The sequence below is a fragment of the Halichoerus grypus genome, chromosome 10 (assembly GCF_964656455.1).
Source record: "Halichoerus grypus chromosome 10, mHalGry1.hap1.1, whole genome shotgun sequence".
Classification (NCBI taxonomy): domain Eukaryota; kingdom Metazoa; phylum Chordata; class Mammalia; order Carnivora; family Phocidae; genus Halichoerus; species Halichoerus grypus.
The window spans coordinates 38,389,653-38,675,353 of NC_135721.1; the positions used below are offsets into that span (position 1 = coordinate 38,389,653).

General features: G+C 45.2%; 5 protein-coding genes, 4 long non-coding RNA genes, 1 other non-coding gene and 1 pseudogene across 32 annotated transcripts in view; 5 read left to right on the top strand and 6 right to left on the bottom strand.

Annotated features, from left to right (window-relative positions):
• Window positions 1–4,005: 4,005 nt before the first annotated feature.
• MRPL35 (mitochondrial ribosomal protein L35) lies at window positions 4,006–13,894 on the bottom strand. Its single transcript, XM_036076192.2, has 4 exons — window positions 13,729–13,894; window positions 8,310–8,499; window positions 7,059–7,203; window positions 4,006–4,348 (listed from the first exon to the last, which is right to left on the bottom strand). Exons 1-4 carry the CDS (start codon window positions 13,880–13,882, stop codon window positions 4,160–4,162), a joined length of 678 nt encoding a protein of 225 aa, XP_035932085.2. The 5' UTR covers window positions 13,883–13,894; the 3' UTR covers window positions 4,006–4,159.
• Window positions 13,895–17,415: 3,521 nt separating this feature from the next.
• Window positions 17,416–57,081, top strand: IMMT (inner membrane mitochondrial protein). Of its 15 annotated transcripts, none has more exons than XM_036076182.2 (15): window positions 17,417–17,608; window positions 31,565–31,638; window positions 32,368–32,557; window positions 37,039–37,150; window positions 39,098–39,235; window positions 39,592–39,687; window positions 42,670–42,806; window positions 45,219–45,322; window positions 46,561–46,696; window positions 47,397–47,526; window positions 49,625–49,639; window positions 50,983–51,206; window positions 53,678–53,809; window positions 54,786–54,915; window positions 56,146–57,081. In XM_036076182.2, exons 1-15 carry the CDS (start codon window positions 17,564–17,566, stop codon window positions 56,757–56,759), a joined length of 2,277 nt encoding a protein of 758 aa, XP_035932075.1. In that variant the 5' UTR covers window positions 17,417–17,563; the 3' UTR covers window positions 56,760–57,081. The 15 variants fall into 15 exon arrangements, with proteins under 15 accessions (XP_077912471.1, XP_035932075.1, XP_035932077.1 ...); XM_036076184.2 differs by having other exon boundaries at window positions 39,134–39,235; XM_036076183.2 differs by having other exon boundaries at window positions 17,418–17,608; window positions 39,131–39,235.
• Window positions 57,082–62,759: 5,678 nt separating this feature from the next.
• PTCD3 (pentatricopeptide repeat domain 3) lies at window positions 62,760–90,012 on the bottom strand. The gene is made up of 24 exons (XM_078056347.1): window positions 89,819–90,012; window positions 87,990–88,042; window positions 87,841–87,877; window positions 86,204–86,249; window positions 81,789–81,857; window positions 81,290–81,394; window positions 80,051–80,174; window positions 77,939–78,054; window positions 76,694–76,761; window positions 75,217–75,304; window positions 74,655–74,715; window positions 74,071–74,156; window positions 73,248–73,392; window positions 72,528–72,578; window positions 70,123–70,212; window positions 69,794–69,822; window positions 68,845–68,951; window positions 67,803–67,881; window positions 67,619–67,709; window positions 66,674–66,759; window positions 66,032–66,180; window positions 64,438–64,479; window positions 63,663–63,821; window positions 62,760–63,411 (listed from the first exon to the last, which is right to left on the bottom strand). Exons 1-24 carry the CDS (start codon window positions 89,920–89,922, stop codon window positions 63,339–63,341), a joined length of 2,058 nt encoding a protein of 685 aa, XP_077912473.1. The 5' UTR covers window positions 89,923–90,012; the 3' UTR covers window positions 62,760–63,338.
• LOC118525442 (uncharacterized) lies at window positions 63,819–66,341 on the top strand. Its single transcript, XR_004912161.2, has 2 exons — window positions 63,819–65,364; window positions 66,035–66,341. It is a non-coding gene; the product is annotated as an uncharacterized LOC118525442 (long non-coding RNA).
• Window positions 64,880–65,016, bottom strand: LOC118525446 (small nucleolar RNA SNORD94). Its single transcript, XR_004912164.1, has one exon. It is a non-coding gene; the product is annotated as a small nucleolar RNA SNORD94 (small nucleolar RNA).
• A 225-nt stretch (window positions 90,013–90,237) lies between the features above and the next one.
• POLR1A (RNA polymerase I subunit A) lies at window positions 90,238–162,958 on the top strand. Its single transcript, XM_036076181.2, has 34 exons — window positions 90,238–90,433; window positions 92,686–92,890; window positions 94,241–94,390; window positions 97,123–97,230; window positions 98,159–98,244; window positions 98,365–98,468; window positions 104,818–104,904; window positions 106,096–106,201; window positions 106,489–106,651; window positions 109,204–109,374; window positions 109,515–109,637; window positions 111,945–112,175; window positions 118,054–118,308; window positions 122,797–122,988; window positions 133,687–133,836; window positions 135,436–135,619; window positions 137,672–137,754; window positions 137,871–138,029; window positions 139,582–139,680; window positions 140,573–140,725; window positions 142,061–142,143; window positions 144,515–144,680; window positions 145,534–145,755; window positions 146,616–146,830; window positions 149,232–149,399; window positions 150,297–150,432; window positions 150,889–151,046; window positions 155,909–156,035; window positions 157,524–157,634; window positions 158,408–158,689; window positions 159,517–159,717; window positions 160,888–161,005; window positions 161,523–161,687; window positions 162,064–162,958. Exons 1-34 carry the CDS (start codon window positions 90,357–90,359, stop codon window positions 162,162–162,164), a joined length of 5,139 nt encoding a protein of 1,712 aa, XP_035932074.2. The 5' UTR covers window positions 90,238–90,356; the 3' UTR covers window positions 162,165–162,958.
• Window positions 162,959–163,092: 134 nt separating this feature from the next.
• On the top strand, window positions 163,093–168,237 carry LOC118525444 (small ribosomal subunit protein uS5 pseudogene; annotated as a pseudogene).
• Window positions 168,238–194,095: 25,858 nt separating this feature from the next.
• Window positions 194,096–222,350, bottom strand: LOC144379347 (uncharacterized). The gene is made up of 2 exons (XR_013442173.1): window positions 222,311–222,350; window positions 194,096–194,382 (listed from the first exon to the last, which is right to left on the bottom strand). It is a non-coding gene; the product is annotated as an uncharacterized LOC144379347 (long non-coding RNA).
• Window positions 222,351–231,975: 9,625 nt separating this feature from the next.
• On the bottom strand, window positions 231,976–247,581 carry LOC118551562 (uncharacterized). 2 transcript variants are annotated; one of them, XR_013441722.1, is made up of 4 exons: window positions 247,419–247,581; window positions 236,295–236,387; window positions 234,899–235,022; window positions 231,976–234,124 (listed from the first exon to the last, which is right to left on the bottom strand). It is a non-coding gene; the product is annotated as an uncharacterized LOC118551562 (long non-coding RNA). The 2 variants fall into 2 exon arrangements; XR_013441723.1 differs by lacking the exon at window positions 247,419–247,581 and adding an exon at window positions 238,321–239,128.
• A 101-nt stretch (window positions 247,582–247,682) lies between these two features.
• The window catches only part of ST3GAL5 (ST3 beta-galactoside alpha-2,3-sialyltransferase 5), a 49,634-nt gene continuing 11,615 nt past the window's right edge, over window positions 247,683–285,701 (top strand). Inside the window, exons 1-5 of one of the 8 annotated variants that reach the window (XM_036117407.2) lie at window positions 247,726–247,864; window positions 273,336–273,459; window positions 276,032–276,120; window positions 276,201–276,312; window positions 285,490–285,701. The exon at window positions 285,490–285,701 is cut by the window's right edge and continues 132 nt beyond it. In XM_036117407.2, coding sequence (XP_035973300.1) covers window positions 273,397–273,459; window positions 276,032–276,120; window positions 276,201–276,312; window positions 285,490–285,701 — 476 coding nt within the window. In that variant the 5' untranslated portion in view covers window positions 247,726–247,864; window positions 273,336–273,396. Of the gene's footprint in view, window positions 247,865–248,399; window positions 248,425–273,335; window positions 273,460–274,293; window positions 274,430–276,031; window positions 276,121–276,200; window positions 276,313–285,489 lie in introns of those variants that run through there. The other 7 variants (XM_078056348.1, XM_036117406.2, XM_036117409.2 and 4 more) reach the window with 7 other exon arrangements.
• Window positions 282,516–283,734, bottom strand: LOC118551563 (uncharacterized). The gene is made up of 2 exons (XR_013441724.1): window positions 283,405–283,734; window positions 282,516–283,101 (listed from the first exon to the last, which is right to left on the bottom strand). It is a non-coding gene; the product is annotated as an uncharacterized LOC118551563 (long non-coding RNA).

Genomic DNA, 285,701 nt, shown 5'->3' on the forward strand with positions numbered 1-285,701 from the left:
TGTTTTACATTTTAAAAGTCACCAGTGGAAACTGTGTAGCTGTAAAAATAGAGCAGTTCATCAGGTGGGCAGTTTTAATTCTGCATACAGAAAATTTGGTCTGTCATTTCCCTTCCTGGTATCTGTTCCCTCACCTGCAAGGGAGGGAGTACGTATGCAGGTTAAGAGGGTGGTACGTGCAGAGGCGCACAGGGTGCTGTGGACACCCATTACACCACTGCGGCCCTTGCCTTTAAAATATGAACAGGCTGAGTGCCTGGCTGGCTCAGTCGGGAGAGCACGCGACTCTTGATCTCAGGGTTCTGAGTTTGAGCCCCGCGCTGGGTGCACAATTTACTTAAAAATATATGTATATGAACAGGCACACATAAGCTTCATTGGGTGGTCACAAAGACTTGGACACTTAAAATGAAACACTCATTTTCTTTGCCTTTACAGTCTCCAAATCTGTATGTTTGACATGAGGGCTATAAAATAAAGCAGCAGCAGGTAAAGAAGCACATTCAGAAGGCTGAAAGGAAGATGAAGAGATGGAAAGCCTGAAAATCCATTCATTTATTCATTTACTGAGCCAAGTCCAATGGCAACAGAACTGAGATTAATCAGGTTAAGAGCTGACAACAGAAAAGCAAAGTTATGATTTAAAGGCTGACTTGGTACAGTGTCATGAAAAAAGTGTTTAGTATGTATAGTGCTAGATTATAGTCATTTGTTGATTTAAATATATGAGTTTTCATGTTAAAAGAATCCACGAAAGGGTGCTGGGTAGCTCAGTTGGTTGGGCGACTGCTTTCAGCTCAGGTCATGATCCCGGAATCCTGGGATCGAGTCCCGCGTCGGGCTTCCGGCTCAGCGGGGAGCCTGCTTCTCCCTCTGGCCCTCTCCCCTCTCATGTTGTTTCTCTCTCTCTCAAATAAATAAATAAATAAATAAAATCTTAAAAAAAAAAAAAAAGACTCCAGGAAATGCACAGGATTCCAAGACTTCAGACCTAAGTTCTGTGACTTATTAGCTATATTGTGGGTAATTTATTTCACCTCGTATAAGCTGCAGTTTCTTCAAATCTAAACGAGGGATAAAGAATATCCCCCCTGGGTGCCTGGCTGGCTCAATCGAAAGAGTATGAGACTCTTGATCTCAGGGTCATAGGTTTGAACCCCATGTTGGATGTAGAGGTTACTAAAAAAAAATAAATAAACTCAAAGAAAAAATAGTATCTCCCCTGCAAGGCTGGTATGAGGATTAGCAGTTATGTATATATATGCCCATCCCTATGCTGGGACATAGTTGGTGTTCAGTAAATCATACTTTTACATAAATTACAATGTCATTTAGGTAGACTCCTTAATGTTTGGTTTTCAAACTATAAAATCACTGATGATAAGCCCTGCTACCCATAAAACAAAAATTATATATATGAAAATTCCCTTTCTCCAAAATCATGTGCCCTTCCATTTCAGTCCACGTCTGGATGCTGAGGCCTGGTTGCCAGTCCTTGTCTCTACCTCTCCTACCTCTGGCCTACAGGAAAAACCAAGGTGCTGAGGCCCCTATAACAGAGATCTTTGTTGTCCAGAGTTTGGAGACAGTGGGAAAGTGGCCTCCTCCTCAACTTCTTCAGGTACCAGTTCCATCCTGCTACCAGAGGTGAGTGGCAGAGGCAGGAACCAGGCCGCTAAGAAATGACGTGAGGGCGCTGGGTGGCGCAGTCGGTTAAGCGTCCGACTCTTGGTTTTGGCTCAGGTCATGATCTCAGGGTTGTGAGATCCAGCCCTGAGTTGGGCTCTGCATCAGCAGTCTGCTTGTCCCTCTCCCTCTGCATATCCCACTTGTGCATGCGCTCTCTCAACTAAATAAATGAATAAATATTTTTTTAAAAAATGATGTGGAAACTCTGAGAGTGGTTGGCTTCTGCCACCTCAGAAGTTACGAGGAAATGAAAATCAATCAAAACAGGATGCCACTGCATGCTTCAGTCTTACCTCATCTCAAATCCAATGTCTGTTCTTTATTAATTGGTCGCAGAAACAGACATACAAGTGGCCTTCTAGTTTTAGAACCCTCTACTGTCACCCCTTTTCCTTTTAAGGAACATGCACTGGTTTCAAGAAATTCCTCTAATAATCCCAGCCTGACTTATCACAGAATTTCAATTTGGTTATCTTTAACCTTATTCTATTAACAATAGAGAAACTTCATCTTATCATCATCGGCTACTATATTAAAGGATTTGAAGTAGTAATTGAGGCATAATTCTATTTAATACAGACGGTCCCTGACTTATGATGATTTGACTTAGGTTCTTTGACTTTACAGTGGTGTGAAAGTGACATACATTTGGTAGAAACCGTACTTTAAATTATATTTTGATCTTTTCCTGGGCTAGTGATACACGGTAGGGCACTCTCTTGCGCTGCTGGGTGGTGGCAACAAGCTGAGACTCCCAGTCAGCCACGTAATCACAAGGGTAAACAACGGACAGACTTAACAACTGTTCTGCACAGACACACCCTGTTTTTCACTTTCGGTATAGTACTCAGTAAACAGGAGATAGTCAACACTTTATTATAAAATAGGCTTTGTGTTAGATGATTTTGCCCAACTGTAGGCCAAAGTAAGTGTTCTGAGCACATTTAACGTAGGTTAGGCTAAGCCATGATGTTCAGTAGCTTAGGTGTATTAAATGCATTTTCAACTTAGGTTTATTGGGATGTAACCCCATCGTAAGTTGGTTAAGATCTGTAATGGTTTTTCAACTAAAGTGCTCTGTTGTTTGAAAATGCTTCCCAGACGACTCTGATGCGATAGCTGAGAACCACTGCCCTAGACTTTAACCACACAGTGAACAGAATTTTCCTCAATGCCTCTCATCCAATGCTCTTCAAGTGAACAATGCTTAGCTCTTGCATCATTTCCAAAATGATTGTTTTCCTTTAGTTTCTACAATGTGTCTTTGGAAAATGTTTATCCTCCAATTAAAAATATGAACTCTCAGGTGAGTAAACTAACTTTTAGGAAATACAGTGCCTTGGGGCGCCTGGGTGGTACAGTTGGTTAAGCATCCGACTCTTGATTTAGGCTCAGGTCATGAGCTCAGGGTTGAGATCGAGCCTCGCATCAGGTTCTGTGCTCAGTATGGAGTCTGCTTGTCCCTCTTCCTCTACTCCTCCCCCCTGCTTGCATGCTCTCTCTCAAATAAATAAAATCTTAAAAAAAAAAAAAAGAAAAAGAAAATACAGTGCCTTTCAACTCTTGGGTAAAAAGTGTCTGCACCTCTAAAGCCTCTTCTGTTTCATGAATGGGCATACTGAAAGGCTGTTTCATTTACTTGTCTCTCTATAAAAATCCTGTTCCAATACACTAAGAACTCTTATGAACACAATAAACCTAGAATACTAGACGGGTGTTGCCACCCCATGCTCCCCTCTAAGTGAAACTGCTCACATAACTCTTTTTTGCTCCATGTGAACCTGCTTATTAACACAACCAAGTGAGCCAGGGTGGGCTTCTGACACAGGTCAGTAACTCCTGATGAGACCTGGTCTTTAGTAAAAGAGACAAGCTGGCCCAGTTGGTCTCCTGGCACTTAGAGCCTGGAGAAGGGCTGAGAGTTAGGATGCAGAAAACAACCTGAGAGGCACGACTCAGAGAAATTGAGTCACATACATGGCAGACCCCAAACCTAAAAATCTGGCATCTTCTGCTGCTGAGGCCCTCGGATGTGCCTTGGACTCAGGAACGCGGTATCATTTCTGTTCTTCCTGAGGCCCAGGGGTTAGATGTGGGGGGGGTGGGGGTGGCGAGATGGTTCCTGAGTTCCCAGGCATACATACTTAAAATAATGTCACACTGCTGGAGCTCAGTCTTCTTATGCCTGCCCTAACTTGACATTCCTTGCAACTAAATAAGCCTCACTGGAACTAGTTAAGACATTACCATTTATTAAAAATAATCAACAATTTTAAACTCCTATTTCCCTGAACAAATTTGAAAATGTTTAATCCATTGTGTTAAAACTTTAATAAGTTTAATGTTGGAACTGTGTGTTTCCAGACCAACTGGCACAATTTACATCAAGTTTTGTACTTATTCCATTTTGCAATGACATCATATACACGAAGATACATCTTCAATAGCTAGAAGTCATAAAATTTCTGATCTATACTTTCAGGTTTGTCCGATCATGGTACTTCTGATAAGGATCGTCAGCATACCAGTTTCGCCTCTTCCAGAAAGATGTTGTCATTTTATCTAAGAGCTTACTCTGGGTTTTATTGCAGAACACAAATTCCCTCAAGCGCCTTTTTCTTGCAGCCGTCTTTTTCCATAATTTTTTCTTATAACCAGCCTGTTAGATGATATTATAAAGACATTCAAAACATGATGTTATATAGGAAACAACAGATATCTTCACCATTCATGGTTTATAGGCTCAATGGGAACAAAGATGAGACTGACTGGGGCTGGTATGTTTTTCAGAAAGATGTGATTCTCAGTGAGGGGTAGGTACAGAGAGCATGTGCAGTTTGAAAAAGACATATTAATAATTTAATACTTGGATAAAAGATAATTTAAATTAAAACCACAGAAAATAAAGCCAAATGACTCTTGGTGGCAGGCAAAGTACAGAGTAATGATATATAATTATAATCACCAACTTTATATGCATTACCTTATTATCTCTTCAACAATCTTCAACAACATACTATTATCCTCATTTTACAGATTAAAGAGAAACAACCATTGATTAGAAAGTTAACGGCAGCAGACCAAGGTCACAGAACTAGTAAGAGTTCTTAACCACTACTCCACTATTTTTCCCAATGTGGAGGATGATGAAGGGCATTCCTGGCTAGTTGATGACGTTTATGTTCATTTAAGGGGACTAAGTATTACAAAGGCTGACAAAACCCAGTTCTCGAGTATATTACTTCATTTCTTCCTTTCACACTAAGGACCAATTTCTGCAGTAAGTACTTTTCTAAGGAATAACAAATACAATAAAACCACTATTGGGAGTGATGAAGGAATGGTGAACTCATATGTTTAACCCAGAACTGCCATATACACCATCCAAGCATTATTCATTTTGAAGAATTAATTTTTGAATTAGAAAGAAAAAAAGAATTAATTTCTGAAGAAAAATTAGATTGAATATAAAATCTACAATCATAGTCTGGTTAGACTACAAGAGACCTTAGGTGCCATCCAGGTTAATACGTGGCGAAAACCACACACAAAGTTACAGGGGAGAAGAGACTAGAACTCAAGCTATTGCTAAGAGCCCTGTGTCCTAGGGCACTACACTAACTGAACAAAACCACAGCCTTGGGCTGAGAAGGCACCTTGGGTTTCTGACATGTCTTGGTGTCATCACTCTGACCAGCAACTTCTACAGTACAGTTATACTCAGAAATAAGGAAACGTTATTTAAGAGTTATGGTTTTAAAATGCCAGGAATTAGATTTTTTCTACTCCTTGCTTATAATTTAAATTGAAAGATTCAAACCCAAATCCCCATATCTGTGTAATAATTTTGTAGTTTGCAAGCCAACCTGGGTTCTTGTGGATCTCTGACTTACAGCTAATTTGCTGTCTTGCCTATTACCACTAGTATCCTCTGAACATTATTCTATGAAAAGCAACCACTGTGAAAATGCTTGAAGCTTTTTAGACACTCTCTAGGTTCAGAAATGGGAGGGAATAAAACTGCTGCAGAAAGTATTTTCAGTTCTTATACATTAATATAAATTAACCCACCCAGCTTTTTTGTTTTCCCTCTTAATATTACATTTTGATGAAGCAGGACATTCCGTATATAGAATATTTTGGGGGGTCCTGAGTGGGGACTAGGCATGATTGGAGAATTTGATCAGATCCTTTATAACATGCAGGTTTCAGGGCCCAATAAAAGGGATGTAGAAAGGAAGGCAAAAAACCCCACCCAGCTTATTTTATCTAGGGCCAGATGACGACCTGGAAATAATCAGTATGACAATGGGGAAGAAATTTTCCAATGGTCCAAAATTCACAAAATTCAGAACTATTAACTGAATAACTCAGTTCAGCTACTTATGGATTACATGAGCTTCTACTTACTAGTGTAGCAAATGAAGTACCACAGTATTGTTCCGAAGGAGGAATGAGCTGAGAGTTCCAGTCAACCTTTTTACCTTAAATTTAGGATTGTTTATAAGATAGGAAATAATCCTTTCAACCTTTCAACTAGTGAAAGTCTTACCAATTAAGTATTTTATTTTTATGGAGAAACATATTTTGATCTTTAAAGAATCGTTTAACTTCCAAATAGTAGAAGGGAATTAGAATTTGAATAGTTATCAAAACTCAAAGGTGGTTTTGCAAAACTCTAGTCTTCAGCTGCTTTCTAATTATCAGCTACTCTGTTTCCAAGAATAAAGACGTGAGTGAAAAAGCCCACACACATGCTGAATGACGTGCTGTGGGAGAGGACAGAGCAGTAATAATTTGTCAGAGGCCCTCTCAGAGGCTGTGGTCCCAGGCCAGAGTAAGTGTTAGGGTTCTGTCTGATACGGACCCCAATCGTACACACTTACAGAGAAAGACATAGAGTTAAAAAAGTATATGTGGGGTTAATATTCTGTCATAAAGACTAAGCCACCTAAAGAATCCAATCCAAAGCAGGCGGAAGAGCCCTTCAGCCCCTGATCTGAGCCATGCCATGAAGTCCCTGCTGAAGGCGACTGCTGCCGTAACACTCTAGACTTAAAGAGGGCCTCCACACAGGCTATTACACATGGGCGGTGTCACAGGGCTTCTGGTGATCATTAGATATGCCAGACATGTAGAAGACCTGAGATGAACTCATCCTACAGTGAGGAGTTTTGCCATTGTGACTGATACTTTGTTTTATGAATTCATTTACCTTAAGAGATGCCTGCCAAGCTGGTACTTAAGCACAGTACTGTAAAAGCTACTGGTAAACGGGAGGAAGATACATCAATGAAGAGGCTCACTGAATTCTTCATTTTCATATGCTCCCACTCCTTTTTCAATCAAATAACAGTGTGAAGACTCACCTTCCTCCTCAGCCACAGGCCAGAATGAAGTCGAAGAAACCTATAGACAACAGCTTTCACGGTCTTTCTTTTCCCTTTCCGTGAACTGAAGTACGTTACAGTTCTGACTGGTAGCTTCAGGACATTTGGAAGCAAGGGGGCCGCTCTAAAATATATTAAAAAAATTTTAACTCAGCAATAAGACTCATTAGAGGATAAAATCCATTTTTGTACTTAGAAATTTTGGACTTAGAAATGAGTGAAGGAGTTCTACTGGAATAGAGCTAACTTTATTTTTATTTTTATTTTTTTTAAAGATTTTATTTATTTATTTGACAGAGAGAGAGAGAGGCACAGTGACAGAGGGAACAAAAGCAGGGGGAGTGGGAGAGGGAGAAGCAGGCTTCCCGCCGAGCAGGGAGCCTGATGCGGGGCTTGATCCCAGGACGCTGAGATCATGACTTGAGCCGAAGGCAGATGCTTAACGACTGAGCCACTCAGTTGCCCCTAGAGCCAACTTTAATATACATTGTTACTTTAAATGATCCATGACACTAAGCATAAATAAGAATAGCCACTATTGGGCGCCTGGGTGGCTCAGTCATTAAGCGTCTGCCTTTGGCTCAGGTCACGATCCCAGGGTCCTGGGATCGAGTCCCACATCGGGCTCCCTGCTCGGCAGGAAGCCTGCTTCTCCCTCTCCCACTACCCCTGCTTGTGTTCCTGTTCTCGCCGTGTTCCTGTCAAATAAATAAATAAAATCTTAAAAAAAAAAAAAAAATAGCCACTATCACCAACCTGTAAGCCTTCCATCAACTACCCCCTCAATCCCTATGAGAGAATTTATCCTATATATTTTAATCACCTGATTTCTTACCTGCCCGCTAGATTATCAAGTCTTTGAGGACTTCAGTTTATCTTTGTATCCCTTCTGCCAAGAACTGGGCACCCAGGAGTCCTTAACTAAATATATGTTGACTAAATGAACACCAGCCTTGCATGCTGAGCATCTTGTTCACCCTCTGCTTTGGCTGACAGCTTCCATCCAGGAAACCACATCTAGAACATCAGAAGTGTGCTCTGTTTGGTAGTCCCTGCTGCTGGCATGTAGGCATACGGGGATATCAATCATATTCTCCCACTCTAGCAGGCAAAGTCTACATGATAAACTGCAGGTAGGCAAAGAGTACCATCTGCTTCTAAGATGTCTTTGCAGGCAGGAATATTTTACAATTTTTGTCTAAGCATCCCGTTTACTGAAATATACTCTACCTGTTGAGGATTGCTGTAGTATGCCCACATGTCAGGTTTCTGACACATGTGCTAAGTCCGGGAGCAGAGGAAACAATTGGTGTCTGAAGAGAACTAAAATGTCGGGTGGACAGTGCAGAGCTGAGACAGGCATTCTTGACACAGTTTCGATAGGCTGAAGACACCAAAATGTTCAGGGGCTGTAAGACTCCTATAAAGAGAGAGAAGCATACTTGTTTAATACAATACTCTAAAATATGCATCCAGATATTTAAAATCAATGTATCAAAACAAGGTGAGCATCAGACTCACCTGTGGAGCTTTTTACCAACTTTACTGAGGTATAACTTACATACCACAAAATTACCTGTATGTGTAATTCAATGCTTTTCAATAAATTTACAAAGTTGTGCAACCATCACCACAATCCACTCTGATATGTCCTAGTTCTGTGTTCAACAGTAGGGAACAAAAATGTTTGTAACATTAAGTCCAGATCTTATCCTCTGATGAGCCAGGCCTCCCTAGCATGTAGTGCAATGGCAAGGCAGAGACAAGAAAGCTTGGCCATTCCCTGGAGAGGCAAGAGAGTGGCAAGAGGAGTCCAAAAGAAAACAAAAGAGGTACGTGAGCTCTCCTCTAGGAAATGAACAGGCCACAGGAGGAGGAGGTTGAGAGTCCAGGTAGGATGAACAACATTCACAAAGGCAAGGGGGGCTGAAACAAATACGTGCCCGAAGTGGGGACTGGACCTTCCAGAGGCTGAGCACTGCTTGCCTGACAATATGGAGATGCCTGGGCACAGCTCAGAAGGCACCTCGTGGGGTTGGGGGTGGGGAGGGTCTAGATGCATCGACCCAATGCAGTCCTCTTTACCTATTCTTCACATTATTGCCAACGTAAGAGTCCAGGGCTACAAAGCAGAGTCACTCACAGGGCACTGACTTGACTCAGATTCTGAGTCTAGGGTGGGACTCAAGAATGTGCACACTGAAAAAGTGCCACAGGATGATGGAAATGCCCCCAAACTGGATTGTGGTGATGGTTGCATGACCCATTAAATTACTAAAAATCATCAAATTGTACACATAAAGCAGGTAATTTTATGGTATGTAAATTATACCTCAATAGTTGCTTTAAAAAAAAAAAAAGTTCCACAAATGAGACTGCAGTTCAGCCAGGGCTTAGAACCACTGCCTTACTCTCCGTTGCACTGATTTCACGTAACAAATGAGGGGCAGTGTAGTGTGGGACTGGAGTGTTGGTGTTTGAGTTAGACTGCGTTCATCTTCTAGCTCTACTACTCACTAGCTGTGTGACCATGGGCAAGTTACTTAACCCTTCTATGCCCCAGTTTCCCCAAATTTAAATAAGGTTAGTCATGGGGAGGTGACAAGAATTAAATGAGAGAAAACATGAAAAGTGCTAGGAAGAGCACTTGGCACAGAGAAATCATTTAATGAATGCTAATAGCAGATAGTAAAGAGCAGAGAAATGCTTAGCAAAAATGCTATAATGTTAACAGATGGCAGGAGAAAGATTGAATACTTAAAAGCCATATTTTGCTTTTCTGTTCTCCATTGAAAATAACAATTTTCAAACTAAAAAGGGTAGTATAAACATTAATGAGTGAGCTGAAATCCAAGATTCAGGAGACTGTTGAGAGCCCCTCTGGGAACTTGGAAGTGAAATTCTCTACTGCAAGGCATTCAAGTTTCCAGGTATAAATAACTTATATTTCAAAGAACTGTAAATATTCGCAGACGTGAGTACAAACTAAGGTAATCTTTGAGAGATTAAGTGAATTGAAGAGGAGGACTGTAAACAAGAAAATGTCCCAATTTTCACAAGGTCATCAGAATTTGGTGTCTTGGGGTGCCTGGGTGGCTCAGTTGGTTGAGCGTCTGCCTTTGGCTCAGGTCATGATCCCAGGGTCCTGGGATGGAGCCCTGGGCGGACTCCCTGCTAAGCAGGAAGCCTGCTTCTCCCTCTCCCGCTCCCCTGCTCGTGCTCTTTGTCAAATAGATAAATAAAATCTTCATTAAAAAAAAAGAGGGGGCACCTGGGTGGCTCAGTCGTTAAGCGTCTGCCTCCAGCTCAGGTCATGATCCCAGGGTCCTGGGATCGAGCCCCGCATCAGGCTCCCTGCTCAGCGGGAAGCCTGCTTCTCCCTCTCCTACTCCTCCTGCTTGTGTTCCCTCTCTCGCGGTCTGTAAATAAATAAAATCTTGAAAAAAAAAAAAAAGAACTTGGTGTCTTGGTTAAAACAAAACAAACAAAAACTCTCAGAAATACTGAGAAACCTTCCCTGAAGGAAGTGAGCAGCTAAGAGTCTAGAACATATAAATGGGTAAACTACAGACTCATTTGTAGGGAAAAAAAAAGTTAGAATGGATAAATAAACAGGAAGTGCACACACACAAAAATCTACATTGTCAACTGGGAGTGAACTGTTCCTTAAAAAGAACTTCATTTTTTGATGTAGTCACTAGCCTGGGAAATCATGGGAATGTCTAGACAGTGAAGCCTGATTTTAGGAAGGCATGTGACAAGGTTTCTTTATATTCTGAAGAAATAAATGTGGGCAGGATAATAGTACAATTACGTAAATTCCAAGCTGACTAGAAACTATCCCCAAATTAGTTGATTGCTGTTCTGATCAAAGTCTTTTCCTGGCTCCTTAATTGATTATATTTTCCTCAATTTTTATGAAGGCCCTGAAGCTGCATAAAGCATGTTTGTCAAATCTGCATAAAAGCAAAGTCCAAAGACTATCTGGACTCAAAGTGATCTTGGTAGAATGGATCAAAATTAACAAGACAAAATCCAGGATAAATACGCTGAGGTTAGAAAAAATGAAGGAAAGGTAAATCTTGCTTGATAGCAGTTCCTGGGAAAATGACTTGGGGGGCCTTATCCACCATACCCTCAGCTGGACCAACCCGTGATTTAGTTTGTAAAAACTGAACTCAGAATGTGTTGACAAAAGGGTAGCACACAAATCAAGGGCAGTAATTAACTGTTCCTTCAGTCTTCTGCCCTGTTTGGGCATTTTAATACATACTGGCATTCTCTAAACTCATTCTTATATGGAGAACGCAGATATTTTAACAAAGAAAGTGACACAAAACCAGAGTTTTGAAGGAATAAGAAGAGGCAGAGGGAAAAGGGAGTGTACAGGTGAAGAGTGAAAAAAATGGTATAGTAGGTTTGGGGAATTACAAATAGCTCCGTGTGGCAGGAATCAAAACAATGGGGAGTGCGGAGAGAAGCGAGTATGACTGTCTAAAGTAGTGGTCTTCAGGCGCCTGGGTGGCTCAGTTGGTTAAGCGACTGCCTTCGGCTCAGGTCATGATCCTGGAGTCCCGGGATCGAGTCCCACATCAGGCTCCCTGCTCAGCAGGGAGTCTGCTTCTCCCTCTGACCCTCCTCCCTCTCATGCTCTCTGTCTCTCATTGTCTCTCTCGCAAATAAATAAAATCTTAAAAATAAATAAATAAATAAAGTAGTGGTCTTCAAACTTTTTTGATCCCATACCCTCTAAAAGTATTCTGAAAAATTTTGTATGAGGCTCAATTCCACGACCCTGAGATCATGACCTGAGCTAAAATCAAGAATCGGCTGCTTAACCGACTGAGCCACCCATGCACCCCTATTTTTTTATTTTTGTTTTTTTAAAGATTTATTTATTTGACAGAGAGGGCACAAGCAGGGGGAGCGGGAGAGAGAGAAGCAGGCTTCCCGCTGAGCAGGGAGCCCAATGTGGGGCTCGATCCCAGGACTCTGGGATCATGACCTGAGCCGAAGGCAGACACTTAAGCAACTGAGCCACCCAGGCGCCCCGCACCCCTATTTTTTTTAAAACACTTATTTATCTTAGGGAGAAGGAAAGAATCTCAAGCAGACTCCCCACTGAGTGTGGAGCCCCACTCAGGGCTCAATTCCATGACCCTGAGACCATGACCTGAGCTGAATTCGAGTCTGACGCTTAGCGGACTGAGCCACCCAGGTGCCCGTGGGGTGACTTTAAAAAAGCACACCACTTTCACAGTATCAGGCAATGCTGAATATATACATATTCTGATTCAGCAATTTCACGGCCAGTTTTATAAGTATACACACAAGCACGTCGTAGAGAAACTCTTGCACTCATGTGCCAGGACACAAAGAAAATCAGCTTTGGACCTAATCGCCCCAAACTGAAAACAATCAAATGCCCACCAATCCCAAAATGGAGAATTGTGGGGTGGTCGAATAAGAGACTATTACACAGGAACAAGAAAGCACTACAGCTACACCCAAAATGAACGAATTTCACAAAGTAAAAGGCATGAGAGTACATACTGTGTGATTCCATTCACGTAAAGTACAAAAACAGGCAAAATTAAACAATATATTACTTAGAGATGCCTATATAAATGTTAAAACTATTACAGAAAAAAAGACAAGGTAACAATGAAATGAGGCTACTGTTTATATTTAGCAGAAAGAGAGAATTCTGATTAGGAGAAGCGCAGCGAGATAGAGAAGAGGTTCCTAGCAGTGTTGTGTGTCCTGCCTTCGGTGTTACAGGGGCGTTTGCTTTAGAGTTATTTGTTAAGCCATTCATGTATGTTACATACATTTTTCTTTTTAAGTTATTTTCACGATTAAAAAATACCCCCACATAAACATGCTCTTCTGTAACAGCTGGGAAATTTACATTGTAGCTTTTTTCTTCATTCCTATTCTTCCTCCACAGAATTTTATCCTAATTTATTTTGTGTATAAGTAATTTACTAATAATTTTACCCTATTTCAATAATATTTTTGCAAAAGTCCTTAGAGCGAAGGCAACTTAATTTAATTGCCCTCACTCCTGTCATCTCTCAGTCGAGAAATCGTTACGACTGCCCCCGTACCGGGGACTGAGTGAGCAAAAAACCCGCCACATTCCCGCACATTGTGTGAATCTCACACGTACAAGCTCGCTGGGTGCCAGGCACTACGCAGGGCGCTTGACAGGCACGAGCTCATTTAGTCCTCAGGTAGCGGTGTCATCCCCGTTTTAGAGCTGTAGAATCTGAGGTTCAGAGAAATTACTTTTTCAAGGCTAAAGGTCATGAGTGGCGAGTTCTAGCCTCTAAATGAGAAGGTTAGCAGGGACTTTTCTCTTCTCCTTCGCCCCCCTCCGCCCCGGTCCTGGTCTGTTTTCTAGCTAAGGCGGAATGGCCGGGAGCCGGTAAGGAAGCGGACACCGGGGGACACCCAGGTCCGCCAGGGTCCAAGAGTGTCCGGAATCTCCGATGCGACCGGCCGAACACAGGCAGTCCCGGAGAAAATTCGGGACAATCCTCTGGCCTTTTTTTCCCCGTTAACCTCCACGCTAAACGCCTACTCCATCCTGCACCAGTCCCGCCTTCTGTGAGGGGATAAATCGAGCGCCTCGCTTTCCACTGACCTGGTGCTGCCCTCACGGCACGAGCAAAAGCAGCGACCGCCATCTTGCCACCCCGCCCTACGGCAGCCGCATTGGGTCTAAAAGCTCCAGGGCAAAAGGGAATTAAGAAAAAGAAATTTGGGTGGAGTCGAAGAAGGAGAAAAAAAAAATGCATAAAGGAACGGTCAAGGCAACCTTTACTGAATGTCTTCTATATGCCAGGTTAGTCTTCACCGCTGCAAAACAAGTGCCTATGAAGACTGTCTGGCATATAGTAGGCTCTTAAATTTTTAATGAGCATTTGATTGACAAATCTATTTAAAGTACACAATTTGAAACACAGTTTCTTTTTGCTCATTTTATTAAATTTGAGGAAATAACTTATTTTCCTTCCAGAGCTGGTAGCTGATACGCTAAGTGATTGGGAAATAGCAATGTTATTAAATTTTTTAAAAAATAGAATGACAGCCATAATTAAATGAATGTAAATATCCTAAGGCTATCACACACATATTTTTTTCTAATCATTAACACTGACTGTCATTTGGTAGAATAGCATCTCAATCCTTCCTAAACAATTCTATGTTCCTTATTTTATTCTTGATGATTAGTGATCATACATTTTTTCTAATGTTCATTCAAACAGGAAACAACAAATCTCTCACCCATCCTTGTTGGCTAAGATATTCCATGCATATACAATAAATGACACCATATACTGGTTGAAATGGGACACCATACACTGCTTGAAATGGGTAAGGATCAAGACTGGTCTCGAGCAGTTCACATTTAATAAGGAAACAAGCATAGAACATAAATACAAGGCAGATAAATAATTCATAGGAGTAGTTCAAAGTTAAGGAGAAACGGCTTTCTGACTGAGATGATCAGGAAGGATGCAGTAGAATATAATAAGAATCTTAAAGAATGGGGAGGATTTTAACAAGGGCAAGGTCATTCTTGGCAGTAAGAACATGAAGAGCTAAGGGGCGCCTGTGTGGCTCAGTCGTTAAGCGTCTGCCTTCGGCTCAGGTCATGATCCCAGGGTCCTGGGATTGAGCCCCACATCAGGCTCCCTGCTCAGCAGGAGGCCTGCTTCTCCCTCTCCCACTCCCCCTGCTTGTGTTCCCTCTCTCAGTGTGTTTCTCTCTGTCAAATAAATAAATAAAATCTTAAAAAAAAAAAAAAAGAACATGAAGAGCTAAGATGAGAAGAGAGGGAGCCAGGACAGAAAGATACAGGATTTATTTACAGCAGTGGTTCTCAAACGTTTTTTTGGTCTTAGAACCTCTTTACATACTTAAAAACTGAGGACTCCAAAGAGCTTTTAATTATATTTCCAATTCCTGCTGTAACAAATTACCCCAAACTTAGTGGCTTAACACAACACAGATTATCTTACAGTTCTATAGGTCAGAAGTCTAAAATGGGTTTCACAAGGCTAAAATCAAAATATCCAGGGCTGTGTTCCTGCTGGAGGCTCTAGGGGAGAATGTTTCCTTGCCTTTTCTAGCTTCTAGAGGCTGCCTGCGTTCCTTGGCTTGTGCTGCCATCCATCTTCAAAGCCAGTAATCACATCCCTCTGACTTCTGCTTCCATTGTCACATATCCTTTTCTGACCGTGAGCCTCCTGTCCCCATCTTTTACTCATAAGGACCCTTGTCATGACATTGGGCCTATGCAGATAATCCAGGATAGTCTCCCCATCTCAAGAGTCTTAATCACATCTGCAAAGTTCCTTTATCATGTAAGTTAACATTCATAGGTTCCAGGGATTAGGAAAATGTGTATATGTTTGGGAATAATTATTCTGCCTACCGTACTAATTGATTTTAAAACAATTATTTTTATAAAATATACTCATGAAAAATAACTATTCCAAGATTAAAAAAATTAGTGAGAAGAGTGTCATTTTATTAACCTTTTTTGCAAATCTCTTTAAGGTCTGGTTTAATAGAAAGCTGGATTCTTAATCCAGCTGGATTGAATTTGCTTATGCATTCAATTTGTTGTGATATCACTTGTCACCTAGCTTCTGGAAAAACACTACCGTAAAATTATGAGATAATGAGTGAAAACAGCAAATAGTATCTTAATATTATGAAGGTAGTTTTGATTCTATGGATCTTCTGAAAAGGTCTCAGACTCCCCCAGGGATCCCAGTTCACACTCTGAGAACCGAGAATGTTAAATCCTTTAGTTCTTCTGGGTTTTAGGGTATGTAAGTGGGTGATGAACTCTGACTACTATCATTGCTTTCTTAATCTCCCACCTAAGGTGGCCAAGTTGAGCCTTAAAAACATTCCCATATGCTGGAAAAGTACTGAGACATTTTATAAATGCTCTTTGAATTGGCAGTGGGAGTCACTGCACATTTTTGGAAGAGGATTGATTTAAATTTGTGTGTTACTTTAGGGGAGTCCATTTTAAAGCAAAAAAGATTCATAAATTGCATGTGGAGGATGAAGATTAAGGATTTGGTTAAACGGGACATTAGGAAACAACAGAAATTAATTTTGGAGTTTGAGATCTGGAAGCTGGAGAAGTTGGTAATGATGTTCAGGCCCAAGATGTGGCTGGGCCACACATGGTTGGAGCAGATTGAAATTGCTTATTGGTATTGAGAGGCTTATGGCCAAGATGTTAGAAACGTCATTACACTGGCATCACCCAGGATAACAGCAGTAGGCAGGGGTGGGGTGGGGAGACTTCAACTTAATTGCTAAAGTTACTTTAAAAAATGGGAGACTGCTCTGGAGGCTGTTAGGTGATGGTGATATGAAACAGAGGGTAATGTAATTATTAAAGCACACTGAAAAGCACTGCAAACATAAGTATTTCATTTTAGTTAATTTTCAAATCCATTTCTCCATTTTACAAGTGGGATTAGTATACTGTAATACCACCATACTGTAAAAAACTGTAACTCTAGTAACACCATACTGTAATAAATTACCTAGTTAAGACCTGAAAATACTTTGCAAACACAATAGATATACACGTTATTTAGTTTCTTTGATGTTGTGATGGTGATAAAATCATTATTAGTACTAACAATATTGAACACTGTGTTCAATATTTAACATGCTAAACCTTGGTTACAGACTCAGTGGAATACTTTGAACAGTTCTTCTGCACTGACCTCCTTAACTTCCAACCCATCCCACAGACTGCAGCCAAAATTATCTTTGTAAAATGAAAACGTGGTGGGAAAATCAGTGTGGTTTAATCTAGAAGGAGTGGAAGCGGTGGAACCTGAAGAATCTGGGTTTCTATTTCTGCTCTGCCATTTATTAGATACGTGTACAACACACTCCGCACAACGGTCTCTCCAGTGTCCGTTCACCCAATCTCCCGTAATCAGGATGACTCCCTGAAGAAAGGCTGTCAAATGAAACAAACACGCAAACCAAGACACCATTGTTTACGTAACTTTCGCCAAGTTGACTGCTTTCTACGAAATATCCAACTGACATAGGCGGTTGAGATGGTCTCTTGCTTGAATTCTTCGAAGAATAACATCTGCTTTCTGCGCTGATCAAAGCCCGAGTTTCACACTCCCCCGCACCCTCCCAGTTCACCTACTAACCCCTTCTTGGGGCTACAGACCGGAACTCCGAGAGCGACCCGGAAGGAGAAATCGCCTTTTTCGCCGAGGGAGAGCCCACCCTCTCCGAGCGGCCTGGGCGGGGTCGAGAAAGGGGGCTGCGCGTGCGCAGCGGCGTTGGTTGCCCTTCCGGTACGACCGGCGCGGAGAAGCTGCCCGGACGCAGGCACGCGCTCACGCACGCTCTTCCCTACTAGCACCGCCGCGGCAGCTCCCGCGTATACCGGCGGTGCCGTCCCCCCGGCCAAAATGCTGCGGGCCTGTCAGTTATCGGGTGTGACCGCCGCCGCCCAGGTGAGCGCGGGGGCGCCGGGAGAGAGCGCGTGGTGAGGCTGACTCCGGGCGACCAACGGAAAACGGGAGAGGCTTTCGCTCTGTCTAGGCCCCGGGAGAGAGGCGTGTTTCAGGGCCGCCTTTATCGCGAGAATCATGGGCCGACCTTTGAAGCAGTTAATTGGAGAGTTTGCCCAAGAGGGATGACTTGAGGGTTATTGCTGAAGTGGGATGGGGTGTGGAAAGAAGGTGGCGGGGAGGCGGGCGCAGGACGGTCGGCACGGCTTCGGGGACGTGTCATCCAATCAGCCCCGCGCTGCCCTAGTCAGGGACCAATCGTGGCCGCTGCCGCTCGGGTCGCCGGTTGGGCTCGTGTTAGGTTTCGCGCAGCCAGTGGTTGAAGGTCGAGGGGAGAACTACAGTTCCCAGCAGGAAAAGCCTAGCTTTGGCTTGTTGCATCTTTAATAAGGAGGTGTTTGGACTGTTAGAGTCCGCATTTTAGGGGTCAAGGCTGTAATTATTCGGGAGGGACCTTTTTTTGTAGCTGAGAGCGCCTCTGAGCTATTCTTACTCTAAACAAAAATCGGAGATTGTAGTTTATGGAGTAAAGACTCTGAGGAAGGACAGGAGTCGTGACCTTGTGCTCGTTTCTGAGATTAGCTTGGGGATCTATCTCTCCAGGTGCTGGGACAACTGTGGCAGACATCCAAGAAGTCTAGACACCCAGTGACTTTTATTTCTGCACGATTATCAAAGTAATTTTCTAAAATTGGAAATAAAAAAATAAAACTACTTCCATTGCCTACAATTTTCAGAATATTGATATGTGGGAAAAATGTATTGTAAAACAGGTGCTGTGACTCAAGTAGTAATTGAACAAAATCCCTAGTCATAGTGAGTGAGAGATCATAAAAGTCAATTCTTTTTTCCTTCAAGTTTGCTTGTCCCCCCACTTGTTGCCAGGATAGAAGCAGCCTCTTCTTTAGGCAAGTAGGGTCTGTATTAGTTCTTTATTGATGCATAAGAAATGTCGCAAATTTAGCAGCTTAAAACAACACCCATTTATTATCTTACACTTTCTGGTTATGAATGGTCTGGATTCCTTGCTCGGTGCCACACAAGGTTGCAGTCAAGGTGTTGACGGTGGTATGTTTCTCATCTGAAGCTCAGAGTCCTCTTCCAAGTTCACTGTGGCAGAATTCAGTCCCTTGCAGCTGAAGGACTGAGGTCCCTGTTTTCTTGCCTGCTCTCATCTAACTCTCTTAGAGGCTGCTTGAAGCGTCTTGCTCAGAGGCATTTCAGTAACATGGGTGTTTGCTTTCTTGCAGGCTACCAGGAGTTTGTCTCTGTGACTTCAGAAGTCTCTCTTAACTTTCCTGTTTCTGATCTGTAGACCAGTGTGTAAAGGGCTTTAAGATTGGGCCGGGCCCACCTGGAAAACCTCCCTTTGATTAACTGAAAGTCAACTGATGAGTTACCTGAATTACACCTGCAAAATCCCTTTTGCCTTGCAGCCCTAATCATGGGCTTAATAGCGGGTGGAGGTTGTGGGGGCCATCTTAGAATCCCTCCTAATATAGTACCCAAGTGGGACTAGAAGAATGGAGGAAGTAGAGCTGCCTTTCAGGGCAGAACTGTTGGTTTGTCTTTGGGGAGCCCTCATTTTATGGCACACTCTCTTGTTCTGCCGTCATGTTATGTCATGGTTGTCACTGATGTGTCTCCTTGTCTGCCATAACGTCCAAAATTACTTTTTCCTTGTCTTTATTAAGATACTTTGTACTAACTGGGATCCCAATTAGGAAGTTTAAGAAAAGAGATTAAAGCTTAATACTAAAATATGAACCCTTTTGTAACTTGCATCCACATTTTCTTATGGTCTCGAAATTGCGTTCTTGAAAAATTCATTGGTTTATTCTCCTCAGTCATTCTTTAGCATTGGATATTGTTGCTTTGTGAAACACTTCTTGCCATTTTGGCTTTTCTTACGTAGTATCTAGGGGCCCATTTTACCCTTCATCTCTCTTCTTTCTCCTTTGTTGAATCTGCTTCTTGTACCTCCAAATATATCCCCAAGGTCCTCTCTTCCCATCTCTCCCTTTTTATTTTAATTAAGACTTTTTTTTTTAGAGCAGTTCTAGCTTTGCAGCAAAATTGAGGGGAAGGTACAGAGTTGTCCCATATATCTCCTGCCCCCATGCATAGCTTCCCCCATTACCAATATCCCCCATCAGAGTGGTACATTTATTACAATTGATAAACTTAAATGGGCATATCATAGTCACCCAAAGCCCATAGTTTACACTGGTGTTCACTTTTTGCCTTTCCGAAAGTCATATAGATGGAATCTTACAGTGTGTAGCCTGTCTTTCACTTGGTAACGTGCATTTAACTTTCTTCCGTGTCTCTTCATGGCTTGATAGCTCTTTTTTTTTTTTTTTTTTTTAAAGCATTTAATAGTATTCCATTGTCTGGATGTACCACAGTTTATCCGTTCACCTACTGAAGGATATCTTGGTTGCTTCCAAGTTTTAGCAATTATGAATAAAGCTGTTCTAAACATTCATGTGCAGGGTTTTGTGTTTACATAAGTTTCCAGCTCTTTTGGGTAAATACCAAGGTGCATGATTGCTGTATTATATGTTTAGTTTTGTAAGAAACTGCCAAACTGTCTTTCAAAGTGGCTACCATTTTGCATTCCCAGCAGTGATGAATGGGAGTTCTTGTTGTTCCACATCCTCATCAGCATTTGGTGTTGTCAGTGTTAGGGACTTTGGCAATTCTAATAGATGTGTAGTGATATTGGATTGTTGTCCCATCTCTTTATATACTGTTACTTGGGATTATATCAGTTCTCAGAACTTTAGTCCCTAAGCAGATGACTCTTTAGCTTCTTTTGAGCTTTGTACTCAAATCTTTTCCTTGTTTGATTTTGTCAACTTTATCCAGAACATTCTATTTGTCAAAATTCTTTCCACTCCATCGAACTTCATCTTCTTTAATGTTTTCCTGCTTTTACTATTGCCCTCTTAGAGTCAGTTCTTTATAGAGTAGTTAATAAAGTCTTTTATAAAAGCATACAGATCGCGGGGCGCCTGGGTGGCTCGGTCGTTAAGCGTCTGCCTTCGGCTCAGGTCATGATCCCAGGGTCCTGGGATCGAGCCCCGCATCGGGCTCCCTGCTCAGCGGGGAGCCTGCTTCTCCCTCTCCCTCTGCCCACCCCCTCCTCATGTTCTCTCTCTCTCTTAAATAAATAAATAAAAATCTTTAAAAAAAAAAAAAAAGCATACAGATCGCATCATGCCCTTCATTGACATCCCATCACATTGAAGATAAAATACAAACTCTTGACCACACCCACCAGGCTCTTCATGATGTGCTCTTTGCCTGTTTCATTTTCTAGTCTGCCTCATTCTGTTTTGGTATCTGTAGCACATACCTCATTGCCTTGTCTTTCTATTTTATTTTAATTTTATTTTAATCTCATTGCCTTTTCATTTGCTGTTTCTTTTGCCCTGAAGTCTTCCCACACATCTTTGCTTAGCTCACTTCATTCTAATATTTTCTCAAATATCAGCTTCCCTTCAGAGAGGCCGCCCCTATGTAATGTAGATCTTTGACCAGTCTTTTCTTCCTTGCATCACTCTGAACTTACCCTTACCTTTTACTTTGTAGCTCTTATCACTACCTGACATAATGTATATTTATTGTGGGTTTCCCACATTAAAATATAAGCTCCACAGAGGGACTGTGTCCATATTTTTTATTGCTCTATTTCTAGTACTGATCTTAGTAACTGACTCCCAATAGATGCTCAGTAAATGTGATGTGTTTGAATTAAAAAATAAATTATTTTCTATTAATTTTTCTTAATATCCATAAGTGGATGTGATCTCCCTGATAGCCCCATAGGTTTTATTTTATTTTATTTTATCTTACTTAATTTTTTAGAGAGGGAGGGAGGGAAGGGGGGGCAGAAGGAGAGGGAGAGAGAATCTTAAGCAGGCTCCATGCCCAGCAGGAGCCCAGTCTCACAACCCTGAGATCATGACCTGAACTGAAATCACAAGTCGGACGCTTACCCATTGAGCCGCTCAGGCGCCCCAAACCCCATAGGTTTTAGAACCTCTGATGGTGTATTAGAGTTCTCCAGAGTAACAGAACCAATAGGATATGTAATAGATAAAAGGATTTATTGTATGGAATTGGCTTACGCAGTTGTGGAAGCTAGCAAGTCCAGTACCTGCAGTGGAGCTGGGGGGCTTGATATGCAGAGACCCAGGAGAACCTGTGGTGTGGTTTTAGTTTGAAGGCTGGTGACCTGGAGAGCTGATGTGCAGTTCCAGAATGAAAGCAGTCCTCTGAATTCCCCCTTGTTTGGGGAGGCTCATCTTTTTGTTCTAGTCAGGCCTTTACCTGGTTGGATGAGGCTCACCCACATTGTTGACGGCAATCTGCTTTATTCACAGTTTACTGATTTAAATGTTAATCTCCAGAAACACCCTCCAAGTTGACATAAAATTAACTATCACAAATGGCATCTGCCTTATTCTTTGTCTGGACTCATCATCCTTAAATTCCTTACATACGGATATTCAACAGAAATGTTCTCTTTTGTGTCCTCTTTCTTTCCAGAAATGTGCTTCAGAACTCAAGTTCTTCCTCAGTTTATTTCCCAGACTTAACACCATTTGTCTTCTTAGTCCAAGTACTGCTTGCATCACCAGGCCCCACCTTTTTTGAGTTGGGCATTCAGTTTGGAGGGGTTGAGCTTTCAGCCCGGCCCTCTCCTAAGCTATAGATTTGGTAGTGGTCATCTGCATATGCAGAATCGTAACTGTTTATCACTTAAAAGAAGAGAAAGAAGCATTGTTCCTGAGGGTTCACGAAGTCAGTTTGTTTATGGCCAAAGCTAGTTTAGGTTTGAGTTTGTGCGTGGACATTTTTGTTGTCATCTTCTGGATTTTTTTTTTATTATTGTAAAACAGTATGTTATTCAGCAGTAATGCCTGCCAAGCATACATGGTAGAAAGTACTTTAGTATGTCATGCAGCTTGCTCTTTGCCTTTTTTTTTTTTTTTTTTTTTTAAGATTTTATTTGTCAGAGAGAGAGAGAGCACAAGCAGGGAGAGCGGCAGGCAAAACAAGAAGCAGACTCCCTGATGAGCAAGGAGCTTGATGTGGGACTCAATCCTAGGACCATAACCTGAGCTGAAGGCAGACGCTTAACTGACTGACCCACCCAGGCGCCCCTTATTTCATTATTCTTATAAAATATTTTAAGTTAACTGTAGAAAAAGTTGTCATATACTAATCTGCATTTCAAATGTAGAACTGGGCATTAACTTCTGGGTGTCTTTTGTTTGTGTGGGAGGAATCCTTATGACAAAACCCACCAAAACATCGGCAGTTATAGCTACTGGCAAAATCTAGAGGGGAAATCTGGAACCTCCAGATGGGGTTCATGTGAGGGGATTATTTATTATAGTCTCTTGTTTCCAGGTTGTAATGCTAGAATTTGATTTCTTTTTGTATGTTTACCTTCGTTTGGAGCTAAGGAATAGATAGATGGTTTGTGCAAGAACTTAATGTGGGAATTGTAGGTTTATCTTTTTTGTTTTTATTTTAATTTAATTTATTTATTTGAAAGATTTTATTGAGAGTGAGAGAGCGCAAGCAAAAGCATGAGTGTGGAGGGAGAGGCAGAGGCATAGGGAGAGGGACAAGCAGATTCCCCGCCCAGTAGGGAGCCTGATATGGGGCTCGATCCCGGGACCCAAGGATCATGACCTGAGCTGAAGGCAGATGCTTAACTGACTGAGCCACCCAGGCACATCTCTCTCTCTCTTTCTTTTTTTAATCATGTTTCTATAGGTTAGAAACAGTAATGCTAACCTTGTAACATTTGTTATAAGGTTATATGTCAAGGCAGATTGCTTTGAAACAGTATAGTTTTTCCTACCTGATAGGTTATTAATAAAAAGGAATTCCAGAACTAAGAAGTGTGTTCAAGTAGGATATTTCGTTTATATAAATAAAGAGATTAGCTTGGTGCTTAAGAAAGAGAGCTCTAGAGGCTGACTTAGATTTAATGGTTTCTTAGATATGACTCCAAAAGAAATAAAAGATAAGTTGGGTTTTATCAAAAATAAAAATTTTTGTTCATCAGAGAACACTGAAGTGAGTGAAAAGAATGGGAGAAAATATTTTCAAACCATATATCTGATGAGGATCTAGTATCCAGAATATGTAAAGAACTCCTACAGCTCAACAACAAAAAAGACAACCCTAATAAAACATGGGCAAAGGATTTGAATAGACATTTATCCAAAGAAGATATGAAAAGATAATAAACATCCATTGGCATTAGGGAAATGGAAATCAGAACCACAATGAAATAGCCACTTCATACTCACTAGTAAGCCTATAATAAAACAGAAAATAACAGGTGTTAGTGAGGCTGTGGAGAAAATGGAGTCCTTATACATTGCTGGTGGGAATGTAAAATGATGCAGAGTCAAACATAGAATTACCATATGACCCTGCAGTTCCACGCCTCCCAAAATTGAAAACGGGTGTTCAGACAGAAACTTCAGAGAAATATAGCACTATTTACAGTAGCCAAAAGATGGAGACAACCCACATGTCCATCAGGTGATGTCTGGATAAACAAAATATGGTATATCCATAGATGAAATACTCCAGTCAGCCCCCAAAGGAAAGTACATGATACATATATGATACATGCTACAACATGGATGAAGCTTGAAAACATTATACCAAGTTAAAGAAGCCAGGCTCAAAAGGCCACATATTGTATAATTCCATTTGTACCAAATAGCCATAGAGCCAGAAAGTAGATGGTGTTTGCAGTGGCTGGGGAGAGGGGTGAATGGAGAGACTGCCTAGTTGGTACAGGAATTTCCTTTTGGAGTGATGCAAATGTTCTAGAACTAAATAGTGGTGGTTGTTGTACAGCACTGTGGATGTACTGATGTAACTGAATTGTACATGTTAAGACGATTGAATTTGGGACGCCTGTGTGGCTGTCGGTTAAGCCTCTGCCTTCGGCTCAGGTCATGATCTTGGCATCCTACGATGGAGCCCCACATCGGGCTCCCTGCTTAGTGGAGATCCTGCTTCTCCCTCTCCCTCTGCCTGCCGCTCCCCCTGCTTGTTCTCTCTTTCTCTATCTCTGTCAAATAAATAAAATATTAAAAAATTTGTATATATAAAGTGGTTGATTTTTATAAGTGAATTTTACTACAGATGGGGGAAAACAACTTGACACCAGGTATCTGCAGATGGGCTGAAGTAGAGAGACACAGTTATATTTATATATATATATATGTACATTATATATATTTTTTATGTATATATGTAAAATTAAAATAACAAAATGATATGTTTTAAATTTGAAGTGGAGTCTGTTGGCCAGAGATGGGACAATTTTTTTCAAAAGTGTTTAAATTCATGAGTTCATAAAGATGCTGTTTTGGTTACCTATAGCTGCATAAGCCACCTGGAGCTGGGGGTAGAAGAAGAATTTATTGCTGCCTCGCTCAGTTTTGGGGTTCGCCTGGGCTCAGCTGGGCAGTTTCTGCTCAATGTCCCTCATGAGGTTGTAGTCACACAGTGGCTAGGGATAGAGTCACCTCAGAGGCTTCCTCACGTCCGTGTCTGGCAGTTGATACCGGCTGCAGCTGACGCCTCAGCGGGGACTGTGGGCTAGAACCCCTGCATGGGGTGTCTTTGCACACAGGGTGTCTTAGATGCATACGTGCTCCCTGGGGTACGGCTCCATAAGCACTTCTCCTTTCAGTCTAATAACCTGTGAACTACAGAGACAAGTCCTCTGCTCCCCATATACCCATCATACAGTACAGTGTGACAGGCATTCTAGATACTCCCATTCAAAAAGGCAGGAAACAAGACCGCATGTAGCAGTCACTGTTCATAACATGTAAAATCTTGTTGGGTACGTGTTGCTAATTTCTTAATTCTTACTGATTGGTAATGATTCTTCATAACTCTTGGTTCTACTCTGGGCTCTTGGTTTCATCCCTTGAATTATCCTTCCTTTTCAAGAAAATATAGTTAACTTTGGTTTCCTGTGGATTTTATTGGGGTTTTCTCCATTAGATAAAAAAGCCACACCCATGAATACCAAGGTAAGCCCTTTACCGTTTTGGACTCCTGTGAGCTGCTGTAGAGTAAAACCCTTAAAATTCTTAGTAGCCCTGTTATTTAACAAAAAGACTATGGGAAGTACACCCTTAGGATCCCCAAGGGGCCTTTTCTCTGTGTGAAAAGATTCTGTAAGGAGCAACTCCTTAGAACTTCGAGGTCTTAAAGGATTTTTGCCAACTGGAGAGGCTGAGAATGAGAAAAAGTTTTATTTTTGAGCCTATAAAGTCCTGGCTCCTTAATATTTCCTTTAAATTGTGCTTGAAAACTAAATAGGTCTTTTGGTTCGTTTTGAAGCTCATTTTTACCCTTATATCCTGCTCCAAAGAAACTAGTTGGCACTTTTGAGCATTCTCCTTATAACTCTGTTTAGCTAAATCCATCAGTTCATTAGGTACAGCTTCTGTTTTTCTATTTTGTATGACTTACCACAGGTGACAGTTTTGACAAACTTCTGACACTTACATAACAAGGATCCCTTTTTTCTCTAGGTTTCCAAAAACATTTTTCTTACTTAAGCCCTTACCAACACTCTGTGGAGGCCATAAGGCTTCTGTGAAGTCTCTTCAAGGCCCTTCCAACTTTCACCCTCCACCCCATGTGCTTTATGTTTTATTGCAGCCACCCTTACTTCTAGGTACAAGTATTTGTTTGGTTATAGCTATATAACAGATCACCCCAAACGTAGTGGTATTAAATAACAGCATCATTACTTATTATTTTATAGTAATAACATTTATCATATAGGTAAAAATTATATAAATGAAAATAAATAACAAACATAAATTATCTCTTAGGCCTAAGGATTTCTGGGCTCATGCAGTTGCAAGGTTCTGGGGAAAATGGCAAGGTTCTGGGAAACCAGGTGGGATGGGAAATGTAACAATTTTTAGAAAATATAATTTGTCACAATTAATAAATGAAAAAATCCACAATTGGTCATTATCAGAGGATAAGTGGATAAAAGGATAAAAAGCATTTATCCTGCCTTTCCTATATGAACTGTACTTTGGGTAACCAAATTGTAGATGAGGGGAAACATCTCTTTATAAGATATGTCAAATAATAAATGAAAAATAATAGAATTACCATCTTCTACAACTTCCAGTAAATTAATGGATCTAGACATTGTACATCAGTGCAATTGATAACATCATAAAAAGAGAGATAACCAGATATCGTGTGCCTTCTGATGAGAGAACACAACACCACCTAAAGTTTTGCCAGAGAGACTAAACCTGAGTTTGAGCAGGTGTCTGGATCTACCTCTGGTTTTCAGGGAATACAGAAGACAGGATCACGTTAAATTGCACCTTAAACAAAATCCAGCCTGTGGAAAATTCTACAGGTCAAGCAACCCAGGTTCTTCAACAAATTAATTATTGGAGGGAAAACGTATAGATTAAAAGAGACTTAGAAGATATCTTTTCTTTTTTTATAGGTAAAACTACACTGTGGTGTCTAGGGACTCATACTTGGGTGATAAAACCATAAAAAAATTTTTCTGACTTTTGAAACTACTTAGCATATTAAATGCAACATAGAATATGAGAGTAGGCAGATGAATAGGATACTTAAATTTTTTAAAATCAAGAGCCACTGGTTTAGATAAAAGCCCTATATATTTGAGTCATGATACAATTCTCATTTCTACTTTTTTCTCCTACAGAAGTAGGAAACTTTACTGCTATCAGATTTTGGCCATGAAAGATAACCCCCCCCCCACACACACATTTATCCCTCCTTAAATCAGGATGCATCTTTTTTTTTTTTTAAAGATTTTATTTATTTGAGGGAGAGCACGAGAGCAAGCATGGGGGGTGGGGGGTGGGGAAGGGCCTGACTCGGGGCTTGATCCCAGGACCCTGAGATCATGACCTGAGCCAAAGGCAGATGCTTAACTGACTGAGCCACCCTGGTGCCCCCAGAGTGCATCTTATAATTGATGGTGTGTTGTTTAATTGAAAGCATTTTGATAGCTCAGCTTTCAAAAGAAAAAAAGAAAGGAGTAGCCAGAAAAATTCTGAAAAAATAATAGTACTCAAAGAGAGGACAAGCCCTACCAGATTAAAAGCTAATTCTAAGATGTAGTCGTTAAAAAATATGGTATTAGTGTAGATCAGTGGAATAAAATAGGAAATCTAAATGCGTCAAGGCATTTGGTGTATTTTAAAGGTGGCATTTCAAATCATTGGAAAAAATTGTTCAGTCTATGATTTAGGGACAACTGAATAGATATTTGGAAAAAAATAAGGTAGACTCCGTACCTTACACTAATTCCAAGGATTTATATATTTAAAAAAATGAAACTGTGATAGAAGAAACATGGAAGAATTATTTTATAATTCTGAGGGTGACTTTCTAAGAATATGAGAAACACAGAAGCCATGTAAGATTGACAGTTTTGACTACATAAAAATAATTTTTTGCATGATGTAAACTACCATGAACAAATATAAAAAGCAGATCACAAATTGGATGAAAACATTTGTGATTAGCAGACACGTGGCTAATTTCTCGTCATATATAAAGAGAAGAGAATATGAAGAAGATCAGTCTTACTTAAAAGTGGTCAAAACAGAGAAAGACAAATACCGTATTTCACTTGTGTGTGGAATCTAAAAACCAAATGAATAAACAGCAGAGTCAGACCTAGAAATACAGAGAATAAACTAAAGGGAGGAGGGGGGGAAGGGCAAAGTAGGTGAAGGGGTGTGGGAGGTACAGGCTTCCAGTTATGGAATGAGTAAGTCACGGGAATAAGAAGTACAGTATAGGGAATGTAGTCATTGATACTGTAATAGCATTGTATGATGATAGATCGTAGCTGCACTTGGGGTGAGCACAGCATAACATAGAGTTGTTGAATCACCATGTTGTATATGTGAAACTAATGTAACATTGTGTGTCACCTATACTCAAAAAAAAAAGTGAAACTGGGTGTAAGGAAACATTCACTAAACAGTTTTATTAAGTACCAGAAAGAGCATGCACGCACAAGCAGGGGGAGCAGCAGGCTGAGGGAGAAGCAGGCTCTCCGCTGAGCAGGGAGCCTGATGTGGGACTCGATCCCAGGACCCTGGGATCATGACCTGAGCGGAAAGCAGACGCTTAACTGACTGAGCCACCCAGGTGTCCCTTTATTTTATTTTAGAAAAAAAGTTTGTATGAACAGCAATAATAAATAAAAGTAAAGAAATAATAAAAGTGGTCAAAAGATGCACTCTGATCATTCATAGAAAAGGAAATAACATCATAAATACATGAAAAGATATCAGTCATAATAAAGGAAATTGTGATTAAGACTGTACTGAACGTGTGTGTTCGGCAGGCTGTGAGAAAACATACTCTCATATTACTAGAAGACATTTTGACTACTTTGGCAGTATTTATCAACATTGCAAATTTTACTTTAAGAATCGACCCAAAATAATGTATATTTCCCAGGCAGCGTTATTTATTATAACAAAAATTTAGACTGAACCTCACTGTCCATCAAAAGGGGGCTGGTTAAGTACATTAAATAACATCCATGCAGTGGAATAATGAATCTCCGTAAAACCCACTGGGAAAAGTTCATTGACTGATACAGAAGGATCACAGATACATCTTGTTGAATGCACTTCACTTCAGAACTGGGTGTATATCACGGTATTTGTGTTAAGGGGGTGTTTTGGGAATTCTCTCACAAAATATCTCTGGATATACAAGAAACTGATAGCATTGGTTGCTTATGGGGAGGGGATCTGAGTGGCTGGGGGACAGAAGTAGTGAAGGAGACCCCACTGTATGCAACTAAACCTTTTGAATTTTGATTTTAAAGTTTATGTTTTAATTTTCTTCATACTAAGAAGTGTAAACTTACAGTCACATCAGATATATTCTGTCAAGAAGGGAAGAGGGTCAAGGTAAAAGAAAGTAGAAGATGGAAAAAGAAACAGGTTAAAAAATAAATACTGATGTGAAATAAGGTATTCTTGAGTTCTAGTGTTAATTTGGTTTTGTACTTCCCAGATTCAGTTTTCCACTATAATGTTTGCTGCTTGATGTTCCAGGTAGCTAGTTATCCACTGTGAACAGTGTCTTAATTTTTGACTTGAATACTTCTTTGTACCTGTGAAAGTATAGAATCTTAAGTACAACTTTAATCATTTCCTAATAATTTCTAAGTCAACAAAATGGAGCTGTTGGCATATAAAGGTAGATGCAGTTCTGTTTAAAATGTCATATAATCTGCTTTACAGAACGGTAGGAAAACATGCTTTTCTGTTAAATACAGTTGAAAGATGTTGAGAATTCTACATGTAAGATAATTGAAATGCTTTTAAAATACCAACTATAACTTCTTTACATGTTGTAAACCATCTAACTGGTTACTTTTTTTCCCTAAATGTGTTAAGACGTCAATGTTTACCTTCAGGCTTAGAGGGTAAATTGCAGCTGTAATTCTAGAGTAGTTTTATATGGCCTATCAGGTTTCTTTGAATTTAAGATATTTCTAAAAGGAAATTTGTGTTTTTCTGATATTCTTTGAATGTAGTTTCATCAAGGAACCCAGAGAATGCATTTTCCCCCTTGCCTTGTTGCAATTTGATTTTCTAGTTGGTATAAGGAAAGATGATATTGATGCAATAAATTTGAAATTTCAGATGGATTGCTATGAATGACTTTAAGTTTATCAAAACCTTCCCCAATAGCATTTCGATAGGTGTTCATTTGTTTTATTTAAGGGATTCACATATTGTTAAGAAACATTTGCATTTATGTGCTTTACTTTGATTAAAACGAATTTCAGAGTGTTGGTCTGATAATTTGCTTTTGAGTAAAGATAGACTAGTTATGTGGACATAAGTATTTACTTGAGCATTTATAACGTTACAATTTTTTTCTTAAAATTTTTGACTTTTAGGGGTGCCTGGGTGGCTCAGTCAGTTAAGTGTCTGCCTTCAGCTTGGGTCATGATCTCAGGATCCTAGGATGGATCCCTGCATTAGGCTCCCTGCTCAGCAGGGGGTCTGCTTCTCCCTCTTCCTCTGCCTCCTCCCCCTGCTCATGCTCTGTCTCTGTCTCTCTCTTTCAAATAAACAAAATCTTTAAAAAAAAAAAAAACCAACAAAACTGACTTTTAGTTTAAGGCAAACCAAGATGAACTTTTATTTATTTATTTTTTTTAAGATTTTATCCCAGGACCATGAGATCATGACCCGAGCTGAAGGCAGCCGCTTAACTGACTTAACCCCCCAGGCGCCCCCCAAGACGAACTTTTAGATTTAAATGACTGCCGCTAGGAAATGACTGGCCCCATAGTTATCTTACAGATGGGAAATTTGATTTTCTAGATAAATTAAGCTAAGATTGGCTCTCTCCTGAGTGGATTCATATACATCCTACAATGCAGTGTTTTCTCTGGGTGATTTTTCAGATGTCTAAATTAAACTTACTAAGTAAAAATAGATATTTTATACTATTTTATTTTTTCTTGCCAATTAAAACATATGGCAAATTCCAGTCGTAGCCAAGAAATAGTGTACATAACACTTAAAAGTGCTAATTGATCATAATCTGATAAGCATTTTTTTTAACCTTAAAAATAATCTTATATGAGCCTTGGGGTACTGGAAGCATCACTGTTGTTAAGGGTCAATAAGAATGTTTCATGGTTGATTTCTGAAAATAAAATAATTTTTTAACAAAGGCATGTGTAATAAAGATATTACATCTGAGTTACCACCCTAAAAGCTTTCCAGATTCCTTCTGCATTGGTTGTGATGTTTTTTCCTTCCTCCCTAGAGTTGTCTCTGTGGGAAATTTGTCCTCCGTCCATTACGACCATGCCGTAGATACTCTACTTCAGGTGGTTCTAGGTATGTGGTGTGTCTCCCCGTAAATGGGCTTTTAATCATGTGTAAAGAGATGTGGGTGCATCTCTTTCCCATGAATATGGAAATAGCTGCTTAAAATCTTTTTTGTTAAGGGGTACAAACACTGGAGTTTTGCTGTGAAAATTTGTAATGATGCTCCTTTTGGTTTTTTTGTAGTTGGACGGCATCCGAGGTAGACAGCTTCCCTCCCCCATATGCTGTCTTCCATTCTGTGGCTAATAGATTTATATTTGGAGCTCAGCATATTGTAATTTTAAAAGTATTCGTTTTATCTAATATTTGTATTGTCTGTCTTTTGTAAAGGGTTTATTTTATTTACAGAAATGTTTTATTAAGAGGAGAGGAGCTTTAAAAGTTAGTGATACTTCTTTTTTGGGGTTCAAAGGAAATCTCTTGATTGTGAACATCTTGAATTTTTTTTAACATCTTGAATTTTAACTGTTACAGGGTAGATTACTTTATTCTTCCTACTCTAGATATTACTGTACTTAAAAAATATACATAAGTAAATGTTATTTTCTATTGCAGACATGTTTTAAAGCAAATCAGGGAAAGGTGATGTGCAGCTATAGTAATAAACTCGGCTGCTGTGATCTGAATCAGCAGTAGAGGGGTGGAGGTTAGAGGTCTTTGAGACTTTTACATTGGTCTAAGAAAGTAGGTTTGGGAGAACCAAGAAATATAAATGTGTTTCCTGTTTCTTTCACTTAGGTTGTCCCCTGGTAAAATTGCTGGAGCTGGCCTTTTGTTTGTTGGTGGAGGTATTGGTGGCACTATCCTGTATGCCAAATGGGATTCCCATTTCCGGGAAAGTGTAGAGAAAACCATACCTTACTCAGACAAACTCTTTGAAATGGTTCTTGGTTCCCCACCTTATCCTGTTCCGTTGCCAAAGAAGCCGGTAAGAGTTTTAAACAATATTTCAGTTTATCCTATGGAATACTTGTAAAAGCAGGTTGTTTTCATTCTGAAAATATCTTATAATTCAGTAGAACTTGACAGATGTGTGTTTACTAGTTTCCTTTAACATTAATTTGTAGAATTGGATTTTTATCCCTTCTGAGTTAAGTGTTCTCATTAGTACCCACTACATAGAAAATAATTGCGTGGCACATGAGAGTAAATGGAAGAGGCTTCTTGGGCAGAGGTAACTGTGGTTGTCTGTGGATAGAGGGTGGTTGTGACAGCCTACACTGTTGCAGCTATCAAGCTCTGACTTACAACACTAAAAACATAAACATAGAATGGTCATGACACAGAACCCAAGGGTTATAGTTAGTAGTGGCTCTTTTTAGACCACAAAACAAGGGTCACAGAATTTTCAGCTACTTACTGATTGGTTGACAGGAATATCTTCTGGTATTTCTGGAACTTTGTACATATTCAGAGTTTGAACCTTCCCCCCCCCGCCCCAGGCTTAAAATTTTTAAAAACATCTTAAATAATTGTTCATTCAAACAACTGCTTGAAAAAAAATTTACAAAAGAGATCATGGAGTTTTGCTGATTTGGTCTTGGGTATTTCTTTATGCTGTGAGGCTGGACATGGCTGATTAGTACTTTCTTAGAAATTGGGTGGACTTCTGTTCTCTAGTATCTAGCATAGTCTAGAGGTCAGTCCTATCACAACATTAATAATTGGAAAAGCAAGTGTCTTCTGACACCTTCCCCTGACCCTGTCATGCTTTTTCAAAATAGTCTTCCACATCATTTGTTCTTCCATATGAACTTTATAATGTCTGTGCTGGCCAAGAGAGACAGTTTTGCAGCTTTAGTAGTCAAGGAACAGAATTCTGTGGATTCATTCTAAAATCTTGGGTCTATTTTAACCTACATGACCCAGGAGAAATAGCTGAGAGCAATTTTAGGAGTAAGGCTGAACAGTTGAGAGTAGTGTTCTTTTCTTGCTTGACATGACTTCAGGTGTCATTCTTTGTAGATTACTTGTGTTTATCTCTCTCAAGAGTCATGGCCTCTTCTCATTCCACTTTAGCTATCCTGCTGAACATTTCCACTTGGATTACTTGGCAGGTTCATACTGCACCACCTCAAAAGTTACACTCTTCTTGATTGGCTTTTTTTGTGTTACAGGTAGTACCATGCTGTCACATAGTTAGGTTAGAATTCTTAGGTTCATCTTCATAGTTGCCTATATTTTGTTAGCTATCATATCTTGTTTAATCTCTGATACTTACTTTTTTTCTTGCATTACAACTGTCATCCCACTTCTGACCTTTATCACTTCATATCCACACTAGACCTGTTTTTTCCTGCCCCCCCCGCAAGACTTTCCTCCCAGTCTCCACCCCGGAGATCTCTCCTTCTACCATAATCTAGGCCATCCTCATGTCAGTACCAGAGAATCTTCTAAAATAAGTGCTATCACATTTTTATGATATTTTCATGTTATCACTTATAAGTAACTTTTATATATTTATTATCATTTGAAAGACAGAAGACCACAGAATGAAAAACTAGAGAGACTTTAGACATTGTTTCATGTTCTGAATAAGGAGAGTAAAGCCAGGAGTGGTTAAAAGTTAGCCTAGGAGCTAGCCATTTGTAAATAAATAAAGCTAGCCTTTATTCTGTAGTTTATGGTTTTTGCTGGTTTTTAGGTTGACATTTAACACACTTGGCAGTCTGGCTCTTACTTACCTTTCCAACCTTATCTCTGAATGGTCCTGCACATAAATCCTTAGCTTCATGCCAGTTTACCTTACAAATATACCTTGTGCTTTCCATCATTTATTCAGCAAATGTCAATCAAGTGATTATTACATACCAGACACTGTTTCAAGGGCCTGTGTTAAAGCAGAGAGCTAAACAAAGATCGCTTCCACTTGCACAACTTTTCCCTCGGTGGGCTTGTACCCAGAGCGGCTTCCTTTCTTTTGCCTACTAATGTTCTCTTCAAGACCTACATCCTTCACTACATACACCAAAGTGTATTTTCTCACCTCTGAATTACAGTAGCAGTTAGTGTTTTATTTTTTAATTTTTACCATTTACTCATTCTCTACTCTTGCACATTGTTACCAACTTCTTGCTTTCAGAAGCTGTGCATTTTATTTCATGATAATCGTTTTGGTGCCAACATTATTTATGCATAGATAATAAATATTGAGAGAAGATAAACTTAAAATCTTTTTGATGGACATGGAATAAGACCTGCCTAAATGGAGACAAATACTACATTCCTGGATAGGACTTAATATCATAAAAATGTCATTTTTCTCAAATATATACATTTCTCTCAAATTTCCCTTAAATTTGTGTATATTTGACAGAAATGACAATTGTATACACACACACCCACACCCCACACACACCCACACCCCCCCCACACCCCCCCATATACACATACACCTAATAAGAATTCTAATGGATTTCTTTAGAGGTTGAAGAATCAGATAAGATGATTTTAAAATTCACATGAAAGGATAAATAATGTACTAAACTAGCCAAGAATATTTCAAAACAGTTTTGGGTTGGGGAGGGATCAGAGGACACTTGCTTTTCCAGGTAATTGACTTTGTTATAGTCCTACTTTAATAGAACAATAAGGTTTTGACACAGGATTAGAAATTAGAGGAATAGAACAACTTAGTCTGGAAATAGGCCTTTTTATACACAGACACACATACACACAGATTTATTGTGAGAGTGTGAGTTGCTAGAACCGTATGTGAAAGCGATCTGTTAATAGCTGCTAAAAATATATAACCTCTTTGACCCAGCACTACTTCTTTTGGCAAACTATCCTACAATACCACACTACAGTGCTTTTCAGTTACATGGACAAAAATTTTGTTTTTTTTTTAAAGATTTTATTTATTTATTTGTCAGAGAGAGCACGTGCACAAGCAGGGGGGAGCGGCAGGCAGAGGGAGAAGCAGGCTCCCGGCTGAGCAAAGAGCCTGATGAGGGACTCAATCCCAAGTCCCTGGGATCATGACCTGAGCCGAAGGCAGATGTTTACGGACTGAACCATCCAGGCACCCTGGACAAGGGTGTTTAACAACAAAAAAAGCAGGAAGCAGCTTGAATGTCCAAAAATAGGAGAGTAATTGACAAAATTATAGGGTTTGCAGATACATTAAGATATGCAATTAAATTAGGATGTTATGCAACTGAAAATAATTTCTTGACCTGGAAGAGAATGTCTGTGATAGATTATTAAATAAAAACAAAACCAAGAACTGAGTTACATGATAATTTGTATAATATAACCCTATTTTGGTTTGTTTTAAAAAATGAAAAATTGTATATGTATATATACCTGAGCATATGCTCAGGGGTGGAAGGATAGATTTCAGGTTATTGGCAGTGGCTACCTGCAAGTGCTGAAGGGAAAAGAGCAGTAAAGAGGCAAAATAAAACCATTAATATGTCTTGATATTATTTTGCTTGTTATAGTGAGCATGTATTTCATGATTTAAATGATAAAATTTTACTAAAAGAGAATGCACATATTTCTCATTTCTGGTAGTGACAAAGTTCAGAACTATATTATATTTGAATAGTCTTTGAGATATCTGAATCCTATTGCCAAGTTCTGGCAAAAAATGCACATCGCAGGTGGTAAATGAAAATATTTCTGTTACTCAGTAATTTTTGCCAGCATATCATATGGTAGTCCTGTTAGTGAACAGGGTCTTAAACTTAACTAAGGCAGATGGTAACTGAGAAAGAGAAAATTGGGCATTACAATAGGATTGTGTTTTTTCGTGTGCAGTTGCATGAATCTGGGAGATTAAAGAAACAAAAAACCAACATTCAGTTTTACTCAGAGCCTCTGAAAATTGTTTCTAACTGAATGTATGCACAAGGCAATAAAATTTGATTTAGAAAGCAGATGGAAATGGTCTGCTCAATGTTGTGTATGTGGGCGCCTGGTGGCTCAGTTGTTAAGCGTCTGCCTTCGGCTCAGGTCTTGATCTCAGGATCCTGGGATCAAGCCCCGCATCAGGCTCACTGCTCAGCAGGGAGCCTCCTTTTCCCTCTCAAACTCCCCGTTTCTCTCTCTTGCACTCACCCCTGCTTTTGTTCCCTCTCTCACTGTATCTCTCTCTGTCAAATAAATAAATAAAAATCTTAAAAAAAAAAAAATAAAGGGAAGGCTCTGCTTCATGTAGTTTATTAGTTGCCCTAAGAGAAGCCTCTGTTACTATGAAAATTGGGCCAGTCATTTGGAATGAAGTTTTTGGGTTGCATTTTTCTAAAATGAAGACTTCTCTTACCTTACTGTGATTAATAAGATACGTAATATTGTGAAGTGTTAAAGCCTGATATACTTGAATTTTGAAATAATTACACGTTACTGTATGCTGCCTTAAAAAAAAAAAAGTATTTGAAATGTTACATGTTTTTGATTTCCAAGATTCAGTCTGGTCCAGTAAAAATCTCTAGTGTATCAGAGGTAATGAAGGAATCTAAACAGCCTGCCTCACAACTCCAAAAACAGAAGGGAGACACTCCAGCTTCAACAACAGGTACCTATACTTAGAATCAATTTTTAAAAATTGTAGGTAAATGAATTGTTTTAATGTATTTGTACATTAAATACATTAAATACATTAAATTTGGGGTCAAGGGTCAAGAGGGGGCCACTACCCCATGAAGCACTCTTCTGGTCCTTCTCACCAGGGAAGGAATGTTTACACCTATCATTTGACACTCATTTTAGGAGTTGAGTGGGATATGGAATTGGACTTTATTATGAAAAGCTACTGAGTTGTATTGTCTACAACACTCTTTCTTTATATTTTTCCCCTTTGACTCCTAGCCTTTCTCCTTTCTTCTTAGTGATCTAGCTGTGGTCTGGGGAATTTTTTTCCCCATTCATGATTTGCCAGTAATTCTATCCCAATTTATGGCACTTATCTAACTCTAACCTGCTCAGTAAACATTTCAACTTCTGTGTTTCTCCTTAGTCACTTCTGTCCTTGATTAAACCTCTTGACTTTCTTTCATTCAGCAAATATTCACTGATTGTCTCCTATGTGCCAAACATTCTTCTAGGCACTGGGGCTATAGCAGTGAACAAAATAGTAAAAACAAACACAAACTCTGCAAATATTTCTTAGTGGGATAAGGGAGGAAGATTATATATAAATATATGTAAAGTGTATAGGATGTCAGAAGTGATGTGTTGGGGGGGAATATTGCAATTTGAAATGGAGTGGGTAAGGAAAGTCTCACCTGGAAGGTGTCATTTGAGCAAAGACTAGAAAGCAGTGAGGGATTAAGGCATGTATAAAAGGCTGGTGGGAGGGGCGCCTGGGTGGCTCAGTTGGTTAAGCGACTGCCTTCGGCTCAGGTCATGATCCTGGAGTCCCTGGATCGAGTCCCGCATCGGGCTCCCTGCTCGGCAGGGAGTCTGCTTCTCCCTCTGACCCTCCCGACCCTCCCCCGTCTCATGTGCTCTCTCTCTCTCAAATAAATAAATAAAATCTTTAAAAAAAAATAAAATAAAATAAAATAGACTGGTGGGAGAAAAGCATCCTAAGCAAAGGGATTAGCTAGTGTTAAGGCTTGGTATATTTAACTAGTAAGGAGCACATGAAGCTGGAGTGGAAGAAGAACAGTAGAAAATGAAGTCGAGAGGAAGCAGGAAGCCTATTGTGGCAGTCTTTGGAGGCCGTTATAAGCATTTTGCTTCATATTCTGAGTGGGTTGGGAAGGTGTTAGGAGGGTTCTGAGCCAAGGGAGCGATATATGACTTTTAATAAGATCAGTGGCTATTGCGGAGAGTAGATAAAGGGACCAAGAGCAGAGCAGGGAGACCAGGTAATAGGCCTTGCAGTAATCCAGCTTCGTCTCTTAAATGGGACTTTTAGTTTATTTAAATTTTCTTTTTCTCTATTATGTTGCTCTTTTTTTCTCCTCTATTTTACCTCTAGAATTATCCAGTTTCTTTTCCAACACTTGTTTATCAGCTCTTGATTTTTTTCAGCCTTTCTTTCTTCTTTTGTGTTTAAAACTGTCATACTGTTCTTGCTCACAACTTTCATCTCTACACTGTTCAAAGCAGTTAAAAAATATCTTTTGGTTACTTTGTTTTGTCTACCTTCTTCATTACAGGCCCCTTTTTCCTTTGTTACTACTTTTCCATGTTATGTAAATTTTATGCCTACTTCCCATATGTTAAGATTTAATGTCATTTAGTACTGTTACTAGAAGCCCTGCCTGAGAATGGTGGTGCTTAAAGTGCAAGAGAATCCTTTCTCTTGTGCATTTCCCACCATTGTCCATCTTGTGTGAGTTTGTGTCTATGGGAGACAGGGCCATAGTCTGTTTGCATGTTTGAGTAATGACAGTACATGCGTTTGTGTCTGTAAGGAGTCAGATGTGAAGTGGGTGTTCGTTGTAGTAGATTCCTGTGTGCTTCTGTGTTAACCCCGGAAACTATAAATACCATGAGTAACATATATTTATAGGACCTACAGAGGCAGCTCAAATTATTTCTGCAGCAGGTGATGCACCGTCAGTCCCAGCCCCTGCGGTTCAGCATGAGGAATCTATAAAAACTGAGCACCCTGGAATTGGTGAAGGGCAACCGAAGCCTGCAGCTTCAGGTAGTTTGTTGATATTTGTGGTTTTATAAATGATTTGTTCATCAGAACTATTTAATGCCTAGGCAACCTCTAGACAGTATGTAAGTACCCACTGATGCTGGTTTTATTTCCAGACTTGCTTAGGGAATTTTTTTAAATTTCAGAGTCTGAGTAAATCTCTGAAAGCAAGAGGTTTAAGAGCTGATCCCTTATTTCTTCATGTTGGAATCATTGATGATGTGGTTTTAGAATCCTAGTGACAAAATGCCTTCAGTTGATAGAGCTGGCAAGTACAAACGATGGTGTTTTTATATCCCTCTGAGCTATTGAAATTCTGTGCTGAAATTTGATTTCCTCTTATTTACTTATGCTGCAAGAGGAAGCATCCTCAACTTCTGTACGGGAGCGACCACCCGAAGAAGTTGCAGCTCGCCTTGCACAACAGGAAAAGCAAGAACAAGTTAAGATTGAGTGTATGTAAACAGACGACTTCTTAAGCACTTTGGGTCATCTCCATCAGTTGCTGTCTTCTTCAGCCATTGGCACATGTTTCTCATCCATCAGCTAGTTTGGTTTCTTTAGTGGCATTTGTCTGTGTACCACCTTTATTTCATCATTTGTATTCTTTCCATTTAAACTTTTACCTGGGTAACAAAGGCTATTCTTAGTGTACAGTTGGAGAAAATTCCAAATAATACTTGTACTTAATCCATTTGTGTTTATTAGGGTTTGTGCTAAAGATTCTTTGTATTCTGTGGAACAGAAATTGCTTATGTTTTGGCAACTTCCCTGAGAGTCTTTTAATTTCTCTGGTTTATTACCAGCCTCTGGACTCTGTCTAGTAGCCTCCTTATCGGACATTGGTGGGGGGGTGGAATGTTATACACATTGCCAGTTTCCAGCTAACCGAAGCATATTCCTTTTTAAGTTTCGATTTTATGTTAAACTTTTTGACGGTTTTAAAAAATGATACTAGATACCTAAAAATGTATTTTCTGGTCTTAAACAAGGTGCAGGGAGCATCTTTTATTGTACTGGGCAGTATAGTGATGTCTCTGGAGGTAGGGGATATGTAGCTTTTTTCTGGACTGAGAGATGTTTGTTTTAAAGTCTTATGGCAGCTGTTTATAGTTTTTGTTTGTTTCTCCCCATGTCTTATTTCTGCTTGTCTGTTTGTCTTGAGTGGTTCTTGTTTCCCTTCTAATGCTTTGGTTCTGCCCTACTCTGAGGAGGCAGGTTTGTTGGAATTATGTAAAGAGTAGAAGGGACAGAAGGAGTATAGGTGCAGGGCTTTAGTTTGGCTACTTGGATTTTTTTTTTTTTTTATGTGTTCTTCTGAGTTCTTGGCCATGGTTACAAATAATTGGGAATGTTGAATAAAGACTTCTAAATAAGTGAGATATTTCTATATTTTTTTCCCACTTCCTAATTTTTCCTGAATTCTCTACCACAGCACATCAAGATAATTTTTTTATTCATATTTTATTTTTCACTTTTCCCTTTTATTATGTAGACACCTTGAAGTAAGTTGTACATTTAAGATTAGTGATGTCTGCTGTTTCATCATGCTCCCTTTTTTTTTGGTCCACTTACTATCTTTCATTTTGGGCAAAGTGAAAATTTTAAGGATTTTGTCTGTCACCTCTTAGTTTTCTCCCAAGCTTTACTTTTAAAATGTGTGTGTTTGTAATTCTTGTCAAGAATCAAAGCACCAGGGGCACCTGGTGGCTCAGTCGGTTAAGCATCTGCCTTTGGCTCAGGTCATGATCCCAGGGTCCTGGGATCGAGTCCCACATTGGGCTCCCTGCTCAGCAGGGAGTCTGCTTCTCCCTCTACCCCTCCCCCCTGCTCATGCTTTCTCTCTCTCTTACTTTCTGCACACAGAAGCAACAAGTGGAATTACATCAAACTAAAAAAGCTTTTGTACAGCAAAAGAAACAACAAAACAAAAAGGCATCCTGTGGAATAGGAGAGACTATTTGCAAACCATATGTCTGATAAGGGGTTAATACCCAAAATATATATGGAACTCCTATAACTGAATAGCAAAAACAAAACAAAACAAGAAAGAAAGGGGTGGGGGGAGGAGGAATCAAAGTACAGTGAGTAGACCTGAAGAAGACTTTGAGCCTGTGGGCCACTGTGAAGTGGTTTACTGTTACCTGTGCTCTCATGTCTTCCCCACCCCTGAACTCATGCATGTTCCCTCCCTGCCTCTTTTTCTCTTTATACCCCTCTCTTCATATCCCCTGTGTCTTTTTTTTTTTTTTTTTTAATATTTTATTTATTTATCTGACAGAGAGAGACACAGCAAGAGAGGGAACACAAGCAGGGGGGTGGGAGAGGGAGAAGCAGGGTTCCTGCCGAGCAGGGAGCCTGATGCGGGGCTCGATCCCAGGACCCTGGGACCATGACCTGAGCTGAAGGCAGCCGCTTAACTGACTGAGCCACCCAGGTGCCCCCATATCCCCTGTGTCTTCAGGTGAACCTCAGTCTGACACTCATGGTGTGGTATTTTCTCATCACCAACTTTCTCCTTTTATCTCCGTTGCCCAGGTACTGCAGGTGGTTCGGAGGTTCCGTTTGTTCATCTCTAGCTTATGCTTCTTTTGCTCAAAATCACCTTCTGTTTTTGTTTTACCTGCCAAACATATTTTCCCTTTTTAAATCATCTGATATGTGATAAATTAGTCTTCTCACTGGCTTTCTTTCTTCAGATGACCGTTTTGCCATTTTAGTATTATATCTGGAATCATCCCTTGCTTTATTTTTCTTAAAATTAGGTTTCTTTTTGATTCCTGAAGCAGCATATAGAAATATGATCTTAATAGGTTGTAGCCTCTTGCATCTTGATATATGGCTGTTTCTTGAGTTCTCTTACGGAAAACACTGTCCCTTCCCAAACCACCTTTTCTTTTTTGTTGCCATGTTTCCTTATCTTTTTCTTTCTCTGGTCTGTCTGTCATCTCCCTATATCTTGGTGATGTAAGTTGCTCTGAGTGTCCCTTCATGCTGAGGAGATACTCTTTTTCCCTGTGGATCTATACGATCATTATTTAAACTGAAAAATGCTGGTGGTTATACTGAATTTATAGCCTCTAGTAGTTAAAGGGGCTGAACAGTGCCTTAAACTTTGTTCCTCCCATTTGAAGTATATGCTGGCCTTCTTTAAGCAATTTTTTGTCTTAAAAAAAACTCAGAACACTTTTTATTTTGAAAAAAATTCAGTTGTATATAAAGGTAAAAATAGTATAATGAATCCCCATAGGTCTGTCCACCAGATTTAGTAATTACTAACATTTTACCATACTTTCAAATGAAACATTCTCTGTGTTTTTGTTTTTTACATTTTTGAGGAAATGCAAAAGAAGACTCAGTAGGAGAAGAAGGGAAGTTTACAATAAAGTTATTTAGGAGGGAGGGATTTGTTATTTTAACTGTTCTATGTATTTCAGCTGTAGCCAGGAGCTTAGAAGATGCTCTGAGCCAAACTGCTCACATCACTCAACAGGCCATTATAGCTCAGAATGCTGCGGTGCAGGCTGTCAGTGCGCACTCCAACATCTTGAAAGCAGCCATGGACAATTCTGAGGTGAGCCAAAGAATGGATAGACAGGTAGTACTTAAGACTGATTTCTTCCTTCTAGTATGGGCTTTCTCCCACTAAGTGAAGACTATCTAGAGTAACTTTTTAAAAAATATTTTATTTATTTGAGAGAGAGCAAGCGAGAGCACAGGCAGGGGGAAGGACAAGCAGACTCCCCGCTGAGCAGGGAGCCAGATGCGGGACTTGATCCCAGGGCCTGGGATCACGACCTGAGCCAAAGGCAGACGCTTAACCGACTGAGTCACCCAGGCGCCCCTAGAGTAACTTTTTTTAAATAAACAAGGCAGGAAAAATCTTTGCATGTTGTTTTTAATGAGTTTCATATAGTGCTTTATCTCACAACAATGATATGGTACAAGAATTAGTTCCTGTTTGCTTTCATATCTTAATAGTGCTTGAATATTATTTGTCTGCTTTTTTTTTGCTTTAAAATTGCCAACGATTTTTAATTTAGTTTTTTAATTTTAAGTTTTAATTTTTTTGCCATTTTTTAAAATAAACTTTTTACTTTAAGATACTTTTAGATTGTCACACAGTTATAAGAAATAATACCATTTTCTCTTGATTTTGGCTCAGGTCATGATCTCAGGGTCATGAGATCCAGCATGGAGCCACACATCTGGCTCTGAGCTGGGCATGGAGCTAGCCTGCTTAAGATTCTCCTTCTCCCTCTGCCCGTGCTCCTCCCCACCCCACCTCTCACGCTCTCTCAAAAAAAAAAAAAAAAAATACAGAGAGATCCCATGTACCTCCAAATACCAGCTATTTTATTATTTTTATTTGTTTGTTTTTTGGGTGTGGAGCCCAGCATACTCATGACCCTGAGATCAAGACGTAAGCTGAGATCAAGAGTCGGATGCTTACCTGACTGAACCACCCAGATGCCCCAAAACCAGCTATTTTAAATGCTTGTGTTGATTATTTAACTTATATTGAGCACATAAGAGAAAGTAATTACATTGATTTAAAACTGTAATACTGGGACTTAATTTTTTTTTAATAATTACATTCAGTTATTCAATGTATAAAAATATATCTAGACACCAAGTCGTTTAAAGAGTAAAAATAAATACATAAACTGTGAATCTCAGGGATCAGGATCTTGTGCCATAAGTAAAGTTACTTTGCCACTATAACTGTGTGCTTTTTACAGAATTTAAACACACTTCACATTGTTTCAGTCCTACACACATACATCACAAAAAAGAGCTCTCATGTAAACAGCTAGAAATTACAACCTTTAAAAAAAAAAAACTTAAAATTCTGGTTTATTCAGTGTCCAAGAAAAAAATTTAAATTTCAGTCAGAGTTCAGTCAGGAAAAGTGGAAACTACACAGAGAATACTTAATATTTTGGTTATACAGGTGTGGGAAGGCTGTAAGTTGTAGAATATCAGGAATTTGGGTTCAAACCGAAATAGACCAGTATGTTTCAGAAGGACACTGATTAGAAGCTTTAAATGTCAATGGTATTACTTTGGTGAAAGGCTGCGTAAGAGGGTATTTCCTCTTCCCAATGAATGCACACTATGTAATGCATGTGGATTAGATAGTATGAAATCTATTAAAATCAAGATTTTACAACTAAAGGACATCTTACGGTAGTGGTTAACTAGATTAGGGGATATTAGCTGGTGTTACAAAATTATCAGAAACATGAATGAACACGTTTTGAAATGTTAAAAATGGATTCCAACTTGTGTAAAAAAAACTGGTGCACAAAGGCTCTTACAATAGATACAGAATTACTTTCTCAAAACAGTGTTTGGAAACCGTTGGTCGTGGCTTGATAGTAGGGGAATCTAGTGTCTATTCTACAGAACAGCTTATCCTTGGACCTCTATAAAGATTTTCAAAGAGGACTTTTGTATATATATATATAAAATTAACATTTTATAAAATTCAGCTCAAGGAGCTGATTTTCACTTTACCAGTTACAGAGGGTCATTTTTTAGGATAATGTTTTGGAGGAGTAAGGACTGTACAAATGTATAAACTTTCTACTTATTCTTAAACTGATTTTGGTAGACCTGCAATTAAGAGAATTTTAAATATTGGTGCTTCATTGAAGAATAATCAAACAATTGAAGAGTTATTGTTCTTATTAACCTTTTCTGCTTCATAATATCCTTTTGTGAATCTAATATAAATATCATCTCTCCTTAGAAAATGCTGATACACACTAGAACACAGTCTTTTACAGTTTTGATGGGGTTCATGGACTTCTTTGGTTCTAACCATGAACCTTAGATGAAGAGACCCTACTCTGAAGAAATGCCGTATATAAGTTTTTACCTTTGAATTTAATGCCCTTGTTTCTAAATTTAGCCACGTTGGTGTATCCTATGACTGTAATAGTGGTTATTCATGTTTGTGTAAGTAAAACCTTTTGTTTAGATTGCAGGTGAGAAGAAGTCGGCTCAGTGGCGCACAGTGGAGGGCGCATTGAAGGAACGCAGAAAGGCAGTCGATGAGGCTGCTGATGCCCTTCTCAAAGCCAAGTAATTACTCATGGACTTTAACAAGTAATTAGGGCCTCCTGGTGGCTTTCTTTGGGCTGGCTTTTCTTTGTACTGTCGGTATAGAAAGAAGAGACAGAGAAACCCTTCACCTTCACCTCCACTTGATCTCTATTGGTATCAGGACCACAGAGGTTTAAAAAGGAGAGAGGGAATAAAATATAATTAGGCCAAAGTAAATTTGGCAGAAACCTATATAAAGGATCTTGTATAAAAAGCCGTTTTTCTTTTAGGTGATGTATCTCAGTGGATTTACTGAGGTTCTGCCATAATTTCAAGATTTTTCAGGGGTGGTTTAATCAGAATTTTGAGAGTATGTTTGAGAGTATGTCTTTTTGTCTTAGCTATCAAAGTACTTCGTACCTAGTCTAGTTTTATGCCACCCTGACCTTGATTCCTGGAATTTGGCTAAATCTAGGATCAAGCAAGCCAGGTATAAGATCAGCCTCTGATGATGGAAACCTGCATGTGACTAAAGGGTCTCATCAGCCTCTCGTTTTGGAATCACTGTCATTCAAAATTTTGGTGTCATTTTTAATAAAATATTATTCATAGAGAAAGAGAAGTCTTCTAGTTCAAGCCAGCATACTTTTAGGAGATTTAAGACGTTATGCTCACATCACTAAACCTTGAGTCGGGGCTCTTGAGTTCTGTGTTTTGTGGTGGGTAGGCCACAGTTCATCCAATTTGTGAAACATTATGAATCATGAGGGCTCCTCGAGACCCAGCTATATTTGCTCAGTGAGCTCCTTGACTTCCTCCCTTGCTTCCGCCTTCCTTAAGCTCTCTCTCAGCTGAAGGGGAATCAGCCTAATCCATATAAAAGCTGCCATTTATTGAGTGCGCTCAATGGGACAGGCACTGTGCCAGGTACTTCTCATTAATTACTTCTAATCCCCATACAAGGGTGAGCACCAAAGGAGAGGCTGATCTGGGAGTTGGATCCAGGTTTTCCTAGTTCTGAAGCCTGTGTATTTCCCTCTACACCATGCTCCTTCTCTGGTTCACGCTAGTAAATCTAGCTTCTGACCAAGCTGTTTTCAGTTGTTAGTAAGGAAAGCTTCTCTGCCTGTATTTATTGTGAAAAAACACTTGAGTAATTTTTTTCATTGTATTTTTTCATAGACTCTTAACAATTGTTTGCTGTATTTACATCAAGCTCTTTGCTAAAGTTGATGAGGAATAATACTAAATCTTTCTTTTGCTTTATTGGTTTGCAGAGAAGAGCTAGAGAAGATGAAGAGTGTAATTGAAAATGCAAAGAAAGAAGAGGTTCCTGGGGCCAAATCTCATATAACTGCCGCAGAGGGGAAACTTCACAACATGATAGTTGATCTGGATAATGTGGTCCAAAAGGTGCGTTTCTTAGGTCTTTTACAGCATTAAAAAAATTTTGTTTTTAAAATATTTATTTGAGAAACAATGAAAGTGAGAGAGATCACACATGGAGAGGGAGAAGCAGACTCGCCGCAGAGCAGAGAGCCCGATGCGGGGCTTGATCCCAGGACCCCGAGATCATGACCTGAGCCAAAGGCAGACGCTTAACTGACTGAGCCACTCAGGTGCCCTGCATTTTGAAATTTATAAATATAATCCTTTACTCAAAGGATTTGAAGAATTCAGGAAAGTAATAAGATTCCTTTCTTTCTCCCTTTTCCCCTGCAAAGAATAGAAGTTGTTACTAATTTTAAAAACTTATCTGGGCACAAAGTGGATAATCTATTATTGTCGATACTTTTTATAATAGGTAATATTTTTGGTCGTGGCTATTAAATGAAAATTTTAATTTTGTAGCAGATCTTCTGTCTGCACTAACGTAGTCTATATGGGTAGTTTCCTGTGACCAGAGAAAGAGGGACATGGACAAAGTAAGATGGTAAAGGGCTTGTTTGAATTACAGGGCTTATGTTCCTTTTTCTAAGCTTTAGCTTTCTCTGTATATATTATTTATATATTCCCAGCCAACATATAAATACATGAATATAATTTCTCTTTTTTTTGGATGGTGATGGTAATTTCTGTTCACTTTAACCGCATACCCCCTGTATTTGTTCAGGTCAAAGCAGCTCAGTCTGAGGCTAAGGTCGTATCTCAGTATCATGAGCTGGTGGTCCAAGCCCGGGATGACTTTAAACGAGAACTGGACAGTATTACCCCAGAAGTCTTGCCAGGGTGGAAAGGGATGAGTAAGTACTACTGAAGTGTTGGTACTTCACTGTTTTTGTGTTTTAACAGCTGTTCAGCTAAACTTGCTTTAACCCCATTCATCGAATCCAAACACCTCTGGTATGCATATCTCATTTGGTGACAGTACAGTGTTTTCTACGTTTTATTTCAGTCATAGCCATGATAGGTGACAGTGCTCCCATGGTTTTAGTCATGGTGGACACAAGTTCCAGCCAGTGTTTGATTCCAGAACCAATGGTTCTATTCAGGTCTCTGCTACTCAGGAATAAAAAATTTAAAATCCAAGTAAGTGAGAGTGACATTATAACCTTAAATCTATTAGAATATTTTATATATATACATGTAAAATTATTCAAAGCCTTTGGTACTTAAAAAATATTTGTAATGAATTAAGGTACGCCTCAGGACTGCTCTGTGACAACATTATGGTTGAAAACGCCCTTGGTGAGAAGGAAATCATCTTTATGACTATCTACTTGCAAATAGCTCAGAATGCAGGGAACTTTGTTAACTTTGTTTCATACAGTGTAACTGCAGAGAATAGTCACATTTTCCTGAAGTGCTCTGAGAGTACTAACAGTCACATAAATTACCAGTCTTAACAAATTCAAAATACTCTTTAAATGCTATTGTCTGTTATAAGTTGAACGTCAGGTAGGAACTGAACTGGTGTTCTAGGCCTCTGTGGGCCTAGGTCAGAATGTATATACTACCTGATCCAACTGGTTAACTCCTAGGTATGTGCTTAAGAAGACACACGGGTGCTCAAGGAGACTCATAAAAATATTCATAGCAGCCCTGTATTTGTAAGAGCAGAAAAATCAGAAACTGCTAAATGTGCCTCCCATGTGGCAGTATAAATGAATGAACCAAAACTATATCTCTCAAACATAAGTTTTTTTTTTTTTAAGATTTTATTTATTTATTTGACAGAGAGAGAGACAGCAAGAGAGCAGGGGGAGTGGGAGAGGGAGAAGCAGGCTCCCCGCGGAGCAGGGAGCCCTATGCGGCCCTGGGACCATGACCTGAGCCGAAGGCAGACGCTTAATGCTTAACGCTTAACGACTGAGCCACCCAGGCGCCCCTCAAACATAAATGTTAAGAAAAAAAGTTGCAGAAGAATACATAGAGTAGGATACCACTTACATGAAGCTTAAGAACATGCAAAACAAAACAATGTGTTGTTTTAGGATGCATATATATATATATATATATATATATATATATATATATATATATAAAATCTAAAAAAAAAAAGATAAACACTATATTTAGAGATAGTGGTTACCACTGTGGGGGGAGGGAGGAGGAGCCTTGAGGGGGAGCCTAGGTGGATGTTGCCAGGATGGGAAAATGAAGTGCAGGTTGTAGATTGTCATTATTTCCAGGGGACAGTTCCTTTATTGCTATAGACTAGTATATGTAGTCCTATTTATGTGCCTTGTTGAGACTGACATTATCTCATTTTCTTCATCTTGCCAGTTTTTCCTGCAACACGGACAGATTCCTGTTTTTTTGGTCTAATACCAGATTAAGTAGTTGACTTTTAGAGCCATTTGGGGTGAAAAATACCTGTCTTTGAACTTTCTGAATTCAGGGGTCATGCCCATGATGTTAAGAAGCTCATGCTGAGAGGCAGGAGACTGGCTGTGGTTCCCCTTTCCTGTCACTGTGTCCTCAAGGTGGTGCTTGTGATAGAATATTGATTTCTTAAGTATTTGAAATGTTGGAGAGGCCTGGTACTGAGAGTCCAGACTAGGACTTAATGAAAAGTAATTTCTAATGGGGGGCAGAGGTTTCTGTGTAAATTTGCTTTATCAAAAATACAGATGAGCCCCTGGAAACCAAAGCTACTTTTAATATGAATGACTCTCTTATTTTGTAAAATGTTAGCATTTACCTTGATTTATATTGCCTATGTCCTTTTATCCTTTTACGTTTTAGGAAATAAACTCTATTGTTTTGCTTTCTAATATTAAAATATGCTTTTTCTACTACTGGTTTCTTGTTCCCCATTTCTTTTTGGATATTCCTATTTAATGATTAATAATTGAAATATGTATGTTCTTTTTTTCAAACTGTTCTTTTTCTTTGTAGGTATTTCTGACCTGGGTGAGTAATTTTGTGTGTTTTAAATTTAAAGGCTTTTGTTTTGTGTCTTAAAATACTGAAGTCTTTTTATTTGCCTATGATTCTTACACTAAAGCATCTAAATAATTTATAACAGAATTACATTGCACGAGATAAATCTGATTTGGATGTTTTGGGCATCCATGTGCTCTCAGGAACAAATGTTTCAGTGATTGGAAACCTGTAGATAGAGATATGTATATATTTTAAAGCTTTCATTTTGTAAAATTTCAAACATAGAAAAGTAGGAGGAAAACTATAATAAGCTCATTGATCCATCACCCGACATCAGCAATTGTCAACACATGGCTAGTTTTTGTCACTTATTTCCCCAGTTTATATTGAATCAGATCCCAAATATCATATATCCTTTTCAGTTGTAAATCATTTCCATATGTTTTTTAAAAAAACATTAATCACTGTATCATTATCACACCTAAAACAATAATTCCTTAATGTCATCACATGTCATTTTTTAGTGTTAAGTTATCCCCAATCATTTTATAGAAAGAGGTTTTTAGTTGTTTTATTTCAGTATCCAAAGGAGCTACATGTCTTGAATTTGGTCAGTAAGTCTCTTATCCCCACTTTGTTTTTTGCTTCTCAGTTCTTTAATTGTGGAATTGAGTCATTTATCATGTAGTATTTCCCACATTCTGCATTTTGCTGTTAAAGCTATAATTCTTAACCTATAGTAATGTGTCAGAATACTTTTGGAACGTGAGATCTGAAAACAAAACACATGCTTAAGCCTAAATCAGAATCTTCTGCCGTGTGTATTTTAAAAAACTCGACAAGTGATTCTAATGGACAGCTCTGGTTGCAGATCATTGTTCTGGGTAACACCATCTGTTTAAGAAAAGGTATAGAAACTCTTACTAGAGAAAATTCAGAGAATCTGAATTTGAGATTTAACAGAAAAGAATATTAGGATGCCTTTTATGACTAATCACATTTATGCATGAATGAAAATATAGAAGTGTATATACATAAACTGTCTTTAGAGGCAAAATTAGGGTGAATTATAAAATCTATTTATATTTAGTTCAGATTGGAAGTACTAATTTGGGTTCCTGGAAAAGAACTGGTTATATACTTGAAGGCCTACCTAAATTACTTCACTTGGGTTTGAACATGCCTTAGTTAGTTGGACACAGGCTATGAATTTCTGATGGCAGTGGAGAATCTAAATCCACTTCAAAGGGTTAGCTACCCTTTGCTTTCTTTACAGCTGTTAAAATTACTATCACTTGAAGCAAGTACCTTGTAGATGTATAATTTTCATTGGTGAAATCATTAACATTTTAATGTAATTTTCTGTTTAGCTGACAAGCTGTCTACTGATGATCTGAACTCCCTGATTGCTCATGCACATCGCCGCATTGACCAACTAAACAGAGAGCTAGCAGAACAGAAAGCCACAGAGAAGCAGCACATTGCAGTAGCCTTGGAAAAACAAAAGCTAGAAGAAAAGCGGGCATTTGACTCTGCAGTGGCAAAAGCATTAGAACATCACAGAAGTGAGATACAGGCCGAACAGGACAGAAAGGTAGAGTAAATGAGAAATTTAACGTGAATCCACTTGAATAGCTGCTTCTAGAGATAATACCAATAGTCATTGACTTTAAAATATTAGATGTAAATCATGCCGACCCACCATTGAATGGAGCTTTGGCCCTTGTTCTAGTCAGAACTTCTAGGGAAGGATTATTGTAGCAGAGTTCTTTTATGTTGAGCAGATGCAGAAGTGAAAGAAATAACAAGCCCTTGGTATCCAAGATTATCTACTTTATCTTTTCCTGGTGGAGCCTCTGTCCCCTAAAGCAGTGCTGAAAAAAATCTCTGTTGGATTCTGAGTGTCTTTTTCTCCGCCAGTGTTTTGGTTAAGAATGGATGAGATCACTCCTTTAGTCTTCTGTCAGGGCATGTCATGTATTAAATAGGTGTCTCCGGGTTGATTTGAGCGCCTGAGTACTTATCCTCCCTTCGTGAGCACTCCCTCCTCTGTGAAGTTCTTTCTTCCCTGGTTGCCAGGACACCACACTCTCCTGGCCTTTCTCCCACTTTGCTGGCCACTCATTTACCCCCTTCTTTGCTCAGCCTCCCAAATAGGAGCATGTACTGGCCTTGGTTCTGAAACCTTTTATCTATCTAAACTGTCTCCAAGTGCTCTTATCTAGACCTGTGACTTAGAAGGTTAAATCCTGTCCATCACGGGGACATTTATGTTGCTGGCTCTGGCCTCTGCCTTGCCTTCAGGTTCCTCCTGTCCAGCTGCTGACTTGGTGTTTCTAGCTGGCTTTTCAGTAGTTGTTTCAAACTCAGCTTGTCCAAAACAGATTTCTTGACTCTCCCCAACCTGTCTCCCAGCCGCTCCGCTTGTTTCTCTCTAAATCTTCCATCTACCCAGTTGCTCAAGCCAGAAATCATGCTTAGTTGTTCCTCTGTCAACTTTCACATCCATCCACTAACACATCCAGTTCTGCATCCAAAGTAAATCCCAAGTTTGTCCACTTTCTCCAAGTCCAGATTATCATCATAACAGGTTCCCTGCTTTCTTTTTTTTTTTATCCTTTTTTTTGTTTTTTAAGATTTATTTATTTATAAGGTGGGTATAGAGTGCAAGCTTGGGGAGGGGAAGAGGGAGAGAGAGAATCCTCAAGCAGACTCCTTGCCGAGCACGGAGCCCAAGGTGGGGCTTGACCCCAGGACCCTAAGATCATGACCTGAGCCGAAACCAAGAGTTGGCTGCTCAACCAGCTGTGCCACCCAGGCGCCCCCAGGTTCCCTGTTTTCATACCCATCTTTCTATGTTTATTTACATGGCACTTGGTCCTCCTAAAACCCATTCTGATCAGACACTAGGCTGCTGAAAACCTTGCGCTGATGGCCCACTGCATTTAATATAAAATCCAAATTCTTAACCCATACCTAAAAGGCCTCTTGATCTTATTCCTGTTTGGTGTGAGCCAGACTTCCCTTAATTCCCTTATTGCCTGTATTTGCCAGGTGCCCTGGTTTTTTGTTTGGTTTTGTACCTTCACTACTTATTCTGCCTTGGGGTGTTTGCTCTGCCTCGTACATTGTTACGCTTCTCTTTAAACCTTAGTTCTAAGCTTGGATGTCACCTCAGCAAGGCTTTTCCTGTTCTTTCAGTGCAGAGTCTCTATAACTTTCTCTCACAGTCTGACATGTCTGATTGATTTATTTACTGTCTGATCCCTCCATTGAATTGTACATGATATGAGAACAAAAAGTTAGTGTGCCTTGAGCCACCATTGCATCCAAACATATAGTAGGGACTGCCGGGCACAGGATTGGCACTTCATAAATATGTATGCATTGACTGAATGGGTTTATTCATTACTTCTGTTATTTCTGAGAGAAAAGTTATGATATCCAGGTACTTAGTATTAAATAATTTGTAATATGACCCATGGCTAATTGTTAGGCAAGACGTGCTAGCCTTTTCATATTTTTGGTTAGATCTGGGCTGTGTTGTGAATTTAAATTCACAGTTTCAGAGCAGTTTTCTTTGTTTAGAAGAAATTGTATAAAGTAACTGCCAGATATTTATTTTCTATTTCATAGTTCTTTACAATAGGCATTATTCCTAGGTCACACAGATGGTTGTGGTGAAGCTGTGTTTGATCCCAAGTTGTAGTTCTTTTTTTCCAGGAGTTGGGATTTGTTAATTGTCACGGGAGTGAGTGATTCAGGAAATGATAGTGTTCGCCTTACATAAGATACAGCCTGGTGATAGGGAGAAACCGAATTGGGGGCCAGAGAGACACCATTTGAAATCTGATTTTTGCCACAGCTGTGTGACCTTGTTTTTGAGTCACCTTCCAACGTTCAGCTTTCTGATGGATGTAAGAGACGTTAGGAACGTGTCTACATGTGTGGCACATCAGAGCAGCTCAGGACACGGAAGCTGCTGTCATCCTTGCTACTAGTCTTTCTCTTTTTCTAAAAGCAAATGTGGAGAATTAAGAACTAATCATTCCTGTGGTTTCACAGGTAGAGGAAGTCAGAGATGCCATGGAGAATGAAATGAGAACCCAGCTTCGCCGACAGGCTGCTGCCCACACTGATCACTTACGCGATGTCCTTAGGGTACAAGAGCAGGAACTGAAATACGAATTTGAACAGGTGAGGACCTGTGCGCGAGTATCAGAGGCCCTTCAGCCTCCCTTCCCCCTTTAAACGAACAGTCTGTCCTTTCCTTTTCGTGTGCCCTGTATGTCATTCCTTCTGAGGGTATGGAGGAGTGTGCACCTAGCCTCGGTGCACTGGGGCCTTTGTATATTTGTAACACTGCGGTCTTTTACAGAAAGATGTACCTATGTTGTTATTGATCATGTGTGTTTTGTATCTGTGTCCTAATTACTTGGAGCCTTCAAAGCTTTAGGGAGGGTTGGTACAGGGGGTTTCAGAAATGCAGATGATACTTGACATGTGTAACTCCTGCTTTATTATCTCCACAAACTCCTACGGACTGTGTGGCCATGCTCAGATTTTTGTATCTGAGGAAACTTCCAGAGAGATTAAGTTCGGAAATCACAGCAAGTCAGGGTATCTCTAATCATAATTCATTTCTATTCAGCAAGCCATTTATAATATATTAACTTATTTGTCTCACAAGAAGAGAATGAGGTTATCCACGTAGGGAGATCTTCCAGAAAATTGAAATTTATGCCAATATGAAAAGGTATTTTACTTTAAATTTATTTGATGGGTATTTTTCTGAGAAAAAAATGGAATATATAAGCTCTTGAATCAGGGATATTGAATACAGTTTAATCTGCTGTGTTGGGGTGGCGGTACAGTTATTTTCTAAAGTTAGCATTTTCTCCTTTTATAATAGTTTGCTTGCTTCTCCTCCTGGTCTGCTTCCTCTAATACTAGGTTCTGTCAGTAAATTTGTAGAAAATCACATCAGCTATGAGTTTGAGGAAATTTTTGAGACCTTCCACATCATGGAGGAGTTTCATGACAGATGTTTGGAGATTTTAAAGGCCCTCTTTGCTTGTGAGATGGCAGTTGCTGGAAGACTGTAGTGTCCCAAAGATGCCATGCACTGAAGTAGCACCACTCTTCTCTGGACACTGTTTGTGTTTTATTTCAGGACCTGTCTGAGAAACTGGCTGAACAAGAGTTAGAGTTCCGTCGGCTCAGTCAAGAGCAAGTTGACAACTTTACTCTGGATATAAACACTGCCTATGCCAGACTGAGAGGAATCGAACAGGCTGTTCAGAGTGAGCGCATGGGCCTCTTATAATTTTATTCAGTCCAGCTTTTTTAGGATAATTTCTTGGTAGGAGGACAATGGGATACATGCATCAGCATTAGGGCATAAAGTTGCTGAACTCATGCTATTAAATTTTATTTATTTCTGAGAAAATTAGCCCAGATTTGGTAAGTTTGGAACGTAGAGAGTTTGTGAGAGGAAATTAAAAAGAATCTAAAAATTAAATACTTGAAGTTTTACTCGGTGTGTGATAGACTGGAGATCACCATTAACGAGGCAGGTAACCCAACACACTTTGGTTATGTCTCATGTGTCCTGAGAGGAGCAAAAGGCCAGTGTATCCCCATGCTCGCCCTCCAGCTTTTGCCGACCTGTCTCCAGTCCTGGTTTGGAAGTGGTGGTTTGTTGGTTCCGCCCACCAGATGGACAGAAGTTATTCTGAGGCTTCCGTGTGCCACACTGAAGGGGAAATGTCCTGACAGTAAGGATGTTGATAAAATGAGCTTTTTGGGGGGGTGTTCCAGAGCCTCTTTGTCAGATAAGTATAAAAATAAACTACTCATAAAATTCCAAGATCCAGTATTCCATCAGGTTTACTTGAAGTGTGCCATTCCTTTGCAGGAAGTTTCTGATGGCGTCAACAGAAGTCTTAGCCTAATTTAAATATGTTTCTTTCTCAAATATTCTAAAATAAATACCTCTGAATTAGATACCATGTGTTGTCCTAGATGTCACAGAAAGAGGGAAAAGAGACTCAGTTGTGCTTGTGCACATACATCCTTCTGGTTTTCTTCATGGTTTTACTAAAAACAAGTCATCGGGGCACCTGGGTGGCTCAGTCAGTGAAGTGTCCAGCTCTTGATTTCAGCTCAGGTAATGATCTCATGGTCATGAGATCAAGCCCTGCGTTGGGCTCCGCACTGGGCGTGGAGCCTGCCCAGGATTCCGTCCCTCTGCCCCTGCCCCTCCCCTGCTCTCTCTTTAAAAAAAAAGGGGGGGGGTGCTCATCCTTAGGCTTGCCATGGTTGCCTCATGAAGAGGCCGGCTTCCTCAGAAAGAACACCCCAGAAATGGTGGTAGATGAGGTTGGAGGCGGCTCTCTCTGGCCCCATCGTTCACACGTGTGGCTTTAGCCTGTTGAGGGTGCAGGGTGCATCAGATCTCTGGAGGTATGGAGAAGGACATGTAGTCAGATGGAGAGAAGAATGTTTTTCTTTGCCTTTCTTTTTCCTGCTAGGTCATGCAGTGGCTGAAGAGGAGGCGCGAAAAGCCCACCAGCTCTGGCTGTCGGTGGAGGCGCTCAAGTACAGCATGAAGACTGCATCCGCAGAGCTGCCCACTGTCCCACTGGGTAGTGCGGTCGAGGCCATCCGAGTCAGCTGTGCCGATAGTGAATTTGCCCAGGCTCTAACCGCAGCTATCCCTCCTGAGTCTCTGACCCGTGGGGTGTACAGTGAAGAGACCCTTAGAGCCCGTTTCTATGCTGTTCAAAAACTGGCCCGAAGGGTAGCAATGATTGATGAAACCAGAAATAGCTTATACCAATACTTCCTCTCCTACCTGCAGTCCTTGCTCTTGTTCCCGCCTCAGCAACTGAAGCCACCTGCGGAGCTCAGCCCTGAGGATATAAACACTTTTAAATTACTGTCCTATGCCTCCTATTGCATTGAGCATGGTGATCTGGAGCTGGCAGCAAAGTTTGTCAATCAGCTGACAGGGGAGTCCAGACGAGTGGCACAGGACTGGCTGAAGGAAGCCCGAATGACCCTAGAAACTAAACAGATAGTGGAGATCCTGACCGCGTACGCCAGCGCCGTAGGAATAGGGACCACTCAAGTGCAGCAAGAGTAAGGTCTAGAAAGAGTTTTGTAAAGTATTTTATGTGAAAGGGAATCAGCAGTGATACATGAAGGGTTTGCAACAGGGTCCCAGAATTGTCTAGAAAGGAGCAGGTTACAAGTACTGTTCTAAATGTTAACACCTGTTGCATTTGTATTTCCACTTGCTATCATGTCAGTGAACTCCGGGAGTATTTTCTTTGCAACTTGTGTAACATTTTCTGTTTTTCAGGTTTTACTGATCAGGCTTGTGAGCCCTTCAAAATAATGTTTGTGATCCCTATGACTATTGATTTTGCCCTTGGAGCAAACTGAATAAAACAAAAAGTGAAAAACTGAGTAGCTTATCCCTTTTCAGAAAGTACTATTTCTAGTTTGTTGTATGCGTAGACAATTTCCTTGAGAAGTGGCAACAGCAGAGGTAGGAAATCCTGGGCACTGAGTTTGCAGGTCATGAATTGGGTTCCAGAAGTGCAAGGTCTGTTTTTGGCTTTGAAGGTTCTGGTGAACTGATTCCTACTGGTCAAACTCAAGAGTGATGTACAAGGCATAATTGCCAAAATATTTATAATGGGAGATACAGCATTTCTAGTGATTAAAGGGCACTAGAAATAATAGTATCTATCTGAAACTTTTAAAATTGCCACCACAGGAAAAATTTATATTTTATATTGGGACCCAATATATACACACACCTGTGTGCATACTTAAAAGTTTTTTCAAACCACTGGTAGCCCCTTTCTACTTGTGATGTACTGTTCTCTGGTCTGTTTCATTAGGAAAAAAAAAAAAGTTTTCTTTACCCAGAATTTAATTAAACAGCCCTCAAAACAGGTCACAGGTCTCAGTTCTGAAACACTGGTAATTGACCTTGCTCCTTTCTGGTACTTGGACTGAATCTCTTCATTGAAGTGGGGGTCGTGAGCCTGGAAACTTCATGGGATTGAATAATTTTGTGGTATATTTAAACTGGATTGCCAGAAAACCCAAAGAACTTTTTTAGTTCACGTCTCTGAAGGTTAGGACAATTGCGATATTGGGTAAACATTAACAAATTCCTTCGATTTTTTTTCTTACTCCATGAAAATACTGTCAAATTTGTTTTCAGAGTTTTAATTTTTTGTTGGGGTTTATGGGTTCACAAAGAGACTGAGGAGGCACTTTTATTTGAGCAAAGTATCTGCAAATCCTGAGGGAGAGAGGAATTCTGTTTTATATTTCTGTGGGTGTGTGCCAGACCCTGAATTTGGATTGTTACATTAAGTTTGCATGGCACTTACCCTTTGATTTGGGGATCTTTTGGTCCTGTTTTGGCTTTGGTTGATATTGCTAATATTCCTTATGTTTCTCCTGAGTAGATTCTTAAATCAACAAAATACACGTAAGTGTCTCTGATGGAACACATGCTTTGTGTAATGTCCTTAATTTCTGCAGTGAGAGTGTGCTATTTTTACCAGAAGAAAATGAGACTATTCTAAATTCAGCTTTCCCCTTTGGAATGGTATGGAATTGCAAAATACATTAACTCACAAAGCTACTTACCTGTTTGTCGTGGTAAAGGTGCTTGTAATTTGTTTTACTTACGCAGCATGGGAAATATTACCAATTATAAGGAAATCTAAATTTCTCTAGGAGCTGGAAAATAAGTCTCATCAGATGTGATTATCCGAGCTCATAAGAGGCAAGCAATACTGAATGGTTTATTTTAGCTCAGTAAATCAAAATAATGAAGACCACTGGCCTTCAAGTTTTAGTAGTTCCATTAACCAACCTCCTTACCACTGTTGCCTATTAGAAAATGGGATGATATTGGAAAGGGACGCCTGGCCAGGCCTTGATTCTCTCTCCTCAGGCCTAGTAAGACTCCCATCTTCCTGAGAGGTCACTCAGCACCCCTTCAAGTGAAAAGGGCCTTTACTTGGGTTCTCAGTTGTCCTGGAAGGCAAGGTGGAACCCAAAGGGGCAAGTTTGGGGGAAGATGGCTATAACCTTGGACAGTTAGAGCCGGGCAGCTTCACTTTACTTCAGCTGTAGGTGCTAAGTTACAGCTCTGCCACTTCTGACTTGATCGTGTGAAGCAAATCATTATTCGTCTTGCTTTCATTGTCTCAATCTATCTGAGCCTTAAACGGGTTACCTTACTGCCTCCCTGGAGTGCTGTAGGAAGTGTTCCTCAACATTTTAAACTCATGCCTCCGGATATAACATTAAAACTCTGATCTTTGCTTTAATGTTTCAAAAATCAATAATGTAACTAAAATGCAGTTTTAGACAGTCTTTTTAAAGGCACGAAGTCTTTCTATTCCTTAGTATTAACTTAAATCCTCTGCTCTTTCTTAACAGGTTCTGGATAAAAGTCTCCAAGTCCCAGATGAGCTGTCCCACCAGTTTTAAAGTAACTTGCTTGAACTCAGTGCAGAAGAACAGCTAATTTAACATAAATGGGAAATAAAAAGGATTCAATATCAGGCAAATCACTCTTCATCAGGTCCAGTGGTCACCATTACCCCAAACCAAAGCTGAACAACCCCCCCACCCCCCATTGGTTTCCTTCCCCTGAAGCATTCAGGGATCCTGAGGTCACCAGGAGAGTATAAAGAGAGGACGAGGGTGGAAGAACAAGAGGGTAACTGGCCACTCTGCCCTTTTCCAAAACATGGGGAAGTCATGTGGTTTCACTGGCTTCTTAGTTCACGCTAGCTGTAGGCACGCTGCCCTGGGGTTTTCAGGAGAGGGGGTTTTAGAGGGATTACGAGGCAAGAGTCAGCAGAGGTGCCATTGTTGTAGGAGCCAATTCCACTGGTATTGGTGGCAAAGTTTAGGTTTCCCCAGGAATAAATTCTCATAACCTTTATACTCTTGGACATTCTCAGTTTTCAAGAGTCTGAAATCCTGCGGAGCTCTGTAAACTATTCTTGGGCTTGATCTCCAGTCCTGAATTCTCTCAGTCCACGGCTGTGCGGATTGGATGGATAGCGTTTTGACAGGTTAGGCTCCTTCCTGGGCCAGGCTGGATGTTCCTTCCCTGTCCAGACCCTATGTATCTTACATTTCCGTCATTCCATTAGCACATTGCCTTTTATTAACCAAATCAAATACTTGTCTCTGGTAAATCACCACTCTGCTCTAAAGATCTGATCTAAATGACTCCATGAACTTGCCCTGACCAGCCTTGCTCCAGTGACCGCTGTCTCCGAGCATGTCCTATTTCAGTGTTTTTATTTTTTTATAAAGATTTTATGTATTTGACAGAGACACAGCAAGAGAGGGAACACAAGCAGGGGGAGTGGGAGAGGGAGAAGCAGGCTTCCCGCTGAGCAGGGAGCCCGATGCGGGGCTCGATCCCAGGACCCCGGGATCATGACCCGAGCCGAAGGCACACCCAAATGACTGAGCCACTCAGGCGCCCTATTTCAGTGTTTCTAAACTTTGTTACCAGCGGAAAATAATTTATGTCATGACCAGATACACTTATACATGTGTATCTATATGTATATGTCTATTGCACTGTAAAATGTATCACAGCTTTATTGCATGTGATGTATTTTGATTTTCTAATCCATTTCAGTATTCTAATCGTCACCCCCAAAATTTTGTCTTAAATCCTACAGTTTAAAGACAAACATCAGACAGTACATTTTACTGCTAGACTCCTCAAATGTTCTTATGAACCTCGAATCTACTAGTTCCTAATTTCCACACACTGGTGATCTGAGGCATATTGAACAAGTTTATTCACATGTAGCAGGCCTACTCCCTTGACCCTTCCCATTCCATGGGTTCCTACTCCACAGTTTGTTCCTCTGATGCTCTGGTTTCTCCTGTTCCTTTTTGGTAAGTTACTAAAAAATAGTTAAACTACCCTCATTTCCCAATTTCCAAAAGGCTGTTTTTGGATTATTTTAACATGGTTGCTTTATACGCCATTAATGCTCCAAAGCTTTTCAAAACTTGATTCTGGTCCTAACTGGTTTGATTTAGAACTCAAATCTTTCTTTTCATACCATTTTGTTTAAAATACTGAACTGGGGCGCCTGGGTGGCTCAGTTGGTTAAGCGACTGCCTTCGGCTCAGGTCATGATCCTGGAGTCCCGGGATCGAGTCCCACATCGGGCTCCCTGCTCAGCAGGGAGTCTGCTTCTCCCTCTGACCCTCCTCCCTCTCATGCTCTCTGTCTCTCATTCTCTCTCTCGCAAATAAATAAAATCTTAAAAAAAAAAATTGCTTTAAAAAAAATACTGATTTTAGATTGTAAATGTAATATATATTTCCTATATAAACATCTGTGAAATGTTAAGACCTATTAAGAATGGTCTTAAAAATGAGTTCTTGTACATGACCGAGAAGCCACTCATTTTAGTAAATGCCTTTTAGGCATGCAGTACTTGAGTTATATTAGAGACCGTTGTGAGGAAGACGATAGCAAATTTGAGGGGAGAGCCAGGGACCAAAAGCAAAAACTGATAGGCATAAAGAAACAGAACATCTTTTACTATTAGAGGCTAATATTTCATTAGTCCGTGAATAAACATTTAGCAGTGAGAGAATGGAGGGGCACCTGGCTGGTTCAGTTGGTAGAGCATGAGACTCCATCTCCAGGTTGTTAAAAGTTTGAACCCCACATTGGGTGTAGAGATTAAAAGTAAAATCTTTGGGCGCCTGGGTGGCTCAGTTGGTTAAGCTCCTGCCTTTCGGCTCAGGTCATGATCCTGGAGTCCTGGGATCAAGTCCCGCATCGAGCTCCCTGCTTTGCAGGGAGTCTGCTTCTCCCTCTGACCCTACCCCCTCTTGAGCTCGTTCTTGAGAGAATGGAGACCAGTCCTATAGGGTTAATTTTCTGAAACTTTGAAGCAGTTATTTGCCTAGACTGGGTATTTGCAGTAACTACAGCAGTTAAAACAACTGAACTACATTGAAATCCATTATAAATTTTCATGACATCAGCCCAGATGGGACTTGGTCCTATCAGCTCTGTAGCTACCAAGCACTAAGGTGAGGGTTCAGTTGGGGCCTGACAAGGGGAGAAGTATACCACATTTATAAGGATTGCAGTGAGTACTTGGCCAAGAAGAGAGCAGGCATCTGTAGGAAAGATGGGAAGGAGCAGAGTGAACATAAACTTCCAGGAAGCCAGGTTCTCCCTGGACGTTGTAAACCAAGATCAAAGGCTAATCAGCCTTAACTGTCCTTTTGTTCATTTGCTTTCTTATGTCAGGGAATAATGCACGTGAATGCTTAATAGCTCATTACTGTCATTTCCTTGCCCCCTTTGTCCTTTAATTAGAAGTCTTAAACTGGTAATCTAGGAGAAAACATGAACCAATACTTAGGGTTTTGAGGATATACGGCTGGGTCCAGGTCTAGAGAGAGGACAAAGTAGAACTGGAACAGATACATGTAACAGACAAGGGTACGAAACAGTAGCCCATCAGTGGCAGCCCTGGTAGGGTAAGGACGAAGCTGTTCATCTGGGAGGAACTCATGGGGCCCCTCAGACTATCCGGGACCAGGAATGAGCAAAGCAGCCTGTGGAAGCGCTGGTGAAGGGCAAGAATGCTCCTGTAAACTGTGCAGGTTCCTGCTCACTTCCAGTATTGAGGTTCCACAGTGGTAAGAGAAATGCCAGTAGTAGTAGTAGAGGTTCTTGACTAGCAATCCTCACTTTATTTTGTTATATTTTAAAAGATTTTATGTGACTGAGAGAGCACAAGCGAGCGCACAGGCAGGAGCAGCAGCAGGGAGAGGGAGAAGCAGGCTTCCCGCGGAGCAGGGAACGTGATGCGGGACTCGATCCCAGGACCCCGGGATCATGACCCGAGCCAAAGCAGCCGCTTCACTGACTGAGCCGCCCAGGTGCCCAGCGGCCCTCACTTCAGACCACTTGTAGTACACCGAGTACAACTAAAGGTGCTGGCACATGGGGGGGGAAGCAAGGCAGATGGAGCACTTTCATGCAAGTCCCAGGGCTGGGGGGGGACAAAGGCTGTGTAAAAGTAATGGGAATGCGTACAAATGCACCTTAACTACAGTGTTTATTTACAGCCTTCATTTTCCCATATGTGCAGCCCAAACACTATGCATCTTAGAAATGATGAAACAACAATGGCAAATTTCTCACCTCTAAAATACTTAAATTGGGCTACTGATCCAGTATCAATGGAGATGTGTGTATTGCAAACCTCCTTTAGCCACCTGCTCGAAGACTGAGGAAGCCCCAGCATCACAGCATCAGCCCATGAAGGCCAAGTCCACGACGGGAAGACAAACCACACTGGACAGCAGTGTGAAGTCGGCTGAACAAACACTGCTCGTGCACAGAGCTTATGCTGAAGCCAGGAGCCGTGTCCTCACTGTGTGTGTCCACAGAAATGAGAATGGTAGTGCTGCTTCTGTTTAAGTGGTCAACCCTGAATGGGTGGCTCAGGAAGTATCAAATTAGGAATTTAAATAGTCCATGCTGTACCTATTGTTCTTTGAAGTTCAAGTCTGAATTCTCTTGTTTTCTTCACGAGATAGTTGAACAGAGATGTCAGTTCTCAAGTTTAAGTACAACAACTATGCTAGGCCACAGCTGCTCCTGATTCGCACACTTTTATTTGCCTTCATTGCTGTCGCTGTCGCTGTCGCTATCACTGGTCAGTGAGGTTAGGTTTCCCAGGGCTTCCCTGTAAGGAAAATAAACTAGAGGGTTACACTGCATTTTAGGCTTGGGGGAGGGGACTCTGCAACTTAAACTCTAATGAAAAGGGAAAAGTTTCCAAGAGCCAAATCTATAGGCTCTGACATGTATGACAAGTGAAATAAATAGCTATCACATCCTGGTGTTTTGCAAAGAAAAAAGTTCAGGAGAAAGAAAGCTATAAGCATTGAATGGGTAGATGGACAAATCGTCTGCTCCATCTGATGCAAGACTCACTTTTGTTCCTGGCTGATTGCAAAGTCAGCCATCACTCTCTGGGTGAGGCCTTCACAAACAGGCAAGCTGAACACATTTGCAAGCTTCACTAGCTCAATGGCCTGGGCAGGGCTGCTGGATGCTTTTGCACTGTCCATAAACTCATTCAACAACTCATTTCTGTAAAAGAAAGGCAAAATGTCAACATTCCCCAACCAAACCCCTGAGCCCCCTCACAGATTCATATGCAAAGTAAAACCTAGCATTCTATAAAGTTGAGTCATGAAATCCACAACAGTAGCTTTGGAGGTAAACTTACATGAAGACTTCCTTTTTTTTTAAAGATTTTAAAAGATTCACCTGAGAGAGAGAGGGGCAGCATGAGTGGGGGCAGGGGCAGAGGGAGGAGACTTCCAATGAGAAGCCAGACATGAGGCTCCACCCCAGGACCATGACCTGAGACAAAGGCAGACACTTAACCAACTGAGCCACCCAGACACTGCCACGAAGACTAAAGGGTCAAAGATACAATGAACATTGACCCAGTATGCCTTCATTAAGGATCTGTTGTTCAGTGTATGCCCAGTGTGTTGCAATCAACAAGCACAGATTAAAAACAGTGCTTGCTTCAGGATGCCCTAGATGGTGGAAGCAATTGTCCATTTGCTTGAGCAGAAGAATGCTCAATCACTGTGACTGAGGAATGTGAAGAAATTCCAATCATCCCATGGTAAGAGTTAAGACCATGCAGCTAATTCCAAGATGTGCCCAGGGAGGCTTGTTAAATTCAACTTACCCAGGGATCTTATTATGCTTCTTGAAAAGCCCCAACATTTTCCTGTTCAAGATGAGATATGAGAAAGATACGAATATAAATAGCACAGAAGGTGAGCAGATGATCACAGCTGTTCTCCCATTGCAAGTTCCTGAAGACACAGACCTGTGAGCTCCACAGGCTCCCAGCCCTGTTCACATCTAAAGCACCTTCGGTGCTTCAACTCCCTCCTCCCAAACTTCACATATGTACATTTCAAGTTTCATAGGCCAAGTCTGATTCATTGCCAGTGTTGAGAATTACTGGGGGGGGGGGGTATATCCTCTTCTCGAGAATCACTTCGGTCCTCGCAGGGACAGAATGCACCCTGTGGGCAGCAGAGAGGGATGCAATAGAGTGCGATCTCTTTCCTCTCTTACGATCCCAGAACGGGATTAGTGTCCTAGAATTACATTGCGAAGAGCAGGCTCAGATTAAGGCATGAGTCTCATGTAAGTGCTCACCAGCATCCTGCCACATGCAAGACAAAGGTGGAACACATACATTCAGCTCCCATGATTCAGCTGAGGTCCGTACCCCTGCGCCAATCATCACAGCCTGATTCGTAACAAGTGCGTGTCAACCTGAGTTAACAAATTCGAGCATCAAAGGTTTGTCACTAGCAGTGTAGGAGGTCATGTGTGTGATTTACACTCCTAAGACCAGTTTAGGCAGCAAAGCCTTCATTCACCAGCTTTTCCTGAAGACAGTGAACAGCCACATTTTGGGCTGACAACCCTATGTTCAAGTTACTTTCTTGTGTTGAAAAATCCATATACAAGTACCCCACTTACTGAACAAAAGTATTCTTTCTTCTCTGCTTTTAGAAAAAGGAATGCATGTAAAGTGTCCATTCACAAACACTAAGAATTAGTATGTGAAGGAAGTGCTGATGAAAACACCTAACTGGTAGGTATACAGTGACACAAACCGAAGATGGTTCTAGTCAAGGCCATTTTTATTTTTACTTTATTTTTAAAATTTTATTTATTTATTTGACAGAGAGAGAGAGAGAGAACACAAGCAGGGGGAGTGGGAGAGGGAGAAGCAGGCTCCCCGCCGAGCAGGGAGCCCAATGCGGGGCTCGATCCCAGGACCCCGGGATCATGACCTGAGCTGAAGGCAGATGCTTAACGACTGAGCCACCGAGGCGCCCTAGTCAAGGCCATTTTTAAATGTCAGTTTCTAGAAGTCCAAGTGCACAGCCTGCACTTGAAATACCTGGATAAGCCAAATGCCCAAGGCATTTTCAAAAATAAGATTCTGTGATCATTCTATTTAAGTGGACAGGACAAGTGACTACTTGCCCATGGATACAGAAAACAGGCAAGAAATAGAGAATTAGCCCTTATTAAGCTGTGTCCTCTCTTAAATACAACGTATATACTATACTGGTCTTCCAAAAGTTTCCTTTTCAGTTGGTATTTGCAGTCCCAGAGAAAACTCATTATGTAGAAAACTCATTTTTCTGATTATGTATCTAATAGTCAAATTAGAAAATTCTAGTGACCGGGAAAATGTTCTCTGAGATCCAAGTACAAATGCTTCTAATTTACACTTGTGGTTTTGTACTCACCAGGCTTCCTGCGTTCTGCCAGCCCTTAAAAAGAGGACAGCTATATAGTTCAGACAGTTGGCTGGCCACTCAGGAGCAATCTGTCTGGCATCCTGGCTCTCGTAAGTGGATTTGATATCTGCAGCACAGTCAGCAAACGCCACCTGAAGCTGAGAGGCCCTGAAGAGTCAGCAGAACTGCCTAGCTGGTTTTAGGAGAATCTAAGTTCAGAAGACTCCACAAAAGCGTTGACATTTTTGAGCTATGCATTTTACCATTTGAACCCATCACATGTATAGTACACACGCAATAAAAAAGAACGTACCCTGCCCTGCTCTGCGGTAAATAATTTGAATATTGGCCACATCCTTCAAAAATACATTATGGGTTTTCTTTTTAGATGGGAATTTTTTCAAAAAGCTACTACTGTCAAGACAGTTTTGGACTGGAGGAATGAAAGTGACTTTAGAAATGGGATTCTGCTAATGGCTGGGTATGTTTAGATGTAGAATTTAAATCTGGGTTTAGGTAGCAGAATTCTCTGTAACGTCTCCCTGATGAAACCAAGGAACTTACCCTTACAAGGTCCACAATGTTAGAGAACATACTGGTTAATACACATCTAATCACTGTAACATAACTTGAATCTGGATATAACCCTACCTCTGGTGGGTGCTGATCCCTTGCCATGAGCATCAGAATCTCTTCTTTCAGGTCATTGCGAGAAATGTGACCATATTCTTTACTATCTTGAAACAGAAAAAGAACATAGTGAATGGTGATCACTGTCATGTAAAACCAAAACTCTTCGGCTGACCTTTGTCCACTGTCACAGTTCTTGGTGGGTGAAAGTCAGAGCTGACACTATTCCAGGTCTCCAGGAAACCAGCAGGATAATTCACGGTAAGAATGGATGAAGGAGCGATGGAAGGCAGTAACCTGCTCCCAGTCAAGTGCGAGACACAGCATGTGCACGACTCTGGAGCAGCTACCAGCTCCATATGGCAAGACACTGTTTTACAGCACCTGGTAATTGTCAACCATCTTTGATGTAACAATCACTAGAGCAATCTTGTGAAATAGGTCAGGGTTATGGTCTCAGTGTTCAGGCATGGAAACCTGAAGCTGACAGAAAACTCAAGTTGCGATCACCATCACCTAGCAGATGAGACACAGCATCTTCTGCAGCCAATCTTATACACAGAAACGCACAATCACGCCCATGTCTTAGAAACATATCACTGACTGGTTAACAATTGAGTCACAGCGATGCAGCATGGTACAGACGAATAACAAAGGCTTTGCGAATGGAGACCTGAATTTTGATTTAGGGTGTGCCACGTAATTAGCACTGATCTTCCCTTTGTCGTGTCACACAACGAACGCACAAAACTCTACCTTTTCCTGTCACAAAAGAACTTATTTAGGTCACTTTCAATGCATTTTTACTCATGCGATATTATACGCAATGTGAGTCAACAACCATAAAGCAGACCTTAACTAATATATTTAATTTAGTGAAAAAAAAAGGAAATTTCCATCCCTAACATTAATCAAAATGTAGGGCAATGAAGTGAGATGGGCCTGAACATACAAACTGAAACCAACCTTTCCAAATTTGAGGAATCATTTCTAGCCGGTTGGCCACATCCAATGCTTGGAGAAGGTCTATCAAAGTTTGGGAATGGGGAAAGAATACCTGATTAAGAGAAATACGAATACATTTTTAAAGTATCAGTCAGCAAAGATACCCACAAGCACATCTACAATGAGAGGTCATGAATCATCTTACTGAAGGTATCAGGTCCTTGTACCACTTCAACGTGACATCAATTTGTTCCATTAGACAAAGCAAACTGAAGAACCTGGAACTGTAATGGGAGAGAAAAGGTAGGTTTAGTCTCAGATCCCTAACAATAGAATGATTGAATTACAGCACAGCTATAGGATATGTTACACAGAATTTAAAATCAATTTGTAAGTTACAAACAATGTCAAGTTACATGGGCCAATGCTTGACTCAGGAGGTGCTAACTATGTTCTCTGGACTTCCCAATTAACACCTTCTTATCCTCAGCTGGCCATTCATGACTGCCTCCTCATGCTCTCAGCTCATGGTGAGCCAACAATGAATATCACATTCACTTTAAAAGCATGCAATGTGAAGCAAGGATATGGACACATAGAAGACAATCATCACATGCCTATTAACAGGCTGCCTCCTTAAGTTCCTGTTTTTATCTACCTGAAATCAAACTCATTTAAGGAGTCTCTTTGGGCTTCATCTCTGTATCTTCATCTTTAAAAACAAGAGGCTGGGGCGCCTGGGTGTCTCAGTTGGTTAAGTGTCTTCCTTCAGCTCGGGTCATGATCTCAGGGTTCTGGATCGAGCCACGCATCGGGCTCCCTGCTCAGCGGGGAGCCTGCTTCTCTCTCTCCCTCTGCCCCTCCCCCTCCTCTAATAAATAAAATCTTAAAAAACAAAAAAACAAAACAAAACAAAAACAAAGAGGCTGTTTTGAGGTGAAATTGTTAGGGACCTACCCTACCATACATTCAAAAATATAAAATAGGGCCTAGAGAAAAAAGATATGTGTATTTAAAGCGTTACAAAGAAAAAGAGTCTAAAAGATACACAGCAGACATCTCCGTCCGGCAAATCAGTTTACCACTGCTTGAACTTCCAAGTGCTCAATTAACATGTACGGTAAGTTAGGGGCATGGTGCCTGCAGAGGTGACATAGGAGGGCTACCAACAGTCTCCCACTTACAGAACTAATGGTTGTTTAAAGAAGCTCCAATAATGCAAAAGGATACATTTCCAACACACTTACTAATAGAAGTTACGCCGATGATCTGGGCCAATGAATTTCCAGTTGTCTCCAGTGTTTAAAAGGCCATGTACTTGATAAGCAAGTTCTAGATCTCGGAGAAACGAGCACTGAAAATTTGCAAACAGTAAGCATCACTCAGATTTATCAGCCAAACAGTGGCTCATTACATTAAAAAGAGTTACTTGTGGAAATACTCATGCGGATTCAATGTATTACTGGTTGACAGCAAATGAGTTATAAGATTGAGGGGAAAAAAAAAGGCAAACCTCAAGTTATGTAAAATTTAAAACAAGATGATTCTGATCTAGTGATGGTACCTTTAGAAATCAATCCTATGAAAACACTTGGTCAAAGACAGAGTGCTCATTTCAGCATCACTATATTTGCAAAAAACCCCATGAATTAACTCCAAAACACACTCACAGTAGAAGAGTTAAGTAAATTGTAGTACCTCCCTCCTATGAAATGCTATGTTGTCGTCAACAAACAAAATATAATGGAAATGTGTCTGGTTGTGTGTGTTTGAATACCTAGAGGAAAAAACCTACAAGGATACACACTGAACTTTTGGAAAGCAATTATCCTTAGGGAATAGGATATGCTAATCCATCCTGAAACTGCCTAAAACTTCTTCTGATTAACATAAAATGGAAAACCAAAATTCAAAACAACCATTATCAATTTAAAAAGTCACAAACAGGTAAACATGAAATACTCTGAAACCTTATCTGAACAAAGGTGTGAAAAAAAGAAAACGTATACAATAAATAAAGGTAGAGATGCTATGTGAATTAGTATAGAATTTAAGAGAAAAAAAAATTTGGACCAAAAACGTAAAAGAGAAAGTGAAAGAATTAGGGGAGACCCCCACCCCTGCACGAGTTATAGAGGAATTTAAGTGGATAAAAGGAAAAAGAAAAACAGAAGTTAAACAAGAAACAGTACTTACAGCTCTCATGGCTGACTGAAAAAACATATCTGAAAATCAAAGTTCACAAAGTCTTGGTTACAATGGGTAGAATATATTTTCAAGTGAGCATTAATAAAAATCCTAAAAATCAAACTCAATAAAACTGTTAATGTGTAAGTTAAACCTAAAGGAATAAAAACTCTAGGAGAGGAAGCACAGAGCAATGCTCCAGACGTATTTTGGCTTCTTCAGAATAATGACCATAAGACAACTAAGCTAAATTAAACCCTGTCCTGTCATAAGGTCTCTAATAATTGGCAATCGGGAAAGCAGGCTCTTTGTTGCACACAAGCAATTTCTGCGCATACCGTCATCTGGGTCCTTTGGGGAAAATTTCTTTCCTGTTAATTCGTTCATAATGTCATAGATTATGAGCGATGATCCTTTTGAAGGGTTTTCTGCAGAACGAAAAAGCAATTAGGCTTCATAAGGAGTCCCGTGTGTACCCCCACCAACCACACAGAGTGCAGCTCAAGGGGCCACACCTCCCCTTCCCCCTGCAGTGGACTGCCCGGCACACAGCTGGCAGAGCGCATGCTCGTGGAAGGAGCAGGTGCACACACTACAGAGGGGAACTCTCCATACGATCTTGGACAGTTCCAGCTCTTTGGCTATGTGCTCCCAGCACACTTGCCCTTCCTCTTTAATCTTGTCCCAAGCTTGACTTTCACTGAAGTGGGAGACACACACAACCTCACCAAATCTGCATACTTCGAAAAACAAACGTTTTTTTGCTAGTAATCATTTGTGTTACGTATAATCAGGATGAAAAGGCCAAGAAAAAGAAAACTGTAGAATTAATGAATTTAGGCAATCCTCTTAAAATCACATGAACTGAGTACTAATAGGTACAAAATGCACCTACACAATTCCCAACACATCACCTTATTCATACAATCTGTTCCCTACCTTATCCGCACACAAGTGATAGTGTAGTTTTAATGACAGTACAGATGTATTTCTACAATTTCCTCAAGCGTGTTTCCATTTGCTGGCATTTCTAATCATTTTATTAATTACATAATAATCTACATGTATCCTTTCTTTAGGCTTTCTCCTTTGAGTAAATACCTGTAAGTGGTTCCTGCAGGGAGCCAGTTTACCTACGTGTAAGGCAAACGGACACTTCTCCTCTGAGTCTGCCCCCATGTTCCCGAGTGTTACTTAGGAAGCAGGACGCAACTGAACCGAAGTGATGTGTGATGGCAGAGAAAAATGCAACAGGCTTTGGGGTCAGAAACACTTAGTTTCACTATAACGTCATCAAGGTGGAGTAAAATTTTAGAAGATAATTATTGTGGAAACTGTTTACCTGTTTCCAAGATAAAGTCTGTTACCTCTTCCCCCCACCGGCACCCTAAAAAATAAAAATCCTCCTCATAGGTGAGGATGTGGATTTTGTAAAATTAGTCCACCAAAACAGAGATAATCAAGTTCTTCTCTGTTTTATATATATAAAGTCAACCACAGGAAAAAGGACTGGAGCAGTCATTTCTGAACCCAGGGGTTCTTTCTCAGGTTGGGGCAAATGGCTAAAAACTGACAGACTAGGAGTGCCTACTGCATGCCTTCCAAGCAGAGACAAGACACTGGGCATAGTTCATTTCATCATTACAGCCCTATGGTATTCACTCAGGTAGGGTATCCAGTCCCTTCTGGCACAACTGGTAAATGACGGAGGTGAAATTTCAGCTCCAGTGTGCCTTGCTCTGGAGTCCGTTCAACAGAGCACAGCTCCTACAGGAAGTGGCTGACCTAAAGCATGTGACAAACGGAGCCAAAAGGTTCTCCTACAAGGTCAAGGTTACGGTGGAGCAGCACTGTCCAACAAGTCCCTGTACAAATGGGAATGTTCTCTAGCTGCGTCACCGCATACAGCAGCTGGGAGCCACACGTGGGTACCCAGCGCTAATTCGATGACCAAATCTTCAGTGTCCTTTAACTTTCATTAAGGAGGCATGTGTGCCTAATGGCTATTTGCCTGAAAAGCACAGCTCTGGAGGAGCAAAAGAACTCCAGACTAACATACCTTCTGACCATTTTTTTTTTTTAAGTCTTTTTATTTTTAATTTTTTTACATTTTTATTTATTTATTTGAGAGAGAGAGAGAGTGAGAAGATAGCATGAGCAAGGAGGAGAGGGGGAAACAGGCTTCCCACCGAGCAGGGAGCCCCATTCGGGGCTCGATCCCAGGACCCTGAGATGGAGCCCCATTCGGGGCTCGATCCCAGGACCCTGAGATCATGATCTGAGCCAAAGGCAGACGCTTAACGACTGAGCCACCCAGGCACCCCCATTTCTTTGTTTTTAAAGATTTCACTTATTCATTTGAGAGAGAGAGAGAGAGCACGAACGGTAGGGAGAGGCAGAGGGAAAGGGAGAAGCAGGCTTCCCGCTGAGCAGGGAGCCCGATGTGGGGCTCCATCCCAGGACCCTGGGATCATGACTCGAGCCGAAGGCAGACGCTTACCGACTGAGCCACCCAGGCGCCCCACCTTCGGACCATTTGTAATTGTACACCAACACTGTTAGTACATTTAATGGCCCTGTCCCCTCCAGCTGGAATAACTTTTTGCTCAGGCTACAGGAATGTTAATTTGTGTTCTCTATTCTTAAATCGTATGTAATGAAAGAGACCTGTAACAATTAATCACATAAACGTAAGGGAATGTGTCAGCTTTCTATATAAATTAATACATAACGTCATACATACCATGGTGATAAAACAGCTGAATAATATAGTGGTATGTTGCAAGCGAGGGTTCTAAATTACCAGGTTGACAGAAAAAAATAAGAAATAAGTCAAACACAGCTGTCCAAAAATACAGTTTACTGAGGCACACTGAACTAAAAACACACTGACCTTGGTATTTAAGTAAAAGACGATACATTTCTATTCCTCTGAACAAAGACCTGTCGTAGCTCATTTTAATTAATGTTAAGTGGAAAGGGATCATAAACACTCTTAGAAAGCCTTGACATGTCATTAGTAAATGTTATAGCTAATGCACTTATACTATAATTCTTCATTCGAGAACACTAAAACATACTGAAGTGAACTGATGCCCAAACAACCTTTAATAATTACAGAAAACTATACAACATAGTAGCACATTTAGGTTCAAATACCTAATTATGCTAGCAAATGTCATGGGATTTAAAACTATTTAATTCTTAAGTGAACAGTTCTCCCCAAAAATCCATAGAAAAGTACCTAGAATATTAAAAGAACATTGTAATTTGCTATAAAGAGCATGAATATAAAGGGGCTCCCACCATTACTAAATACTTGTAATGCCAAATGGTGGAATGGAAGTTCTCAATACGTTATATAAACGGCAAAAAATTTACCATCTCTTTTCTACCTGTCTGCATCTAAGACTTCTGGCCAGCACTGGCTCAGCCTCCAGGGAGGGACATGACACATACTCACCTATTCCGATGGCTTTCATTTCACGGAAGGTCTGTAAGGCTGGCAATCTTCCAAATGCATGAAATCTCCGGAGGCATTTCAGAATGGTATTAAATGTCTGTAGATTTGGTTTCACCTTCTGTGCAGCCATTTGTTTTAGCAGCTCCTAGTTGAGTCAAAAGCATAAGTCTCATTTACGCCTGGGTAGGTAATTTGTCCAATTAACTAATATTACACACTAAAAAAGAACTTGGCTCTCTGGCTAAGTCTAACGTTACTTAGACTAATATATCCCTAATTTAAGAATTATCTATTAGCAGGACCAGTCACTTTGCCTTTTAGAGAAGTCACCCCACCTCACTTGATCAAGGGGTCCAACTGTCTTCACCCTGCCTAGTAAAGCAAAAGAACAGACTAGAATGAACTGGAGTGTTTTCCTGTAAAATAAGCAGCAGTATGGTATAAAGACACATAAACCGTATGGTGTAAAAATATAAACACATTTCTATTCCTAAGTTATTTAAATCCAATGAATATAATTTTTCAGACTTACCTGATAAAAACGTTTCAGTTAATATACATTCTTATGACTAAAAAACTATGATGAGAAATAAAGCAACTGAGGTCTTTCTGAACTCTGGGTCAGTTAACATTTCTTCTCACATGTCAGACACAGCTATTTAAACTACAGGGTTGTTGGGAGGGGGTAAACACACAACCGCTGAGTGCCCAGCGCTGTTGTATCTGCCATGAAAATGTGCAAAAAATGCTGTCTCCACCCCCTTTATTTCTAGGAAAAGGTATTTTAGGCCCATCAGAAGACAAAATGAGGGTTCCTCCTTACCAGTATATTATTCCATTTGTCCTCCATTTTCTTATTCACACTCAATGCTGTTGCTTCAATCAATGCGTTGAAGGTGTACACATCAGCTGTCAACACAAAAATCTGGGTTGAAGTTTAACCCCTAAATGCCTCAGTTTAAGGCAAAGAAGTAATACACATGTGGCCCCTCGCTCCCTTACCACGTGCCCACAACACTAGACAATCACCCCTGCTCTGGATCGCTCCTCCTGCTTCTATCTATGCCAATCAATACCAATGCTACATGAAAAGATAAAAACTGAGCTCGTAATTGAGGCAAGATCCAAATATTTTGCGGATTCAAAAATGTTAGTTTTTTTTTTTTTTTTTTTTAAGATTTATTTGTTTGTCAGAGAGAGAGAGAGATACCACAAGCAGGGGGAGCGGCAGGCAGAGGGAGAAGCAAGCTCCCTGCTGAGCAGGGAGCCCGATGTGGGACTTGATCCCAGGACTCTGGGATCATGACCTCAGCTGAAGGCAGATGCTCAACCAACTGAGCCACCCAGGCGTCCCAGATATTACAGATTCTTAAGGAAAGAAAAGGAATTCTCCACAAACGCACTTACCATGGAGTCTGTTGTTTAATAATTCAGTGTACAAGTTTAAAGCCTGCACAGGAGCTCGGTGCTAGGACAGAGAAAGCATAAACATTAAGCAACCTCTAACATGTTGACTTAAGAAATACTTGCACATCGACTGTTTTAGGGTTCGAGAACACAGTAGTAAACAAAACAGACAAGGTCCTGGTTCTCATGAAGTTTATAACCCACCGCTGTGGATACTTTGCCTCCCAGGTCACATGTATAATTCCTGGCGATATTTCTAGTTGTCACAGCTGAGGGCTGGGGAGGATGTAGTACCGATATGCAGTGGGTAGAGAACAGGGAGCTTTTCTTTTTCTTTTTTTTTTTATTCAAACCCTTGTGTCGAGGGCTGACTTTCAATAGATCGCGAGGGAGCTGCTCTGCTACGTACGAAATCCCGAGAGAACAGGGAGCTTTTAAACACTCTACGTTGCACTGGAGGGCCCCCACGACAAAATTATCTGGCCCAACCGTCAATAATTCTGAGGGTGAAAAATCCTGACTTAGTGGAAATTAAAGATAAAAATAGAAAAATAAATGTTACCTTCACCATTCCTCGGATCATTGTGCAGTAGGAGTGTGAGTTTTTCTCTGGCATTAGAGCGAAGATTCTCTCAGCATTGTTTTTTGCCCTAGACACAGGAAGAGTAAACGAACCAGGGGAAACAGGAAAAACCAATAGCTATGACAATCTCTTGTGAGTTCAAAATGTTCCAAGCACTGTGCCAAGCACTTCATACACACAATTCCTACCATCCAGACAGAGAGAGAGAGACATGGTTATCATTCTGAAAAGTGGGAAAAACCGAGGCTCGAAAACCTCAAGTGGTCCGCGTCTTGGCAGTTGATGACAGAACCAGGACTGAAAATTTTTACAAAAAATATATACTCGGGGCGCCTGGGTGGCTCAGTCGTTCAGCGTCTGCCTTCGGCTCAGGTCATGATCCCAGGGTCCTGGGATCGAGCCCCACATCGGGCTCCCTGCTCCGCGGGAAGCCTGCTTCTCCCTCTCCCACTCCCCCTGCTTGTGTTCCCTCTCTCGCTGTGTCTCTCTGTGTCAAATAAATAAATAAAATCTTTAAAAAAATATATATATATATATACTCACAATACTAAACAAAAAGAAAAGTGTACAGAGGGTATACAGTGAAGTTTCCCCACCCTCTCTCAACCACATACAACTCCCCAGAGGCCACCATGGACAAGCAGTTTCTCCTGAATCTCTCTCTCGTATTCTAGCGTGTACGTGTCACACTCTGGTGCACCTTCCTTCCTTCCTTCTTCCCTATCAGTCAATCAATCAATCAGTCAATGTAACCATGTTATAGAGACCATGCTGTATCTTGCTTCTGCCTCTTTACAGAGGTCTTGGAAATCAGAAGCAGGATTTGAGCCAGGATGGTATGCCAAAGTCCATGCTCTTAACCACTATGCGAAATTATTAAAATCTACTAAAGAAATTTAATGTTTGATTCTATTCAATTTATCACTTCAAAAGACTTCAGATATTAATGGTAGCTCTCCTCCAGATGTCCACGTGAAATCTCTCTTACACATTTCTGTTCAGTTAACTTAAATTCTGAAATGTTAGTTAAACGTTACTCACCTTTTGTCTGGAAATGCTGAGTATTTCTGCTTGCTGGCCAGCAGCCTTACTTTAGAATTACATTCTAGGGTATGTGTATTCTTACGTAAACAAAATTAGCCAATCTTTCACAACAGGAGGTACATATTGTGAGTAGCACTGATGAAACTACCCAAGAAACCAACATTACGTGAGGGTGACATGAAGTGAAATGGGGTGGGGGGGGCTACAAAGAATGAAGTGTCAACCTTGTACTGCTGGTTGGAAGTAAAGATCCTATGGAAACGAGCTCTAAACGCATATGAATACCAAGGTCACATTTGTATTGTATGCTAAAAACAAATTCTATTTTAGAAAACTTCAGGAGCACCTCTTCGGGAACATGCCAAGCGCCATAAAAAACCATACTACAAGGTTCTAATGATGTGTAACATACCTCCATGTGACTCCAAACTGATGATCAGCCTTCTTAGATTTCTCATCACTTTCCTCCGCGGCCTCCTCCTGAAATGAACCATCAACAGAAATAAAACAAAAAAATGACAATGCAATGCATTTTCCTACTTAGAATACTTAAAATCCCAGAAAGGCAAAGGAAACTTCGGAAAAATAAAATACAGATCCAACAGAAGGTGAAGAAAAGAACCAAGTGTTCATTTAAAAAACTGGTAATTTTTTCAGCATAAATCAGCTCACTGAGAGCTGAAAACTAAAGCTAGCACTTAAAACGAGAACTGATGGCCTAGAGATAGATGAAGCCAGTTCCCTGCATAGCCTCACTCAGAGACAGAAACTGGAAATCCAAACACAGCCTGGCTTGAGCTGGTTCTACCTAGCTTGATCCACACAGAACTAACGTAGATGCCTATACATTTTAAAAGACTTAATTTACTCTGTACGTAAATACTCAATATTTAGTGGAGAAAAATTAGACATAAACGGAAGGAAAAGCACTTTTCATTTTCCCTCATGCATATGAAAGTATTTCAAAAAAATTAAATATTGTCTGCCTATCTTCTCACTTATCAATATATGGTGCATCTTTCCACAGCCAAAGAGACCTACACTACACCACCACCACATTACCATAATCCAATGACATGCCACTGGACATCCAGTTTTCCACATTTTTGTAACTACGCGTACGAATATTATAAAAATGACTTATATAATCTTTGTTCACATGACCTAAAGATGTCCTTGGGATCTTTCTCTAGAAATAAAACTCTTGGGTTGAGAAGTTAAGATAGGCCTCCCTATCTACAGGCCAGCCCTTGGCACAATACCGCCCTCTACCCCCAGCAGTGTGCTCACTCCTCTGCCCATGTTATGTATGCATTTTTTTGCGGGGGCTGGGGCCCTGGAGGCTTTCCCTGTTCCTTACACATCATATGATCACTGTAACTAACAACAACAGAAGAATGTGCCTAAACATTTCTGGCCAAAGCTTTGCCTGCATGTGGTAGGCCAGGTCAAAATATTTTTAAGAAGGAAACCAGAATTAAAATAATTGTTTTAATCTTTCTTCCTCCAAACCACTTTTTATCAAAGCTACTATACCATATCACGTCTCAGAACAAATCTCTACTACCCTAACATATGGCGTAAGAACCCGCCTTATGTTGAAATGGTTATTACTATCACAAGAAATTTTAAAAAAATCACTGCCAAAATCCATTACCAACTCTTCTGATTTTTCACTTTTCTGAAAATGATAATCAGCTGAGGGCTCCTTGTCACCATAGTAACACAACAAATCCAAGAGACTATTACTTGTTTCCAAAGATATGGTGGTTCCTGCGGGTAGGAGAAAAAAAGGGAAAGAAACATTGAAACAATAAAGAACTGAAGCTCACTGGATTAAAATTCTTCACTTCTTCTACAAACTGTGGCTTTCTTGGCTCGTATTTAGTGTCATGAACCATTCTAAGAATGGATGAGTACGCACTCCACATCAACTTGGAGGAATGCAGACAGGGACACAATCCCTACTAACCATGGGGTCTGACAGGAGGGACTAAAACACAAGACAATGCCTGACCCTGTGCTCACTTATTTTACATACTCATGTCCCCAGAGAAACGATCTCAAGGTTTTAACTATTGTTTCCAAACTGAACACTCTGCAAATTACTGCCACTTAGTTCCCCTGGCCCAGTTCCATTTTTTAACAAATGCAAGCAGAACTATTCCACTTGGATCCAGGCCCTCACTGGAACCCTTGCCTAGAAATACTAGCATAAATGTCTGATTATAGTAGCTTTTAAAAGAGTGATACTCGGCGCCTGGGTGGCTCAGTTGGCTGCCTTCGGCTCAGGTCATGATCCCGGGGTCCTGGAATCAAGCCCCACATCGGGTTCCCCCTGCTCTGCAGGGAACCTGCTTCTTCCTCTGCCTCTGCCTGCCACACCCCTGCTTGTGCTCTCTAATTAATAAATAAAATCTTAAAAAAAAAAAAAAAAAGTGATACTCAAAAACATTATGTTCCTGTCTTGACACTAGGGAAAAAAAGGGAACAGGAAGTATTATTTTTTCCAAAGAAAATATACTAATAAAAATGCCAATCGGGAAATTTAAAATCTCCGAAAAGAGCACGGCAGAGTGGAGAGAAGAGAGGCTACGGAGGGAAACTGGACTGGCTGATCTTACTATCTCAGAACTGTGTATCCCTGGAAACTTACTTAATAACCAGCTTCCTTTATAAAATGATTATAAAACACAGCACATAATAGAATTAAATTAAGTAAGTGAAATGTCAGGCAAATTGGTACTTATTAGGGGCTTGACACTAAAACTTCCTCCAACCCCCCCCACGGCGTATCGGCTTGTTCTGTGGCTCCGAGCCGCGGGTCTGACACGCCGTCTTTAGAACCGCTTGCTGAATGTCTGCGTGCGCCTACAGCACAGTGCATGAAACTAGAGCAAGACCGGTCTGAGCACGAAGTGCTTCAATGCAGTCTTAGCGTTTACCATATTCAACGAGCAGAGGCAAAAGCCTCCCTCAGTTATAACGTGCGTCAGCAATTCATCTGAATATCCAATGCCAGAGCAGACAACACACCAAAATTCTCCAATCAGATACAGCTTTCTGTGAAGGTTTCTTGTGTTCGAGAATACACGGAGTGATTCCGTCCAGTTCCTCTCCTGTGTTTGACTGCTTGTTATCCTAAGTCACGGAACAGCACTCTGGAGTCCACTAACTTACAATCCTGCTGCCTTTGATGTCACTACAGGTACACTCGTCCCCTGGCAGTTGACAAGCCATGCAGTTTAGACCTATTCTGCTAGAGGGTCATCCAGATCAAAGTCAGAGAGCCAGAGAATGAGAGACAGAAATTCTGAGAAATTAAGTGATTTTTTTTCCAAGGCCACAGAGCTAATCAGTGTTAGAGTTAGAATCAGTATCCCAGTTCAGTGCTCTTTCCTTTTTAAATATTCCTCTCTTGTCTATGTCTCCAAACATATTTAAAGAGTACAAGAAATCTGAATACAGTTACGTACATGCCTAACGTTAAAAATGGAAGCCAGGGAAGAATGGCTCTATAATTTCTCTATCTGCTGCACAATACAGCCCAAGAGCACAGTAAACTAAGTTGCAACTCCATCTCACTTATTTCACTTATACTTTGAAAGGAAAGCTGAAGCAGAACTTAAAATATTATTAACTGTTAAGAGCATGAACACCGCATCAAGCAGAGATCCTTGTAACTTTTGCTCACAACCAGCAGGATCACGTAACCATAGCCCACTTCCAAGCCCACGTTCCTAGGAGTGCTTTAAATGAACTGAGTCACCTGCTTGCAAGAGTTGATCAAACATGTCCACAGAAGCTTTCACTTTTTTGAGTTTGATTCTTTCCCTCAAGGCTGCTTCACTTATATCTTCAATCTGAGGTTCAAAGTACTCAGGCATTAAACACTAGGAAAAGAAAATGGCTAGTTACCACAAAACAGGTAAAAGGGAGCAGGACTAAACTTTTATCACCAACACACTAAAATAAAACTTCACTGTCCCAATTCATGTTTCATGCACCAGGCACCAGGTGTACATCTCTGCAGGGACTAGAAAAAAAAAAAAATCGAAGAACCCCTCCAGGATCCAAAACAAGATCAATTAACTATCTCCTAGCTCAGGGAGAATTTAAAAGCACCCCAAAATAAATAAATATTTAATTCATATCCAAAGAATCCGGTTTCCAACTAACTTCCCCACCCTCAAGTTGAACTTGTCTCGTCCCCTGCCGAAAACTATCCTTTCTCCTTTCCTTCCAATCTTGTTTCAAAGTGTCAAGAGTATACCTGGTTTGCACAGGCAGAACCCTTTCAGTCCTGATGCTTCTTTTACTCTAAAAACATTGACCGTCACCAAGGTAGGCTGATTTCACCTCACTCACTAGTTTATTTCAATACTTATTGAATGCCATTTTCTGCCAGGCACGAAGCGAGGCACTGGAGGCACAGATCAAAGTCCTTCTCTACCTTCAGGGTTCTCCGCATCTAACGGAGAGAGCAAGGAAGGAAAGAATCACAGCACAGCGTGAATGTAAACGACAAGCGCGATGGCTGACACGCCGCGTGCGCACGACATTCACGCTTCATGACTACAGGACACAGAGGTAGTTGGAAATACAATTGGAGTTCAAAGCAAAAGGCAGAAGGGGTGACACACTCTAAAGAGAAACCAGGACACTGGACTATCAAAGTAGAAGGACCTGGGCCAAGACCTCCACATTCAAGGGGTGGATAGAAAAGCTACTGAAGAAAACTGAAAAGAACAGTCACAGAGGTAAAGACCTAAGATTCTGGTGTCACAGAAGCCAAATAGGGAAAACAGGATGAGGAGCAAATACAGACAGGAGTTAAAAAAAAAAGAAAAAAAAAGTTACTAGTGTAAGCAAAGATAACTATACACATCAAAAGACTTCACCCAATACTGAGAACATTCAAGTGGCTACTGAAATATTAGCCATGAAAACGTGGTTTAATTTACATTTACGTAGTAATCCCCGAAAAATCACTATTACCTCTCCTTACCGGTATATGAGGTTCAGCTATGTCCTTTTGAAAATACTTGGGATGGGAATTAATAATAAACTTTGCTGCATTCTCCCCAGACTTCTTTGCCAATAAAAATGAACGCTATATAAAGAAAAAGATTTAAACTGACTCAAGAGATGAAAATTATACCCTCAGCAAGCCTCCCCCTCAAAGAATGCAACAATACATAGAAAACCAATTAGAAGTTAAATTACACATGTTATATATCCACCTCTGCTACTGAGTGTGACATTTTAGGTCACATCTTATATACAGCTTGGGGTACATAAAACCAGTGCACTGAAACCGAGTGGACTGCTCCAGTGTCAGAGCCCTACGTATTAAATCCCAAATCCCTTCCACAGCCAATCTCTAAAGCTTTGAAACTGTTACCTTTTCAAAGGTTTTTACACCGAAGCTAAATTCTATATCTGTGTTTGCACCCAAACAAGCAAGATAAAATATAACGCTAGAAAAACCACAGGAGAACACTCACAGATTCCACAGAGGATGTTGGTATGAGGTAAGGGTCATCCTGAAATGCGTAAGGGGCAGCTGTGATGTCCTATGAAGACACAGAAATCTCTTTAGTTAGATTTTCACTAAGATCTTGAGTTTTGATGACCAAAAGCTCTGTAAAATAAGTTTTAATTACATATGTAACACATACAGAAAGGTGTGTATAGTGAAAGAAACACCAATACCTATACCACACTCTCAGCTCTGTCATTACACACCAAGCAAACAATGGCTCAAACCCCCATGACTGCTTCTTAAGATTTGAGGGTGCTACCAGGAACTACTGATGTTTTAAACGAAAGATCCTCTGAATTAACTAGTGTGGGCACCAGTGTCCTGCATTCCTTCAAAGCCTGGCCACTACCCACCCAAGAATCCCTCCTCCAAACGGAGGATACTCTTGTGCCCTCTGGGAAGGAGCAAACAGCAGCTTCTCCTGCGTCCTGTTGCCGGAGGTTCCATACACTTTTTCACACTGTTCTAAGAGGAGAACCCTGAACAAAACTCCTCAGTACCACTGAAAACCTGCCCCCCAATTACTTCCTCTACTCCTCTCTTCTCCCTTGGAACCGCCTTTCCTGGGCCTTCTGGGACCTTTGTTCCATAGGAAAAACTCACCCTATATCCACAATCTCTCCTGACTGTCCCCTTCATGCCATGTCTTACTTACTTGGACTCTCCAAGGGACAGCTTCCCTGCAACTCTCAAGGGAAGGCTGCTCATACCTAAGGCCTGGAGGTAGGATTTTTTTTGGGGGGGGGGTCTCAGCCTCCTGCTGCCACTCTCAAAACCCATATCCCTTCATAGTCATGGGAGGCTCATTTCATCCAGTCATGTCACTCTACTAAATGAGGCAGTCATGTAATGGTAAACCAGAGGTGGCAGTTCTAGGTTAGTTGCCCCGGACTACTCATTCCTTGATTACAAACTAGTGCCTGGCTCTGGTTCTGATCCTCTGCACCACCCTTGTTAGACACCTGTTTAGGGCCTCTAGTTTTGGTGACATGCTGGACTTCTTTTAACTTACTAGACTTATTCTTCCTATTTATCTCCCATTTTCCCTCCCTCCATGATTTCCAAGTCCTCCACGGTCTGCGTGGAACAACTCCACTCTGGCCCCAGAGCTCAGATGCCTCGAACCAAACGGATCCCCAAAGTGAACTTTCCTGAAGCTACTGCCTGTCCTGCCTTCTCTCAGTGAATGGTACTGACCACTCTGCAGTCCAACCTGCAGATCCTGTCCCACTACTTCCATTCAACTGAGCTATCATCAGACCCAACCATCGCTAGTTCCTTAACTTCCCCTACCAACTCCACTGTCCCTTATCCCAACTGCCATGGCCATAGTTCAGTGCCTTCCTATTCATTATTTATAGAGCACCTTTGTGCCAGGCATTTTTCTAGCTATAAGGGAGATAATAAGATCACCCCCCACCCCAATAAAGCTTACAGTCTAGTGGGGGGGGGACCTACAGAAAGTAAAAATAAACAATATATAGTGAATTAAAAACAGTTAACTGCTATGCAGAAAAATGAAGTAGAAAAAGGGACAAGAAAGTAGCAGATCTACAACCTAAGTGGGATGGTCAGGGAAGGCCTCACTGTAAAAGTGACACTGAGGCAAGGAGCTAAGCAGGTGAGGGAGCAAGTAATGAGAGTATCTCAGGGGAAACAGTCCAGGCAGAACGAACAGCAAACCCTAGACCCTGAGACAGAGGTGTGCCTGCTGGGAAACAGAATTAGCCAGGCTCGGGTAGGGTGCCCAGGAAGACAGCAAGAGACGCTGTCAGAGAGGTAATGTGGGGGTGGGGAGGATCATGGGAGGGCCTTAGGAGCCCTCATACGGACTTCAGTTTTTACCCCAATTATGACAAATGAGAGGCCACTTGAGTTCTCAGGAAGGAGTGATGTGATCCAATATTTTACTGGGATCATTAGGGCTGCCTAACTGCGAGCAGTCTGTGGGGAGCTTGGGCAGTGGAAGAGAGAGCTGTGATCAGTCCAGGGCAGTAAGAGATGATGACGATGACTTAGATGACTAAAGCTGCCGCGGTGATGACAAGCATTTAAAATCTGATAATGTGTAGAAAGAGTTACCAGGCCTGTGACTGCTGTCCTTAGAAAGGTCTGCTTGCAAGGCTAGCCCTTGGCTGGCACCTGGAAACCTGGATTTGGGAGGGTTCCCACCATCCCCAGTACTGATGAGATTGGCTCACTGTGCCTAAACTGTTTGTGCAAATGTGGCTTACAGTGAACTCCTGCCTTCCTTCTGAAAGTCTGGAATTCTGGTATGTGCCAGGCACAGGGTGCCTATGTGGCCAGACACCAAAAAAAACCTCTGGGCCCTGAGTTTCTAATGAGCTTTTGTGGCAGATGTTTCACACGTGCTGTCACAACTCGGCTAGAGGAATTAAACGTGTCCTGTGTGACTCCACTGGGAAAGGACTCTTGGAAACTTGCACCTGGTTTCTTCTGGATTTCACCCCATGTTCCTTTTCCCTTAGTCGACTTTGCTTTGTATCCTTTTTCTATAGTAAATCATAGCTGTAGGACTATATGCTGAGTCCTGGGAGTCCTCCTAGCCAATCACTGAACCAGGGAGTGGTCGTGGGACTCCATGCACATGTATCTTGAAGGAAGAAACAAAGGATTTACTAACGTGCAGCATAAGAGAAAGATGAGTCACAGGTAACTCCTAGGGTTTTGACTCGAGCAATCAGAATAATGGAGCTGCTGTTGAGGAGATAGCAAAGGTTTGGGTCTGGACATGCTAGTTTTAGGATCTTTATGCTACATTAAAGTTGAAAGGTTTCCCATCTCCACAGGGCTGTCTTTTCTAAAATCTGGTTATTATACCACTGCTTAAAACTCTTCAGAGGACTTGAGTCCCCAGCATAGCATTCATCATCTTGCCTATTTCTCATTTCTCCACCCTTCAGATCCTTCATTCCTACCATACCAACTATACATTCTGGGCCTTTGTGCCTCTGTGCACGGTGTTGCCTTTGCTAGGAATGCTCTTTCCCACCACAGTATCCTTGCTGCTCACCTTCCTAGCAGCAATCCAATTATCAGCTCCTCTGGAAGTCCTTCCCCAGCCTGGGTTCCGTACCCTCTTCTCAGTGCTCCTTCCTGCTCCCTCTCTAGGAACTATGCAAGGGCTGAATTTATTCTACATCCCGCACAGTGCCTGGTAAGCATCAGAAGGGTAGAATATGTGGTTACTGAATGAATAAGTGACTATATCTTGGATTTTAAGGGCCCAAACCTAGACAAATCAGACAACTGCACACATAATTCTACAACTTCTTTGATTTGAAGGCCATTCTCATTAAAAAACTGAGATCAGTCTCAGAGGACCATTACTCCACTTTATAATGCAGGTGCCTATTTAGAGATAAGTGAACTGCTGAAAATCTCTGTCTTGCTAGCATGGAGAGGATTATAAAAACCCCTTCTGAGAAACTGTTAGGATGTATCGGGGTATATTTGGCCCAATACTCCTTAAGTTTAACATCTACAATAGAAAACAATCCTGTAAATCTGTGACAACAGCCTTAAAGAGGCTTAGTATCCATGCAGATATTGCAGCAGTTGATGTCTTCATTATTTTAGACATTATCCCCATACTTGAAATTAAAAGTATAGTTTTCATAGAACGAAAAATATAATCACTCAGAAAGTTCCATTTCCGGGGCGCCTGGCTGGCTCAGTCAGTAGAGCATGCGACTCCTGATCTCAGGGTTGTGAGTGTGAGCCTCACGCTGGGTGCTGAGATTACTTAAAAGAAAAAAAAAGTTCCATTTCTGAGGCATTTACCAAGGTTTCAGTTTATCTATCAGACTACAAACTGTTTTTGAATTGTCAACAGAGCAAGCTATTGACAAATATCTCACTGAAATGGCTGCAGTAATAATAAAATAGCCAGCATTTAAGGAGCATTTCTTTTGTGCTAGGCACTGCCCTAAATCCCTTAATTATACACTCATTCTCACTATAACCTTGAAGTCTGATGCTATAATTAATCCCCACTTTATAGATAAACACATAGAAACGTCAAGAGATAAAATAACTTTTTGATGCAGATCACAAAGCTAGTTGCTCAGCTATGAAACGAAACACTGGCTCCAGGACCCACATTCTTGCATAATTTACAGCATGGTAGATACAGTACTTCTCAAAGCTGGTCTACAGATCACTTGCATTACAATATCACACCCGAGCCAAAAAAAAAAAAAGATTTTGAAGATAAGGCTTGGACCTAAGTCAAGGACTTTCAGAGCCAGTTCCTTTAAAAGCTTAGTTTCCCCATTTGTCACATGAAGGGACTGGATTAGATCATTTCTAAGAAACTTTCAAGACCCACAACAAAAACCTAAAATTCCTACTTACCCTATTCACTGTGGACGCAAGTGCTTGAAGAACAGCCACTTTATCCCTAAGAACAAGAACCACAAGTTGACCCATGTCAGAGATTTCCATACCCACAAAATGAACAAGTGATTCCACTCTCAGTATGGATTGGCCAATAAAAAGTTCAGGTCTCACCTAAAGCCAGTTCTTATTTCTCAAGATCACTAGAAAAACAAACGAGAAAATGAGAGAACTGTCCTACTCTTTTGCCTAAAGGTGGGTAAGTACATGTTCCTACTATACTTTGCCTACCCTCTCTGGCATTGTCCATCATACCATCTCCAAAGGGCGAGCGATTTGCACTCCTAGCTCATAAAACCATCTACCCTGAATCTTACCTCGTCCTATCCATTTTCCTACGCGTTCTTTTTTTAAGATTTTATTTTTAAATAATCTCTATACCCATGTGGGGCTCAAACTCAAAGGCCCCATTTTCCTATGCATTCTTACTGCACTTTCTGGGCTACCCTTGCTTCTTTTATCTAAAGTGGTGGCTCTTAACTCAGCTATATATGAGAATAAATCAGAAGATGCACTCTGGACTTCCTGAATCATCCCTAAAATCACTATACAATTCAAATTAACCTGTTCACAACACTGCCTTTATCACATCACATTCATCTATGAAAACTCACAATGACCCTGTATAATTTAAGTCTTCTATGTTACCTGAGTGATCTAGGAAATCACATTCTTAAAAGGTGATGCCTATCTAAAATGAGGCAACAAGAATTTGTAGTCCTTACGGCTTCTTCCAGGTCTAAAAGCCTAAATTCCTGAGCACGGAAATCATCACTTTCTCTGTAAGGAATAGTATTTTTTACTTTATAGGTCACAGGGACTCTGTTGTATGTTATACCAGTAGAGCATAAAGGTAGCCACAGACAACGTTAGCAAATGAGGCTACACTCCTTTGAGCCTGGTGCTGTCGTTACCCACGTTTTACTATGGGATAGTTGGTTAAGTAACCTGCCTCTGAGTAGTGATTGCTGGTAATTTTATTTCCTTTTTGCATTTAGGCCCCCCCAATAGTTAATTACTTCTGTAACTTAATAAAGTTTTTTCTTTTTTTAAATGAACTTGAGTCTTCAGGTCCTACTTGGAGAAGACCTGGCTTTTTGAGGGTCATAAAATGCACTCAAAATCATTACTATAAGAATTCTGTGAAGTTTGAGTTCTCACATATTCAACAAATGTTGAATAAGGCAATTTATTCAAAGATCTACCTAGTTAGCTAAAAAAGGCTAAACTCTGTCCACACTATATTATTTCACTTTATTGAAGACTGTATGGATAACACTTCTGTCTGGTCTCTCAACCTTCTAAGAACTTTCTTAAACGAAAAAAAAAAGTTATTCTAATACTGATGTTCATAATTAATCATTATTATTTAACTATTAACCAAAACTCAGTTCAGAAGATCTATGTAAATCTCATGCCCCATTCACTCACTACTCTCCACCTTCCTCTTTATGTTCTTTTTCAACGCCCAAGTTTTTCTCCCATCAGCTGTTTTGTCTTTGAGGAATGCTCTCTACTTTTCTTCATGTCATTGCCTCCTTACCTACAAATGTTTTGCACTCAGTTTTGCACTTGAATGAACACTGAATACTCACCAGGTTTTCTTTTTTGGAATGACCACTTCTTCAATCCCTTAATTTGAAAATAAAACAAAAGTAAATTGGTTTCCCAATACTACTACTACTACAAATAAGTGCAATTTGTTAACACAGAAACGAAATTATTTCAATATATTTTTATATACCTGTTACGTTAGCTCCTTCAACCTTTGCGATGGTTGCACTTCCAGAATAAAATCTGCAAAAAATAAAAGCCCTAAAGTAACACTCATTATTGAGGTTTCCATCTCACCTCCACCTATGTGCATTTTGAACCCAAATTTTCCAATTGTCATGGATCAAAATAACTGAATGATTCATATCAATGTACACTGAAAAGACATGGCCTGAACAGTAAGTTCAAAACCATTACAAAATAGATACAAGATACAGACACAATATGGTCGACATTTTTAAATCAATCTCATTAAATAAAATCAGGGAAAAAATTTCAATAGCACTTGAACCATTGAAATAGCTGATTCGAAATATAAGGGACTTTCAACTTTGGTAATCTAAAATACTGAGTTTGTTTGGTAATCTAAAGAGGGACGATTTAATGAGCTCCCGATTTTATATGAATAACACCCTAATGATGATAAGAGTATCCCACTTAAAGCAATTATGATAAATTATTAAGCTAAGATCATCATGGGCTTTCATCCCACTTCATTCAACAATCAGGAATTTGCCAAATATGTACATCCTGATTTAAACTTGAAACGGCCGATATTACTTTTTATCCAAAATATAGAATCACTGACTCATGACTGAGTTTTAAAATGTTCTGGTAACACTAAGAAATACAGTCAAAATATCACACAGTCACGTACAGTATTATCTTGTGTATTCCTTTCCTACATGGCATTGGTACCATTCCTAAAATTGCCAGAACGTGATTAGATAGAAAATTCACTTCCTCTACTGGTATCTGGTCTCAAGCATCATTTGAAAACGATACTTTTCTGCTAAGGATCAATTTCAGAGAGGGATCAACTCTTTCAAATCACACTATTTGTCTCTCCTGACATTATGATATAGTGACCACTGTTGTCCTGTGGGTAAATGCAGAGGGAGAGATGCTGCTGTCAGGCAAAGGAAATGAATAGAAAAATATCAACAGTGGCACTACCAGGAAAAGGACTGGGATAGACAGCAGCATTAAGGCTTCTACAGTACCAGGTGGAGCATTTTCTCCTTTTTTGAGAAGTTGCATGAAGGTATTGCATATAAGACGTATATCTGAGGTTACACAGCTCACTTATTCCTCACCATTTTTTGGATGGTTATTACTAGCTGCAGTCTACAAAAGAGAAAATCTGTCTATTAATCAACTAAAAAAATGGCACAAACATCGAATCCAAATTTGGGGTTTTCCCAACTTTTCATTACAAATTACTGACTCTATTTCCACACCATCACTGTTTGTAATTAGTGAAAAAAAATTAAATACATACTCTCAGGTGTGAAAATCACAGCAATCCAAAGGCTGTGCTCAAATCTTTTAGACTTCTTTGTTTTTATGAAAACCTGGATAATTTCTTTGGCCAACCATCCCCACAACATCCAGCACACAGTGGCCCTCATAAACTGCCTTTAATTTGGGAAAATCTTCAGAGATCCCCATTTGATAAAAATGAATAAGGGCGCATACTTTCCTGTTTTTAAAACTTGGGACGGGGTTGCTACTAGCCACACTAAAACGCAATTTCCACGAGAGCAGGATCCTAATCTTGCCGACAGTTCTTAAATCTAGGATAAGCCAACCACCCAATAAATAACGCTCTAACACATGAGTCTCAAGTCCTTTTTCCAGGACTCCAGCTCCGCGTGCCGGGCTAACCACGCGGCCGCGAAATTGCGCATGCGCATCCCACTCCATTGTACCTAGCTCCCCGGTTCTCAAAGAAAAGCTGACACAGAGGACGAAGTTGGCGAGGGGGTCTTTCTCTTGGATTCTCCATGCGTGTCTTACCTGCAACTGGGGGTCTGTCCACACGGACCTGCCCGCTGAGCCGTTAGGGTCAGGCAAAGCTTGCAGCGGAACCGGAGCCAACGACGCGTCGCGACCGCCGCCATCTTTGGCTTCTTCGCGTAGCATGCTGGGAAAGCGTGACCTCGACCTTCAGGATCACCAAGAGGGAGGGCGGGGAATAGCTCGGCTACTGGCTGAGACGGAACAAGACAAAAGCGATCAAGAATTAGGTTAAAAAAGCTCGTGGTTCGAAAGACTTTGTTACGGAAGCTAAAGGCGCACAACGCCCCGTTTTTCTCGAAGAAATTTTCCGAAACTATTATTTTAGTGACTTATATGTCTTGAGCGAAAATCATCAAATTACTTCCCCCCCTACAGTGGAAGTGGTCTCGTCCACGTAAATCTCAAACCAGCGAGCTTTCCTCGCGCGCAAGCGCATTTTAAATCACACGGTGGCTGCATGCTTGAGGCTGAGTTAGGTTGTTGGTGGTGATTGGAACCTCTCTCTGGGTGTCAGAACTCGAAACTTACCTGGAGGATGTTGGGCTCAAAGAACATGCCCTGGCGGAGGCTGCAGGGCATTTCCTTCGGGATGTATTCGGCCGAAGAACTCAAGTAAGGAGTTGGTGGGAAGCATGCGGAGCCTGCGTGTTGAGGTCGGCGCCGTAAACTACGGTTCCCAAAAGGTCTTGCGCTCAACTTATCTTCTGAGTCAGTGGTGTCTGGCGCGTGGCCTTTTGGGACCCGTAGTTCCAGAAACGTCTTGGGTTGGCGTGCACTGCCTAGAACCCAGGGGGGCAAGGTTAGAATTTGCGTTGGGGAGGAGGTTCCCAGGTTGCAACTTTAGCTTCCATCAGTTTCTTTGGTAATTAACCAGCGTTTGTGGAGTTGTAACGTCTCTGATGTGATTAATTAAACACATAGTCAAAATGGTTATTCTTCAAGACTCATTGAAAGCGACGACTTCTCCTTGCTGGGACCTTCTATATTCTTTGCCTAGTTAACTAAATCAAGGGGACTCTCTTAAATCCTCATTTTGATCACCATAGCATTTGGCAGTCTTGACAACACCCTCGGAACTGTTTATTTGCAGGACCTTACTGTTTTCAGGTTCTTTTATTTCTGTGACAAAGAGAGTGACATTTAATGGGTACAAGGTTTCTCTTAGTGGGGATGAAAATACTCTAAATAGACTGGTGATAATTGTACAACTCTAGATATGCTAAAAACCATTGAGTGTACACTTTAAAAGGATGAATTGTGTAATATGTGGGTTATATCTCAACGGAGCTGTTAAAGAATTTTTAAACATTTAATGTGAAAAATAACAAAAGCCAAATTATAAACTGGGAAAAGTATTTGCCACCATTATAGTAAAAGATTAATGTCCTCATGTGTGAGGAGCTCATGTAGTACAGTAATGAAAACATTAAGATTTCAATTCAAAATAAGTAAAGGACTAAAACAACTTGAAAAAATATAATAAAAAAATTAATGTGAGAGTGGAGTAGCATTTGTCCACCTGAAATTTGGAAAGATTTTTTTTTAACAAAAATTTTTTTTTTTTTTTAAGTAGGCTCCATGCCCAACGTGGGGCTCAAACTCACGGCCCTGAGATCAGGAGTCGCCGTCTCTACTGACTGAGCCAGCCAGGAGCCCCTGGAAAGATTTTTAAGTGCTAAGATTCAGTGCTAGTGAAGACAGGCAATCACTATTAGCGCACCTTTTCTAGAATGGAAGGTAGTAGAATATATCAGGAGTTTCAAACATTTTGCACCCTTTGTTCAGGGATTCCACTCCACTGAGGAAATAATTATATTTTTAGGACATAGTTAAAAGTTTGAAGTATCCTGTGCAAAAATCTTTATGCAGATAGGTTTCATAAGCTTATTTAAAATAGAGTTTGGTTAAATGAATTACTAATTGCCACATAATGAAAGGTTTTATAACTCTTAAGAACTATGTTTCTGAAGAATTTTAGTGACATAAAAACACTTATTTAACGCTAAGTGAAAATAGACAAATGCGATGCTAGAAATACCAAATGATCCCAGCTATGTTTCTAAAAATATATCCAAAGAGATATGTCTATGAATGTTACCAGTTTTTTTTTTCTAGGTTGTGAGATTTGGATAATTGTCTTTATTTCCAAAGTAAAAAAAAATTTAAAAAGCACACTTGGCATGAATGTACTTTGGTAAAAGTAGTTAGGTATCCTATGGGAGCCCCCTTTAAACCAAACATAAAATATTGGGATGAAACTTACAGTGAAACAGGTTACACTTCTCAAAGTTTTGCATATTTGTGTTTAACTTCAATTTACTACTTCTGCACGCAGGGATTATTGGGTTATCTTTTCTTTACTGAACTATGTGGGCTTTGGAGTTAAGTGTGGTCCATGTCCTGCCTCTGTCCTTCCCCCATCCTGGCTGTGTTACCTGGGTTAAATCACCTAACTGTTCTGACCCTCAATTTCCTCCTCGGAAAAATGCATATAGTGATGCCCCTCTCAGAGGGTTAAAGTCAGACTAAATGCTGCTTGTAAAGCATGTAGCATGTGTAGGTACTTAACTTATTTGTAAGCAGTCTCCACTGTACTCAATGCAAGATTTGCACTAAATCTGTATTTAAATATTTTACCACTCTTATCTGTTAAGCATATATTTATCCAGCAGCTGTCGTATGCAGGCTCTAAGCATTGAGCTGCAGTGGTGAGCAAGGCATACACAGATTCTACACTCTGAAGCTGTCAGCATGTCTGAGGAAACAAACATGAAATCATCATTTAACCCCGAAGCACCAAAGAAGAAACATTGGAGAAGTTGGGTAACCTTAGTTTTCCCTTGGTCTTTCTTTTATCTCCTTAGGAAATTAAGTGTTAAGTCCATTACAAACCCTCGTTACCTGGACAGCCTGGGGAACCCGTCGGTGAACGGCCTGTACGATTTAGCTTTGGGCCCTGCGGATTCCAAAGAGGTGTGCTCCACCTGCGTGCAGGACTTCAACAACTGCTCTGGCCACCTGGGCCACATTGAGCTTCCGCTCACGGTGTACAACCCTCTCCTCTTTGATGTACGTTCTGCCCTGGGCTGCTCTGTCTGTGTGGGGTTCGGGGCTGCTGGTGGCATTTGTGAGTGCTACCCCTGGCCTCACAAGAGGTGTCCAAGGAAGTTAGCTCTAGCCACAGAGTTCACGTGCTCTCTACCATGAGATTTAAAACCTTGAGGAGCCAAATCCAGTAAATCCAACTGGGCCTATAGCCCTAACTAAATGAATTTCAGTTTGATTCCAGTTGAGAAGAACCACAGCTTGGTTCTATTCACAAGGGAAAAAGCGTTGGAATTCATCCCCTACACCTGAGATTTCAGGGCCTTCATGTCCTTCAGAAATCTGGGCAAAGCCTCCCTGACAATAGGACTTCTGGAGTTCTCCAAGCCTTCCCTGAGCTCTTCTAATGAATTTGTAGGCTTTTGCTTGGTTGCAAGAAGAGCAAAGCCCAGAAGGCCAGACAGTGAGCTAAGTATGAGGCTTCTGTCTAGAGTCCTACTTGTGTATTTTCAGCTTTTTCTGTCAGTTAACCTAGCCTCCAGGATTTGTTCTAAAACTCTACAGATGACAGTATTTGTGATTTTTTTTTCTGTTAATCGTATTGAGAAAAGAATTGTCTTAGTTAAATACAGTATTTAGTTAAATACCAAATATTTAACTAAAGTTTGGTATATATTTAAATACTAAATATTTTGAATATTTAATGTTTCATTTATCTATTTAAAGATTTTATTTTTAAGTAATCTTTACACCAAACATGGGCCTGGAACTCATAACCCCCAGATCAAGAGTCGCATGCTCCACTGACTGAGCCAGCCAGGTGCCCCTTAAATATTAAATATTTTAAATGAAGTATTTAAATACTAAAAGTAGTATCTGGTACTTAGTTAAATAAAATGAAAGTAGCTCCCTACCTCAGACCCAGAGTAAATTTCAACTTTTAAGGGATTAAAATGAAACGATAAGAAGAAATATACAGGAATATTTATCTAGTTCATAGGGTCACAGAGGCCTTTCCAGGTCTATCAGGGGAAGTGGAATTTTTTTTTTTTTTAAAGATTTTATTTATTTAGAAAAAGTGTGTGCACACACGTGAGCCAGGAGAGGGGCAGAGAGAAAGGAAGAGAATCTTGAGCAGGCTCCCCGCCGAGCGCAGAGCTCTACGCGGGGCTGGATCCCATGACCCTGAGATCATAAGTTGAGCCAAAATCAAGCGTTGGACATTTAACCGACTGAGCCACCCAGGTGCCCCAGAAGTGGAATTCTCAAATGAATAAACTGGCTACATAAAAACAAAAATCTTAAATACGTTGAAAATTAGCTTGATTATTATGTTTCTTTCTAATTATCCTGCTTTTTCTTCCCTCTCTTCAGAAACTCTACCTGCTGCTCCGGGGCTCCTGTTTAAACTGTCACATGCTGACCTGCCCCCGGGCTGTGATTCACCTCTTAGTCTGCCAGCTGCGAGTTCTGGAAGTGGGTGCCCTACAAGCAGTCTACGAGCTTGAGAGAATTCTGAACAGGGTAGGTGGGTGGTGGCTGTCATGGAAATCAGGCGAGCCAAAGCAGTAGGAACAGACCTGTTTGTGTGTTGTCCCTAGACTTGTCATCCTAATAGTCACCAGAATGTTTGATCTTTACGTCTTACAACTACATACCAATAGCTAGGTGTGAAAACATGAAGCCCTAAGAGAAATTGAAGAAATGTTAGCGAAAACAACATTGAAGTACCATTTTACCTATCAGTGAGGTTTTTTTCTGGACCTGGGAGCCAGTGGAGGCTTATGCATTGCTTTGGGTAGTTACATTTCTTTTGTCTGTTTTAGTGCAGAAAATTGTTTTTCATGGTATTGACATTTTTTGAAGACTCAAAGCCAGTTGTTTTGTAGGACTTCTCACATTCGGTTTTTGTCTGATTATTTCCTCACTAGATTCACATTTTGGTAGGAATACAGCCTGTACCATGTGAGGGACATTGTACCATGTCATTTCAGGAGGCACATGCTGCCAGGTGGTTTTATTATTGGTAATGCTGAGTTTGATTCCTTGGATAAGATGGGGACCACCAGATCTATCATAGAGACATTTTTCTCTTTGCGATACAAAATTCCTTCAGATTTTCTGGTGCTAGTATTAAGTATCTTATGTAAAATTCATTTTCTGTTTGTAGATCAAAATATTAGTGGTTTTTGTGTATTGATTTTTGTCTGAAACAACCTAGCAAAAGTATCATTAATTCTAATGCTTTACCTGTAGATTCTTGTTGATTTTCAACACAGTCTTATCATCTGTGAATAATCGCAGTTTTGTTTCTTTCCAACCCTTAAATATGTTTTCTTTTACCTTATTTTGGTGGCTAGGATCTACGTTACTGTGTTGAAGAGGTAGCGGGCATCCTTGTCTTGTTTCTTGTCACGAGGGGAACCTTTCACCTTTCCTTTCGACTTCCCTTTCCTGAATAATTTAGTCTTAAAGACATTAGGTAGACAGAGCAGATAGGATTCTACACAGAGGTGTAGCCTTAGGTGGCTTGTCAGAGCCCAAGCAAGAGGAGAAAAGCATGTAAGAGGAGAACATTGCTGCATGTGTGGGCAGCCCAGCATGGAATGTCAGAGCTCATAAAGGGTGAGGAAGGTGTTCATTTAGGGATAAGAGCTCAGCATAGGGGTTGAGTGCCCAAGTCAAGTGAGAAAGTGCCCATGCTGGATGGCCCAGTGAGGGATGTGAGCATCCAAATAGGATGAGGAGGGGTTCCACAAGGAGGGTGGCCTAGAGTGGGGTGTGACCCCAAGTTGAGTGAGAAGGATCCGTGCATGGGAGGGGTGGGCAGCAGTGATGGGAGAGGGGTTACATACAGGGAGGGGGATTGATCCAATAAGTACATATTTTAAGGATAAAGCAGGCCAGATTTCACACTATTAGAGAAGGGAGTTACAAATACATGAAAGAGAAAAGATCCAGAATTAATCCTATGGTGTTGGACTGGAATTAGAAGTTTGGTATGGACATGTAAGCATATGTGGTTTCCAGGGAAGAGGCCAAAAAATGAACCCAAAGTCAAATTCGTCCGAGAGAGAGGGAGAGGAGGATCTTCTTAAAACTTTACTCAGAGTAAATCCTATTTTTCTAGGTATTTTTCTGGTCCATTTCATGTAAAGTTTCAGATTTGTTGGCATAAAATTCATGATGCTTACCACCTTAAATTTTTTTTTTTTGTAAAATATACACAGAAGTGTATGAATCCCATAGTCTAACAAATAGTTACAAAGTAACTGTCACCCATATGGTCACCTTCATTGTCAAGATATTATCCAAGTCCCCAGAAACCCTGTCTCTTTCCCCTGTCCTTGTGTGTTTATTTTTGACTGGTGTTTAGGGTTTTTTTTAACCATTGTACTTAGAAAATTCTCAGTAGGACCAATTTGAGGCCTAGGATGATACTGCCTTTCTCCAGAGAGGATTCCTATTTTTCCTGCCATGTACGTGGTGGCCTGGAACCATTGTAGGCCTGGTTCAAAGCTGAGGGCTCCCTAGGCTGCCTGGGCATTTGGAATCCAGGCTGCAGTTCTGTCAGGCCCAGTCTGGTTCCTAAGGGTGTAACCCTCTGAGTTCCCAGCTTCCTGTGTTTGTGGGATGGATAGGTGTCCTGGTAGAGTTCTGTCCTTGAACTAACTCGGGGCTCTGATTTCCGTCTCCTTTATCATTTGAGGTCTTCGAAATGAAAAGTTCAAAATGAGTGAGTTGGAAAATGCACCCACAGTTGGGACTGCCATGTTGTGCAGCTCCAGGGAGCATCATGGAAGTCGCAGTGCCTTCTGCAGGGGCACATAACTATACCGTGGGCTGCCCAGGAGCTGCGCCATGCTGCAGCCCCGCGTCAGAGCAAACGTGGCCCCCGTGCTGTTTGACCTCCTAGCTTCCTGGCTCCCCTTCAGTTCCGTCTGCCTGTTCCTCACTGTCCTGTCAGCTTTTCGGAGCTTTAAATATTTTTTAGCATTGTATCCTATCTTGGTTCTTTGCAGCCTTAGGTTTGGTCTGAATAACTTAGCTCACCATTGTTGGAAGCAAGATGTTTTTGATTTTTTTTTTTTTAACAGCAGTGTTGCTTCACTGTTTTGAAAATGCAACACAGCATGAGGTTTCCTTCTCTTCCCTCGAACTAAACCCTCCCACCCTGGGATTGGCTGGCCGCCGTAATGCTGCCAATCATAGGCTTGCTTTACTTCGGTAGTATGGTTTTTCTGTTTGTTTTTCAGTTTCTAGAAGAAAATGCTGATCCTACTGCCTTCGAGATTCAGGAAGAGTTAGAACAGTACACGGCCAAAATTGTACAGAACAATCTGTTGGGATCCCACGGTGCACACGTGAGTTATCCTGTCTCTTTCCCCATAACACTTGGTTTTTAGCGTAATTATCACAGATCCCTGTACTCTGTCATTTGTGTATACTCTCGGCTTCCCCAAGGCAGACCTGGGTTTGCATCTCTTAGCGGCCTGTGACATCACAAGTTACCTGCTGTCCCTGAGCTTCTGTGTCCTCTTCTTCAACACGTGCCTGCAGGACTAATGAGAGGATTCAGTGAAGTTAGGTGGCGTAGGTACAGCAAGGTGGTGGTATCCGCTGTCCCACTTTGAGAGTGGTGTCCGGGTCCTTTTCTTCTTTCTCTCTCCAATCTACCATAAGCCATTGCTACCTCCTCACCTCCCCACCCCCACAGCACTGGTACTCATCTTTCAAGTACTGATCTTAAAATCTAATTTACCTTCTGCCCAAGTTTCACACCCGAGATTCCGATTTCACTGGTCTAGGGTAGAGTCCGATGGAAGTTACAGAAGCTCCCAGGAAGGTTTTGTTTGCAGCCAGGCTCAGACCCATTCGTGTAGCTCAGCTGTGGATGTGCCTTTCTTAGGACCCTGAGGGCCATCCGAGGGAGGCAGCAGGGAAGGTGTACTAGCTGCATACGGAGAGGTTTGTTTTAAATTAACTAGCATTTCTTGAGGACTTACTGTATTCCAAGCCCCCCCACTGCATTCATGAGCTCTTAGTAACAGCTTGGTGAGGTAGTTATTCTCATTCTCATGTTATGGTTGAGGAAATTTAAGGCTTAAAGAAGTCACTTAGTAATTGGCAGAGTTTGGCTATATTAAGAGTTCTGTGGAGAATGTTACTTAAGGAAGAGGATGGCTTCATTTGGTGTTTTTTTTTTTTTTTTAAAGGTAAAAACTATAAAGTGAATATGTACTCCAGGGTTCTTCAAATGGTACTGCAAGGTTTTTTGCCCTTTCTCAACAGGTGAAAAATGTTTGTGAGAGCAGGAGCAAACTCATTGCTTACTTCTGGAAGGCACATATGACTGCTAAGCGGTGTCCCCACTGCAAGTGAGTATCAGGCTCTTGCCTCCCCCTTTCCCCAGAAGCCTCTGGCCAGTCACTCATGGCTGTTCCTCAATGCCTTGTTGAGGTTTTTCTCTCCTGAGTCACAACTGTTCTCACATGTAGGACCGGGCGGTCAGTTGTCCGAAAGGAGCACAACAGCAAGCTGACAGTCACATACCCAGCCATGGTGCACAAGAAGGCTGACCAGAAGGACACAGAGCCCCTGGGTAAGCAGGCTGGGCCCTGGGAGGTCCATGGCCAACAGATGTGTCTCGACCCTGGGGAATACCTGGTCGTTATCACGTTTCTCGCCTGTGTGTTTGTTGTGGGCCAGCAGTGGGGCGGGGTCCAAGCCTGGGATGGTTGGAGGGGACCCTAGTGAGTGCCCAGCCCTGGCCTCTCATCTAGAACTGATAGGCTGAGCTACATTATGAGGCAGTGCCCCATGGGTTGAATGAGGTACATCTTGCCTCAGGCGGTCATTTTTCTGGAAGATTCTTGAGGAAGAAGTTAAGAAATCTACTTGGCACATACTTAGAACCACTTTATTGTCGCGTTTTTTGTTTTTGTTTTTTAATTTATTAGAGGGAGAGAGAGCGAGTGCACGAGCTGGGCGGGGGAAGGGTAGAGGGAGAAGCAGACTCCACACTGAATAGGGAGTCCGACCTGAGCCGAAGGCAGACACTTAACCAAGTGAGCCACCCAGGCGCCCTGTAGGTGAGTTTTAAAGAAAAACTGTGACCATTCAACGAACGTCAGCACTTTTCACAGGCTGCTCCTGGCTGTCCACTCAGATTCCTGGAGTAGAGTGTCCCCTACTCAGCTCAGCTCTGCCAGTGGGGTACTTGGGAAAAAATTTGAGAGACTTAGTACTTCTATTTTTAAATCTTCCATTTATTTAAAAATTTTTTTATTTGACACGTTACATTAGTTTCAGTGGTACAACACAGTGGTTTGATAAGTTTATACACTATGCTGTGCTCACCACAGGTGTAGCTACCATCTGTCACCATACAACACTATCACAATGTCATTGACCGTATTCCTTATTATGTGCCTTTTATACCTGTGACTTACTCATTCCATAACTGGAAGCCTGTATCTCCTTCACGCATTTTGCTCAACCCCCCACCCTTCTCCCCTCTGGCAACCATCAGTTTGTTCTCTGTACTTATAGTTCTGATTGTACTTTTTGTTTATTCATTTTTTTTTTAGGTTTCACTTATGAATGGCATCATATGGTATTTGTCTTTTTCAATCTGATTTATTTCACTAAGCGTAATAGTTTCTAGGTCCATCCATGTTATTGCAAGTGGCTCGATCTCCTCCTTTTTATGGCTGTGTAATATTCTATTGTGTAATATATTCACCATATCTTCCTTACTTGTTAGTCTGTTGATGGACATTTAAGTTGCTTTCCTATCTTGGCTATTGTAAATAATGATGTAATAAACATAGGAGTGTGTGTATCTTTTCAAGTTAGTGTTTTCTTTTCCTTGCCCAAATACCCAGTAGTGGAATTATAGGGTCATATGGTATTTTTATTTTTAATTTTTTAAGGAACCTCCATGCTGTTTACCACAGTGACTATAATAATTTACATTCCCACCAACAGTGTACGAGGGTTTTTTTTTCCTTCACATCCTTGCCAACACTTGCTTTTTCTTGTCTTTTTTTTTTTTTTTTAAAGATTTTGTTTGTTTATTTATTTATTTGACAGAGAGAGAGAAACAGCACGAGAGGGGATAGGGTCAGAGGGAGAAGCAGGCTCCCCGCTGAGCCAGGAGCCCGATGTGGGACTCGATCCCAGGACTCCGGGATCATGACCTGAGCCGAAGGCAGTCGCTTAACCAACTGAGCCACCCAGGCGCCCTTGTCTTTTTGGTACTAGCCATTCTGACAGGTGTAAGGAGATACCTCATTGTGGTTTTGATTTGCATTTCCCTGATGATTTGTGATGTTGAGCGTCTTTTCATGTGTCTGTTGGTCATCTGTATGTCTTCTTTTTTATTTTTGTAGTCATAAGATTGTTTAAATAGGTTTTTTGTTTTTTCTTTTGAAGTGGTGAAGATTAAATAAGATATTCCATATCAAATAGAGACCAGTGCCTGCCATGTATAGTATGCTCTGTAGATGTTAACTGTTGATTTTTTGTGATGCAGTCAGTGTGCCAGGATGGAAAAAGCATAACCTGGGAGTGACCCCTCACCCTGCTATTTATTCTGAGTGGCTTACAGAAGGTCCCTGGAATTTCATTTTCTTTCTTTTTTTTTTTTTTAAAGATTTTATTTATTTATTTGACAGAGAGCGAGAGATAGCGAGGGCAGGAACACAAGCAGGGGGAGTGGGAGAGGGAGAAGCAGGCTTCCCGCGGAGCAGGGAGCCCGATGCGGGGCTCGATCCCAAGACCCTGGGATCATGACCTGAGCCGAAAGCAGACGCTTAACCACTGAGCCACCCAGGCACCTCTGGAATTTCATTTTCAACTCCATATAGTGGCAATAACAAAACTTCTTGCCCAGAGTTGAGAAGATTTCATGAGTGAAAGTCCATAGCCTATTGTTACTAAACCTTATTCCAGAGCTTGAGAATATGGACTAGGCAGGGAAATAAGTTCTATTCCTAGCGATGCGTAATCTTTTACATTGAGGACCCTGGCAAGGCTTGGAGTTAATAACTATCTCAGTCCATTTAGGCTGCCATAACAAAAATATCATAGAATGGGTGATGTCTAAACAACAGACGTTTATTTTTCATGGTTCTCGAGGTTAGGAAGTCCAAGATTTTGGTGCTGGCAAATCTGATGTCCTGTGAGGGCCTGCTTCCTCACTGACAGCAATCGTCTCCCTGTAGCCCTCACATGGCAGAAAGGGGCAAGGGAGCTTTCTGGGGTCTTTTTATAAGGGCACCAGTCCTGATCATGAGAGTTCTGCTCTCATGACCTAATCACTGCCCAAAGGCCCCACCTCCAATACCATCACATGGGGGGGGTAGGATTTTAACACATGAAACTTGAGGGGACACAGACTCTCAGACCTTTTATTTTGTTATTTTTTTTCGTATAACTATAAAATATTTTTATTGAAAGGTTATTAAAGCGTGGGTCAGACCTTTTACCTTAGACTAATTTTAGGCTTGCAGAAGAGTTGCAAAGATAGTACAGAGAGTTCTCATGTACTCTTTATTGATTGTCCCCTAATGCACCATCTCATCACCATAGTGTACTTGTCCAAACTAAAAAATTCACTTAGTACGCTACCATTCAATGAACTACAGACTTTATTTGAATTTCTCCAGTTTTTCCAGCGATACCACACTGTGTTTAGAAAGCCTGTTTAATTTAGTTTAACGGTTAACGGTTAACCACAAAGGTGGATTTTCCTACACTTACCTATAAATAGCCCCTAAAACAATTTCAAGGTTGGGAATTGCTGCTTTATTTAGCTCTTAGTGCGCCTTAGAAAACGTTCATAGATTGAGAACAAAGATGGTTAGAATTCTAAAAGATAACTGTTTCTTTGAGGCAAATGTCTAGCTCTTAAGTAGCCTTCCACCACGTTTGCCAAATGCATTCTTCTGAAATAATCTTTTACTGCGGCTATGAGAGTATGATGGTGCCACCCAAAATTCTGTGCATTAGGAACAAGATGACCGTAGTGTTCAGTGGTTCCAGGATTGGGATTTTAGTATTTAGCAAACATTTACTTGTTGGGAACTCAGCCTCATGCCAATGACCATGCCTATGGCGAGCACAGTACCAAGGTGGAGACCACGTGGCCTCTGCTGTCTGAAGAGGCTGCAGGTGACACAGGTCAGTAACTCTGGGGAGCAGGTGATGTGTTCTCAGCAAGGGTCTGGCCATGTTTCTGGCCAAAGGGAGCCAAGCAGTGAGGCCGGTGCCTCTACGGTTGCTACGTACTAGTGATCCCGTGAGGAGCACCGTAAGCTTGTGACCTTCTGCAGGTGCTCCAGAGTGCCCCCCAAGCCCCACGATGCACATCAGCATTTTAAAATGAGGATCCTTATAGCCAAGAGACTCCACTGTGATCCAGCCTTCCCCAAGTTATTTGACCTCCCGACAGACCCCTTTGTCACATAGCAGCTCTTAAAGGTGCATGAAACCCACGTTAGGTATGTCCTGAAACCCCACCCAGGCAGAATCCGTTTTTGTAGGTTGTACAAGTGTCTTGTTGAGGAGGGTGCAGCGCATGGGAGGTGGCATCCCACAGGTTTCTTCTGACTCTAAAATCCTGTGATTGAACAACCCTAGTCTGCCTTCACTGTGAGGAAACTGCAGTGGGGCACTTCATGTACTGGGAGCTACTGGGACAGGAGCTAGGGAGTATTGCCAGATTCAGCTGATCTTCCTCAGACGTTCAAACCTGATTTTCAGTAGGAGAGGAAGTTCAGATCGTCATTTTCAGCAATGCCCACAAATTGTTGTTTAGCTTAATGGAATCTGTGTTTTCCCACTGAATATACATAGCTTTCTGATGCTGTGGTTATCCCTGAGGGTCAAAGCCTCTCTTCATTGCATACCCGTGCTTCCTTGAGTTGCATTAACTGATTGAAATGTTTTGCTTTTGTAGGAATCAAAATTTTAAATGTGTAGACTCTTTGACCTAGCAATTCCACTTTTATGACTTTTCTAAGAATTAGACATACCCACACCACAGTATTGTTTAAATAGTTTAAAATAGGAAATAACTTAAGTGCCTATCAATAGAGACTAGTTAAATTATGGTACATCTCTTAATTATTATCCAAGTTTCATATTTCTCTAGAATCTTGTGAGGATACATCCTCTGCAGATGGTAAACTTATTTGGAGAATTGGAGGTGGAATTTAAAGTTCGATTTTTTAAGTGTAGAAAAAGGCAAAAGAGTGGGGTTTGGGATGCCTGGGTGGCTCAATCAGTTAAGCATCTGCCTTCGGCTCGGGTCGTGATCCCAGGGTTCTGGGATCTGGCCCCGCATCAGGCTCCCTGCTCCGCAGGGAGTCTGCTTCTCTCTCTCCCTCTGCCTGCCTGCCCTTCTTGTGTGCGTACACTCTTTCTCTCAAATAAAAAAATAAGAAGAATGGAGTTTGTAAGTATAGATTATTGTTGGATGTTTTGAACATGTATATTTGAGCCAGTGACTTTATTATCTGCTGTGTGCTAGACACTGTCAGGTGCTAGGAGCACAGACAAGACAAGAGTTTCTGTGCTGGTAAGTAATAAAGGAATATAGAATAATGCCTAATTTCAGTGAATGTATCCCAGAAGAGATTGATAGTTTTTTTGTTTTTGCTTTGTTTGTTTTTTTTTTAAAGATTTTATTTATTTATTTGACAGAGAGAGATAGTGAGAGCAGGAACACAAGCAGGGGGAGTGGGAGAGGGAGAAGCAGGCTTCCCACTGAGCAGGGAGCCTGATGCGGGACTTGATCCCAGGACCCTGGGATCATGACCTGAGCCGAAGGCAGACACTTAACGACTGAGCCACCCAGGCGCCCAGAGATTGATAGTTTTGAATCTACAGGATCACATTGCTTTTCTTTGTTAATCATGTAAGTGCCTAGAGCCCTGTTTCCTGAGTGGCAACCCCGTTTGATTTTCTGACTTACTCTGGGTGTAGCTGATAGTGCCCCAGAGTGCTCTTGCTTAATCTGAGAAACCAAAATCAGTGTACTCCTCACATACCTGCATGATATTTGTAAGAAGAAATTGAATATACTTTTACCCATAAAAATGTTCATACTCATTTATCTCTAATTTTGCTTCTGTGAATCTTTCTGATAAAGCCAGGTGCATAAAGTTCTTTTTTTTTTTAATCATAGTGTAACTTATAACAGTAAGAAAATTAGGATCCACCCTGATGTCCAGTTATAAGAGTATGGTCAGGTCACTAGGAAACATCCTCTCGATGGAATATCATGCAGTCATTAAAAATGTTATGTGGCAACATACGGAAATGCTCACAAGATGACACTAAACGAGCAAAGCAGTGTACAGAATAAACCCACACTTAAGATTATAGTTATCTTAGGGGGGCCTGGGTGGCGCAGTCAGTTGAGCTTCACACTCTTGGTTTCAGCTCAGGTCGTGATCTCTGGGTTGTGAGATTGAGCCCCCCATTGGGCTCTGCACTCAGCAGGGAGTCTACTTGGGATTCTTTCTCTCTCCCTCTCCTTCTCCCCCTCCCCTGTGCACACATGCACTCTCACTCTCCCTAAAATAAATAAATAAATCTTAAAAAAAAAAGATTAAAAAATAATAATTAAAAAAAAAGATTATAGATACCATATAAACCAGAGGACTGGAAAAAAAGTATGTAGTAGTGGTAATGGAATTGTGTATGATTTATTTTTCTTTTGCTCTTTTGGCTTTATGCAATAGTTATACTGTTTCCATTACTTTAGAAATTAGGTTAAGGGGGAAAAAATTCCAGAGCTGAGAATAAGCTGTCCTAGAGATTGATTTTTGTGGTCAAATTGCAGGCTCAGCAGGGTGGGGGAGAAAGCATTGATAGATCCCATTACAGAAGGAGTGCCTGTTACTGATTTATTATGCTCTGATTCCCCCTCCTGGCTCTAGGAATTGAGGAAGCCCAGATGGGAAAACGAGGGTACCTAACACCCACCAGCGCCCAAGAACATCTTACTGCCCTTTGGAAGAATGAAGGTGCTGTACCAACCTAAAGAAATCGAAATGAGTCTCTGGGCTCATTTATCCTGCCTTATTATTTTTATGTTTTCAGAGTTGTGATAATTACAGATCTCTCCTGAATTCAGTTCATAGGTTTGGGGCTGGCTTCAGGGTACATTGTCATCGATGCATTCTAGAGCAGGCAAGAACATGAACTTGACAACCATTGTAACTGAACCTGGTCATTAAATGACAGCTGTGGGTGGGCCTCGCTTAATACAGTTTGACATTTTTCTAGAAGGTACAGTGTAACTCACCTTACTTTAAATGCCTGTTAATAACTTTTTCAGAAAAGGATTCGAAGGGAATTCCTCCTGTGATTCAAAAAATGAACTCTTTTTTTTTTTTTTAGGATTTTTCCGCATTTTAATTCCCTACGAAAAGGAAAGTCTTCCATTCCTTTTGCGTGTGTAACAAAAGCTAGGCACTGTATTCAGCCTGCAAGTTTGACATCTGGTCAATGTCGCCACCCTCGGAGAGTGCTCTTGTTCTGGAACACTGCATGCAGTTGCTGTGTAATGATAGGCACTTAAAAATGAAAATGCTGCTGAAGGGATAAGTGATGTCAGGGAAAAAAAAGAGCACTCAAGTTAGTGTGATCATTTCTGTGGCAGGCTCTAACACTTTTATTCATTCTCTCTGCAGCTTTCTTTTAAGTTCATTGGAAACTTAAAATACAGCTTTGATCCACAAAAACGATGCCTTCTTGGTAACATCTATATGGAGGGTTTTTTGTTTTGTTTTATTTGTAAGAAGGCTAACTTTTTTTTATTGATTTTCTGTATTTCAGATACATTTTTTATAGATAACCAAAGCTGTGTGTGTGTGTGTGCGCGCGCACGCTCGTGCATGTGTAAGTCTAATGGTCCAGGAGGGTAGTGAGAAACAAGAGGTTTTCATTCCCCATCCTTGTTCATCTCAGCCCCAAGCTAAGCACTGGGGGGCGCCGTGGCACTCGTCCTTAAACCACCATCTCACCTGTGTGCGGGTTCTCAACACACAAAGGCTATTTTTTGCTTGTTTTTAGAAAGAAAAAATATGATTTTACTCTACTTACTGTTTCGTATTCTGTTTTTCTTTTTTGTCACCCAGTGGAATTTTTGTGGTCATTCATCCCTGCCCTCACACATAGATGTAAATGATCGTTTTGGCTTATTTCAAATGCAGGATTCTTTCTGAATTACCTTTTTTCGGGACTGGAAAATGTCGACGTGGAGTCTAGATTCAATCCCAGTATGTTCTTTTTGGATTTCCTGGTGGTGCCACCCTCAAGGTAATGCCCTTTAATTAGCTTTATTTCGCCGAAAAAGGCTTATTGAGCGGTGGAATAATGACCTCTGGGAGAGGCTTGGAGGGCCTAGCGCACTAAGAAGCAAAGCAGCAGTTCCACACCCGGGTTGCAGGTGGCTGGGAGTGTTCGTCCTGACTGCGGTAGGAATGTTGGCTGGTTTCCGAGTGTGGTGGGTTGTGAGTTGCTTGTAGCAGGGATGGGCAAGAGGCTGAAGAATATGACCCTTCCCTCATGCTCAACGGTCCCTGATTCCATGTGTCCCCCTACAGGTATCGCCCTGTCAATCGGCTGGGGGACCAGATGTTTACCAACGGCCAGACGGTGAACTTGCAGGCTGTCATGAAGGACATGGTTCTGATCCGAAAACTTCTGGCATTGATGGCCCAAGAACAGGAGCTGCCATGTGAGGTGGCAGCACCTGCCAAGGATGAGGTCAGGGCTGCCTTGGAGCTGATGCCGTCAGCCTGTCTGCTTAGTTCTAAGGCCCGCGGTGCAGATGCAGAATGCTGGGGGTGCAGGGAGCTGCTGGTTGGGAATTCTGTACAGTTTGTTTGCAAGCCGTCATTTGGGGAAACCTCAGTAATGTTGGGGGAAAGCATGATACGAGCATAGAAAGATCTAGGTCTTGCCCCAGAGACCTCTGCTGAGTTGCTTTGATTTTGTGGGCCCGTCTCCACTGTAAAATGTGTATGGTTGGTGGTAAGGTTTTACATATAGGCTGTTCTGGGCCACCTGCCTTCACTGGCAGTGACTGGCAGCTCTAGAAAGAAGAGTCTGCTTCCTGTGGGCTCTTAGAATGTCCCTTTTGGGTTACAGTACCAGAGCCTGAGTCATCTAGGTCTGTTTTTGACTCATTGAGACCTCTAGCATTGGGTTCAGGAGGGCACCATTGTCGATTCTAGGAATTTCCCAGAATAGGACTGTCATGTTTGAGGCCTGTTTCCTCGTCAGTAGGTGATAGCGTGGGATTCAGTTTTCCCGTTTCAGCCGACTTTCCGAGCTACTTCAGTGTGCCAGGTCTTCAGTGGGTGTAAAGATGAATCAGGCACTCGGAGAAGTTGCTGAGATCACTGAGGTCCTTTCCAGCTTTGAGATGTTCCCTGGACGGAAGCAGGAAGGGCTGTGTCAGTGGACGGGGCTCTCGGGCTCCCTTCCAGCTGCCGGCAGCAGTTCAGCTGGGAGCCAGGCCCATCACCAGGTGGCGCCACTGTCTGCCTGGCCACTTGGCTGTGGGTTACCCGTACTCTGCTCTGCACTGTCTTCGGTTTTGCTGAAGTTTTCTGCTCTGTCAGGGTAGTATGCTTTCAGAAACCTTCAGTCTGAGAGAAATGTGCCATCTGCAAGCCCTGGTCCAGTTTGGAGGGAAGACCATAGGGTAGCCAGGACCCATGAGCAGGGCTGAGAACTTTTATTTTGATGCTCCTTGAAAATAGAGCAGCCATTTGTTAAAAAAAAAAAAAAAAAAAAAAAGCTAAGAGTCTGCAGAAATAAACAGTATCCTCTGATTCTTAAGGTCCTTGCTACCTGAAGTCACAGTGCCTTCTTTCTTTGTGATTAACGGGACCCGTTCTTATTTCTTTCCCCATATGCTCCCCACATTCCATTCATATGGCAGCCCTCTCACGGGACTCATTATAAGGGTAATCACATAGCCCTGAGCCAGGTAATGTCATAGGCAGTGAGTTAGGCTGACAAGGCCCCTGTTGTCGTATAGGTGACGGTCTCTCCCTATGAGGCTCCCTCCGCCAGAGAGAAAATACATCTGTCCTCCCTATAAGTAAAGAAGACTCCTCTATTTCTCAGGGTTGAGGACAAACCCACTTCACTAATGGTTTTCATGGCATTCTTCTTTACTAGATCTTCACCCCTCCCCCTATACCTCTCCCAACACACTGACAGGTCTCTTCTCTCGTCTCACACTGGGGGACATCTGTCTAGCTCTTGTGTCATAGCCAGGCAGATGGGGCTAGGAGGTGGCCAGACAGTGTCAATAGGTGGTGCTGTAAGGCAGGTTAAGAGCCTGTCTCCCAGGCAGGTAGGGAGAGAAGAGAAGGAGGCAGAGTCAGGGACAGAAATATTAAAAAGGATTGGTTAAAAATTCCAGTGAGGCTTGGATTTCAGCCAGTCCCTTGACATATTTCAGTTGGGGACCAATATTTTAATTTATAACATAGAAAAGAGTATGGCCAACGTTTTTCCTTTTGAGAAATTATTTTACTTGTGTTTTCATAAGTGCTTTGGATTAAGTTTTTCCAAAACCATAAATAAAGGTAAAATTGCATGTGAGAATCAGTTATTTGGTGGGATAACAGCTTTATGAAGAGTATAGTTGGGGGAAGAATTTCTAGGGTAGCTTGAAGAATTAGATAGTAAGGGACTCAGCAGCTGCTGCTAGCCGACCCTTCCATTATTTTCTTGGCTTACACGTTTCAATGAAATAAGCTACGATGTTGGAGAAGCCCATGAGGCACATAATTGCAGGTGGCCTCTGGGCGACCTGAGGCCTCCAGTCTAGCAGCTCTAGGGGAATTGCACCCTGCCAACAACCATGTGAGCTTAGAGATGGATTCTTCCCCAGTTGAACCTTCAGATGAGACCCTGGCTCGGGCTGACTCTATTACAGCCTAGGAGAGACTGAAGCAGAGAACCCAGTTGAGCTGTATGTACCCAGATTCCTGACTTACAGAAACTGTGAGGTAGTAAATGTGTGTTGGTCTTTAAAAAAAAAAAGAAAGAAACTTGAGTTCATTTTACTATCAGAAAAAGGCTGGTAAATGCATAATGGGGCTGATGTTTTGTTGATACAAACTGAGAAGATTGATTTATTAGCACTTTTGCCACTGATCTGTCGCGTTCAAAAGACATAAAGGCAGACTCCAGAGCTTATCATGTGTCAGAGCGAGAGGAAGAAAGAAAAATAAAACCAAACCTGACGTTTTTGAGGTTTTTCCATCTTGCCTGTTTTCTTGGTTGTGTCTTGCCAGGAAAAAGACTCTTCAGTTGTTCTGGACCGATCCTTTTTGAGTATGCTTCCGGGCCAGTCCCTCACAGACAAACTTTACAACATTTGGATTCGTCTTCAGAGCCACGTCAATATTGTGTTTGATAGTGAGATGGACAAATTAATGATGGAAAAGTACCCTGGCATTAGACAGGTGAGCAGGAGGTTGGATCCCTGTTGCTAGCTGAAGGGATTAAATAATAAGCGTACTTGTATTGAAATAAGAAATATAATAAGTATATTTGACTTTTTTTTTCCTAATGATGCTTTCTGTGGACTTTTTCCTGCATAAAGATCCTGGAGAAGAAGGATGGCTTATTCCGAAAACACATGATGGGGAAGCGAGTGGACTACGCGGCCCGTTCGGTCATCTGCCCAGATATGTACATTAACACCAACGAAATTGGAATTCCCATGGTGTGTGTGGAGGGTCCTCACTGGCTGCTCTTGTGGCACATGGGAACGTTGAGGGCTGGGGAAGAAGGTGTACAGCCGACTGTGGTGGCTTGGGTGGGGACAGCTTATGCTTCTTCCTGAACAAGCTGTTTGGAGGGGACATGAGGCTGTGTGATGGAGTTGCTTTCACTCCTCGCCAAGTCTCCAAACACCTGCCTACAAGGAAGACCCACTTGCTGGGCAAGCAGGGAGCCGACTGCAGGGCATTCCACATCCCCGCCTGCATGTCTTCCCCCCTGCCTCTCAGAGCCTAGTCGAAACCTTCCTGGTCAAATTGAGCACATGACAGAGATGAGGAAGAGGGAAAAGGGGATTTGCGCCTCATGCACTTGCCTGGCATTAGGAGTCAGGAATGTGTACCCCTAGTTGCCAGACACAGGAAGGGAAGAGAGCACCCCCAGAGAGGGCTGTATGCATGTCATCCATCCTCCCAGTTCCTCCAGGGTAAGCGGTTTGCCCCATCCACCCATTAGTGTTTCCTCTGGGAGCCGGCCTCCTCCTCTCACTTCCCCACCCATTCAAGTTGTGGTGCTCATTAGCAGCGCTTTAATCGGCTCCCTCCTTAATGGGCCTTGAGGTCAGTAATATGAAGATGGTTTAATTCCCTTTGTGGAGAGTCTCATTTCCTCGTATGCTGCCCCCTCTGCTGCTCTCGGGGGAGCGCTGGTGATGAGCGCAGCTCAAGTGTTCTGATGGCCCCCTGCGTGCCCGCCGCCTTGTCCCTCTGGAAAACACTTGGCTCCCTGGGCAAGGGCACACATGTCAGAGGACAGGAGTCAGAGAAAGCTTAGTCCTGTGCCCACTGCCTCTTAGAACCTAGGTCTTTCCATCCAGAAGCTGGGCCAGGTGGCAGAGAAAGGCCTTGTGAAGCCCAGTGGTGACCTTCCTGAGTCTGAGGCCCTGGGAAGAGAGGCCCATTTACTGCTGTTCATTGCTTTTTCTGGACTGAAGGCCTGGGCTATCCCGGTAGGCTTTGGCCTCACAATGCCTTAAAGCATCCCAGCTTTAGGAGAGACCTTTAGTGCTGCCTCCTCTTTCTACCTTCAGGGGTCCCGGGCCTCCCTTTCTTGGATCTGGTTTCATTCCATAATGGCTGGTCCTAAGGAGGGACTCTGAAGTTACTCCTCTGCCCACCTCTAGCCTGTTCCAGGTCTCAGGGCCATGGTGGCTGGGGGGTGTTACTCACAGGATGGCTGTGAGGAGCTGACTGTGTGAGACTACCTCTTGGTGCCTCATGGCACACACTTCCCGTAGAGCACCGTGGAGAGGTGTTATGGGAGCAGAGGTGCTAAAGTAGGTTTGGGGAGTAAGCTAGAGATTAGCAGTGAACCAGACAGACTAGAGTATCCCCTGAGAAGCTTACATTCCAGTGGTGGAGACGAATAAACAAATACATAGGAGTATAAACACTCCGTCAGGCAGTGGTCAGTGCATTGGCAAAAGTAGGGCAGGCGATGGGGAAAGGGAGTGCTGGCTGGGTGGCAGGTAAGGCCTTTCGCAGTGTCATCCAAGCAGAAACCTGGACAGAGAACCTGGACAGAATCCAACCAGGTTCTTTACGTCAGACTCCTCAGAGGCAGTGAAGAGTAGTGAAGTGCATTTGGAAGCATCAGAGGGTTTATGATATTCAGCAGCTTAGAAACTCACTTAACCAGGAAACTCGTTTTTCTTGGAGTACCTTGCAGGTCTAGCGTTAAGTGGAACCCTGCATTTTCTCGTGTATCCGGAGACCGAATCGGTTTCATCTCAAGCGCCACCTTGATCGTAGTGGCAGCCAAAACTGCCGGGTAGAGGCTCCGATGCCATGTCTGGGCTCGGGGCAGGGGCCACGATCACTTGGTGATGTCTGCGAGAGCGGAGAGGGCTGTGGTGTGGTATTTGAGGGCAGGGATTTGCTCCCTCTCTCAACCTAGTGTCCCATTCTGTGTTCCCTCTGGAGAGTATGAATTGATCGGTGGGTGAGGAAATGACGAAGTTTTAGAATGAGTTACCAAAATTCTAATGTGTAAACTGCAACACTCCAGTTATTCTCTTCAGACAGAGTGCTAGGAAAGGAGGCCCATTCTCTGTTCCCTTGAGGCCTCAAGTCTAGAAAAATGGCTCTATGGAGAAGACAGACAGGATGTTGCTTACTCCCTGAAGGACGTTTGTGGCAAAGATAGCACCTCCGTGTCTTGGGGAAGAAGTTGCATAGCCTGTTGAGTCAGATTTTCAATCAGTATCATCTTTTCTGCCTACCCTGAGTTTTCATATTCATTCCATTTCCAGGTGTTTGCCACAAAACTGACCTACCCTCAGCCAGTCACCCCCTGGAATGTTCAGGAACTGAGGCAAGCAGTCATCAATGGCCCCAATGTACACCCGGGAGCCTCCATGGTCATCAATGAGGATGGCAGCCGCACAGCCCTGAGTGCCGTCGACCTCACCCAGCGGGAAGCTGTAGCCAAACAGCTCCTGACACCAGCCACGGGGGCACCTAAGCCCCAGGGGACAAAAATTGTGAGTAGTGGGCCGATTTGATCAGGGGCTCCCCTGTGACTGCGAGTCATGAGTGCTGACACAGGAATCTATGAGCTGTTCTGCCTCCCCGGGATGAAGATTCCCCCATATGTGGGTGTTCCTTAGGGGCTTCATGGTGCTTGCTTTACCTCCCCAGCTGGAGCTGGAGTTCCTAGGATCTTGACCCCATGATTAAAGCTTCACTTGGCTGTTCTATGTCATGCAGCACAGTGTCGGGCACCCATCCAAGGCTTGAGAAATGCTCTCTAATAATAACTCAGTTGTGGTCCTGGGGCAGGCAAATTTGCTGTCCTTACGCGGGGCGACTCAAAGGGTGGTCCTCAGATCACCATCAGCGGTAGCATCCCTAGAGCTTGTGAGAAATGCACATTCACTCTCTCTTCCCCACCCCCCACCAAATGGATTAGAATCTTTGGGAATGGGGCCCAGGAATCTGTGTTTAACAAGCGCTTTAGAGGGTTTTTCTGCATGCTGGCATTTGAGAGCTGCCCTGAAGGAAGGAAATGTCCTGTGTGATATATCCGTGATAACTGATAACACATGGGTTTCATTCTTTGCCTCATTTTCTGGCGATTGCTGATGGCTGCCCATGGTACAGTGTTAAGGGATCCTAAGGCGTATCCGGGCTCCACTGGAAAGAGTACATGATTGATTAGCTGGGGGTGTGAAATCGGTGGGTGACCTCATTTGTGTCCTGTTAAAGCTAGCCATTTATACTGGGGGGAGCATGACAGATGACCCCTAGCCAGGCATTAGCGGCGGCTGTTGAGGTGAAATGGGTTTTTATCTGGGTTTAGTTGGTGGGTGAGTGTGCAGCGTTGGGGGCTGCCGAGTGCGTTTCCTCACCACGTCTCCTCTGCACGTTTGTTAGACCTCTCCTTGCATTCTGACTTGGGCACGCCCAGTGGCCGATCAAGATCTTCTTTCGTAATGAGTTTGAACTCTACAGAGTCTCCCTCAGCCTGGAAGGAACTTCAGAGGAGGAACAGAAAGGGTTAGGGAAGCACTCTGGCCTGGTTATGGTACTGTTGGTTCTTCCCCACAACCTGCCGTCTCGCTGCTTCTGTCTCGTAGCTTTGCCAAGGCGGGGCAGCAGCACGCTGCCTGAGTTCTGCTTTGGTGGTGGGAGACGCGGGCAGACAGATCAGACCACCTGCTTTGTTCTTTTCCAGTGCGTTAAGTAAGGTTTACGTTCAGGCTCACGGGATCATTCTGCCTTTCTCAATGGCCTGGTGTCTTGGTAGGAGCTTTGTGAGAGATGCAGGAGACCCAAGGCATAGGTCACGTAACTTAGGGTGAAGCAAGACAGACATGAAGTGATCTTCATATTAACTCAAGCCAAACGTACCAAAGAGTCTCCCGGTCAGACAAATTGAGAGGAGGGGTCAGGCGGTATGGATGACCCACTGCTCTCTCCACCCCGCACTTTGCCGCTCACCACAGACAAGGTCCCACTACTCTGGAGTTTATGGCGTGGTGGGGGCAGGGAATGCGTGGCCCCACGGCTCAGTGGTGTGGCGGATACAGTAGGGAATTAGCAGTGGAGGCCTGTGGCTATGTGCTTGATGCTGAGGGGAATGGGCAGGGTGGGAGGGCAGGGAGGGTTTGGAGTCATCAGGAGGCAGGTGACAGCCAGCCACAGGGCTGCAGGGAAGGGAAGGTTATGGCAGGGATGTTTCAGAGAGAGAGCCAGGAAGGACTTAGAGAGTCTGGGGGTCAGGGCTGTGGAAGACACAAGAGGTGAGAACGAAGCAGGAGAGTGGGGAGCGCCCTGGAAGGAGATGCACGCGGCCCCTGTAAAGTGAGGTGATGGTGGGGAATCTAAAGGCCCATCTTCTATGAAAGGTGGGTGTGCGGGACTTAAATTAGGGGCCGTAGAGTTAGGAAATGAGATTTTCAGAGGGTTAGACTCTGAACACAAAGTACAATGGAGAGAAATGGGGGACTCGTTGGGGCTGAAATGGCGGAGCAGGAGGAAGGGGAAGGAGGAGCCGGGAAGCTGAGGGAGGAGAGTGGGGGGCTGGGCCACCTCATTTGACATCTGCATCTGTTTCCCACACGTGGTTGTGGGGCTCCTCCAGGTCAAAACCAGTCCCTGGGTATCTTCAGCTCTCCCAGGGGCACTTGTTAGTTGCTCGTGAAGTTAAATGTGAAGTTTGAGAAGAGTGAGGAAACCCCGGGGAGGCGCATCTGATTTGTCCAAGAGAAGGTCACTTGTGACGCGGGAGAGCAGTTTGAGCAGTGGGAGGAGCCAGGTCCCGGAGCTCTCGTGAGGCAGCAGAGCGAGGAGCTAAGGGTGAAAAGCAGAAGGGTACCGGGTTCCTGATGTGACTGGGATGTGAGGATGAGACAAACACACGGAGAGTTTCACATGGCCTCGTAGTTACGTCTGTAGGGTTGGAGGTGAGCCGAGATTCAGGGCTTGGGAGAAGGAAGGCTGGCCTGCTGCCACGTGGCGCTCAGTTCCTGGGAAGTGACTGGCGTGAGCTCCGAGCAGCGGCGAGCTTGAATGCGGTTGGCCTGGTCGCTGGTCTCCCAGCTTAAGTTCCAGTCCTGGGCACACTGTCCCTGCTTTCTCCTCCAGCTTCACCTCTCAGCTCACCCCCCACACTCCAGCTGGCCCCCGTCAGGGCCTTGCACGTATGCACTTGTGTCCCCGCCTGCATCACTTTGCCCTCCCCCAGACTCCCCGGCCAGCTCTTGCTAGTCCTTCAGGGCCCGGCCAAGCCCTCGTCCTGTAGGGCAGGGGTCTGTAAACCTTTCCAGCGGAGGGCCAGGCAGTAAATGTTCTAGGCTCTGCTGCAGCTGGTCTAGCCTGGCTCTGTAGTGTCCGAGTCGCCGTGGGCAGCGCACAAGTGAATGGGCCTGGCCGTGTTCCCAGAAGACTGTTTCCAAAAGCAGGCGTCCCACTTGTGTGCGGTAGTTTGCCGCTCTCGAAACTTGTATGAGGTCCGCCCCCCATTGTGTTCCCACCACACCCTCAGCCTTCTCCCCCACCCTTGTTCTCACTGCGTTGTGTTGTCACCATGCGTGCCCCCATTCATCCTCCCTCCAGTTCCTAAATGCTAGGAGGGTGCGGGCAGGCTGTTCTGCTCACCACTGTCTCCTCAGCTCCCAGTGTGGAGGTGCTCAGGAAACCCCTGTGGAGTAGATGGGTCCAGGCTGAGGTGCGGGAGGCTCTGAGGTCAGAGGGCCACATTAGACCTGATAATCCAGGGGCAGAGACAGGAAGGGACTTCATGAAGGAAAAGCGGTTCTTCTATCAGGACCTGGGGACTAAGGATGATTATTTTCCAAAATCTCAATAACTTTATACACAGTGTTTATATAATCACATGTACTTCTAATTTATTTGTATTTTTAAAAGACTTTGGTTAATGTGTTACATGTAGATTGGGACTGGCTCAAGGGCTGGGGGACATGAGCGGGAAGAAGAGAGCCGGTCCCTGGAAGGACGCATTGCAGGTTAGGCGAGAAGGGAAGGGATGACTGACAGGACCCGTTTCCCCTGGGAGGTGTGAAACCTCTGTCCCTTCCTCTGGGCCTTGTAAATCAGGAGGAGGTGGCCAGGACGGCTGAGCCTCATTTCCCAGTGCAGCAGCCTGCCAGAAGCCACTCCTTGGCTCTGAGTGTGCCTCAGAAAACTCTGACTCGGGCACCGGGGCATGCTAATTTTCACTGCAGTATTTATTTAGAGACAAGAGAAAGGAAGGGCCTCAGGTTTGGGTTGGCGAGGGGAGCTCCCTGTGCTCCAGGGCTTCTGTTTGGATTGGCTGCTGCCTGTCAGACTGGCCTGTGTGCCTTCCCAGCTGTGGGGTTTGCTTATGCTGGAGGAGGTCTCGAATTTACGAGACTCAAATCCAAGGCCCATCCTGGGGTTTTGGGCCTGGGCCACAGGTCTGGGCAGTTTCTCCCTGGAGAGGCTAAAGAAATAAGACCTTGAAAGTCACCTCAGGCTCTGTGACGTGCTCTGGGCAGACCCTCATGGGAATCCACAGGAGGTTCGGGTCTCCTTGGAAACATGGATGTGGGAGCAGAGAGGGGAAGGTTTGAACTCCTTGGGGAGCAGAAAGACTGCCTCATTGCTAAGTGCTTTTAGGACTGCCTTTTAGAATTTCAGGGTTTTGCTCCCTGCTTCCCTGACCTGGAGGAAACCTTCAGCTCAGCTGAAAATTTGTGTGTTGGGGGGGAGGTGCGGGGAAGGATGGGGAGGATCTTTTGTTCACTTGTAGCCTCTCAGTAGCCACCTTTCTGGTTCAGCTTCATAAATATGGGCAACACAAAAAGAGACTAGACTTGGAGTAATTTGTTACTCCCAACCTGTTGCCTGCTGTGATTTGGGGGAACTTGGGTGGGAGGGGTCTGACCCAGTCCCTGTAACTGCTCTGGGCTGCTCAGGGGGCCTGCAGAATGGTTGGGGCAGCAGCGGCCTTCATGTGTTCGCTTTTTAAAATAGTGTTCATGTTCACCATTTAGGGAGCCCAGTAGTTGATTCAAGGGGAGTTGAAGGACAGCATGAGGCTTAATGAGCCTTCCACTGAAGTCAGCTTTGTGGGAAGTGGTGTTCTGTCTGGAGGACATGACCGGTGGCATATCGATAAGGGAAGAAAGTGTGAATGCTGGCCATCGTTAAGGAGTAAAATTACTTGTGGTTTTTGTTCTGTTCTCTAAGTTTGTCTGTATTTTCTAATTTTTCCCCCCACAATGAGCATATCACTTGTGTAGTAGTTCTTGCTTTCCTTAAAAATGGCTAAATATCTCTTTAAAAAAAAAAAAGTATGGAAGTAATACATGCTCCTTGTCACAGGAACACTACTAAGATGGGTGGAGGTAAAGGTGGTAGGTACTCTGTGCCTTACTTCTTCCCCACGTGCCCTTGCCCTTGCAAAGTCAATGGTCACAGCTTGGTAAGGATCCAAGGAGCCTTTTTCCTCACGTATATAAATACATGGAGAGTTGTGTCGGGTTTTCAATTGCCTCCTCCTGTCACCTTAATTGGCACGTGGATGTTTTTGTTTGTTTTTTTACTGGAATACATTGTTGCCATCACTTCAGGACTAGTATAGATTTGACTCAGCTATTTTCATCATTGCATAATATTTCATAGCGTATAACATGGTTTATATATACCCATGCCGCTTCTGTGGGGCAGCCCAAGTTATTCCAGGTTTTTCCACTGTAAACACTGCTGCTTAAACATATATGTTTATGTAACCTTACATTGGTACTTTTTTTCCTTGTGAAATGCCAAAAGGAAATGAGTTTTATTTATTTTTATTTGACTTTATCATTTACTTTATTTTTTTTTGAAGGTTTAATATATATTTATTTAGGAAATGAGTTTTAAATGTTCTTAAATCTATTGTCAGATTGCTTTCCCAAAAGACTATGGCAATTTAAATTTCTTATTAATGTTTTAAGTGTGAAAGAATGTTTTCAGAAGGCATTAAAGTAGGGGTCAGAACCCTGTGTTCCCTGGCTCTACCATTTGAGGTTGGGTCAGGTAGTTCTAAAACGTGGGATTCGCGTTTAGACTAGTGTACTCCCATGTGACTGTGGGAGGGGGGATTCCAGAGGTCTGCCAGGCCCTTTCAAGCCAAGGGTTTCACAGTTACGTGCAGATATGCTGTCTTCAGATGTGTCCATTTCTTTCCCTAGACCAATAGCCAGAGGAATCCAAGACTCTGGAAAGGTTATGTCCCTCTGAAGAAAACAGAGACTACTGGACAGGGGCCTGGAGCCTCCTCTATTGCTTGCATCTCTGAGCCCAGAGCCAGGATCAGGGCTATGCTGGGCTCGTAGCTATTTCTCAGAGATTTCTAGGGTTTGACTCCAGTTTTCTTTGCTCTGCCCCCAGGTGTGCCGGCATGTGAAGAATGGAGACATCCTCCTGCTGAACCGACAGCCCACCCTGCACAGACCCTCTATCCAGGCACACCACGCCCGCATCCTGCCTGAAGAGAAAGTCCTGCGGCTCCACTATGCCAACTGCAAGGCATATAACGCTGACTTTGATGGAGATGAGATGAATGCTCACTTCCCCCAGAGCGAACTGGGCCGGGCTGAGGCCCATGTCCTGGCCTGCACGGATCAGCAGTACCTTGTTCCCAAGGTAGGTCTGACCTTGAGGCCGTTCCGTGGTCATCGCTGGCACAACTTGGCACTTTAGGTCTGGGCTCTTGCCAGCTTCTGGGGTCAGTGGGTAGCTCCAGGGCAGGGGCCCGTGGAAGAGAGGGTTCTGGCTTCTTCCAGGTGGGGCTTTCAGCCCTCTAGCTGCTTAGAGGGTAGCAACTAGTAGCTGTGTAATAGGTCTTGTCTTCCGGACTTATGTTTGGATTCTACAATTTATTAGCCACTGGCAAGCATAAGCATCCCAACTGTGATGGTCCTCATGATCCCCAGAGGACTTTGATCCTTTGTTCTGACAGGCATGAGTTTTAAGAGACAACTTAATCATGAGGGCCCACAATGAGATCCCTCTAGCCCGTGAAGGTGTCTCCTCTTTGAATCCCTTCCTTCTCTCTCTGAGGTTGGTCCTTAAAAGCAGACCCATGTGGTCATGGCTGTCTGGTGGGGTGCATGAGGAATGATTCAGCTTCCTTTCCCAGCCGATCCATTCTATTAAGTGGCAGGGACCTGAGTCAACGAGTGTTCATGGGAACAAGAGTGGGGATAGAGCCAGCCTGCATGAAAGAAAACCAAGTATGTTCCAGATGCCACTTAACCCCTCACTACCCATCCTAAGGCCTGAGGCCTTTAAAATTATCAACCGTTTGTGTCACAGTGATTCACAATTATATGTCATTCACTTGGGTTGTGGTGGGATGTGAAAGAATCAGTAGTAATAGTAACATGGAATTATAGCTGCCATTTGCCAAGCATTTTGTCAATGCTAGACCCTGTGCAAAGTACTTGGGAGGCTTCCCCTTTTCACCGTTGCGCAGCCCTTGGAGCAGGTGCTGTTAGTGTCCACGGTTACACATGGAGAAGACGAAGGAGTGCTGTAACTTGCAGCACGACACCGCTGGGAAGGCGGAGGAAGTTACAGGGAGCCCCCAGCTCCTCGGGTCTCTGCTGCTTTCCACCTCCGCGGCTCTTGCCACCCTTCTGCAGAGCAGATGGGACTTCTGCAGGCAGGTGAGCACGGGAGGCTGCTCGGAGATGTCCGGCATCAGCCAGTGCCCTCCCCGCCTGGGAACTTCTCTTCCCAGCAGTCCCCAGCCACCTAGGGCAGCAGGCCCTGGCCAGGGGCCCGGGGACCCAGCGCCCCGGCCTTGTTCGCACCAGACACGCTGTTGCGGCTTCACGCTGGACCCAGCTGTTTGAGTTTAACTCTCGTTCCCTTCTCTGCCCGCTTCAGCCAGCGCTGGATTAGTGAAGGCGCTAAAAGTAGGAAGGAGGGATTAAAGGCCCACTGAGGTTCCTTGGAAGTTAGAATAATCATTTTACTAACTTAATTGATTTTTTGCCTTTTCATGTCAATAAGAGTCGTGGCTGTCGCTGAGGCGGCAGTAAAAGCCACCATGCACTGAGCGGCCCCCGTACAGCAGGCACTGCTCTAAGCTGTTTGCAGACGTTGTCTCAGTCCTCACGACAACTTATGAGATAAGTGCGGTTTTCCGATGAGGACACACAAGTGACTTGCCAGCCAGCGACGAGGCCAGCACTTGAACCCAGCACCTTTGACTCCCAAGCCCATGTACTCAGCATCATGGGTCATTAGCCTCACTTACCAGGCAGGGCTGGGGCTGGGTAAGGCCACGTGGCAGGAAGTGGATCCCAGGACTGAACTGGCTCCTTGACTCTAGAGGCAGGGTCACATTTCACCATAGGGGACACTACCAGGGAGCAGCAGATGGGTCACTTGTGGCTGGCAGAGTGACCGCTGGACATGAGGGGGGTTGGAATGGGGAGTTGGGGTGCTCTGAAGTTCTCAGACCAGTGAACTTGAATGTTCCGTACTTCATTTTGATTGAATAAAGTCATACAAGGGCTTCATGCTTACACCGTGTCCTTCAAAGGGCTGACCTTTCTAAATCCAGATGTGCCTCAGCATGTGTTCACATGCCCACCAATTTTAGGTCAGGAGACAGGCAGAACCCAGATAAATAAGCTTACATCAACAAATTAAGTTCTTAGGGGGAAGAAACTTCTAGGGGATGACCCGAGGGTTCACTTCACTTTCCACCAGTTTCCTTAGTCAGAGGTACAGAGCTTTTGATTCTTGATCAGTTTCATTTAGTCCTTAGTGTAAATGCCAAGACATGGAATCTGTTTTTGCTAATGGTTGTAAAAATGCAACATGTCTTAAAGTACTTTGGTGGTAAAGTCCTAAGAGAACAGGAACTGGCTTTGTTACACTAGGAAAGTCATTTTTTGGGAGAGAGGAGGTAATTTTTCTTGGTGTATTTTTATTTTCCTTATTTCCATTTCCCTTCTATTTCTTCTGTTTTCCAGTTTCTGTTCCTTGATTAACCATAGTACCCGATTAAAGGACATTTAATTTTATTGTTTATGTGTTTAGTAGAGTTGCAGGTTATTTTCTTACTTAAAATAGGAGGTGAATGATACCAGCTCTTTCTTTCCCGAGAAAACAGTTAAACTTTTCATTGATGTGTTTCTTTGTGGATTTTTTTCTTCTGTTTGTTGTATTTTTTGAGGGCCAGTGCCTTGTGGAAAGTTTTTAACAAGGTTTGAGAGTCTCCTGACTATCCACTTAGCCAGAAAATTCAAGTCACAGAACACCCTAATTCTCAAAGCATCCTGACCAAAGGAATTAATTGTAATGTCATTTTGCTGTGATATTAGGTGGAATAGGATAGCTCACAATTATCTGGGTTTTTGATTGAGAGATGGTCTTTCTGATCCTAAGCAGGATTTGGGAAATCCAGAATTATAAGTAGGCCCTTAGTAAGTTGCTTTAATCAGCATTCCTCCCTACGATTCATGATTATTGCATTGCAAGCAATTTAGCCATTAAGGTAATTTTCTAGTCATGGAGAAATCTGGATGGAGAATAGGGAAGGCACTGAATAGATCACATAACTTGTAATTATGTTCTTTAAAGGAAGAAAACAAAAGGAAAAATCTCTATCTGCCCCCAAAGATTGTGGGATGAGGCAAATGCGTAATACTGGTTTGGGTTCTCCATCCCCCAAGGAAAATAAGACCTTGTCTTTGGAACAAGATGCAGAGTATAATTTTTTATTCCTGCTCTTAACTCAAAGCCTTCGTAAGAGAGGCTGTGTGCACCATCTGACCTTGCCTTGTCTATTCAGCCCATCTGTAATAATTGTCTTTGAGTTTATATAGAGCCCATTGCCACAGTATGTCCACTATTTGACAAGCATCTTTTTTATCCTTTGAATTAGTACATGTGGTTAAATTCCTGGCATTTCTCCATGGCTGCATTTGTGAGTTCCTTTAGCTAGCTTAGTTATGAAACCTGGCCATAATATTGGATAGTATTTAACAAGTAATCAAATGATAACAGTCTTTAGATCCAAGGCACAGATTTTTCTCAAGTTCCCATAAACACTGAAAAGTTTGCAAACACTGCTTCTTAGAGCATGTCAGTGGGCATAGCTATTTTTACGTTAGTGTGCCTTACGTTGCCATGAACACAGACCTCCAGATAAGTTGCAGGAGACTAAGGCTTAGTCTGTGAAAAGTTTCAAATGAGATGAACGCACTGGGGCTTACATAAAAGCCCTTGTTTGGGCATCTGGTAGATAACAGCTTCTATTAAAGGCCCCGCCATGAACATGTGCTACATTGTGAAGAGACACTTGTAGTGAGCATTCTTTTCTCCCATAGTCATGCACAGCAAGGCCCTCTCAAGCCTCTCGAGGTTCCTCTGGCTGACCCCCTACCCCTTAGAGAGCTGACGCTTAAGTCAGTAATACTCAGGGCCCTGTAATACTGCCCCTGAAAGATCCTTTCTGACCATCCCCCTACCTCTAATCTATATGATGACCCATCTGTTATTTTCCTCCAAGATATTTAAAACTCTTTGTGATAATGTATTCATCCAATCATTTGTTGATTGTCTAGTTCTTCCTCACCATAAAGGATCATGTCTCTTTGGTCCACTAGAGTAGATTGGAGGGCTAACCCAAATGTCTGGGCTTATAGTATTCTCTCAATAAATATTTATTGAATGGATGACTGATTTAGAGGAAAACAGGCCAGAAATGTGTGAAAAATACTAGAGCATAAAACCAAAATATAAAAGCAAGAACACAGCAAATTGCAGCTAGACCAAATTTATGCAAAGATGCCAAAAATATACTGGAGTAACTAGAACCAGATGGGATTATGGAGAGAAGGCTTGGGGAACTGGATGAGTTGGAGCTGTTTTGATCTTGAACAATGGGCAAATGTAAAAGGTGGAGACCGGTCAGGAAGCCCAGGTTATGTGCTTTGGGAGGCAGTTTGCTCTCCAGATGGGAGGCCCAAGCCTGGGCCTAGTGAGGCTGTGGGCAGAACCATACAGGAGTAGAGGGGAGGGCTGTTACTAGTACATGGCTTCCAAGCAGATGATTAGGAATTAGAATGTGATTTCATATTTGCCTTCTTTCTTACCTCTTCTGGTTTGTAGGATGGCCAGCCATTGGCGGGGTTGATCCAAGATCACATGGTTTCGGGTGCAAACATGACCATTCGAGGTTGCTTTTTCACTCGGGAGCAATATATGGAGCTGCTATACCGAGGACTCACAGACAAAGTGGGGCGTGTGAAGCTCTTTCCTCCTGCCATCCTGAAGCCCTTTCCACTGTGGACAGGAAAGCAGGTAATTGGGAGTAAAAAAAAAAAAAAAGAAAGAAACAGGCCACGTGTATAAAAGATTTCATTCCCAGGAGAGTCCAGACCAGATGTAGAGAAATGGCACATCAAATGGTCTGGAACTGAACCCGAGGTATGCCTGTATGATCTATATGACTTTCTCTTTCCTGGGGTCTGGGTGATTTCAGGGGAGTGTCTACTAAGAGTGGACTGCACAGTGTCCTCGATGTCCTCATAATGCAGACGTGGTAGTAAGAAGCAGTGATATTGGTGGTGGTGGTAGTAATAATATTTTCATTGGGAGGGGCCAAGTACTTTACTGATCTGTTACCTTATTTATTTATTTATATATTTTTTAAAGATTTTATTTATTTGGGGCGCCTGGGTGGCTCAGTCGGTTAAGCGGCTGCCTTCGGCTCAGGTCATGATCCTGGGGTCCTGGGATCGAGCCCCACGTCCGGCTCCCTGCTCAGCGGAGAGCCTGTTTCTCCCTCTCCCTCTGCCTGTCACTCTGCCTACTTGTGCTCTCTCTCTATCTCTCTGTCAAATAAATAAATAAAATCTTTAAAAAAAAATAAAAAAAAAAATTAAAAAAAAAAAAGATTTTATTTATTTATTAGAGAGAGACACAGTGAGAGAGGGAACACAAGCAGGGGGAATGGGAGAAGGAGAAGCAGGCTTCCTGCAGAGCAGGGAGCCCGATGTAGGGCTTGATCCCAGGACCCTGGGATTATGACCTGAGCCGAAGGCAGACGCTTAATGACTGAGCCACCCAGGCGCCCCCTGTTACCTTATTTAATCCTCACAACCAACCTGTGATGCAGAGACCATTATTATCACCATTTAGCAGACGAGGATACTGAGGCCTTAGAGAACTTAAATGACATGCCCAAGACTATAGGAGACAGAGTTGGAATTCAAACCCAGGATTCCTAACTCCTAAGACGTCGTGCTATGCTTCCTGTCAAAGTAATGAAATAATGGTGTATGTGGCGATCAAATAATGAGGTACAGTAGAGTGTGTGTTTCTGTTGTTGGCTGGGTCTCCAGGTTTAGCCATAAGGCCTAACTCCTAATCAGCTGTGTGATCTTGGCTTCATGGGTCTCCTTTATTCATCTAGAATACGAAGGGTTGGGGGTGATGATCGCTAAGATCTCTTCCTGCTTAGCAATTCGTTAAGCCTGCGGACCTGCAACCTGTTCTTGTTTTGTTTTTTTTTTAATTTTTAAATTTTTTAAATTTATTTGAGAGCAAGAACAGAGTGAGAGAGAGTGAACACATGCACAGGCTGGGGGGAGGGACAGAGGGACAGGGAGAAGCAGACTCCCCACTGAGCAGGGAGCCCAATGTGGGGCTCGACCCCAGCACCCTGGGATCATGACCTGAGCTGAAGGCAGACGCTTAACCGATTGAGCCACCGAGACGCCCCTGACTGGTTTTTAGTTGTTAACCCAACCTTGCATTCTGGGACAACCCTTACTTGTCATGAGGTGTTACCCTGTCTATATATTTTTTATTTCAGTTGCTCAAGTTTTGTTTAGAATTTTTTTATTAATCAGAGAGAGTGAGCATAAGCAGGGGGAATGGCAGGCAGAGGGAGAAGCAGGCTCCCTGCTGAGCAAGGAGCCCGATGTGGGACTCGATCCCAGGACCTTAGGATCATGACCTGAGCCTAAGGCAGCCGCTTAAGTGGTTGAGCCACTCAGGCATCCCATTTAGAATTTTTTTGCATTTGTGTTTGTGAAGGATACCTCATTTTATTGTGCTTTGCTTTGTTGTACTTCATGGATCTGTGTTTTTTACTCCTCGAAGGTTTGTGGCTACCCTGCATTCAAGCAGTTTTGTATGCTTTTTTCATTTTTCATTGCATTTATTGGTGCCATTTTTCCAGCAGCATTTGCTTACTTCATGTCCGTGTCACATTTTGGTAATTCTCAGAGAATTTCAAACTATTTCATTATTATATTTGTTATGGTGATCTGTGATTAGTGATTACAACTCAAAGCTCAGATGATGGTTAGCATTTTTAGTAATAAAGTATTTTTTAAAAATTCAATTTAGTTAACATACCCAGTTACCCCATCCTCCCACCCACCACCCCTCCAGCAACCCTCAGTTTGTTCCCTATAGTTAAGAGTCTCTTATGGTTTGTCTCCCTCTCTGTTTTTATCTTATTTTTCCTTCCCTTCCCCTATATTCATCTGTTTTGTTTCTTAAATTCCACATATGAGTGAAGCAGTAAAGTATTTTTATTTTTATTTTATTTATTTATTTATTTTAAAGATTTTATTTATTTATTTATAGAGAGAGAGCACAAGTAGGTAGAGTGGTAGACAGAGGGAGAAGGAGAAGCAGGCTCCCTGCTGAGCAGGGAGCCCAATGTGGGGCTCGATTCCAGGACCCTGGGATCATGACCTGAGCCGAAGGCAGACGCTTAACGACTGAGCCACCCAGGCGCCCAGTAAAATATTTTTAAATTAAGGCATGTACACATAGGGGCACCTGTGTGGCTCTGCCAGTTAAGCGTCTGCCTTCGGCTTGGGTCATGATCCCAGGGTCCTGGGCTCGAGCCCCACATCAGGCTCTCTGCTCAGTGGGGAGTCTGCTTCTCCCTCTACCCTTCCCCCCTGCTCATGCTCTCTCTGTCTCACTCTCTCAAATAAGTAAACTCTTTAAAAAAAAAAAAAAAGGCATGTACATAATGCTGTTGCACACTTAATAAACTACAGTGTAGTATAAACATAACTTCTGTATGCACTGGGAAACTCATTTGACTCACTTTGTCATTATAGTCGCTCTATTGTGGTGGTCTGGAACTCAGCCCACAATATCTCTAAGATATGCCTGCATTGATCTGTAGTTTCCTTCTCTTGTAATATCTTTGCCTCGTTTTGGTATCAGGGTAATGCAGGCTTCATAGAATGAGTTGGGAAATACTTCCTCTTCAATATTCTGTAAGTTTGTGTAGTATTGGTATAATTTTTTTCTTAAATGTTTGGTTGAATTAGCCAATGAATCCATCTGAAACTGAACTTTTCTTCATAGGAAGGCTTTTTTAACTAAAATTTCTTTCTAGTACATATAGGGCTCTTCGAGTTATCTGTTTCTTCTTGAATGAGCCTCAGTACTTTGTTTTTTAAAGGAATTTGTCCCATCTCATAAGTTGTTGAATTTATAGGCATAAAGTTATTCATAATATTCCTTTACTATTTTTTTCTATATCTAGAATCTGTAGGTGGGTCAGCTCTCTCATTTCTGATATTGGTGATTTGTGTCTTTTTTTTTTTTTTTTTTAAGTAATCTTTATACCCAATGTGGGGCTTGAACTCTTGACCCTGAGATCAAGAGTCACATGCTCCACTGACTAAGCCAACCAGGTACCCTGATTTGTGTCTTTTTTCTTTTTTCCAATCAGTTTGCTTAGAGATTTATTAGTTTTGCTCTCAAAGAACCAGCTCTCATTGACTTTGTCTATTTTTCTGGTTTCTATTTCATTGATTTCACTTTCATCCTAATTTTTCTTTTCTTCTGTTTACTTTCTGTTTGATTTGCCCTTCTTTGTCTTGTCATTTAAGGTTGAAGCTGGAATCGTTGATATGAGACCTTTTTTCCCTTTTTTTTATATAGGCATTTCATAAATTTTCCCCTTAAATTCTGCTTAAGTAGCATCGCAAGTTATTATGTTGTAGTTTCATTTTCATTCAAATACTTTCTAATTTACCTTTTGATTTCTTTTTGACCCATGAGTTAATTAGAAGTCCATTATTTAGTTTCCACATATTTAAATATTTTCCAGATATCTTTGTTTCGGACTTCCAATCTAATTCCATTGTGGCAAGAGAACATATATTGGGTGATTGGAATCCTTTTAAATTTATTGATGTTTGTGTATGAGGTTATGTTGACTATGGTGTATCTTGGTAAATATTCTGTGTGCCCGTTGTTAAGTGGAGTGCTCTAAAAATGTCAGGGTTGGTTAATAAATAGTTCAAGTCTATTCTGTCTGCTGATCACTGTCCTTCATTGCCTGGTGTCCATTGTCTTGAAAACTGTTGTTTCATGTTCATGTCTGCTTTTGTTGTTTTTGGTGGAAGACTCATCAGGTCACTGTTGCTCTATCTTGGCCAGAAGTGGAAGTCAGTTTAACAGAATAGGTGGGGAATTTTGCAATTTAAGATTAAAATCTAGAAGTATGGATGTTTTAGTTCAAGGAGTGGTAAGCTTTTTCTGTAAAAGCCAGACAGTAAATATTTTAGGCTTTGCAGATCATACAGTCTCTGTTGCAACTACTCAGCACTGCCATCGTAGCTTGGAAGCAGCCATAGACAAAACATAAATGAATGAGCATGACTGTGATCCAATTAACTTTACTTACAAAAACAGGTAGTAGGGCAGATTAGGCCTACAAGCTATAGTTTGCTGACCCCTGACTTAGTTGACCATGTGTATTTGTCTACTTTATTATTTCTATTTATATTATTTTTATTATTTCCGTTTGTCTTTATTTTATAAGCCATCTGAAATTCTTGGAAGTGAATGATTATGTTTTAAGTAATTAAGTGTCCAGAATTTATTAGAATTTTGTTTAAATGTAGGCTGTGTGTTCAAAATAGAACTAAATAGTGGACAAAGAATATATATCTAGAGCCATAAATATGTTGATTCCCTTCAATCTGGGAATCCAGCCAAAGGAAACAATCTGAAATGTAGAAAAAGCTACTTGAAAAAAGTAGTCCGTTACCACTTACAGTGGTGGAAAATTAGAAAAACCTGGATACTAAATTGGTGCTAAGGCAATTGTGGAACATCCATTTGTGAAGATATTTTGTAGCTGTTTAAAATAGTGGTTTTAAAAGACCATGTAGTGAGTGGTCTGGGAAATTTTCTGACCTAATGTTGAAAGCAGAAATTGACTACCGCATTCTATGTGCGGTCACTGTCGCAACTGTGTTAAGCAAGTATGTGAGAAAAAGTGTGGCATGACAAAGATCAGAATGATGGAATAATTTGGTTCATGTTAGGAATAATTTCTTTTTCATTTTATAATGTTTCTGGGCCAGATTACTACTATTGAATTAAATAAAACTAGAGAATAGGCCCAGGTTTTACTTGTGTCACAGTTGAGATTTTTCAGTGTTTCTTCTGAGGTTGCCATAGGCTGTTACTTCTTTGCAAGTAGGTGTAAAAGAGAAGAATGACTGCTCTGCCCGAGAATTTGTTGGTGGCTCAGTCTGATTCTGCAGAGAAAAGCCACGTTTAGAATCAGGAGATAAGGAGCTTAGCTTGGGTAGTCTATTTGTACTGCCCCAGAAAATTAAGTCTTAGGCTCCTTCTCCAGGGCATTTCATGCGGCCTCTTGAGTGCTTTTCTCTCCATTTTAAGAATCTGAGGTCTCAGCATTTGTTGAAAGAGCATATAAAGAAAAAGAATTTGCCTGTCATTTCACATCTCAAGTGTACAGCTCAGTGGATGTTCACAAAGTGAATATAGCTTTGTAAAGTGTCACCCAGATCAGAAGGTTAGAATCTCATCAGCACTCCCAGAAGACCCCTGCAGACCCCTATCCATTTTTACCCCTGCCCAAAGGTAGCCCCTAACCTGACTTCTAACACTACACTATAAGTACGTTTTGTCTTTTTTTTTTTTTTTGAACTTTATATAAATGGAATGGTCAATCATATCTCTATGTAAGTCATTGATGGTATCCTATAATAGGAGTTCATTCGTTTTCATTGCTGTGTAGTATTCCATTATGTAACTATACCATCATATATTTACCCTTTTACTCTTGAACAACATGTGGCTTGTCTTCATTTGGCTATTACAAATAGGGCTACTATCACCATTCTTTTTTTTTTTTTTTTTTTAAAGATTTTATTTATTTATTTGAGAGAGAGAGAAGAGTGTGAGAGGGGGGAGGGTCAGAGGGAGAAGCAGACTCCCTGCTGAGCAGGGAGCCGGATATGGGACTTGATCCTGGGACTCCAGGATCATGACCTGAGCTGAAGGCAGTCGCTTAACCAACTGAGCCACCCAGGTGCCCACCATTCTTGTATATATCTTTTGTTGAACATATATATTCATTTTTGTAGGCTAGATACCAAGGAATCAAATTGCTGAATCATAAGATCTATGGTTTTTTTTTTTTTTAAGATTTTATTTATTTATTTGACAGAGAGAGAGACAGCGAGAGAGGGAACACAAGCAGGGGGAGAGGGAGAAGCAGGCTTCCCGCGGAGCAGGGAGCCTGATGCGGGGCTCAGTCCCAGGACCCTGGGATCATGACCTGAGCCGAAGGCAAATGCTTAATGACTGAGCCACCCAGGTGCCCCTTAACTTGCATTTTCTTAATGACAAGTGAGGTTGAGCACCTCTTCATATGCTTATTGGCCGTTAGAGTATCATCATTTGTGAAGTGCTTTCTATTCCACGCCATTTTCTTACTAATAGGTAAAAGTTGTTTTTTTTTTTTATATATATTCTTGTGTTCGTCCATTGCCAAATTTTTGCCTTTTTACCTAGTGCTATTTTCTAATGATCAGAGCTATTTTATTAATAATTCACCAGTATTTGCCATTCATGGCTAGTCCTATAAAAGTATGACTGTCCTCAGGGCACAAAGGTATACCCCTGTGTTATTGTCTAGTAGCTTTACTGTTTTACTTTCACACTTAGGTCTACTTGTCTGCCTGGAGTTGATATTTATGGGTGTGTATGATATAAGGTAGGGGCTTCCTTTTTTCCCCATATGACTGTCCAGTTAATATAACATCCTTTGTTGAAAAGATCAGCATTTTTCCACTTCTCTTTAGTATCTCCTGTGTCATAAATCAACTAGTCACATACATGTGGGTCTCTCCCTGGACTCTGTTCAGTTCCATTGGTCTGTTTGATTCCATTGTACCGATACCACACTATCTTAATTATTGTAGCTTTATAATACTGATTTCTGATGGTAAAAGTCTCCAGCTTTGTTCTTCAAGACTGTCTTGAATATACTTGGCCCTGTATATTTCCATATAAATTTTAAAATTAGCTTGTAAATTTCCACAAAAATAATACCTGCTAGGATTTTTATTGGGATTACATTGTACCTTTAGATCACTTTAGGGAGAATCAACATATTTACAATATTGAATCTTTCAAATTATAAACAGATTATGTCCTTTGATTATGTAAGTCTTGTACATCTTTCATTAAATTCATTTCTAGGTATTGCTATTATAGATGGTATTGTTTCTTAAATTTTCTAATTATTTACAATTGGGATGTAGAAATACAGTTAATTTGTGTATATTGTCCCTGAATTCACCTTCCTGAATTCAGTTATTAGATCACTGCCTTTCAAATTCTTTTTAACCGTAGAAGTAACAGAAGTTTATTGTTAAACAAAAACACAGTAATGTGAAAGGAAAAAGGAAAAATTCCCTCCTTCCCCAACCCTACTCTCCATGTCCACACATACTCTCATAGAAAGTAATTAAGAATGGGATATTATACCTGCTCAGGAGAACCATGAATCATGATTAAATTTGACAATCAGTTTTGAGCTTATATTTTAAACCTCTGTATCCATGACGTCCTCGTACCTGAGGCATGAATTTTCCTGACCACCAGGTACATGGACCTTTTTTGACTGGTTTTTAACATGGCTTACTTTGAATGAGCCACCAGGCCTTCCAAAGGGAATTCCATTCTTTCAAGCAGTCTGTATTTTTAATTTGGACCACCCTGACACACTCTGAATATGGCAGGAAGTTCATTTAACTGCCTTCATGTGCTAGGTTAACAGGCAGGACCTTTCTTAAAATTGCTTTGTGATGGGGCTCCTGGGTGGCTCAGTCATTAAGCGTCTGCCTTCAGCTCGGGTCATGATCCCGGGGTCCTGGGATCGAGCCCCGCATTGGGCTCCCTGCTCAGCAGGAAGCCTGCTTCTTCCTCTCCCACTCCCCCTGCTTGCGTTGCCTCTCTCGCTGTGTCTCTCTCTCTGTCAAATAAATAAATAAAATCTTTAAAAAAAAATTGCTTTGTGATGTATTTAGTTAACTTAATGACATATTGTAGGGCTCATTCTGTATCCGAACACGTAGATCCACGTCATTCTTTAACCCATTCTGTGTTGTATCCAATGATGTGGATATACCATAGATGATTTAACTGGCTTTCTTTTGGCAGACTTTTACATTGTAAACTGGTTTTTACTATTTTACCTAGTGCTGTAGTGAGTACCCACTCATGTTTATTATATTCGTGCACTTCTTGTGGTTTGTATTTGAGAGGAGTTCCTAGCAGTGTGATTGCTGAGTCAAAGGGTATATACATTGCAAAACTTTTTTTTTAAGAAATCCTTTTAACTTTTAAAACATTTTTAAAGTTCAGTAGAGTCTTAGTATAAAAAAATTCATTTATAATTCTCCTAGATACTGCTTCACAGTATCTCATAGATACTACCCTTCACAGTTTAAGAGAACGTTGCAGATGGTCTTTTCTCCCTAGCGTAATAGTTTATGACCAGAAAGTAAATTAAACATTTCTAGAATGTTATTGCAGGAAGAGGCTTAAAATCCTCTTGTCTGACTCCTATGTTTTTCTTACTGAGATATGATTCATATTTAACATAAAATTTATGATTTTTAAAAGGGTATAATTCAGTGATTTTTAGTATGTCTGCTGTGATGCACAACAATCACCATAGCCAATTCCAGCACATTTCCATCATCCCTAAAAGAAACACTGTACCTCTTATCATCAGTCCCAATTCCTCCCTCCCTCATTCCCAGGCAATCACTTTCTGTCTCTATGGATTTGCCTATTTTGGACATTTCATGTACATGATATCATACAACATGTAGCCTTTTGTGACTTGCTTCTTTTACTTAATATAATACTTTCAAAATCCACTCATGTTGTAGCATGAACAGTACTTCATTCCTTTTTATGGCTGGATGATATTCCACTGTATAGAAATACTCATTTTGTTTGTCAATTGATAAATGGATAATTTAGGTTGTTCCCTTCTGTGATTATTATAAATAAAGCTGCCATGTATATTCATGTACCAGTTTTTGTGTGAATATGTATTTCAGTTCTCTTGGCTAAGAGTGGAATTGCTGGGTCATATGGTAATGCTATTTTTAACTTTTTTTGAGGAACTACCAAACTGTTTTCCAAAACAGCTATACCATTTTATATTCCTACCAGCAATGCATGGGCATTCTAGTTGCTCCACATTCATACCAATGCCTTCCTTTCTTTCTTTCTTTCTTTCTTTCATCTTAGTGGGTGTGAAGTGGTATCTCGTTGTGATTTTGATTTGTATTTACCTAATGACTAATGATAGTGAGCATTTTTTCATTTGCTTACTAGCCATTTGTACTATCTTCTTTGGGGGAGTATTTATTCAGGCCCTTTGTCCATTTGGTAATTGGGCTGTTGTCTTTTTATTGTTGAGCTCTAGGAGTTCTTTATATATCCTAGCTATTAGATCTGTAATACGTAGATATTTTGCAAATATTTTCTCCCATTCTATGGGTTGTCAATTCTTTTTTTTTTTTTTAAAGATTTTATTTATTTATTTGACAGAGAGAGACACAGCAAGAGAGGGAACACAAGCAGGGGGAGGGGCAGAGGGAGAAGCAGGCTCCCCGCCGAGCAGGGAGCCCGATGTGGGACTCGATCCCAGGACTCTGGGATCATGACCTGAGCTGAAGGCTGCCGCTTAACCGACTGAGCCACCCAGGTGTCCCCTCAGTTCTTAGTCTCTGTAGCCTTTCCTTCTTTGGCACCCACCAGACAGTCAAAGCTATTTGGGAGGATGTTGCTGACTGTGTGTAATAATTGTCTATTTTGATGTGGCCTGAAGATGAGAGAAGGATGCCTCTGAAGAGTGTTCTTCAACCTTTGCCTCAGTGCTGGCACAGACACCATGTTGGGGCTGACCTCTGGCAGAGGGCAGCATTGTGACCCCCACCAGCTCTCAACCCCACTGTCGTTGCTTTTACTTTTTTACTACATACTCAGATCTTTCTCTGCTGTGACCCCCCAGCAGTTTACTTTTTTCTTCTCCTTCCTTTGCTCTATTCAAGGACTTAATCTTCAGGTCTAGAAGATTGTTCACTTTAAGAATTATTTTAGGAGGTGTGCCTGGGTGGCTCAGTCGGTTAAGCATCTGCCTTCAGCTCAGGTCATGATCACAGGGTCCTGGGTTTGAGCCCTGAGTGGGGCTTCCTGCTTAGCGGGGGGTCTGCTTCTCTCTCTCCCTCTGCCCCTCCCTACCGCTTATGTGCGCTCTCGCTCACTCGCTCTCTCAAAAAGAAAAAAATTATTTTAGGGCATAAGAATGCCAGTGAAGTTCTTTTTTTTTTTTTCTTTTTCTTTTTTTCTTTTATTATGTTATGTTAATCACCATACATTACATCATTAGTTTTTGATGTAGTGTTCCATGATTCATTGTTTGCGGGCAGTGAAGTTCTTAATGGTATATGTTTGTTTCTGTTCCTAAGCCCCCTCCTAAGCCATGTAAGTGAAAAAAAACTGAGATCAACTTGTCTCACAGAGGTAGAAATGTCTGTTTTTCTTATTCCACCCACAGATCATCAGAGTGGAGTTTTCTGGCTTTTCAGGATGAACAGGGACAGGAGGTCCTAAAAGGGAACTCCTCAGCTTTTCTCCCCACAATCAGCATTATCTTTTTTTTCTTTCCAGGTTGTGTCAACACTGCTCATAAACATAATCCCAGAGGACCACATACCACTGAGCTTATCGGGAAAGGCGAAGATCAACGGCAAAGCCTGGGTGCAGGAGTCCCCTCGGCCTGTTCCTGGCTTTAACCCTGACTCCATGTGCGAGTCCCAGGTATGGCTGCCTAGCTGTGCGGGTTGGAGACATCTAGTCCCAGGTTTAGACAAATCAATTTAAAACAGAGACAGAGAAAGGAAGAATCAGGTGTCATGGTTCAAAATAGAGGGTGTCATGCTCAAGGTGGTGTCCCTTTAGTTTTAGAAAGGGTCAGAGTTGATCACTTAGCATTTGACCCTCCATATAAACCTCACAACCCACTTGTGGAGCAGAAGGCCTCTGGACTCAATTCTGCAAAACTTGGAAATTCGGAACCTGTGTTTTCCCTTGAGACCCCTGAGTGGCTCAAGCTCACAGATCTGCTGTGAGGTTCCACACCTTCCGGCTCCATGCCTCAGGAACCAGGCCTCGGGGCAGAGCACTCCTGCAAGCGAGCAAGATGGTGGCCCCACACTAAAGACTTCCAAGGCCTTGAGTCCCCAACTCATAAGTGCTTTGTCACAGGGTCTAGCAGACATTCCATTTAGAACTGAAGTTGCCACTTTTCTTTCCCTTTAGAGATCATATGCTTAATGTGTGCTACATTATGTGGCTAGCAGTCCTTCCTTTAATTAGCTTCTGATGCTTTAACCCAACTTTGGAAAGTACAAATGCCTTAAAAGATGTTAGAAAGGTTGGGGCGCCTGGCTGGCTCAGATGGTTAAGTGTCTGCCTTCGGCTCAGGTCATGATCTCCAGGTCCTGGGATCAAGCCCCACATCGGGCTCCCTGCTCAGCGGGGAGTCTGCTTCTCCCTCTTCCTCTGCCTCTCCCCACTGCTCGGGCTCTCTCTCTCACTCTGTATCTCTGTCTTAAATGAATAAATTTAAAAAAAAAATTCTTTAAAAGATGTTAAAAAGGTTATGTTGTTCTTACTTCTAGAGTCCAAGGGAGGGAGCACCTAGGCCAACGTCGTGGTTATGGAGTTTATACTCTAGATGCTCTCATTTCTAGTCACAAGGTCCTTGAAAAGGGTAGTTGACCTCAAGTCAGTATGGGTGGGGTTGTGGTGCAGGGGGACATGTAAACAGCGAAATGTTCGTGCACGTGTGGGTGTGTGTGGGGGTATAGTCCCTAGAAAAAAATAATTAAAAAATATTGGTCTAGGGCGCCTGGGTGGCTCAGTCGTTAAGCGTCTGCCTTCGGCTCAGGTCGTGATCCCAGGGTCCTGGGATCGAACCCCGCATCGGGCTCCTGCTCAGCGGGAAGCCTGCTTCTCCCTCTCCCACTCCCTCTGCTTGTGTTTCCTCTCTCGCTGTCTCTCTCTCTCTGTGTCAAATAAATAAATAAAATCTTAAAAAAAAAAAAAAATATTGGTCTATGTCCTCATTTCCTTTATTTAGATAAAAGTATATTCCATTTATACCCTACATCTTTATTTTTTTGTTGTTTTTTATTTCAAGTGTTTATAATTCTATTCAGTATAGTGTAATATTAGTTTCAGGAGTAGAATTTAGTGATTTGTCACTCCCTGCATCTTTCTTTCCATCCAGGACTTGAAGCAGGTTACCGTGGAGGGACATACACAATAAGGTTAATAAAACACAGAGAAAGGAGGGGGTGGCTCACACAGGAGGTGTCACCTCCATTCCAGCATTGGTGGCTGTCTCCTCCACAGGTGATCATCAGAGAAGGGGAGCTGCTCTGTGGGGTGCTGGACAAGGCGCACTACGGGAGCTCCGCCTATGGCCTGGTCCACTGCTGCTATGAGATCTATGGCGGGGAGACCAGCGGCAAGGTTCTCACCTGCCTGGCCCGCCTCTTCACCGCCTACCTTCAGCTCTACAGAGGTTTCACCTTGGGTGAGTACTAGACGAGTGGTCCCGGGGCCCCCCTCTCTCCTGGCCAGCACGCCCATTGGGATGTCTCCCTGACTCTACTAGCAGCTTCTGGGGCGATGGACAGGCTCCTTCTATACCTATGTCCTCTCTTGGCTGCCAACAACACGTCACAGACCTGGTCCTTCTCTGTGCTTGCCACCCCTCCGCCACAGCCAGCATTTTGTCACGCTCCTCAGTCCCCATTCCATTCTCCACCCTAGCCTGTATGGTTTTCTGTCCCTGAGACTGATTTTTCACACTCGAACCCACCTCCATTCTCTCCTATAAATGTGCTTCCAGAATGCCCTGGGCACTCTGCCCTCCACAAGTAGGCCTTCCCTATTGTCAGAACTGCCCACACCTCCCCATACAGCAGGGGCATCAGCATGTTGGGGCAGACCTTCGGGGTGATCCTAACAGAGGAAGAGGAACTGCCTTTTTTCCTCCCTGGAAATGAGCACACACCATTCTAGCAAGTTGGCCTTGAGAAAGACAGCAAGTGTGCTGTTACTTTCTGAGCCCTTCTGCAGTGTTCTGGTGAGGAGCAAGTGACCTGCTGCATGTTGAGCATGAGCCACAACAAGTGTTGGAATTGTCTAGTTCTTAGTACTCCTAGGACCTTGCTTTGCAGACTTTCTCGTGTGCAGACATGGTGGCAATCCCACCGTGGGGCCCCTGGGCCTGCTTCAGCTGGGGCTTGTTCACCTGCCTGCAGTGGGGCCTGTGTAGTTACAGGATATATGTGAATTGTGGAAAAGTAAAAATAAGCACAGACACGATAGTAGTTGAAAGTCACCCAGCATTCGGTCATCAGAGATGACCATTAATATTGATTTGATGTGTGTCTTTCTAGACCCGCCAATATAAACACATACAGAAAAAAGTGAGATCCTACCCTACATGGTTTGGTAATCTTTTCCTCCCCATTATGGAATGTATTTACAAATGTTCTTTTGTAAATGTCCTAAGAGAAGCCTACATCCTCAGGTCTGGGGCTACAGATTATTCTAGTTGTGTACTGTACCACAGTTTATTTAACCAGTTCCTGTAATTAAACATTTAGGCTATTTCCTGGTTTTCACTTTATTGTGAAGAGGGCCCTTGAACAGTTTATGAAAAGTAGAGGAAGATGCCACACCCGGATCATGATGAGGACCACACCCAACAAACCAAGCCATGCCTGCAGCTCTGCTTAGCCCATGGTACAAAGAGCAATCAGCCCGCGAGGGCAAAGGCCTTCCAGAGACCACAAGACTGAGAAAGGGAGCAGGACCAAGCTGGACACAGCTCTGGGGAAAGGGCGGGCTAGAGAAGTCGCCTTTGCTCCAGCCTTTACAGCCAGGGGTCAGTGAAGGGACAGCAAGGAGGCCTGGAGCTGACCCCATGGAAGCACCCGCTTTTGTGATGATGGCTTCTTCACAGAGGGACTGTCTCTTTCCCCTCCTGCTCGTACCTGTTCTTTAGGGCCCCTCAAGCCTCCAGGATGTGGCATTGGGAATTCCAGATATTTTAGCTCAGCTTCTAAACAGTGCAGCTCTTGATTTTTCTTCCCATGCAGATCTTGGCTGAGGGACTTCTAGAGTCCAGTAGCACTCACACATATGGACAGGAAATAGTTAATGTCACCCAGACTCAGGTGTGTGCCTGCGCACCCATACTCACAGCTAGAGAGCGGGGGCCCTGTGACGTGTGCCTTCTGGGAATCAAAACCAGGCTGTTCTTTCCCTCCCTCTCTTCCTTCCCCGTTTTTCATCAGGAACCTCGTCTTCACCCCTAGCCCATTCATCCAGTGTGTGTTCATAGAGCTGCTGGCTAAGAGCATAGGTTTGTGACTTGGCCCTGGATTTACTTGCTACCCACGTAACATATGGCAGGTAGATCAAGCTTGAGCCTTCATTTGACCATGTGTAAAATGGGGATTAGGATGCTCGGCCTGTGAGAAGCACTTCAGAGATGGTGGCAGTCTCTTACTAGTGAGGTTACAGGGACAGGTCAGGCCCGGTCCCACCCACGCTTGTCTGTCTCACTTCACAGGGGTGGAAGACATTCTGGTTAAGCCGAAGGCAGATGTGAAGAGACACAGGGTCATCGAAGAGTCCGCGCACTGCGGGCCGCGGGTGAGGAGGGCCTGGGAGGCTACAGCCTGCGGCAGAGGGTCGGGTCTCCCACGGGACAAAACCCACACCCTCCTCCCATGGCTCCTGCCTCCGACGTGTGCCTTTTCTCCTCCTAGGCTGTCAGGGCTGCGTTAAACCTGCCAGAAGCCGCTTCATGTGATGAGGTCCGAGGCAAATGGCAGGATGCCCATCTGGGCAAAGACCAGAGGGATTTTAACATGATTGATCTGAAGTTCAAGGAGGAAGTGAACCATTACAGCAATGAGATTAACAAGGTTAGTCCAGCAGTGTGTGCACTTATCACCACCATTTTGAATGCTGGTTTTTTAAAAAATTACATTTTGCTTCTCACTTGGGGCCCTGTGGAGCAATTTGGCTGTTCGACAGCTAAGTAGGTGAGATGTGAGGTGGGACGTGTAGAATTCATCCTTTTGAAGAGCCAAGGGCTTTGTTCTCTTGCCCAGTTAATGCTGAGAGGGAATGCCTTGCACTCCTTTTTCTTTTTTAAATGTTTGTGTTTGGGGGCGACTGCGTCGAAGGGGAGTGAAGGGTTCCTCTGGGGCCACTGTTGAGTGAGGGAGCAAAGTGAAGGACCAAAACCACCACAGCTGCATGCTGTACAGCGGAGCCGGGGTGAAGGTGTGGGTTCAGATCCTGCCTCGGCCATGCACTTGCTGTGTGACTTTGGGCAAGTGATGTAATCAGTCTGTGCTTTGGTTTACTCTCCTGGAGGTAGGGATATGAGGAGCACCTACCTCACAGGGTTGCTGAGAGGATTAAGGAGCTTGGCACGGTGGGAGCACTCTGGAAGTTCTCCAGAGTCCCTGGCTACTTTTCCACTAAGCCGGTTCTCGTGCAACTGTGAAAGGAGAGGGAAGTCCCTGGACAGGCCAAGACCACAGCCTGGGCTCTGCACCTTCTTGCCCCAGAACTGGGGAAGAGGAGAGGGGGAGGCAAGGCCAGTGCTCAGCAAGAGTCAGCGTTGGCCTGGTGTCCTCTTCACTGGCTCTCGGCTTCCCTTAGACTGCCAAGACCGCAGACCTCTCGTTGTCCTTGAGAGATTTTCTTCAGAGGAGCCTTCCCAGCACCTCTCAGAGAACTGGGAGGCTCAGCTTCCAGGCTTGACTGAGAACGCTGGGGCGTTGTCTGAGAAGCATCTCAGGATTGCTTCTTATCCCTCCAGCTCCTCTCTTCCCACCCCCCACCCCCCCACACACACACCTCTCCTGTGTTGGTCTGGGTCTCTGCATCCCTAGGCAGAGGCTTAAATAGACTGGGAGCCAGGGTCTCCTCAGGCTCCACCTAGAGGGCTTTGCTCACGTCTGCTGGCCTTGGAGCCAAGGCCAGGCTCCCACGTGGTGCTTGGGCAGCACGTTGGTAAATGTGAGTGTGACACGGACACTGGTCCTCACTGCCAGGGGTGCAGGAACCGAGGCCATGTCTGCTGGGCAGATTCATAGGGGTACACCTCAGATTTTCTTTTTAACATGCTCCTTTATGGGATCACAGACTGGATATGCTGGCCCCTCTGGTTCTCCCTTTTTGTTCCCATTTGCCAGTGACAAGAGCCTCAGGCTTCTTGGCAGAGGGTGTCAGAAGAGTGCAGCTTGTGGGGCCATCATTTGTTAGACTTCTCTCTAGGGGTTCTAGCAAAAGGATCGTTGCCAAATGAGACTTCTTACCTCGAGTGGGATTTGGCACTTATCTCTGGATAAATAGTCTGAGTTTATTGCTTCCGCATCCTGGGTTTATCTTGTGATTTGGGATTACCTTGGGATTTCAAAAGGGAGTGAAGTCACTGACTTGCTGTGTTTATTTAATCTGCAGGCATGCATGCCATTTGGCCTGCACAGACAGTTCCCAGAAAACAACTTGCAGATGATGGTGCAGTCTGGAGCCAAAGGTTCAACTGTGAACACCATGCAGGTGGGAGCAAAGGCGGGCTGGCTGGTTTGCCAGAAGGGTGGGGTGATGGCAGGAGGCAATTTTCAGATTTCTTTCTGATTTTGAAAGGATCTACATTCCATATAAACTGTGGCAAGTACTACAAAACATAAAAGCATATAGAAATCAGTACAGGAGGTAACCACTGTTAACACATCAACATTAGCAACAAACACAGATATGAACGTGTGCGTGTGTGTCACCGGTCTTACCTGAGATCCTGTCATGGTCTGCTTTTTATATTTATCGTTCTATTATCAGCATCATCCTAGAGGTTTCTTATCCCTGATTTGAGGCCCATTACGTCCTCAGATGGTTGCTGTGCTATTGCAGCGTGTTCACAGATGTTAATATTTCTTCTTAAAGTCCTGAGGACCGTGGTGAGTGTAGAGCAATACAGGAATGGGCTTAAAAGGCTGAACACCACAATCAGGAAGCCCCCTTGACTGAAGTGAAATCCAGACACATGGCTGTCCCCTCACCCCCATGAATATTAGGTGCTTTTATTCTCTTTTGGCCTTAGAATTTAAGGATCACAATAAATTCCTTTTTCTTGCAGGCCTCAGTTTCTCCATTAGGGCCCTTCGGTCCCTTCCAAGTAGAACGTGATGATTCTGAAACACGGCTTCTTTTACCAACATAGCCCATTTACAGCTGACCCCAGACATGTCAAATCTTGATCAGTCAACAAAAGGAAAACACAGTTCTTTTCTTGAATCATGAGCTCCTCTGGTTCATTTGAAAATGTAGGTCGGCCTTCAAAAACCAGTTTTCACGCAGCTTTTCTTCCAGAGCAGGACTTCCCTCCTCTGCCAGGACAGAGCTTTAACACACGTGTGGATCTTGAGTTTGCTTTGGGCTTCCTTTCTTCCAGATCTCATGCCTGCTGGGCCAAATCGAATTGGAAGGTCGGAGACCCCCCTTGATGGCATCTGGCAAGTCATTGCCCTGCTTTGAGCCTTATGAGTTCACCCCCAGGGCCGGCGGTTTCGTCACTGGCAGATTCCTCACTGGCATCAAGCCTCCTGTATGTATTTTGGGTTTTCTTCGTGTCTCTTCTCATTGCCAGGCTCAATGGTAGGAGGCCCGTGACCTTTACCAACAACTTTGAGCAAGGACTATTGAGTAATAAATGTCAAGTCATTTGTTGCTTACTCACAAGACCCTATGACCCCTGAGGACCCTGTTGTGTTCACCATTGTAATGCCCAAGCTCTCACAAGGCCTGGCATGTAGTGCTCAGTGTTTGCTGAGAAATGAAAAGATGAGTAAGACCAATCCCAGCTCCACCTTTTCTTGCCCTGTCCCTCTCGAAACCATTTCTCAGCTACTTTGAAGGCAGCTAGAGAAGGGGATGCCCTTCACCAGGGTGCTCTCCGTTGCCAAAAGGAACGTCACAGAGATTGGTTTCACGAACCCCCACCAAGAGCACCTCCCATGGCTCCTCCTTCACAGTGGGGAAATCGAGTAGCTGTGCCAAATGTCTACACTTGATCTTAGCCAAAAGGCCGAGAAGCGATTGTGCCAAATGTCTAGTTCTTCCTTGGTCAACAGCAGACTTCTCCCCTAAGAAAAAGATTTTCTCCTCATATTTGTCAGAAATGGAATTTTGGATGTTAGTACTTTCTGTTCCTTGGTTAGTGCATCTCTCTGCAAGATCACACAACTAAGACCAGGTTGTGAACAGGACCGGCCCTTGGTTTCAAGGCCACCGACTGCTTCGAGGGCACCTCGTCAGTCCCACACGGGCTCTCCAGTGATCACCCATGGCCTCTGGCAAAGGATGGAGGAGAGAGGATCTAGACCAGAACTTTCTGAACTCTGGTTGTGACCCCTAGTGAATCATAAGAGCACTGTAATAGATAGTGACTGGCATTTCTTTGATGTTTTATTACCAAGTAAGGGATGGGATAGTTTCATAAAGTTCTCGTTTGAGTTTTCTGTCTATGTGCACGTGTGCATATACATTTGCTGAGGACTACTGCAAGTGTATTCTTTACGGTGGGTGAGTGAAAACGTTTGGAAAGCACTGTGCCCCCGGTGACGCTGTGGGGGGCAGAATTCAGGGATATGGGCTGAATGGAGGAGTGATGAGGCCCCGGTGCCGTTTCCATTTGGAAAGTGGGGTGTGGGGCATGGGGTGGAATGCCCGAGTGCCGGGAGAGCCCCTGGCTCCTGTACACAGGCTCCGCTTGCCCCTGTGCTCTCGGGCAAGGGAGGACAGGCAGCCACGGGGGAGGGCGAAGTCCCCGGGCCAACGGGCCCCGTCAGAGCCGGGGGCCGCAGGAGCTCAGACACGGCTGCTTCCGGAAGCGCCCCATCCTCACTGGCATCTCTGGGGCCTGGCCCCACCTCTCCCACAGGAGTTCTTCTTTCACTGCATGGCCGGGCGAGAGGGTCTAGTGGACACTGCTGTGAAAACCAGCCGCTCCGGCTATCTCCAAAGGTAAAAAGCACCTGCTCTGTCACCCCCGTCATCTTTTACATTGTCATTGACAGTTCACTTACAGTGCCTTTGGATGAAAAAACTTTTTAAAAACTGCCATGGGCGGCCGGAGACAGAAAATAGTGAATATTCTTCCCCTTCTAACTGATTGGTAGAGCGTGAGCTCGGAGGTTTATGCAGAGGGCTCCTGTGTTCTGCAGGTGCATCATTCCCACCCCCCTCGCTTCCCCAGGGGAAGTTATGGATCCGGGGAAAGGCCTTGAGCAGTGAGGAGCTCGTCCTCTGCCCTAGGAGAGCTCAGCATCTGGGACAGTGCAGAGAGGGTTCCAGGCCCAGGGGCCCTGCCTGTGAGTGTAATTAGTGTTACTGTCTCTCCAGATGCAGGTGTCACATCGGGGTGTCCCGGCCCACACCTGCTTGTTTTCTATCCTCCCTGGGAGGAAAGGGAATAAGTAGCCACTCTCACTAGCCCGTTGGGGCAGGTGGGGGGGAATTACAATTAAAACTGAACAAGGCCTAACTCCACAGTGCCCGGCAGGACAGGATGGCAGGTCCCTATGCCCCAGCCTCCCCTCTTCTGGAGTGCAGTGTGGGGAAGCTCACCTTGGGGAGTTTGGGCCAGCATTCTTCATGAACCCAGAGAACCTGTGCTGGGAGAAGTGGTGGTAGGAAATGAGGAGATGGCAACAAGAAATCCCCATGCCTCTCGGGCGTGGCGTGAAGTCCCGTTCTCTGGGAACTCGGGTGACTACTGCACAGGGAGGGAGAGCTGCTCTATCCTGCCCTCAAAGGTTTCCCTGTCTGCTCCAGCCCTGTCCTCTCTCCTGCTTCTGTGTTCCAGAGTCCCCAAAGCTGCATCCCGTGCTTTGGTCCCCTCCCCCCTGACTCCCAAGGCTGCAGCCCACAGGGTTGGGCTAGGAAAGGGAAGGGCAGGTTTGGGGTGGACAAGCCTAGGTGGCTGGTTGGTGGGGAGCCGGTACAGCTCGGTGAGTTCCCCTCTCAGGAGCATGGATCACATGGCCATTTCCTTCCATGAGCAGGGGTTACCATCCCACCTCCCATTTCTTAAACCACTCAACAATACATGTGTAATGTAGAAAAAGCTAAAAAACAAATGACCAAATAAGTCTGGCGTTGGGGGATCCCTGTGTGGGGTGGGAGTCCCTGAGACCAATTAAATGCAGTGCAGGAAGGAGGAGGAGGTATGGGATCCTGCTTGGAAGAGTGGCAGCCACTGGGGCAAAGGGCACAAGCCTCCGCAGGATCCACCTGCCAGTGGGGGGTTGGGGTGGAGAGGTCACGTACAGGGCTTCAGGGCAGGTTGGATTGGAGGGGGCCAGCCCGGCTGTGGTGGAGTTCCAGCCAGACGTCAGAAGCCTGCCCCCCCAAGGGTGGTGATGGAAAGGAAGAAGCAGCTGGGGCGAAGACAGAGCCACTGGCTGAAATGCAGGAAGACGAGGCAGGGAGGCGGCAGATAGACCTGGCTGAGCTCACAGGCCTGAGTGGCAGCACAGGGGCACGGTGGACAGAGAGGAGAGAGAAGACGTGGGTGGTGGGAGGTGTCAGCAGCAGGATATTCAAGTAGCCATATGCAGTGCACCTCCTGACAAGGCCTGCTGGCCAGGAGAGGCCTGGACGTGCAGCCTTGCAGGGCCATAGCCGGTGCTGAGAGCCGAAGCTCCGTGGGCAAGGGGCAGAGCAGAGGGCACAGCCAGCACTCCGGCAGTTTCAGCACCGACTTTGCCAGACCCTGGGCTGGGGGCCAAGAAGACGGTGGTGACTAACACTGAGGTGTGCTAACCTTGGAGCCTGGGGGAGCAGTGGCAACTAGAAAACCTCCTGTTAAGGTGGCAGGAAGAGACTGAGGCAGAATGGCCAGAGGTAGGCTAAGGAGCCAGCGCCGGGTAGCAGGGAGAGAGGTTGAGGGAGACAGCTGACCACTGGGAACACTGGAAGAGGGCACCAGGTTAGGGTTAGCACATCAGCATTTAGTTCCCAATGTCCCCTTCGTTTCCCTGGCAAATCTCTGGACTAACCACGTGGGGAAGCACTGGGTGGGTGGACAGCCCTCCTGCCTTACCTGCCTTGTGGACCTAAAGATTCTGTCCTTGGGGAGCTGGTTGATGCGGGACAGTGAAAGGCAGGCAGCAGCCCCAGCTGCGGGGGCTGGACACGAGACCCAGGGCCCAGGAGTGGCGGCGGGGCTCTCAGTCACACGGCTGCAGCCTCCTCCTCCCAAGGAACCAGGAGGAAGTGCAGCCCCTGTTCCAGAGCTGCTGTAGCTCAGAGCCTGGGGCATGGGAGCCTCGCTCGGCTGCCTGCACAGCAGTGGTCCCCCTTTCCACCGTCCACTGCCCTGGTCTCCGTACAGGTGCATCATCAAGCACTTGGAGGGGCTGGTCGTCCAGTATGACCTGACCGTCCGCGACAGTGATGGCAGCGTGGTACAGTTCCTGTACGGGGAGGACGGCCTGGACATCCCCAAGACGCAGTTCCTGCAGCCCAAGCAGTTCCCCTTCCTCGCCAGCAACTACGAGGTAGCAGGCCCAGCCCGGCGCCTAGGGCTGGTGGGGCCCCGAGCTGCGCGGTGTGGTGAGAGTGAGTGCTCCACAGCAGAGTGGGGAAGGGTTATAAAGCCCCATTCGATGCTTTGAAGCACTTGACGTTTTCACACCCACTCTGGGGGCGCTCGTCACATGAGATGGCAGAGAGCACGCGCGCTGCTGGAACACCAGCTACCATCTGGGGTGCTGCGTGCTGGGCCCAAGCTGCGGTGCACTGTGGATACCGCCTGCTTTTATCCTCGCCACAGCCTGGGGGAGTAGGTGCTCTCCTGTCCCTCCTACAGCGGAGGCAACGAGGAGCGGAGCGCGCGCGCCTAGCTGGTGTGTGGCAGAGCGTGGGTTCGCACGCAGGCCTCGCTGACACACAGGCTGGTGGTTTTCATACCATACCTTACTGCCTCAGAGATGCCCGTCGCCCCATTGTGCAGTCCGATACCGAAGCCGTCGTGACCTGCCGTGGCCAGGCAGCGGATGGCGGAGTTGAAGGTTGCACTCCGGCGCTGGCTCCTTCCCATCCTGGCGCCTGTCCCAAAGCTTTGGCCATCACTTCCTCTCCTCCTCTCTCTCTAGAAACTGCCCCCCCAACCCCAGGTTCTGAAGGGGCTCTGAATGTGCTGGTCTCCTGCCTGTTTTCCCTGCAGCTCCTAAAACCACCAGCTCCCAAGTCCAGGATACAGAGCGAGGGCCCTGGTTAGCAGTGGGTGCTCAGCCCTGCTGAGAGGCGTTGTGAGGGCCTCCCACACACACCATCTTGGTCCTGTGAAGTTGTGTGACGTGGCTCTTGGGCCATGCGCTCCTCTCTTTGATCTTGTGTGTGTTTGTTTAGGTGATAATGAAATCGAAGCATCTGCATGAAGTTTTATCCAGAGCAGATCCCCAGAAAGCTCTCCATCACTTCAGAGCCATCAAAAAATGGCAAAGCAAGCATTCCAACGGCCTGCTGAGAAAAGGCGCCTTCTTGAATTATTCACAGAAAATTCAGGCAGCTGTGAAAGCCTTGAACCTTGAGGGTGGGAACCAGAATGGCCGCAGCCTTGGGACTCACCAGGTGACTTGGGGGGTGGCTTTGTCCTCAGTGTGTGGAGCATATAGGCCTCAGTCAGGGATTGAGGAAACAGGTTAGTTTCCTAATAGTGGGTGTCCTAGTATAGTCTGGCTTTATTCACTGTTAGGAAACAAATGGAAACAAATTCCTCAAATAGGAATTTGAGGAGAGGACTCTACAAGGGTGTGGGCAGGGTTTGGGGAAACGGGCTGGTAACCTGGGTCCTCCCCACCCCAGGTGGGCAGGAACGGAGAGCACCAGGAGGGGAGAGAGTGGCGTGGGCAGTAGGGAGGCCTGGCCTACTCAGAGGCTTCTTAGAGAGGGAGGGGGATAAATGCCCAGCTTCACTCTCCGCCCATCTTCCCTTCTGCTGCTGGGGCCTCCCATTCGGCAAACCCAGCTGGCAGCCAGGAGGCGGGGTGGGGGGACACTTTGAAGCAGTTGCTGTGGGATAGCTTTGGGGCATCAAGTGTGTGAAAGCCCGGATGAGGAACAGACAGGTCCTGGGTGGCCTAGGAAGGTCCTGGTTTTGCCTTTCACCCTAGCATTGTTAATGATAGTTCCTCATTCTTCTCAAAAAGAATTCCAGTTTGGATGGTAACTTTCCATGGTCACCCTGCCTGTGTTTGAGTGGGCCAGAATGAAGAGCTCACAGAGGTCAGGCAGTACGTGCTGGGGTGGGTTCTGTTGGCCCCTGTCCTGAATGCTGAGATGGATTTCTCAGGGCGGTCTGGTTCTGTCTCCTTCCCCTACTTCTATTGGGAGCCAGTGCCTTTGATCCTCCTTATCCTACTGGATGTCCCAGGAAGACAAGCCCATTCCTGGTTTCCTCCCATATGAGTGAGGCCTGTACTTCCTTTCAGATCTTGAACATGTGGGGTGAGTTAGATGAGCAGAGTCGAAGGAAATACCAGAAGAAGGCAGCTCCTTGTCCTGACCCCAGTCTGGCTGTTTGGCGCCCAGACATCTACTTTGCATCGGTGTCAGAAACATTTGAAAAAAAGATGGATGACTACAGTCTCGAGTGGGCATCTCAAGCAGAGAAGAGTTACGAGAAATCAGAGCTTTCTCTTGACAGGTAATGACATTAACTTGTTAAGGGCATGTGCAGAAGGAGAATCTGCTTCCTTACCCCCTCCAGAAGGGAGGGCAGCCTCCTGGGTTTGAGTCTTCAGCAAGAGGGAGGAAAGTGAAACAGAAAGGGCACCTTGCAGGCCCAGAGGGCTCCAGGACAGGCAAGAGCAGGGAGGCAGGAGTGGACACCCTGCCTGGCCCAAGACAGAGGAAAATGCTCTGCTGGATGGGAGCTTGCAGAAATGACCTCTCTCGAGCTTGGTGTGGTGGTCATGGCTAATTGAGAGGCAGGGAATCTGCTCACCATTCAGCAGCTTCTAACTCTGACCCAGGGCAAACCATTCATGGCCCTGTGACATCAAGAATGGCTCAGCCTTTCATGAGGGGTTGGATGTGATGGCTCCAGTGTTCCTCTGAGCTTTGGAGGCCAAAGTCTTAAGCAAGAAAGACCACATGCAGTACTCAACTTGGACTTGTTGACCAATAAATAAATAAGTGTGGAAATGGTGTGGTCTAGGTGGGTGGGAAGCCAGGCATATACCAGCACCGAGTCACATTGGATTAAAACCTCACAAGTGCCCCCAAGGAAGGCCTGCTGTGGGGATCGTATTGGAGCAGTCCCCTAGTCGGGATCCTTTCCACTCAGCTCACTAAGCCTAGCCTGCAGAGCTGGAAGACCTCCAGGGTATGGGTATGGGCCCTGGCCTGGCCGCTCGTCCTGCACCTGATGAGACTCACAGGGTCCAGGAGGGGGACTGCAGGTGGAAGATGGGAATCAGGGCAAATGAGTGAAGGCAAACGCATGAGGGGAGGAACTAGAGGGGAGGAAGAGGGCTCTCTCTTTGCCCCTTACCGTGGTTTCTCTAGTCAGGCCTCAGAGAGGCCCAGACAGAATAAATCATTCCAGGTTCTCACAGATGCCGGCAGGGCTTTCCCTGTAAGAACAAGATCCTGATGCCCCTGCCCCCTTCACCTGCCTCCATGCAGCTCAGGGCACTGGCCATTTGCCTTCAGAAGGACCGGGGGTGCAGCATCAGGAGTGGGGAGAGATTAGCCCTGGGGAGCATCACTTGGGCTCACAGAGCCAAGGGGGGAGGCGATTCCGCCTCAGTTGCTCTCACAGGGGACCTGTTAACAAGCAGCAAGCTCAGGGTGAAACTCCAAAGTTCTGGAGGTATTCCTCTGTCAAGTACCCAAACCTGACAAGTACCCAGACCTCACCGGTTTGAAGTAATTGGGAGAGATGACACAGCAGGTTAGAGAAAAGTCTTTTTTTTTTTAAGATTTAGTTTATTTATTTATTTAGAGAGTGAGAGCGCACGTGTGAGTGGGGGAAGAGGCAGAGGGAGAGGAAGAGAGTCTTAAGCAGACTCCCCTCTGAGTGTGGAGCCCAACACAGGGCTCGATCTCATGACCCTGAGATCACTACCTGAGCTGAAATCAAGGGTTCAGATCCTCAACTGACTGAGCCACCCAGGTGCCCCTAAGAAAAGTCTGACTTGTAAAAAGCACTTCTTTAGGGGACATCTGGGTGGCTCAGTTGGTTAAGCCTCTGTCTTCGGTTCAGGTCATGATCTCAGGGTCCTGGGATCAAGCCCCGTGTCAGGCTCCCTGCTCAGTGGGAGCCTGCTTCTCCCTCTTCTGCGCTTCCCGCCCCCCCCCAACTCATGTTCTCTCTCGCTTTCTCAAATAAATAAATAAAATCTTTTAAAAAAATAAAGACACTTGCTTAGAAATGTAGTATTACCACTTTCTCTACATTCATACATGCGTGCATTTAGCCTTCATGGGTTGAGCCCCTTCCTTGTTCCATGTGCTGGGGTAATGTAATGCAGTGTTCCTGTGGCTGTTCTGAAAGAGCCAGCTTTCATAGGAAGAATGGTTAATAAATCACAAAGCTGCATAGCGTGCACGTTTCCCATGTGGCCTGCAGCTGTTTGCACCAATTAAGAAAACAAACAGCCCCCTTTCCTCCCCGACCCCATATCCCCATAATTGCTTGGTGAACCTCTTCCTAGTTTGTAGAGTGGGAGGTGGGGAAGAAAGAATTAACAGAGGAAAACGTGAATAGCAGGCTCGGAAATCCTCACTGCTCAGGGGGCTCACGGTGACTGGTGCAGAGTGGGCACATGACATCCTCAGGGCAAACATGAATAGTCCGAGCATGGACATCTAGAGCTTCAGTCACCCACCTGGGATCTGTACTGCGTCATTTAGGTCATCCCAGGGTCAGTAGAGGGATTTTAAGGATTAGAAGGATCATTTGCCTAGGAAAAACAAGTCCAGAAAGAGGGAAAGCTAATAGTGCCATGGACCCTGGTTTTGGGTGGCGTCGCAGCTCCTAACAGACAGGTGGTGTCCGCGCTCCTAACCTGTGCCCCCCCCACTCCGCCACCCCATTTCAGGTTGAGGACCCTGCTGCAGCTCAAGTGGCAGCGCTCGCTGTGTGACCCAGGTGAGGCCGTGGGCCTGCTGGCCGCCCAGAGCATTGGGGAGCCCTCCACGCAGATGACCCTGAACACCTTCCACTTTGCTGGCAGAGGCGAGATGAACGTCACCCTGGGCATTCCGAGGTATGGGGCTGCAGGGGTGCATAGGGTGGGGTCTGTCCTAAGCCCACTCCTGGGGAGGAAGTCATTTAATGAGAGAGAGAGAGAGAGGGTGGAGGGGAGGGAAGTGGGCATCTCGTCAAAAATGGGGATTAGGGTTGGACTTTGTGGAGCCCAGCTGGTTTCTCTGGCTGGATCCATGCCCAGGCCTCTTAGAATCTCTGTGTATCCCTCTGCCAACTCCTATATCAGCTACCTGGGATGTTTGTGAAGTTACACTCCTGGGGTCAGGACTCAGGAACGGAGGTTGTTAACAAGCCCCATGCACCTGGTTGCCTAACTCCGGGGGCACCATTCACCTAGACTGTGACCCACAGTGGCCCTTCCGGTAAGCGTGTTCACCTACAGCAGGATCATGGCCACTGGGAAAGAGGAAAGAGTGGGAGACCCACTTGCATTCAATACCTGGCCCTGCCACTTTCTAGCAGAGAGATTTGGGTTCCTCAGCTTCCCTACCCTCAGGGTCCTCGATCTGTGGAAGGGAGGAGGCCAGGGCCCACCATGCAGGTAGGCCGTGTCGGCTGTCAGAGCTCACGGGCAAGGCCAGGAGCATCATGGTGCCTGTACGTTACCCATCCCCGCATCTCTCATTCCATAAGCTGTTAGTAAGCATCCAGTGTGGGCATGGCACGGGTGATAGGAAACAAGAATAATACTAGCCTGTCCTAAAAACTGACAGGAGTGTCACTTGCTGTCACTCACGGGGCCAGAACTGGGACTTTCTGATCCAGCATATTTCCTTGCAAGATCCCCAGTCTTCTCAGACCCCAGAAGAGCTCTAAAATCTTGGTAAGAAAGGCCTCACACAAGTAGGGAATCTGCGTACCTCTTGTGATTAGATGTGCCCTTGTTCTGTGACAGGTTGAGGGAGATTCTCATGGTGGCGAGTGCCAACATCAAGACGCCCATGATGAGCGTGCCCGTGTTCAACACCAAGAAAGCACTGAAGAGAGTGAAAAGCCTGAAGAAGCAACTCACCAGAGTATGCTTAGGGGAGGTAATTGTCTCTTGGACCTGGCTGTGCCCTGGGTGGTGGTGTTTTCCTGCATCTTCGTCTGTGAAGAACAGAATTTGCTGACTGTTCAGACTCCCACAAATGAGGGAGAAGCTTTCTCTGCCAGGTGCCAAGCAGGGAGGAACCAGTAAGCTTTAAAAGTAATCATCAGTTCTGCAGCATTATCGAGTGCCTTAAAAATGCTTCCTGCGGTAACTTACCAGCCCTGCTGGAGTCTGCTGCCTGTAGCCTTGGGCCATCTCTGGAGGTGACCTACCGGCTGTGGGCCCCTGTCCCCTGAGGATTGACACTGGCAGAGCTTAGTGGGGTTTCTCTGGGGACTTGGCCTATGGCCCCTGCTTTTACCCCTTAAACCCTTGGATTTCCCAAAACCCACTTGTCATGCACAGTCCCCTGGGAATCAGGCAAGCTGGGTTCTCTCTGTCCATCTGGTTCAAGGTGTTGGAGAAAATTGATGTCCAGGAGTCATTCTGTATCGGAGACAAACAGGACAAGTTTCAGGTGTACCAGTTGAGGTTTCAGTTCCTGCCACATGCGTATTACCAGCAGGAGAAGTGCCTGAGACCTGAGGACATCCTGCACTTTGTGGAAACAAGGTGAGGACTCCGGCCACATTTATCGTTCGATTCTGTTGTGGGCCTTGAGTGCTCCAGGCCGCAGGCCTCCTGGAGATAAGACGCATTTGTCTAAATGCGTCCTTCAAGGGCAGTGTTGGGGAAAGCAGCAGGCCCTGCAGCCCAGTTTGGAAACCTCTCTCCTGATCTGGCTTGTGGGTGTGACTGCATTCACCACACACCACTCCCTGAGACTTTTCTTCTCTCTGGTTGACGAGTCAGTCTTGTCTTCTTGGGTTTGGAGGCTTTCAGATGTGGAAGTATGTGTACTGGAAAGAGGATGGAGCCCTGTCACCGTGGTGTTGCGGTGAGGGTAGACCAGCTCGCGGGGGTGATTTTTGACAAGATGTTCCAGGCTGCACCCTGTGGTTCCCAATACATTTATATTCTGTTTAATAACAGGCAGTATGCCAATGGCATGCTGCTTTTAAGCCCCCGGTCTATAGCTGGGGTTCCCAGCAGTTGCTTACAGGTAGGGAGAAAGAAAATCCTTCTTCTCTCAAGTGCAAGTTACTGCTGGGCATCTGAAAAGTACAGGCCACCATGCTGAGTACATAGGAGTAGGGTGGTGGGTGTGCCGGGGCTGGGGTAAGCCAGGAAGAGCCAGTGAGGCACTTCGGACTCACCCGCTGACCCTCGATCACGCCGCGCAGACTCGGATGGCTGCAGGGCTCAGCAGGGGATGGGCCAGTGAAGCAGGCCAGGAGGCCCCCAGCAGGCTGGAGAGTGCAGAACCTGCCTCGGGGGAACAGGAATGTGGGTCAGGGTGGTCAGATCTTCTGATTTAGAAAAAAACGGAAAGCCTCTCCCCCCCGCCCTTTTTTTTCTGTCTTTGGCTATTTGGTTGCTTGCTTTTGCTTTTATAAATAAGTTTTCTAATTTTTAAATACCCGCAACTAATCCATCCATTTTCAGAAACTTGGTAAGGCCCAAATAGATCCCATCTGTCCGTGGGATTCGATCACAGACCACCAACCACTGCCTGTAATCTAGACCAGCTCTCAGGCCCTCCCGGAGCCTCCCTGAAATGGAGAACCAATGGGGCAGAGTAGAGGCAGAGCCCACTGCATTCAGTCATCCCACCAACCTTCACCGAGTGATGCGCATTCATAGATGAGTCTCAGATGCAGCATGTCCAGGAGAGAGCAACTGCTCTGCCATTGGCCCTCTTCTTCCCTCTCCCTGAAGATGTGAGCTGGTTTCAGGCCAGCCCTCCAAACATGTGGCGTTCAGGATTGTGGGTATTATGGCAGGTGAGCTTGGATGGGAACCCATCCCCTTGGAAGGGGGCCACTGCCAGGCAGATCCTGTCCCAGTTTATGTGAGCCTGGGTGAAGTTGTTGCTGGCTAGGCCTCGGGGAACACGTGCACTGCCGTCGGCCCGGGGGGAGAAGGTTCCTTTTACCAGGCAGACCCAGCGCTCTCGTGGTGCTGGGCCGTGTCACAGGAGACGCGTCTCCAGCCTGCCGGCTCATTAATTAACTTGGAGGAACATAACTCCCAGGAGAACCGCATGTTTGTGCTGGCCAGGCAGCCCTTTTCTGAGAAATGGGAATTAGGATCACATGGCCTCTTGAGAATTATCAAGAGCAGGCGGAGGTGGATGGTCTGCCCCGTTTCTGTTCACCTACGACTTCCGCCTGCCATGCCAGTAGGGCAGCGTGCAGCAGGTGCCAGGCGGTGCTTAGAATTCTTTCTTTTTCTTTCTTTCTCCCTTTCTTTTCTTTCTTTTCTTTCTTTCTTTCTTTCTTTCTTTCTTTCTTTCTTTCTTTCTTTCCTTTCTTTCTTTTCTTCTTTCTTTCTTTCTAGATTTTATTTATTTGACGTAGAGAGACACAGCAAGAGAGGGAACACAAGCAGGGGGAGTGGGGGAGGGAGAAGCAGGCTTCCTGCTGAGCAGGGAGCCCGATGCGGGGCTCCATCCCAGGACCCTGAGATCATGACCTGAGCGGAAGGCAGCCGCTTAACGAATGAGCCACCCGGGCACCCCTAGAATTCTTTCTATTTATATTATTTCAGGAAATAGAAAAATCCATCACTTTGAAAAGTTTTTTTTCTTAATGAGGGACAGCCCTGGCTTCTTCCCAGAAGTGAAGTACTTTTTCAGCTCCTAGTTTGTATTTGCTGGTGCACTTGAAAAGCTGTGATAAACAAAGCCATGTGCAGTAGCTCTTAGCTACTCTGCGACTCTAGCCGATTGGGCCAAAGACGAGAGAAGGAGCAGTGTGTGAACCGGAGCGTGGTTTGGACTGTCCTTGACAGGCCTGGGCGGCAGAACGGCCACATTAAGGCCTCTTAACAGACCACAAGGAAATGTCAGTGTGCTCCCAAGAGTGACAACCCCCCTCCTTCCTTCCTCCCTTCCCTCCCCCCACCTCCTCCACTTCCTTTTCTCTCTCTACTCCCCTTCCCTCCCCCCCTTCCCTTTTCTTCTCCCAGTTATAGATCATGAGACTATTTTGACAATAGATTGGAGAAAGGAAAAAAAGAAACACAGAGGCACATCTCTAGATGGAGATGTATAAGCCTTGAAGGTTCTCTGAGTATTTGTACCGACATCTGTCACTTTGGATGTTAGTGTCTATCATCTGGAAGGTGGGCCAGGGGCGGTGAAGTAGAAAGAGCCCCGAGCTAGGAGTTGGGTGGTAAGTTCTGGCCTCCTGTCCCCAGCCGTGAAACGACCAAGCTGCCAGTGTGCGGTTACGGCTTCTGTGACTCCGACTTTGCAAGCAGCAGGTGCTGGAGCTGTTGCCAGGCACTCTTGGAAACAGCCAGGGGTCATATTCTCTGTTGGCAATTATTTATGTAGGAAGGGTGGTTTCCCTGCAGCCTGTCCCTCTTGTTCCCTCCGGTTGCCACGGTCTGACAAACAGCAAAACCTGCACAGAGCAGCCATCGTGGGCCTTCAGCTCCCTTGCTCTTGGCAGAATCACAGAAGGGCAAACTGTGTGTGCCCGCAGGAGGATTCTGGCACACTGGTAACGTGTCTGCCACTTACTGGTCAGGGTTCATTCTGCTTCCTCACCTTCTCTCGTGTTCTCTAGCAGTTTTGTTCACTGAAAGAGGCAGGCCGGGCAGAAGGGAGTCCCAGCGAGGGGGGGATTAGGGAAGGTCTCCTTGGGGCCTTCCATCTGCACTTAGATCCAGACTTGGGGGTTGGGTGCAGCTCCAACAGGTAGAGAAAGGACTGGGGAAATTGCTGGCAGAGGATGCACCAGGGCTGGGGGGAGCAGGCGGGCATTTGCGGTGGGGGGGGTTTCCAGTTGTGGAGTGCTGGGTGGGGGGAGCCTTGGAGGGGTGACATAGCCGGCCACAAAGCTACGGGCCTAGAGATTCTGAGGAGTCAGAGCAGCAGCCCCCAAGCAGTGGGAGGAGGCGAACAGCTCCTGTTGAGGGGAGGGAGGCAGCAGGCCTGGGGCTGCCACACCCCCGTCTGTCCCGTTTCCTCTCCTCACTATGCAGTAGGCTCGGGTCGGGGTGGGAATGGCCCACTGTACAGAAGAGGTGAAGGCCTTCCTCCCCAGTCTCTGGCTGAATGCAGACTTGAACCAGAGCCTGGCCTTCCAGAAACCTCTCTTTCGCCCCCTCTTCTCAAGTCAAGCCTGGCCTTCCCTCATCTGGCCCTTGTCCCCATCCCCAGCACTCGGTGACCAGGCTCTTCCCCAGATTGGTGGGTGAGGAGACTTTTCTGCCAAAGGCAGAAACCTCAGCAAAACCGTGCACAACTTTTAAAAAGTTAAAGTATATATATGTAACGAGGAGGGAGAACAGTTGTCTTTTGCTATTAATAAGCCAAACAGTAAATATTTGACCTGCCTACTTAAATTTAAGACAGCACTCCTATATTTTCTGTATTTTCATCCTTGCTTTGCTCCCAGGGCACATGATACACACATTATAGGCACTGAGACAGTACAGGATGGCTGGCTGGCTAAGGGACCTGATACTTAATATAATTAAAAGCAATCCATTTTGGCATGCTGTTCTGGCCTGAAGAAGAAGACAGGCAAGAGATTATGTGAAAAAAAGAAGCAGGGGGCGGGGGGCGGGGTGAGGCCTTAAGGGAGCTTAAAAATAGAAAAGTCAGAAGGAAGAGGCGAGGGGCCAGGAAAGGCCCCCTAGGCTCTGCAGTAAGTTGGTTCTTTTAAATTGTTTTGGTTCCAACCCGTTGACATGATTTATGGCCACAAAGTAAGTCATCATTGCCTTCAAAACTCTGATGAACTCTTGCACATCTTAGGTCTTCCATCAAATTGTCAGGGCTCCCACCCCAAGGAGACCGGAGATGTCAGGCCCAAGCTGTGCCACTTTCTGGAGATGCTGCGGGGACAGGCCGGGAACAGTCCTAGCCCTGGCCTGGACCCCCCTCTCCTGCCGTAGAGTACGCTGTCCCCATCAGACACCGGCCACAGTTGTGCTAGCACCTTCCACTTACAGACTGCCCACTCCGCCAGGCCTTATGACCGTTCTCGGACAGGGGGTCATGTCTAAGCCTTCAGACAAGACCGCACGGCACATACTCGTACGCACATTTTACAGATGAGGGACTTCACACTCAGGTGACTGTCATGCTGAAAGGTACACACTTGAGGAGTGGCAGGACATGTGTTCCGACCAGGCCTGCTGGGCTGTGGAGCAGTGGTCTCTCCAACGTGCTCTCTGCCCTTCAGCAACAGCGGTGGGGGGGGCACAAGTGAGCTGAGAGCAGATGCTGGATCTCTGTCTCCTGTGTAAATCCCTGACACGGCCTTAGGTGGCTGCGAGACCCTTGGACAGAACTTCCTACCCACCGCAAGGGCGGGGCGGGTACTGAATGGGCCGGCGCGGCTTTCTTCTCGTTTTAGGTTCTTTAAGATTCTGATGGAATCCCTCAGAAAGAAGAATAATAAAGCCTCAGCTTTCAGAAGCGTTAACACTCGGAGAGCTACCCAGCGGGATCTAGACAACTCTGGGGAGTCGGAGAGGAATCGGGTGAGTGAGTCCCGCAGGGCCCCCTCTGGGATCAGTACAGGGGAGGGTCCCAGGGCTGGAAGCCCGTAGGGTAGCTGCTGCCTTAGTCTTCTCTCCTGGGAAGGCTCTGGGATTGTTCTCAGCACTCAAGCCCCTTCCTGGTTTTGGCCATTCTTTCCATGTACCTTATCATTTATCTGCCATGCTGACAGAGCCACGGCGGGGGCTGGTCTGATTGGCCTTAGGGGAGGGCCCAGGGTCATCCATCTGTGTGTTCTCAAGGACCGCTCCTTAAGTGATTTTTACCCTGAGGATAGGCTCAAAGTATTGGTACCCACTGGGCTTTCGAATTCTTTTCCTGGTTTCGTATGCTCTGCCTTTGACTTCCCTGGATCAGGTGTACTGGTAGGGAAGTCGGGCTGCAGGAATAAAAAAGGAAGGAGCCAGGGAAAAGCTTGGAGGCAAAACAGTCCGGGAATGATGATACCTCATCTGCCAGGAGACCCGGGGCGGTGTGGGGCAGGTCCCTCAGCATCATCTGAGCCAGCAGCAGCTTCAGCTACATGGCAATAGCTGTGACTGGGGTGCGGTGGGGGGGTGCTCAGTACTGCCCCCACCTTACTCTGTGATCTCAGCTATGTCTGCTCCTGTCTCTGGGCCTTGCTCCTCACCCCGACAGTGAGGGCCTGGCCAAGACCAAAGAGAATGCTTGGTCTCCGGCCCGGGAGGTCTCCCAGTTGGCTAACTCGAGCACAAATGGGCATGGACGGTCTTTGGAAGGCTGCCCAGTCTATCCTTAAGGCACCCAGAAGACTATAAGAAATTAGGAGCCAAGATCAGAAGGTGTAAATGTCTGGTTTTTAAAATACGCAATAGTCCGGGTGCCTGGGTGGCTCAGTTGGTTAAGCCACTGCCTTCGGCTCAGGTCATGATCCTGGAGTCCCGGGATCGAGTCCCACATCGGACTCCCTGCTCGGCGGGGAGTCTGCTTCTCCCTCTGACCCTCCCCCTTCTCATGCTCTCTATCTCATTCTCTCTCTCAAATAAATAAATAAAATCTTTAAAAAAAAAAAAATAAATAAATAAATAAATAAAATACGCAATAGTCCACCAAGCCAATCCTGTCTTCATCTCCACCTGCAAAAAAAATATTTGGAACAATATTTTATACCACTTTCTTTTAATGACTTAGCCTTGTCACTTTTTTGACATTTCTTTTAAAATGCAGGATTTTGCAAGTGAGACATGTGAAAATGAAGCTTGAAGAGAAGGAGGCAGGGAGTGCAGGGCTGGCCCAGAGCAGGAACTGGATGGATGGGTTGGCTAGGAGGAAGGGTGGGTAGATGGGTGGCATGTGGAGGTAAAATGAACGGATGGCTAGATGGGCAGGCAGGTGGGTGGCTGGGTGGATGAAGTGAGCAGACAAGAGGAATGGATGGGTAGATAGATGGATTCAGCAAGCACTGGGTGTTGGAGCCCGTCTTTTTCCTCCTTGTCCCCGAACCACAGGGAGAACAGGAAGGTGACGAGGAAGAGGAGGGGCCCATTGTGGACGCTGAAGCTGAGGAGGGGGACGCTGATGCTTCTGATGCCAAACGCAAGGAGAAACAAGAAGAGGAGGTGAGGGGACTGGCTGGGGTGAGGGGCGGTGTCACATCCCTCCTGTCATACCTGCAAGATAGTTGCTTGCCACATATGGCCACACTTTTATTACCATGCCGGAATCCATTAGGAACCTTGAAGCAAATCTGGCTTCCCAGCACACGTCTCGATGGAGAAGATAAAGTTCGCAGGGCAGGAATTAGACAGGGGCCATCCCTGGGCTGCCCTTTGGCTCTGGAGTGAATCAGATTCAGGGACCCAGAGGCTTTTTGCAAGGAGGTGGAGTCAGCCTCTTGGTTTTACAATGAAAATATACTAAAACCAGTCTTATGGGGGCGCCTGGGCGGCTCAGTCGGTTAAGCTTCTCACTCTTGGTTTTGGCTCAGCGGGGAGTGTACTTGAGGTTCTCTCTCTCCCTCTTCCCCTCCCCCCGCTTGTGCTCGCTTGCGGTCTCTCTCTCTCTCAAATAAATAAATCTTAAAAAACAAAACAAAAACAAAAACCAGCCTCAGGACTGCCACTAGGACAGAGGGCAGTTGAGAGGGGCTGAGGAAATTGACAGGCAAGAGAGAGCTCGAGGAGGGTGGAAGGTGTTGGGAGTTGGGACTGAGGGGCTGGCATTGGCAGGGGAGGGGCCACCAGGACAGAGGAGAAGGCAGCCCAGGCCGGGTGGAGTAGGGACCTGGGTGCTGCCAGTCAGATAAGGCCTCTGCAGGGGCGCTTGTTCGCAGGCAAAGTCCAGACAGATGGGGGCGCCCAGGTGACACAGACCGTACCCCATCCCCTGCCAGGTCGATTATGAGAGCGAGGAGGAGGAGGTCGAGGAGGATAACGACGATGAGGACATGCAGGAGGACGGTGCTCACAAGGCCCAGGAGCAGGATGAAGAGGTGGGCTCAGGCCCCGAGGAGGACTCGCCCCCTGCCGCCCCCCTCAGCCAGCCCCGGAAGTCCACCCGCAGCAGAGAGCCCCAGGGAGCCGGGGCCGTGGAGCGCCGGGTGCAGGCGGTGCGCGAGTCGCACCCGTTCATAGAGGACTACCAGTATGACTCCGAGGACAGCCTGTGGTGCCAGGTCAGTACCGCTCGCGACCCCCGCAGAGGCCCGGCCAGGGGCCTGTGCTGAGCTCCTCCCCGCGCCACTGGCTGGCACGCGGGGTCTGTGGCCGTGGGTTGTGGTCTCTGCGTCATCCCAGATCCCTTAAAGGATCTGGGGCAGCTGTGGACCCTCTGCCCCACATCACTGCCCTCCGCATTTGACTCAAACCCCGAGTGGGCCAGTTCTTTCTGATTCTTCAAGAACAGTGTGTATACATGAGTGTGATCGGCTGGGCCGCGGGTACTTGTAAACATCTCACCTCAGTCATTTCACCTTCGGTACTACCGAGTGACCGTGCCTCAGTTGTTGCGGAGGCCGGCAGCAGTGCACTAGTTCCTCGCACCCACGGCCTCTAGTCACCAACTTCGGGTTCCTGTAAAGGCTGGCTGGTTAGGATGCCTACACAGCTACACTCAGACTGAGGTTTTTGTCCTTTGCTTTGATCCAGTCCAGTGGTTCCCAAATGGCAACGTAGATAAGAGTCGTTGAGCAGGTTACCCACACGAAACGACAGTTGTGACACTTTGTGGTGATCGAAAGGCTATCAGGGGCACTGTTGAGCAGATAGGATTTTCAGCAGCATCTGTGAAGGTGTCACCTTCGTCTGGGTGACTGGAGATGGCTGCTGTGTGTGGTCCGTTCTGCCACCCAGTGTTTGCGTGTGCAGACCCAGCCTACCCCAGCAGGGCCACCTGCCCCCAGCCAAGGTGTTTGCTAAGCAAGCTTTGAAGGCGTCGCCCGGGGAGCCAGCTGTGGGGGAGGGCTAGCCCCCTCCCCTCGCACAAACCTCCCTCCTCCTGCAGGTGACAGTGAAGCTCCCTCTGATGAAGATTAACTTTGACATGAGCTCCCTGGTGGTGTTGCTGGCCCAGAGTGCTGTCGTCTATGCGACCAAGGGCATCACAAGGTGCCTCCTCAATGAAACCACCAACAAGAAGAATGAGAAGGAGCTTGTCTTAAACACTGAAGGAATCAACCTGCCGGAGCTGTTCAAATACGCTGAGGTACATGTCCCCTCTCCAGATTGTCTGCTGGCCAAGAACGAGGCCCCACACTGTCTCGGGGCCTGGCCACCAGGAGGTGAGGTCCCTGGGCCTTCTTCTTGGGATCCACCATGCGCGTTAGCCTAGTTAGGACTTGCGGTACGAAACCTGCTTAACGTTCTCTAACCCAGGGTTTCTCAAACTCATTTGGCTCTAAATTTTTTTCCTTGAAATTAAAACCTCCGCAAAGTCGATTTGTAAGAAATAGTTGCTGAATTCCTGGCTTGGGAGCTGCTCATTTCATCTGGTAAAGGGGGCCCTGGGAGCAGAGATGGCCCAGACCAGCGGTGCAGTTTGCTCTGTCCCACCTGCTCCTCCTGCTTCATTCTCCCGCTTCGTTGTGTCTCCCGGGACCTTTTGAGATGCTCTCAACCCCTGGGCACAAGGGTTTCCCCCAGAGAATACCGAGGTGCTGGGACCCCCGTAGCCCACCGTCGCCGGTCTGCACCCAGCTCACGAAGCTCTCCCTTCCTGGAACACTGCTCCTCCCACAACAGTTGCCCTGCAGAGGCCCTTGCTGCCCGGATGCCTCCTTGAGGACAGAGCAGGGGGGGGCTTGTGCCTCCTGAGAGGCAGGCCCCAGCAGGGTGAACTCCGTCATGCTCGTGGCGTTTGTTTGAACGAGGCCGGGGTCTCCGCCGTGTCCTGTGGGGATGACGTAGTGCAGAGCCACCTCGGGGCCTCCAGAACAGCCGAACTGGAGCCTCAGGGCCCTGACGAGGCCCGGCTTTCCCCCCCGGAGCTGCCCCACCGCTGCCCCTGGTGCCCTGGAGAGGGATTTAAGTGTCTGCTGGAGAACTTCCCTCACCTACCGAAGGACGTCTCAATCCTAGGAAACACGTCGATCTGTTAAATAAATAAGGAAATACCTTTCTTCCTGTTGACCTGAAGCGGGTACCAAGTTATCTCTGGGCTCTGGTGCCGACAGCGAGACAGACCTTGGGGCCTGGCCACCCACAGCTCTGCCTGCACTGTCTCCTGTCGCTAATCCTGGGCCACCCCGGACCACATCGTCGGCAGCTGTGCTTGACTACCAGACAAGGCGCGAGCTCGGCCGGGGGGGGGGGGGGGGTCATGCCAACGGAAGGGAGAAGGCCAGGCCCTCCCACTCAGCCCCTCCTTCTTCCCTAGGTTCTGGACTTGCGCCGCCTCTATTCCAATGACATCCACGCCATGGCCAGCACCTACGGCATCGAGGCTGCACTGCGGGTGATCGAGAAGGAGATCAGGGACGTGTTTGCTGTGTACGGTAAGAGGGGCTGTGGAGAGTGCTCAAAAGATCCCGGCGTGGCGGGCCAGCTCTGTAGGGATGTGGGTGCAGTGAACGTGTGGCCTGTGGGAGACTCTGACAGTGATCTGGGAGGACAGGTTTCAGTCCTGTCACTGAAGACTTCTCCCCTCCCCACCTCCCCCCCGCCGACCTGTTTCTCATCTGGCCTCTGAGGAAGCTCCTGCCTGATGACGTGGCCCCCAGCCTGCCTTCAAGGTTTGGGCTCCCAAGTGAAACAGTGCTGCAAGTCTGGAGTCAGTTTCCTAGGCTAGTGGATAGAAGCGGAGAGTGGGTTGTACTGATAGTGGGCAGGGATGAGGGGGACTGCCCCGCCGAGGTTGGGGGCTAAGTAGCTGACTGAATAGGTGACTGAGCTGGAAGCGGAGCCTAGGGGTCTGACATCTGAGCCTATGAGCTGCCTTGTGTCAGGTGACACTGTCCCAACTGTCCCCTTGTCATTGCATAATCCTTCCTGGTGTTGCTGCCAATGTGACAGGCATTGCGGTCGATCCCCGCCATCTCTCCCTGGTCGCCGACTATATGTGCTTTGAGGGCGTGTACAAGCCGTTGAATCGCTTTGGGATCCGATCAAACTCCTCCCCTCTGCAACAGATGACATTTGAAACCAGCTTCCAGTTTCTGAAGCAGGCCACCATGCTGGGTCAGTGCATGGGCGGGTGCCCTTGGCCTTCCCTCTCCTAAGTCTGCTCTGGGCAAACAGGCTTGTCTCTTGGGCACCTTTCCACATGCCTTCCACACGAGTGAGATCTTGGGATCTCACTGAGGAAGCAGCTGGGGAGGGTGGGCAGTAGATGGGAAAGCTACCTCTGCCCTTTTGAAGGAAAGGGGGAAGGACCTTCCTTCCTCTTTCTGCAAGCAGAGCTACCTCACAGAACCTAATCGGCCTCCAGGACTCAGGGCCTCCTGCTGGCCTCTGAGATGCCCTATCTGCCCAGCCTCTGTTGAGCCCCCTCCATCCCCTTACCTCACCCCAACTTCTCCCTCAACCACCTAACAAGAGCTCTTGTGTCTCCCAGGATCGCACGATGAGCTGAGGTCCCCTTCCGCCTGCCTCGTGGTCGGGAAAGTCGTCCGGGGCGGGACAGGCCTGTTCGAGCTCAAGCAGCCCCTGAGATAGTGGCTACCGCCTACCATCTGCCCGGCCTGGAGGACAGCCAGGAGGACCTGGGGGCGGGCCTGGCCTGCCCGTCCCATGAGAGGCCCGGGAGAGCGGAGGCCAAGGTGGCCCAGGTGGCCGTGCAGGGCACAGCAGTGATGCTGGGGGGCCGTGAAAGCAGCTGGCCTCAGGGCTGGACCGGCTTCAACCGGAAGGTGGCAGCGTTCCTTGGCCTTCCCCGTCTCGGGATATGAGCAGGGTTCACCGAGTCCCCTAAGTCCCTCTCGGGTGGCCTGCCCTTCCCCTGTGCGGCACCTCTGAGGCAGGGAGGTGAGGTCTTGTTGCTGTGAGCAGCCAGTGACTGCAGGCAGGATTCCGGGGCGGGGCTCCCGCCATTCCTAGGGGCAGAGTTCGCTCAGGGCCAGGCCCACGCCTCTACCCACCCAGCTTCTGTACCCGGGGCAGGGACCCAGCAGCTCGGCCCCACACGTAAAACCCCGAGTCGCCAGCCGGGCTGTTGGAACAGGTTGCCTGGCTTATCTTACCCAGCTCTGCTCTCGGCATTGAGGCCACAACCCTCTCTGCGGGCCCTGCTCCCTCTGGGCCGCCCAGCCTCCCGTGACCTCTGGCACCACAGCAGGGGACCCTGGCATGACTAGAAAATCAGAGGACTTGTACAAAGGTTTTGTAAAACCAGAGGCTGTTTCTATTTTTGTCTAATGTTATTCCAGCTCAGGCTGAGTAATAAACATCACTGGAACTAGCTATTGGGAGGGGGAAAAAAAATTAAAAAGACTTCAGTTTTTGTTTTTTCCCTTGGTTTGTGGTTTCTGCATTTCTGATCCGAGAGTCCAGGACTGTGATTTCTCAGCACAGTCATGTCTTGGGTCCCTTCTGTTCCTGTCAGAGGACATAGGGGAGAGCACAGCCCCTGCTGCGTCCCCTTTCCTGAGCCGGCTTCCCCCCGTGGCCAGGAGGGTAGAAGCCAACGGGAAGGACCCGTGTGTGTGGGGCAGGAAGGGAGGCCTTGCTCGGGGAGAGTGACCACACTGCTCCCTCCAGACACGTGACAGGTCTGCCCTATGCTGTGCCCACGGTGGGGAGAGCGGCAGCCACAGCATACTGGGGCTTGGGTACAGAGGAATAAGCACAGCCTCTGAGGGGCACAGGAAACAGGGGCACAGTGGAATCCTGTGCCACAGGTTAAGGCATGTGTTCTTGGGGCAGTGGGCCAGTTTACGACTCGATAATTTCCACTCCTACCAGAACTGTGGGGGAGGGCTCCCCGGGAGATCACAAGGTAACCCACTGGACAAAGGAGCATGCTTGCATGGCCACCGTGGCTCGGCCCCACTCAGGCACCGAAGGTACGAAGGGGAAGGAGCAGGCCCAGAATACAGACGGGGGATGCACACAGCACACTGAAGTTAGACCTGTGTTGGGAGGCGAGGTGATGACCCCCTGCCCTTCCTGCCCGATCCATCCGTGCATTTCCTGGGCACCTCTGTTTTCCATGTGTTTCTCTCCCAGGATACACCTGCTTTGTAAGCAGATATTCCAGAGCTTGCTCATCATGTTGCCTGGAATCCCCGGGCTCCCCATCTGGTATCACATGCTCACCTCACTGGTTCTCTCTGTCAGAGCGTCCTTGGGGGGCCTCCTGGGCTGTTTAAGATGGCATGTTCTTTAGAATATGCTGTGTACTGTAAATGCTCTGGGGGCACTTGTGATTTTTTGGAAAGCACACAAGTAGGTCCAAGCCAAATCTGATGAAGAGGATAGATCAAGGTGCATAATCATGTTTTAATCAAAGTAGAATGGAGAGTGATGGTTAGGCGGGGTTCACAAACTTCACGGAAGCTGTGAGTTCTTTCAGAACCCTGAGGTGCTGGAGCCAGCCGCTGTTCTTGGATGTCCTCCCTGCCTTGCCCCTTCGTGTGTCAATATCTTACCTACTTGCTTGCTTACAACTTCGCTTCTTTTTAGTCTTTCTTTTTCGGGTTCTCACAAAAAACTACCCGCATTCCTGCAAGAACCCCTTGTGAGTCTTTGACATTTTCTATCTGAACCAGGAAGAAAACTGAGGGGTGGGTGAAGTGCTTTGTCCTGTTCCCAGCTTGGATCTTAACTTTCCTTTCTCTCCACTGTCCTTGTTCCCAAGTAGATGTACAAAATGTAAGTAGGTTCCTCCTGGGTCTTCCTGGCCCTGTCAGGGCTTTCAGTCCACAGCTCTGATAAACCACTTCTGTGAACGGTTGGCTCCTTCTTGTGTGCCCCTCCCAGTTCTCTAGGCTGTGGCTGGTTTTAATTTTGGTGAAATAACATAAAATGCACCCTCATAACTATTTTTAAGTCTGTAATTCAGTGGCATTAAGTAGTTGCATCATTACGTAATCAGCACCATCATCTGTCCACAGAGCCCTTCATCTTGCAAAGCTGAATCTCTGTCGCCATCAAACACTGACTCCCCCATTCCTCTGGTGACCACTTGCCCCTGGCAGCCACCCTGTTCTTCCTGCTGTCTCTGCATTTGACTCCTGCCTCCGATAAGTGGAATGATTATTTGCTCTTTTGTGATTGGCTTATTTTACTTGATGTAATGTCGATGTTCATCAGTGTTGTGGCATGTGTCAGAATTTTGTTCCTGTTTAAGGTTGAATAATATCCCACTGTGTGTCTGTTTCGTTCATCCATCCAACCATCGACGGACACTTGGGTTGCTTCTACCTTTTGGCTCTTGTGAATGCTGCTGCGAACATGGATGTACAAATCTCTTCAAGACCCTGCTTCCAGTTCTTTGGGGTTTAGACCCAGAAGTGGAATTGTTGAATTGTTGGCAGTTGGCAGTTCTGTTTTTCATGTTTTGAGAAGCTGCCATGCTATTTTCCACAGCGTCTATACCATTTTACATTCCCACCAACAGCACACAAGGCTTCCAATTTCTCCACCCCCTTGCCGATGCTTGTTCTTTCCTCTTTTGTTCTATATGGCAGCCATCGTGATTTGACTTAGGGAGTGTCAGATGTTGGGGCGCTTAGGTGGTCTGCACCTACATAGACTTAGGAACCACTTTAGAAGTGTCTCTCTGGCTTCTCCGAGAGAACACCAAATGGCGGATGACGCCGGTGCTGTGGGAGGGCCCGGAGGGCCGGGGGGCCCTGGAATGGGAGGCCGCAGAGCCTTCGGCAGTGGCATCCGGGACTGTGGTCGGGGCTGGGGTCAAGGCCGTGGAGCTCGTGGAGGCAAGGCCGAGGACAAGGAGTGGATCTCCGTCACCAAGCTGGGCTGCCTGGTCAAGGACATGAAGATCAAATCCCTGGAGGAGATCTATCTCTTCTCCCTGCCCATCAAGGAATCTAGATCATTGATTTCTTCCTGGGAGCATCCCTCAAGGACGAGGTTCTGAAGATCATGCCTGTGCAAAAGCAGACCCATGCTGGCCATCGGACCAGGTTCAAGGCGTTTGTTGCCATCAGAGATTACAACAGACACGTGGGCCTGGGTTTCAAGTGCTCCAAGGAGGTCGCCACTGCTGTCCGTTGGGCCATCGTCCTGGCCAAGCTTTCCATCGTCCCCGTGCGGCAAGGCTACTGGGGGAACAAGATCGGCGAGCCCCACACTGTCCCATCCCGGGTGACTGGCTGCTGGGGCCCTGTGCTGGGGCGCTTCATCCCCGCCCCCAGAGGCACGGGCATGGTCTCAGCTTCTGTGCCCAAGAAGCTACTGATGCTGGCCGGTATCGACGACTGCCACACCTCGGCCAGGGGCTGCACTGCCACCCTGGGGAACTTTGCCAAGGCTACTTTTGATGCCATCCCCGAGACCTACAGCTGTCTCACCCCTGACTTCTGGAAGGAGACGGTGTTCACTAAGTCTCCCTATCAGGAATTCACTGACCATCTTGTGAACACCCACAACAGAGTCTCTGTGCAGAGGACCTAGGCTCCAGCTGTGGCCACCACGTAGTTTTATACAAGAAAAATAAAGCGAACTAAAGCTTGTTAAAAAAGAAGTGTCCCTCTGTTGCTTGCCAATCTTACACCTTTGAGTTGACAATTGAATTGGGGGCTGTAGGAGTCTAGAAAATGCTCCTGAAAGAGGAAAGACTGGTTCTTAAAGACTGGTGGCGTGACAGTCCTGCAGATTTCTGAGTGGGGCAGCCCTGGACTACAGGGTGGGATGGGCAGTCGCCGCCTGTGCTTGAGGGCGTGCAGCTCAGGTGATGGGATCGCTGGGCCCCCACGGGTCTCCCAGCCCCACTGCCATTTTTTCTCTCCTGCCTCATTTACAAGGGGCTCTTCAGTTGCAACCACCAAAGTAGCTACAGTCAAATGTCTTAATTCCTACACCATCAAACCCCCCTTTTGGCCAACGTCCACTTAGTACGGAGGTTCTCAATTCTGCGCGTTGGGTCCACCTGGGAAGCTTTTTAAAAAACTGATTCCAGGGGACTCTCCCTGAGATTCTGATTTAATGAGCCTGGGGTGTGGCCTGCACATTGGAAGATCTCCAGGAGAGTCTAATGTGTGGCAGATTGAGAACAGGCGACTTAGAATAAGCCCTAAATTGTGCAAGTCACAGTCACTCACTTTCTTGTCTGTGGGATGACTTCGCAAGGAGTGAGTCATTGGGACCCAGTTTCCCCACTGAGATTTTAAGATCTGATCTCTGCCTTCAAAAAGTAGAAGTGTGTATGTACGTGTGTGATAAAGCTGTTATGGGGCCACAATAGAGGTCTGCAACGATAAAGTGGAGATCAAAAGACAGCCCAGTCTGCTCTGCCTGGAGTTCAGCAAAGAAAGGTGTGATGCTTCCAGGCACAGAAAGGAGGACCGCAGCTGCCCCCCAGCCCCGCACATGGAGGGGGCTGCTTGTTCAACGTGGAAGCTCCTGCCTGCGGCTGGCCTATAGGGGCGGGCGGCGGGGACACCTGACCAGTGAGCATTTCCTACAAGAAACTTCTTGAGAAGTTGCCGTGTCCACAGTGAAGCCCTTCCATGAGGTCTGCCCCTCCAGCTCTAAGCTGCATGTCCTTCCCGCTCCGTGAGCAGCAATCAGGGAGCTCCATTCGGCCCGGAACTCATTGCAGCTCGGGTTTGTTCGCAGGCCCAGGGAAAGACCAGAACCCGTTACAGGGAACAGGGCTGAGCTCCTCAGCTCACCTTGGCTGTTCAGGTGACGCCCCTTGAGTGACTCTAGGAGCCAACGGCTTTGGGCTCAGGGGCCCGGAAGGCACGTGCCAACCTAAATATCCTGACTGTGCCCCTCCTCCCCCAGCCTGCACCCACTTGACCTTGATGCCCGCTGCGCTAGGCATGCAGAGATGGAGGAAGTACACCGGCCCTGCCCTCACAGAGCTCACAGCCTAGTGCCCCAACAGACAAGCCAGCTGGAAACAGCGTCATCGTGACCTGGCCAAAGGTTGAGGAACCCACCAGGTGACATGCACCCCCACACACTACCCCACCAGTCCGGGTAGGACCGTGGCCCACCCAGCTGGCCACAGCAGGGCTTTGGGGACATGGCAGAGCGGGGAGGAAAGTGAAGGGTGTGAAATTGAGAATCAGGAGTCCAGTCATCACTACCTGTCCTCATGTGCCCACTCCCACCCCGGCTGCTCTACCTTCCCCCCCTGAACATAGGAGAGGCCACTGTGTGGGTCAAGCGCAGTGCTGCTTGCCCTAGATCTTTCCTTGCAAGTTGCGGTCAACCTTGCTCAGGAGGTTGGCTGGCCCTGCCAGAGGCTGCTTTCTGGACTGGCCACCCAGCCCTGTTGTCACTCACAGGTGACAGGATCAGACACCACAGGCCTCAGCTGGACCACAGTAGAAACTCCCTCACCCATGATTCTTGCCTAGAAACATGAAGTTCTTCAGACCTTCAACTAGGCAAACCTCAAGACTGTGGCTGAGCAGTGTGGCTGCACTTCGGGTGAGGAGCTGAGCTCTGAAATCGGACTCCTCCTCACATCGTGGGTCCTAAACTGACAGTGTGACCCTAAGAGGTTACTTGGCATCCCTGCGCCTCAGTTTCCTTGTCTGTAAAAACAGTGATTTAAATTAAGTGTTCGTATAAAATCATATACAGCTATAAATGTTTACCTATATCCCAAGCAGGTCTCAGCTGGGGGTGGTTTTGCCCCCTGGACATTTGACAATGTCTGGAGACATGTTTGGTTGTCAAGACTGGAGTGCTGGGGGGGGGTGGCGCTCAACTGTCATTGAGTGGGTAGAGGCTGGGATGCTGCTACACAGCCCGCAACACACAAGACAGCCCCCCGCAATGGAGAATGATCTGGGCCCAAATATCAGTGATAGCGAAGTTGAGAAACCCTGCCACAAACGCATGTATGGAGGGGTTAATGTTTTTTCTTTTACAAAAGGGAATCATTTACATTTTAGTCATCCTGATAGGTAAACAGTGGCATCTCATTGCTACTTTAATTTGCAATTCTCTATCAACAGTTCTTGGCTATTCTGATTTGCACTTCTAAGAATTGTCTATTTGTATCCTCTGCCCATTTTTCTATTGGTTTGTTTCTATTGACCTTCACTGTCAATTCTAAAGAACTCTTATTATAGATACAGATAACCTTTTGTCATCTGCATTAAATACTTCCCCCCGCAAATTAAATGAATGAGATAATACAGGCCAAGAGTTTGTGCAGAACCCACACCATGGTTAAGGGGGTTAGCTATGGGCCACGTGGGGCCAAGCTCACCCCTAGATTTTAGTTTGGGCAGCTGAGGCATCTTCTGAGGTCCATGGATTGAAAGGGGGGCTCACAAGAACACTACTACGCCTGTGACAGTCTCCACAGTGCCGGAGGGACCGTGGTAACAGCAGAACGTCACCGAAAGTCAAGTCCGGAGCAGAGCACACAGAGCCCTGAGCTCCTGCTTGGACCACCCTCAGCTGGAGCTCAGCGAGTGCGGACAATGGGCAACTCCCTTAGGTGCGTTAATTCGCCAGCCCCCCTGGTGACCCCATGAGGATGCTGTTGGCTCCTTTCGTGGTAACTTGTCCACGGACACAGCCAACGAGGAACAAGGATTTGAAGCCGGGCGACTGGCCCCAGAGTCTGGCTCCCAGTCTCCTCACTGTGTGCCCCGCCCCTCCACTCGGACCCTGAGAAAGGAGTTTTCATATCAGACGCTGCCTACATGGAGAATGGCAGGTAGATGTGAGGGCACCAGAGGCCACCCCAGGCCAAGGGACACTTCTCGAGTCTGTGTCCCGGAGGTCCCGATGGAACTGCTGGGGGGAGGCGATCCTAGCTGGGGAGCTGGCAGCTCATAAGAGCCGAAACTGGAACAAATAAATGACAAGCAGCCACCTTAAAGAACTAAGAACCCCACTCAAAGGCCCAAATAAACATAGAGGTAAATCTTGAAGAGTTTGAGATGTGGTGAGGGCCTGACCGATGGCACCTCACCACATGGACTCTCAGAACCTCCAGGCTGACTCTTCACTGCAGAGGAGACCAGTACCAGTTACAAGGACCTCTGTGATATTATCTCACGTGATTCCCTCAATCCTGCCATGCACGTCCCATTGGCCCCATTTCGTGGTTGAGGAAATAGATCTAGAGAATGTGAGAGCAGTGCACCAGAGTCAGATCAGATCCCGAAGCAGGCGCCCGGGGCCGGTGTCCCTCTTGGAGCTGCGCCTTTGCATGGTGCGGCCCCTGGTACTTCCATCCGGTTCTGATGGCTGAGGGGGGCACGTCTTCAATTCCATTCATCAGGCACCTTAGCGATCTTCTTGAAAATAGCAACAGGGGCCCTGAGGAATGAGACCCAGGTCAGGGAGGGGAGAGAAGGTCCACAGAGGTCTGGTGGGCGAGCCCAGGGGAGGGTGGACTGCAGGGTTCACCATGGGTCACGGGTGGGACAAAGGATGGTGGAGCATTCAAAGGCAAAATTGGACAGCTTGGCCATCTAAGGGCCGAGGGCTGGCTGCTCCCAGTGCCCACAGGACTTCTGCCCCTTCTCACTGTGCTTGCCGGCCTGCTTCCCAGCCCTGCCTCTGAAGGCCTGGCCTGGATGAGCGCCTCGGGGACGGACTCGTGGGCCTGACACAGCACTCTACCAGCTGCCCGTCCCACCGACCAGCTCCTCACCCGGCGTCCTGCTGCCTGGGGACCACCCAACCCCAGGGGAAGGCTGTCCCGGCTTTGCACAGTGCCGGGCGCTCTTACAGAGCCTGGAAGGCCACCCTGGCCCCCGGCCTGGAACGCGTTATTTTCCCTCCGCCAGCGATCTGACTCACTCTGACTCCTCCACATCTGGTCACACCACAGGCCTGGGGCCCTCGGCAGCCAACAGCCACCTGGTCAGCCCAGCCCAGGTTCTGCGCTCTAATATTAAATGTGGGACCAGGAAGGAAGGAAACCAGAAAGGGAGGGAGGGAAGGAGGGATGGAGGACTCGTGTGTCCGTGGTCCTCAAAATGAGCAGCTTTTTCTCCTCCATTTTCTAGAGCAGTGGGTCTCAAAGCGAGGTCCCAGACTCAGCGTGCCCAAGAACTGGGAGAGATGCAGATTCTCAGGCCCCACCCTAGACTTCCTGAGCCCGAAACTTGCAGGTGGGCCCGCCTCTGTGTCTCCACGAGCGCCCTGGGGCTTCTCCGTCCTGCTCCAGTTTGAGAACCACTGCCCTAGAACCGTCACCAGGGAGTGTTTTTACCTCTGCTGTCCTCCTTTTAACTATCTCAGCCCTAGGGCTCTTCTGGCCTTATTGAAATGGCCCCAGAGGCCCCTCCACCTTCCCAGACATCACCCCTGCAGTGCCCCTGTTTGACCCAGCAAGAGGCGAGCCTGGAGGGCAGCCTGGGCGGGGGTGGCGGGCCCACAGCAGGCAGCCGCAACTCTGCGTCCCTCACATCCGTGTGTTCACTGGAACCTCCCCACAATCTGCGAGGTAGGCAGGCGAATACCACCGCCTTGGTTTGATAGATGAGGGAAAGGGAGACTCAGAAGGGTTAATGGCTGTTCTCCCTCTGGAGCTTCCAGACTCCTTGGGGGCAAGATCTCTGTGCCTGCAAGACAGTTAAATAACAGGGCAGAGAGCCTTCCCCCCACAGCAGGCCCTAACTAGTACACCTTGTGGGGGTGCGGTGAGGGGGCTGGGGTTGCCTGGTGGGGCTTGGCATCTTCCTACGTGCTTCCTACGTGCTTTTGTGCAGCATTTTCTCTGGACCCCAACAAAGCCCACCAGTACCTCCGACCCATATAAAGTCCTTTATGTTAAAAATTCCTCTGGATCCAGCTGTCCCACTTCTGGATCATACACAGAAGAATTCAAAGCAGGGACTGGAAGAGGTATTTGCACACCCATGGGCATAGCAGTATTCGTCACGATACCCAAATATCCATCAGTGGGTGAAGGGATAAAAATGGGGAACATACGTACAATGGAATATTATTCAGCCACACAAGGGAATAATGTTTCAATACTACTATCACATGGATGAACATTGAAGCATTGCACTGAGATAAGCTGGACACACAAGAACAAGTTCCTAGAGTCGTCAGACTCCTAGAAACAGAAAGTAGAATGATGGCGTCCCAGCCCCTGGAAGGGAGGGAGAATGCGGAGTTAGTGTCCAATGGGGACAGTTTCAGTTTTGCAAGATGAAAAAGTTCTGGAGATGGATGGTGGCAATGGTTGCATGACAATGTGAATGTGCTTAATGCCACTGAACTGTAGACTTACAAAAATGATGAGTTTTATGTTATGTATATTTTACCATAATAAAAATTGCAATCTGTTCATGATCCCTCCTCTTCGAAAAACAAAACCCATCCTCTAGATGTTGGGACCATTTCCAAGGAAACGGCAGCATACAGACCATCCTGCAAATACCCTACACGGCCACATGCCTCCACTTGTCCACTGTGGCCTGGGAGAGAAAGCCCTGGACATTGGGTCTGCTTTCCTGGGCTCCTACTTTCTGTCCCTGTGACCTTCAGCAAGCAGCTCAGCTGATGTCAGACCCTCAGTCTCCTCATTTATAAAGAGGACTAAAAATATCTCAGGTTCTTGTGAGGGCCAAGTAGGAAACAATCTGAAAGCTTCTGGTACATAACAGGTGTTCAATCAATGGTAATTACTTATGGCGTTTCCTCCACCTGGAAAGTTCTCCCACCTTCTCTATAAAACGTTCCTCCCTCAGAGCCTAATCAGGTCAAATCCCACCTCTTTGGTGAAGCCTGTGGTAATCTGCGGTACCGTTCTCCCCTACAGCTTCTCTTCCCCGCCTGACGTTGACGTTGGTCATGGCCATCCAACTTGAATGCCTGTAAGAGCCAGTTGGTGCTTTGTCACGACATCTTTCCCTCTGGCCTGGTCACCAGCCCAGCAAAGCCCCAGCAACACACAGTGGACATATAGCATGAGTAAGAAACAAGCCTTTGTCATTTAATCCTCAGAGATTTTGAGGTTGCTTATTTCCTCGGTGTACCTCAGTTCTGAGCCACTCAAAATGTGGTTTTCCTTCTGCGGCCTCAGCATCTCTGGGACACTTGTTAGAGATGCACATTCGGGCCCCACCCCTGACCTACAAAACCAGATCCTCCATTTTCTTCTGAGGGGACCCGTGGGAAGTGCTGCGTGTGGTTTCTCTGCCACAAAGGTGCTCAGTGGCCATCATTTTCTCCTCACCCCTCCAAGGCTTCTGCAGAACACTCTGCTCGTCATCCTTCATGACTCCTCAAGAGCCTGAACTCCTCAAGATCATGAACAGATTGCAATTTTTATTATGCTAAAATATGCATAACATAAAACTTACCATTTTTGTAAGTCTACAGTTCAGTGGCATTAAGCACATTCACGTTGTCATGCAACCATTGCCACCATCCATCTCCAGAACTTTTGCGTCTTGCAAAACTTCTCCCCTTCTTCCTTACTGAAAATCCAAGTTTTGTAGGAGATTGCAATGTGCTCTGGTTAAAATATTCCGGTTCCCAGAATTCCTTGCAGCTGAGGGTAGTCACATGACCCAGCCCTATCTCTGGCTCAGAGGAAGTCCCCAGGCTGCAGAGAAACTTGTCAAAGCTGAAAGGCCCACGTGGCAAGTGAATCTAGCTTGGGGCCTTGCTCTTCCTCTTGCTTCCTGCCTGTTACTTGGACGTGGTGGTGAATTATAACAAAGCCCCAGTGGTTCACACTTCCCTATATTTACACCCTCGGGTAGTCCCCAGCCACACTGAATCTGGGCTGGCCGGTGCCTAGCTCTTACCAATAGAATGTTGGTTGAAATGGGGTTCAGCGACTTCTGCTCTGCTTGGAGCCTGAGGTCTGTCCAGGCTGAGAAGTTGCCCTCCCTCCAGGAGATCACATTCCTGTCAAAGCGAGGACCATCCATCCAACCCACCTTCTAGGCCCAGAAATGAGGGAGTCACCTCACCTCTTCCTCTTATCTGCAGCCAGGCCATTCCCCTCGAATGGCCCACATCCACCCTAGGATTGATCTATGGGGAACCCTCCTACTGATCTCCCACCTCCCCACTCTGCCCACCCCATACAAGCCTAAATGTAGCTGTCAGATCGATCTTTCTAAATGCAGATCTGAAGGTCACTCCCCAGTGCTGTTGGGGTAAGTCCCAGGGCCCTGACTTGGCCTACACCTCCATACACGATAGCCTTTAATCCCACTTCTGTCCACTCCCCTCTCTAAACACCACGGGCCCTGGGCCTACCCTGCGGCTCCCTGTTTCTTTCGCAAGCTCTGCCTGTTAACACCTCCTGCCTCTGCCCCAGGGCTGGCAGACTTCATCTTTCCTGCTGACTCCAAGTCATAGTCTGCTCGGGCTGCCATTACACAACCACAGACGGGATGGGGTTTTTTTTTTTAAGATTTTATTTATTTATTTGAGAGAGAGAGAGAGCGAGAGAGAGCACGAGCGGGGAGGAGAGGGAGAAGCAGGCTCCCCACGAGCAGGGAGCCCAACACAGCTCCATCCCAGGACCCTGGGATCACGACCTGCGCCGAAGGCAGACGCTTAACCGACTGAGCCGCCCAGGCGCCCCCAGACTGGATGGTTTAAACATCAGTTTATTTCAAGTTCTGAAGGCTGGAAGTCCAAGATCAAGATGCTGGCAAGGTAGGTTTCATTCTGAGACTTCTTTTCCTGGCTTGGGGGTGGGTGCCACCTTACCACGTGCTTACATGGTATGTGTGCCCAGAGAGAGAGAGGGCGAGCTCTCTGGGATTAAGGACCCTAATCCTATGTGATCAGGGTCCCAACCTTATGACTGCACCCATCTTCAAATGCAGCCACATTTGGAGGTTAGGGCTTTAACATATGAATTTGAGGGGACGGGGGGTGGTGCGGGGAGGTGGACACCAACATTTGGTCCATTACATTCAACTAGGAGTGGCTGCCTGGAGAACCGTGTTGATAAGAATTCTCAGGTCCTTCCCAGACTCCGTGACAAAAAGCGCTATGCTTGGGGCGCCTGGGTGGCTCAGTCATTAAGCGTCTGCCTTCGGCTCAGGTCATGATCCCAGGGTCCTGGGATCGAGTCCTGCATCGGGCTCCCTGCTTGGCGGGGAGTCTGCTTCTCCCTCTCCCACTCCCCCTGCTTGTGTTCCCTCTCTTGCTGTGTCTCTCTCTGTCAAATGAATAAAATCTTTTAAAAAAATAAAAATAAAAAATAAAAAGCGCTATGCTTGATTAGCCAGCCTTAGACTTAGAGAGATTGGGGTGACTCACATACCAGATATTTTCTTCCCCCTGTTTTATGCGCTCGTCTTTGCCAGCCCCTCTCTTGGCCCCAGCATGATCCCTGACATGTACTAGCCTCTTGACACATTTTCAGTGAATGAATCAACAAGTGAGTAATGGTATCTCAAAGCCCATTTCAGATGGACGCCTTCCCTGGAGCTTCACAGAGGGCTGGTGGCTGGAAATCTTGAAGGCGGTTGCCCATCTCTCCCTTCACCCTGGGCTGGAAATGCTGCATTTGTCTGAGCGACTCTACACAGATGCCTGGACTCCGGTCTCTCAGGATCACAGATGGCTCTTCAGACACTGTCCCCTTGAGCCCACTGAGACCTTTGTCCTTCCCACTGCCCTGCCACCCCTGAATATCCCTCCCCGCCTCACCCCACTGCTGCCACCCCTGCCCTCTGGCTCTTGTCACTTTGAGAAGCAAATTGGTTCTGTGGCCTCCAGGCCTGGTAGCAAGGGAGAGCCTGGCCTGCCTTCTGATGGGAGGTAGGGGTTGGGGGGCTCACGTTAACTGGTGCTGTGAGCAGGAAGGTTGAGAGAGGGCATGGGTGTGTGTGTGTGATGGGGAAAGAGGTGCCGCCGTTAAAGAGGAAATGTACTCGAGTCTCAAATGCTCCTGTTAAAGCGCAGCTCACGGGGCACCTGGGTGGCTCAGTCGTTAAGCGTCTGCCTTCGGCTCAGGTCATGGTCCCAGGGTCCTGGGATCGAGCCCCACATCGGGCTCCCTGCTCAGTGGGAGGCCCGCTTCTCCCTCTCCCACTCCCCCTGCTTGTGTTCCCTCTCTCGCTATGTCTCTGTCTGTCAAATAAATAAATAAAATCTTTAAAAAAATAAAAAAAGATAAAGCGCAGCTCACGAAAATGTGAGGGTGCGTCTGAATGTATATGCCTGGGCCTGCTTCTCCCCTGTCAGTCGCCCCTGTCCCCACGCTCGGCCCCACTGCCTCTGCCGGCCGGCCGTGCGCCCCGTGGCCGAGCCCCCTGCAGACTGCTGCAGATGGCCCCCTGCCCCGCCCCTCCTGCTCTGGGCCTGCTGGGGCCTCTCCCCGCTGGGCACTAGTGCGCAGCCGGCGGGCCAGCTGTGTGTTGGGAGGGCCAGCGGCGGGGAGCCTGTCTGGTTGGCTCAGGGGGGACAGGTGAGCTGGCCTGGGGCCGCGTGGGTGGGTTTCGGCGGGTGCATCCCCGTTTGCCTACAGTGGAGGGCGGGAGCAGGGGCCAGAGGGAAGGAGGCCAGACGGGGAGGGGTGTCCGGCCTACACAGGCCAGCAGAGTTGGCAGAACGGGGCGAGGGCTTCCTGCAGCTGGTTCACTTGGGGTCCTGTCTCCTCCCCCATGGACACAGTCTCACGTGGTGCCTGCTGGGAGAGGAGGAGCAGAGCCCAGCTCCACTCGGGGCCCAGCATTCAACCAGGCCTCGGCCCCACGGAGTTTCCCATGGTTGGATAGAGAGCCTGTGGTCCTTGCCCAGGACCCTGGCAGGCCTTCCCAGGAGAACCACCGGGAGGGCACCGGCCTTGTCCTCCTGTCGAGCCCTGGGAGGGAGTCACAGAGAGGTGAGGGCATCCCTGGCACCGTCTGGGCTCTGCGGAAAGTGGCCTCCCTGCCGAGGGCCCGGTGTCCTCCGAAGTACCCTGGGGCTGTGGCCAGTCTACACTCAAACTCACCCCGTGACCAGCGCTAGTTCCATGAGAAGGATCCTAGGGGGTTCACTCTCTACGAGGTGCCTGCTCCCCAACACCGTTGTTGGATGTTTATTACTCGGTAATTTTTATTGAATCTTTTCACTTCGCTTCTGCCTGTTAGGTGCAGTCGGCAGTGGGCTCCCTGCATGGTCTCTCTGTCTGACCTGATTCATATTGTAGTCCCCACTCTCCGCCCTCCTTTGGCCCCACTAACTTTCCTGGGCCTAGAGTACCAACCTCCTCCTGACCTCTAGGTCTGGCCGGTGTGGTTTCCTTCTCCCCAGCTCTTCACCTGGTGATAATCTCATTCTTCAGGTCTTAGCATAAAATGCTCTCTTCCAGGGAAAGCCTTCCAGAGCTTTGACAGTGAGCTGTGGAACAGCCTAGATGAGAGAGACCAAAGCCAGGCATGTCTGTCAGAGGCTAAAACCTCATGGTCAAAGCCCAAAGGGAGATGTGCATAAGCCAAACTGGAAAAGGAAAGGGAAAGATTCTGGTGACCAATCCAGTGAATTTGGGAGTGAAAAATGCAGAGAAGTTGACAATTCAAAAATACCCTCTGTTCACAACCTGTATGATGCTCAGTTTTAGGTATCTGTGTCCTAGGAAAGAGAGAGGCTGTAACTGAATGGGTAGCAAATTTCTAACTCTTTTATGTGGGTCATATTCTCCCAGGAAAATGGAGAGTTTCTTACAAAAGGTGTATTTCTTCTCATTGCACATGTATTACTTTTTACTTCTAGCAGAATTCTGGCTATCTTAGTTCTGGATATCTTATTTATAATGTTTATATCTCAAAGAGCTTCTAGCTCTTCATCTGCTTTCTGCAGGAGCCAGAGTGGCAGGTGGGGCAAGGAGACAAAGCTTCTTCCCCCTCGGTCTTATTGTATCATGAGTCCCAGCAGGAGAGAGATGGCAATTCAGTGTTTCCCTGACCGGTCTGTGACTGGAAAGAATATAATGAATGGACAATTGATAAAGACGTGGGGACGATGGAAGGCAAGCAGCAGGGGATGATGCGGCACCTCCAGGATCCAACCCTGAAGAGCCATCAGCTCAGTGAGCTTGAAGACACAAGGAGAGGAAGTGATTCGAGAACCCAGCGGGGACTGTAGCTGAAGGGAGGGTTGCTGTGGCCTCATACAGGAACCAGCCACACCACTGCCTGCCCGTCCCCCACAGGCCCTGGAACAATGCACGCCCTGTGGCTCTTTCCTCCTGCCCTCCTGTTTCCTGCTGGTGTCCACTGTGGGCTCAGGTGTGACCAGCACCAGAAGGCGAAGAAGCTCCATGGACATAGTTTATCCACCTCAGCCTCCAGGGACAGGGCAAGGTGGACAAGGAAGAGGAGCAGATCCGGAGGGACAAACACGCTAGTACTGATACACAGAACAAAGCAACACACTAGAATTTGGCCATGATTGACTGAGCACTAACTGTGGACCTAGCATGAGGAAATGATGTCAGGCTAAGGCAGGGCTTTGAGTAGAGGGGAAAGCAAAAGCGGGTCCTCAGGGACAGGAGACTGGCGCCCAGACCCAGAGGGAAGCAGGCACCCGGGCAGGCAGAGCAAGAGAGAGACTGCAAATCCCCTTTCGGGTTCCTGGTTCCAGTTCTCTGGAGAGGCCTGGTGGCCTGTTTTTGTTAAAGTCCCTTGATTCTACACAATTTCTCCTTTACATAAGACAGCTTGAAGAAATTTCCTTTTTTTCTTTTTAAGATTTTATTTATTCATTTATCAGAGAGAGAGAGAGCACAAGCAGGGGGAGTGGCAGGCAGAGGCAGAGGGAGAAGCAGGCTCCCCGCTGAGCAGGGAGCCCGATGCGGGGCTCAATCCCAGGACCCCGGGATCATGACCTGAGCCGAAGGCAGACACTTAATGACTGAGCCACACAGGGGCCCCGGAAGTTACAATTTCTTACAAAGAACTTTGGGTATAATTCATTTGAAACAAAAGCACTCGAGCACACTTCATTTCATCCACATAACAACCCCCATTTAAAGCTGAGACTACTGAGGGTCCCAGTAAGGTTAGATCATCTTCACTGAGGGAGCTGGGACTCACACTTGGGTTGGCCTGACTCCACACTTCGGAATTTTCTAGGACTCTACCAGCTGGCAGAGCTGGCCGAAAGCAATTCCCAAAACCAGAAGGGCACTCCACCTTGACCAAGGTCCCCCTGTGGGGAAGCTGGCCTCACTGTCTCAGCTGAAGCTCGTTGGGGTTCTGCTGAGGAGCTGGCAGGCGTGGCCACCCAGCGCCTAAATGTTTGACAGGGTCAAGAAAGGGACCAGCCCTGGACTTGCTGAACTACAGCCAAGTTTTTTGTTTGTTTGTTTGTTTCAAGAACTCCTAGGAAAGCAATGCATTTGCAAATGCTGGAATTCCTTAGATAAATACCAAGGACGGGGTTGACTGCACATGGGAGGACCCCCCTCGCCCCCGCCCCACAGCCACATCCCCAAGTATCCAGTACCCCAGCCCCAGAGGTAGACTGAGTTGTTAGAGGAGGAGCGCCTGCTCACCTCGGGCCCCTCCAGAAGCCCAGGCTGGGGCTCTCAGGCCCCCCCATCTCATCCCATCCGCAGGCTCACACACACCCTGTCAGCTTCCCCACCTCAGAGCAGGAAGGTGAGGTGAGGTAATGTCTCCACTAACCCACAGTGGCTAGGAGATGAAAAGAATCTCAGAAATGCTGTGTTTAATTTAAAGCAGACCCAGCCCGCCTTAGCCAGGCTGCAATTTCACTCAGAATAACCAGTTTGTTTTTCTTGGACATTCCAGGAACTAACTGGTCACCCCCTGCTAAGTCCCAACAGGAATGTTAGGGGGGCCCCTTGCTGGGGGCACATGCTGCCTGCAGTTCTGCCCTTTTGCTGCCTTTGGGTCTCTCTGGGGACAGGGGGGCTCCTGCTTCAGAGGGGACTGCTCTCCCTTTGCCCCCTATGGCTCCTTTATCCCCTGCACCTAATGTGGTACCCAAAATTCCAGGGGTAAAATGTTGTCATACAGATAATAATAGCAACATGCTCTATCGTCTGTCACCGTGATCTGTTTATCAAGTGCTCTCTATGTGCTCTGCGAAATACTTCTAGTTACTATCTTGTCAAGTCCTTACAATATCCCGGTAAGGTGTATAGAAATTTCTATTGCTCTCTTTTTATAGATGGTGAAGCTGAAGCTAGGGGAGTTTATATAACTTGTCCCAAGTCACCCAGCTGGGATTGGAACACCCCCCCCACCCCAAGCTCTGGGTCCAAAGCCCAGGCTTCTCTCAGCCGCCCATCCAGATTAGTCCCTCCCTCCGGGAGCCTAAGGAGCTTTAGGTATTTTGCTTGAAGGCGGGTGCCCTTGTTGGCCATACTGGTGTCTCTGCAGGGAGTGCTCTGGGGACACTGGGGTGACTGCTGGTGGGAGGCAGTGCTGTAATCATAAGCCCTTCCTTCTAGTTGTTGACACCCCCACTTTGCTTTGGGTTGAGTTGCAGGCTTCCAGTCCCGGTGAATTTTGCTGCCCCGGGGGATCTGTTGGACTCCTGACCTGTGACTATCAAGTCTGGGCTCAGAAAAGGGCAAAGCAGCCTCTGTGGTGCAGAGGCAGCCTCCCGGGCTCTGCGCCGGGCCTGTGACCTCGGCAGCCCTTCCCTGCCCCAGCCTCAGCTCCTGCTCGCTGCAATGGTAAATGGAGGCGGGGAGGGGCACCCGGGTCAGATTCATCTGCCCCTTCTGTCCCTCTCATGCTCCGATGTTGCTTGGCATCAGATTTGTGCAGCTAGCCCTTGGCTCCGGGAGACTGTGTGAGGGAGGTGGCAGGAGGAGGGATACTGGAGAGCAGCTTGGCTTCCAGGGAAGCTTCCAAGACTTGGAAGAGGAAAAAAGAATGGGTGGGGCCTAAAGCAGAACCAGGGACTGGGTGGCCCAGATGGGTTTCTTCTCAGGCCCTAAGGCCAGTTCCAGAGCCATTTCCCAGAATCTGGCCTTCTCCTCTCGGCCAGGAGCCCCAGCAGATAGCCCACTCAGGGCACAAGCCGCCCAGCCATACAACAGATTTTCTCCTTCTCAGCTTCAAAAGAGAGGCTGTCCCTGTGAACGGACTGCCTGCTGGCCTGCCCTCTGCCCAGTGGCCTCCGCTCTGCTCCCGGGGCCTAAGGGAGCTAAGAAATGAGCTCTCTGGCCTCCCGCTGGGCTGCCTTTGAGATCACCCACCGGGACTGGGGCGGACAGCATGGGTGGTGGATCCTGAGGCAGGTGAGACTCCCGTTGGTTCCCCAGGCTGGGCCAGCAAGAGGGAAGCTGGTGTAGCTAGCCGTTGGGGAGCTGGGAGCTGCGGGCCTGGGAGGGGCTGATAAGGGGCCTCTCAGGGAGGGCCTGGCTCAGGGGACAATGGGCTTAGTGTGGGTGGCCTGGGCTGTGGCTTTCCCTCTCTGCTCCCAGTAGAGGTTTCCATGGCACCCACACCCTGACTTGGCCACAAGTCAGTGGAGACAGTACATGGGAGTCCTTGAGTCCCAGCCTCTCCCCTGGGCTGCAAATACCCCACAAATACCCCCTAGTGCTGTGCTGTGGGACCTCCTCAGCCCGCTCACCCCCCTCCTCCACTCCAGGAAAGGGGGGAGACTTGGGGCTTTACTGGGTGGACACTGTACGAGGTCCCCACTTAGGCCACATTCTTCAGTTGTTCATCCAGGGGCAGGGGACAAACAGGTGACACAAATCCCTTTTGTGCATTTTCCCAAACCTAAGCCAATAAATGAACTCTCCGCTCCACTCATGCATCTGTAGGAATGATAAGTTCTGGGGCTCAGTTTGGAGAAATAGGAGAGGCGCTTGATGAGTTACCAAGTCATGAGGACATGTAACTCTTTAAAGAAGCACTGTAGCGGGGCGCCTGGGTGGCTCAGTCGTTAAGCGTCTGCCTTCGGCTCAGGTCATGATCCCAGAGTCCTGGGATCGAGCCCCGCATCGGGCTCCCTGCTCTGTGGGAAGCCTGCTTCTCCCTCTCCCACTCCCCCTGCTTGTGTTCCCTCTCTCGCTGTGTCTCTCTCTGTCAAATAAATAAATAAAATCTTTAAAAAAAAAAAAAAAGAAGCACTGTAGCTAGTTAACCTAGTTAAGCCTTAACCCAAGGCAGCTAATGGCAGATGTTACCATCAGTGTACGAACAGAACGCTTTTGACCTGGGGGTTCTCAAAAGGCTTCGTAGAAGAGCTGCTATAGGAGCCGGGCCTCAGCAGCCAGGGTCGGTCCGGACAAAGGCGCAGAGGCGGGAAGGTCTAGGGAGTCGTGGGGCTTGGACTGCGGGTACCATGTGATGGGGGACGAGGTTCTGAGAGATCACAGGACCCTGGATTAGGCTTACAGATCTAGACTCTGTTTGGTGGTGGAGACCTCTGGAGGTTTTATTTTGGGCAGGGGTGGGGGAAGTGGGGTGGGGGAAGGGCACTCTTTAATTAAAATGGGGCTTCAGAAAGCCCACCCTGCTGAAGTGCTCCAAACGCAACAATGGTCTCACACGATTTTCATGAAATGGCTAATTGTGAAAGCAGCTGTTTATCTTATTTTCCTCAGTTAAATGTCAACCCAGTATGAATCCGTGGCCTGCCGCATCACCCCCACTGCACTGGCGAATGCTCTGGGGCAAGTTTGGAGGGTGCATTGGAAAGAGCAGCTAAGGGATGGTGGACGTGGGGGCTGTGGAGGGAGATGGAGGGGGGTGGGAAAGACACAGGAGGGGGAGTGGCCCTGGCAAAGGCCCATTTTACAGATGAAGAAACTAAGGCTCAGCTAGGTAATACTAGATCTGGCCTTACCTCTCTGCAAAACTTATCTTTTTTCCTTTGGAGACACTGAGTGTCAGGTAAGCAATTCTCCAGGAGGACAGAAGTCCGGGAATGTGGGATGTGAAGATAACAGGACTCGGACCAGGAGGGAAGGACCTGTGCCGGACACGCCTGATTCCATGCGTCATCCTTTCTTCCTACCCTGTGGCAGGTTGGTCACCCAGGAAACAGACTCTGAGGTGGAGATTAGTGAGCAGAAAGTTTATCGTGGTGGGCCCTGGGGCTAATGTCCATGGGGGTGGGGGCGAAGGGAGAAGGGGGAGTGGGCAGGGGGAGAAATCAGGCAGCGGAGCAGCCTCCACAAAGGCTTCGGCCAACCCACGAGGAGCTCTGGAATTGCGTTGGCCTCGGAGTTATCCGCAGGTGGGACAAGAAGGCTGCAGCTGGGGAAAATAGGCCTTGCCGTCCTGGAGGAGGGTCTGGGTGGCACCACACACAGTCCGCGTGGGACCGATGTCTCCACCAAGTGCCACTTCCCTCTGAGTTTTAGAGGCCACATTCCTGAGAGGGAGAATGTGACTGACCTAATTCATTTTTCTGAGCCAGGCTAGACAGGTCAAAGGCCACTGACCAGCCCAGGGATTGACTGTGTCCGGGTGAGCCACGCAAGATTGTCAAAGCTAGAATTTCTCTTTCTTTTCTTTCTTTTCTTCCTTTCTTTCTTCTTTCTTTCTTCTTTCTTTCTTTCTTCCTTCCTTCCTTCCTTTCTTCTTTCTTTCTTTCTTTCTTTTTCTTTTTCTTTCTTTCTTTCCTCTCTCTCTCTCTCCCTCCTCCTCCTCCTCCTTCTCCTCCTCCTCTTTTTCTTCTTCTTCTTCTTCGATGAGCATATGTAACTTTTGTACCCAGGGGGAAAAATCACATTTAAACTGTAAAAAATTATGACGTTTACTTGTCCATTTATGCAGCTGTGTGTTGTGAGGGAAGAAGGTGAGAGATGATGATTGCATGATGCAGAAGGGGACTATGGGACCAGCAATAATAGACATGTCTGACCATATGCAAATCCATCGTTGCTAACACCCGAAAAAGCTATTCTCACTCTCAGCAAGAGGGATACATCTCACAGATGCAATATTGAGAAAGACACTAGACACAAGAGAGGACATCCCATATGATTCCATCTATATGAAGTCCAAAACCAGGCAAAACTAATCTATGGTGACAGAAATCAGAATGGTGGTTACCTTGGAGGAGGAATTTACCTGGGAGGAAGCAGAGGGAACCTTCTGGGGTGATGGAAATATTTCATGCACTGATCTGAGGGGTGCTAACCTGGGGGTTATGTATGTAAAAGATCGTTAGGCCATACTCTTAAGATGTGTGCTCTTTATTATATAGGTTACACTTCTGTTTGTTTGTTTGTTTGTTTTTTTTAAGGAAGAGAAAACAAGCACTTTACTCCTGAAGTTACTTGCATTTCAGTGGGGATCTAGGCCAATAAAGGCATTGACTCTAATGATAGAATTTTAGTTTTTCTAGAGGGCCAAGGGAGCCTTGAAGACACCTTTCAGGCCATGGGTTTCCATTTTTGTCAGCTCTCTAAATTCTGCCTCTGATTCTCCTAGTTCCCAGACCACTAATATCCTGCCCTCATGCTAGGGACTATTTTTAGGAATTGTTCAAGAAGAACTTCCTTTTGACTCAGCACGACTCCTATCGCATGCTTGCAGAAGGGGATCCTGGCTGAGCACAGGGCTCCTGGGGGTCCTGTGCAGCCCTGGGTCTTCTTATTTCTGAAGACTCTGGCCCAGGAGTACATCAAAATGTTAAGCACAGCCCTCACTATTACATACTTATGTATACACGCGCGCACACACACACACACACATACTCACATATATGTGTGTATATGTATTTTTATTGCAAAATATATATTTTTTAAGTAAACTCTACACTCAACATGGAGCTTGAACATACAACCCCGAGATCAAGAGTTGCATGCTCTACTGACTGAGCCAGCCAGGAGCCCTGATTGCAAAATATTTTTAAATGGTTTTAATAATTTTGCTTTCAATCAAGTCTTTTTTTTTAAGATTTTATTTATTTATTTGACAGAGAGAGAGAGAGAGAGAGCAGGAACACAAGCAGGAGGAGTGGGAGAGGGAGAAGCAGGCCTCCCACTGAGCAGGGAGCCCGACGCAGGGCTCGATCCCAGGACCCCGGGATCATGACCTGAGCTGAAGACAGACGCCCAACCACTAAGCCACCCAGGCGCCCCTCAGGTCTTTTTTTTTTTTTTTAAATAACCTGTACACCCAGTGTGGGGCTTAAACTCACAAGGCCAAGATCAAGAGTTGCATGCTTTACCAACTGAGCCAGGCAGGTGCCCCTTTAATAATTTTGCTTTAAAAAATAATAAGGAGCAAAGCAAAGGAAACAGTCAACAAAACCAAAAGACAACTGACAGAATGGGAGAAGATATTTGCAAATGACATATCAGATAAAGGGCTAGTATCCAAAATCTATAAAGAACTCATCAAACTCAACACCAAAAGAACAAAGAATCCAATCAAGAAATGGGCAGAAGACATGAACAGACATTTTTCCAAAGAAGACATCCAAATGGCCAACAGACACATGAAAAAGTGTTCAATATCGCTCGGCATCAGGGAAATCCAAATCAAAACCTCAATGAGATACCACCTCACACCAGTCAGAATGGCTAAAATTAACAAGTCAGGAAATGACAGATGTTGGCGGGGATGCGGAGAAAGGGGAACCCTCCTACACTGTTGGTGGGAATGCAAGCTGGTGCAGCCACTCTGGAAAACAGTATGGAGGTTCCTCAAAAAGTTGAAAATAGAGCTACCATATGATCCAGCAATTGCACTCCTGGGTATTTACCCCAAAGATACAAAAGTAGGGACCCGAAAGGCTACGTGCACCCCGATGTTTATAGCAGCAATGTCCACAATAGCCAAACTGTGGAAAGAGCCAAGATGTCCATCAACAGATGAATGGATAAAGAAGATGTGGTATATATATACAATGGAATATTATGCAGCCATCAAAAGGAATAAGATCTTGCCATTTGCAACGACGTGGATGGAACTGGAGGGTATTATGCTGAGCGAAATAAGTCAAACAGAGAAAGACATGTATCATATGACCTCACTGATATGAGGAATTCTTAATCTCAGGAAACAAACTGAGGGTTGCTGGAGTGGGGGGTGGGGTGGGAGGGATGGGGTGACTGGGTGATGGACACTGGGGAGGGTATGTGTTTTGGTGAGCGCTGTGAATTGTGCAAGACTGTTGAATCTCAGATCTGTACCTCTGAAACAAATAATGCAATATATGTTAAGAAAGAAAAAAAGAAGAAGAAGAATGTAGCAGGAGGGGAAGAATGAAGGGGGGGAATCGGAGGGGTAGACGAACCATGAGAGACGATGGACTCTGAAAAACAAACTGAGGGTTCTAGAGGGGAGGGGGTTGGGAGGATGGGTTAGCCTGGTGATGGGTATTGAGGAGGGTACGTTCTGCATGGAGCACTGGGTGTTATGCACAAACAATGAATCATGGAACACTAAAAAAAAAAAAAAAAAAAAATAAGGATATGAGGAACGCACGTTATTTGTTGGCAGTCTTCACGCATTCCTCAAGAATTCTTGCAAATGGGCAAACATTACTTTCAATTCATTTTTCAAATGTCGTGAAATGATTATAAATAGTAAATTTACCAATTAATGAAGTTGACATAATGGTTTACTTTGTAGGCATTTAATTAAACATGTAGTCATTTTGATTATGTGGTTTTTCTCTGCATATTTTTCAGTAAAAGAATTTCTTCCCTAGAGCTCAGACTTTTCCTGTGAGGATAGTGTCCAGTTGATAAACTAGGTCTGCCTGGGAAATCACCTTTTGGGCCAAGTGGGTGGTATCGGCCAGCACGGTGGGGATTCCCAGTAGCTCTTCTGTGCGGGACAGGTTGTGGGTGACGAGCATGGGATGGTCTCCGAGAAGAGTCAGCCATTTCCCAAGTGTTGGTGAATGTCATCCCTCCTGGCTTGTGGTGGTGGGGAGAAAGTCGAGTTCAGCAGATCCTTGGAATCATAGTGCTCTATTGAGTCTGACCACAGATATGTGTTTAGTCATATGTGAGTCCTCTCACATGGTAGATCTTGATGAACTAACATGAAAAGATGTCCAAGGCAGAGTCAAGGGAAAGGAAATTTTATACAGCACAAAAAGTAACAGCCTCTTGCTGTGTGTATGCGTGTTTGTGTGCACAAGCATGGACAAAATCTGGAAGAATGTACCAAGGACTGGAAACACTGCTTGTTTTTGGAAAGCATAACTATGGGGGAACTCTCACTTTTTAAGTCACCCATCTGTGTAATGTTTGAATTTTTACAATGAGCACATACACCCACCCTCGATTTATGTGATGGGTAAGTCCTGAAATGTGTCAGTTCATTGAAAATGTTTACCTCAAACCTGCAAAATAAAGTTTCTCATAAATAAATAAAGAAAACACTGGTGATATATTCCAGTAGATTGAAAGCATCATGCCAGGAACATCCTTTTTTGGTCATTCATGAAATATCAACAGTAAACAACCCATATAAATGTATATTAATGATTATTCAAGAAACAAAAGGCCACCTGACAAACACTGGTGAAGCTGGAGGTGGTCGTTTTGGCCTATAACCATCAAATCCGTCTTTCTCCAAAACAGAGGATCACAGGGGAAGAGAGGAAAAAATAAAACAAGACGAAATCAGAGAGGGAGACAAACCATAAGAGACTCTTAATCATAGGAAATAAACAGGGTTGCTGGAGGGGAGGTGGGTGGGGGGATGGGGTACCTGGGTGATGGGCATTAAGGAGGGCATGTAATATAACGAGCACCGGGCATTATACAGGACTGACGAGGGTGCCTGGGTGGCTCAGTCATTAAGCGTCTGCCTTCAGCTCAGGTCACGATCCAGGGGTCCTGGGATCGAGCCCCGCATCGGGCTCCCTGCTCCGCGGGAAGCCTGCTTCTCCCTCTCCCACTCCCCCTGCTTGTGTTCCCTCTCTCGCTGTCTCTCTCTCTGTCAAATAAATAAATAAAATCTTAAAAAAAAAAAAAGACTGATGAATCACTGACCTCTACCTCTGAAACTAACAATATATTGTATGTTAATTAATTGAATTTAAATTTTTAAAAATCTGTGTTTCTCCTTTCCTCCATTTTAGTGAAACTTGCTTCCAAAATGTTTGTCGTGGGTAATATTTCAGTCTTTGTCCTTCTTAAAATTTTGTGGCTCTGTTGTTTAATAAGGTGAAATTTGTTGGAAAGGTGACACTGGAGACCATTTCTCTAAGGACTGGTAACTTTTTGATGAAAAACTTCTGGCTGCTTGTTCATCCAGGACCTCCCAAGTGTATCAACTAGTTTCTCTTCATCATGATATCCTTACAGGTTAAGCCCTTGGGGAAATACAGGTCACAAAGTGTCCTCTCAGACCACTGGCAGGACCCAGCCTCCAGACTAACTGGGAGCCAAGGCGGGATGAGAGGACACTTTGCGTCCTGCTATGAGTGTCCATGGTGAGTTTCAGAACTCGGAGATCAAGGAGAGGCCCTGAAAATGAGAGGCAGGCAGTGCATTCCAAAACAAGCTCTGTGTATTTTAAAGGAATTGATTTCTTTAGCAGTTCTTTTCTAAAATGTGTAGAAATGAATCCCACGTAAGTTGATAAATCAGAAAAAAGTCCTACAAATGGAATTTTCAAAAGAGAGGCTCAGGCTCTGGTGTCCAAGTTGTCATTGGTTGATTTGCTGGTTCATTCATTCAGCATTTGCTGCCCCTAAAAGGGGGGTTTGGGGAGGCTGAGGAGCAAGTAGAGGGTTATCTATGACTATGATATGTGACAAGCTGTATATGCCTCTAAAGAACTAACAGTCTTAGTGTGGAGTTTCTCAAACTCTGAGGACTGTTCTTCTCATTTTTTGCCATCTCTGAGTATCACATGTACTATCATCTACTTAATATTGTTCTTTAGAGCAACTGATTTTTTCCTTTCAATACATTTGTTTCTAAGAGAGTTTACGTATCTATTATGGACTGAATGTTTGTGTCCCTCCAAAATTCTTATGTTGCTGTTATGAGGAGATGGGGCCTTTGGGGGGTGATTAGGTCATGAGGGAAGACCCCTCATAAATGGGACCAGTGTTCCCATAAAAGGGACCCCAGAGAGTTCTCCTTCTCTCTTCTCACCCCGAGAGGCTACGATGAGAAGTGGGCAGTGGGCAGCCAGGAGGAGGTCTCCCACCAGAGGCTGACTGTGCCGGCAACCTGATCTCAGACTTCTAGCCCCCAGAACTGTGAGAAATCAATTTATGTTGTTGATAAGCCAGCCAGTTGACGATGTTTTGTTATAGCAGCTCAAACTGACACAGTACCGCTGTGAAATTATGGACTGTGATAGACATGATTTTTTCTAATACACATTACAATAAATATAAACTATTAAACTATTAAAATGTTTTAAATGCCCATCCGCCTGTCACCTCAAGGCATCTTGTGTAGCAGCCAGTGGTGTGAGTAGCACTTGGGGAAACATCAACTTTGTAGAGGAGATTAGACATGCATAATATGCATTAATAATCTAAATACCTAAAGCAGGGCTGGACCTACGGGTGCGAGTCCAGTGCCGTCCCCCAGGCCCTGTGGTCAGAAAGCCCCTGCGTTTGGGACTTCATGTTCTGTGTGCATTGTCTTGAAGTTTTTAATTACTTTTTTAATTGAGGTATAATTGACATATAACATGATATTAGTTTCAGGGATATAACATAATGATGCAATATTTGTATATATTGAGAGATGATCAGGACAGTAAGTCTGATTACTATCTGTCGCCATACAGAGTTACACAATGAAGATCTTCTCCCTTAGCAGCTTTCAAATACACAATACAGTATTAGTAATCATCACCACCCTTTATATTACATCTCCATGACTTGTTTATTTTATAACTGGAAGTTTGTACCTTTGACCCATTCCCCCCACCTCTGGCAAATGCCAATCTGTTCTCTGTATCTATGAACTCAGTTTTGTGGTGGTGTTATTTTTAGATTCCACATATAAGTGAGATTGTATAGTATTTGTCTTTCTCTATCTTATTTCACTTAGCATAATCCCTCAAGGTCCATCCATGTTCTCACAAATGGCAGGAATCCCTTCTTTTTTTTAAGCTGGACAATAGTCCATTGTATATATATGCCACATTTTCTTTATCCATTCATCCACTGATTGATACTTAGCTTCTTTCCGTATTTTGGCTATTGTAAATAATGCTGCAATGGACATGGGGGTGCATGAGGTTTTTAATAAATTTATCTCTGAGTTGGTATTGTGTAAGTTAAGTCCAATAGGATAATGAGACATGTGCTGGTAGCTGGTGGCCTCGGCCCAAGCGCCATCCTATCTTCTGCCATCTCCTCAGGATGTGGTCTTCGCTGCCCGGTGTCCTTACTCCTAGTGTCCTAGTCTTCCCCAGTTTCCCCTTCCTGCCCTTGTCCAGCAGCCACTTCCACTCCCTGCCCAGGCTGGAGGGGCCTGGGAGTCAGATGGGATTTAGATCTGCAGGCCTGGGGGCAGGCACACCTTGAGGATAGGAGCAGAGGTGGGAGCTCAGGGTCTGCCCTGAGAACTGCAAAGTCGTGTGGCCCAGGTGGGGGACCAGGAACCGCGGGAGATGGCCCAGGAAGTGGGCAAGTTCAGGGCAACTGACGCAGGAAACTGGACTTGGTCTGTGGCCTACGGGAAGACCCTGACAGTTTCTGCCTCAGGAAGCACAGGTGTGAGAGATGACGGTGGTGCTGTGGGAGAGGCCCAGGAAGGGGCAAGATCATACAAGTAACAAGTAACACTTTCCTTTATGAACCTTGAGAGGCCAGGGATTGAACGGCTGCAAGATGTAATTCTAGGAGGAAAGAGTGAGACTACAGGCAGGGCGGGCTATGGGAAGAGGCCTGAGCAGGAAAGAGGCCAGACGTGTGTTATCCAGGCCAAGAAAGAAGGATCCATGTCAGTCGTCTCCAAACTATTTGGATCATATACCCGTGAGATATTTGTGAGCACACACCCTAATATTTGTACCTTTATTTATGCATAAATCATGCACTTGCACAATTCTATTATGGTTGTTATAAAACAAAAGCAAAAACAAAACTTTCAAAAGGATAACTAAAAATGAGGGTAAAAGGAAGTTCTAACAACTTCTTCCTGCCCTGTAGTGGACTGCTGTCTTGTGCACGCTAGATGTCATGCCTAGACAGGGGCTGAGCTTCTAGGCAGTTTGTGCTTTGTGTGTGTGTGGAGGCAGCTGTGTGGCAAGCCGTGCAGATGAGTTGGTGGGTGAGTGTCAGGGAAGTGTCTGGAAGGGGAGCCTCAGGGGATCCTCACAACCCCCTATGGGCAGGAGCTCTTACTTCTCGGTTATTATGAGGTTGCTGGGAAGTCCTGTAACTCACCCGAAGTCACAGCTTGTGCCAGGATGTGGACCCACATTCGGATGACTCCAGAACCTGTGTCTGTCCCACTGGGCCCCACGGCCTCCCCTAGTTAACTTTGGGTCCGACCTGTTTTTCTGGAAGAGCAGGTTGTTGAGGTTGAACTCCATTGTCAAAGCAGGGCCAGTAATTGCGGATGGGGCGCTGGAGCAGACTCTGACAGCATCCTGTTCACAAGTGCCAAGGGTGTCCACCTGCAGGCTGTGAGCTCCACCTCAGGGGCACTGGAAGCTGAGGGGCATTGGAGAACAGATTCTACCCCCCTTCCCCTCGGGTGGAACAACTCTGAAGTGTGTTCCCAGCACTCTCCCAGAGGTGCCCCACCTGAGCCTTGGGTGCTCTTAGAGGTGACCTACTTATTAAGATACTCTGTTTTAGCTTTCTTCCCTTCCCTTCTATTCTTTCTCTGTCTTACTCCCCACTCCTGGGATCGCTTCTTGACTAAACCACCTGCCTACAGATCCTCATCTCCGGGGAACCCAGTCCAAGCCGGCCCACCGGGGAGAGAAGCCATGTAACTCTGTGGCTTGCACGTCCCACTCCCTCTGCCTAGGCCTTGGCACACATTGCCAAACAATCATGGCGTTCTTTTCTATAAACCAAGAGTTCTCCACAGGGGACCTCAGGTGACTGTTAACAATCAGTTAGTGTTGACAAGTGAGTTGAAATCTATTTGACTTCAGTTCCAGAAAGTTTACTCAGGTTGCTTTATGAAGAATGGATGGCAAGGATGAGGCAGAGAGACCAGTTAGGAAGCTACTGGAATAATCCAGATGAGAGATGACAGTGGCTCGGACCATATTAGCGCAATGGTAAGAAGCACAGGGTTCTGGATGTATTTTGAATGTAAGCCAACATGATCTACTAACTGATTGCATGCAGGGCATGAGAGGAAGAAAGGAATCAAGGGTGACTGCCAGGTCATTGGGCCCAAGCAACTGAAGTTGTCCTTTTCTGAGATGAAGATCAGGAGGAACACAATGGAGGGATAGGAGGTGTTAAGTTTAGCATGCCCATTAGACATCGAAGTAGAGAGTTCAGGTTGAAAATCAGAGATAGAAATTTGGAGTTTAGGGTCAAGATCTAGGCTGAAGAGCTAACTTTGGAAGTCACTCAGTCCTTGAGACTGGGTGAGGTCGGTAAAGAGTGACAGGGAAGGGTCCAAAGCCTGAAACTTGGGGAACTCCCAGTGATCAGGGTCAGAGGGATGTGAGAAGGAGTGTCTAGTGAGGTGGGAGAAGATCCAAGGAGAGTGCATATCCAAACCACCAGCCGTGTGTCAGGAAGGTGGAGTGATCCACTCCACCAAAGATGCTGCTGATGGGTTAATAAGATGGGTAAGGATGGAAATGAGGCAATGAAGGGGCTAAATATTAGTGAAAACATGGTAGTATCAGAGATGGCATATCTCAATCAGAAGAAGAATTATTGGAGTCTGTGTGAGAGAAGGAGTGAGCTGGAGAAACAGGGTGTAGTGGCTGGAACATGGGACACGAGAAACTGACACGATGGAAGGCTCTCTAGTCAGTGGTAGTGATGGGTTCTAGCGTATGTCTGTAGAAGTGAGTGGTTGAGGTGGGGGTGACAAGGTCACTGGTTTCCATGTGTAGGTCATAGAACTGGAGGCTGAGTGCTATAGACTAAATGTTTATGTCTCCCCTACCCCCACCCCCAATTCATATGTTGAATCCGACTCCCTGATGTGATGGCATTTGGAAGACAGGACTTTGGGGGGTGATTAGATGATGGTGGGGCCCCCATGAATGGGATTAGTGCCTTTATAAAAGAGACCCCAGAAAGACCCTTGCCCCTTCTGCCCTATGAGGACACAGGGAGAAGGCAGTGTATGAATCAGGGAGTAGGTCTTTACTAGACAGCCAGTCTGCCTTGATCTTGGACTTCTCAGCCTCTAGAACTATGAGAAATACATTTCTGTTGTTTATAAGCTGCCCAGTCTCTGGCAATCTGTTATAGCAGCCTGAGTGGACTAAGACACTGGGACTTGGGGAGGATCTGTGTGGATATTGAAATCACCGAGAAATAAAGCTGGAGATAAAACAGTGCTGGAGAGCGTGAGAATGAATCAAAGTCCTTAAGGAATGAAAGGAAGTGCCCTGGGGTCAGCATGTGCCCACAACAAGGAGGGCACCAGTGGGATAGCTTGATGAGATTCCAAGGGAGAGTCAGCCAGCCCACTGGTTTTTTAAGAGGGAAGCAGGGAGAATGGTTTGGAAGCAGCAACAAAGAGCAAGTGTGATACTGACCCTCCCCAGGGCCTTAGTCTGAGCTAGAAAGGGGGCAGCCCCACTTCAGAGGCTCCTGGGGAAATAACCCCTCTCATTCAGTTCCCACATCATTGCCACTTCACCTAAGAAGTTCGAGATACAGTACTTTCTGAACGCACATATGATGCTGACCTCGGAAATTTTACCCCAAACCACAATTATCCATCCCCACATAATACTGGGACAATTTTTCTCCTCCGTTTACCCAGTAGGTATATTTGTTATCTCCAGAGCTTGTATTTTAAAATGAACTTTAAAACATGCAATTCTTTTCGTTGTGAGGTCATATCCCCAGGGAGACTTACTAAATCTGTGTTTAAATTTCTTTGCCTATTTTTTCCACCAGTGCATTTGGGTGACCTTTACAAACATACAAGTTAGCTGACCCTAATTGACCTGATTGAGGTCAATTAGGGCTAAGGCATCTTCCCCAGACAGTTGTCATTACTTAGAAAGAGGAAGGAAGGGAGGGAGGGAAGGAGGGAGGGAGGGAGGGAGGGAGAAAAAAAAAGAGAGAGTGAAAGAAAAGGAAGAACAAAGGAAGGGGCGGGGATGAAGGAAGGACACAAGTAAGCATGCAAACAAGAAGGCTAGAACTCCAATGTAAGAATACTTAGAATTAATCTTCTATGAGGGATAATTTTCAGGAACCACCCCCTCCTCATCCTTGCCTTATATTCCACCATCTCTGGTGCTCATCTTTATAGCCCCATTGTCTGGAACAGTGCTAATAAACATTTGTGGGATGAATGGCCATTGTTTCTGAGACCTAACAAAGATGCCTCCACAGCTCTTAGGACCTTGGGACTCCGGTCCTAAGAAACACTTCGGCCCCCACACCCAGCCCATGCCCTGCCTCTGCTCCCCAACAGAGCTCCAACTTGCTTCTTTTCTCCTGCAACATGTGTGTTCAGTAACACTTTGGCTTTTATTAAATGCAACTCTACTGCTAATATATCACATAACTTAATCTCATGCCAAGCACACCCTGGCACAGGACCCTGCTGGGCAGAGGGCCAGATTTGGAGCAAAGTTCTCCTTGCCAGGGATCAAGTTCGGTTAAGAGGTGAGATAGTCACTGCCAGATGCACAAACTCCAGAACGGTTTTCCAGTTGCGTGTTGGACTCCGGGTAATTTCTGTCTCTGGTGGTGGAGGTTGGAGGTCATCTGAACTGGGAATGAGAAGAAGCAGGAGCTGTAACGGGAAAGTGTAAATAAAACAGAGATGAGGGGAGCTGGTTCTGGCCAGGAGGTTGAGAAAATTTCCCATGTTGTCACTCTTCTACTCCCCTAACCCCATCTGCCTCCAGCAAGCCATTGTGTGGACTAGACTTGGCTTTGAGAGCTCTACCAGTGTGCATTTGATAATATGTGATGAGTTTTTAGACCACAGCATATTGAGGTGGTTGTTGTTGAGGAAACGCATGGTTCGTTGTGTACCTTCCTGTGTGGTCAGGTTCCTCCAAACACGGTCTCCGCCATGGCGGCGCACAGCCGTGATTGAGAATCAGGCCTCACAAACCATCCCCCTGGCTGTTGAGTCTAGGATAGAATCCTCATTAAATGACTCAATCCTTGTGAGCTCCAGAGAGATGAAAAGGAAAAACTCTCAGAGCAAGACTCTGCAAGCACCTTTGAGGAGGTCTTAAGTGAAACATCAGTCAATGATAGTGTGGAGAGCAAGTGTTAGCATAAAAAATATTAGCATAAATGTTAGCATAAAAAAGACACAGTCAGAAATGCCAGCATCCAATGCTACAGGTGCTCTGCCCTGAATCTGATCACTACAAGGTCTAATCAAATCCAAAGGGACTTTCCACCAACCTCCTCTTATCAGTTCCTTAGCACAACACTTCTCTACTTTGTAGAGCTTGCTGGAACAGATCCTTGGCCCTGCTTCCAGAGATTCTGTTTCAGTAGCTTGGAGGGGGGGGGAGAGCAAAATCATCACTTCGGACAAACCCCCAGATGATGCATATGATGGGGCTCAGGACATATTACCCCAAAACATGGCCCCTTGGTGTAACTGAACACCTTAAGCTGAAGGAGTTTGAGGAAAAAACGGATGGCTGAATGATCATTTTGCTGAGAACCGCCAAGAGGATTATCAGAAAACAATATTTGTGTTTGATCCTGATCTGAAGACTTGTGGTTGGACATGCATATTGGTTTCCTTATTTGTAAACTATGGAGAAGACTCCTCCCCTGGGGATCGTGGTGAGGATTACAGTCACAGCTAGTAAGTGGAGCACAGGAGCCAAGATCTGGCTTCTCAGACTCACAGAACACGTCCTAGGCACGACCGTGACACGGCTCCCGTGGAATGAGCTCTTCCTGGGTCCAGGCATCATGCTAACTGCTCCGGAGACAATGCTCCATTTAAACCTCACAACACCCCCAGGAGGGAGGTATTATCACCCCTGAGGAAAGCCGAGCTAAGAGATGAAGTAACTTGCCCAAGGTTGCAGAGCCTGGGGGTTGAACCCAGGTCCCCTCATAATAAGGCTGCTACTACCTCATAAATTGTGGGACTCCTCCCATCAGTGCCTCTCAGGAAACCATCAGATTGGCTGCCACCCAAATCGGGCTGGAAGCAAGGAGACCTGGGGCGGAGTACCGGCTCTGCTATCACACCACCATGCCCTGTCTGGACCTGTTTCCTTATCTGTAAAGTGATGTCTAAGGCCCCTCCAGTGCTAAAGTATCTGGACTCTACTACTTTTCCATTTTCCAAGTGGGGTTCCAGAAGTTTCTCACACTGCCAAGTTTCCGGCCATAAACCAGGTCCCAGGAGACTAGACTCCTGTAATTCTCTCAGGCTTAGAAAGAAAGGGACTCTATGGAATATCAATAGGGACAGCAGGACCTCAAAAACAGGAAGGACCAGATGAGCTGCTGGCTCAAATTAGGCGAGTACACCGGTCCTGCCACGTCTTCTCCCTGGCTTTTATTTCTTTATACATGAGATAATTGAAGGCTGGGACCAGATGTGTCCCACGCAACTACTTTGTATCAACACAAATGTCTTAAAGGCAGGACAGGTATTTAAATTTTCTCAAGAACAGTCACAACCTAGACTCTACCATTAATATTTTATTCTACTTGCTTTATCGCATATCTATCCACCGAGTCATTCATCTGTCTTATTTTTTATATATTACAAAGTAGATTACAGACATCTGTATACTTCCTCCTAAATATTCAAGCATGCATATCATTAACTAAAGTTCAAATATTTGATACGTTTTCTTTGATGTAAAATTTACATCCAGTGAGAGGCACAAATTTCGAACATACAATAGCTGATTTTTGACAAATGCATTAAATGCATTAAATTGTGTAAAGTAACCCTCCATCAAGATATAGAACACCTCGGAAAGTTCTCTCCTGTTCCTTCTCATCATAGATTTTTCCCCCCACCAAAGGGGAGTTTTGCCCAGAAAAGGCTTTTAAATTAGCTTTATTGAGGTAAAATTCATATACAATACAACGGCAATTCAAAGTATACACTTGGTTGATTCTGACACATGTATACAGTTGTGTAACCATCACCACAATCATAATATAAATATTTTCATCACCCCAAAAGTTCCTTCATGCCTCTTTGAAGCCAATCAGCGTTCCCCTACCTTTGGCCCCTAGAAAGCACAGATCTACTTTCTATCACTATAGTTTTGTCTTCTCTAGAATGTCACATAAATATTATCATATAGTATGTAGCCTTTTGCATTTAGTTTCTTTCACTTAGCATCGCGCTTTCAGATGTGTGTGTTTCAACAGTTCATTTTTTTCTTATTGCTGAGTAGCATTCCATTGTGTCGATACACGACAATTTGCTTATCTGGGTTGTTTTTGGTTTCTAGAAGCAAAATCCCAGATGCAACAGAGGGGTGGTATGGAGTAAGATTTGGAGATTCAAAGGAAGCACTAATATCTGTATTAATCCTTATCTTGTTTGGGGGCAAAAATATATCTAGACCAGAAATCAGCAAATTTATTCAGTAAAGAGCCAATTGCAGATATTTTAGGCTTTGCCATTATAGCTCTAGATGATGTGTAGGCAAAAAAATGTGGATATGTTCCAATAAAACTTCCCTTATGGAATTTGAATTATGGAAGTTTCATGTGTCATGAAATATCATTCTTCGTTTGATTTTTTCAACTACTTAAAAGCATAAAAATTATTCTTACCTGCAGGATGTACAAAGGTGGATGGTGGATTGGATTTGGCACACAGGCCATAGTTTGCTAATTTTTGATCTAGATGAATTCAAAATGCTTTAAAAAATTATGTTGAACTATGTCTTAAAAATTTAATGGTAACCACCAAAAGAATAGACATAGAATGTATAATTTCCAACCCACAATAAGAAAAGCATGGAAGAAAGAAAGCTGAGGAAAAGATAGAAAAAAAAGAAGAAAGTATGATAGAGAACATACAAACAACGTGACAAGGACAAATCTGATTGTATAAGTAATCAGAGTACCCATGAATAGGCTAAATTAGCCAACTACATGACCTAGATATTCAGTTTAGGCTAATAAAAAGAAAAAAATTAAGTTATATGTTATTTCCAAAAGGTATATCTAAAAGAAAATTATGCAGAAAGTTTGAAAATAAAGGTAGAAAAAAACAAAACAGATGAACATGGGGGGAAAAAGAGAGAGAGAGAAGCAAACCATAAAACAGACTCTTAACTCTCGAGAACAAACTGAAGGTTAGGAGGGTGAGGTGGGCAGGGGATGGGCTAGATGGGTGATGGGGATTAAGGAGGGCACTTGTGATGAGCACCGGGTGTTACATGTAAGCGATGAGTCACTAAATTCCACTCCTGAAACCAATACCACACTGTATGTTAACTAACTGGAATTTAATAAAAACTTGAAGAAAAAAAATAAAGGCAGAAGGAAATAGATACCACCCAGATAGGTATCATATGTTACATAATAACTATAAAACCAGAAACAACAATTTAAACAACATCACACCCATTAGGATAGTTACTATAAACAAAACACAAAAAATAGAAAACAACAAGTGTTGGCAAGGATGTGAAGAAACTGGACCACTCGTGCTAGTGGGAACGTAAAATGGGGCAGCCACTATGGAGAACAAGATGGTGGTTTCCCAAAAAATTAAAAATAGGATTACCACATGATCCAGCAATTCCACTTCTAGGTACATACCCCAAAGAACTGAAAACAAGGACTCGAAGAGATGTTTGTACACCCATGTTCATAGCAGCGGGATTCACAGTAGCTAATGGGAAAGCAGCTCAAGTGTCCCTCAGCAGATGATGAGATAAACAACAAAAGGTAGTCTGTGCACGCAGTAGAATATGGCTCAGTCTTGAAAGGGAAGGAAATTCTGTCACGTGCAGCAACATAGATGAAACTTGAGGACATTATGTAAGCAAAATAAACCAGTCACAAAGGGATGAATACCGTATGAATCCACTTACAGAAGGATCCTAGAATAATCAGATTCATAGAGACAGAAAGCAGAATGGCGGCTGCCTGGGGCTGGAGGAGAGAGGGATGGGGAGTTGTTACTGAATATATACAGAGTTTCAGTTCTGCAAGATGAAAAGAGTTCTGTGGCTGGAGGGTGGTGATGGTTGCACGACAAATGTGATGTGCTTAATACCACTGCACTGTACGCTTCAAAATGGTGAAAGTGGCAAATTTTAAGTTATGTGTCATTTACTACAATTTAAAAAAATAAAATAGGGACGCCTGGGTGGCTCAGTCAGATAAACATCTTCCTTCGGCTCAGGTCATGATCCCAGGGTCCTGGGATTGAGCCCCACATCCGGCTCCCTGCTCAGCGGGGAGCCTGATTCTCCCTCTCCCTCTGCCCTTCCCCCTGCTCATGTTCTCGCTCTCGCTCTCTCAAATAAACAAATAAAATCAAAAAATAAAATAAAATAAAAAGCGTCCCAGCAAACATGGATTAGTTCATATTGATAAAAGCTACAGTCCACTAAAAAGATAGTCATATGCTTCAATGCATGTCACCATAGAGTTCTGAAATGTATCTAATATATAGAAATAAAACATTGTACCCAACAAAGAGATTACTCATTTTTTCCAGACACCCATGGCCCTCTTACAAACTAGCCATGTATTTGACCACAAAGAGAATCCCAATAAATTCCAGAAAGCATACAAATCTTATTATTTGGTCACTATGCAATAAAATTAGAAATTAAAAAGCAAAACAAAACACAAAAAGTAGCAAAATAAAAATCTTTTCACTGGAAATTTTAAAGCCTCTTTTAAAGTAACTCTTGTGTTGAAAAGGAAATTATAAACTAGAAATAAACCAAAATGAGACTGTGTTTCCAGGGACGTATGGGACCTGATCCAAGTGGAGTCAGGGGAAATTTATTAGAAATAAGAAGGACTCAGAATAAATGAAGGAAGCATTAAAATCAAGAAGCTGGAATGAAAGATCAGCAAAAATAAACCCAAAGAAATTAAGTGGATGGAATATAAAAATTAACAGAATTTAATGAGGTGGAATACTCACATCGAAAATAAACTTAATAAACAAAATCTTGATCTTTGAAAGATCATATTGCTATAGACAAACCTAACTAAATTTCATAAATAAGATATAAGAATAAAAATTTAAAGAATAATTAACTTTTGAAATGAAAAAGGAAACACAACTATTGAGATTTTAAAGCATTCTAAAAATTACTAAAAAGAAATTAATGTTAATAAAAAATTTTTAAATCTAGGTCAAAATGCAGAATTTCCTAGGAAGATGCAAATTACCAAAATTTGTCAAAGAGGAGACAGAAAACCTGAATAGGCCAATAAACACAGAAGAAATCAGAATTGTTGTCAAAGTTCTTTCCCTTTAACAAAAAAACAAAACCAGGCTCAGATGGCTTCATTGGTGAATTACATCTGATTTTCAAGGACCTGACTGTCTCTGTGGTACATAAATTCTTTCAGAGTGTAGGAAACATAAGTCTACAAGTCTAGATGCCAAGCTGGAAAGATGGCATATGTGTCTAATGGGGGCTCTGGGAAGCCAACTAGAGTTAGAAGCCCAGTTTTTTGGACAAAACATCTGTGCAAGAGAAAGGGTGGCATCTGGGTTAGGCAGGGGAAGCTGTCAGACCAGGATGCAGATCTGACCAAGTCTTTGCCCACCCAGTGAGAAGCCCCAGAGCAGAGACTGACCATTAGAGGAGTCCCACACTGAGCAGAAATAGCTAGGCATGCACCTTCCTCAGTCTTGCTTACTCAGTACTTGGAAACAACTGAGAAAAGTGTGACCTTGGCTCACCACAGCACATTATTAAAAAAAGGAAAGAAACCAACAAAGAAGGAAGGGAAACTATGGACTAATTGCACTAAAAAGTTAAAGGCCCAACATTCTAAGTGAACTATCAGCAAATTGAATCCAATGGTGTTTTCAAAGGATTATACATAGAGACTGCAAAGATGGTTTTAAGGAGAGAATCTATTAATTTGCTACATTAATAGATTAAAAGGCAGAAAAGATTATTCCCTCACAATAAATGCCTTGATAAATGGATCTGATAAAATGTGTGCCTATTTCTAAATAAGAACATAAAATTCTTGGCAAGCTGGCAGTAGAAGGGAACTTTCTTACCTTGATAAAGCCTAGCTACCAAAAACCGTTAGCAAACATCCTATTCAATGGTGAAAAATCAGACATTCTAGAAATATCAGGAATGAAACAAAGTTGCCCATGATCACCATTACTAGTGACCAGTCTACTGGTGATCCTAACCAATTCAATTAGGAAGAAAAAAAAGGAATTAAAAAATTGCCATTTATTGTTTTAAAATTAATTGTGATGATGGTTGAACAACTGTGAATATGCTAAAAAAAAAAAATCAAATTTTGCCCTTAAATGGGTAAGCTGTATAGTATGTGAATTATATCTCCAAACACTGTTAACATCATTACTTTGTCCAAGACTTACTACTTAAAAGATACTGTCCACTTAGAAAATCAAAGAGAATACACTTAAAAACTCACAAATGTGAGAGGGTTTAGAAAAGTGGCCAAATACAAAATCAACTTACAAAAATCATGTTCTAATAAACAAACAAGAGCCAATTTCACAACGTCGAAAAAGAAGGGGTAGGGGGAATCCCATTTACTCCACGAAGAAAGATTAAACAGCCAAGGCTAGACCTAATAAGAAATGTGGAAGACTTAAATTGTAAAGACAGGACTTAACTGATGAGCAAAAGTTGAGGTAAAAAGCATGGCAGCCAAATTATTCCTGCACCCCATCTTCCCTCTGGGAATGGCTGGAGTGGAAATTCCCTTTAGAAGAGCCTGTGGACATCACAAGGACCAGGAAGAATGTGACTAATGAAATATATAAAATGCCCAGGACAAAGTCTGGCAAAGAGTGAGCACTCAAAAAATGTTAATTATTTTACCAGATTCCACGTACAGTCAGAACTCAGGGGCACAGAAATGGAAACTTGAACTTGATCCTGCAATGTCGGTGGGTTGATTGGGATGGTAGAAATGCTCTGAAAGGAGTATGACCCTTCCTTGAACTAAATGTGCCACTCAGAGACTGGACATATGAGCTCACGGGGAAATAAGTCATCATAGTTCAGAGATGGAATCACTGTGTGCATTTGAGGGTGGACTCCTGAAACCTGAGGTTCTTGGGCATTTATCTATCTATTCAGGGTAACACTGACCCACCTACATGGCACCACCGGGAATTGTACAGGAGACAGGTGGATCATAGAAGGGTTTTCATTCATTCTTTTATTCATTCATTCAAAAAATAATTATTGGGTTCCAAACTATTCTTAGCACCTGCAAGGAGCTAGGGGGAAAAGGGAGCTGTATAAGGTAAAGACTCTTTCCAGTCTAGTAGAGCGAGAGCAGGATACAAGGAGACTTATAAAGTTGGATGAAGGACCAGGCAAGAGATTTAGAAGCAAGGCCAGGGGTAGGTAACTATAGGGACAGGCATGTGGGAACATGACGCAAGAAGAGGCCCAAGATTGGGAACAGATTTCAACAGCTGTCCTCACTTCTCAGACGGGCAAATATTTAGAGATTGACACCACAAGCTATTGCTGGGGTGTGCAGAACCAACTCTCCCATCTTGCTGGGATGGTGTAAATTTGCACCAACTTTTCTGGAGGGCAACCTCACAAGAACTTAAAACATACATACGTATCACTCAGCAATTTCAAACCAGGCATTTATCCCATGGGAATAATTGAACAAATGAACGCAGACGTCAGTACCCATACGGCATATTCATTGTACCATTGCCTGAAGAGGAAAAAATTGTAATCCTTGGATCAGTCAGAAGCTCATCCTTGAACGAGCCATGATGGTCACAGGGATTGGGTCCCTTGATTGACCAAATCTCAGTCACACATCTCTCCTCTGTTGCCAGGGGATGGAGGAGAACCATGCTGGGCAGTTGAGGATTAGATTAGGGGAGGAAGTTGCCCAAAAGCGGGGAGGGGGAAGGAAGAACACTGTTACCAGAAAACTGGGGATGAGAAAACCTGTTGAATAAACAAAATCTATAGCTACTTCCATCCACTGGAGTAGGAATAGCTGGTGCAGAGGGAGGCATGTTTCAGGCAGAGGGAATAGACCCTGCTTCACAGAGCCTCAGAGAGCCTTCATAGTCTGTGATGAAACTCCTTGTCCTGAGAGGATGAATAAGGACGTTGGGGAAGTTCAGCCCTTAAAAAGGAGACCCAGACTGGTGAATCCAGCCATATGAATAATTGAATAACTTGAAAGGTGTGGCTGAGGCTGTGGGGTGGCTGTGAGAGAAACATAAACAAGACAAGTGAGAATGCTTCGAGTCGGTTATGAGAGTTTCGGAACTCGGATGGGTTAGGTCATGTCCACACGCGTCAGCGTGTGGCTAGAACTGCGGGTTCCACCTGCTGCCTGGTGACATGGGACAAACAACTTAGCCACTTGAAAACTCAATTTCCTCCTCTCTGACTTTGAGAGAGGAAACCAATCTTACGGGCTGGCTGGGAGAATTTCACGAGATCGTGTAGGTGAAAACCCCCGACACCGCGCCAGGGAACGGGAGTTGAATCTAAGCAAGGAGATGGGCATGCCAGAAGTAGCCCCCAAATTTAGACAGAAGGGGAAAAAGTGCAAACAGAAGACCTTCATTATGGTGGCCTCAGGAAGTCTGAAAGCCAGAGCTTTGTTCTAGGGCAAAAGGAGCCGTGGAATTTAACCTGGAGGCAGTAATGAGAGTTATCATTGTACTTGACCTGAAACTACGTTGAAAAACCAGAACTTGCCCCTCCGCAAGTTCTTAACTGTACAAACAGAACGGCTGTTTACTTTTAGGTGTTCAGTCTTCACGCACAGTTTTGCCGGCACCCTACAGAACAGGAGCTAATTAAACTCCCCAAGGCAAGGATAGGGTCCCCCCGCCTCCGCCCCCCTTCCCCCGCGCCGTATTCCACTTCGCCCTGTGCCAAGAGCACCACAGGCTTTGCGTACCCTCCCTCAAGACCAAGGATGGACAATGCTTATAATGGCTGCCGTGGATCTCCTCGCCCCTAACTCCAGCCCAGGGAGCCTTCTGCCACCAGGCCAGCGAGCCTGTGTTGCCCCGACCCCCACGTGGTGCCTGTGCGGAAAGAGCACTGAGCCCGGAGCACAAAGACTGTTCGGTTGGTGTGGTATTGGGCAAGCCCCTGGCATCTCCGGGCCCCTTTCCTCACTCTTAAAAGGGAGGCGGTAATACCTCGGATGGCAGTGGGGACTGAGAGAAACCTTGCGATGACAGAGCCCCCCGGGCAGCCAGGCCCCGTGCAGGTGCCCGATGTTAGTAGCTGCTGCCTCCCACAGGGCTTTACGGAGAGTCAGCGCAGCGCTCTGTGACCCGGGGTAGGGAGAGGATGGCCCACGTGGCTCAGGCTACCAGGCACAAAAGCGGAGCCAAGGAGCAGCAATCATTTCTTAGAGCTCCTCTTGGCATTTTCTATCTGGGCTCCGAAGTGACGCTCTGGCCGCGGACGCCAGGATTTCCCTGCCCGTGTGCAGACGGACAACGGATAGGTCGGCCGGGAGACCTCAGAGGTGTTCTGTGGAACAGGAGGGCAGCCCCCCAGGAGTGTGTGCCCGTGGGAGAGTAGAAGGGAGTAGAACCAGGAGGGAGCTTGCTTTCCCTGCCTTGGCTCTCATCACACGCCCTGGGGCCCGGCCCTCACACTGGAGCCCGGCCACCACCGCCACAAGCCCCCCACTGCCCGGCAGAGGGCTCCCCCTAGAAGCGAAGCAGACACCCTGCCTAAAAAGATGCCAGTGCTCTGTGGCAAACAGTTCCATTCCCATGGCTTTCGTGAAACGGTTCCTCTGTGCTTGGCTCTGTGCTGGGCGCTTTGGGAAGAAACAAAAGACGTGAGAGAAAGGACCCACGGCCACAAGCTGCTCATGATAAGCAGCTGTATTTGTACAGCCAGCCTTGGAGAGGGACTTCCCTAGGTCTACCAAGTAACATGGCACCCCTAGGCTCGCCTTCACTGATGCCCAGTGTCCAGAGGGACGACCTGAGTGACAAGGAGGTGGGCTTCACTGGAGTGTGCACAGACGCTGGCCAAAGTGGCAGGGGCACCCTGGAGGTTGGCTCAGGTTACCCGGCCGGAGAGAAGACACCAGATCCGGGCAGGGCAGACCCAGCGGCAGGAAGGCTGCGTCAGGAACGCAGACTGGCCAGCAAAGGGTGACAAAGACTCCTTCAGGGGCGTGAGGGGTCAGACCCAGCGGACGGGGAGACTCCGAGGCCAGGTGCCAGGCTGGGGGTGTGCTTAGGCTGAGGGGCGGCTGGTGCTGGCTGCTCACTTCTGACTTCCGAGGATGAAGCCTCCTCCTCTCCCTCCTTCTTTTCCTTCCTTTCTTTGATTTGGCAACTTTTTACTAGATTATTTCCCCAACAGCAGGATTTCTTGGAAACTTTACCACTTGAACGTGTACAGTGAGTCTGAAAACTTCTCACTCTTCAGTATTGCTCGCGTGTCACAAAGCATTTCTGCTGAGGGAAAGGAGCAGGTGCACGACCAGGCTCTGGTTGATCTCGTGGTAGTTAATTCTCCCGGAGGGGCTGGTGCAACTTCGAGAGGACCCGTGCTGGCTGCAATGTAGGAAACTCCCTGCTCTTAATCAGCAACACGGCAGCCATCTCTCAGGTGGACTGTTGGCGCTGAAGAGTTACGTATTTCTTTCAGCTCTCTTGAGTCGGGCTCCAAAGCTCAGGGTCAGATGATCTGATCCCTCTCTCACTTATGCCAGCCTCAGGCCTCACGAAGCCTTGAGGCTCTTTCCGGAGCATTACATCCCTCACAGAGTAAACGGAGGCAGTCCGGGAGCTTGTGCCTAGCTGCCCAGGATGGACCCTTCCTGCTCCTCACCACAGCCTGGCACGCTCAGCCTATGAGTTCCCAAAGAACTCGTGCCCAGGCATGTTGGGATCTGAATGCAATCTTTCTAGACAATAGATGCCTAGCCGGCCTCCCTTATCCTACTGACCACCCCCCCACCCATGCTGGCCAGAACTATTTAAAACACCAGTCTGAGCCATCCCTGCAGTTGAAAAGCCTCTTGGATCTCAGCCATTACATCCCCAGCCCCAAACACCCTTGGTTCCAATAAACTGCTCAGAATGGTTCTAATACCCCCCACCACCACCACCTACCCCCAGCTCCTGACGATGACACCTCTCCTGGAAAATCATTACTCATTCTCCTAGATCCGGAGCACCTTTTCCTCCCCCCAGGCAGTTGGCTGTTCTGTTCTCTGAAGCCCGCTGCCCCAGCCTCTATAATAGTGCTCACCGCCCACACTGGGGATATGGTGCCCCAGCTGTTGACTCAGCTATCCCCCTGCCACTCACTAAGGCAGCCTGAAGGCAGGGGCTGAGCTTAGCATCAAACTAGGTGCCCACTACATATCCATTGCTGAAGGTAAGACAGAGGTGAGAAGCTCTAACTAGAGAAGAATGGTAATAGTGCATTGATTATCTACCACATGACGGTGTTCAAAGCTCAGTTAAAATCACAGCAACCCTCTGAGAAAAATATTATTACAATCTTCACTTTACAGTTATGGAAACGAAAGCACAGAATGGTTAAGTAACTAACAGAAAATCTACTAAATAATAAAGCCAGGATTTGAAGCCAATCTCTGCTCTTAGCCACAATATATATGCTTTTCAAACTAAGTAGGAATGAGATCAAGAACTAAATTTAAAAGCTTTGAGGCTTGGGGCGCCTGGGTGGCTCAGTTGGTTAAGCGACTGCCTTCGGCTCAGGTCATGATCCTGGAGTCCCGGGATCGAGTCCCACATCGGGCTCCCTGCTCGGCAGGAAGCCTGCTTCTCCCTCTCCCACTCCCCCTGCTTGTGTTCCCTCTCTCGCTGTGTCTCTCTCTGTCAAATAAATAAATAAAATCTTTAAAAAAATAAAAAAGAAAAAGAAAAAGAAAAGCTTTGAGGCTTCAGCATCAAATAGACCAGGCATAAACTTTGGCTCTGACCTTGACCTTACTGAACCAAGCTGATCATCAATTTCCCCGATGTAAAATGGGCACAATAATGGTATGTTGCCTTATCAACAGTTTGGTTGAATTTAAAATTATATAGATCTGCATAATCTACAGCAGGAATGCCATCATGCTGTGGCCTCGTGAGGTTTTTAGAACTGCTGCCACCAACCCTAATCTTAACGCTTGAGAAATAACGTTCACAGAGGATTACCTGGAGAATATGCAGGCTATCTCCTCCTTTAGAGTTGACTGAGCCAGACTAATAAAGGCTATGCTCCTGGACTCCTTTTTTTGAATACTGACTTTCCCTCAAAGTATCCCACTTGCTTTCATTATCACTGCCCTTGGGTGCTTGGCCTCGGCCATGTATTTGAGATGCTTGGGGTTATTGTGGGCATGTTGTAGTGGATGCCTTGAACCTGACTCAGTTTCCCTTATGTGAGGATCATAGGGACCCTTGTCTAACACAGGGATTGTCTTCATCACAAGCATAGTGCTAAAACGAGGGGACATATTTTGGTCTTAATTGCTGGTAGCAGAATTCTTCTTAGGTAGGCAACAGTCCTTGTTTGGGAAAATATTTTGATAAGCTGAAAGCATGGGGGTAAGACGCCCAAGAACTGGGTGGTTTTATATGCCAAGCAACTCAGGGTAAGGCACACTATTGAGCCAAAGAGGGGGATTTGACCTCTGAGAAGGAGGAGAGGTGCCAGGGGAGGAGTAAGAAGAGGGGTCTGTGAGGTGGCCAGTGAGGTGAAGGCCCCATCTTTTACCCCCATCACAGTGATGTGGGCACCTGGCTCAAGCTGGCCAAAATGCCCCACCCACATGACTACAGGCCTGGCTATGTAACTCAAGATGGGCCTCAGATTGATATGGGGAGAGAGATAAGCTGTCCTCTTAGTTATTTGCTAAGTTCAAACGGTGTGAATCTGAGGTTTCCAGAGGCTATCTTTCCTATCATATGGACACAACCTCATTTAGCATAAGGCCACGCAGAGGTAAGCAGAGCTGAAAAGGGAGAAGAGACAGAGCCTTGAGAGTATATTTGAGCTTCAAGATCTAGCTAGACCTATAGCTGGATCCACCCCTAGATCTAACCATAATTGGAGTTAAATTCTCTTTTCCCACCAGGCACTTGGAGCAGGTGTCAGATTAGCTGTTTCCCACTTCAAGTCTAGAAGGGAGCCTTCAATTTGAATACAAGGCCAAAGGGCTGGGAAACAGAAAGAAACTTGGGTCGTGCTTGGGACTTCCCCTGGTCATGGTCATGGACTTTGACCCATGGCATGATTATCTCTGAGTCATAAACCTTAAGGGGAAGTCCAGTTCAAAGACCATGACCAGAAACAGACTTCTGGAGTTAGTTACTAGTTAACAGAGTTTGTAAACTCAAATAGAAGAGCTTCTCACTAGGATTGTGGGGATATTATAAATCCAGAAAATCTCAAGCTTGGTGAACAGTGGTGTGTGACTGCGTAAATCCCATAGCAGCCTGAGGCCCAACAATTATTCTGAAAGGAAGTGGCCATTGAATGGGGAGGCTTCCCTACACCTTACTCAAAAGTGGCCATGGAAATCCCAAAGCAAGGGGTTTCTTTGCAATTAGTAGGAAGGGGGCAGTTGGGTTGTCTGACCCAGAAGACTGTCTGGGTCTGTCTTTGTTCCTACCTTGCAGAACATGGAATGTCCTAGAGCCGCTTTGCATGATTTTTCTTTCTCCTCATTGCTGAATGGGAGACTTATGGCAGTATTTCTGCTGTCCCTTTGTCATTGGGTCTTGGGTATGCCGGGGGTGGTGGTGATGGTGGTTCAACTTATCTTTTGGAACTAGTGTGCCAAATCCATGAAAGGCTGCTTTGGAACCTCATGAAAGGGGAAAATGCATCACCAGAAATCCTGAACTTTGGACTGAGTGTGGCAACTAGACATGATTTTGGTTTTTAGTTTTTTTTGTAGAGTCATTTTATCATGCTACTCAGAAGTCTTTATAAAATTGTATTTATGGGAAGAAGGGTGATTTTGTTTGTCAAGCTTCCTTCCCAGGAGGGACCTCTTTTCTGGCCCCACGTGGTCTCAGAGGGTCTAGGGGTCAAAATACTTCCACCCCTATTTCCATCTTCACAGAGGTGGAACCTAGCCCAGGATGGCCAATCAGAAGATTCCATCTCTCTATCCATAGTGACTGGTTCAGTTATGGACCTATGACAAGCAAGGCCAAACATGATTGACATTTGAGCATCAGCTAAGAGAGGTCCTCTTAACACAGACAATGCTGAAGAAGTAAAAGCAGCTTTAAATTCAGCATTGGACCCTCTTTTCTTAAAGGTTCTTCAGTCATTCTACCATCAGAGATTTTTCATTAGCTGTTTCACCTCATGGAAGTTTGGAGCCTCAGATCATTAGTTTTCCTTTGACCCTGGCATGAGTTGTTTAGATGATATGTTTTAATTTCCAAATGTATATATTTTTTGTTGTTACTGATTACTTCACTGTTTGAGAACGTGATCTCTGTGAATCTGTATGTGATCTGTATGTCCAATTCTTTGAACTTGGTTTGGACTTGCTTTTCATACCAGTATGTGGCCGATTTTTGTAAAACATATCATGGATTCTTGAAAAGAATCTTTTCCTAAATTGATTAGTGCAGAGTTCTGTGTAAGTCAAGCATTATTTGTGTTGATCAAGTCATCAGTAGTCTTACAGATTTTATTTTTATTTTCATTTTTTATCTACTTGGTCTGTAAATTACAGAAAGATGCATTAAACTCTCCTATTATGATGGTGGATAAGTCAGTTTCTCCTTGTCATTCTAATTTTTGCTCTCTATTTGTTAAAAACACCAGTTTCTTGAGAGCAGTTTTAAGTTTGCAGCTAAATTTTATTCTTTCAGATTTTCTCCATAGACAATCATGTTATCTGTGAACAAAGACACTTTTAGTTCTTCCTTCTCAACCAGTATACCCTTTATTTCCTTTTCTTGTCTTATTGTACCAATTAGGATTTCCAGTACAACGTCGAAAAAGAGTAGTGAAAAGGGACATACTTCCTTGTTCTTGATTCTAGTGGGAAACCTTCTAGTTTCTCACCATTAAGTATGACATTAGCTGGAGGTGCCTTGGAGGTCTTTTTTTTTTTTTTAATCAAATTGTGGATGTTTGCCTCTATTCCTAGTTTACTGAGAGTTTTTATCATGAGAGGATGTTGGATTTTGTCAAACACTTTTTCTACATCTATTGACATGCTCATGTAATTTTTCTTCTTTAGCTTGTTGATGTGATGGATTACTTTAACTGATTTTCAAATGTTGAACCAGCCTTTCATACCTGAGATAAATCCCACTTGGTTGTTATATAATTTTTTTCCTACATTGTTAAATTCAATTTGCTAATATTTTGTTGAGAATTTTTACATCTATGTTTATGAGAGATATTGTTCTGCGGCCTTCTTTTCTTATAATGTCTTTGTCTGGTTTTAGTATTGGGGTGATGCCAGCCTCGTAGAATAAGTTAAGGAAGAATTCCCTTTGCTTCTATAATCTGAAAGAGATTGTATAGAACTGATATTTCTTCCTTAAATGTCTGGTAGAATTCACCAGTGAACCCATCTGGGCCTAGTATTTTCTGTTAATTATTCTATTAATTATTGATTTAATTTACTGGCTTTAGGCCTATTCAGATTATCTATTTTTATACCACACTATTATAACACCCGTGTAGGTAGTGACAGATTGTGTCTTTCAAGGAAAGACATTTTATCTAGGTTACCAAATTTGTGGGCATAAAGTTTTTCACAGTATTCCTTTATTATCCTTTTAATGTCTGAAGGATCTGTAGTGATGTCAACTCTTTTCATTTCTAATGTTAGTAACTTGCAGCTTCTCTCCTTTTTTCCTTTGTTAACCTGGTTAAAGGCTTATCAATTTTAGTGGTCTTTTCAAAAAACCAGCTTTTGGTTTCATTGATTTTCTCCATTGATCTCTTGTTCTCAATTTTATTGATTTTTTTTTCTCTTTTCTTCTGCTTATTTGGATGTAATTTGCTCTTTTTTTTTCTTGTTTCCTAAGGTGGAAGCTTCGATCATTGATTTTAGATCTTTCTTCTTTTCTAATATATGCATTCAGTGCTATAAATTTCCCTCAGCTTTTGCTGCATCCCACAAATTTTGAAAAATTGTGTCTTCATTTTCATTTAGTTCAAAATAATTTTACATTTCTCTTGAGATTTTCTTTTTTGACCCATGTGGTTTAGTTTTTTTTTTTTTAAGATTTTATTTATTTATTTGAGAGAGAGAGTGAGAGAGAGCAGGAGAGTGGAGGAGAGGCAGAAGCAGGCTCCCCACTGAGCAGGGAACCCGATGCAGGACTCAATCCCAGGACCCTTAGATCATGACCTGAGCTGAAGGCAGATGCTTAACCAACTGAGCCACCCAGGTGCCCGACTCATGTGTTATTTAGAAGTGTGTTGTTTAGTCTCCATGTCTTTGAGGGATTTTCCAGTTATCTTTCTGTTATTGATTTCTAGTTTAATTCCATTATGGTCTGAGAGCAGACTTTATATAATTTCTATTCTTTTACATTTCTTATTTATTTATTTATTTGAGAGAGAGAGTGAGCAAGTGAGTGGGAGAGAGCAAGAGCAGGGGTGGGGGGGAAGAGGCAGAGGGAGAAGCAGACTCCCCACTGAGCAAGAAACCCAATGTGGGGCTCAATTCCAGGACCCCAGGATCATGACCTGAGCCGAAGCCAGACGTTTAACTGACTGAGCCACCCAGGTGCCCCTATTCTTTTAAATTTCTTAAGTTGTGTTTTATGGCCCAGAATGTGGTCTCTCTTAGTGAATGTTCCATATGAACTTTAAAAGAATGTGCATTGGATGAAGTAGTCTATAAATGTCAGTTATATCCAGTTGATTGATGGTGTCGTTGTATTCAACTATGTCCTTATTGACTTTCTGCCCACTGGTCCATTTCTGATAGATGGGTGTTGAAGTTTCCAACTATGATAGTGGATTCATCTATCTCTCCTTGCAGTTCTATCACTCATTTCCTCACATATTTTGACATTCTGTTGTTAGGTGTATGTCTGTTAAGGATTGTTGTTATGTCTTCTTGGGGACTTGACTACTTTGTCATTATGTAATGTCCATATATCTCTGATAACTCTCCTTGCTCTGAAATTAATATAGCTACTCCTGCTTGCTTTTGATTAGTGTTTGTGTGGTATATTTTTCTTCATCCATTCACTTGTAATTTACGTGTCTTTATAGTTAAAGTGGGTTTCTTGTAGATAACATTTGTTGGGTCTTTTTTTTTTTGATACACTCTGATGTTCTCTGTCTTTTAATTGGTACGCTTAGACCAATGACATCCAAAGTGATCATTGATATAGTCAGATCAATATTTACCATATTTGCTACTGTTTTCTGTTTCTTGCCCTTGTACTTTGTTCCTATTTTTGTCTTCCACTTTTTTCCTGCCTTTTATGATTTTAATTACACATTTTATATGATTCTATTTTCTCTTCTTTCTTAAAATATCAGTTATGCTTTTTTTTTTTTTTACTTTTTTTAGTAGTTGCCCTGGAGATTGTAATATACATTTACAACTAATCCAAGCCCACTTTCAAATAACACTATATTTCACACACAATGTAAGTACCTTATAGTAATAAAATAATACTAAGTCTTCCTTCCCATCCCTTATATCTTTGCTGTCATTCATTTCATATATATACATACATAATTAAATGTATGGTTGCTATTATTATTTTGAACCATTATCTGTTAGATCAGTTAAGAATAAAAAAATGAAAGTTTTTATTTTACCTTCACTTATTCCTTTTTCAATATTCTTTTTGTAGATCCAAGTTTCTGACTTATATTATTTTTCTTTTCTCTAAAGAAATTCTTTTAACATTTCTTGCAAGATAAATCTATTGGCAAAAAAACCCCTCAATTTTGTTTGCCTGAGAAAGTCTATTTTTCCTTCATTTTTGAAGGATAATTTTGCAGGGTACAGAATTCTAGGTTGGTGGTTTTCTTGTCTCTCAACACTTTAAATATCGTTGACTCTTGAACAACAAGGGCTTGAACCAGAAAAGGCAAGGAATGGATTCTCCCCTTTCCCAGATCCTCAAGAAGGAGGGTGATTCACCAGTACCTTAATTTCAGACTTCTAGCCTCCAGAACCTAAGAAAATAAATTTTGTTGTTTTAAGTCATGGAAGTTGTGGGAATTTGTTGTAGCAGTCCCAGGGAACTAATATAAGAACATTTTCATTTATTGGCCATTTGGATATTCTCTTTTATGAAATGCCTATTCAAGTATATTGCCTGTTTTTCTATTGTGTTGTCTGCAATTTTGTTTATTAATTTGTAGTGGTTCTTTTTATATATTCCAGATACAAGTTGAACTGATTTGAGTTCTCTGGGAAATGGAGACTGAGGTAGAGTTAGAGGTGTGAAAGGCTTAATGTGGAGTAACACCTATGAAAGAAAAGGAAAAAGAAAGAAAAGGAAAGGAAGCAGGATTGGGTAGGGAAGCCATTAGACTACAGTGTAGACCTGAAGGTATCTGACAGCCCAACAGGGAGGTCTGGAGCAAAGGCTACCCATTAGAGGAGTCTCACCAGGAGTGGGGGTGGAAATATCTAGGCTCCTGTACCACAACCTTGTTTATCATTGGCTGGGGAACACTCTGCAGGAAACATGCTTGGTCATTATTGCCTTTCTTAATCATTGGTCAAGGACCACTGGCATGGTCCATGGCTTGAAAGTTGGGGTGGACCTAAAGGAGCTAACAGTAGGAGGTTGTGAGTTAACCACATTCTTCACAGCTCAGCAGTGGGTACTTTCTTTAAGGAGGCTCTGAATGTTGTATCTACTATGTGAGTCCTATATTGTAAAATCTTCTTCCAATTCGTGCTTGCCTTTCACCATTTTAATGGTGCCTTTTTATGAACAGAAGGTTTTGATCTTACTGTAGTCCAGCTTATCATTTTCCCCTTTATGATTAGTTATTTTTGTGTCATGGTAAGAAATATTTGCCTACCCCACGTTCTATTCTAAAAGATTTTTATGGCGCCTGGTTTGCTCAGTTGGTTAAAAGTCTGACTCTTAAATTCAGCTCAGGTCATGATCTCAGGGTTGTGAGATCGAGCCCCACATTGAGCTCTGTACTGGGTGTGGAACCTGCTTAAGATTCTCTCTCTTCCTCTCCCTTTGCCCCTGCACCCCCAAAATAACAAATAAATGATTTTTAAAAATTATTTCCATTTAGACCTACAGTCCACCTAGAATTAATTTGTGAATGATGTGAGGTAGGGGTCAAGATTTATTTTGTCCCTTTGGCTATTCAATTGCCCTAGAAAAGAATGTCATTTCCTTTCCCCACTGTTTGCAGGTCTCACCTTTGTCATCAATTAGGTGAACATACATGCATTGATTTACATTTCCTTGATGGCTAATGATGTTGAGTATCTTTTCATGTGCTTATTGGCCATTGTATATCTTCGTTGGAGAAATGTATATTCAGATTTATTTGCTCATTTAAGAATTTTGGGTTACTTGTCATATTATTATTGAATTGTAGGAGCTCTTTATATATCCTAGATAGAACCCTTTATCAAATATATTAGTTGCAAAAATTTTCTCTAATTATATCATTGTCTTTTTACTTTCTTGATTATGTTCTTTGAGGCACATAAATTTGAAATTTTGAAGAAGTATAATTTTTATATTTTTTTCTCTCTTTTTTTAAAAGATTTTATTTATTTTTTGACAGAAAGAGAGAGACAGTGAGAGAGGGAACACAAGCAAGGGGAGTGGGAGAGGGAGGAGCAGGCTTCCTGCCAAGCAGGGAGCCCAATGCAGGGCTCAATCCCAGGACCCTGGGATCATGACCTGAGCCAAAGGCAGATGCTTAATGACTGAGCCACCCAGGCACCCCATATTTTTTTCTCTTGTTGCTTGTGTTTTTAATGTCATATCTAATTCAAGGTCAAAAAAATTTACACCTGTGTTTTTTTCTCAGAGCCTTATAGTTTTAGCTCTGATATGTAGGTCTTTGATCCATTTTGAGTTACTTTGTATATGGTATATATGGTCCAACTTGATTCTTTTCCAGGCGGATATCCAGTTGTCCCAACGCAGTTATCTGAAAAGATTATTGTTTCCCCATTGAGTTGCTTTGGAACCCTTGTTGAAAATCAATTGACATTAAACGTGAGAATTTATTTCTGGTCTCTTAATTCTATTCCATTGATCTATATGTCTGTCCTTGTGCCAATACCACACTGTCTTGACTACTGTATCTTTGTAGTAAGTTTTAAAATTGAAAAGTGTGAGACCTTCAACATTGTTCTTTTTCAAGATTATTTTGGCTATTCTGGGTACAGTTGATTTTGGTATATTACCTTTGCATCCCTCATCCTTGATAAATTCATTTAATTCTGATGGTTTGTTCAAAGATTCCCTTGGATTTTCTACATACATAAATATGTTACCTACAAATAATAGCACTTTCATTGTTTCCTTTCTGCTTGGTCAGTTTTGATAGATTCTAACTTCTCTGTAACACTGCCTAGTTTTTCTTTTTACTTCTTTAAACATAGTAAACATATTGGTTTTATATTACGCAGCTAATCATTCTGTATCTGTTTGTTGGGGGGTCTAATTCTGCAGTTTGTTGTTTCTTCTGACTCTAATTGATGGTGACTTTATCTCTAAAATATGCTCTGATTTGTTTATTTTGTCTCATATTTCTTGAAGCTTTATCTTTGAGGATGTTTTGACATGTGGGGTTAGCTTTTGTTCCTCTCAGGAGGATTTGTATTTCTTCTGTCAGTTGCCTACAGGATACTACCAAACTGGTACAAAATTTACATTGAATTTTTAGCTTTGAGTTTGGAGTTACATAAAAAATATAAATTTCAGCCCCTAAAATATGTGTAAGCAGGCTTATGATTAAGAATTAGCAAAGGAGGGGCGCCTGGGTGGTGCAGTTGTTTAAGTGTCCAACTCCTGGTTTTGGCTCAGGTCATGATCTCAAGGTTGTGAGATCGAACCCTGCGTCAGGCTCCCCACTCAGCGCAGACTCTGCTTGAGATTCTCTCTCCCTCTGTCCCTCCCGCTCATGCTCTCTCTCTCTCATAAATAAATAAATAAATAAATAAATAAATAAATAAATATTTTTAAAAAGAATTAGCAAAGGAGATCTTTTTTTCTATTTCATTTAGAGCCAAGTCTTAGAACTTTGAGGGTTGGAGCTTTTTTTCTAGTTCACCTATTGAGAGTGTTACTTTTCAGAGTAAAAGAGAGAGTTACTTTTCAGAGCTTGAGGAAAGTGTCGCTAACCTTACCTCCTATCCCACAGAAGACCCGGAGTTTGGCTCATGTTCCCAGTACACAAGACCTATCAAAACCCAGCTCTAGGCCCCCAAGGATTGGCAGATATCTTCAGGGTAAATCCTGACTTCAGCATTTGCTTCTCTGTATTCGGGTTTTCTCATCTTGGGCCTCTGAAGATTTCTCTTACTTTCCACTACTTTAACCCTACATTTAAAAAGATGTTTTAAGAAATATTATATCTAGCATTTCTGAGTATTCTGCATTGGCAGGGCTTCTCTGGCATCTCTGCTGGGAATAATCACTTCTGGAGGGCTGCCTGCTGACGAATTCAGCTCCAAGCTGACCTGAAATATCCAAACCTATCAGGTGACCAGAGCTGAACAAACAGGCCTATTTCATAACAGATTTCTTCCTTTATAAGATAGTTGTGGTTGACCATAAAATTTGTTCCCCTCTGTTACAATTCATACAGAGGATTTGATAGTGATCAGTTGCTCTCAACTATAGGTGATTTTGCACCTTCCTGCCCCCCAGGGGACATCTGGCAATATCTGAAGACATTTTTAGTTGTCATAATTGAGAAGGGGGTGCAAACTGCATGTGGTGGGTGGAGGCCAGGGATGCTGCTAAATGTCCTACAATGCAAAGGACAACCCCCCACAACAAAGAATTATCCAGCCCAAAATGTCAAAAGGGCTAAGGTGGAAACTCTGGACAATAATTACTATTTCTTTTTTTTTTTTGAAAAAAAAAGATTTATTTATTTATTAGAGAGAGAGAGAGAGTGGGGGGAGGGGCAGAGGGAGAAGGAGAGAATCTCAAGCAGACTCCCCACTGAGCGTGGAGCCCACCGGGGGGCTGCATCTCACAACCTTGGGATCATGACCTGAGCCAAAACCAAGAGTTGACCACTTAACTGACTGAGCCACCCAGGCACCTCATAATTATTATTTCTTTTAAAAATCTTTCTACAGGAGTCTCGAGTGTGACTGCTACTTGTTTCTTCTAACGCTTTTGGTTTAGGTACAATATTTGAAAATGTTTACTTGTCAAAAATTAACGTAAGAGAATGAACATTGCTACCATTTACTGAACACCTTTTCCACGTCAGGCCCAGTGCTAAACAGGTTAACATTCCTTTCCTCATTTTCTCCAGAACTCTAGCGCTTCAGATCAAAGGTGGACGTGGAGTTTTCAGAGCAAGTGATAGGTATGCTGCAAATAAAGTATGCAATACAAAACAGAAACAATTTAGATAGAGAGTCTAGGCATGACAATACAGAACATTTCAAAGTTGGATTTTAGTCAGCTCAGCATACCCTAGTGTGATTGATAATGGCCACAATAACATTTCCTCTGACTTTCAGAAAAGCTGGACGTGCAAACACAAGCCTGTTGTTCACCTTCCAGCATTGTGATTCAGGCTGCAGATAAGAAGCATTCCTAGGATCACTCCCGGGCCTCCGTTACCTGTCTCAGCCCTATGATGCCTTCCCTGCAGGGCTCCACTTTCAGGGAAGAGGCAATAGAATAAAACAATTTGCAAACTTCCTCAGCAGCATCAAGCCCACTTGACTAGTTCGAGAGAAAAAAAAAAGATAATAAAAATCCTCACAGGGGCGCCTGGGTGGCTCAGTCGTTAAGCGTCTGCCTTCGGCTCAGGTCATGATCCCAGGGTCCTGGGATCGAGCCCCGCATCGGGCTCCCTGCTCCGCGGGAAGCCTGCTTCTCCCTCTCCCACTCCCCCTGCTTGTATTCCCTCTCTCGCTGTGTCTCTCTCTGTCAAATAAATAAATAAAATCTTTAAAAAAAAAAAAAAAATCCTCACAAATACAGGGCCATTTGACTTGAGGAGTCGCCCAGTACTGCTTGGGGATCGGGACAGTAGATAGGAATGGGACAAGCAGCTGTAAAGCAGGAATGGAATAGGGGTTTTATCTGGATCAGTAAGTACAGAGTGGAATGCCGACAATGATTCTGACACAGTGTCTTAAGCCAATGGGAAAGAGTACAGTTATCAACCAGTGATAATTGCTCCATGCCATGTTTGCTATGTCTGCTCTCATGTCTTGCTTCATTTGAGAAAGGCATGATTAATCAGGAAAAGTTATCAGCTGTCTCAATAATGTCATTTAGATGGGGCTAGGAGAGGGGTCATCCTACCACTGAGCAGCACATACTGTAGGAAGGGTACAAATCTAGCTGAGTATTGGCCCGTGTTGTCCATATTTCCCGTTGTCCCAGACCGTTTGCTACTTTCTCAACTTTCCTGTTCTTCATCTGGTCAGCGTAGTAGACCAGCTCCTGATTCTCTCTTCAAGAGCCCTCTTTGGCTTTTCCAAACTCTTTGATGTGCATGCCTCAGCGCCTTGGATGTTGCCCTTTGGAAGTCACTCTGGCAGTGAGCTCCCAGTCCTGTGCTTGGGACCGAGAGTACATGACACAGTTAGTGTCCCTAATCCTACCTTGGGACAAATCAAATGCTGGTACTTCCGATTGTCTTTTATCAGCTGGAGAAGCTTATGTTGTATATTTTCAAGATTTCAGGCAAAAAAAAAATCTAGATAAGAGATGACATGATAGGTGATTTAGGAAAGGATACTCTGGGGGGCACAGTCTCCCCTGACCTTGCTGTGGCTTGAGACAGTCCTTAGGCCAGGTTCCTCCTTCAGGCTGTCAGATAAAATACAGTACGCCTAGTAGAGGTTTAATTTCAGATAAACTAAGAATAATTTTTTAAAAGTACAATCATGGCCCATACAAGTAAATCCTATTTCTGAGTGCAGCCAACACTGGGTCCCCAAGCCAGCTCTGTGAGCAACCCGCAGGCAGGCAGGGCTCAGCAGGGGTCAGCTTGCACCTCTCCTTTGCACCGCCCCCCCAGACCAGCTCCCCACCTGGCCGGGATGGGTGTGTCAGCGAGCCAGCTGGTCCTGTGCCCCCGCCCCACTGCAGGGGATGCTGCGAGAAGGAGCGCTGCCTCCCAGGCTTTGTGCTGGAAGCCTCTTCAAGGTTCCTGGGCCAGAATGTCCTCAAGTCTGGACCGGTCTGAAAGTGCTGCCTGGCAGCCAGAGAGTGCCCAGTAGCCACCACCTACACGGGCCTGGACATTACCCCAAAGGTGTTGCCAAACAAGATCTGACCTAGGACATCAGAATGGGCAGGACCTGGGGGCCGTCGGGCCCTGAACAGGATCACCCACAGTGGCCCTGGAGTCTAGAGGGAAGGAGAGGGATCCTCCCTCCTCCCCTAACCCACTGACCACTCAGAAGGAACCCTGAGATGGGGTCAGGGCAGGGCCAGGCTGACTGTTCTTACTCTGCAAGTCTCCTGTGTTGACTGAGCCCCAGTGGGCCCTTCTCCCAGGGACAGTCCCTAACCCTGCCCACCCTTCTCATGGGGACCCTCCTTCTGCCACAGGGCTTCCTTGTCTGCCACCATGGCTGCTGACTCGACTTCACTTTACTATGTGCACCCTTTACCTATGCACCTAGTGCATAGATCTTGGCTTCTAATACCATCTTCCAATGAAAGGAAGCAGGGCTCCTGGGAGGAGAGATTGATTCTAGGATTGGAGCGGGGAAGACGCAAGATGAAGCTGGAGTACCCAGAGTGTGCCAGAAAGTAAAGAAATGCTTTAAAAAGAAAGCCACACATGCATAATACAGACCCCCCTTGATGGGACTATGTCTCAGAGGCTCTGGAGCCAACTCAAAGAGTTCCCAATGGCCCAAAGCAGAACAAATTATTTTGAGCAACAGAAGAATTAAAGTAACATGGGATTATAACTCAAAGGAGGCAATGACTATCAATGACTATCAATGATAAAACTAAACAATTGAATAAATAAATAAATAAATAAATGGAGGACAAGAGACAAATCCCCCATGCAGAAGAGCCCTACAGTTAATGTAGACAGTTCATCCTCAAGGAGGTGGAGCATTCAGTAAAAACTGAAGGAATCTGAATAAAGCATGGATTTGGGTTAATATAATGCATCAGTATGGGTTCATGAATCGTGACAAGTGTACCGTGCTAATGTCAAATGTTAATACTAGGGGGAAACTGGGGGTGGGATGTACGGGAACACTGTACTACCTTTTCAAGTTTCTGTAAAACTATTCTAAAATTAAGTTTATTTTAAAAAAAGACAAAAGACCTAGCTTTATCAAACTTCTGATTATGAAAACAGATAATAATGTAGATTCAAGCAATGCAGAAAATATAGACAAAAGTAGCAATCACTTGAACTCTCCGCTTTCCCTTAGCATATTAGTAATTCCTTCCAGACTGTGCCTCGTGTCCACAGATATGAATGTGAACAATTTTATATAATCAGTTCCTATGTGAATGGCTATTTTTACCATGTGTTCCCCCCCCCGCCTTTCCATGCCAAAACACAGCTATATCATTCTCTGAATTGTTTTATGATATTCTATTATGTTATAATTTACGTAAGCAAGCTTGTGTACCATTTAAGCTTGGTTTTCTCCCTCCCTTTTCTCTTGTGAACAACACCACATTCACATGCAAACAGTCTTGAACTCTTTCTTAATTATTTACATAAGATAAATTCCTGAACCTAGAATTGGTGGTTATAAGAGATACACATTTACTATTGTGGCAGAGATTGCCAGAAACCCTACAGCAGTATTGGTCTATTTCTTTGCTACCATCAGCGGTAGATGATGGTGCCTGATTCTTCATCTCCTGCCCCAACATTGGGTGTTGTCATTCTTTTTAACATTTGTCAATCTAATCATTGAAGATAGTGGCTGATTTTGATCCTCTCTTGTTGGCCCATCTTTCAAGCTTGTGTTCCTACATTTCTGCCCCTAAAATTATTGTACCTACTCCATATTCTAACTTCTACCTAGACCTTGGGCCCAATGGGGAAGCCCCTACCACTAGAAACAGATCATGGAGGTCAGAATCTGTATATTTCAAAATTTCCTTTCCCTTTCCAGGGCCTCACGTAGTCTGAAAAGGTACAGGATAGCCAAAAAAATGCATGTTGAAATAAATGGCCCTTGGTCAACATCTGCATGAAAGAAAAGAGCCCGTGTAGTTGGGAATGGAGTGTGTTCAGCAGCTTTGGAATGTACCAGCTGAGACCCTTCACTTGGGAAGTGCTCAGCACCCCTCCAGAAGAAGGGGCAGCCAGAGGGGCCATGTTTCTGGGGGGAACCCACCCCTTGTGACACAACTGATTGGAGCAGAGGGAAGAACAGGTCCAAGCTGAGCCAATTCGACTCTCTCAGGCATTTACAGTAAGAGACACAGAAACCACTGCAGTTTTGTGGGCCACTGGACTTGTAAGACCCTGGAGAGCTGAAGCTGGTTTTGGTAACATGGTAACCCGAAGCAATGGGTTATTTCAAAGCAGGAGATATCAAAAGCCAGCAGGAAAAGCTAAGAGAAACAAAGATGAAGAAAGATAGGAGGGAAGAATTGGAAGAAGGGAGTGGAGGAAGCCCTGCCTTCCTCCATCAGGTCCCAGGAGCCCTGGCTTTCACAGCTGTGTTCCCAGAGGTTGCCTTATATCCTTAGATAAATTCTCCTTTTACTAACCCATCCTTGACCAAGACTATGAAATAATGGCTCAAGGCCAACTCTTTTTGCCTATTTTTCACTGTTCCCAAGCAACCTTCTGATGACTAACCACATTCCCTTGACACCACAATATAGGGACACATACCCATAAGTGTGTATTTACCTATTACTAATGTGTGATTAGCAAGTAGTTATTGAGTAACAACTACGAGCCTGGCACTAGGCGGGGAGCCTTGTATGTACCAGAAAAACAGAAGACAGAATTCACCACCCCAAGGGGCTTAAGGCGGGAGATAAAACTAACATAGGAAAGAATCCCACACCCATGTATCAGTCCAGCAGGGTAGGAACTGTGCCAACACTATTGTTCTTTGAGAAGACTGCTGAGATCAGAGAGTGACATGTCCCAGACATAGGTGGGGGGAGTGCTGGAAAGCTGCTGTGTCCGGGACACCCTTAAAGAGAAGACGTTGGTTGTAGTTGTCCCACATCCAGCCCCACACAGCCATGTCTTGGCAACTTGGCAACCTCCCGGGTGGCTGATGAGCCCTGAGGGCCAGTGTGCGTGTGTGTGCATGGTGGTGAGTGCGTGTCCGGGAAGCAGGGACTGCTGTCCTATTGGGCTTGGCACAGGGGTATGGCTGCAGGGGGATGGAGTCAGGCTTACCAGGCCATGTAGGATGGAGGAGTCAGAAGAGCTGGTCTCTTCCAGGCCCCAGACTTTCCAGGCGAGAAGCCTCGGTTTCATTTTCTGTAAAAAGGAGGACATTCTGCCCCATACACCGGGTAAGTTTTAAGACTTCAACAAAGCAAATGTGTGGACATGACATTGCAATTTTCATTTATTTTTCAGTTTTTAAAGATTTATTTTTATTTTTTTAAGTAAGCCCTACATCCAACATGGGGCTTGAACTTACAATCCCGAGTTCACGGGTCGCACGCTTCACCGACACAGCCAGCCAGGCGCCCCCTACATTGCAATTTTTAAAATGCTATTTGAGAGAGAACTGTGGTTATCCTGGTGATTAAGATGCCAGATTTCATTTTTATTTGATATTGAGCCTTTCTTTTAAGGGTAACAGCTGGTTGACCCACTGTAATTATAGCCTGCTGCCTATTCTGGAACCGCTCCTGACTTGCTAGAGGGATTTAGGAGCTCAATCAGGGTTGATGTGAATGAACACATCACACGGCAAGTAGTTCTCGGCTACCTGCAATATCTGTCTCCCTCCTCCTTCAGAGGTAAGTGCTACAATGATTCTACTGCGGTAGAGAAGGCCATATGACTTTTCCAAGGTCACACAACTAGGAGTGGTAGAGCCAAGATTCATTCCAGGCAGCCTTACCCCAGAGCCCGTGCTCTTACCTTACTCACTCTGCTGCCTTTGGAAACCTGTCAGCTGAGGGGCTTCCCTCCCCTTCTCCCTCCTGCTCTAAGTATCCAATAGGAGACATTCCTTTTCACTCTGAATGAACCAGTTTCTCCCTTGCCTCTGGGTCTTGGCACACGCTGTTCCTTTTTCTAAGATAACTTCTTTCCCATCCTTCTTTACTTGAACATCTTATTGTTAGAGTCTCAGCTTAGAACACAGGCCCCTTGGGCAAGTACTTCCTGAATCCTCTGAATCTGAATCAATGTCCCCACTCTACACTCTTGCCACACTTCCTCTGTGGTGAGATGGGCCACTCTATCGGAATTGCCTTCTGACTTCTCTGTCTGCCCGTGAGCACTGTGTTAGCAGGGAGCTCTGTGTTCTAGGTGGTAATCTTGCTCACTGCCCTATCCTGAGGGTCAGCACAACATCTGGCACATAGGGCCTCCGTACATCCTTGGTGGAGAACGAATTTATGAACAGCTGCTCAGTACCACGTGGGTGTGTGGATGTGCCTTTCTGAGTGCCTGCGGTAGAAAAGGGCTGCGCCCAGCATTCTGCACGAGACTCAGAAGACAGTGGCCAGGAGAAAAGAATGAAGGCGACCCTCCTTCAGCCAATCCCTTGCAGTGCATTGTACGTGACCATCCCAGGGGGCTGAGTGAACAAGAGACCGGCTGGGACCACCCGGCAACTGACAGCACCCAGTGATGCCCCCCGCTGGAGAGGGCTCCCTGCCTCTGAAGAGTGGGAAGGGAAGCGCATTCCAAAGACAATTTGAGAAAGAGGGAGAAGGGGCTCTCAGCTTCCCTTGCATTGTATGTGTGTGTTTTCCAGTATAGCTCTGTCTAGTTGAAAAAGTGGGGGAAAGGCATGGCCTGGTTCAGTCCCAGGCCACATCAAACAAAGCCAGACCTTCAGCACAAGGGAGATGTTTGCCTTTCCTGGCAGGGACAGTAGCGTGGGGATTAGAAAGGATTTTGGTCAAGGCAGAGTCCTAACGAACATCCTGTTCTAGGAGTCCCGAGGCCCTGGAGAGATTAGAGGAGAAGCTACAAAAGCCTTGTCCAAGGTCACAGCACTGTTGTCTCTGGTTGAATGTCAGCAGGTTCCTACGTGGATGTACTTACTGGCCAGGACAGGTTATTGGAAGGGCAAAGTCTCACTGCAGGCATGCTGACCCCTAGCCCAGAGCTCCTACCACCCCTGCGACCAGAATTCTCCAACTCTGAGGTATCTTCAGAAAATCATGTTTCCCCTTGGGCTGGAGAGGTGCTCTATCTGACCCATACGTCACAGGCTCTTCAGACCCGAGGTCGGAGGGCTTGGACAAGCCCTGCTCCTCAGCAAGGGAGCATCATGGGACCTTGACATAAAAGCCACCCCTCATGATGTTTGGAGTTTACTGAGCAGAACCTGAGATCCACTTGCAAAATTATTTTAAGAACCTGATTGGACGGGCCTCATACTCCATTTTCAGAAATTGTTTTTCATAAATGATTAAGTGATGATACAAAGTGAAAATGTGGCCAGTTGGCTGTTGACCCCATGTTGCCAACCACCTTTTCAGCTCTAAGGTCACCAATGTCCCCATTAATGTCTAGAACATGGATCTCCTAAGTTTTCTCTTAGAAGACTTGAGGAAATAGCCTGGTTTTTTAAAAAGTATTTTTTATTGAGGTATAATTTATGTACAATGAAATGCTTAAATCTAACAATGGAGTTTGATGAGTTTTAACAACTAGATATATACACAATAGAACTACCACATCAATGAAGATATAAAACATTTCTATCACCTAGAAAGTTCCTTATTGCCCTGTTCCAATCCATTCCACCTGTTCTGACTTCTATCATCATTGGTTGGTTTTCTCTTTTCCAGAGTGTCTGGGAGGACTCAATGTTTGTGTCCTTCAAAATTCATATGTTAAAACTTTAACCCCTGATGTCAGAGTATTAGGAGGTGGGGACTTCAGGAAGTGAAGCCCTCATGAGTGGGATTAGTGCTCTTATAAAATGAATCCCAGAGAGATGCACACCCCTGTGTCCTGTGTGTATGTGCCTTTCCGAGGGCCTGGGCTATGAAGGTGCAAGAAGATGGCCGTCTCTGAATCAGGATACAGGCTCTCACCAGGCATGGAATCTGCTGGCGCCTTAGATCTTGGGCTTCCCAGCCTCCAGTACTGTGAGAAATAAATTTCTGTTGTTGTAAGTCACCCAGTCTGTAGTATTCTGCTAGAGCAGCCCGGACTGACTAAAACAGTATTATAATACTGGAATTACGCAGTAGATAGTCTTCCGTGTCTGGTTTCCTTCACACGGCATAATATCTGTGAGATTCATCTGTTTTGTCACATATTTTGGCTATCCTTCCTTTTTATTGCAGAAGAGTTTTCCATTGTATGTATATTCCACAGTCTGTTTATCCACTCAGCTGTTGATAGACATTTGGGCTCTCCCAGTTTTTGTCTATTAAGAATAAAGCTGCTGGCGCGCCTGGGAGGCTCAGTCGATTAAGCCTCCGACACTTGGTTTCAGCTCAGGTCATGATCTCAGGGTCATGGGATTGAGCCTGGCGTCGGGCAGTCTGCTTGAGATTCTCTCTCCCACTCGCTCTGCCCCTCCCCACCTCAAATAAATAAATAAATAAATAAATAAATCTTTGTTTGTTTTTAAAGAATAAAGCTGCTATGAACACTGATGTACAAATCTTTGTGGGGGGTGGGTAGAAGTTTCATTTGCTGGAGTAAGAATGCCCAGGAGTAGAATTCCTGGGTTATAAGATAAGTGAATGTTTAACTTCATAAGGCACTTGTGGCTTGTTTTCTGTCACCTTCTTGAAAGGAGGGATGTTTAGAAATCAGCCTGCAAAGACTACAATGAAACAATCTCCATGGGGAGAAAAGGTGGTGACAGAGAGACAACAGCTCTTAGTGAAGAAAGCCGTTTTAACCAGCTCCTCATTCAACCAGCTTCTGCATAGTTTTCATAATTGGTGCTAACTCTGGGCTGTACCCAAGAAAATGCTTATTCACATTACTAATGGAAGCAGACTAAGCAGACTGGCAATATTGGAGTGCCCAGAAGGTTCTTTACACCAAAATGTTGACCAAACCTTTCAGGATTTTGCTTTAAGCTCAATCAATTGCAATTTTGCAGGGACATTTATTGAGAATGTCAACTATGGAAAGATCACCCTTTGAAAAGCTAATCTGAGTTCTGAATTTTCACTGTTGGAGCCTCTGTCTTACCCCAGGAAAGATAAACAGACTTTTCTGTGAATTGAGGGCCTGGCTATATGGGTCTTTGCTCTCTGCCAGATGTATCATCAGGCCCTATTGTGCAGGAAAACAGCATGAGAAAGTTGTCTTTGGGAGACTGAACAGGAGAAAGGGGTCTGAAGTCAGCTGGATCCCTGGGAACGGCAGCAAAGGGGTCTGACCGCAGCCTGTTGCACATGAAGGAGACCTGAGCCTCTTGGAAGGCCTGCTTCTCTCGGCAGAAGCTCAGAGGAAGTGGCTACAGCGTAGCTGGTGAGCCAGGAACTAGGCACTGTGGTCTAGAAAGCTTATGTGAGAGGCTGGGCTAGCACAGTCCCCCACCTGAAAGTGGGGCCCTCAGGAGCAGGAAGCTAGAGCAGAAATTGGTCGTCGTAAGAAAAGCAGCATCAGGGCGCCTGGGTGGCTCAGTCATTAAGCGTCTGCCTTCGGCTCAGGTTGTGATCCCAGGGTCCTGGGATCAAGCCCCGCATCGGGCTCCCTGCTCAGCGGGAAGCCTGCTTCTCCCTCTCCCACTCCCTCTGCTTGTGTTCCCTCTCTTGCTGTGTCTCTCTCTGTCAAATAAATAAAATCTTTAAAAAAAAAGAAAAAGAAAGAAAGAAAGAAAGAAAGAAAAGCATGGGCTCCTGGGAAGTCCTGGGGGACCAAAACCCACCCATCCTGCATGTCTAGGCATTTCTTGTCCTCAGTCATAGGACGTGCCATTGTTCACCAGGCTTCAGATCCTTCCGGCAGTAGAATTTTACAGTCACACCCTTTGCCATGTGACTTTGCAGCCCTTCCCATTAGCACGAGCATCCTATCTCTTGCCACTGATGTCAACATAATCATGTGACTGGCTTTGTGGTCAGTGGAGTGTGGGCAGGAATGACCCAAGAGGCCCCAAGGGGCATCATGTGTCTCTGCTCAGCTTCCTCAGCTCCTGCTATTTGACATGAAAAGAACACACCCTCATAGTGCTGGTTCAAGGAAAATATGGAGCCAGGTAGATGTGAATTTTATAGTATGTGAACTATACCTCAATAAACTATTAAAAAAAAGGAACCGCCTGTTAACTGTTTTTACCAGAGTGAGGCAAGTACTAGTGCTGTCCCCTTCATCACCATACAGGAAGCGAAGGCTCAGAGAGCTTAGGTGGCCCTCCCAGTTCATTCACCTCATCAGTGTTCGACACAAGACTGGGACTTAGGTCCTGACACCAGCACCCCTGGGGTCCACACCATCTTTCCAGTGTGTTTGCACCCCCACACACACACCTTAAGGCCACGGGGAAACTGGACTCGAGGACTATTTAGACAACCTTCAGTTATGGGTCATGCCTGTTTTCAGCTCTTCTTTCTAGCCCCTTCTCCCCTGGCGCCCTCCTCCCTCCACTCACCCTCCCTCATCTGCTGATGAGGCTGGCTGTTCAGGGTCCCTCCCTGCTCTGTTTTATAAGCTTTCTTGCCAAGAACATAAAAAGATATTTGGCTCATGCAAACCAACATTTAACACAATTGCAAGTGGTTTTTCTCACGTTGCCAGGTGCCCTGACTCCCAAAAGCTCCTGCCCCCTCCCCCCAACTTAGGCTGATTGGAGACATGGAGCATCTGCCTTTAGGGCTCTGTCATCAGGGGGGTGCTTTCAATGGACAGAAACACATTTCTATGGGATGTCTCCCACGAACCAGCGATTTTGATGAGTGCTTAAATGCCCTCTTCTTTAAGCTTCCCAGCAACCCATAGAATATGTGTGTGGATGGGCACATTTCATAGAGAAGGAGACCGAAGCTCAGAGAGGTAAGGGAACCTATCCAAGTTCTGGCAGATAGTGAGCGACCACACCAGGGTTCCGTCCCAGGTCTCCTAATTCCAAGCCCAATATTCTTTTTCTTATTTACGTACATGTGTTTTTTCCTCAGGATCCCCCATGGAGTCTATCACATGCCTGGTGCAAAGGAGGAGTTCAAGAAGGGAATGAAAAAGAAATCAACAAAAGCCAACCGATGTCGGTTTGCCCAAAGGCCTTTTTTCCTTAAGAAAAATGTATGAGGCAGCTCTCAACCCCAGCACATCTGTGTGTGACAGAAAGACTCCTCCTGGGGTTTTCATCTGCTAAAGGAGAAGAGCACCAACTGCCCTGAGTTGGCGTAGTTTGAGCATAAAGTGGGCAGAAGGAGGATGGGGTGGGGGGGGAGGAGTAGAAAAGCTGGAGACCTGCCGAAGAGATGGAGGGCAAGCGTCCTGAGAGAGGAGTCCCTTGGGAGTGAGGGAAGTGGATTGAATGATAAGGAAACACAATCCACAGAAGGAAAGGGAACACTGGAAAGGCTGGCAAGATGTAGAAACTTTCTTGCGAAACTAACATCATATAATGTCATTTACAATACTTCTCCCCCCTTTCAAAATGAATTGCAGGTAGCTGGGCCCTGGGCCCTCTGCCGGCGCCATTGTCACTGCTGGCCCTGGGGCCACCGAAGCCACAGGCCACTGGGTACCCTAGCGGTCAGCCCCACCAGAAGGGATTCTGATTACATTATTCAGTCTGGATTTAAAAGTCTCAGGGGAGGATCTGATTGGCTGTCTTTAGTTCATATGTCCATGCTTCTGCTGCCAGAGATCAAGGGGAGCTTTCCACCGTCCCAGCATCCAGAGGGGGACCCTCTTGCAAGAGCAGATGCCCCACAATCAGGAAGCAGCCGCACATGCTGCACAATTATGACAAAAACATGTCTCCTCTAATTGAGACAATGATACCTACTTCTCAGGGTTGCTGGGAGTATTGAATAAGATCATTCGATTATTCTACCATCATATATCGAGTTATCGATAGTATTCCCAGCACTGTGCTAGGTGTTGGGTAGTGTCTCTAAGTTCTGCCATATACTAAGAATTCGATAAGTGATAACCACGTTAAGAAGCTATGACATGGGGGCGCCTGGGTGGCTCAGTTGGTTAAGCGACTGCCTTCAGCTCAGGTCATGATCCTGGAGTCCCGGGATTGAGTCCCGCATCGGGCTCCCTGCTCGGCAGGGAGTCTGCTTCTCCCTCTGACCCTCCTCCCTCTCATGCTCTCTGTCTCTCATTCTCTCTCTCTCAAATAAATAAATAAAATCTTAAAAAAAAAAAAAAAGAAGCTATGACATGGAGCAGAGGGGGAGAGAATGATGCTTAGGAGGGTTCTCAGCTAAACACTTGATTGACATCTGACCTCTGCGCTTCCTGGAAGCCAAGAGAAATAGTGTAATGACAATAACCATAAATAGCTGATTTCTTGGATACTTTCTATGTACCAGGCACTGTGCTAAACATCACACATGTATTATCTCACACTTAATCTTCATGACAACTCTATAAGGTAGATATTATTATTATTACTCTGATTTTACAGATTATGAGAAAAGGTTCAGCATGGTTAAGTAACTCGGTCAAGATCAATCAATGAGTTAATGGTGGCACCAGAATTTGACCCATATCCTTTTGACCCCAGAGCCCAAACTATCAATCACTGCTCTATAATCCTCTCTAGCACCAAATGTCTGGGAGAGACTACTGAGGGGCTGCCAGCTTCCATCGCCATGGACCAAGGCTTTGTAAGGCTCCCGAGGTCAACCTGTTAAAGCTCCCATCTTTTTTCACATTTTTGTTCACCGGGCTGGTTTGCATTTTATGCAACTGATTTAAAATTTCCCTTTCTTTTTCCTGACCTGGGAATAGTGGCAGAAGTAAATGAGAAGTAAGTGAGAAGGTGCTGAGGATGGATGGGGAGGGAGCGAAACCATTTACCCAGTCATGGTAGATTTGCCATGGCAGAGAGCCTGGCAGGAGATGGGCCTTTAATCATTAGTTTCCCATTAAATCTTGGAACCAGACCCTCCCTGGCATAATGCTGAGGAAGACAAGGGTGATTTTATGTTCAAAAATGTTGAGACTGGAAGGGACCTTAGAACCTTCTAGTCCAGATGTTTTCCAACAGTTTTAAAGCAATGGAATCATACTTTAAAGGAAATCTTCACAAAAGCCCAGATTCTAAAAATAGATCAAACAAGAGCTATTCTGGCCAAAGGGAAGCTGGGGACCCAGAGCAGTTTGAGAATCACCGAATCCAACCCCTGTGATATGGGAGAGGAAACCTACCTGAAAGTGAGAGTGACTTGTCCAAGGTCACACAGCCATTTAGTGGCTCGGCTAGCCCCCGGCTCCAGCCCCCAGCCCGAATGCAGCACTTGGCTGTGAGAGCATGGTGCCCTAGCTCCTTCCAGCTCAGCACCTCCCACTCTTGGGACTCCTCCCTCAGCCTCATGCATGTCAAACAGAAGGAGCTGTTTCCCTCAAAATGCTAGAAACCACTGGGGCCACGAGTAGTAGCTCTCTGAGGCCCTGTTGCAGAGGGACACAGAACAGGGAGAGGTGGGCCCTCCCGCACTGCCAGAGGCAGCTGCGCACCGTTGGCATGAGGGCAGCCCTGCTTTTTAATAGGATGCCGTAGGATCATTGGTGATGTCCCGGGGAGGAGGGTGGTTCTGAGGATGTGTATCCAGCGGAAACAGCAGTGATGTCTGTGTGGTCAGGGTCCCAACAGGAAGCAAATGGCCTCTCAACATGGCCATCTGAGGAGAGCTTGAGAAGGACCATTTACAACGCTGTGGGCAGTGTAGAGGGAAACCCACAGGGGTGGTGAAGCTTTTACCTCCAGCCCGCCAGGGGACTAGTGAGGGAGTGGTTAGCATGTGGGCCACCCGATAAGAGCTGTAGCCTTTCTTTTTTTTTTTTAAGAATTTATTTGAGAGAGAGAGAGCATGTGCACACAAGCAAGGGGAGGGGCAGAGGGAGAAGCAGACTCACCCCTGAGCAGGGAGCCCCACATGGGGCTTGATCGCAGGACCCTGAGATCATGACCTGAGCCAAAGGCAGCAAAAGCAGCGGCTTAACCCACTGAGCCACCCAGGCGCCCCAAGTGCGCCAGCTGTAGACTTTCTTAGGAGAATCAGCCAACTCCCTGCAGGGAGGGAGCAGGGAATAAATACCCTGACCTCACGCTCCTCCAACCCCTGCCTCCAGCGCCTACCATGCGCTGAACCTGACCCGAAGCCAGGACAAAATAGCCTGGATGATACAACTCATCCGGACAGGCAAGCAGAATATATCCAAAATGGTGTCACCCCGGGGAAGCAGCAGTGTCCAGCAGACCTCAGAAAGAGCGGGCCAGACTTGTTCATGAGCAAACCTGAGCCACCCAGGCACCCCCAGAAATTCCCATGGGCACGGGCCTTTGCAGGGCTGGATGTAGGGAAGAAGCTGAGAAGTAAGGTCATGAACACAACCTCATTTGTACCTATCAGGCCTGGGGAAACTCGAATAGTCCATTACGTCTGAGGTTGGCCGTGGAGGGAGAAGGCCCTGATTGCAAGGGCAGGTGAAGTCCGGAAAGCTTCACTTGGCCCTCTGTGACCTCTTCATCCCCAGCACCCGGCTGTGTGGGCAGGACTGCAATGCAGTTCTGAAGCTAACTGCCCTGAGTTAGTGCACGCTACACGGGTGAAGGACGGTCTCCAGCGACACTGCCCTGGCTTCACATGCCAGACACAAGTTCAGGGGTCCCCAGGCCACCCACGCTTTGACCAACCGGCTACAGATTTGGGGGTTCCCACTCCCCCCGTGAGCATGTTTACTGGCATAATGCACAGAACTCAGAAAGGTGCTAGACTTACAACTTTGGTTTTATTATAAGGGTTATAGATCAGGACCAGCCAAATGAAGAGGCCCATAGGGAAAAGTCTGGGAGGGTCTCGAAGTCAGGGTGCCGAGTTGGCTGTGGCAGGTCAGGTGGGTGGACAGCTCTCTCCAGATGCATCAACATCGGTTAGCCCACGAATGTACGTGCAGTGATGTTTCTCAGGAAGGGATTTTATGAGGAGACAGCGGCACTAACATTTTGGAAGTAGGAAAGCAAACAGATGAGGAATAAAGGACCAGGCAGACTTTTGAGCCCGATTCCAAGCCTGACTTGGAGAAAACTAGGATGAACATTTCATACCACAGGCTCCTCAAAAGGAGAAAGTGGGAGCCCCAGGAGCTTAGGACCAGAGGTCAGGGTGTCAGACAGTCAGACTCAGACGGGTGGGGTTAAGTGCAGAGAGCTGGGAGAAGTGTGGTTTGAGGGTAAACTTAAATATGTGAATATGTAAATATATGCTTATATATGTAAATTACTTTGAACACACTGCAAGCAGTGTTTGCCCTTGGGAAGCAGTCTCTATGTCCCTTGAGGCAGGCTCCGACTCCTTCCGGCTGGGTGCCTGCCCCTGTCTTGCCCCAGCAGAAGTCTGCGGTTTTCCTCCCCTGAGAGGGTAAGAGTGGGTCTCGGGATGGGGGGCTCTAAGTGCGGGGTACAGCATGGAAAACAGAAGGATCAAGGACTGATGTCATTGATTTTTAAACTTAAGGACTCCCGGCCCTTCTTGCCGCTTGGGGCTTAAACACACACGCAGCCTGACCACCCTCCAGGCAAGAGCCTGGAAGATTTCTCTCTGGGGAGTCTGAGCAGCCCAAGAGGAAAAATCTAAAGACACGGCCAGCAGCTTGGGTCCCGTGGTAAACAGCCGGCCCAGATCCCCTACCATATGAGCGTGCTCCATCCATGCTCCCTTGGTTGAGGAAGTGCCACTCAGATGGGCTGGGGGGCTGGGGCAGGGGGCACTGTGAGGGGTAAATTAAAGAACTTCGGGTGGAAGGAATGGTATAACAAATGTACAGAGACAGGCTATGGAGAGGTTTTTAAGAGAGGCGTGAGTAGGGCACTGGGCCAGGGAGCAGGGCAGGCAGGAGTAAGGGAAAAGTAGATGAGGTCCAAAAGGCTGGCTGGGCCTAGCAGGTGCCTGAGAGAGCACCGAGGCCAGCAGGAACAATGGGCCAGTATCTGGGGTCAAACGCCTCTTTCTGGGGCTCTATACCCTGAACAGGCTGTGCCAACCCGGGGAAACGGTGTGGCCAGCCCAGGTCGGTACCAGCAGCTTCCCTGGGGACCAGGGGGAGGACAGCCTCCAAGGCCAGTCTTAGAGGATGGCAGTTAATTTGGTAGATAGTGAGGAACCTGAGGAGAGTTGGGAAACAGGAGGGTGACGTCTAGAATTGAGTTAGACTGATGGAAGAATGAATTTATGAACCAGACTCTGGGAGAGGCAATGGGGGGCTGTGCCAAAGTCAACGGGGAAAGTCTCAGATGAACCTGGGTCCGTATTCATGGGAGGAGGAGGAGATGGGGGCCTAGAGAACAGAAATTGCTGGAAAAGGAGTGGAGGCCTTTGGATGGGAAACAAGAATGCGGACGGAATGCAGGAGGAAGTGTTGAGCAAGAGAGAAAGCAGCCACCGACCTATGCGAATGCAGACAAATACCTGCACCAGGACAGGGGCCTTCAAACATTACGAAATTTTTGGCAGTCTTCTCTCCCTTCACCAGCGTAACACAGGAATTCAGGGAAAGAATTCTTTCCCTTTCCCAATGCTGTGGTGTGTTCGGCTGAGAACAGTCTCATGGACGCATCAGCTGGGTACCAAGCAAGTGTGACCAATGAAGGACGTTTGTGAAGTTGGGTTCACCAGCAAATGTTTGTCCTTGGACATTCTTCTCCCCTCAGCCTTCTGCACAAAGACTTCCCTGACGTAGATACCAATGTCCATCCTTTCATGAGGAGAGATGATGATGCCAGCAGAGTATCCAGTGAAGGAAGCAGGACCTCCTGCTGGGAGGATGCTCTTCGCCAGCATGCCTGTGAACCTCGAATTTATTCCCTACTCTTTCCTCTGAATTCAGGCATGGAACATCTTGGTTATAAGTGCAAATAATTGTCTGGAAGGAGAAACTAAAAGTTCATTATTAAGCATTCACACTTTGGTTCACTTAGCAGGGCCCCGAGGAAGGAAGAGTTTCCAGGATAAATAATAATAAATGCTAATCACATTTGGAGTAAATGAAAGATTTTCACACTCATTATCTTGATCTTCAAAGTAACACTGAGGGCCTTACAGGATTATTATCTCCCTCTTACAGCTGAGGGAATCAAGACCCAGAGAGGTTAAGGGACTTGCCCAAGAATACACAGTAGTTGTTGTTGGCAGAAGTGAGACTCACACCCAGGGCTCCCGATGTCCAGTTTGGGGCCCTTTCCTCAGTGTGCATGGCGGGGAGGGGGCTGTGACGGCCCAGGTGTGGGGCAGTATCCCAGGGTAAGGTGCAGTGGGGAGGGTATCCAGAGGACCTGAGAGAGAACAAGAGCTAGGGAGCTCCTCTGGGTACACTGCCACTAGCTAGGGTTGAAGCCACGGTCAGGATCCCCTAAATTCTATCCATTGTCAAGGCCTCTTCCCTCAGCTCTGGGTGAGACAGAATAAAGAGAAGAGAATAGTGAGCAATAAGCCCCAGGCCACCCATCAATCCCAAACCCAGTGCTCCACCCTAATTCTTTGCTCCCCTGGGGGGAGCCTGCCCTGGAGAGCTTTCCCAAGAGGTAAGATCACCATGTAAGATCTTGGCCCCTTTGGAGAACCCTGTCCTGACAGCATGCAACCACCCTAGCTCACAGTTCAAGGTCCCTGAAGTGCTCAGAGCTGGGAATTGACTTACCTGTGGGTGAGCCCATCATCAGTGGTAAACATGGAGGCCCTTGTTGGTATAGTTGCTGGATGCTCTCTTCAACAGACTTGCCTCCCAAGCTCAGGCCCCGGACAGATGCTCACAAGAACTATGTCTGAAAGAAAAAGGACAGGGTCATAACTCTGCATTCAAATGCCTAGATCCCAGATAAGCTGCCTCCTGAGGCCAAAGCTACCTTTCCTCAAGGAAGATCCATGCACATCCCTTCCCCCATGGGAGATCCATGCACAGAGGAAAAACCCAAGAGAAGTGACAATTTATAATTCACAGGAGCTTTAACTTGACCTCAGACACGGGCGATCAAGAAGCCCTCCTTTATGTCCAAAGTCCAAGTGCTCTTTGGAGCCGGGCGCTTTCGGGCATTCAAAGAGCACTCTGAGCCCCGCCCCCCTTCTGTTCCCTCTCATGCACACGGTGCCTGCACACTCACTCCGCAGTGTATGGGTCCGATGCTGCTCATCTGAGGACCTCAGCTGGAGGACCCATGACCCATAATGAAACTAGACGACCATTTCCTCACCCCTTTCCAGCAGGGGAAGAATAAGAAACTGGAGGAGGCACCCCTGATTCCACCCTCAACTCAGACCACACACTCAACATACCATTTTAAAATAAGTAATCACTACAAATTAGTAGGGTAGGAATTCATCTGTGACCTCTTAGAACATCTTTCATGCTTTAATGCTCTTAATGGCTTAATGAATGCAATTTAATTCAACATAGCACTGCGAAGGGTTTGGGTCAGGCTCGGGGCTGGGTGCTGGTCATTCCAAGGGGTTCAGCATGATCGTTCAGAGAAGGGACCGCGGTGTCGTCAAGGAAAAACACACACACAAGTCGTTACCACTTGGGCCAGTGCTAAGGTAGAGCTATGGGAGAATAGGGGAGGCAATGATTATTTCTGGACAGAGGGAAAAGTTTACACAGCAGGCTCATAGGGGAAGAGATGTTTGGGTCAGGCCTTTGGGCCTTTTCTGGGAAGGATTCATGATCAAAGGAGAGAAGTGAAATGCAGGTATGTCTGAACAAAGGTATGGGCGCTGGGAGGGCTGATGCGTGCCGTATGTCAGTATTAGGTTAGGGGAGGGAAAAAATAACGGAACTGAGATCCAGTTTGGTCTGGGCACAGTTAAAAAAAAGAAAATTAGGACAGGGAAGAGAGGGTAAGAGAGAGAGGATTAGAAAGAGGACTTGCAATATTGAACACCTGAACACTGTTAGCAGAACTGACCAGTTTCTCCCCTGAGGAGTAGCATCCACTGTGAAAAACCCATTGAACCAAGGAGATCATTCCCAGCTCCGGCACTCATGGCGCCGGCGGCGGGGGGGACCTAGCACCTGTACAGAGCAGGGAATGCATGCCTACCATTGATGATGCTTGATATCACGTCCCTCCTAGCAGGAAACAGATGGCCTCATGAAAGGGGAAGTTGAAGTGCTCGCTTCGGCAGCACATATACTAAAAAAAAATGAAAGGGTAAGTTGAAGAAAGCTGAGTAAGGGATTGTTTATAAAGGGATGGGCACAAAAGGGAGCCAAGAAATGGTAAAATGCCAGGGAACTGCAACATCTGGAGAGGCAAGGAGATAACACTATTCACTGTAGAGACGGCTGCCCGGCCAGACCTGTAGACTCTGATAGAGAATGGAGCCAACCACCAGCTGGGGTAGGGAGACATGCCCTGACTTCTAGCCCCCCTTCAGTGCCTCTCAGCTGAACACATGCAAAGGCAGAGGGCAAGGGAGCCGATGGAGGCAGTCTGTGGAGGTCAGCTTCCAGACAGAACAGGGGAAGCAATGGACCAGAAGGAGGCAACAGAGAATATCTCACACAGGTAGCAGACTGACAAACGTATCTGAATAGTTACATGTTTGTTTTAATGTATAATAAAAGCAATGTAGCCACCCATCAAAGCTATGAGTTCATAGCTGTTATTTCTTAGGATAAGGCAAGAGTGGATCTTTATTTTATTTTAATTAATTTATTTGAGAGAAAGAGAGCGTGCACAAGCAGGGGGAGAAGCAGAGGGAGAGGAACAAGCAGACTCCCCACTGAGCGGGGAACCCTGAGATCATGACCTGAGTGGAAGTCAGATGCTTAATCGACTGAGTCATCCAGGTGCCCCAAGAGTGGATCTTTGAATGTTAAAAGTTAGACAGTTGAAAGAAAAATATGAAGTGATAGTCCAGGTGGTACAAGCATACGGCAAAAATCACAAAGACCACCTTTGTAAAACTGAAGTTTGGGAAATTCTGGGCTGGGTGATAGAGAGGATTGCTTCCATTTCTGACTCTTTTTGAGTTTTTCAGTGTCTACGTGTAGCTATACCGAGTACAAGGAAAATGCTGGGAACTGTCACAGGGTATTTTCAGATCATTTTAGTTCAGTAAAATGTTATAATCATGAGTAATTATGGTGAGATGAACCCAGGACTCCCCATCATTCCACTACTCTCTTAAGATTGCTCTTTGCCTTCTTGAAGGTTTAAAAACAAACCCTAAGCCACCAACAGACACGAGCAAGAACATTCACAGCAGCACTCTTTGTTATAGTCTCCGACCTGAAACAACCCAAATGTCCATCAAGGGGATTTTATAAATTGGGGTATTTCCATACTATGCAACAATGGAAATGAACAAAGTAAAGCTTCATGCAGCAACACAGATGCAACTCCCGAACTCGATGTGAGCGAAAGGAACCAGACACAGAGTCCACACTGCAGGATTTCTTTTACGTAAAATTCGAAAGCAGGCTGAAAATATCTAAGGGCTGGCAGTCACAAGAGTGGCTGCCATCACAGGAGGAAGGTGAGGGTGGTGACCAGAAGGAGCCACAGGGCAGGCTTTGGGAAGGTAGGCAATGTTCTGTTTTTTGACCAGTTTTTGACATGGTCTATTCATTTAGAGATAATTCATTGAGATTTGCATTGATGATTTTGGAATTTTTGGTAGGTCTCTTACCCTTCATTAAAAAAAATCATTATTTTAAGTGTATATAAAGTGGAAAAGCTATGATTTTTCCTTGTTGACTCTAGGAAAATGATCACAAAGGATGAGTACCCCTCTGGGATAAGCAGAGATGGTGACATGTTTCTGGTGATCCAAGGCTTGGTCACTTCTCCCGTTTCTACCAACTCCCCTCTCCCACCTCCCTCAACTTCCATTGCTGGTAGAGCTCCTGCCATCTACTAACATTTCACAGGTGCCCACGGGATTGGCACAATAGTGCCAATTGTTTTCTAAATCTGCTTGTGTCTGGTTGACCAGATGACTGACATTAGCCACTGTTGGAGTTTCCCTTCTTCTCCCAGGTGATGGTAGAAGAGCTCTAGACCTTATATGGTACCAGGAAAGTAGGTTAGGGTCCTCCTCTGTTTTTTGGTTACCACTTACCTCTATGTCTGGTTCGGGACATCTGCTGCTCCAGGGCCCATGGAGAGGCCCTCATCACACACAGGCCAGCCATGGTCTCCACCACAGGACCTCCAGCTTCCTGCCCAGTTGTGGCCTTTAGTGGTCAGCACTTGGCCATCTTCAGGCATTCCTATAGAAGGTTCTTTACCTCCAAGGGCATTTTAGGGGAATTGGGCATAGGTTTCACCTTCTTTAGGAGGCCATCCACTAGACGTTGGGCAAGGGAAACCCAAATCCCTAGGGTAGAGCAACCCTGAGGGGCTGAAGGGAGGAGACAACACCCCTAATTCTTTGAGGACCAGACTTAGAGGAGGGAGAAGAAGGGAGCTAATTTCTCACCGGGTTGTCTGCCCTACCCTCTGACAGCCAGGCAGTATGCTCTATCCTGTGGTGCGTTCAGAGAAGATAAGACGCCCACCTGTAAGGACTTAACAGCCTTGTTGGTAATATGAAAGCATCGTTGAGTAAAGAAATGAAACCAAACCTGACCAGGCAAGATAAGTTTTGAAGAGGCAGCAGAGCCGGGAATAGCCTTGCAAGCCGACCTTGCACACTCCACCAAATCAGTGTTTCCACATCATCACTTTTATTACTCCAGATGTCACAAGCCCTCAGGCCCTCCACGTGAAAGTTTTGTTTCACCATACATGTTCATTCGTGATGCAATTTTCTCAAAAAATTGAATTTGTGGCTCTATTTTAAACTGAGAAAACCAAAACTGACCAAAACCTCAGATTATAGCCTCTCTGGAAAACCAAAGATCTGGCAACACAGAGTGCTCAACTGTCACATGGCAGCAGTGGGCAAGACCTGAGCAGTGACTGTCCCCTTAGATAGGGCTTTCCAGCTGCGGAGTCCCCTCCTATCGTCCCCACTTCCTATTGTCTCATGCCCAGCCTCCCTCACTGGGTCCTGCTCCCAGGCATCTTATCTTTTAATAATAATAATAATAATAATAATAATAATAATAATAATAAAACTCAGTATCTTCCTCCTGCCAGGAGAATAAAGTCCAAACACCTTTGGCCAGTAAACCATTCAAATTCTGGTCCCAATCTAATCTCCCATTGCTCCCCTACACATGTTTTTCTCCCAATCTTAGGGTGCTCATGAATGATTTCCATGGTGTTGTGCATTCAGCTGGTTGTTTTCTCAGAATCAAGTTTCACTTTTTAACTCTTTCACTTGTGCCTTTGATTCATATTCTACTTCTGACATCTCAGACCTTCCAAGATCATCTTTCTCTCTAATGTACATCCCTTGGAAGTTCCATTACTTAGGGTATGTCCATCAATTTTTGTTGTCAGAAAATGCTTTTATTTTGCCCTTGATTTGCAAGATGACTTGCTTATCTATTTATTATTTATTTATTTATAAAGATTTATTTATTTTAGAGAGCGAGAGAGAGGACAGAGGGTGTGAGTGAGCACGAGCAGGGGGAGGGAGAGGGAGAGAGAGAATCTCAAGCAGATTCCCGCCTGAGTGTGGAGCCTGACTGGGGAACATGGGGCTGGATCCCAGGACCCTGAGAACCTACGACCATTTTAAAAGGTTTTTGATCACAAAACAGGTATGAATTCCAGCCCCAAACTTGCATAAGAACAGGCTTTTGATTAGAAATTCTCAGGGGAAACTTTTTTCTTTTGGCTCCATTCTGAACTAAAATCGGATATCTTGGGGCGCCTGGGTGGCTCAGTTGGTTAAGTGTCTGCCTTTGGCTCAGGTCATGATCTCAGGGTCCTGGGATGGAGCCCCGCATCTAGCTCCTTGTTCAGTGGGGAGTCTGCTTCTCCCTATCCCTCTGCCGCTACCCCTTCTTGTGCACACACTCTCTCTCAAATAAATAAATAAAATAAAAATAAAATAGGATATCTTAAGGCAAGTAATGGTCTATGGCATGTATGCCACTGTTTCCCTTGGGGAGCAAGATCTGACAATATCCACTAAAGTTCCTATCTTTTGAAGGTTCTGGGTATGCATAAGGATTTCCAGTCTACTCTCATATCCCACTTCAGTCTAAGTTTGTCCTCTATCTTTGTAGCCCACTTGGCCAGAATTAACAGGGGCTCCACGGCAAAGTCTGGCTCCTGCTCACTTCTCCGGGTTCACACTTGCCTCTGAGGGATTTCCTCCCATTCTTGCCAGCTCAGCCTTGCTGTATGTTTAATAGTTTTTAATAGGGTTTTAATAGTTTCCCCAGGATCTTAGGGATTTTTGACTTGGCGGATTTCTCCAGAATCTACTCTTCCATGTTTGTTGGAAACATGGCACTAACTTTTCTATCGTTTTCCCGCAGTCTCCCAGAATCCTTGCTCATCCTGTATCCTCCTCCTAGATTGATCTTCCTCATCGTCTCCATTTGCTAAATCTTACCATGGTAGGCAGAATTCTAAGATGGTGCCCCAAATCTCTAGCCTCTGGTGGATGCACATTTTCTCCCAGTTATTCACTCGAACACTAACCTAATGCTGCTGTGAAGAGATTTTGCAGGTGTAATTAATGTCCTAAATCAGTTGATCTTAAAATAAGGATATTATCTGGGTGAGTGGGTCTGACTTAATCACACAAGGTTTTTAAAAATAGAAAGTTTTGTCCGATTGGTAGTAGAAGAAAAAGTCACATAGCTGTGCTCTGGCTAGCCTGGAAGAAAGCAACCATCTATGTGGTGAACTTTCTATGGGGCCACACGGCAAGAACTCCTGGGCAGCCCCTAGGAGCTGAGGGTGGTCCTTGGCCGACAGCTCGCAAAACAACCGCGAGGACTTCAATCCTGTAATGGCAAGGAAATAAATTCTGCCAAAAGCCGGTGAGCTTGAGTGAGCACCCTGAGCCCACTTGAGAACCGGAGCCCTGGCTGACACCTTGATTTCCGCCGTCACATGAGACCCTGGGCAGAGAATTCGGTTACACTGGACCTGGACTCAAACTGTGAGACTGTACATTTGTGCTGTTTTAATCTGCTAAATTTGTGGTGATTTTTGACACAGCAATAGAAAATGAATACAGCCTGAACTAATATACCTACCAATATACCCACCCCATCCTTCAAAGCCGGATTCAATTGTCCTTGAGCAGCTCTGAGGCAGTTCCAACCCTGTCTCCAACCCCCAAGCCCCATGCCATGCTCTCATGACTTTTTGTGAATAGTCCTTCTGTTATATCTCATTGTGTTACTGGTTTCGCTTGTTCATTTGTTTTAATGTTTTTCTCTTCAGTTAGACCATTTGACCTTTCGAGAAAGGACTGTGCCTTAGGTGAACTCTGGTGTCTGATGGCCCAAGTTCCAATCTGGGCTCTGCTACTTCTTAGCCATGTGACCGTTGGCAGTTTACTGCATGTCCCTAAGTTTCTCAAGCCTCAACTTCCTTAGATAAGATACAGGGATAAGAAGACCCACCGCAAAGTGGGGTTGTGAAGATAAAATGAAATAGTTTTTGTACAGCATTTCCTGGCTTACCTGGCACACGATAGGCCCTCGGTAAATGTTTGTGCAATGAATATATGGGTGAAGGAAGGATGGAAAGAGGGCCTGCAGATGTGCCTGAATATGGGGCTTGCAACTTCTAAAAGGATTCAGTCTGTGTGGAACAGTTTCCTCAATCCAAGCTGCCCTCTGTCAACAGATAGCCTTCCCCTGATGTTTCCCTCCTTTGTTTCACTCCTGCTTTTTCCCCGTGATTGCTCACAGGAAACAATCCTAGAAAAACCTCAAGGGATTGACGTCCTTTGTGCTTCAGGGCAGCAGACGGTCTGTGTTCTTTCGGCTGTAGCTTGCTTCAGCCCCTGGGGACTGAGGGAGGGACAGCATCTCAGGAGGATGAGGATGGGAGTAGAACAGGAGGTGAAGCTCACCAGGAGAAAAATACAAAGGACAAGACCTGGTGGGAAACCCGACAAGACATTGGTAGAGGGTGAGAGATGGCTGACCCCCCGCCCCCCAACCCCCAGCTCCCATACAGCCTCAGTCTTGGCTGCTACAGCTGCCTTCCCTCCTTTCCTTCTGGCCACCTACAAAATAGCCACAACAGCATCACCCCTAACAGCTTCGAAGATGCCAGGCCCTAGGGAAGGCACAGCTTCTGTCTTGGTGTCAGATGAGAGCCATTTGGCAGGCGAAAAGAAACAGGCCATCTGGAAAAGCCTCTGAGACCTCAGTAATTGGAACCAATGACTCCCTTCAGTTTTATTTATTTTAAAAAACAACATTATAACAACATGAAAGAACATCTCTTACAAAGGAATAAAAGATTACTCATGATCCTACCACCCTAACACCACAACTGTTTTCTTTTTCCAAGTTTTCTTCTTGTTTTTGGCCCACATGATAGAAGTTTGCATCAATCTGTGTCCTGTTTTTTGTTTTCACTTAATGTGGTATCTCAAGCCTTTTTTAGTGTTGACCTAATCTTCACATTGGTCTCTCTCTCTCTCAACTGCAAATATTCCAGCCACTTTGATGGAGGCATAATTAATGATTCCTTAACCTTTGGGGATTCTTGCTCATCCCCTTGAATTTTGAGGTTGGCTGTTGGCAAAGCTGTAAATGAAAGGAAGTTTATCTTCCGGGCCTATCTGCATCCCTTACAGATCTTTCTTCCTGCTAGCAATTTTAGCCCAAGACTTCTCTTGTCATATCCTGATGCCAATCTGCTCTCTAAGCTGGTGCCCTTTTCAAGGGCTATTCAAAAATAATAAAATAGTTCTATTTTTTTTCCTTAAAAGAGCAATGCATGCTCATGTTGTCCAATTTGAGAAACACATAACAGCAAAAGAAAGTAAAACTCTGCTTTAACTTGGCTATGCAAGATCATAGGCTACTGTTCCTTATTGTTCTCACAAGTATTGTTGGCACTTTTGACCCCAGTTGTCTGTGCTAGGTCCCTTTCCTCCCAGCCCCTGCTCTGCCTTCCAGCTTCCCTTCAGAAGCTACCTTACGTTGATGACATGATGAAAAAGCTGAATGAATAAACCCTAGGAAGCATACTATCCTGAGGCCTTAGGCCCCTATTGAGATAAAAATATTCAGAAACAGGTACACAAAACATCAAGGGCGCACCTGAGGTTGCCTCCATTGACTCATAAAACTGGAGTATATAGTGGTAGGAATGGGCTGCAGGGCTGGTTTGATCTAGTGGCTCAAAAATGTCATAAAGAGAATGGTTTCTTTCTTTCTTTCTTTCTTTCTTTTAAAATATTTTATTTATTTATTTGACAGAGAGAGACACAGTGAGAGAGGGAACACAAACCGGAGGGGTGGAAGAGGCAGAAGCAGGCTTCCCGCGGAGCAGGGAGCCCGATACGGGGCTTGATCCCAGGACCCAGGGATCATGACCTGAGCTGAAGGCAGACGCTTAATGACTGAGCCACCCAGGCTCCCCAAGAGAATGGTTTCTTTCTAACTTCCCTCTTACTTCCCTCAGCATTATTCTCTTCTAAGGTAAGTCCTTCTTGTAGTCTAAAATGACTGCCTTAGCAGCAGCTTCCGAGGCTACCTACTGCCGGACTCCTGTAGAGCTAGAGATGAGAGCATCTCTCTCCCACATCCCATACATTGGAGATTGCCTCTGACTAGGTTAATCTCATTCCTACGGCCACCCAGGAATCATTCCTAGTGGCAAGGAAGATGGGTGGCTCAGACTAGCAGGTCTGAAGCTCTAGTCTTAGGACCCTTTACACTCCTAAAAATTACTGAGGATCCCAAGGAATCTTTTTAATGGAGGTTTAATTGATTGATATTTGCCAAATTATAAGTTAAATTTATTAAAATTAATAAAATAGGGCACCTGGGTGGCTCAGTCGGTTAAGCATCTGCCTTTGGCTCAGGTCATGATCCCGGAGTCCCCAGGATCCCTGCTCAGTGGGGAGTCTGCTTCTCCCTCTGCCCCTCCCCCTGCTCCTTCTCTCTCTCTCTCACTCACTCTCTCAAGTAAATAAATAAAATCTTAAAAAAACAAAATTAATAAAATAATCATAAAAAATAATAAATTTACATGTTATAACAAGTTAATTTAAAAATAACTATGTTTTAAAAGGCATTAATATCCCCTCCAAAATAACTATGTTTTCCAAAACAAAAAGATGGTGAGAAGAATGGCTTTTTTTTCCTTTACTTTTTAATTTGCAAGTCTCTTTAAGTCTGGTTTAATAGAAGACAGCTGGATTTTCATATCTGCTTCTGTATTCAATCTGTTGCAAATCGTTTGGTTCAAGTACAGGAAGAAAATCTGCTTCACATCCATATGTAATTGGAAAAGGGAGGAGTATTTTAACAGCTTTTTAAGATAATTGTGGATATTCTTCTTTGGTACTATACCAAAACTCTACAAGAGGTCATATCTTAAAGGCTTGTTGCACTGTGGAATCTGAAACCTTATCTATAAACTTTTCATATGGTTTAAGTCCATTGTCTGCCTTGCATTTAAAATTCATCTTTAACCCATGTGTGATTTTGTAACATCATGCATTAGTCATCTGGAAAACCTTGATTCACTGAGTAAACACAGGTCTTCCAAGTGTTGGCGCATCACACATGATCCATTATCCCCAAATCATATTTGTTAACATCACCATCAGTCCCATCAGAAAAGTCCTTAAATATTGAGAAGCTGTCCCATGGTTTATGTTTTATGGTTTATGGTTTATGTCCCTATAAACTCTTCCAAAATTCTAAATTTCTTTTGAAAGCTGGAATTTTTTCATCATTGGCAACCAATAGGCCATTGTTTTCCTTGAAGAGACAGGCTCACTTAATTGATTGTCAAGAAAATGTCTACCAAATAACCATAATTTGTCAGTTGCTTTCTCAAGTAAAAATGGTGCTCCATGACCCGACCCGTCACAAAACCAGCTAGTTCAGCTTGCAGCTGCAAGAGAGCTTTCCCTGGACAACCACCATGCTTCAGTTCCCAGCAGAAGGGTTTTATATGCATTTTCCATTTTGTCATATAAAATACTAAAAAGATACATGCTTGACAGTTGAGATTTTAATAAATTTAGTAATATTTACTGCTCCATCAAGAATATTCTTAAATGAAACTGCATTTTTTTAATTAAAAAAATATATACTTTTTTACCATGCGTGTGGTGGTGAAGGATATTAGTACAGTTCAGTGCCACCACGTTGATTTATGAAGGTACCAGTAGTTTTGCACACCTTCACGTTTGCACCATCAATGAGAAAGGTAAACTATGTCTTAGATAATTATGAAATAATTTTGACTTCAGATATTCCCTGAAAGGTCCTCAAGGACCCCCTAGGGGTCCATGGACCATACTTTGAGAACCTCTGACCTAGACCAGTCAGAGCTCACTCATAGAGTTAAGAGTGGGGCAAATTTACCTAAACCATATGTTGCATCACAGGGGAGGGGAGAGGGAGTGGATGTTGGGGGCAACCACAATGCTAGGTATCAGAATGACCTAAGTAATAGACACAAGGAACTGAAGAATTACAAAATCATGGTAGCTGTCCCAGATTTACAAATAGTTTGGCCACTTTGCTAGTCAGGGTCCTGAGCTTTTTCTGAGACCAGCCAATGACTTGAAGAGATTCCAGGTAAGGCTTTGAGATCTAGTGGCTGATCCTAATCTATAGTTGGAGGATCTCTATCTCAATGCAGAACAGTAGCTGAGGATGGCTCTGCAGCTAGTAAAAAGGATGCTTTAGGGCAGGGGCTTGTCAACTTCTCTTCCCACCAAATGTGAACGGGGTGAATGAGGTAGTGGGTGCAGGGTAAGCTTAACAGCTGTCCTGTTAGGCTGGGACAGGAGGCAGTTTCAAGCTCCCTTTCTTTCTCACACCCACCTTACACCCACTCTTCCAAGCCAGGATACCTTGATCTTTATGTCAGCCATAATGCTTTCAAGGCATTTTACCGACAAGGAGTATCTGGGAGAAAGGGGAAGAGCAGCTGAGGCAAAGAGAGGTAAAGAGTGTCTGATCAAGCTGGCTGGCCTTGGGCTGGTCTCCAAGAGAGAAGTGGTGAGGTGCTCAGCATTCTCCCTGCAGCTGTCACAACCACCCCATCCCCCCCAACCTCCCCCCCCACCCCCACGCGCAGCTGCTCTGCTTGGCCAGCCTTGGCCAATCCACTAGATTTAGATCTCTCAGTGACAGCTTTTCCTCCAATATTTTCAAAATGCTCCCGTGTCCTCACCTTAGAATAACCTGGAAACATTTTTATGGAAATCCCTTTGGAAAGTATGACGGCAGAGTCCCCCCTCCACCCCCACCTTTTCCCTTCCAAGATTTCGCTTCTGACCTTTGTTACCCCGATTCCACATTTTTTCCAGCACCCCTGCCCCCACCGGGGAAAGAACACAGACATTTCCAAACCCTGTTGGGAGCTGTGCAAACTATTGCAAAAAAGAGTGACAAAACTCTCAGTTGACGTAAATACATTTGGCTCAGTGTCTAGGATCTTCCTTTTTAAAGCGGAACCGGTATCACCGGCACATGGCCGCGATGCTCTGTACCTGAAAGGAAATTCTGAAGGCAGACCAATTTCACTGAGCTCACCGAGGAGTCAACAAGTCCTAAGGCACAGAAATGTCGCAGACGCATTATACACATTCAGCTGTGTTGAAGAAATAACATACCAGTGCTTTAAACTCCTTTTAATTCTTGAATTTGGGGATTCACTAATATTTATGCCTTAAAAAAATTGTATGACATTTCCTCTCCAGAATCAAGGGAAGACTCCTGAGGTATGCAAAGGGGCACTCCAAGTGCGGGTTCTGATCCTTGCTCTGCCACCAAATGCCCCAATGATTTAGGGTAACTTACTTCTGCTCTCTGGGCCTCAATTACCCATCTATAATACTAGGGGGTAATCACTATTTCCTTCTTCTCGAACAAGTGGAACAACATAAAGATGTTTTGCCAGTCCCCAGACACACGCCCACGCTGCCCTCGTGCAGTTCTCGAGGTCTCAGGGCCCCAGGAACTCTGAACCCTGGTCGGCCTGGGGGGTTGTGCTGGCAAGTGAAGCACGTGACTACGTAAAGCCCCTCCATTCACCGGCTCCGCAAGCACCAGTCCTACGCGCAGTAAAAGCCTACAATCAGTCCAGCTGTACCTTTCGTTCCTTCACCAGCTAACCGCACGCAGAGCTCAAGTGAGCTGTGGGTACCCGACACCCTGGCTCCTCCCAGGCCAGCAGCCGGGCAACGTCCTGCTGGGGGCGCCCGGCTCCCCCAACCGCTCTGGGTGGAGGGGGTCGCGCATCCAGGGGGCGGGGCGGCAGCGGGAACCCCCCCTCCGCGAGCTCCGATTGGTCTCTCCTGTCCTCGTGACTCCCGGTCCCGCCCCCACGTCCCTCCTCCGCATCCGCGCGGGGGAGTGGACGGTCCGGTGCTGAATGGGCGCGAGCGCGGCGCCGGGGACGGGCGGGGGAGCGGGGCCCGGGACTGGCGGCCCGCCGGCGCCCCCTCCCTAGCATGCGGGCGAAAGCGGCGGGCGGCGCGGAGCGGCGTCCCCTGCAGCTGCGAACCGAGGCGGTGGCGGCGGCACCTGCCGGCCGAGGTAAGTGGCGCAGCCCCCTTCTCGGCGTAGCGGGGCCCGCGGGCTGGGGGCGGCGGCGGCGGCGGCGATCAGTCCCTGCCCCTGCCTAGCTGGGCCCGGTGGCTCCGCCCCTGTCCCCGCGGGCAGCGCCCAGGGCACGGCGCCCCTAGACGCGCCTCGCGGGGGCGCGGGCTGAGAGTCGTGGCCGTGGGCCGCGTGGACGGGGCGGGCGGCGCCGCGCCAGTGTGGACGTGGTGGAGGCGCAGGGGTGAACCGCCAGGATGTCGGGTAGAGCCGCAGTGGCCCTTTCTCCCCGGGCTTCCCTCAGCGGCTCGGGGTTTAATTCATTGCTGGAAGCTTCCTAGCCAGCGGAGCCGAGTTAACTCATTTCCCTGGAACGGGATTGGGGGACCCTTTGCAGGGTAACTAGCAGGTCCCCAAACTGCCCATTGCATCCTTCGGAAAGGCGCGATGTGTGGCGTCTGCAGGTAGAAATTCGCCTGTGACCTTGCTTGCCCCCTCTCTGCAGCCAGCCCTACGGGAGAGACACATTTTGGTGACCCTTTGCTTTCCTCTGAATTGTAAGCATGCATTCATTATACACCGTTATACGTATTATACGTGGGCATGCATTCATTATACGCCGTTAGTGTGTAAGTAACGTAAGGTTTTGCGAGGGCATCTCTCAGAGGAACCTGGCAAATAGGGGGAGGCGGGATCTTGTCCCTACCCCACACCAGCTGGGTGACCTTGGCCGACACTGGTCCCCATGTGGGGCTCTGTCTCCTGGTCTCTACTGGAGGCTTGAGCTGCTGATGGCTGTGGTCCCTTCCAGGCCTCTGGTTCAGTGGTTCTGACCAAAGAATGTGTTTACCAGTGAAGAGAGTCCTGCAAATCAGTAGATGACTTGAAAAACGAATTTTATGTCCTCATGTCTTAATTCGTGTTCGTGGCCTTTGCTTAATTAGGTATCGTTCTTCTAAAAGAGAGAATAGTTTATGTGCTGCGTTTCATCTGGCACCCTTGGCTTGCCTGCTTGTGGTGCCAAGCAGGGAGCTGGGTGCTGGGGTTACAAAGAGGAAGGAGACTCATCTCCTGCCCTCTGGTGTTTAGCCTCGCTCTCCTCTTGGTTTATAACTGCTAGTCCTCTTCCATAGTGGGATGCGTGTCCTGAAACTGGAAGAGGAATCCATGTCTGAGTGAAGGAGCACAGACTCAAAAACATCATGGGTTGTGGTTTCACTTGTGTAATCCGGAAAGCTTGACAGCTTAGAAGAATGTCTTACATTTCTGGTCTTAGAGCCAGGATCACCTAAATTCCAGCCAGTGCTTGGACAGGAGACGGCTGTGAGCTGCCAGAGTCCTATAACCAGGATGTCATGAGGATTTTTCGTGTCTGTCCATTGTGTGAGTGCTGCTGCTTTTGTAAAATGAAATGAACCTTAGTTATGATCAGTAGCCATTTCTTCCTCAGGCCAGAAAAGAAATGGGTGAGCTGGGAAGGCGTAAGGGGGTTAATGGAAGAGTGAGAGGGCTGATAGGCATATATTCCAAAAACTCACGTTTATGACTACCTATTTTGAAGATGCTTATGATTTTGGCACGGACTGCCAAGTTAGCCGCATGCTCTTTGGCAGCAGTGAGGGGAATGTATCTAGCAGGTTGGCTTTTGGGAGGTGAACAGACAATAAAAAGAGGTTCAGAGTTCTCTGTGGGAGTCCATCCAGGTGCTGGGCGGTGGGGCAGAAGTGGTGTGTCTTGGAGCCAGCAGCTCCTGGGAGAAGGATGGAGGTTCATCTTCCACACCCTTCTAGCTCCTGAGGAACGATTTAATCTGAACTGCCTATGGAGGGTTGAAATCGTTCCCAGAGGGCATGCTCTGTGTCTTTAGTCTAGCTGGGCAGCGTTGGCAGAGTAAAACCGCTGGGAAGATACACAATGATGGTACAAACTTCCTAACTGCTGAAAAAGAAGCTAGGGCTGGATCAGCGTGAATGGCCTAAGTTAGCAAAGGTATTCAAAATGGGGAGGGGGGCACAGATCACCAGCCTGGGGTGGGAAGAAGCCATAAATATGGGTGGTGACATGTGGGCTCCCCAAGGAGAGAGACCCAGCTTAAGCACACATGCGGGGGGGGGGGGGGCGGGCAAGGAAGTTGTATAAGGGAGTGAGAGACAAATGAGGTTAGACGGGTCCAAGGACACTACCAGGCTTATCTTACTGGAGAGCTCGTTCTTTCTTTTCTTTCTTTCTTTCTTTTTCTTTTTCTTTCCTTCCTTCCTTCCTTCCTTCCTTCCTTCCTTCCTTCCTTCCTTCTTTCCTTCCTTCCTTCTTTCCTTCCTTCTTCCCTTCCTTCCTTCCTTCCTTCCTTTCCTTCCTTCCTTCCTTCCTTCCTTCCTTCCTTCTTTCCTTCCTTCCTTCTTCCCTTCCTTCCTTCCTTCCTTCCTTTCCTTCCTTCTTTCCTTCCTTCCTTCCTTCCTTCCTTCCTTCCTTCCTTCCTTCCTTCCTTCCTTCCTTCCTTCCTTTGGCATATACAATAGAAAAGTAGACATACTATAAGTGTACTGTTCACAAATTCTCCAAACTGAACACAGCCATGCACTCAGATCAAGAGGCAGGAGCTCCCCATGTGCTCCCTTCCGGTCCCTACCTCCCCGAGGATAACCCGCACCTGACCAAGGATCCTGCAGTGTCTGCCATCTTTCCTCATGAGTAAGGTTTCTGATATTCACTCGTGACACTGCCTCTCATTGTAGTGTGCTCACTCTCCTGGCTGATTTTGGTCATTGGGTGAATAATATATCACATATTTATCTGTGCACATTTGGGCAGTTTCCAGCATTTGGCTATCACACATAACGCTGTTGTGACTGTTCTCATACCTATCTTTGGTATACATTCCTGATGGGGGTATAATAGGTGTGTGATAAAGGGGTCATGGGTTGTGTGTATACTTAGCTTTGGGAGCTGCAGGCAAAGCTATTTTATTCCAATTTTTGAATAATTACATTGTTATTAGTATAGTGATCAATATGGTTATTAAATGGTAATTAGTGGTTACTGTTTATTAGTATAGTGTTAGTACACCCTTCTATTAGCTGATGAGTGCAACATTGACTGTTCACCAAGGAGACAGGCAGGAGTCCTACCAGGAGTCATGATCCGTTTCTACCTGGCTATGCCCCATATGCTCTTGGCAAGTGCAGTCACCTCCATGTCCCAGTCACCCCTGAGTCAGGCAGCAGGACAGGCTGAGCTGTGGGGAACCCAAGAACAATGTTGTCAGGGAAGAATTTCTCTGGCCAAACTGCTTTACCTTATCTCAGCTCTCAGCCTTCTTGCTGCAAACACTTCTGGGAACCTCTTCTCCCTCTGCTTTTGTAATATTGTACTTTCTGTACTTGTTTCTACTTCTCTGACCTGCCTTCTCTGTACTTCTGTATTTCTGTATTTCTGGAATTCCCCCACATCCTAGAGGAGAAGCCCATTTCTTGGTTGGTCTTTTGAGGCCATACAGGATATTTTCGTTCTCTTCTTACGGCATGGAAAAATATCCAGGATTAAGTTATTGGATGGCTCACCAACTCCTATAACCTAAGAATCCTTCTTTTCCCTTCAAGTTTTTAGTATTTGGAATCATAATAGTTAAGTATCATATGATATGACTTGATTAATTCAAAGAGAGAAAATTGATAAAAATAACAAATAAAAAAGCTCTACTTTAGTGGAATAATAGTTCTGCCTTTTGAACATTAAGGCTGTTTTTAATACTAAGTGTCATTTTCATAATTAAAGGCTTAAATGTATTGAATTCAGAGCAGAAGTAGTTGTTCTATTGTATGTGTAGAATTCCTTCTTCCCTGGCCACCTTTTCTCAGCTTCTGCTTTTTTATCCTCTTCTGTCTTGTCTTCCCCTCCTTTCTGCTTTTCACAAGCATCTTGGTCTCCTTTCCTATCTAGACTCCAGCAGCAAGAGAGAAAGACAGAGTATGGTACTTTAACAGGTCTACCAACCCTCTCCTCTCTTTGCTTGTTATTTTCTGCATTCAAGTCCTTAGTCTTCCAGGACTTGGTGGTTGGTGCAGACTCCTTGCTTATCCTTTCTCTAGACCAGTGCTGTCCAGTGGAAAGATAATCCAAGCCACACATAATTTAAAATTTTCTAGTAGCTACATTTAAAAAATTAAAAAGAAACAGTACATCAGAGTTTCAGTTTCTGAATAATATAAGAATTTCTAAACTCTTATGCACCTAATAACACAGCTTCAAACTATATAAAGTAAAAAGTAACAGAAGGATAAAAAAAAGTTGACAAATCTGCCACCATAGTGGGAGATTTTAGCATACATCTTTGAGTAACTGATAGAACAAATTGACTGAAAACAAATAAGGGATTATTCCAACAAACAATAAGCTTAATCACACTGATTATATAGAAAACATGGTCCCAGCAAGTGAAGATTATACTTTGAGTATATACCTGGTCATGAAATAAGTCCTAACATATTTAAAAGAATCAGTATCATACAGACCAAGTTCTCTGAACATAATGCAACTAAATTATATCCGTTTTAAAAGATGCTTTGAAAAATTTGAAAATTTCAGTTTGAAGATATTTAGATTTGAAAGATTAATAATAATAAACATATATGTCCAAACTTGTAAGATGAGTTGTACACCTAAAAAAACTTGTGAGGTGCAACTAACTTGGTATTTAGGAGGAAATGTACAGTCTTAATTGCTCATATTAACAAGAAAAACGGCAAAAAGTAATGATTTAATTAGCTAAAGTAAGAAGTTAGGAACATAACAATTAAAATAGATCCAGGGGCGCCTGGGTGGCTCAGTTGGTTAGGCGACTGCCTTCGGCTCAGGTCATGATCCTGGAGTCCCTGGATCGAGTCCCGCATCGGGCTCCCTGCTCGGCGGGGAGCCTGCTTCTCCCTCTGACCCTCCCCCCTCTCATGTGCTCTCTCTCTCTCATTCTGTCTCAAATAAATAAATAAAATCTTTAAAAAAAATAAATAAATAAATAAAATAAAATAAAATAAAATAAAATAAAATAGATCCAATGAGGGGTGCCTGGGTGGCTCAGTTGGTTAAGTGTCTGCCTTCCACTCAGTTCATGATCCTGGGGTCCTGGGATTGAACCCTGCATCGGGGCCTGTTTCTCCCTCTTACACTCTCTCTGCTTATGCTCTCTCTCTGTCAAATAAAAAAAAAATTTTTTTAAGTAGATCCAATGAAATAGAAAAAAGGAAACTTTAAAAAAACAGGTGAAATTAATATATATATTTTTAAGTAGGCTCCACGCCTAGCATGGAGCCCAGCTCGGGGCTTGAACTCATGACCCTGAGATCAAGACCTGAGCTGATATCAAGAGTTGGACGCTTAACCGATTGAGCCACCGCGCACCCCATGAAATTAATTTAATTTAATTTTTTAAATAAGATTTTATTTATTTATTTGAGAGAGAGAGAGAATGAGAAAGAGAGAGAGCATGAGAGGGGGGAGGTTCAGGGGGAGAAGCAGACTCCCTGCTGAGTAGGGAGCCCGATGCAGGACTCGATCCTGGGACTCCAGGATCATGACCTGAGCCGAAGGCAGTTGCTTAACCACCTGAGCCACCCAGGTGCCCCTAATTTAATTTAATTTTTTAAGGATTTTATTTATTTATTTGACACAGAGAGAGAATACAAGCAGGCGGAGCAGCAGGCGGAAGGAGAGGGAGAAGCAGGCTCCCCACTGAGCAGGGAGCCCGATGCAGGGCTCGATCCCAGGACCCTGGGAGCATGACCTGAGCCGAAGGCAGACGCTTAACCGACTGAACCACCCAGGTGCCCCTGAAATTAATTTTAATAATATATTTTAGTTAACCCAGTATGTCCATTATATTATGAAATTAATATAAAAATTGTTAATGAGCTATTTAAATTCTTTTGTTCATACTAAGTCTTCAAAGCCCGGTGTGTATCTTACTTATATAGAGCACATCTTGATTTGGTTTGGCCACATTTGAAGTACTTAACGGCCACATGTGGCTAGTGGCAACTGCGTTGGACAGCACAGCTCTGCATCTTAGCCTGTAAACATTGAGCTGATTGGTCTTGATAAAGGGGGCAGTCAGAGCTAACTCTGGCGGTGAGGTTCAGTTGTCTGCCAAGCAAATAATAGGATCATAGGAATCTAGCAGTGTTTTTTGGTTGGCAAAGAGGGAGTGTGCTCTTTGTGAAAATCTTGTTAAACTCACCCCCCCTCCCAACAAACCCACATGCTACAACACATAGATAGGACAGAAAAAAAGATAAATGCTCTCCTGACTCACTTTATCCTCACCTGTTCTAGACATGTTTTATATATGTATGTCACGTTTTTTTATATATGTCATTTTATATATTTATATATGTCAATTCACTTAATTTTCACAAAAGCCATATGAGTTTGGTGTCATTATTATCCCCATTTTACAAATGAGGATTTTGAGGCTCAGAGAAGTTAAGAAACTAAGAAACTATAGGGGACAGAACCTAGAGGAAGTGTCTAGGGGGCATTCTGACTCAGGCCGTCTGAGCTGGAGATGGTAAGGAGGCAGATGCATCCCTCCCATGCCTGCGAACAGCTCCTGTCACCATTCTTGAGGAGGTCACGTGTAGTGGCTGAGATGGCTCTGTTCCCTGTCCAGGTTGGTACGTTCCCGGCACACCATCATCACTCCCCTGAGTCTCCACCGCAGCCTCCTAACTGGTCTCGGGGCACAAGAGGACTTCCCCATCTCCATTCTGACCTCAGGAGAGGTCTCTCCAAAATCCAATTCCAGTTAACTCCCTGCCCCCCACCCCCACCCTATTGCTCCTTTTATCTTGGGATAAAATTCCAACCTGCCATGGAATGGCCTGCTGCTTTTTTCCAGCTTCTGTCGGCACGTTATTCCTTCCTGGGCCGGACCTTCAGACACTCCATGAGAAGTTTTCCCCTCGGTGCCTGCTGTCCCTGCCCAGGTGACACCTGCCTGCCCACATCCACCAAGTCCTACTCCTTCCTTCCCAGGAGGACCTTTTCTAACGCCTTCCCAGACACACACCCCTCCCCAAATCTAAGACATCTTGTAGCGCAGCCCTCATGTCCCATGTAGAATAAATTGGAAAGAAATACTATGAAAATAATGACACTGGTGGTAGATCTACTTGTCTGATTTTTAAAATAAGATTATGAGAGCCTCTGGAGAAGACACTATGTCCGTGTTGCTAGTGCTGTAGCCCCAGGCCCATACTCCAAGCCTGATTAAAACTGCTTATGTGAGTGGTAGTGTGCCTCCTTAGGGGCCCGCCCAAATAATGGCTTCCCAAATATTTGGAGTAAAGAGTAAAAGGGATGTGTATGGGGTGTAACAGGAAAGTCTCTGTTTTAGCCATGCCTCTTATAGACCTAAATTTGTATTGTTGGTTTTAACAGTTCAAACATATTTCACTTGTTCTGAGCTTAAAGTGGCCCAAACAAAACTTTCCTTTTCCTTCTGTGGGATTGTTTCCGCTCCTTCAGTCTCAAAACTGCCAGGGCCTGCCAAACTTCGGGTTCCAGTTGTGGTCCCTCCAGTTCCTTTTCTAGGGTCATTACCGCCTTCTGATTTGGGCTGTACGTGACTAGTCTGCTTCTCCTAGGACAACAAGGCTTATCAAATCCTGGATTATTGCGTGAACTGCCTGTCGAATCCTTCACCTTCCCTTCCCTACTCACAGCGGGTCCCTGAGGAGTATTGCTCAGGTCTGGTTTGGTGATGTCTCTTCATAATGCCAGGACTTAGGAATCCGACCCTTTTGTGTCTTTTGGGGGGCAGGGGAGGATCTTGGTTCTTTTAGAGCTTGCACGCACACTTTCCCATCATCTCATACCCTGTGTCTCTCATTTTACTCAGGTTTGGGGGTAGGTCCCCATGTTGGAGCCTGTTTATGTTGGGTCCCAGAGTTGCTTTTGTTAACTGTCAATTTTACTGATTTTCATTTTCTCCTATTTCTTATTCAGTCCAACTACTTGTATTTTCTTTAAATCAAGAGGGAAATCTTCCGTTAAAAAGGTAGTTTCTAGGGGCACCTGGGTAGCTCAGTCGGTTAAGCATTTGCCTTTGGCTCAGGTCATGATCCCAGGCTCCCTGCTCAGTGGGGAGTCTGCTTGTCCCTCTCCCTCTGCCCCTCCTCTCCCACTTGTGCTCTCTCTTGCGCGCTCTCTCAAATAAATAAATAAAATCTTTTTTAAAAAGGTAGCTTCTAGGTTTTGCTTTGTTTGTGGTATTCATGGGCCCGCCACAGACTTGTTCTCCGGGAGCATATTTTGCATGTATAATTTGCTGCCACAGGGGCCCCCCCGGAAAGCTATTATGTAAGGTGTTTTCTTAGAGCCTGGAGGGACCCAAAAAGGAGGGGCAGTTCTATGAGCAGTTTTCCTCCGTTTACTCCAGCGTCATGTCTCATTCCCTCTGGCCTCCTCCTCTGAGGGGTACCCCCACCTCCGCCATTAAATCATCTCAGAGAATGGTGGAATGGTGGTGCTGTGTGGCGCCCTCTTGCATGGGCTTTGCTTTTTTCCTTCCCATTACTGGCCTGAGTTTGTTCGTGCAGGCTGGATCTCAGCTGGCTGGGCGCTGGAGGAACAGCCCCTGCTGGCTCGGTCGCCAAGTTCCCTGTGGCATCTTCCTCCACGTCTTGTGATCAGCCTCCTCCTCACTGCCTCTGCTCTGGCTCGGCTCCCCCATCACCCCCAGCTGCGGTGACCTCCGTGACCTCTCCCTTGACCACCCTCTCCCTTGGCTTCCTTCATCCCAGTGTGAGCTGGCCACCCGGGCTCCAGAACCACTTAGGGCCGCCTGGCGCCTCCCCCTTGGGGCCCACTTGGAGGGCCTGGTTCCTTCTCAGCCCTATCTTCTGCCACTCTCCAGGTCCCCTGTGATGGGGCCTGAGCCTGCCTCTGTGGGCATTTTGGCATGGCCTTCCTTCCATCTGGAATGCCTGTTCTTCTCTTCTGTCTCCTCTGAAGTCTTGCCCGCCCTTTAGGGACTCATTTGTGCATCACCTCCCCAGGGAAGCCTCCCTGCCGTCTGTGATGGAGGTGACGGTTCCTGGCTGCCCCTCTGTCGTGGCGCTATTTGGTGTTTGGGGTATTAAGGTATTTTTGCTTTTCCTGGCTGGATTATTCATTTAAAGAAGAAAGGGGCCGTGCCATATTTATCTTTATATCCCCAGTGCCTGGTGTTTTATTAAATGTTTATTTAAAGGATTATTAGGGAAATAAAGCAAATTATCCAACAGTACGCACCAGCCCTCTGCAACTGGGCTCTGCAGGAGAATTAAGCCCTACTACTCTAAGGCAACCATCATAGGTAATGAATTCACTTCTCTTCTGTGCTTCTGGAATGATTCTAGTTATAGTCCGTCCTTGGGAGAACTGAGAAAATAGGTATTCAGATCCTTTTCTGTTGGGCCTAATTCTCCAGTGGAACCCAGCTTGAAGAAGGCTGGTGTAGACAGCTTGATCCACGTCCTGATAAAAATATACATATGCCAAGAGCAAAGACTGACGAAAGATAGACCAGAATGTTAACAGTTGTAGATAGATATCACCGAGTTGTAGTATGATAACCAGGACATGATTTCAAAATGTTCTTTCTGCCGTTAAAGAATTCCTGAAGTTTCTCACTTTGTGATAATAGAGCTGTAAAAAAAATACTTCTTGAATAAGCCAAGTCAGAGTTCCTAAACCTGACTGTGGCTCATCTAAGGCAGTAGAGAGTTGGGGTGTTTGTTTCCAGATACACCTCCCTGCGCCATGCCGCGGCAGGCCTCGAATCACCGAGCTGAGCCCCTCAGCATTGCCCCCGGAGAATCGGGCCTTGGGGTGGGGATGACTCTAGCCATCAGCTCTCTGGACGTGGGTGTCTCTTTTTGCTGCCACCGGACACCTTGTGAATTGAAGGGCTGAGTTTCCGGCAGGCGTGGCTCACCAGGAGAGAGACTAGCATGCTCATGGACACTCACCTATATTCTCAAAAGTAAATTTAGCGGTGTTTTTGTTTTTTCTCCTTAATTGCTAAGAGTGAACTTAACCCAGGGTTATTTGAATTAAGTCTCACATGCTAATTCTTGCTCATGAATCACTGCTTCAACCAGCCCTAGTTTTTTCCCTGAAGTTTGACCTTATTTGTCCTCACACAGGATTTTACCCTTACTGGGGCGAGAATCCACCAGTATGTGCTGAAATAGGTATTTGATGAGGAAGAGGGCATTTACTTTGTCTCTAAGTGTCGTCCATCAAGTTACTTATTAGTTACAAAGGAAAGATAGTAACTTGACAATGGAGAAACCTGCCTTCCACCACTTCAACCAATTGATCAGATTTAACATCACCATCAGCGGGACAGATCAACATCGTATGCCCCTTGAGAAAATGCATCGAGAGGAGCCCAGCATTAATCTGTGATATTTCAGCCAAAAATGTATAACTTGAATCTAATCATGAAGTAGACAAATCTCAACTGAGGGCCATCCTACAAAAGAACTGGCCTGTACTTTTCAAAAAATGCCAAGGTCATGAAAGATACAGCAACTATTTCAGGGTAAGGGAGGTTGAAAAGATATGACAGCTGAATGCCACACGCGAATGCTTTTTGCTCTAAGACCATTATTGGAACTACTCAAGAAATTTGTATCAGGTCTTTAGATGGTATTGAAGCAACAACAATTTCCTGATTTTTATCATTATATTGAGGTTGTGTAAGGGAATATCCCTGTGTTTACGAAATACTAAAATATTTGGCAGGGGGGAATATGTCATGTTTTCAGCTCCTTTCAAACAGTTAAAAAGGTAACATGCATATTATATTATATAGAATGATAGACAGCAAATGTGGTAGGTTGTTAACAGTTGGGGAGTCTGGGTGAAAGATATATGGGAATTTTTTGTATTGTTCCTGCAATCTTTCTGTCATTCTGAGGTTATGTCGAAAAATAGAGTTTAAAAACTCAGAAGCCTGCAGGTTGTCGTGCTATGGCCAGTTTAGCAACAGAAGGCACATGGGGGCTTTTCAGGGGCTCCCCTTTCCGTGGTCATTAATGAAGTCATTTTCCACCACACTGAGCTCTCTTCACCATTGGCTTGGCCCCCCCTGGTATCGGCGGAAAACAGGGTGGAAGTGCATTAATAGAGCAGGTTCGGCCGACAGGAGGCTTGCTTTCTTCCGGGGTCTGCCACTCCTGTTCCAGAGACTTCACTCAGTGGTCCTCAGGTAGCTGGTCCACCACCAGCTCTGGTCCATGCATTTAACTTGGTTTAGACTTCACTCCTGCTCCCACCCCCACCCCACCTACCACTGTCCTGGAGAAGAGGCTTCCCAGGCAGAATGTAACTTCAGAAATATATTTAAACACAGTGGAGAGTGTTGATGCATGAGATCAGCGCACTTCACCAAGATGCTTTGGTCTAGCGCTTGCCAGCAAATAAGGCACTGGGCCCTCCGAGGGTGCGCTTTGCCCAAGGTCTTGGCACCAGCCCGTTAAAGATGGGCCTCCCTCCTGCCTTGACAGACCCTCGGGTTGTATGTTTTGGCAGAAATCCTGCATTTACTATGTTCTGCGTGAGGAGGGGGTCCTTTCCAGCCCCCACTGCATTTTATGCCATTGAGGGCCACCTTCCATGCTGTGGCTGGAGTCTCTCCTGGGGGCGGGGGGCAGGGGCAGTGCTTGGATTCTGAAGGGGAGCTCTGAGTTAGGGCCTGAGGAGGGTGTGTGGGTGGGTCTGCGTATCAGAATTTGCAGAGAGTTCCTGGGAAACTGTCCAGCCCCAGGGAACAGAATATGATAAGAACACTGAAGCTTCTGTTCCTCCTTGCTGTCTGTCTTTCCCTTCCAGCCCTCCTTTCCCGGAATTTCCTGTCCCCTAGCCCCCATTCCATTTTCTCCACTCTGTGTCCACCCCCCCCACTCTCTCTTTCCCTTTCTATTATTTTTTTCAATCCATCTCCCTCCACTTATTCCAGCTTCCTATTTCTCTCTCCTAAATGGTCATAATGTATGAGGGTCCATTGAATCAGCTAAGTTTTATGTTTCCTGTTCTTACTTTGAAAAGTAGGTGAGACTCATAAATTTTAGTGGAAGAAGAGGCAGTAGAAATGTTCTCATCTGAACCTACTTTTTATGTATTAGCAAACATCCTGAAAGGCGTGACTTGGCCATTATCAAACTGCCTAACCGTTGACTATTTATCTCTTTCCTCTCCTCTTAAAAAACAAAACAAAACAGATCCAGCTGCCCCTTTTACTTCCCCAAGGTGATGGGTGGGACAGTCATTTGACTTGGTTTATCTCCCTTCCCCAACACACACACACACACACACACACACACACACACACACACACGCACAGTGATTCCCATCCCTGTTCTCCGTGCATCAGGCATGCTCTGGACACTTTGCAAATGCCCAGTGATTGTGATATCTGGACACAGGGAAGGATCTGGTTTTCACGTCTGCCTCTTGTTAGGACCATGGTGACTTTGGGTTAGCTGTTCTGCAGGGACCCGGGTGCCTTCAGCAAGGGTTTGGTGCCTTTTCTGTGCTAGGTATGTTGTAGGTCTTGAGGTTATAGCAGTGAATGAAATCGCCAGGCCCGCTTTTCTAGGAAGCTTATATTTAGTGGGGAGAGCAGACAGGCAAATATGTATGAATAGTAATGAGTGCTGTGAAGTAAAGCGAAGTGAATAACAGGGCTCAGGGTGGAAATACTATTTTACAAGGAAGGTGACTTTTGGACAAAGACCAGAATGAAGAGGGTGAAGAAGAGAGCCACCTGGAGGTGGGGTGGAGGCAAATGAAGATTCTAAGGTGGGGTGGGGGTGGGAGCAGGAGGCCTCTAGGCTGAAGGGGAGTGAGGAGGAGGGCAATGGGAGAGAGAGGTGGGGAGGGGGAGAGGGCTCTGGATTTGACCCTGCAGGAGGCGCTGCCCTGTCGACATCTTTGTCACTTCAGTAAAATCTTGGAGAAATACCATGTGTAGTTCCTGGGCATGTTCTAATTTTGGAGAATGTTTATGTATTCCAAGGACTCAGAATTAATTGCCTTAGCACTTTTTTAAAAAAAAGATTTTATTCATTTATTTGAGAGAGAGAGAGAGAGAGAGAGCACGAACTGAGGGAAGAGGGAGAAGGAGAGGGAGAAGCAGACTCCCCCCTGAGCAGGGAGCCAGATGTGGGGCTGGGGCTCAATCCCAGGACCCTGGGATCATGACCTGAGGCAAAGGCAGCCGCTTAACCGACTGAGCCACCCAGGCACCCCTGCTTTAGCGCTTTTAAACATGTAAAAAGCCAGCAATTGAATGACAGTAACGATGTACTCTCAACCTTAGAGGAATACTGGTTGATTAGCAGGAGATTTAAAAAGCCTACCTCAGAATCACTGACGTGCTTGCATTTTGGTTGGTGGTCAAAATTAGTAGAGTGTGGACTGCATTCATGAAGCAACACTTCTATTTTTCATTTCAGAAGACAGGTTCTCATATAACTGCACAGTTTGTAGAAGGATCTGAAAATCCTTAGGCTAAAGATGGAGCCTTAATCTGTTGTTAATTACAGCTATGAGGCACTTGCTGCAGAGTTTCTCAAAGTGCCACACCCACATAACTTCGGGGAACTTGCTTAAAATGCACATTTGGCATCCTTCCTTGGTCCTACCAGGTGGGACATTCTGGGGGTGAGGTCTGGGACTCGCATCCTTCACAGCGCCCTCCAGTGGTTCTTGGGCCTGGTCAGCTTGCAGAACCACTGGCCAGGGCAATGGGGAGGCATTGATGATTTATTTATTTATTACTATTTACTTAAACAATAGACATTCATTTCTCAGTTCTGGAGGCCGGGGAGTCCAAGATCAAGACACTGGCAGATCCTGTGTCTGGTGAGAGCCCCTTCCTGGTTCTCACCTGGCGGAAGGCACTGGTAAGTTCAGTTGCACAAATCTAGAAGACTGGAGATGATTGGGTGTGGTCTCAGCAGCAGAGTTCAAACCCGCACTTCCTTTGTGGTTTTGAAATCACGGGTGAAATTTCATATTCCTAAAAGACAAGTAAGACACTGCCTGCCCAGTAGAAACAGGAAAGGACCGTGCAGTTACCCCCTTTCAGTGGTGGGAGTGGAGTGGGGTGGTTAAGGGTGCTCTGCGTGGGTCACTTGGATCCAGGAAGGAGTGCACGCCTTCCATCCCCACGCACACCTAAGAGCTCCGCTCTGCAGGCTGGTGCTCTGCCCTCCCTGCTCTGTGAATGCAGGCCTGTGCCTGTCTGTTGGCTGGCACGTTGTACAGGTGAGACATGATCATTTACCTTGATGAATCAGGTTTCTTTAGGCCAAGCCCCCCAAACCAAACATTAAGAAGACTAGATACTGAAACTCAAGTATCTTCAATTTGTAGTCCATAGTCTTTGAGTTTTTAGTTTTTGCAGTGAGTTTAATAACCCTTAATACTTCAAATGTGGAGATGTTTGGAATTTTAATATAGACAATGATTTTATTCCAGTGGATAAAGCTGGGGGCAGTTTTGCTCCCCCCCCCCCCCAGGGGGACATTGGGAATGTCTGGGGACAGCTTTGGTTGTCACAGCTGGGGGAGGGGGAGGACCAGGGATGCTACTAAACATCCTACACAAGACACCCTACATGAGATTGTCTTCTACATCAAAGAATTACCCAGTCCCAAATGTCAGTAGTTCTGAGGTAGAGAAACCTTGCAAAAGATCAATTGCATGCCTCTTTTTTTTTTTAAGATTTATTTATTTGATAGAGTGTGTGAGAGGGAGGGACAGAGGGAGAGGGAGAGAGAATCGCAAGCAGACTCCCCACTGAGCATGGAGCCCAACGTGGGGCTCAACCCCATGATCCTAAGATCATAACCTGAGCCGAAACCAAGAGTTGGATGCTCCACCAGCTGACCACCCAGGCACCCCCAATTGTGTGCCTATGTGTGTTACGTCTTAGGATTCTAAGTGAGCTTTCATACAAACAAAAATTTCCACAGCTAGAACTGGTTTGGAATTAGCCACCTAGTTTGTCTGCTTGGGTGGAAAAGGAGGACAAATTGACTTCTGGAATCAGTAGGAGAGGAGTAACATGTCACCAAGAGCTCTGGAAGGTACAGGTAAGGCCCTGGACTGGTGTAGTCTTGAGCTTTTCTGACTAAAACGCTGCTCCCCTACTCTCCGCTGCCTCTCCCTGGAGGGTGAGGGTAGGAGAAAGTTGAGTGGAGAACTTCACTTGGACCCACTGCTCCCCAGCTCCTGGCCCCCAGCCCTGCCATGTTTGTCCTGTGCCCACAGATGGGCCTTGGCAAGCTGGCCTAGGGAGTGAGCTCTGTGACTAAATCGTGTCTGTGTCTGTGCTGAACAGTCTCCTTGCTCTCATGGCCCTCCCCACACCGCTTTGGATACATTCCTGTTATCACTTCCCTTGACCTTGGGTTTCTAGAAGGTGGGGACTCATTCCAGACTCAATCTGTCAGGCCATCTCTGCATTCTCACAGAATGAATGAAATGGACTTTTAGAAATCACTTTTTGGTGCGGGCACCCATATTACTTGTTTAGGGTAAAGCAATTTAAAATGCATTTTGCATAGGAACTAGCATGCTGCTTTCTTAAATAATTGGAATTTCAGACTGTGCTGAACCCAGGCATGGTATCGTCACATCAGAGTTACTGATTTTTGCTTAATATTTCCTTTTCTGATTTCCAGCAGTCCCTCCTGTGCTTCTTCCTTTCCTCCCCAGCCCCTTGAAGGTGGGCTTCCCGGGGTTAAGACGGCCCTGCACTTTGTTCTTCCCCTTGGGGATCTTATCTCTTTAGAGCAGTCTTAACTACTACCTTTATCCACATGCCCCAGGATCTTATCTCGGTCTGACACATCCTACTGTTGACTACTGCAGATCCCCCCTTTCCTTCCTTACCGACAGAACCCTGATCTTGTTTGGGGAAGCAGCCAGCCCAGCTTGTCCAAAGTTCCTGGCTAACTCTGCAGCTGGGGGTAGCCACGTGCTGTCATCTGGCCAAAGAGATCTACATGGAGGCCTGTCCGTTTCTGGAAGTTTTCCCTCTCCTGATATAGGTGCTTCCCCTTCCTTTCCATCTCATCCCTCTTCTGCTTCCTGCCTGGACTGTGGGGCGGAGGTTGGCCAGGTACTGAGGCTGGAGGAACAGAGGCTGGTGGGAGCTGGGGACATCGGTGGCGTACCAGAGCCACCACACCAGCCCTGGCCTGCTTGCCCCAGGACTTGCTGTTCTGTGAGAAGAAGAAACCCCCGCTTGGCTAAAAGCCCTGATACCCAGGTTTCTGCTGCCTGCAGCCAAGGGCACTCCCTGACTGATATTCCAGGTGAGATTCCCCCCGACGGCCCCAAGCCTGGGTTTTCATCTGTCCCCAGGACTTAGCAACCTGAGGGCCCACAGGACTTTGGGACGCGGCAAGGCCAAACTGATCTTAGTGACTCCAAAGCTTCCATCCGGTGACCTCTCTCTCCAGAGCACTCCACCGTCTTCCCTGTCACTTGAACTGTCTTGCCTCCTGTGTGCTGAGCACCTCGGATCCATCCCAAGGCCTGTCGGTGCTGCAGCCCAAGCCCTTCCTCTCCCCCGGCCCCCCACCCCCGGCTGCCGCCATCTTTGCTGCGGCTGAGAACGCTGTGCTGGCTCCCCAGCAGCCTCGCATCTCAGCCTCTCCACCCGCCCTTCTGCTATCCCTGCTGCTTTCCCTGTGATTCTCCTGCACGTTTCTTGACCCCTCTTGAATAAAGTCCCCAAGGGCCTCTGGTGATCGTCCGTGACCGTCTGTGATCTTCCATACATTGACCTGCTGACCTAATGGCCTGTCTTAGGTCGGGTTCGGTAGAAGCAGAGCCTGAAACAAGACGTCAGGGGCCCCTGGTTCATTGAGGGGGCTGCCAGGAGAAAGGGCACCAGGTTGGGGTGGGGGAGGGAGGGAGGCAGGGAAAGGAGCTGAGCAAAGCTGTGCTCCCAGCTGATCCCTCAGGGAGCGCTGGAGCTTAAATTGCTCTCCCAGGGTGATCCCACCTAGAGGCCAGAGGGCTAGCCTTTTGTACCTCCTCGGTCAGCTGTGGGGCAGATGGGCAGAGCGGGGCCTGACGCGTGCAGTTGGCAGCCAGCACCCACAGCCCAGAGACGGCACCGGCCCTGGGACGTCCAACGGGACCACGGTGTTGCCTTAACTCCTGCCTGCACCCCTACCCCCATCCCATGCCATACTTTCTCAGCTGTACCCAGTCATTTGCTGTTCCCCAAATTAACCAGGCCTCTGTGCTTTGCTCATTCCATTTCTTCTGCCCGCAGCGTACCTCTTCCCTCCCCACCCGGCTCCTCTTTGCCACGCTCTCCGCTCGTGCTGTGCCTTCTCACGGGCACCGTGACATGTCCAGCGTCTGCGTACCCCAAAGCTGGCTTCTCCCCGAGCGCAGGCTTCCTGCCTTGTCTTCTGTTCTCCTTTATCAAGTAGAAGTCTTCATCTAAAACACAAAACCCCAAACACGATTTGAGGGACTATTTTCTCAGCTTTCCCTGGATGGTATATAACTTGTACCAGTCTGGCTAAAGGAGAAGTTAGTTAATTTCATACTGTGGATGCCTTAGGGCTTAGCTCTCTTGGACCTGGTGGGCAGGGCTGGCTGATGGGCTGGATGTTCTGTTGAGCCTCAAGCCATACTTCCAGCTGCCTCCTGGGCATCTCTGTCCAGTTCTTTATCATCTCATATTAATCACATCATCACAAAACTACAAAAATTGACTTCCGAACCTGTCTTTCCAGAACTGAGATGCAGCTTTCCATTTGCACACGTCTTGTCGCTGATAGTCTTCTTTTCATCATTTCTCAGTAGATCTCTGTCCTGTCCCTCCCTCCTGCTCCTCACCAGGGCAGGCCTCGGGCTCCCCTTTCATCTGGGCAGCAGTGAGCATCCCGTACCCTGCCTCTCTGTCCCTGGGCGGGCAGCCTCGCACGCAGTTGACTGGTGTTCCTTTTCTCCTGCCGTGAAGTCCTCTGCTCTCAGAGACCTCCCGCCTTACCAGGCATGTTCTTTCAGCTGCCACATTCACATCGAAGCTTACCTGTTCGCCTTCCCAGGCAGCCCACTCCAGCCACGTTGGCTTACTCACTGCTTTCTCAAGTTCAGATTTTTGTTTCTAACAGTCTGTGCCTTGTCAAGCCTTCATTATTAGAAACAAAAGACCCTTCACATACATGCATATCTGCCGTTCCTAAGCACCGCCAGGTGGAAGGGCATGGACTGGGTGGTGAGTAGATGTGGGTTGGAATTCTCAGCCCCTTACTTCTCCATGCATGACCTTTGGCAGATTAAATGCATAGCAGTCCAGTGAAGTAGGTGTTGTTAGGATTTAGTGATAGCCTGTGTAGGCTTTACTCCCAGTAAATATTAATGCCCTATCCACTCTTGTACCAGTAATTGTCTCTATAGGTAATTTGGCAGTTCATCATGTCCTGCTTGGTGGTGCCTATTCTGCTCTTGCCTTGAATGGTTAATTCTTAATTCTGAAAATGTTAGTGCCATTTCTACAAATGGACTGAAAGCGCAGGCCTTGCCCTTATACATCAGGGCCTTAACAAGGATTATTTCTTCATCAGGCATACAAGCATTTGAGAAGGATATGTTATGTTTTTGTGTGTGAGTAGAAATACATAATTTTGAAAGCCAAGCCTTTTCTGCATAAACATGGTTAGCAAAGCTGAGACGTGGACAGTCTGAGTGAGAAGAGGGTCAAACTTATGAGCCCTGGGACCCTAGCACTTAGGAGGAGATGGTAGGAGAAGAGCTACCATGAAGGAGATGGGGAAGGAGGACAGGAGGGTGTCGTGGGATGGAAGAAGATAAGCAAGCTGTTGGTGATGGCCTGCCAACAAAAGGCCTTGGAGGAATGCCTGAAACCACCATCACTTCTGAAACTCTCATAAGAAACTGAGTATTTATTCAATAAATATGTACTAGATGCTTATCATGTGCCTCTTAACATCCTAGGCACTGTGAATTCGGTGGTGAGCGAAGTGAAGACCCCTGCCTCCATGCCATCTATATTCTGGTTGGGGGGACAAGAGACGAATTTTATTAAAAAGAAAAGACTTTATAGATTACATGTCTCACGATAGTGATTGTTATAAAGACAAAATTAAGCATGCATATGGGAATCTCCATATAGGCGGTTTTGGTAAGTAGGGCATATCGGTAGTGGTTTTATCATTCTAAACTGAGCGTTCTTCACATTAGGTAAATGAGTCGAACGGAGTGGAGGGTCCAGATCACCAAAGTGAATGCGGTCTGTGTGTGCATGCGCAAGTTGGTGGCGGGGGGACATGTTTGCGACACCCCGCAGTGCCAGTCCAGAGCAGATGAGCGCGAGCCCTCTGAAGTTCTAGGAGGGCCTCTGTCACCCTTCGTTCATCCACTCATTTCACTCAGCGGTTTTCTGAAGCCCCCTGATGTTCAGGTCGAGCTGGGCATGAGGCTTCCATACATCAAATGGCAGGGGGAGCTCAGTGTCTGCTCCTCAGACAGACTGGACTTGCTGAATGTCAACGTTCTTCATTTTGCTTCTCCATAAATATATATTTTTTCCAGCTCAGCAGACTTCCCCCAAATACAGTAACTTCGTTTCGACTTTTTTGCCTTTAACTAAGCTTATTTATGAGATATTGTTCCTCACACACTAGAGATGCTTCAGGGTTCCTAAGAATATTTTTTGTTTAAGTGGTTCTCAGATTTCTTTTCATCATAGGGTAAGGAGCCTCCCCCCATGAAAATGTCTTTAAGTTTTCAGAAATAAAAGCAGTAATGCCAGAATTCAAGGAGTATAAGAAGAATGCAAAATGAAAAGTGAGCTTACTCACAGTTGTTGATAACATATAGGTGTGCTTCCTTCTAAATATCTTTGTACGTATATACACTTATGGATATATAAACAGTCTTCTCCTGCATTCTGATCGTTTTGTTAGCTAAAAGTATAATTACTTTTAGGATTAATGGTGCACAGTTATGCAGTTGTTAACAAAACATGCCCATGGCTTAATGTTTGTGTAACTGAACCCTTAAATGCAACCCGTCCTCCACCGAATAGAACATTAAAGACGAAAGAAGTGAATGAACAGTGTGGATGTTGCAGAGCTAAACAAGACTATAAACTGTGGTTCTCTGAGGGAGCATCTCAAGGCCACCTACCGAGCTGTATATTTGTGAAGATGACTCAGGTTGGCTGTCCTTTTGTGATGCTGAGGGGCATGGAATCCAAATGGTCTCTTGTAAATCAGAAGAATACCTTCCAAGCTCAAGTAGGAGGATTTGATGAAACTCGGTGGGAAGTCAGATTCTCTGACCTTGAATGGAAACGTCCTAGAATGTGATTCTGTGTATATCTCTATACATTTTTATAAAACTACTTTTTTTCTTACAATATCTTTCTGTGTCAGTGTATATACCCGATACTTCAAGCTAGTGCTTCTCAAACTTTAATGTTCATACGAATCCCTTGATTTAGCAGATCTGGGGGGCCTGAGACTGCATTTCACACTTGCCCCCAGGTGATGCTGAGGCTGTGGTCACAAATGCCACACACACCGCAGTGATGACTTGCAGTGATCATTTACCAACAGATGCCCTGTTGTTGGACGTTGTAGATGTTTCAGTGGAGCTTATACTTTATTTTTTGCTATTATAATTTCTGTTAACTTTCAGGGGTTTTTTTTGTTTTTTGTTTTTTAAAGATTTTATTTATTTGACAGAGAGACACAGTGAGAGAGAGAGAGCACAAGCAGGGGGGAGTGGGAGAGAGAGAAGCAGGCTTCCCGCTGAGCAGGGAGCCCGATGCGGGGCTCGATCCCAGAACCCTGGGATCACGACCTGAGCTGGAGACAGATGCCCAACGACTGAGCCACCCAGGCGCCCCTTAACTTTCAGTTTTTATCTTAGGTATTTTGGGGAAAATAACATTTTTGGAGGATGCTTACCTTGTTTGAAGACAGGTTACAGGCATGCAACGCACATTCCACTCAATGCGAGAGGTTTCCTAAGGATCTGCTGTGTGCCAGGCCCTGTCCTAGGTGTTGGGGATACAAAGATGAACAAAATTCTGGCCCTGCAGCTCATCCTCCAGGTGCTTGCACAATGATAGAGGAGACCTAAAATATACACAGACAACGTCAGCTCATTGCAATCAACAAAGATGGGGAAGTGTCGGGGGATGGCCATGGTGTTGAAAAATTATCTTCACAGAGGAGAGGGTTTAAGGATGAAAAGCAGTTCACCAGGCAGATTGTTGGGGTTCACATTGGAATTCCATCACGTGCAAAGGCACTGAGGTAACAATCTGGCACATCTGGGCTTCTAACAGTACTTTTGTGTGGCCAGAGTGTGACAGGTTTGTCACCTGGAGTCATAAAACCTGAGATGAGCTGGAAACCATTAAACAGGATACTTTTTTTTTAGAAAGATGGCTTTGAGGAGACAGAATCAAGACAGGGAGTCCAGGGACTTGATCACTGGAGGAATGTCAATAGGCATGAGAAGTTCAGGAAGGTATGATCGAGAGACCCTGGAGATTGACCGGGGCTGGGAATGAAAGTTAGAAGCCTGAGTTGGAAACCTCTGTCACAGAGGTTTTCACCTTGGATGGCTGAATGGATGGCACAGCTTCCAAATAATGTAAGGAATAGAGGAAAGTGCCAGGTTCTGCTTCGTAATGTTGTCTGAGATGAAGATAGCAGGCAGGTTGTCGGACACATAGTCTGAGCTTAGGTGAAAGGTCCGCACAGAGAGAGGGGCTTGGGGGGGGGGTCTCTCCCTTGAGGCAGTGAGTGAAAGGCAGATGGTGAAGCCTTGCAGTGAGTATTTGTGGGACGAGAAGATTGTGCTGGCGGTGGAGACCAGGACCCTGGAGTCATAAGATGTGCATGTGGGAGTTTAAGGGAAGGTTCAAGAGGTTTTAGAGGAAATGTGGTTGCAAGGTATCCCAGGCATGGTGTGCAGACGGAGTGAAGGAAGGTAGACAGGCTGGGAGTGGCTCGGCCATCACAGGGAGCAGGGACGGTGAGAGGCCAGTGAACCCTGAGCATTTAAAAGTTCTGCAGGTTGAGAAAGGGGGTGGGGGAGAGAGAGGATACTGGCCAGGACCTGACCGTGGGGGAGTGTGTGAGGGGCTTCAGGAGGATGTTGCTTCTCCAGAGACACCCGGAAGGGAAATGGGATGGACGGAAGAAAGGACTACTCCATGATAAGGCTAGAGTCAAACCTGTGTCTGGAAGTGAGGGTGACCAAAAGACACAAGAGCCTTAAAGCCCCAACAGATGAATCCTGTCAGATGAGACTGGGCGCCTGTAAGTTCCCTTTTTCTGTGATAACAGTAGCGACAACCAGCAGGTGCATAGTGCTTGTGATGTGCACCCACTTTCCCTACGTGAATCCGATGGGGTAGGTAATATGACCACGCCCATTTTACAGATGAGCAAACTGAGCTTGCAGGAGTTATAGTGACTTGCCCAAAGCTTCCCCACTGGTAGGGGGAGGAGCTGAGCCCAGGTGTCGGGCTGTAGATTCTGTGTTCTCATCTCTCATCTCTCCTGAGATCCTCTCCAGTGTGATTAGAAAAAAAACCAAAACAGCTATTTTTGTTTTTAAGCATTTGAATGGATTGTATTGTATGGCAGTGATAGTGAGAAGAGGAAGGATTTCAGGATGGTAGACTCTGTCACCCCCAGAGCCCCTCCTTTCCTTGAACAATCCTACTTTCCTGAAAGTGGCAGGAGAGCATCATCTGATATACCAGTCAGTGCCCAGCAGGAAACCAGAAACCGTGGAGATGCTTCCGGCAAGGAGGGCTTTTATGCAGGGGATTGATCGCAAAGACGTCAGCAGGCCTGAAGATGCCAAAGTGAGAAAGAAGTGTTAGCCAGGGGCGCCTTTGTGGCTCAGTTGGTTAAGCATCCAACTCTTGATTTCGGCTCAGGTCATGAGCTCAGGGTTGTGAGATCGAGCCCCTCGCTGGGCTCAACGCTCAGCTTGGAGTCTGCTTGAGAGTCTCCCTCTCCCTCCTCCCTCCCTGCCCCTCCACCTGCTCGCTCTCTCTCTCAAATAAATAAATTAAATAAATAAATAAATAAATAAAATCTATAAAAGAGGTGTAGGAGTGTTAGCCAGAGATCAGGAAGTTTCTGTCACCCTGGGCTGAGGCTTGTACTTGTCACAAAGCTGTTGGAGGTGTCATCACTTCTCTCGAGTGGAAACCGATGATGCTAGATGCCCACCGATGCTGCTGGAGTCACATGTAGTCACCCTCTCTTGCCTGTGACTGTCACCACCCCTGCCAGAGGCTGTGCTGAATCAGGGGACCGGAAAGGCTGCTTCTTTCCTCCTGTCTTCCTCCTGTCTTCTACCAGGAAGTCCCACAGTGACAGCTCAGCTGTCGGGCGGGCCAGTGGGGGAAAGGAAGTTCACAGGCTTCTGGCCTGCGGGGACGGCCTGCGGGGTTGGCGCTGTCCAGCACAACAGAGACAGGCAGAGGTGGAGACGGGCTCCTCTCTGACACCGCAGTCACTGTGTTTGCTGGAGATCCGCCTCGGGGTGAATTGCATGTCATTCTGGTTGTAAAAACACAGACATCTTAGAAATGTCTGTTTTATATATGTACTGGTTACAGGGAGCCTGCTGGTTCCCACCACTTGGCTGGCCATGCGTTTAAGTAACCCCAAAGTTGCGGTGTTTGAAAACTTCCAGGTCTCAGTTGTTCTTCAGCAAGGGTTTACTGGTGAGGTCCTTGGCACTGTCTTTTTGAAACTATTCAGAAGGATACATATCTAGGAAAATTCTTGCTACACAGTTAGAATTGGAGTGGAGGGAGAGATTGTTTCCAGTAGCAAAAACATTAACTACTTGAACGTCAATTTGGTAAAAGATTTTTTTCAAAGGAAATGACACTTTAATGGAAATAAAGTGTGTAATGACATATAACTGCCTCTTGGCTGAAAGACTATAGTAAAGATATTGTTTCTTAATATATAAATTTATCATAATAGCATACTATAGTAGGTGCTTAGATTAGCTGAGCTATGACTTCACTTTTAATTAACAATTGCTTAAGCAAGATAGAAGTTTATTTCTCCATCTTCTGACAGCCCAGAGGCAGGCAGTCTAAGGTGGAATGGCGGCTCTGTCCTTGGGCTTGTCCGGGGACCCAGGCCCCGTCTCTGCTGTTGCTCCACCATCCCTTGGTGGTGTGCTCTCTGTGTGGTCCACAGTGGCCCCTCATGTGTCAGTATTTCAGCCAGCAGGAAAAGGGGTAAAGGTGTATGCCAACGCATACACCCTGGAAGTTGTACAAGTCACTTTTGCTCATATCCCATTGGCTAGAACTTAGTCATGAGGCCATACCTAGTTCCAAGGGAGGCTGGGAAATGTAGTCTTTATGCTGGGAGGCCACGCACCTAGCTAAAAATCCAGCGTTTTACCAAGTTGAGAGGAAGGGGGAGACTTACGCAGGGGTAGACATACCGATTTTTACTAGAGTACCCCATAGAATATTATTTAGAAATTGAAAACTTGAGAATACAATTAATTCAAAAGAATAAATAGGCAAGTATACTCAAGAACATATAATTTTTAAAGAAAAATATCTTTTAAAATTGCCATTTTTTTTTCCTTAGTGTAACACTTTTGTTCTGTTTTTAATGTAACACTTCCTCTTTAAACTTTTTTTAATTATGGAAAACTTCAAATGTACAAAGCGTGAGAATATTGGGAATATGGTATAAAGAGCCCCATGTACCCAGTGCCCAGCTTTGACAGTTTAAAGCTAGTGTTGCTTTATTCATTCCCCCACTCTTATCCCCTTCCTGACTTTTTTGAAGCCAATCTCATTTCTCCTGTTTCATCTGTAAATAGTTCGTATACACCTCTAAAAGGTAATGGCTCTTGAAAAACATCAGACTTCTTATTTGGTGATAACTGTAGTTTCATGTGCAGTTGTAAAAAATAATACAGAGCGATCCCATGTACCCCTTACTCAGTTTCCCCCACTGGCAGCATCTTGCAAAACCATAGTATACTATCACAGCTAGGATATTGATGGGATACAGTCAAGACACGGAATATTTACATCATCACAAGGATCCAGCCACACTCAGCCCACTCCTCCATAACTCCTGACAACTACTCATCTGTTCTCCATTTCTATAATTTTGACATTTCAAGAATGTTATATACCTGGAATCATACAACATGTAAACTTTTAGTATTGGCTCAGCATAGTTGCCTTAGATTTATTCAGGTTGTTGAGTGTATCACTAGTTCATTCTTTTTTGTTGCTGGGTAGTATTCCATGCTATGGATGTGCCCCCTAAAGGCTTTTTATAAACATCACCTGCTTGACTCTCCCTCCTTTCCCTGCCCTGGCTTCTTCCTCTCTTCACAGCAATGCCCAGTGAGTATAACTGTGTGAAACTGAGAAGCGATCGCTCAAGACCCTCTCTGCAATGGTACACCCGAGCTCAACACAAGATGAGAAGACCCAACTTGTTGATAAAAGACATCCTAAAGTAAGTATGAGCCCTTGGGCCTTATGACCCCCCTGGCCGGGTCAGCTGTGGGGAGCTGGGAGAAGAATGCAGTAGGACCCGAAGGATGGGTCTCATACTTGGTCCAAAGGTCATATAAAGGCACACTCAAGTGCAGGTTCCATACACAGACATCTGGGTTTATGCATCAGGCTGTACTTCTTGAGAGGGCAGCACCAGCCAGGGAGCACCCAGGCTCTGTTCCTGAGCCTCAGTGCCTGAGAGAGCGGCTCTTACGTGCACAGCGCTCCCTGCCATTACATAATGAAAGGGGGCTTTTCCCCTTAGCCATTTCAAGTTCATCTAAAAATACGGTTAATTAAAGTCCCCTACAGCTTTTGAAGAGCCTTAAATATTGAACACTAAAAGAGATGATAGGTGTGTCAGCCAGGTCACCCTTATATCCTAATAAGTGGTAGATTGTTAAGGGAGGGACTTGGCGGTTGCATTTGGTAGCAGCCAAACCAAGTTGAAAATCACCCTTTCGGGGCGCCTGGGTGGCTCAGTCAGTTAAGTGTCTGCCTTCAGCTCAGGTCATGATTGTGGGGTCCTGGCATCGAGACCCACCTCAGAGAAGCCCTGCTTCTCCCTCCCCCTCTCCCTCTGCCCTTGCCCCCCACCCCCTGCTCGTGCTCTCTCTTGTTCTCTCTCTCAAATAAATAAATAAAATCTTTAAAAAAAGAGAAAGAAACAAAAAAGAAAATCACCCTTTTGAAAATACCCCTAATTTAGGGGGTGTAGAAAGAGGAAGGTAGAAAAAGGAAGCGTACATTAATATTTTCCATCTCCTTTTGTCATCAACCAATATTTGCTGAGGCCTGACATGCCCAGCACTGTGTGGGATGCCGGCCCATGGCAGTGAACGAGGTCGACCTGGGCCCACGCTGCGCACAGTGTGGGCACGACAGACTCACGAGCGGGCATTCCAGTGCAGTGTTCCTCAGTGCTGGAGGTACCGGGCCTGCTTCTAACACACTGTTCTTCCTTCCTTCCTTCCTTGTTTGTTTGTTTGTTCGTAATCAAGATAAGGGAATTATATGCACCAAATGTAATGCCTTTTCGGGGGGCTGGGGAGAAGGATAGGTAATACTATATTCACAAGATTTAAAATTCAGAAGATATTAAAAGTACTCAGTGAAATATCCTCTCTTTCCTGCCCCCCACTTAAAGGTAACCAGTATTACCAGTCTTGTGTACATAAGAAATTGTGTGTGTGTGTGTGTGTGTGTTACTAACCCCCTGCTTTTACACAGATGGTAGCATCCTATTCGCTTAACATTGTACTCCATCCCAGGGGAAAATTAGGATGCTTGTTCAGGTTTTCATGGGAGAGCCTATTGAAAGAAGAATCAAGAAGTCTTGAAAACACTTCCTAGCAATACTTTCTTGCATCATCCTTAAATATTAAGAAATAATTTAGCATCTATTGTGTATAGTATATTGTGCTAGATGCTGTGTTTTTTAAACTGTCCCTTCCTTTAGAAAAGGGATCATTTTCCCATTAAGGTTATTCCTTAACTCTTTTTTCAGTAACACAAATTATTTAAAACAATGGTTCCTAAACTTAGGTTTAAACTTTTTTTTTTTTTTTTTACTTTTAGTTTATCAGTATCACTTAGAGAGCTTATTAAAAATGAGGTTTCTGGGGGTACTTGGGTGGCTCAGTTGGTTGGGCGTCTGACTCTTGGTTTCTTCTCAGGTTGTGATCTTGTGGGTTATGGGATTGAACCCCATCAGGCTTCACGCTCAGTAGTGGGGAGTCTGCTTGAGATTCTCTCCCACCCCGCTTGCACTCCAACTCTCTAAATAAATAAATAAATAAATAATCTTTTTTTAAAAAACGAAATTTCTAGAACCAGAACTAGACTCAGTTCTTTTCTCCTAATCCTGTGTGTGTATGTGGGTGCATGTGTGTATTTTAAACTATATAATAATATGAGTTTATGGGATCTTTAAAAACAGTTTTTATAGATGGTCTTAAGGGTGACTGGTGGTTCTGTTTCACCTCAGTTAGCCTCATTTCTGGGTAGAATCTTTAGAGGCAATAATGAGTAGATTATTTATTTTGTTTTCTTATTTTTTTAAGGGCTCCCAGTATTTTTCCCCCATTTGTTTTATTGTGGTAAAATAGCCATAACATAGTATTTACCATCAGTGATAGCAAATACAGTCACATTGTTATGCAGCCATCACAGCATCCCCCTCCAGAACTCTTGCATCTTGTAAAACCGACACTCTCTACCCATTAAACACTGACTCCCTCGCTCCCCTCCCCCTGGCCCCTGGCAGCCCCCGTTCTGCTTTTTGTCTCTGTGATTTCTGACGATGTGCTTCATATAAGTGGAATCATACAGTATTTGAAAGACTGGCAGTATTTTAAAGTGGCAAAAAATTGAAGCTGAGATTCTGCAGCTCAAAAGCTATTACTTGGTCTTGTAAAGTCCAGTGGTCTGCATTGTGATTCATATTTTATTAGGGTGCCTTTGCAGAAAAATGTTTTCTCTGTATTCACTTATAACAAAGATAGTCGTAAATGACTAATTTTTCTTGTCAGGAAAGTAAGAAATGGTGCCTTAAGTCAGCCACGAAGGTCCCCTTAAAGGCTGTACTTTCATGTTACCTGGCAGGCAAACTCAAGCTGGGGTAGGTTTTCCCTTATTTCACATGATTTCTCTTGATTATCACATAACTGCATCATTATACCTAATTGATTTTTTTTCCAGGTGTACATTGCTTGTGTTTGGAGTGTGGATCCTTTATATTCTCAAGTTAAATTATACTACTGAAGAATGTGACATGAAAAAAATGCATTATGTGGACCCGGACCGTGTAAAGGTTAGATATGCCATTGGTGTGGTTTAAATTAAAGTATTTCCAAGCTTATACTTAAACAGAAATATCATCTCTAAAGGGTTATAGATGAGTCCTCAGGGAAGTTATAAACAGAAGGAAAACACTTCATCTTAGGTGCTCCAAAATCAGAGACAACCCCTCCCCCCCCCCAGCAAAACAAATAACCAACCCAGCCACCCCACAGTATTCTTCCTCCATGTACTGAAGTCGTTTGGGGGAGGTGAGTTGCATCTGACCCACTCTAGGCACCTGCCGTGGGGCTAGCTTGCTCTGCTGTTGCCGGCATTCACGTCCTTAGAACAGGGGCAAGTTCTTTTAGTGTCACGTCATTCTTATTTTTCATTTTAATGATTTCACACTGTATTTCAAGCTTTTTCCTTTCAATTTGTGTTTATTTTTCTAAATCAGTTGACCTGTTAAATGCTCATTTCACGGATTATATGAGTGGTTAGATGATCCAATAACGTTCCGTCCCGGATGAAAGAAGAGATGATTTGAAGTCAGATGGCGTGGCGATAATGGTGACCAGCGTGTGTGGGCGCGTTACCATCACGACGGGGCGATAGCCCAGTATTCTGACCGATGAAGGCTGGGAGGTTAAGCTGCTTGCCCAAGTCCACATCTAGTTTAGCTAACCAGTTTAGTTGATCTAGTTTAATGTATACTGTGTGACTATTCTAAAAGTGCTTCAGCACTGTAAACGCATTTAACCCTCGTCGTTGGAACTGTCGTTCCCTCACAGCTGAGGCGACGGAAGGACGGGGAGATTAGGCGGCCTGTGTAAGGTCACCTTCACTAGTCCGCGGGGGAGCCGGGGCTTGGACTCAGCAGCGCGGTGTGGAGTCCGAGCCCCTGCTGCCTGCTCTCCGCCCGGGTAGGGCAGGGCCACAGGAGCCAGGAGTTACAGCTAGGCTGATGCACAGGAGGGGCCTTAAATCTCTGACCTAGATTCAAGTCTAAAGGCCACTTAGTCAAAGATGAGACCTTGGGCAGGTTTCTTAATTGTTTTGAGTCCCAGTTTTCTCAGCGCTGAAATGCAGACAACACCATCCGTGTGACAGGGCGGTCCTCAGAGCTGAATAACATAATGTGCACGGAGCTCCTTTGCTAGTCGTTTTTAGTCATGCGTTTTTTCCCTCAGTCTCTGCGTCCTGCGAAGCAGCCTCTCACCTGTGCTGAGAGACAGGCAGGTGAAGAGAGTGTAAAGAACGAATGCGCAGCGTGGCCCCTGCAGGACCGTCGCGTGTCCCAGAGCCCGCCTTCCCGTGCGGGGCCGTCCCCGGAGGCTGGCTGACGCTCTCCACTCTCCGTTCCGCCAGCGCCAGCCCGTCCGTGCCGGTGGAGCAGGACATGTCCCGTGCCTCTGCTCGGGCCTCCCGCCGCCCTCCCCGGCCGGCCTTGCAGACGTCCCGACAGCCCTGAACTCTCGCCTTTGCTTCTTCGCTGTGCTTGTCCGCCTTCTCTTCGCGGCCTCTTTCTCCTGCCCATTTAGTTAGTCACGCTACGGACCGTCTGACCGACTGCAAAGATAACCACTCTCGAGACCAGGTTAACTGAGGAGAGACAGGAGCTCTGGCGTGCCGGGGTCCAGCCCGCCATTTCACAAGCCCAAGATGGAGAAGATGTGCCGTAGTAACGCCGGGGGAAAATCAGCTTTGCAGCTTTTGGGCCTGGCCGGCGCCGTCTGCATCGGCCTGTGCCGTGGCTGCCTTCAGCTGCTCCCCATAGGCGACATGAATAGCCCAGGGATGGTCTGCTCATCCCTGCAGAGCTCAGACAGGTGCTCTGATCATTACGGCTATTACTCTGGAAGCTTCCGCAAGGAGTCCCAGTGACTTCTGAGGATGACCAGAGAAGAGACTCAAGACCGTGTCCCCGAGGAACCTTGGAGGGGATGGGAACGTTTGCGTAGCCGGCAGGACAGAAGGCCTGGTGCAGGGCACGTGGCAGCTGCGGGCCTCCGGGAGGGGCAGCTCCGCCCAGGTGGCCTTAGTGACAGACGTGCGGATCCAGGAAAGGCAGCCCAGCTGAAAGGAGAAGGAGGTGATGGTCCCAGGCATCAGAAGATGGGATTAATGGGCCGCCCTTGTGGCGTATCTCTGGAGCTCTTGAAGCAAAGCCAGGGTAACTGGTCCTGTAGATAGAATTTAGGCATCAGACAGTCGGTGGCGCAAGGGCTTTTCTGATCCCTTCCAGCCCTGAAAGTGTGGTTGTCTGTAATTTTATCAGTACCGGGCTGGAAAGGATAGGCTGGTTTCTTCCCTGCTCTCAGTGCTGGTCCCCAGCTCAGTGCCTTCGACGCTGCACCTCAACCGTACTTTGAAACTCCATTTGATACAGTAATTTACCTAAGTGTTTTGTTGTCTCATCTAAAATAGAAGTTATTTGAAAACAAGGATGGTGTTTATAAAAATAGACAGTTTCTGGGATTCCGGGAACAGGAGTGATGCTCCAGTTCCTCTGCTCCCACCCGTTGCCCCAGTTTCAGTCTCCTTATCCGCCTTTCTGCATCCAGGCATGCCCCACTATGGCGGTAGTGTATTTCCAAAAACTGAATCCGGTATGGTGCATCCTGGTTTCACACTCTGATTTGTTCCCATTACCTTTAGAATACCCAGACTTCTGAGTCTGGCCTGTAGGGCTCTTTGTGCCTTGGGTCCTGCCAGGCTCTTCAGCCTCCTTCTGCGGCTCAGCACTGCCGGTGCCCGGCACTAAATCCCTTCACAACCCCTTGGTCGAGCTTCTTTCTTTCTTCCTCATTATGGTTTTGATTTGTATTTCCCTGGTAACTAATGATGAGCCTCTTTTTTTGTGTGCTCACTGGCCATTTGTATGTCTTCTAAGGCGAAATGTCTATTCAAGTTCTTTGTCCATTTTTTTATATGGTTATTTGTCTTTATATTACTCACTTGTAAGAGTTCTCTACATATTCTGGCTACCAGTCCCTTAATCAGATATATGGCTTGCAAGTATTTTCTCCCATTTTGTGAATTATCTTATCACTTTCTTGATGGTGTCATTTTCAGCACAAAAGTTTCTTTTTTTTTTTAAGCACAAAATTTTCTAATTTTGGTGAAGTCCAGTTTATCTCTTTTTCCTTTTTGTTCCTTGTGCTTTTGATGTCATATCTAAGAAATCATTGCCTGAGCCTATGTTTTCTTCTGAGAGTTTTATAGTTTTAGCTCTTAAATGTAGGTCTTTAATTTATTTTGAGTTAGTTTTTGTATATGGTGGGAGGTTGGGGTCCAACCTTTTTCTTTAGAATGTGGATATCCAGTTTTCCTGGCACCATTTGTTGAAAAGACTTTCCCCTATGTTTGCTGTGTTCTTTCTAACTTCACTGCCTGGAGCCCTTCCCTCCCTTGGCCTCTCTGCTCCTAATTTTTACATCAACTCTCAGCTCAGGAGTTACCTTTTCTAAGAAGCCTTCTCTGATCATCCCACTCTGTCTTCTAGAAGCGCCTTCATACCTTAATCCTAACACTTACACTGCAGTGTTTTAACTGTCTTTCCCACTTGTCCTTTAAGCAAGCCCTTGGGAGATGGGGATTGTGTGCTAACATATTGTGTTAATGAATATGTACTTAGGTATATTCAACTCCAGAGGGAGGGGAGATATTACTGAACCATGGTGTGGTGTCTCATCTCTGAACTCCAATTGAATAGAATATCCACAATTAAATAACAGGCAATTCTTTGAGTATTTTCTGTAATGTACATTAAGTTTAATATCCCTTCAAGGAATAGGTCAGATAGTTTCTGTTCAACTCTCCTCATATCCACCAGTGGATAGTAGACAGGAAAAAAAAAGAATCTCGCCATCCCCTTTCCCCTAAACCATGAAATAGGAGTCCTCCATTTAGGCTGATGGCGCCATTTCAAAACCTAAGTTCACTGTGGGACCAGTAACCGTCTCTCAGGGCTGCCAGTGCCCTGCCCTGATTGGCTGCAGTGAGGATTCCTGACCGGTCCCTGACAAGGGGGATGGGAGTATCTGATGGGCAAGGTCAGCCTCCCAGGCCCCACTGCCTGCCTGGGGAAGGGCTATTAGCTTCCTGCACAAAACTACGGTTCCCTAAGGAGTGGGGAAATGGAGACCCAGTAGGCAGCCCACAGTGACTGCCACATCAACCCAGTTCTAAAAGATGTCTAAAAGATCATTATTTTTTCCAGGTACAAAAATAAGTCCAAAACTTCAGATAATACAGAAATGAATAAAGTAGAAAGTCTCTTATAGTTTGTAGAGAAAGAAGAAAGAATCAGGGGGTAGTGATATAAGTCAAACGTGTTTGTGAAAGCCTTGGTCAGTTCAGAAATTAATAAAGTAGAAAGTGAAAGTCTGCTGTAACCACGGTGGAATTAGGGGTGCTTTTTATCTTTTCACTTGAGACTTTTTTTATAGCTTTTTCACGTTGTTGACTCTGTCAGAATGCCCCACTTTTCACAGTGGTCCTGACAGGTTGTCCTGCTTCATTCCAGGCCGAGGGAGCAGTGTGTGCAGAAAGCTTTGCTCTCCAGGGCTTTGCAAATTAGACGTACAGCAAGAGTTGGATATCACTGAGGACTGGGGTGGGGAACAGCAGGATGGAAGACTGAAAATGAGCCAGGACCAAAGAGGGAAAGGCCTTGAATGCCATACTCACCAGGTCCCAAATTTGATATCTGGTCATGTTTCATTAAAGAAAAATCAGAAACCCTCTCTCAAGTCCCCAGAGTAGAGGAAACGGCCACGGAAGCTGGCCGGTGTGGTCCTGGTGTTCTCAATGGCTGTGAGGTGGTATGAGCTCTCTACAAAGAAGACCCTGTCTCCAGGCTGTTGGTGGAGATTGGTCTTTACCACCAAGAGCGTGTAGACAGATCTGAAGTGTTGCGGATGTAAGTTAGCAGAAGATGGTCTCAAAGCCATGAGGCCCCGTTAGCTCTGCTGAGGATATTCAGCAGCTTGCCATGTTAGGGGGACCCTGCTGACCCTGGGAGTCTGAGCATTGTCTGGTTGTGCTGGACCCGGCCTGTGTTAATACAGCAGCAGAAGTGTGGCCGTGGTGGTTGTGGATTTTGTCTTTTCTATTTAAAGATGCCCCCTAATGTGCCATTTCTTTAAAAAGACTAACAGTGGTCTCTGCCAGGATCTAGACACTTTGAAAGCGCATTTCAGATGTGAAATTGCATTTAAAAGATGTTTGAGGAGAGACGAGGGCACATTCCTGTCAGGTTAGGTTTGGGCCACGTGGTTGCAACAGTTTGAACTAGGCCCTCTCTCTTCTCAGAGAGCTAAAAACTGCATACCACCCAGGGGACTGCATTTTATGTGTGTAGTTAATTATGGCCAAATTTACTTCCCTCTGACTCTGCAGATCTACACTCACGTAGCCAAGGTAAGCATAGTGACCTGGGCTGAGTTTTTAGTCCAGGCGCCTGCACCTCTAGACTGGTTCTTTCCTGTCCTCAGCGCCGGCCCTTTGCCCCAGACCATCCTCGAATGTCAGAGATGAGGGAACTGAAGCTTTGACCGAGGGCTGGATGCTTCAGTCAAGGCTACACTGCTGGTTAATAGATCTGGAACTGGGTCTAGCGTCCAGGTCTTCTGATTGTTTTTTCCTAACCGTTTACCATGACAAAGTATACGCACCGTAAGATTTGCTCCTCCTAAGCATACGGTTTGATAGCATCCGTGCGTTTACATAGTTACACCCCCATCACCCCAGTCCAATTTTAGAACATTCCGTCCTTCACCCAAGTGAGTTCCCTCACCCGTTGTAGTCTGTCCCCCTCCCTCAGCCACCAGTCCCCGGCCGCCCCTGACTGCTTGAGTTGTTACTGTGGTGTTCTTTCTGTGACTTGGTTATTCAGATTTTGCCCTGCTGGTAGCCAGGGGAAGGTTCTAGACGGCTAACTTGAACGTGAGTTCAGGGTGGCAGTAGCTTTGCCCGCGGTCGCTGTTCTGTGATCGTATCCAGTCTTCACACGTCTCGGGCACAGTGCAGAATGCGGGGGGCAGCAGAACGGCCCCGTGAGGAGGAGAGCAGTAGCAGCCTTTCACAGACCTAACTCATGCCCTCCGTTCACGTGGCCTGTGGCTGAGTCAGGCGCCCACCCCGGTTTGGTTAGCTCCAGCCCCCAAACTCTCCCTCAGCCTCAGTGCTGTGCCCTGTCCCGGATTTAAAGAAGGAAAAGAGAACGTTGCCTTTTACGAAGAATTATGCCATTTACTTACATTTCTGAGAAGTACTATCGTAAAAGTTACGCAGTAGAAACGAAAGTGGAAACTTTGCCGAGGAGAGTTACTTAGATTTTTTTAAACACCCTTCAGTGAATTGTCACATGGTGGTTTCCCGTGGCAAATGGCCACCTCACTGACAATTGGAACTACCAGCTGTCTGTTTATTCTTCGTTGTGGGCAGCCAGAAAGCTCAGCCTGGAAGGCTTGTAAAAACCGAAGCCCTCGTTTCCATGCCTTGGTTTGAGAGAAGTGGGAGTTCCTGTATCTTTGGGAGAGTCTCCGGTTCTCTGCTCCCCCGTGGCCCTCACCCTGGATGGATGCCACCCAGACCCCTCCGCGTCCTTCCTCTCCGGCCTGCTTCGGCTTCCAGCATTGGAGCTTTCTGCAGCAGGGGGAAGCAGACGGTCACAGTCCTTTCTTTGTCACGGCTCCGCGAGGCGAGCTTCTCCTCCCCAGGCTTTCGAGGCATGGAGGAGGCAGGAGAGAGGCTGGACCAGCTTATGGTTAGAAGAAACGCTCCCCAGGGCTTTCTCAGGGCTTGTCACACGTCTCTAAATGAGGTGAAACAGAAGGAGAAAAGGAATTACTGTCGCCGTAGACGGTTCCAGTGGTGTTTCAAACACTCGTTCCCCCGGATTGATGTATTGTACCCCGCTGTGAGTGAGTCACGGTCAGAGGGTGATTACTAAGCCTTGTGCTGCTCCCAGCCTAGAAAATTAAGTTTGAAGCCTGAAATGGAGCTCTTTGCCAGAATGGAAATGGAATGAAATTTCCCTCCTTCCAAATGAAACTTCTAAAGAGGAAATTTGGCAGCCCAGGATAGCTGAGCCCAGGTTTCTGGCTCGATCACCTACTTCTCTTTCCAGTCATGCGTCAGTCCCGAAGCTGCTCTGGGTTCCTCCGGGCACTTCTCAGACGTTCATTTCTGTCCTAGGAGATCTGCAACACCAGATGCTTGACATGTCGTTCTATAGCGAAAGATTCAACCTCTTGTTCTATAAGACTTGCTGTTCATAACCTTCAGGCCTCGGGTCTGGAGACAGACGTGTGTGGTGTGGATGGCCCGTCTGCTCACCCTGCCCCCGTCATTGAGTCTCTACGGGCTGCGGAGTGACATGGGCTTGGCAGGCCTTCCGTTCCGGTGCTGCTCAGGGTCACGACTGGTCCTTGCGTGGCTTTCTCACTGATTCCTCACAAAGATACCAGTTTGTATTTAAATTCTTGTTCTCTGTGGTGGTGTTTGTGTGCTGCTCTGTGTAGACAGAGACTGTGGTTTTAGGCATTCGGGAAGTCATCAGACTGGGTTAGCACGCCAGCTCAGCCCTCTAACTGGTTATGCCCCCTTGAGCCCACAAAGTGAAGAGACTAACGGCCATATTTTAAAGTGTGAGAGATTTGGTGACGGGAGACCGAGACCGTGACTGCGTATGGTGTCTGCAGCCTCATCTGTGCTCAGAGAGTATCAGTTCCCCTTTTCAGAAACGGGGCCACGTCCTCAAGATGCAGACAGTGTGCTCTTACCAGCTACTAATAACTCTTTGAAGCTGTAACTTCAAAAGGGAGGAGCAGGGGGCCTTCTGCTATAATAAGATAGGTGTTTTCCTACAAAAATATTCATTATTCAAAAACCAGACCATAAAAATAATAAAACTTTGAGGAAAAACATAGTTGGGGCATACATTTAAAATAATATGTAACAATAGTAATTCTCATTATAGTATAGACCTGGTTTAAAAGACACATTCTGTCCTAAAATTAAATATCCCAGGAACTCTGGGACTTCATACACACATACACGCATGCATGGGTACATGCGTGTGTGTGAAGATAGCCTGGTGGGAGGAGGGGAAAGGCAGGGCCAGCGCTGCTGAATGTGGAGATAAGGACCTTTCGAAAGCACAACGATGAGGGAGAACTGCCGGCCAAGCGGTTGTGAGGCCGCGTCTGGCCAGACTGAGCCAGGAGGAAGCCGGGGGCCAGTGGGCCTTTGGACCCTGTCCCTCCGAGGGGTGCTGCATTCAGCTGGGTCACTGTACTTGGCCTTCAGCGGTAGTTCCTTGTGGAGGCAAAGCATTAATGTGCAGGGAAGATCGTATACAAAACCGAGGCCACTTCTATGTTGACATGACATTGTGCCCTGATTACATTTAGAATAACTTGCATTCCAGACTCCATGAAGCTCATTGCCCAACTGATAAATCAGCCTGTTTCTCATCCTGCTAGATAAGAACCTGAAATACGAAATTTTATTAAATGATGGTAAAAAAAAAAAAAAAGCAAAACACATAAAACTTATCATCTCAACTATATTTTAATGTACAGTTTGGCCCTGTTAAGTGTATTCACATTGCTGTGAAACAGATTTCTAGTACTTTTACATATTGCAGAACCGAAACTCTGGACCCATTAAACAGCATCTCCCCATTTGCCCCTGCCCCCCCCCCAGTCCCTGACAACCACCATTCTACTTTCTGTTTCTATGAACTTTAGTACTTTAGAGACCTTACGTAAGTGCAGTCAGACAGTCCTTTTGTGACTGGCTTATTTCCACTTAGTACAGTGTTCTCAGGTTCATCCATGTGGTAGCATGTGATGGGTTTTATAAAATGTGAGATACTTCAAAGTATGTATCTCACCCCAAATTTATTTGGAGAACAAGCTTAGGCTAGGGGTAGGAGGTGGGGGTACAAAGACATACTTTCCTTGTATAATGAAGTAAATATTCTTGTGGAGTTTATTTCCCTGTCCTGTGATTCTCCCAGGTTATTTCTTTACGTTTCTGAGCATCAGTTAACTCTAAAAAAGCAGACGTTTTATGCTGAAAGACAGGACTCAACAGGGAGCTCTATCAGACATCACAGGACACAGTGTCATCTGTCAGAGGGTATTTCTAATGCCTGAGAGTTTCTCCAACTCAGATTGGTGTGATTTCATTCCAGAGAGCTCAGAAATACGCTCAGCAAGTCTTGCAAAAGGAGTGCCGGCCCAAGTTCGCGAAGAAGTCGATGGCGCGGTTGTTTGAGCACAAGTACAGTCCGGACTTGCCGCCTTTCGTGAAGGAGGCCCCCAAAGTGAATGAAGCCGAGTACAAGTACGATCCTCCTTTCGGATTCCGGCAGTTCTCCAGTCAAGTCCAGACCCTCTTGGAAAT

What these genes read in the sequence shown, in the direction of transcription:
- IMMT (XM_036076182.2), top strand. Translation starts at nt 17,564, where the DNA reads ATGCTGCGGGCCTGTCAGTTATCGGGTGTGACCGCCGCCGCCCAG. An exon ending in TTCCGTTGCCAAAGAAGCCG is followed by an intron (nt 32,558 to 37,038) that starts GTAAGAGTTTTA and finishes TTGATTTCCAAG; the next exon opens with ATTCAGTCTGGTCCAGTAAA. An exon ending in AGGCCGAACAGGACAGAAAG is followed by an intron (nt 51,207 to 53,677) that starts GTAGAGTAAATG and finishes GTGGTTTCACAG; the next exon opens with GTAGAGGAAGTCAGAGATGC.
- MRPL35 (XM_036076192.2), bottom strand. Translation starts at nt 13,882, where the DNA reads ATGCATTTTTTTTTTCTCCTTCTTCGACTCCACCCAAATTTCTTTTTC. An exon ending in ACTACAGCAATCCTCAACAG is followed by an intron (nt 7,204 to 8,309) that starts GTAGAGTATATT and finishes AATATATTTTAG; the next exon opens with AGCGGCCCCCTTGCTTCCAA. An exon ending in GCCTGTGGCTGAGGAGGAAG is followed by an intron (nt 4,349 to 7,058) that starts GTGAGTCTTCAC and finishes ATCATCTAACAG; the next exon opens with GCTGGTTATAAGAAAAAATT.
- POLR1A (XM_036076181.2), top strand. Translation starts at nt 90,357, where the DNA reads ATGTTGGGCTCAAAGAACATGCCCTGGCGGAGGCTGCAGGGCATTTCC. An exon ending in TGGGATCCCACGGTGCACAC is followed by an intron (nt 97,231 to 98,158) that starts GTGAGTTATCCT and finishes CTTTCTCAACAG; the next exon opens with GTGAAAAATGTTTGTGAGAG. An exon ending in TCCTCGCCAGCAACTACGAG is followed by an intron (nt 144,681 to 145,533) that starts GTAGCAGGCCCA and finishes GTGTTTGTTTAG; the next exon opens with GTGATAATGAAATCGAAGCA.
- PTCD3 (XM_078056347.1), bottom strand. Translation starts at nt 89,922, where the DNA reads ATGGCGGCGGTCGCGACGCGTCGTTGGCTCCGGTTCCGCTGCAAGCTT. An exon ending in TGAAGGAGCTAACGTAACAG is followed by an intron (nt 87,878 to 87,989) that starts GTATATAAAAAT and finishes TTTCAAATTAAG; the next exon opens with GGATTGAAGAAGTGGTCATT. An exon ending in AAGCATAATAAGATCCCTGG is followed by an intron (nt 63,822 to 64,437) that starts GTAAGTTGAATT and finishes TTTCTTTTACAG; the next exon opens with AAATGAGTTGTTGAATGAGT.